Source organism: Lynx rufus, unplaced genomic scaffold (genome assembly GCF_022079265.1).
Source record: "Lynx rufus isolate CCGP_SWC_20201006 ecotype Redwood Valley unplaced genomic scaffold, mLynRuf1.p SCAF_7, whole genome shotgun sequence".
Classification (NCBI taxonomy): Eukaryota; Metazoa; Chordata; class Mammalia; order Carnivora; family Felidae; genus Lynx; species Lynx rufus.
Window position 1 is genome coordinate 76,999,133 of NW_025814889.1, and position 222,212 is coordinate 77,221,344.

General features: G+C 37.9%; 2 protein-coding genes, 1 non-coding gene and 2 pseudogenes across 5 annotated transcripts; 3 read left to right on the forward strand and 2 right to left on the reverse strand.

The window, feature by feature from the left end:
- Nucleotides 1–11,160: 11,160 nt before the first annotated feature.
- Nucleotides 11,161–158,460, reverse strand: FAM186A (family with sequence similarity 186 member A). The gene is made up of 20 exons (XM_047066353.1): nucleotides 158,403–158,460; nucleotides 154,729–154,907; nucleotides 113,748–113,964; nucleotides 112,638–112,808; nucleotides 99,805–102,782; nucleotides 98,917–99,372; nucleotides 98,407–98,808; nucleotides 97,807–98,304; nucleotides 97,375–97,626; nucleotides 96,878–97,176; nucleotides 95,798–96,769; nucleotides 88,368–88,560; nucleotides 85,244–85,395; nucleotides 83,477–83,659; nucleotides 77,627–77,727; nucleotides 76,798–76,848; nucleotides 38,497–38,581; nucleotides 38,183–38,385; nucleotides 37,774–38,103; nucleotides 11,161–11,210 (listed from the first exon to the last, which is right to left on the reverse strand). The coding sequence occupies exons 1-20, from the start codon at nucleotides 158,458–158,460 to the stop codon at nucleotides 11,161–11,163; spliced, it is 7,830 nt and encodes a 2,609-aa protein (XP_046922309.1).
- Nucleotides 16,137–16,240, reverse strand: LOC124502760 (U6 spliceosomal RNA). The gene has a single exon (XR_006960021.1). It is a non-coding gene; the product is annotated as a U6 spliceosomal RNA (small nuclear RNA).
- Nucleotides 129,630–130,482, forward strand: LOC124501179 (heterogeneous nuclear ribonucleoprotein A1-like; annotated as a pseudogene).
- LOC124502097 (proteasome subunit alpha type-1-like) lies at nucleotides 149,610–150,402 on the forward strand (annotated as a pseudogene).
- Nucleotides 158,348–221,957, forward strand: LARP4 (La ribonucleoprotein 4). 3 transcript variants are annotated; one of them, XM_047065474.1, is made up of 16 exons: nucleotides 158,348–158,476; nucleotides 175,227–175,374; nucleotides 176,005–176,157; nucleotides 178,477–178,552; nucleotides 182,644–182,780; nucleotides 185,585–185,688; nucleotides 189,093–189,203; nucleotides 190,080–190,133; nucleotides 203,312–203,524; nucleotides 204,399–204,502; nucleotides 208,939–209,151; nucleotides 209,855–209,903; nucleotides 212,831–212,992; nucleotides 217,554–217,678; nucleotides 217,793–217,961; nucleotides 219,559–221,957. In XM_047065474.1, the coding sequence occupies exons 1-16, from the start codon at nucleotides 158,459–158,461 to the stop codon at nucleotides 219,895–219,897; spliced, it is 2,175 nt and encodes a 724-aa protein (XP_046921430.1). In that variant the 5' UTR covers nucleotides 158,348–158,458; the 3' UTR covers nucleotides 219,898–221,957. The 3 variants fall into 3 exon arrangements, with proteins under 3 accessions (XP_046921430.1, XP_046921432.1, XP_046921431.1); XM_047065476.1 differs by having other exon boundaries at nucleotides 209,870–209,903; XM_047065475.1 differs by having other exon boundaries at nucleotides 175,230–175,374.
- Nucleotides 221,958–222,212: the final 255 nt, after the last annotated feature.

Below are 222,212 nucleotides of genomic sequence, written 5' to 3' on the forward strand. Positions count from 1 at the left end.
AATGAGGGGCCAAGATTCACGACGTTGAATTTGATAATGATTTCTTGTAATAAAAGCAAAGGCAACAAAAGAAAAAGTAGATAAACTGAACTTCAACAAAATCTGTGCATCAAAGGAAACTATGAACAGAGTGAAATGGCAATCCATGTAATAAAAGAAAGTATTTGTAAGTCATATCAGATAAGGGATTAACATCCAAAATATACAAATTTTTAAACATAACAAACATGGGATAATATTGTGCATTCTATTCTGCATCTCCCTTTCTCCATCTTAGAACAGCTGAATTTTTACTCAAGCACTAGAGAAAAGTAATAAGAGGAAATAACCAAAAGAGATATAGTTCCTGCTCTCAGCTTAACAGTTTAGACATTAAACACATAAGCACATGAATATATATATAATGTATATATATATAATGTGTGTATATGTATAATATGTATACATAAAATATATACATTAGACACACACACACATATATAATACACACACACATATCGCAATAAATCCTTTAAAGAAAAAGAACACAGAATTATGAAATAGCCTAACAAAGGAACCAAATTGAGAAGGCCGTGGTGGAGGGTTATGTGTATGCTGTGTGTCTGAAGGAAAGCCTTCCTGAGAACAAGACCTTTAGACTGAGATCTGAAGTTTGACCAAAAGAGTTGGCCAGGCAAAACAAGGTGAGGAAAGCATTCCAGGCACAGAAAAATGGCCCACACAAAGGCCCCAAGGTGCCTCAGGTGTGTAAGTACATAAAGCTCCAGGGTTGCTGGAGCACATTGGGAGAGGGAGAGCAAGAGATGGATCAGGAAGGCAGAGGTTCTGTGCGCCATGCTGAGCGTTTTGAATGTAATCCTAGGTGCAAGGAATGGTCAACTGATCCAATTCATGTTTTTAAAAGAGTGCTCCAGGGGCACCTGTGTGGCTCAGTCTGTGAAGTGTCCAACTCTTGGTTTCAGCTCAGGTCATGATCTCACAGTTTGTGGGTTTGAGCCCTGCAATGGGCTGTGCCCTGACAGTGGAGCCTGCTCGGGATTCTCTCTCTCTACCCCTCCCCCTGTCCCTCTTTCTCTCTCTCTCTCTGAAAATAAATAACTTTAAAAAAAATGTTTAATGTTTATTCAGTTTTGAGAGACAGAGAGCAAGCAGAGGTGGGGCAGAGAGAGAGAGGGAGACAGAATCCGAAGCAGGCTCCAGGCTCCAAGCTGTCAGCACAGAGCCTGCCGCGGGCTCGAACTGACGAACTGTGAGATCATGACCTGAGCTGAAGTCAGACGCTTAACCGACTGAGCCACTCAGGCGCCCCTTAAATAATCTTTTTTTTTTTTTTTTCAACGTTTATTTTATTTTTGGGACAGAGAGAGACAGAGCATGAACGGGGGAGGGGCAGAGAGAGAGGGAGACACAGAATCAGAAACAGGCTCCAGGCTCCGAGCCATCAGCCCAGAGCCCGACGCGGGGCTCGAACTCACGGACCGCGAGATCGTGACCTGGCTGAAGTCGGACGCTTAACCGACTGCGCCACCCAGGCGCCCCTAAATAATCTTGAAAAAAATAATAAAGGGGTTCTCTAGAGGCTGTGTGGAGAACGGACTAGGGGGGCCAACAAAGAAGGTGGCATTAATGAGAGGTGATGCTGGCTTGGCCCAGGGTGGTGACACTGGAGTGAAAGAAAAGTGAGTAGGCTTGAGATGTATTTCAGAAGTAGAATCAACAGGACTGGTAGTGAGGGAAGGGAGAAGAAGCAGTCAAGAACAAGTCCCAGGTTTTTGGCAGCTGAGTTCATGGAATTACTGTTAACTGGGATGGGGAATTCTAAATTTTTTTTTTTCAACGTTTATTTATTTTTGGGACAGAGAGAGACAGAGCATGAACGGGGGAGGGGCAGAGAGAGAGGCAGACACAGAATCGGAAACAGGCTCCAGGCTCCGAGCCATCAGCCCAGAGCCTGACGCGGGGCTCGAACTCCCGGACCGCGAGATCGTGACCTGGCTGAAGTCGGACGCTTAACCGACTGCGCCACCCAGGCGCCCCATGGGATGGGGAATTCTGAAGGAGGAGCAAATCTGGGGATGGGGAAGATAAAGAGTTCAGCATTAGCCATGTTAACTAACTAGCAATATAAATTTAGGACTTGTCTGTCCACAGATGGTATTAAAGCCACGGGAATACACGATATCACCTACAAGAGTGTGCACTGCGAGAAGAGGTCCTGGAGACTAACATTTTAGCAGTCAAAAGGGGATGAAGAGGTCATAAGAGACAATGACAAGGAATAGACAGAGAGGTAGCAGACAACCAGGAAACTGGCAGAGAAGCCAAGAGAAGGAAAAATGTGGGAGGCACAAAGTGCTGAGAGGTCATGTGATACCAAGGCTACCAACACCTGGGTTTAGCAACACAGCAGCCTCTTGTAACCCTGGCAATCCTCTTCCATTATAAATATAATTAACTCACCCACACTCCTTTTATGTGCATTTGGATTATTTCCAGCTTTCCACCATTACAAATAGTACTTTGGTGAATGTCTTTGTGCGTATATTTTCCCCCTTACTTGTACTAATACGTCTGTCTGAGAGTCCCTAGAAATGGAAATGCAAGAGAAAAGTGGATTATAGATAGAAATGAATTTACAATTGGCCTTGGCCCTTGTTTCCACACCCCCTGGGTAATCATCTACAGTATATTACAGTGATAACACAATATATGGGAGCCAGAGCCAATCAGCAGACAGGTTTATTCTTAGTCAATTGTTCTCCAAGGCAAAGTATTTGCACTGTGGTTAGTTGAGTAAATAGGCTCAAAGGTTCCCTTCCCTTTTCTGTCTTAACAGAAATACAGACTGAAAGAAAGAAGACCAGAATAATTTCCATCTTCAATCCTCTCCTTTTAGCACAGAGGCATCTGAAAGACACAGGTATATCTGCCGCTGGCTGTCTTGAATTTTGTTTTGAAACTCCACTCAAATATCCCCGTCCTTTATTTAGAATGAAGTACTTGCTAAATATTAGATATGCAGGGACAAAAGGTCGCATGCCACTGCTTTCTTCCAAGTCAGGGCCGTGGTACTTTTTACATTTTGCACTCTCGGTATGCTAAGAGACGCTGGGGTGCCACACTTCTAAATTCAGCGTCGGGGCAGGACTCAGGCCTCAGACTTTCCTCAAAGGCACTTAGAGCAACTGGCATAATTCTGACACAAAATGTGAAGGTCACTGATTTTGCAGGGGCAGGGGAGGGGGAAGGCATTTTGAAGATTCAAATTGGAGGGGAAAAAATATTTGCAGTGACATTTCTATAATTAAAATCTCATCCCTCTCCCCCTCCCAGACTGTTTTGTCGTCCACCATCCTCTTCTTCACACACAGAATTTAATCTTGCAAGTGCTCATTAATGCTCAGCAGTGGGGCAGGCAGCTGATGGAGGATGCTAGAATTATCTTGGGAGTAATAGCAGTGCCTCAAACTTTTCTAAGGCCAGAACAGAGTTCCTGAGCCATGACTCTTGCTCGCATGCCCTCAAAGAGAGCAAAGAGAAAATGGAAACTCCCAAGTTTCAGGCAATGTATTTTCCTCTGGAACTATTTCACCACTAAAATGTTACAGAGGAGCAAAAAAGGAAAAGAAAAAAAAAAAGAGGAAGGTAGCCAGGGAGATCTGAGGGTCAATTTTTTCTTAATGAAGGAAAAACTAAATATGAACCAGGTTCCTTCTTGAGACTATGGAGAGGGTAAAGTCATAAGAAGGTGGAGGTGTTATAGAGGGGAGGGATGAGTGTGGGGGTGGGGTTCAGGGATCTGTGTGCTGGCTTTGGCTTTGCCACTATCTGGGGCGGGAGCCTCAGTCATAATCACTGGCCATCAAGTTCCTGGTCTGTCAGAGGAATGGGGCAAAGGTTAGCCAGATTGGTGGTTTTAAAACTTTTTTCACTGCAGAATCCTACCTTCAAGTGATATCTCTTTTTTTAATGTTTCTTTCTTTTTTTTTTTTTCTTTTTTCTTTTTTTGAGAGAGAGACAGAGTGCGAGTGGAGGTGGGGGGCAGAGAGAGAGGGAGACGCAGAATCTGAAGCAGGTTCCAGGCTCTGAGCTGTCAGCACATAGCCTGATGGCAGGTCTCAAACCCATGAACCGCGAGATCATGACCTGAGCCAAAGTTGGACGCTTAACTGACTGAGCCACCCAGGTGCCCTCAAATGATATCTTATTTAGAACCTAACATATAAAAGAGATCAAAGCAGTACGGCTGGTGTGGAAGGTCTCGCGCTCAGTCCTTTCGTTCTTCCCATCTTCCCAGACCTGGCCCCTGAGGTTCCTCTGAAGAACTCAATTAAGATAGGTTGAAAACCAATGAGCCAGATTCTCTTTACTTCCAAAAATGTAAGAATCAAACAGGAGTCTTCTGGAAAGAAACCAAATTCCACCAAAAAAGTCAAATTTTAATCAAGCAAAGGATATGTTACACTGAAGTTAGTGGTGAGTAAACCAAAGCTAGCTATTCATTTTTTTTTTCTTGAATCTTTTTTAACGTTTATTCATTTTTGAGACAGAGAGAGACAGAGCATGAATGGGGGAAGGTCAGAGAGAGAGGGAGACACAGAATCTGAAACAGCCTCCAGGCTCTGAGCTGTCAGCACAGAGCCCGACACGGGGCTCGAACTCACGGACCGCGAGATCATGACCTGAGCCGAAGTCGGACGCCCAACCGACTGAGCCACCCAGGCGCCCCCAAAGTTAGCTATTCAAACCGACTCATCAATAGGACCTTCCTTACCTCAAGTTTAATGATGTATATAGTATAGAGGTTCAGTAAAAGAATTAAGTCGAGCTATAAAGTACTCATGAGACCTAAGATCTATGCTAGAAAAATCACTCTTAAATTTTTTTAATGTTTTTTTTCTTTCTTTAAAAAAATTTATTCTTGAGAGAGACAGAGCATGAGGGAGGGAGGGAGGGGCAGAGTGAGAGAGGGACACAGAATCCAAAGCAGGCTCCAGGCTCTGAGCTGTCAGCACAGAGCCTGACATGGGGCTCGAACTCACAAGCCGTGAGATCATGTCCTGAGCCAAAGTCGGACGCTCAACCAATTGAGCCACCCAGGCGCCCCAAAAAAGTTACTCTTATATACAAATAAATGTAAAACATGTTAGCAGTTAGAAAGTAAAGCCCCGCTAATTCTACAAACATGAGCCAGATTAAGCTTCCAAATGCCACTTTTATATTAATCTCTGATCAGAAACCTCCTCAGGTTTCCTACAGTCTCTTAACTAGGCTTGCACAGGATTTGTTCATTCCAAACCCCATAATAGGGAGTGTTTCAAAATAAGAGAAAATCAGGTCACCAGGTGTTGGAAGCAGAGATGAGTATATGCTTTGTGGAACACAGTCCTGCAATCTGCTTTGGAAACCTATAGTGAGTGAACCCTAAAAGCCTTGAGCAAGATCAGCAACGTTGATTCAGGGTCTCCATTGAGCATGAAACCTGGAGAAGAGATTCAGGCTGATTCTCTGGTTTGTCCCAAGTGCACATCACACCCTGTACTACGTCTGTGCCTTAGACCTCCTGTGGCTCTCTGCAATGTCACCACCATCCTCTCAGCCTACCAAATAAAATCTATTCATCCTTCAAAACTAGTTTAACACATGGGCATCGGGGTGGCTCAGTCGGTTAAGCGTCCAGCTCTTGAATTTGGATCAAGTCATGATCTCATGGTTCGTGAGATCAAGCCCCACTTCAGGCTCCCACACTGAGCCTGCTTTGGGATCCTCTCTCTCCACCCCACCCCCTCCCTGGCTCATACTCGCTTTCTCTCTCTCTCTCTCTCTCTCTCTCAAAATAAATAAATAAACTTAAAAAAAAAAAAAAGAATCTAGCATGAAGCCTGGCACATCGATTCTGTTAATGAGTTCAGGATTTAGTTTTGCATAATTGCCATTTGCCCTTATAACCTTCATGGAGAAAAGACAGTCACCCTGCTATGCTAGGAGAAGGTGACCTCTAAGATGACTTTTTGCTTTCTCTCTGTAAGATTAAGAAGGCCCCTAAGATGAACTGCTTTTCCCAACCTCCTAACTCTCATCAGTTCTAAAAGACCCAGTTCCTCTATCTTGAGAACCGGCTGGGCGAGGCCATGACAGAACAAAGGTCTGGGAAAGGAACTGAAGAAGGGGTGAGAGTTTCACTGAAGTGATCAACTGAGGTAGGCAGGGAAGGAAGTGAAGCCAAGAAGGAGACTGACATCCACGGCCTGGGCGTCCTGCTTTGGCCTGAGAGCAGTGTCAGTGGGAATAAGAGAGCGGAAGAGTATTAGCACAGGAAGCTCCAATCAGAGAGGTATTAAAAAATGCACATTCCAGAGATGGATTCTGCATGAGATAAGGTTGGGATTGGATGCAGGGCCATGGGAGACAATGTGTCAGTTGAAGAAGTAGGGAAGGTCAAGAAATTATGAGTTCAGAGTATGAGACAGGTCATTTATGTGGACCAGTGATTCTTCACTGGGGGGCACTATGGGCCCTGGGGGACATCTGGAAACACGTGAGGGAATCTTCCTAAGGTTTCCCTTCCACCTCTTTTTTCTTTTTTGGATGTCACAATGTCGTGGGGGTACTACTAGCATTTGGAGGAAGGATGAACATCCTACAGAAGGAAGGTCTGCCTCATCGAAAATGCCAATAGCACCGTTGCTGAGAAACACGGAGGAGAGAATGAAGCTGGAAGCTACTGTCCCCAGCAAAGTGGGGGAGGGGAGCTTGGCCAGGTGGCTGGCATACCACTGCAAGAAAGGGGAATAGAGAAAGAGTACAGTACAGTTAGATGTGAGCCTCAAAGCACAGGTTTAGAACTTCAGAACAAGGAATGAAAAACAATCGATGGGAACCAGTAGTGGAGATTTAGGACAGCAGCAACCCTGACTCCCAGCCCCAGCATGTGCAGAAGCAGCAGGAGGCCACTGCTCAGAGACAGAAGGCAAGTGGAGGGAAAGCCAAGTTCAGCTGAAGAGAGGTGGGGCTAGGGAGGGTGAAAAGGGTAAGAATGTGGAGAAGTTTCTCTGCAGAAGAGGGAGTTTCCAACTCCCATTAATCACATCTCAACACTGTCTCAGTTCTTTCCCTTCCATTCCTGCTGCCCCCCACCCTCAATAGCTTTCACTTGGGTTCTCAAGAGAGCCTCACAACTTGTTTCCATGCTATCAATCTCTCACCTTTCCAGTCTACCTTTTTACACAGTTGCCAGAAGCATCTTTCTAAAATACAAGTCTGATCATGTCATTCTCTCTACACAAAAACCTTCAATTGTTTCCCTTGTTTATCTAACTAAATCCTGAACTCAGTATGGCATTCAAGGCCATCTATCATCCGGCTCAAACTAAACCGTACTAGTCCCTTCTCCCTTTTGTATCTCTCCATGCCAGACTGCTTGCTTTCCCATTCCCTTTATTCATGGTTAGTTTCCACAATCCTTTGTTTGAACCTATCATAAGCCTGATAGAATATCTTTCACTACCAGTGCTCCCTAAACCTCCCTGAAAGTAAAATTCACCTGGGATACTTGTTGAAAACACAAATTCCTAGGCTCCATCCCAGACACATCGAATCAGACTCTTTAGGGGAGGAGCCAGGGAAGCCATATAGGATAGTTTTAAAACATGTCCAAAAATATCTTTGACATTCCTGGGGCGCCTGGTGGCTCAGCTGGTTAAGCATTTGACTTCGGTTCAGGTCATGATTTCATGGTTCATGAGTTCAAGCCCTGCATCGGACCGTCTGCTGTCAGCACAGAGCCTGCTTCAGCTCCTCTGTCTCCCTCTCTCTCTCTGCCCCTCTCCCCCTCCTCTCGCTCAAAAATAGACATTAAAAACAAAAATTGACATTCCTCCCAACGAAAAGTAGAGTCAAGTTCTCGTCCCTCTGAATGTGGGCCAACTTGAAGAGAATGTGGCAAAAGTGATTCTGTGTAACTTCTGAGGCCAGGTCATAAAAGGCCACACAACTCCTGATCCTGTCTCCCTTCTTTCTTTGTTCCCTCCCTCTGTCTCTGGATGCTTGCCCTTGGCACCCAGCCAACTAAGACACGCAGCCACATGGAAAAGCCATGTGTAGGTATTCTGACAAGGGCCCCAGCTGAGATCCCAGATGACTGCCAGCAGCAATGACCTGACTTGCGAGTGAGTGAGTCTTTAGAGGACTATGGGCCCCATCTTTGAGCCACCTTGGCTGATGCTAACAGAAGCATCAAATTGGAGATTCACAAGCAAAATAAATGTTAGTATTTCAAGCCACTAAATTTTGGAGATTTTTTTTTTCAAATGAGCAATAGATAACCGGAGCACCATATTATTAGTAAGTACCCCAGGTGATTCTTAAGATGAAGGAGGTTCAGGGACTTCAGCTACCATATAAACCATACTAATTTATACCATCAGTTTCCTTGAGGTCAGGGATTAAGTCTTACTACCTTCCCAGGGGCAGCTGGGTGGCTCAGTCAGTTGAGCATCTGATGTCAGCTCAGGTCATGATCTCACGGTTCGTGGGTTTGAGCCCCACATCAGGCTTGCTGCTGTCAGCCTGTCAGCATGGAGCCCATTTCAGATCCTCTGTCTCCCTCTCTCTGCCCCTCCGCTGCTTGCACTCTCCCCACCCACTCCCCAAAAAAATAAATGTTAAAAAAATTTTTTTAAATGACATTTATTTATTTTTGAGAGTTAGAGAGACAGAGTGTGAGCAGGAGAGAGGCAGACACACACACACACACACACACACACACACACACACACACACACACACAGAACCTGAAGTAGGCTCCAGGCTCTGAGCTGTCAGCACAGAGCCCAACGCAGGGCTTGAACTCATGGACCGTGAGATCATGACCTGAGCTGAAGTCAGACGCTTAACTGACTGAGCCACCCAGATGCTTCAAAAAAATATTAAAAATAAGTCTTACTACCTTTCAGGATCTCTGTCCCTTTTTTCTAAAATATCTTTATTGATTTTCTTTTTCTTTCTTTCTTTCTTTTTTTTTTTTTGGTAAGAATAATACATGTTTGCCATAAAATTACAACAATACAAAATGCATAATGTAGAAGATAAACGGCCTATGCAGTCTCCCCCCACCTTCATTCCACCTTGAGCGGTAAACAAAGTCAACAATTTGGAAGGGCAGTGTTTCCCACAGAGCAAGTGCTTGATGGATTTGTTCCTGAAGAAAAGGTGACACGGTAGATTTAAAAATGTCTTATTGTTATTTAGCTATATCCTAAATACAGCTCCCAGAATTTCTTTCTTCAAACCTTGACCATGTTTTATCTCTTAAATGTATCGAGCTTCCTATTAATTAACAAACTCTACTAGTAAGGTAAACCTACCAGCTGTCCTAAGCTCCTCCCCAGTATGGCGTCTCCCTTTGAGTGAAGTCAACGTGTGCATCCCTGGTATATTACATGTACCATTCTTTCAACATCTGTTGAGTGCCTACTACATTCCAGTCACCATGCTATACACTAGGCATATAAAATAAGTGGGAAAGGGGCCCTCATATCAAAGAACTCATGGTCCAGAGTAGGGGGTCAGCAAACTTTTTCTTAAGGGACCAGGTAGTAAATATTTTAGACTTTGAGGCCATCTGGTCTCTGCTGCAACTCTGCAGCTATAGCACGAAAGCAGCCATAGACAATGCACAGATGGAAATGGCCATGTTCCCATAAATCTTTATTTACTAAAACAGGCAGCTAGTGGGCTGGAGGTTGCCTATACAGTTTTCACTGTTCAACAAAACTTTGTGCATTGATGAAATGTTTCTGTGATTTCCAAAATGGTAGCCACTTGCTACATGTAACTCTTGGATGCTTGAAATGTGGCTAGTGCAGCTGATGAACTGAATTTTAAGTATTATTTAATTTTAATTAATTTACATTTATTAAAAAAAATTTTTTTTAACGTTTTATTTATTTTTGAGACAGGGAGAGACAGAGCATGAACAGGGGAGGGTCAGAGAGAGGGAGACACACAATCTGAAACAGGCTCCAGGCTCTGAGCTGTCAGCACAGAGCCCGACACGGGGCTCGAACTCACGGACCGTGAGATCATGACCTGAGCCGAGGTCGGACGCTTAACCGACTGAGCCACCCAGGCGCCCCAATTAATTTACATTTAAATAGGCACATATGTAGTGGCTACTATACTGGACAATGCAGGTATAGAGTGTACTAACGCTCCCTTCAACGAAATCAATGCTTGCCTCACAACGCACCTCAACCAAAAAGCCTTCCTGATTAGCTTCTGCCCATGATGGTCACTCTTTCTCTCCTATTGTTTCTAGTCCTTAGTTCCATTCATTTTGGACTTGCTGACATTTTGCTTAATAATTATGTGTTTTATAATTATCTTTTGTGTGTAACTTTTTCTCTCCCTAACTAAACAAAAATTCAAGGATAGAGAATGTGTTTCCTGATTATTATCATCCTCCTCCACAGTGTCTTGTATGGTGCTTAAAATTCAGAAGGTGCTCAATAAAGCCATTTTTTTAGACTTTTTTTTTTAAAGTTTACTTATTCTGAGAGAGACAGAGAATGAGCAGGGGAGGGGCAGAGAGAGAGAGGGAGGGAGGGAGGGAGGGAGGGAGGGAGAGAGAGAGAGAGAGAGAGAGAGAGAATCCCAAGCAGGCTGCACACTGCCAGCAGCGGAGCCCGACGTGGGGCTCAAAGTCATGAACCATGAGATCATGACTTGACCGAAACCAAGAGCTGGACACTTAATGGACTGAGCCACCCAAGTGCCCCTCAATAAAGCCATTTTACACCATGTACTTCCTTTACTGATTTCCCTGACAGGTGGTAATGTTTGCTCAAGACAGATGGTCCTCTTGGACAAGGATCAGCACTTACTTGGAGAATATTTCTACAATAGCCGATGACTTGTTGACAAGAGAAAGTTCTTTGGCCGTTACCCTCAATGATACTGAAGTCCATTGCCGTCTATTAAATGGAGTTGATTCCATCTTGTCTACAGATACTGAAATACCTATGCAATAAAGAAAGTCAGAGTATTAGACACAGAAGAGGATTCTCTAGCAGCCAAGGGCTCGCAGTGGTGTGGCAGGAGAGAGAACAGAGAGCTCTACCTAGGCCAGCAGACCACACCACTGCCTCTACTAGTTCTCTCTCAAAAACTGTAACCTTGGTCAAATGATTCAATATCTGGGTTGTAGTTTCCTGTAAAATGAGAAGGTTAGACCAGATGATCTCTAAGGTCCCTTCCAGTTCCATCATTTTATGACTGACCTCACTGTGCAAACATCAATTGGCCTCCCTCTGAACTTAAATCTGTTCCAAAGTCACATTTGGAGTGAAATGTTCCACTCTTCTGAGTTACTTCCCAAGGGAAGTACACTTGGCATCTGTGTAGATTCAGGTCCAAATTAGGTTCTACCTACGTCCAAGTTTCTTTTGGCTGCCCTTTCTCCCCAAACTGTGCATCACTGACCACTTGGTTTGGAGAGAGAGCTGGGGACACAGCATGGTATAAGATAAAGAGTGAGGGCTTTATGTTGAGATAATCCAGCTAAATCATAACTTTTGTCACCTTGAACAACCTATATAATTTAATATATATAGTTTTACTTTCTTCTGCTGAAAAATGAGAGTAATACTTACCATTGTTGGTGTTTTGATATGGATTTAAGGAGAGGATATATTTAAAATATTAAGTAGGTTATAATGTATTAAGAGCAATTTAAGTATACATATCAGAATTGACTATTGTTATATACTTATTATTTTTATATTTTAACAATCTTGACAACATGGAGAAATATAATGTACTTTAAATTCAGGCGACAAAAACCTCTATTCTGTAATTCTTTTCTAACATTGCTTCAAGTCAAAGAATACATAAAGCTATGCCCCTGAAATCACCTAGTCCCTGCCCATTAATCTGGATTGTTTCGGTTTTGCCCCAGAAATTGCCAAAGGTGTTTTTGCCCTAGTAGTTAGCAAAGGAGTTCCAACCTTTGTCCAGAAAAGGTAAGATTAGAAATGAGTCCATAGTTTCCTTATTTGAAGAGTGAAAACTATAGATAAAGTACTACTTGCAGGTCTCTTGACAACCGCAGAGCATAACTGATCTGACAGAATGCAGAGTTCATCATGTACTGTTTCTAGCAACCTTGACAACAACAGAACCCAGTGGGCTTAACCAAGCAACCTGGGCTGCCATTTTACACTGAAAGTTCTGTTATGCAAAGCAAGTGATAAGCAACCTTAAAGAGCACACTACTTTTCCACACGCAGTACTCGTTCTTCTGACTAAAGTCTTGTCTGAAAACAATGAGAGTTTTGTGGTTTTTACTTGTTTGTTTTTTTTTTTTTTTAATTTTTTTTTTTCAACGTTTATTTATTTTTGGGACAGAGAGAGACAGAGCATGAACAGGGGAGGGGCAGAGAGAGAGGGAGACACAGAATCGGAAACAGGCTCCAGGCTCCGAGCCATCAGCCCAGAGCCTGACGCGGGGCTCGAACTCACGGACCGCGAGATCGTGACCTGGCTGAAGTCGGACGCTTAACCGACTGCGCCACCCAGGCGCCCCTACTTGTTTGTTTTAATCCCCATGTTAGAAGGTAACATAGAACCCCCTCATGATCAGGAGCTCTGGTATTAGACACAGATGCATTTAAGTGGGAGTTTTGGCCCCATCCCTAAAACTTAGATTTCTCATCCATAGCAATAGTACTCCCTTCATAATATCCTTATGAGGAACAAATAAGATAAAGAAAAGACCCTGACACAGAGTAAGTAATACATAGTGGTTTTTCAAGAATCCCTCTCTTCCTGGATAAAATAATCTTAATTCTACACATGTTCTTTGAAGTAAACGTCAGTGTATCAAATAATATGTATTTACTTGTTTATCTGCTTCCCAGTCTGAATCTGACAGACCCGTCGAACATTGTCAGCCCTTACTCTAATAAGAAAAAGATACAGAAGCAAAAACAATTCTGCTAAACTCAGTTACGCAACATCACAGTAATGACCCTTTGAGCCAAGGTTAGGAAATACTGAATCACACTTTAAGACACTGTTTGGTACAATTATGCTTTCAATGTAGGTGTGGGTATAAAAGTCGTCAGTGCTTCTATAGCAATCAATTCTGGATCAAAGAAAAAAAATACAGAAGATATGTTCTCAAAATTGTTTGTAAAAAGGAAAAATCATTCATTATTTGAGGGACTGAGTATGGTTAAAAAAAGGGGGGGGTTATTTAATTCCCAAGTCTAATTCCATGGTTTTGATTAACATTGGCCAGAAATCCAGGAAAACTCAGAGTATCTATCTTGGTATAAGGCTGTGATAAGCACACTTTTTGCTCAAGGAATGAGGTGGCTCACACCATCTCCACACTTCTCTTTACAGAAGCATACTATCATTTCTTAGTAATGTGATTAGCAGCACCCTATGAAACAGATAAAGGCGAGAATGAGTACACGCTTTTTGATAGACGCTGGTATCAGGTTACCGAGTAACTAGCTACCTTCTATAAGGTATAGGGAGAGGGCCTGCCCTGGCTGGGGCTTGCTGACACGTACACAATAATTATAGCACGAAGCAGAATATGGTTAGAGGCAATGTGTGGTCTAGGAGTAGGGAATTTGATTTTCTAGCTTGATGGGAGGGAAGGGAAGAGACATCAGATTGACTTGGGACTTACAGAGGGGCAGAACTTCATTAACTGAGGCCAGGAGGAGGAAAGTGCATCTCAGGTAGGGAGAACAGCATTATACTGTTAGGGAGCTGAAATAGCATAGAATACTTTAATGGATTTGACTGTAGGTACAAAAGTAGTGGAAGGTAAGGTAGGGAAAGAATGGGCCCAGAATGGGAAAATCCTTGCAAACCATGTTAAGGAGTTTGAGCCATATTCCAATACTGGAAAGAACTAGCCTGTGAGTGAGCAGAGATAAAGTCTAGTCTTAATGTGCCACTCCCAAAAGAATGATTTCCCTGAGCCCAACATCTATATCTGTAAGATAAGAGTTCTATAGTGAATCGCCCACAGTCTCTATGGTGGAACCTGGGAAGTTTCTGAAAAAGCAAGTAACATAATGGGAACCATGTTTTAAAAGCTGATTCTGCAGCAGTGTATAATGTGATAAGTGGGGGGGCAAAGACTGGAGTCTAATTTACTTGTCAAAAAGATCCTAAAACTGTCTAAGTGAGAGGTAATCAAGGTTTACATTAGCATAGGTGGGAATGGAAAGGTGGGAAGAGAATTTACAGTTCTTAGAATAAAATGGATTTACAGTTAGAGAAGGAATCAAAATTGGAATCATCAAACTTGAATGATTAGAAGATTGTTGATGCCATTAAGAGAGACAGTAAACATAGGAAGAAGTGGGAGAATTATGAGTTTTGTTTTACATATGTTGAAATATACATGCCTGCAAGAAAAATCCTAGTGATTTTAGGAAGCTAAAAATTCCAGGCTGAGGTTAAAAGTCACACTCCTGGAAAGAAATGAACGTTTCTTTTATTTATTTTTTACATGTGTATTTTTATTTATTTTTGAGAGAGAGAGCAAGTGCATGAGCAGGGGAGGGGCAGAGGGTGAGGGAGAGCAAGAATCCCAAGAACCCCAATGAGGGGTTCAATCTCATGAACCATGAGATCATGACCTGAGCTGAGATCCAGAGTTGGACACTCAACCAACTGAACCACCCAGGTGCCCCAGAAATGAACATTTTAAAACATCTACTTACATGAAGTACATATTTCACTTAATTCTCATAATCGCTCTACAAGATTGGTTTTACTATCTCATATTTATGTTGAAAAACCGAAATTCAGAGATATTAAATAACTGTACAATCATCTTTTAGTCATAAGTAGCAGAGCTGGGATTCAAATCCATATTCTCTCTGATTTCCAAAGTCAATTTTCTTTCCACTACAAGTAATGAATAATGATTAAAACCATCACTTTTGGCCATGGTAGAAAATTGGGTAGCAAAAGTTTTGAATCACTTAGCTGCAAACCCATACAAATTATCTTTCAGCAAGAGTGTAGTGGCAATTATCTTCCCAGAATGGCCAGCATCAGAGATAAATCATCTGTTCTTTCAGTGAAACTTAGAATTAACTAGGGCCTTCTTGAAATACTCTCCACTGTGAACATCTTGACTTTCATGGGCTTGAATTAAAGGTGTGATATCTCTCCCTCCTTACCAACTCTCTCTCAGATGGGAATCCCATTCTCACACTTTAGGACAACTTCCTAATCCTAGAAAACTTATTAAGAGTGAGAAGGGTGGGGCGCCTGGGTGGCGCAGTCGGTTAAGCGTCCGACTTCAGCCAGGTCACGATCTCGCGGTCCGTGAGTTCGAGCCCCGCGTCAGGCTCTGGGCTGATGGCTCGGAGCCTGGAGCCTGTTTCCGATTCTGTGTCTCCCTCTCTCTCTGCCCCTCCCCCGTTCATGCTCTGTCTCTCTCTGTCTCAAAAATAAATAAACGTTGAAAAAAAAAAAAATTAAAAAAAAAAAAAAAAAAAAAAGAGTGAGAAGGGCATGTACCAATGCCTGGAAAGACCCATCTAGAAGGAGGTATTCAGTTTGGGCTGCAATGCTTTTTTTTAAGTTTATTAATTTTGAGAGAGAGAGAGAGAGAGAGAGAGAGAGAATGTGCATGAAGGAGGGGCAGAGAGAGAGGGAGAGAGAGAATCCCAAGCAGGCTCTACTCTGATAGCGTAGAGCCTGACGTGGGGCTCGAACTCATAAACCGTGAGATCATGACCTGAGCCAAAACCAAGAGTCGGACACCTAACCGACTGAACCACCCGTGCACCCCTGGCTACCATACCTTTGACTATTTTTTTTTCCCAAAGGCCCATTTGACTCTAATCCACTGCACTGCTACGTGCAAATAATAAAAGGCACTATCACTTATTGGACACTTACTAACTCATTTAAGCCTTACAACAACCCTGGAGATAGACTAGTGTTATTTCCATTAAAAACAAAAGCAAAAACAAAAACAAAAACAAAAACAAAACCTGGTTCATTGAGGTTGAGTAATGTGCCAAAGGTCATGTAGCTAATATATGGCCCAAGCAGAAGGTGTGTTCAGATTCTAAAACCCAGCCTCTTAGGTCAAACGCATTCTACTACCACTTTAACTGTGTGTCACCCTTGAGCAAGGGCCATGCTAATCTTCTCTGGATCGTTCCAATCTTAGTATACATGCTACCGACACCACTTCAACTGTGAGGGAAGAATGGCTGGATTGGTTGTCAACTGTGTTCGAGAGTTAAAGGAAATGGATATAACAGAAATAACTCTAAGATTTTCTAGCCTCACACATTGGAAGGACGGTGGTATCACAAATAATAATGGGACACATAGAAAGGGAAACTGTTTGCTAAGAAGGAAGAAGTCTTCAGTTTTAGATGCGTAGGGCAGATTTTAACATCAAAAGAGAAGCTTAGAAATCAAGTAACCAAATCCCCCTTTATACAATAAGGGAATTGAGCCACATGAAGGTCCAATAATTTTCCCCAGCTCCACAACTAGTTAAGTATGAAAGCCAGAGTTCTAATTCCCAGCTCAAAGTTCTTTTATCACACCAGGTAGCTTGAGGTAAGACGGCTAAATGTCCTATGGGGAGCTATAGCTTGTTGATAAAAATCTCTTGAACAAAGGTTCTTTAAAGTTTAAGGGTTGGGCAATGACTCACTGGGAAATTTGGCCCCAGGTATCTGCTTCCTCAAGCTACTGCTGAGGGTGAGACCTGTGGCTGCTCCAGGAGTCCTACTGTAATAAATGCATTTCCAGACTTCACCTAACTAAGCAAACTGTCTTGCAGAATCCAGGACGAGACAAAAGCAAATGAACTGTCGTTAATACTATTCCTGTTCTTATACATCTAATCTCCTAATCTCATCATATCTTTCTCCCCCCACTCTTTTTGTTTTGCTTTTTGTTACTTGTGCAAGAGGCATAGTTGCCTGAACACAGCCCCCACCCCCCCTCCACACACACAGATTAGAGAGAACAAAGTACAAACTCATTCATTAAAAGAAAATGTTGGAGCACCTGGGTGGTTCAGTTGGTTAACTGTCTGACTCTGATCTTGACTCAGGTCATGATCTCATGGGTTGTGGGTTCAAGCCCCACGTCAGGCTCTGCACTGACAGCCTGACTGGGATTCTCTTTCCCACTCTCTCTGTCCCCCCCGCCCCCATGCTGTCTCTCTCAAAATAAATAAATAAACTTAAAAAAGTAAAAAGAATGTTATTTTTAGAAATAGACTGTAGGGGAGCCTGGGTGGCTCAGTCGGTTGAGCGTCGGTTGAGCGTCTGACTTCGGCTCAGGTCATGATCTCAAAGTTCGTGGGTTCGAGCCCCGTGTCAGGCTCTGTGCTGACAGCTCAGAGCCTGGAGCCTGCTTCAGATTCTGTGTCTCCTTCTCTCTCTGCCCCTCACCCACTCACACTCTGTCTCTCTCTCTCTCTCAAAAATAAACATTAAAAGAAAATTAAAAAAAAATAGACTGTAAAGTTTTAAACTTTGTTTCTTGTTTCTTTTTTTTAAAAAAAAATTTTTTTTTTTCAACGTTTATTTATTTTTGGGACAGAGAGAGACAGAGCATGAACGGGCGAGGGGCAGAGAGAGAGGGAGACACAGAATCGGAAACAGGCTCCAGGCTCCGAGCCATCAGCCCAGAGCCTGACGCGGGGCTCGAACTCCCGGACCGCGAGATCGTGACCTGGCTGAAGTCGGACGCTTAACCGACTGCGCCACCCAGGCGCCCCTCTTGTTTCTTTTTTTATCAAGAACTCTTTCTGATTTTAATGTCAGCAGGTAAAAGGGAGCAACTATTGCAGTTTTTTATTTCTTTTTAATTTTTTTAAAAGATTTACTTTATTTTTTTGAGAGAGAGGGAGAGAGAGAGTGCATGAGCAGGGGAGAGGCAGAGAGAGAGGGAGACACAGAATACGAAGCAGGATCCAGGCTCAGAGCTATCAGCACAGAGCCTGACGCAGGGCTCAAACCCACGAGCTATGAGATCATGACCTAAACTGAAATCAGAGCTTAACTGACTGAGCCACCCAGGTGCCCCCTGTTTGTTTATTTTTTTGTAATCTTTACACCCAATATAGGATTCAAACTCATGACCTCAAGATCAAGAGTTGCATGTTCTAGCAAAAGAGCCAGCCAGGCAGGTACCATAGGAGCAACTGATTAAAAGAAAAAAACCAACCTAAAAAAACCTTCAAGGTACAAAGGGAAATTTTAAACAAAAGCAACGTGAAAATGTTCCCATATGATGTTTTTTCAGAATATAAACTACATTTATTTCTAAGTGTACATATTTTTTTACCAAAACAGTGACTAAATTCACATACTTAAAAAAGCTTTTGAAAGTTAAGTTTTTTTAAAAAACTTATTTTGAAACAATTTTAGATTTACACAAGAGTTGCAAATAAAGTACAAAAGTTCCCATGGACCTTTCATCTAGTTTTATCTTGTATTACAACAGCACAATTATCGAAATTAAGAAATCAGCATTGGTACAATACTACTAATTAAGCTATAGACTTTATTCAAATTCTACTAGTTTTTCCACTAGAGTCTTTTTTCTGTTCCAGAATCCTACACTACATTTAATGGTCATGGCTTCATTTTGTTTTGTTCTTTTTTATGTTTTATTTTATATTTGAGAGAGAGAGAGAGCAAGCAAGCAAGGGAGGGAGGGGCAGAGAGACAGAGACAGAATCCGAAGCAGGCTCCAGGCTCTGAGCTGTCAGTACAGAGCCTGATGCAGGGCTCGAACTCATGAGCAGTGAGACCATGACCTGAGCCGAAGTCGGACACTTAACCCCTGAGCCACCGCGGTGCCCCTAATGGTCATGGCTTCTTAAGTCTCTTCCAATGTCTATGACAGTCCCTCTGTTTTTGTCTTTTGTGACCATGACACTTTTGAAGAGTACTGGTCAGGTATTAAATAGAATGTCCCTCAATTTGGGTTTCTTGGTGTCTCCAATAAAAAGAACCAGGGCTCCTTGAAGAAGTGGTTGATTCCAGAGCTGGGGCAGGGAAATACCAGATGAGCCTGGAATATCTCACAATCCTTAAAAAAAAAGGGGGGGGGGAAGGGGCAGGTCACTTTTTAAAATATGATACTTTCTCAGATTTAGAGTGAAGTTCTAGAATTTTGGGAGGAATACTACAGAGTCTGATGTGCCTTCCTCAGTGCATCATATCACAAGGCTCATGATGCTGATGTCTTGTTAATGGTGATGTTAACCTTGATCATTCGGTTAGGGTAGTGCCTGCTGGGTTTCACCACTGTAAAGTTACTATGTTTCCCTTTATAATTTGTAAATATTTGGGGGGAGATCCTTTAATCCTATTCCTCCTTAAACTTTTACTAATTTTAGCATTCATGCACTGATCTTGCCTTCAGCAATTATTACTGTGCTGTTCTAATGGTGATTTTTCTCTTGCCCTCATTCCTTCTGCATTTATTACTTGGGATTCTTCTGTAAGGAAGAATTGTCCTTTCTCCCTTGTTTATTTATTCAATCATTATTAATATTAGGATAGACTCATGGATATTTATTTTATTTCCTGAGTTATAATAATTCCTGTATTATTCTATTCCCTGGGTAATTTTGTTTTGTTGCTCAAATAGTTCCCAGCTTTGGTCATTTGGAGCTCTTTCAGCTTGGCTCTAGTGTCCTTTCAATATGCCACCAACTTTTTTTTTTTTTTAAGCACATTCTTACTTTGTAGCACTATAAGATGACCCAAACTTGTCTTGTATTTGCCTGGCCCCAGGCCTGGAATCAAGTACTACAAGGAGTCGTGATTCCATTTATTGGAGAAACCAAATCTGGATACTACATGTTCTCATTGCTACTGAAATGTCACTGTTTCTAGGCTGCCTTGGGGGATAGAACCAGGAATATATATATTTATTTCTTTATCTACCTGTTTACACACACACACACACACACACACACACACACACACACACAATCTAGCATCAAATAATCTAGTATCACAAGATTCATTCTAGCATTCCTTTTATTTATTTTAAATTCTTTCTCTGATAGGGAGAAGCCTAACTTCATAGAATTTTGACATGAAAAGAGAATCTCCAAAATTATGTCATTACCAGTTTCTACTCCCTTGATACACCATATATTTTTTCACTCCACCTAGAATGTTATCCCTTCCTCAACTATCCACCTTTCAAGACTCCAGGAAAGACCACCTCCTCAAAGAACCCTTTCCTGAACTGCCCTGGCCCTATTCCCAATCAGCATAGGTCACTTCCTTTATCTTATTATAATTTTATAAATTCTACTTGATAGATTCTTGGGATCAGGGGACAGATCTACTTTGCCTCTTGCCCTCTTGGCATCTAGTATATTGCCTTCTAAATAGAAGGAACTTTGGGGCACCTGGGTGGCTCAATTAGGCATCTGACTTTGGCTCAGGTCATGATCGTGAGTTCAAGCCCTGCATCAGGCTCTGTGCTAACAGTTCAGAGCCTGCTTCAGATTCTGTGTCTCCCTCTCTCTCTGCCCCTCCCCCGTTCTCTCTCTCTCAAAAATAAATAAACATTAAAAAATTTAAATAGAAGGAACTTTTTGCATATGTTTTGAATGAAATTACATCAGGTTTAAATTTCATCCAAAACACTATCAGTACAAAAAAATGAATGCTTGTTATGCAGTCTTAAGGCTAGTTGTTGAGAAAGTACATATCATTTTTCAGAACTGTGACTTAGTAATTTTAGTTTATTCAAACTTTTGAGTTAAACTCAAGGAACATGAAAAAAATAGGACGACTAAATAACTTCAAATACTGCACCTAAAAGGCTCTATTATTCAGCCACACTGTGACAGACAAGTCTATAGGCAAGTTTACAAGTCTGTTAGAATTATCACTGCTATTCTTCTTGGAATAGTTTTAGCCAGGTCTCTGTAGAAACATGTATCCTAGACAATAAGAAATTTGTAGCAATGATCAAATTCCCAGGGGTCAACAAGGATATAGATGTTTGTATCAAGACAGAATCACCTTAGCAACATTTTGTCTCTTTTAAAAAATCACTTTTTAAGGATATTTTGATCTCTAAAAACACTAAGAGAGAGGTGCCTTGGTGGCTCAGTCGAAGCATCCAACCCTTGATTTCGGCTGTCATGATCTCATTCATGGTCATGAGATCTAGCCCCGTGGAGGGCTCCGCGCTAACAGTGCGGAGACTGCTTGGGATTCTCTCTCTCCCTCTCTCTCTCTGCCTCTTCCTTGCTTGCTCTCACTCAATAAATAAACAAACAAACAAACATTTAAAAAAAAACACTAAGATGCAGAACAAGAATAATGAAAAGGAGGTTGTGTAATTCTGAGAAGCAATTCCACTTCTGGAAACTGCTCACCAAAGAATCAGAGCAACTTTCACGGGGTGCTTACAGAATTCACCCTTAGCGATTCACATTTTACCACTCCAGAAAGAAAAGAAAAGAAAGAACTGAATATGAGGGCAACTAAATTTGAGATGTCAAAAGTTAAAGCAGGAAGCCAACAGACATGGGTTCTAATCTTTAATCTACAACTAATTAGCAGTATCATCTGCTGAAAAAGTCATCTCTCAGGGCCTCAATTTCCTCTTGTGTGAAATGAAAAGGTTAAAACAGCCTAGTATTTTCCTCACTGCGGGTCACAACTAGTGAATTGTGAAATCAGTTTTAACGGGTCAGAGCCAAGATGTCTGTGCTATAGAAAAAGAACAGAATGAAATACAAAATGTCAGACTGCATCACACGGAGTATAAGTAGTCTTTCAAAAAGCTTTTGTTTCAGTTATTTGTGTGTGGATAAACTGGGTAAGAATGTAAAATATTTCTTACTGTGGGATGTGGTTAAAAAAATTATAGTCTGACAAGTGTTGGAGAGGATATACAGAAACTGAAACCCTCACACACACTGCTGATGAGAATATAAAATGATGCAGTTGCTTTGGAAAATAGTTGGCAGCTCCTCAGAGGGTTAAACACATAATTATCATGTGACCCAGGAATTCCACTCCTGGGGGAGGTACACCCCCCCCAAGAGAAATGAAAAAAAAAACAAACAAAAACAAAACGCATGTCCACTCAAAAACTTGTACATGATTGTGTATAACATTATTCACAGTAACCCCAAAGTGGACACATTCCAAATATCCATCAACTGATAACTGGATAAACAAAATGTGGTCTATCCATATAAAGGTATGATATTTGGCCATGAAAAGGAATGAAGTACTGATATACGGTACAACATGGGTGAACCTTGAAAAAATTATGCCAAGTGAAAGAAACCAGTCACAAAGATCGTATATCGTATGATTCTATTTCATGTCTAGGATGGGCATGCCTATAGAAACACAAAGTAGAGGGGCGCCTGGGTGGCTCAGTCGGTTGAGCGTCTGACTTCATCTCAGGTCATGATCTTGCAGTCTGTGGGTTCGAGCCCCGCGTCAGGATCTGTGCTGACGGGCTCACAGCCTGGAGCCTGCTTCAGATTCTGTGTCTTCTTCTCTCTTGCCCCTCCCCAGCTTGTGCTCTGTCTCTCTCTCTGTCTCTCAAAAATAAATAGGGGCGCCTGGGTGGCTCAGTCGGTTAAGCGTCCGACTTCAGCCCAGGTCACGATCTCGCGGTCTGTGAGTTTGAGCCCCGCGTCGCGTCGGGCTCTGTGCTGACTGCTCAGAGCCTGGAGCCTGTTTCAGATTCTGTGTCTCCCTCTCTCTCTGACCCTCCCCCGTTCATGCTCTGTCTCTCTCTGTCTCAAAAATAAATAAATGTTAAAAAAAAATTTTTTTTTAAATAAAAAAAATAAATAAATAAATGTAAAAAAAAAAAAAAAGAAACACAAAGTAGATAAGTGGTTGCCTCACACATGCAGGGGGGTTGAAGGGGATTGGACTAACTGCTAAAGGGTGTGGGTTTTTTTCTGGGAGGTGATAAAAACGTTGTAATACTGATTGTGGTGATGGCTGCACAACTCTGTGAATATACCAAAAACCACTGAACTGCACACTTTAAACAGGTAAATTATATGGTATATGAGTATTTCAATAAAACTTCTATTTTAAAAATTACAGTTTGAGGGCACCTGGGTGGCTCAGTCAGTTAAACATCTGACTCTGGATTTCGGCTCAGGTCATGATCTCACAGTCTGTGAGTTCGAGCCCCGCGTCAGGCTCTGTGCAGACAGTGTGGAGCCTGCTTGTGATTCTCTCTCTCTCTCCCTCTCTCTCTGCCCCTCCCCTGCTTGTGCAAGCTCTTTCTATCTCTCTCTCAAAATAAATAAACTTAAAAAAATTATAGTTTTAAGTCACTAGACTGGATGATAGCTGATCACTGAGGTCCCTGAGAATTCTCAGTGTGCCCTCAACACGGGGCTCACATCACCTATCCTCACGTCTTGGTTATTTGGGGGCAGAGCGGTACCATGGAAACACCAGCTGATTCCAATCCTGATTCCAGTGCTAACCAGATGCATGGCAACCACTCTGTCCTACACTTTCCTTCTGTATAAAATGAGGATGATAACCCTAAGATACAGGGTTGTTCTAAAAATAAAAGGAGATAATAAATGAAAAACAGTGCCTGGCACATTGCTTGAGGTCAGAGCCAAATCTTGTTAGTACTGTCGTATGCCTCTGTGTCTAAACACATCGAATAAACATTATTCTAAAGGTTTAGTTAACAGATTGCATATTATGGCTTAGCTTAGTTTATATGTCATACTGTCTTAACAAGGCCTATGTCATAAGGCTCTGATGAAAATAATTCATAAATGTAGCATATTCTTCAGCTGTTTGACTTTTTTTTAGTGCAAAAATTACTCTATAATATTATATAATGGAGGTAGTAATGCTAGTTGAAAAGACATTAGTGGTGCCTTTAAAAGATCAAAATTTTTATTTTATAATTATTCGAAGAACTACCTCTTCCTAAATGTTTTGGACATGTGAGCAATTACTTTTTTGTAGCTTTTGTCCAAAAGTCAAATGAAACATGAATCACTTCTTTAGTATAAATGTAAAACTAAATTGCAAAAAGGAAAAGTCCAGATATAAATGTTAGGCCTTCATAAGGTTCTTGTGCAATTTAAAATTTTTTGATCTTTAATTAGGTTAGTGGTTTTCAAAAAGAGCTTCAGCAGCCAAGGTGGAATCAATGAGCATCCTTTTTGTATCCCCACATCACCACCGTCTTTCACCCTCCTCCTTTCCTTCGGGGAACCTCTCACTCCACAGGTTTCAACAAGCACTCCAAACTGGAGCCGCCATTTTCTTCTTTGCCTCGCTTCTTTGTCATAGTGATTGGTCACGCGATGGGCCTGCTTGTCATAAACAATTATGTAGACACATACAATATAAGAAATCGAAGTCTCTGCCTCCTCTTGCACACCCCTTCCCCCAAGACAACTCTACTTGCCAAAGGTAACCTCTGTCACGCTTTGGAGCATAAACCTTCTGATATTGCCCATGCATGATAATAACAGCAAACACCCAGCATAATATGTCAGTCACTGTCCTAAGCATTCCACAAATATTATCTCATTTTATCCTCACAACAACTCATGACGTAGACATTATATTGATCATTATAATGATACCTATTTTACAAATGAGGAAACTGAGGCACAGTGAGGTTAACACCAGCACACATACTTTCTTTTTTTTAACAATAACAATGACTTTATGTTAATATGCTATTCAGCAACTATTTGTTTCCTCTTGGACATCTTCTCACACATGACAGGAAGACATACAGGAAAGGACATATAGATGGAGGAGGACATAGAGATCTACTTCACCCTTTCAGTACCAAATACTATTTCACTCTGCAATAGTCTATAACTTATTTAACCAGGCCCCTGTCAATGAACATAGAGGTTGCTGTAGGTTCTTCATTATTAAGAACAAGACGGCAATGAAAATGTTTCTATCATTGCCTACTTGGAAGTATGCATCCATGGCATAAATTCTTGGAAGCAGCATTTCTAGTAAAAGGTCTATGCATCAAAATTTTAATACACATTCCCAAGTTTTTCTCCAAAAAAGTTGCATCAATTTGTATATATTTTTGCATCCATTTATATTTGAACCATCAGCTATAGGAGAAAGACTATTCTCCACATCCTTGTGAATATTGAGCATTGCTAATCCTTTTTATATTTTCCAATCTGCTAGATGTATGAAAAATGGTATATTATTGTTTTACTTTTCATTCCTTTATTCATGGGGAAAGTTGAACATATTTTCAAATATGTGCTGGCCCCTCAATACATTTATTTTTTGAACTACAGTTGTTTTTAAAACATTGTTTATAAATTGTTGGTTATCTTTACAACTTAATTACTTTTTAAAATGGCACAAGGACTTTAGTAATATCATGTGTAACTCCTTGTACAATTCAAATTGCCTCTCACAGCAGGTGTCCTTTCCCGGTGTCTGATTCCTATCCAGATCTCATTAATATTCTTTCCAAACAGAAACGTTGTTTGACTACACAGATGAGATCGTTTCTGTAGAGTTCCCTTTTGTAGGGCACCCACCCCTTGACTACTCATTAATATTCCCACTGACACCGACAATCCAAGCATTAAGATCACTGTTTGGGATTGTGCTTCAGCTGCTACCCTCAACTAGCCAACCTAACACTCCTTAGTTTGCAGGGGTCAAGGGTGGGGAGGTGAGGCAGGGGTTGGGGAGGGTGCTTTGAATATCAGGATCATCTCTGGAATCTGAATCTCTCATGTAAAGTCTGAACACTTCTAATTTTTCTTAAGAGTCCCCTATGATTCCAATGTAAAAACAGCTTTGGGTGTTTAGACTTGGTTTGATCCCAGGGTTCTTAGGCCTCAGCAGGGAGGCAGAGACAGGCCCTAATCACCAACCATCTAGATGGACTGTGTCAGAATCAGATAAAAAAAAAATCTGGGCCACCTTAGCGTAAGCCTGGGGCCAGGTTATTGAGTGTTGGTCATATGCAGGGTGATTCATTCCATTTGGTTTTACTCCCTTAGTCCCTATAATATCATGAAACAAATTTTTATTTAAGTTTATTTATTTTATTTTGAGAGAGACGGCAAGCAGGGCAGGAGCAGAATCCCAAGTAGGCTCGATGCTGCCACCTCAGAGCCCGACTCAGGGCTCAAACTCACAACCATGAGATCATGACCTGAGCTGAAATCAAGAGTTGGACACTTAACCAACTGAGCTACCCAGGTGCCCCGAAACAAATACTATTATTCTCATCTTACAGAGAAAGAAACTGAGGTTCAGAAAGGTTAAATAACCTGCCAAAGATTACATAGCTAGTAAGTGGCAGAGCCAAGATTTGGGACAGTCCGACAGACACTAATGTTCATGTTCTAACTACTTACTGCAAAACACAAGTTCCTGGTCTCTGGGGGGTGGTCTGGGCCAGTCTTATCCTAAGTGTCTTGAAACTAGAAGGGATGGGTAAGGGTTGGGCCAAATGCCCCAGTCTGTTCCATATCTAAGCCAATTCTGTCTCCAGTTTCTTTCAGCCTAGGTCTACATCTTGAATCTACTACTTGCTTATGGGGTAACACTAGGAAAATTACTCTAAGCCTCAGTCTCATCATCTCTAAAATGTTCCTTTAGCTCAGTGCTAAAATAAGTGCTTATAAAGTAACAGTGGTGCTGGTAATAAAAATAGCTAATGTCTATTGAATGTTTACCACGTGTCAGATCCTGTTTTGTTTTGCATATATAAACTTATTAATCCTCACGGTAGCAAACTCAGAATATTGCCGTCCCACTCTACAGATGAAGAAACTGAGGCCCAGAAAGGCCAAATAAATGTTAACTTATTCATTTTTTAGGAGGCTGGGATGAAAATAAAATGACCTCTTGCAGAGAGAATAAACTACAATTGCCATTCTAGTGCACACTATATTTTAGGGTCAACTTATTTTCGTTATATCAGCAAGAAAAAAAGAGCACCTTGAATGTCATCTCTGAGAAACTGGCAGTACCTACTAGGAACATCAGATCTGCTCAAAACCCTGACACTGTTTCTCTGCACCCAAAAGTCTAAATCTCTCTCAAATTATACTGTTTAAGGGCCAAATTTTAGGTGTTCTTAACACCTCTGTAAAAACTCTAACTGGAAGATGATATAATTATCACCATCCTACACAGCTTCTATCACTTTATTAATTTGAATACCTTATCTTCTTGCACTTTTGAAACCCAAATTAGCTTTTTACATAATTGCGGTAGCATTCACATATCTCATTTTAGTAAAAGAGTAACCTGTAGTTACAGCCTTTAAAAACGAACTTTGGTCTAAAATTTTTAGGTCACAAAGAACCACCCAAGATTCTTTCTAATCTTTTTTTTTCTTCTTTAAATTAAAAATTACCCAATCTACTCCAAGTTTGATTCGACTTCTCTCTCAAATCTAATTTGTAATTTTTCTCTGCTTGGTTCTTCTTCCTCCTCCCTGTGCCCAGTTGATAATTAACACATTGTAAGGACAAACATAATCCAATGGATTGAGTCTTTTTTCAGTATTTTTCACACATAGTAAGGAAAACCTCTATCAGTACATAGAAAAGCAGATAATTATGTCAGTAACTTCAAATTTAAAGCGAAAAGTAGAAAAAGGCACAGTTAATTGGAAAAATAATGTGGAAATTTATAGTCAACAGGGACCATTATAGAAAGCATAGATTTACTCTGAATAGCCTGTTTCTCCCTTAACCTTTGTACCATTCCATACTTTAACATCAGATGCATCAAATATCAGTGCCTGGTACAGTGTAGGGACTCAATAAACATCTGTCATATGAATAAAAAACAGCATTATGCTAGTTCTCAGTTGCCACATATCAAAACAAAGGCCCACCTACATAATTGAATGTCTATAAACTACATGCTCACAGGTCTTGCCAATCACATGCTTAATTAAGACAAAGTGGCTAATTAAAGAACCTTCTTTACAATGTCAAAGCAGAAGAATCATGTATACTTATTTTAAGAAGGCTGCTTCCATTAAGGATATAACCTCCTTATACCAGTCCTTTGTCCTTAATAATTAATTGAGTTCTCTCCAAATACAGGGCTTCTTAGTTTCACTCCTGGCCATTTCCAGGAAGGACCTGGCTTCCATTCTTCTTATCTGAAATTTTAGATGATGTGTTTTTTTCAGGACCTGCTCAATCTGAAAGGCCAGTTCAGATCAATTGAACCAATCCCTTCAAGCAAGAGGAGAATTAAAACGGGCTTACTGAAAAGTGACTCTTCTCTAGGCAAGTTCTCTAATCTTTCCTTTCTGTAAAAATCTGAGCAGCTCACCCAGAACAATGCTTTAATCAAGGACAAGCATAGCTGAGGCTGATCAAACAAAGAATTACCAAACCATAGAGCCACAGAAGTGACAAAGTTTTGTACTTATCTCAACTAACTTATGCATCTTATTTCTTAGGGACCGGTTACAAATGTATAACGTTAATGTTTCAACTACATTTCCATGTTTACCTTCTAAAAATTATATCAAATTATGGTGCTGTTTTAAAAAGTTATTGAGAGGCATTTAATTGAGTAGTGGGCTTTTGGGTGACATGGGAAAATGAATCAGTGGGTCTCAGTTTCTACATCTCAAAAACATATTCACAAGGGATGGTTGTAAGCATTAAATGAGGAAAAAAAAAAAAAACCCAGAGTACTTTGAAAACTATAAGTTGCTATAAAAACTATTGTAATTTCTAATAAAGTTTCAAGCCAGTTTCAAGAAAAAATGGAATTAAAGAATAAGTCTACCCAATGAAGAGAAATTGGAAGAAATTATAACTGATGAGTTAGACTGGTTCAAAGAGATGTTAACAAGAAACATCTTGTTTATTTTTTTGTTTTGTTTTGTTTTTGAGAGAGAGAGAGAGAGAGAGAGAGAGCACAAACACACATAGGGGAGGAGCAGAATGAGAGAGAATCTTAAGCAGGCTGCAAGTTCATTGTGGAGCCCGACAGGAGGCTCAATCTCACAACTGTGAGATCATGACCTGAGCCAAATCAAGAGTCAGACACTCAGCCAACTAAGCCACCCAAGCTCCCAAGAAACACCTTGTTTAAGGCTATTGCTAAAAATCTTTCAAATCAATAGGCATGTAGTAAATATAATGAACATCATTTCATGTTTCCTTGAGGATTCTAGGTAGCTTTCTTATTTTTCTTCTAGAGAAGGAAACCAGAAGAAAACTTTTGGTTGCTTGAGGATTGGTTGGATTCTAATTTTGCTCACTTTTAAAAATGTAATGAGAGTTTAAAGACTACAATTGGCCAGCAGTAACAACCCTGGAAGTAGATGCTGACAGCAGTAGTAAAATAGTGGCCTGGATCCTGGGAACACCTTGGAAAGCCTGCATTCAGATGGAAGTGAATCCTGGCTATCACAGTCTCCATTTTTCCTGCTACCTTCAGAAACCCTCAGAGGCTGCTACCTGATTTGAACCCTGATGGAACTACATCAGCTGTTGTCCATTAAAAAACAACAACAAAACTTTGAGTTGCAAACCAAAACAGGACTTGGTAAAATGAAAAGTCTATCTTCAAGGCTTATGTGTGCATTCAACAAATACTTACTGAGGACTTACCACATGTCAAGCAGTGCTCTGTTTGCTAAAGACATGACATTAAAAGTGAGACAAGGTCTCTGCTCTCATGAAGCTTCCATTCTACTGAGGAAGCAGGACAATTAAAAACTGTGATTAGTGCAGTGAAGGAAATGCAAGGAGAGTAACTGAAGTGGCAGTAGGAAAAGGGGCAGATGCCTTAGATAGTGGTCAGGGAAAGCCTCCTTGAGTGAATGACATTTGAGCTGAGACCTGAATGATGGGGAGGAGATACGCAGCCAGCCAGGCAAAGAGAACAGATGTAGGAGTTTTCAACGTGTAAGAAATAGCAAATGCAAAGGCACTGAGGCAGGAAAAATATGACTAGGGAGTGAATGAAAAGTATGAGAAGATGACAGAGATGAGTGGCAGCACTCATCCTTAAATAAGGATTTACAAGCAGTGGTAAAAGATCTCAACTTTATTCTAAGTGTGGTGCAAAGCCAAACATTTCTATGGAATACTGGTTGCAAGATGAGATATATTTCATATACTTTATGATATTTAATTGCTTATTATATGTATAATGACTACAAAATGGAAATGAAAGGCAAAGTTCTCACAATTAGAAGACTTATAATCATTTAAGGAAGCAATAATTCATAGTGACAGCATTAAGGTAAAAAAAAAAAAAGAAGTAAAAATAAAGTGCTAAGTGAAGACTGGGGAGGGAGCCAATGATTAAAATAGAACAAATTAGAGGCTTCATTTTTTAAAAGGAGCATTTTATTTGAGCTCTTAAGGAAAAGGATTTAGGCAGGAGTGGGAGGAGGGAGAGGAGCATGAGGCTGTGGGAACTGCATGAGCAAAGGCACAGAGGCAGGAAAGGACAGGGTGGGTCCAGGAAACCATGAATCACTGTATGGCTACAATGCCAGGTGGGTGGGTAGTGATGTGGGAGATAAGTCTGGAAAAATAGGCTGTCAGGGTGTGGGAGTGGGGGTCTTGAATAGCATTCAGAGAAATTTAGATTTAATACACTTGTGCTTTGCTTCCCCTTAAGTGTGTAAATGAATCTCCTGAGGCACTTGTTAAAACTGCAGATTCCCAGACCCCATTCCCCCAAACATATCGGTTTAGAAGTCTAGGTGGGACTTGGGAACCTACCTTTTTTAACCAACACCCCAGGCGATTCTGAAACAGGTAATCAAGGAAACCATACTTTGAGAGTCGGTGTTCTATTTAAAAAAAAAAAAAATTTTTTTAACGTTTATTTATTTTTGAGACAGAGAAAGACAGAGCATGAACGGGGGAGGGGCAGAGAGAGAGGGAGACACAGAATCAGAAGCAGGCTCCAGGCTCTGAGCCATCAGCCCAGAGCCCGACGTGGGGCTCAAACTCACGGACCGCGAGATCGTGACCCGGGCTGAAGTCGGACGCTTAACCGACTGAGCCACCCAGGTGCCCTATTGGTGTTCTATTTTTTAATGACAACTCTGGTCTAAAGGGGAAAAACTGAAGCCAATTCTAAGGACTAGCGAAAAAAGGGGGGTCTTAATTAGAACAATGACAAAGAGCCATTATCACTGTTGGAGTAGAATCAACCAAATGTAGTGAGTTTTGATTAAATGTGGGAAATGAGACTAAAACTTTCAAGACAACTTCAAGCTTTCTCCTTAGGGAAACTAGGTGGACATAATGCCTGGTACATAGGAACTATCCACATAGCCCCGGTAGTTGGAGACAGGGATCTGGAGCTCAGGAGATATGCAAAGGCACTAAATGCATTGCTTTGGTACTCCTAAATAAATTCAAGACAAAGAATTAAACATAAAAAGGAAAACCATAAAAACTAGAAGGAAATCGAACTGAATACTTAATCCATCTCCAGAAGGCAAAAGGCTTCACAAAATAAAAGCAACAAAAGAAATCCCAAAGGAAAAGATCTATAGATAACTAAAAGGCAAATAACTAGTTAAACATTTGACCACAGGGCAAATAATTAATATTCTTAAAATGAAGAGCTTGTACAAATAACAAAGAAGAACCCCCACTCTGAATAGTTTCTGTATGGAATACTGGAAGTTGTTGAGTACCTTGGCTTTGCAACTTAAACAGGCTGTCATAAAATGAGATTTGCTTTGTATCATTAGAGATGGTGGGGCTTTGTGGCATACATCAGCAGTGCTCCAATGACTTACGTAACTAGGTTGCCAAGTGTCAATCCATGGGAGTGCCTAAAAATTACCAATCTTTGCAACTTCTATTGTTCTGCCTTTAGGTTCTATTAAGCCTTACTACCCACTATGAAAATTGCCTTTACGGCTTCCAGTCTTTTTCCTCGGGCTCTATATATCTAAAATGGGCAACGGGTCAGGGACGGGACAAAAAATAATTTCACAATGTCTAGAGAGCAGTGGCTTGTAAGTCACCCTTTCGGTGCAGACGGTGTATGGACTTTGGGATCAATAACCCAACCCTGTTCACTTTACAGATAAGGCTCAGAGAGGATGGATGACTTTCCCAAGACGACCTAAGTGGTTGGTTCCCAACACCAAGGTGGCAATCCTGACTTTCAAGGAGGCACCCTTTCCATTTTGCAGTGCTGCTCCAACAAACATAAGCTCTGGCTCCTTATACCAACAGGCATTTAAAACACCACCATTTCAACTACTGCACACTTTCCACTTCATCCCTTCACTCATTCAATTTGGCCTAACAAAAATCTGTACTCCCTCCCCATAGCCCCAAATAAATGAAAGAACTCCGAACAAAAAACAACATAATTAAAATGTTAAGACCCCGATAAAAATGGGAATGGACTAACCCAAAGACAGTTCACAGAAGAAACTGAAATGGACGTGAATATATGAAAAATGTTTGCTCTCACTAGTAAATACAAATTAATCACTTTTGCTTATCGAATTAATAAAGATAAAAAAATAAGATCCAATATTATGAAGGAGGCACTCGGGCACTCACAATCACTGCAGGTGAGAGTATTAATTACAGTCTAATCTTTATGAAAAGCAATTTGGCAGCAGGTTTAGTGTTTTTTAATTTTTATGCCCTATGACCCAGTAATTGAACTTCTGACAATCTAACCTAAGGAAACAGTGAGTGATCTGTACAAAGATTTATGCATCAATTTGTTCTCGTTGTTTTTCACTTGTTAATAATATTGTAACAATTGAAATACCCTAGTACACATGTAAATTATGCAACAGCAACACATTAGGACATTGAACATCCATTATAATTGTTTTCAAATAATTTTGATGCCATTGAAAATTATGACATAATGTAAAGTGAAAAAGCAGATACAAAACTATATCTACTACAATAGGATGAGCCCAATTACCTGTGTATGTCTGTGTGTGTGTGTGTGTGTGTGTGTGTGTGTGTGTATCAAAGGAAAAAAAGACTGAAAGGAAATATACCAAATAGTTCCCACTGGAACAGATTATGGAATATTTTGCCTTCTTTATTTTTCCTCAAGTTTTCTATAATAAGCATATGTAATTCTTATCTTCCAACTATATATGCATATTTGTCTATGTGAAAATAAAATAAGAATATGAAATGAAATATGAAAGTTTCATATGAAATTTTATATGAAATATGAAAAAAGCTTCAAAGCGAATCAGCAAATCACTCACATGGAGATGTTAGTTGAAATCGCAGAAATAAATCAGTCTGCACAGGGAGAGAGCATTATAAGAACAAGATGCTAAGCCAAGGCAAAAACCCATACTTAAGGGGCAAAAGACTGAGTTAGTGAAGGGGCATGGGAGGAAGTGGTTAGACTAGAAGATGGACAACCAGGTAAAGTCATGTCAAGAAAGCCAACTAAAAGAAATAACCAAAAAAGTTGTCCACTTGGTCAAGTGTTGCCAAGTGGTAACTAAGGAGGACAGTGACAGGGCCATTCCAGGGAAGTCACTGGGTAGGATGCAAGGACAGACAGGTTTCCTCCAGTGCTAGAGGTGGAAGCCAAATCTGAGCAAATGTTACCTAGTCAGTGAAACTGACTATGAGGAAAAGAAGTCCCAGGCCATTTGTTTAAATTTCAGTTTATGTGGGGGAAAAAAAAGATTGTGGAAATCTAAAACCGAGTAAAAGTATATCAGGATTACTAATCTATGGGCAATGAAACAAAAATTGGCAATACTTCGGAGTGCAAGAAAAAACATGTTTGAGGGTTTGTGAAACTTTCTAAACTCCATTAGAGGACGAATAAGAGAAAAAATAGCTCCATACTTGTTATCAGAAAAAAAGTTGCATCTTTTCACCCCTAGAGACGGAAGTTCTAAGTTTCAGTGTAGCATTATGAAGAAATTCTTTAAAAGAAAATAAAAAGAATGTAAAACATGATGGTATCATGTTAACTTCTCATGACTGCAAATGTGAAGTCTCTAGAAACATTTTCAAGGGTGAAGAAATCATTTGACATGCTAAATAATGGACTGCTTGTTGGGTCAAACCATGTCCTTTTAATAAAAAAAGGTCTCCATTAGAACAGTAACTTGACTGGGTCTCAAGGACTTTGCATCCAGCCACAGAATAAACACATCGGTATGGTTCTACCAGGAGTACCATTTACCACAGAATCTCAGTTCCACAATCATTAGGAAACTACTCAGTTTACAACCACTCATTTGTTACTAAAGAACTTTAAGAGTCTGTGTTAAGTAATTTAACATCACCTGGAGATTACTGTACACAATCCAAAATAAAGTACTTTAACTGCCTATCACAAAACATAGTGAAAGACCATAGAAACCTTAAGAAAAAAAAAAAAGCTTTTTCTTATGGAAATTCCTGACTTAGGGACCAAGTCACACATTTTCCTATCTGCAGAAAGAGTGCAATTCCAATCTAAATAAAAGTCACCTATTTCTGAGCGTATGGAAGTAAGAATACTGAAAACCCGTTCTGCTGTCAATATAGACTGACGAATTCTCCCAATTTGTGGTTAGGTAGCCTTTTATGGCAAAGATGTCTAATGATCTCCTATGCTCTCAAAATTCTTTTGTGTCTGTGTGTATATGTCTTTGGTGAACCTTCTGGTACAGAAGCCCTAAGTCAGTTACAGTTGATTTTTGAAGAATATCAGAGGAAAGTGAAGAATTTGAAACCCCAAGAGGAACAATACTTAAAATTGAACTTGAAAGTATTTTAAGGGAAAAAGATAATTGTTACAGATACCGAAAATACATGCAAATACTGACTGGCTTTCCAAAAATTCCCAGTGAAACCACTTTCCCAGAGTGTAAACAGAAACAAAGGAGGTAAGTAATTGTCAAAGAAATGTGTTCATCGAGTACCATGGCTCAAATTACCAAATGAAACAACCATCATCTGTTTTATTAACTCAGAATCTCTATTTAAAAATGAAAAACAGGGGCGCCTGGGTGGCGCAGTCAGTTAAGCGTCCGACTTTAGCCAGGTCACGATCTCGCGGTCCGTGAGTTCGAGCCCGCGTCGGGCTCTGGGCTGATGGCTCAGAGCCTGGAGCCTGCTTCTGATTCTGTGTCTCCCTCTCTCTCTGCCCCTCCCCCGTTCATGCTCTGTCTCTCTCTGTCCCAAAAATAAATAAACGTTGAAAAAAAAATAAAATAAAAATGAAAAACATAATCATATAGAAGGGACTGTATCATGTTCATCCTCTATATACTAGATCACTGGCACACAGCAGGCAATTAATAAAAGCCTGAAGTTGCATGGAAAGCGCTTAAGACTATCATAGACTTCAGATCATAAAGCTCTGCAAGGAATCTTCAAACACTTCTGACCCTTTCCTCTTTCGCTCATTTACCCATCCTGTCTCCCGAAAGAAAGAAAGAAAGAAAGAAAGAAAGAAAGAAAGAAAGAAAGAAAGAAAGAAAGAAGAAAGGAAAGAAGAGACATTTTGAAGGCACCTAAGCAAGAAAAAAATATCCTGTCATCATGATGCGCTGTTAATAGAAATATTTTCACTTCTGAAGCTTTCTCTTCTTAGAATTATTAGAAGGTTGAAATTTGGCCCACTTTTGACCAGAGTCTGGAACAAAACTGGACTGTACCAAGTTAAAGTTACACAATGAAGCAATTTTACAAAATGGCACTATTTTGCTAAGGTTGCCAATACACTATTCTATTCCCAGAAGTTCTACAGTTCAGGGACTACATGATAACAACACTTCGAGGCCCAATACAGAACAGTAAAAAACAGCTCCACCAACCATTAATGAACTACCATAGAATTAAGGACAAGTCTTAATCCCATCTTCAAAAGGCCATAATGTTGGCAGAACACCAGGTAGGACATATACGCAATACAAATGTCTGAGGAAAATAATTCACTAATACTCAAAGTTTTTTGTGTTGTTTATCTTGTTTACAAGGAAAAGTAGAAGAGGGACATAGCACTCTGGCCTCATCTCTAGCATAGCACTGATTTCACCAAAACTGTAAGTTTTATCTATTGATTCTGCCTAACTCATTTGATTTTAACTAAGCTTTTTCAGAGTAGGGATGTTTAGAACTTTTTTTTTTTTTAATGTTTGCTCATTTTTGAAAGAGACAGAGCACAGAAGACAGAGCACAAGCAGGGGTGGGGCGGAGAGAGAGGGGGACACAGAATCCAAAGCAGGCGCCAGGCTCTGAGCTGTCAGTATGGAGCCTGATGTGGGGCTCGAACTCATGAACTGTGAGATCATGACCTGAGTCGAAGTCGGACACTTAACCGACTGAGCCACCCAGGCACCCAAAGTTTTTTCTTTTCTTTCTTTTTTTTTTTTTTTAATGTTTGGGGATGTTCGGAACTTTGAATCCATACTATAACTGACAAAACGAGGCACTCAATAACTGTTTTGTCCAAAAAATGAAATAAATAAATTCCTAAATTATTTAATACCATGTTATGTATCGCTCTGTCGATGCAAAACAAGGAAATAGATGTGGACACAAATCTTTTTTTTTTTTTTTTAACCTTCTCTCCTGCCAATTCTATACCTTTTCGGAGGTCTACCTAAGACAATCATCCCATAGCCAGGTTATTACTCCACAGAAACTTAGAAAATGTTTGTTGAAGGTCATCTTCTTTTGTGTCTCCATCAGACCTCAGAAGAAAGTGTTATTTTATGGTTTCTAAAATATTTATCACTTGTGAATAGTATTAGTAACTATGGGGATAAAAAGTATTGTGTTTAACCACTTAAATCAACAGCAAAAGAAAGAATAATGCAAAAGAAGACCTCTCCCCCAAAGGGGTATTGTCTCAAGGCTGATAACTCCCTAAGTACTTTCACTAACTTGAGGAGCCAAGTCAGTAGAACCATCTGGATTAGGCAGACTTTTGAAAGCCGGAATTAGGTGAAAGACAATAGTAGTTCAAATATCTCTCACTAGGATCAGCTAAACTCGTTCTAAGCACCAGTAAGGAGGCAAGGAAGGACGCCAGATGGTTGGCTCCTAGCACGTACAACTTCAAGCTTAGTAGGTGTAGCCAGGGGTGTACAGTTACCTTATATTAACACCTACCTATATTGGTGACAGGTGTCAGTGATATATACGCGACAGCGATTCGGGGATGACACACTCAGCTGCAAGGACTGCTATATTCTCAAAATGCCTCAAAGGGGTGTAAGTGTCTTAGAGTTCAGTAGGCAGCATGGAATGGGGAAAAATCGAAGACAGAGGGAATGGCTTTAAATGAGGAAGGGAAAAAAGCAGTTGAATATCAGAATATTTCCCTAGGAGACTATTTGGAATGTTGATGAACTGCCGCCTTCCTCCACCACACCAAAACTGTATATAGTTAGAAAGGAGTCTTCCCGATGGAAGAGGTGGTCCTATCAGCTCCGGCCCTCAGGCAGCAAAGATTCGGCCCTACATAATTACTCCCAAGACCAGCGCAGTACCTAGACACGAGGAAAAGAGCAAGAGGATCAGCGGTTCCTCTACGCGCGCTCTCGCTCTCTCTCTCTCTCTCTCTCTCTCTCTCTCTCTCTCTCTCTCTCTCGGCGGGGGTGGGGGGAAGGGGTTCAAGCTCCTGGTGCTACCCCTGGCCCCAGAAGTCGCTGGAGAAGGAGACTGTGGAGGGAAGCCGGGGTCTCGCGCACTCTTCGGCCGTGCAAGATGTGGACAGAGAAGGCCCTTACCTGGCTGAAGGCGGTCTTTCCTCTGTGCTGCTACCAGCGGGGCTACGGGTCCCAGGCACTCTGCCTTGCGCACCTGTCGCGACCCAGCTGCAACACCTACAGCTTCTGCGGCCCCGCCCCGGTCCGGCTCCGAGCCCCGCCCCACCCCGCCCACTGCCGCGGGGACGCGCACGCCCGCCGGTCTCCCGTGCGGCCTCGGGGCGGGCGTGCGCGTCACCGACTGCGTGCCCTGCCTTCTGGGCCGCTCGCGTGGCTCCGCTGCGCGCTGTGTTGGCGTCTTGGGAGGCGTGGCTGCTTTTCTAGAGGCAAAGTCTAAGTCTCCGCGCTTATCTGTGACGGGTGCGCCTACCTTTTGTATCCTTGAGCTTTGCGTTTCTCTGCTTTGGTCTTAACGCTGACCCAGAGTTACCGCAGTTTGACTCCGGAGCGACTGGGAGGTTTGACCTAGGTTCAACTGTAGGCCAGTCCCCAGCCAGGTTCCTGGTGCTTTCAGGGGTAAGTTTTGTGCAGGGAGAGTGATTTAGAGGAGGTGGCGTGGTGTAGTGGAAAGAGCTATAAATTAATCCAGATTCTACCGCTTGACGTTCATCAAGTCGCTTCACCTCACCAAGGCTGTGTAAATATGAAGGGGTTGGATGGGGCGGGTCAAGTTCTTCGAACAGTTATTATTCCTTCGCTTAGCATTGGAGCTCTGTGAAAGATTGAGTACGTCAAGAGGCCTACCAGTGCGCCATCCTGACCCCAGATTCTTGGCCCAGTTCCGTGAGGCTGCGTGAGTGCCTCTGATAGAGTCCTTCCTTTTCCTGCACTGCAAAGGTTTCAGATCACAAGTTGTCTGAAGTTTTTTGGAACTCACGTAGCTTGATAAGTGCTACAAGGGGCTTGTGTTACTAAATGCCTATACTTACACTTCCTAAAGCAGTTAAGAGAAATACCTAATGAGGAATTTCCAACAGCAGATGATACATGGACCAATCCGTTGTTCCCTTCTTCCTTCAAATACCCAGGCTAGACTGATTTCTGAATAGGGTAGCAAGCATCAAGACTAGCAAAATTGGCTGGCGACATGGGAATGTAAAAGAGTATGCATATCAATATAGGATGGTACTCCAGAAGATGCATTCCCTTGCAGGTTTAGTTCCCTCAATATATGTCATAGACACACACCCAATTTAAAAAACAAAAAAAAACAAAAAAAACAAGCCAATAAAGGCCCTTATTCTCCGCTAAGAAGGCTATGAAGCCTAACTGGGGTCAGAGTTTTATACCTACATTTGAATCTCGACACAGCCACTTAACAACTAGGCAAATTACTCTGAACCCCTCCCTTAGTGCCCTTTTGAAAACAGAGCTAGTCGTACGCCACAGTTGACTTGTACTAGTTTGCAAGGCTCACTGCTAAATTTGGGGGGATTTTATGAGCCAGTTGTTAAGCTCAACCACTGTTAAAAATCAAATTATGTAAATTTACAATTAAATACGTTAAAATCAGGTAATAAATACTCAAAACTCGTCACTTTTTTAAAACTTACTTTTACAGGGGCGCCTGGGTGGCGCAGTCCGACTTCAGCGTCCGACTTCAGCCAGGTCACGATCTCGCGGTCCGTGAGTTCGAGCCCCGCGTCAGGCTCTGGGCTGATGGCTCAGAGCCTGGAGCCTGTTTCCGATTCTGTGTCTCCCTCTCTCTCTGCCCCTCCCCCGTTCATGCTCTGTCTCTCTCTGTCCCAAAAATAAATAAACGTTGAAAAAAAAATTTAAAAAAACTTACTTTTACCAATAACTCTTCCTCTGAGAGCATTTGTCTGTTGTATCTTACGGATGGGAATGTATGCATCTCTTCCCTGCTCTGTTCAGAAAGGTCACATTTGTAGTTTGAAATTGGCTTCAATAGGAACATTTGCATTGCAGAAATTGGCAAAAGTTACAAATGAGGGCTTAGTTTATTGTTTTGTTGATTTTCTAGGCCCAAGTGTCTACAACTTTTTCTGTAAACAAAAAGTAAATGTTTTAGGCTTTCTAGTACATATGGTCTTTGTCACAACTACTCAACTCTTACATTAAAAATGGGTGTGGCCAGGGGCACCTGGGTGGCTCAGTCGGATCTCACCAGGATGAGATCGAGCCCTCCAACTGGCTCCATGCTGGGCTTGGAGCCTGCTTAATTAAGATCCTCTCTCTCCCTCTCCCTCCACTTGTGCACGCTTGCTCTCTCTCCCTCTCAAAAAAATGGATGTGGCTATGTTCCAGTAAAGCTTCATTTACAAAAATAGTCAGTAGGCTTGTAGAGAAAATGTTGATAATGCAGAATTAAACTTTACATGTATCACATTCCTGGCCTTGACATTGTGAATAGCACAAAAAATTGAAGTAGTCTTTCAGTATTCAAAAACTATCATCCAATTCAGCAAACAAGTTGCTCATGTCATTGATAAATGAGTGAAATTCCAATACACTTCTTCACTATTTTACTTTTTTTTTTATCTTACTGGTTAACTTAAATGAAAATATCAACCAACATCCATGTCTGAACCTCACTTTTTTTTAAGTTTATTTGTTTTGAGAGAGGGAGTGGGTGCACATGTTAAGGGGGGGGCGGGGAGGGGGAGAGGCAGAGAGAATCCCAAGCAGGCTCTGCACTCTCAGAGGAGCCTTGGTGTGGGGCTCAAACCCATGAACCGTGAGACCATGACCGGAGCTGGGACCAAGAGTATGATGCCCAACCAACTGAGCTACCCAGGTGTCCCTGAACTACACTTCTTTGACAATGATGTGTCTTTTTTTTTTTTTCTGAATAAAATTGTAATTAAGCATTTATTCATAGTCTGATTTTGTGAAATATTGTTGGAAAAAAAGTGAACCAAACCAATGGATTTTCAAGAAATAGCAAGTCACACAAAGTATAGGTATAGGCCAAAAAGCAAAGTATTTTAGTTTAAAATCCTGCCAAAGACTCCATCAAAAAAAACTGAGACTAATAAATGAATTCAATAAAGTTGTTGGTACAAAATCAATACACAAAAATCTGTTGTTTCTCAACACTGATAATACACTATCAGGGAAATAAAACAATACCATGTACAATTTCATCAAAAAGAATAAAAAACCTAGGAATAATTTTAACCAAGGAGGCAAAAGACCTGTATATTGAAAACTATAAGACATTAATGAAAGAAATTCAAGAAGACAGAAATGGAAAGATATTCTTTGCTTGTGGATTGGAAGAACCAATATTGTTAAAACGTTCATACTATCCAATGCAATCTATAGTTTCAGTGCAATCCCTATTAACATTTCAATGGCATTTCTTTTTTAAAAAAAATTTTTTACCGTTTATTTATTTTTGAGACAGAGAGAGACAGAGCATGAACAGGGGAGGGGCAGAGAGAGAGGGAGACACAGAATCTGAAACAGGCTCCAGGCTCTGAGCTGTCAGCACAGAGCCTGATGCGGGGCTCGAACTCATGGACCGTGAGATCATGACCTGAGCCGAAGTCCGACACTTAACCGACCGAGCCACCCAGGCGCCCCTGGCATTTCTTAATATAATACATAATCCTAGAATTTGTATGGAACCACGAGAAACTCCGAGTAGCCAAAGCAATATTGAGAAAGAAGAAAGCTGCAGGTATCATGCAACCTGATTTTAAACTATATTTATAAAGCTACAATAATTAAAACAGCATGGTATAAAAACAGACACATAGAATGGAATAGAGAGTCCAAGAATAAACCCAATAAATGTACAACAAAAGACTCAAGAATACATAATAAGTGAAGGACAGTCTCTTCAATAAATGGTGCTGGGAAAACTGGACAGCCTCGTGTGGAAGAATGAAACTCAACCACTATTTTACACTGTACATAAAAATTAATTCAAAATGGATCTGAAACCATAAAACTCCTAGAAGAAAACTTAGGTGGTAAGCTCCCTGACATATATCTTGGCAGTATTTTTTTTTTATTCTGATACCCAAAGCAAAAGCAACAATAGCAAAAATAAATAAGTGGAACTACATCATACTAAAAACTTTTGCAAAACACAGGAAACCATCAACAAAATGAAAATGCATCCTACTGAATAGGAGAAAATATTTGCAAATCATGTATCTGATAAGGGCTAATATCCAAAATATATAAAGAACTGATAAAACAAAATAGTAAACAATCCAACTTAAAAATGGGCAGAAGTTCTGAATAAATTTTTTTTCCAAAAAGACTTACAGATGGCCAACAGATACATGAAAAGATGCTTAATGTCTTTAATCATTGGAAATGCAAATCAAAACCACAATGAGATGTCATTTCACACCTTTAGAATGGCCATTTTAAAAAAACACAAGAAGTAACAAGTGTTGGTAAGGATGTGGAGAAAAGGGAACCATTGTGCACTGTTTATGGGAATGTAAACTGGTGTAGCTATTATGGAAAACAGTATGAATATTTCCCCAAAATATTAAAAATAAAACTACATATGATCCAGTAATTCCACTTTTGTGTCTATACCCAAAGAAGACAAAAACACAAACTCAGAAAGATCCTCATGTTCATTGAAAATGCTTTGAAATAAAAGAAGACAAATTAGGATGTAAGGATGATTTGATAGTTTAGCATTTAGGAGTGACAGCAGAAAAGCATGTCCATGGGTCCAGGGAATGGAGGGCATATTTAGTAATCCCAAATGGTACTAATAAAACTAGACTTTCCTGAAAAAAAGAAAGAAAGAAAGAAAAGAAAGAAAGAGAAAACAGTATTTTTCTCAAGACTAACAAGATCCAAGATTTGTGAAAAGAATCAACTGGTCAATTTCTAATTTAGTGTATAAACTAAATAATAAAAATATTGATAATATCATAAAAGTTTTTAATAGTTTTTACAGTTTAATAAAACATAATAGGCCTTTATCTGATAGGAGGGCAATAATATTTTAAAAAATGGAGTAGATACAGGCAATTGTTTACATACCTGGTACAGTGCAACGAGAAAAACAGAAGATAGAACAAAAGAAATTATATGAAGATATTTAGGAATATTATAGAAAAGAATTCCAGGTATGTGCTGTAATTGATTAGGCATCTACATTTTTGAAGAAAAGCACCCAGTGAATTATCTGCAGTACACAATTGAGTCAGTTTTTGTACTGGTAATATTTGTTGCTTTAAAAGAATTTGTGTCAGCCACAAAGGAGTGTATTTCTGATACGTTATTGTCTACTTGAAATGATTGTGACTTTGATAATGTTTGAAAGAGAACTTAATTGCGTTTTGTTCTAATGGTATTTGTACAATAGTGGGAAGGAAGTCTGAAGTCAAGCTACAAATTTGTTAGAAAATTTTCCTGAAGTCATCATTTGGCACAAAGTTGTCGATTACAATTCTGTATTTGAAATAAAATAAGTCAATAATTTTAAAATATTCTAGATAAAATTTAGTCTAACACCAATACAATCCAATTAAAATTGAGTTAAAAACTGTAAAGAACTTGACATTATTAAAACTGCTTAAGTGCTGAGGTTGAAATGGGTGGCATGTAGTTTACAAACTGCCACTGCTGTATGTCAGGCATATTCTTCAATATATGTGCATTTTTCTCACTCTTTTTATTCTGGTTTAGCAAAGAGATTGGCTAACATTAATTTGTTGTAAGACCTTGCTTTAACGATTGACATTTTTTTTTGAGAGAGAGAAAGAGAGCATGAGCAGGGGGAGGGACAAAGGGAGAGGAAGAGAGAGAATCTTAAGCAGGCTCCACGCCCAGTGCGGAGCCCCACACAGGGCTTGATCCCATGATCCTGAGATCATGACCTGAGCTGAAATCAAGAGTCAGATGCTTAACCAACTGAGCTACCCAGGTGCCCCTAATGATTGACATTCTTGAAGAATTTTCATTATTTTCAATTGCACTGCAGTCAAGATCAACTAATATTCAGAAAGTAAAAACATTAAGTGTACCATAAAAGATTTGGAAAATTTTTAATTGGATTATGAAATATGAATCTCATGTTAGATATAAGTCAAATGAATTTAAAGACATTCCACTTAATAAATTTGAAGCTCTGTATAGGAATATATTTCTAAAAAGTAATGAATTTGTCTTTTATTAGAAACAAAGCATCTTTTATTTGTTTGTTTAAGTCATCTCCATACCCAATGTGGGGCTGGAGCTCAGCACCCTGAGATCAAGATTTCCATGTTCTACCTATCGACTAAGCCAGCCAGGTGCCCCAGAAGCAAAGCATCTTAATTACTTTGATTTACAAGAACTATTTCCTTGGATTTATGGAGATTTAACTTTGGCAGTGGGGGGAGGTTGTATCATTCAAATGAAATTTTAAAACTTAAAATAATTCTAATGACTTTCAGGAATTTGTAGATAATAATGTAGAATCACACAATGTTACAATACCTGCAACTATACAAAAAGTGGGAAAAAAATCGCACTATTATAGTCAGTAGTACTAAAACTGAAAAAAGTCTCCTTTTAATTGCATTTGCATGAGATGAGAAATGGGAGTTTAATAGTAGAACATGTATAAAACTTAATTACACAAAACTTACTGGAAAAAGAGCAGATTATATCATCAAATGGTGGTTGTACCATTATACTTTGCTTTTCTCCTGTGTTGGGTCCTATATTTCTTTACTCCTGATTCCTCAACACTGGCACTATTGACTCATTTTTCCTTATCTGTTTTTTTGGTGTTTTATTTTGAAAATGTAACATTTGATTAGCATGTGTCTTTGAGAAATAAGTAGGACAGTTGAGAAAGAACTTAGCCTGAAAGAAATGTGCCCATCCTGGCATTCACATTATTGAGCCTCTGTCACATCTCAGAGGGACTCAGAGATTTTTGCTAAAATTACTTTGGCCAGTGTGTGACAGCACTGTGAGAGGAAGTTCTCATCCCTAAAAATCGTAGCAAGAATGGATATTCTTAGAAAGCTATTGATTTAAAATACTCTCCCTTCTCCAGTTGTGTCAAAGTCCTTGTAAGACTTTTTTTTTTTTAAGAGCAGTTTTAGGTTCACAGCAAAATTAAGAGGATGGTACAAAAATTTCTCATATACTCCCTTGTCCCCATATAAGCACAGCTTGTCTTATTGACATTCCCCACTGGAATGGTACATTAAAAAAATTTTTTTTTAATTTGAGTATACTTGACACATAATGTTACATTACTTTTGGGTATATGGGATGGTACATTTGTTACCAAGGATGAACTTACACTGCATGTCATAATCATCCAAAGTCCATAGTTTACATTTGGATTCACTTTTGGTGTTGTTTATTCTTAGTTTAGACGAATACACAATGGCATATATCCATCACTATAGCATCATTCAGGGTATTTTCACTACCCTGAAAATCCTCTGTGCTCCACCTATACATCCTTCCTTCCACTTCAACCCTGGCAACCACTGAATTTTTAGCTATGTCCATAGTTTTGCCTTTCCTAAGAATATCATATAGTTGGGATCATGCAATATGTAGCCTTTTCAGATCAGCTTCTGTACTCAGTAATATGCATTTAAATTTCCTTCATGTCTTTTCATAGTTTCTAAGTTTTGTAAGAAACTGGCAAACTATTTTCAAAAATGGCTGTACCATTTTTCATTCCCACCAGCAAAGAATGAGCGTTCCTGTTGCTCCATATCCTCATCAGCATTTGGTATTGTCATTGTCCCAGATTTGGGCCATTCTAATAAAGGTGTAGTGGTATCTTATTGTTTTAATTTGCATTTCTCTTCCTGACATATGATGTGGAACATCTTCTCATATGCTTATTTAGCATCTGTATATCTTTGGTGAGATGCCTGTTTAGATCTTTGGGGTGTGTGTGTGTGTCCCTGGGTGGGCACAAATGGCCCATTTTGTAAATAGGTTTTCTTATTGTTGAGTTTTAAGAGTTCTTTTTTTCTTTTAATGTTTATTTAGTTTTGAAAGAGAGAGGGGGACAGAGGATCGGAAGCAGGCTCTGCGCTGACAGCAGAGAGGCCAATGTGGGGCTCAAATTCATGAACTGTGAGATCACATGACCTGAGCTGAAGTGGGACTGAGCTACCCAGGTGCCCCAAGAGTTCTTTTTATATTTTAGATAATACTCCTTTATTGGTTGTATCTTTTGCAAATACTTCTCCCAGTCTGTAGTTTGTCTCCTTATTTTCTTGACATTGTCTTTCACATAGAAGTTTTAAGTTTTGTTGAAGTCTAGCTTATCCATATTTCTTTCATGGATTGTGCTTTTGGTGTTCTGTCTAAAACATTGCCATATCCAAGGTCATCAAGGTTTTCTCCTATGTTATCTTCTTGGAGTTTTGTAATTTTACATTTTACATTTAGATTTATCCATTTTCAGGTAATTTTTATGAAATGTACAATGTATGTGTCTAGATTCATTATTTTCATTGTGAATGTCTAGTTGTTCCAGTATCATTGGTTGAAAAAAATTATCTTTGCTCCATTGTAGTGCCTTTTCTTCTTTGTCAAAGTTCAGTTAGCTATATTTATGTGGGTCTATTTCTGGGCTGTCTGTTCAGTTGCATGATCTATCTGTCTTTCATCAATACAACACTGTCTTGATTACTGTAGCTTTATAGTAGGTCTTGAAGTTAGATAGTGTCAATTCTCCAAATTTGTTCATCTTTTTCAATACTGTATTGGCTATTTTTGGTCTTTTGCTTCTCCATATAGACTTTAGAATCAGTTTGTCAATATCCACAAAATAACTTGCCAGGATTTTTATTGGGATTGCATTGAATGTACAGATCAATTTGCAAAGAAGTGACATCTTGACAACAGTGACTCTTCTTACCTGTGAACATGCAGTATTTCTCCATTTTAGTTCTTTGATTTTGACTATCAGAGTTTTATAGTTTTCCTCATACAGATCTTGTAATGCTTTATTCTTTATTGTGGGGGACTATCCATATTCATATGTGTAACTCTAGTTCATGCTTTGAAGTATTCCATTATCACATATGCCATTGCTGATAGATATTTAGATTATTTCTGTTTTTCACTCTTATAAACAATATTGAAAAGACATTCGTCTGTTTGTATGCTAGAGTTTTTAGGTATATATCTCCAGTTTACCCTTTAATCTACTGTGTGTGATCTCATTTCTCTACATCCTCACCAAAAGTTGGTTATTATCAGACTTAAATCTTTGTAAGGTTGATGGGTATGGAATGATAATATCATTATTTTAATTAGCATTTGTTTAATTGAAAATGATAATATCTTTTTTTTGATGTTTATTAGCCATTTGGATTTCTTTGTTTGAATAACTTATTCTAATCCTTTGTTCATTTTCCTCCTCGTTCATTTGCTGTGGTTTTTTTTCTATAGTCCCTCCTGGTACTTGTTCGTTGGTATACATATTTTAAGTTGCATAAATGCAGTTTTATTATCATCTTACTTCTAAGTAAAAGTCATTCGTTTTGCTATTCAATTAGTATTTGTCAGGTACCTACTATATGCCAGGTACAGTGCCAAGAACTGGGTATTTACTGGAGAACAAGATAGTGATTCAGAGGGACAAATAATTAAGTTAGTAGGATGCTTTAGATAAGTACTCTGATAGAGGAAAATACAGGAGGCTACATAGCCTTTCTGATTTTCTTCAGACTTGGAAATCAGAAATCTGCCTAGAGGAATTGATGTCTAAACTGAATAGTAAATAGGAATTAGCAAGGCAGAGGGATGTATGTATGTGGCTGGTTTACTGGAAGCGATAGAGTAGGATCAATAAGGGGAAAACAATGCATAGTAGGGCTATGCTTACTTTAAAAATGAGGGAAAATTCAGTATAGTTTAAGCCTTGGGTGCATGAGGTGGTAGTCACTGATGAAGCTGGAAAGGGAAGCAGGGGCCAGATTTTACAAGACATTGGAAGACATGTTAAGGAGTTTGAACTGTATTGTAGAACAACTGGGGAGCCATTAAACATTGTGCCTTAAAGTATGGATTACCTACATCAGAATTACCTATGAAGCCCCTGGGTGGCTCAGTCAGTGAAGCATCCAACTTCTGCCCCTCCCCCACTTGCACTCTGTCTCTCTCTGTTTCAAAAATAAATAAACATTAAAAAAAAAATAAATAAAAGCATTTAGATAAGAACCACAAAGCTGCTCAGCTTAAATATTCATCTCTCTTTTGAGATTTGAAAAAATACAGAGTTTAATTTTTTCATATATAGTTATAAAAATGATTCCTTATGGGCCTACCCAAAAAGGCAAATTTACATAATAATTTAATACAAAATTAAAATTTAAGGTTCAACTAAACCATAATGTATCTTTGTGGTCACAAACCATTTCTTACCTTGCTTTTTGGATGTTTTCCCTTGATTTTTCTTTACACTTAAAATAATAGTCATGTCTGGAAAATAATGTATAACCTAATAAAACCCCTGTTTTCGGGTGCTTTTGGTTTTGGTTTTGGTTTTGTTTGCTGCATACATTCTCCTAAGGCAATTTCATCCTTTCCTGGGTCCTTTGTTACCATTTTTATGCTGATGATTTTGGCCTATAGCTCAGAAGCAAAGCCAAAGTTGTCTGAGGCCTGAAGTTTACACAATTAGGGAGACCCTCTCGAGAAAATTAATATAGATCTTCAAATATAGAATTTTCAGGACCTGTCTCAAGGCCTTGAAAAGGACCTTCACAAGAGAGGCCTAAAGGTTAACTTCATCAGCCTCACAGCAAACCTGCCTCTGCTATAGCTGTATCTTAAACCCAGATATTTCTTTTAGCGACTCTAGAACTATCCCCTAGCTGCCTACTGGATATCTCTATTTTTAAGTCCCCCTTACAATTAATAGGCCCACAGTTGAACTTGGTGTCTCTCCTTCCTACTCTCACCATTACCTATAGAAAGTTGCTTGTTTTCCTATATTCTCCAGGTTAGAAAATAGCATCAGCATTTATCCAGTTACAGAAGTTACCTCCATATTCAAACAAACCATCAAGTCTTGACAATTCATCTTCCAAATAATTTGACATTCACCTCTCTCTAGTTCACCTACTTCTCTCCAACTCCAATCTTAATCTAGTTTAGGCCATCAACTTCTCTTACCCAGATTATTCCAATAGCCACCTATTGAGTTTCCTGGCGTCCAGTTTTACCACCTTCCAAACTATTCGTATTGCAACCAAAGTTCTCTCTCTAGAATATGCATCTGATCATATCATTCCCTAAACTCAAATACTTTACTGTACAAACTTCAATATGCATAAGAAATTACTTGGCAGTATTGTTAAAAGATACAGATTTGGGGACTTTACCCCAGTGATCTGATTCAATAAGTCTGGGGTAGCATATAGGAATGGTAATTTAAAAAAAATTTTTTTTCAATGTTTATTTTTTGAGAGAGAGAGAAAGAGAGACAGAGTGTGAGCGGGAGAGGGTCAGAGAGAGAGGGAGACACAGAATTGGAAGCAGGCTCCAGGCTCTGAGCTGTCAGCACAGAGCATGATGTGGGGCTTGAACCCACCACAAACAGTGAGATTAGACCTGACCCGAAGTTAGACACCCAACCAACTGAGCCACCCAGGCGCCCTTAGGAATGGTAATTTTTAACAAGATTTCTAGGTAATTTTTTTTTAAATGTTTATTTTTGAGAGAGAGAAAGAGCACAAGCATGGGAGGGGCAGAGAAAGAGAGGGAGACACAGAATTTGAAGCAGGCTCCAGGCTCTGAGGTGTCAGCACAGAGCCCAATGTGGGGCTCAAACCCACGAACCGTGAGATCATGACCTGAGCCGAAGTCAGACGCTTAACCGACTGAGCCACCCAGGCGCCCCTAAATGCTTTTAGAATTAGATGTTAACTATGTATTACATGATATATATAATATGTATATAGTACATATGTTAGATACTTTAGCCTCAAAAATCTAGTTCAAAAAGCGGCCTTCTCTTCTTTATCTTAAAAATTGTCAAAGAGGGGCTCCTGGGTGGCTCAGTTGGTTAAGCATCTGACTCTTGGTTTTGGCTCAGATCGTGATCCCACTGTTCTTGAGTTTGGACCCTACATGGGGCTCTGTGCTAACAGTGTGGAGCCTGCCTGGCATTATGTCTGTCTGTCTGTCTGTCTGTCTCTCTCTCTCTCTGCCCCTCCCCCACTTGCTATCTCTCTCTTTCTCTCTCTCTCAAAAATAAATAAACACCCCATGTTTATAGCAGCACTACCAACAATAGCCAAAGTATGGAAAGAGCCCAAATGTCCATTGATGGATGAATGGATAAAGAAAATGTGGTATATATATACAATGGAGTATTACTCAGTAATCAAAAAGAATGAAATTTTACCATTTGCAACTATGTGGATGGTATTGAGGGTATTATGCTGGAGGGTATTGAGGGTATTATGCTAAGTGAAATTAGTCAGTCAGAGAAAGACAAAAATCATATGACTTCACTCATATGATTTAAGAAAAAAAGAAAGAAAACAGATAAACATAAGGGAAGGGAAACAAAAATAATATAAAAACAGGGAGGGGGACAATGCATAAGAGACTCAAAAATATGGAGAACAAACACGGTTGCTGGAGGGGTTGTGGGAGGGGGGATGGGCTAAATGGGTAAGGAATCTACATTAAGGAATCTACTGAAATCATTGCTTCACTATATACTAACTAATTTGAATGTAAATTTAAAAAAATTAAAAAAGTAAAAAAAATAAATTAAAAAATACACGTTTTAAAAAAACTTCTCTGTTTAAAAAAATTGTCAAAGAAAGGACATTATTGAATCTTTAATAATGTCACATGATCAGAAACATTTTATGTCTAATCTAGATCTCTGATTCTCACAAAGAAAAAGGACCATTTTTTAAAAATAAGCTTCATTGAGGTATGTTTTGCATGCAATATGATTCATCAGTTTTTAAGTATACATTTCAATGTGTACAGCAGTGTAACCACCATGACAAGTCAGATATGTATTTCTGTCACCCCCAAATGTTCAGTTCTGCCCCTTTGCCATCAATCTCTTCCCCTAATCTTGCACTCCTTTCCCAGGCAAACCACTTGGTCTGCTTTTTGTCATCACAATTTTAACTTTACTAGAACTTTACAAACTTATGAATGTTTGTAGTCTTCTGTGTCTGGCTCTGGCTTCTTTCACTTAGCATAATGCTTTTGAGATTATCCAGGTTGTTTTATGTAGCAGTAGTTCATTCCTTTTTAATGCTAAGTAGTATATTCCATTATATGGATGTATCGTAATTTATGGACTCACCAGTTGATGGACATTTGGGTTGTTTTTAGTTTGGGGCTATTATGAATAAAACTGCTATGGACATTTACATAGCAGTCGTCATATGGACATCTGTTTTTATTTCTCTTGAGTGAATGCTTAGGAGTGTATTGCATTGTAACGTGCATTTAACTTTTTAAAAAACTGCCAGACTTTTACAAAGTGACTGTGCTAGTTTGCATTCCTGAGAGCAATGTATGAGAGTTCTAGTTGTTCCCCATTCTCCACTGGTACTGAGTATTGTTGGTCTTCTAAATTTTAGTCATTCTAGTGGGTGCTGTGATATCTCATTGTGGTTAATTTGCATTTCCTTAATAACTAATGAAGGTTCACATCTTGTATTTATACACACACACACACACACACACCTGTATTGGTGGGATCTTTTGCTCATTTGTTAATTGGATTATTTGTCTTATTGAGTTGTAAAAATTATTTATATTCTGGATAGAAGTTTTTTATTGGATACATGCTTTGCAAGTATTTTCTTCCAGTCTGTGGTGTGTTAATTTTTCTTAATAGAATTTTTCAAAAAGCAGAAGTTTTAAGTTTTGATGCAGTACACTTTATCAATTTTTTTCTTTTATGGCTTGTGCTTTTTGCATTCTAAGAAATCTTTGTATAACCCAAGGTCATGAAGATTTTCACTTATGTCTCATAGTTTTAGAAGTTTTGTAGTTTTAGCTCTTACCTATAGGTCTCTGATCCATTTCAAGTTAATTTTTTAGCATTTGGTGTGAGGTAAGGGTCAAGGTTTTTCCATATGGATACCCAGTTGTTTTAGGACCATTCATGGAAAAGTCTATCTGCCTCCCTCCCCCCATTCAATTACTTTTATAATTCATTTGTATTTAAATGAACATATTTGTAGGGGCGCCTGGGTGGCGCAGTCGGTTAAGCGTCCGACTTCAGCCAAGTCACGATCTCGCGGTCCGTGAGTTCGAGCCCCGCGTCAGGCTCTGGGCTGACAGCTCAGAGCCTGGAGCCTGTTTCGGATTCTGTGTCTCCCTCTCTCTCTGCCCCTCCCCCGTTCATGCTCTGTCTCTCTCTGTCCCAAAAATAAATAAACGTTGAAAAAAAAAATTTAAATGAACATATTTGTGTTGGTCTATTTTATTTATTTATTTACTTATTTTTATTTATTTTTTTGAAGTAACCTCTACACCCAACATCGGACTTGAACTCATGAACCCGAGACCAAGAGTCCCATGCTCTACTGACTGAGCCAGTGAGACATCCCTGTGTTAGTCTATTTTGAAACATTCTGTTAAACTATATGTCAATGATTGTCACAGACTATGAGTCTGGAGTTCTAACTTGTCCAGCAAGAGAGCAGATGGAGAATTGAATATGAGAGAGGCTAATGTCTGAGAGAAGAAAAGAGCCCCGAATGGGAGTTTTGTCTCCGTATTTATTGAACTCACAGGTTGTTACCCACGTGGTGAACGTGAAGAAAACAAGGTCATACACACGTGAACGTGGGGAAAACAATCAGACAATAACCATTAGAAGCAAAGGGTCTGGGGGCAAGTGGAGTTTCTGATCAAAGTACAATAGTATATTGGCATCAGGTAGAAAGTAATTTCCTGCAGGTGATATAACAAGTTACTCATGATCCCATTATAATATCTTGCTAGCTAACCTCAGGTGCTTTTGCCATATGGTGGCAGCTTTCTGTCCTAAGCTTTTTTCTAACCCCTTTATGTAAGTAGAACCTATTTCCCCACAAATGATAATTTTTCAGTAATGAAAATAATTTATTTTACTTTCTTAAAAATATTCTGAAGTTATTCTTGGATTTTATGAAAAAGGGCTGAATCCTATACTGTGAACAATTTGCATTCTTCCCAAATATCTGTTACTCAAACCAGAAATGTGTGTGAGTATTAAAAGTATTTTCCCATAAGTAATTCCTAGGATAGTGAACTATCATTGTAGGGAATGTACATTTTTTAAAAAGTAAACTCTACATCCAACATTGGGGCTTGAACTCATGACCCCAAATTCGAGTTGCATGCTCTACTGATTGACCCAGCCAGGCACCCCCAGAATATACATTTTTTATGTGTAAGATGTAATTAGGTATTCTTTGATTATAGCTTCATTTTCTCAGAATGTAAAAAAGGGAGTAAAATAAACTCTTGTCATTCAGAAATCTTTAAAACAATCAAAACTATGTTTTATTAATGGAGAATGATAAAATATTGAAAATTTCAGAGGATAAAGCAGAATAAATGCTGTTCTTTGGGAATAACAACCACATAAATACCACAAATCAAGGAAGGGGATTTCCTGGCTTCGGCTTCCAAGCAGTTCCAATAAATGAAGGAGGAAGTGATTTTCCTTTTTTAAAAACTTATTGTTGGCAGAATTAGTATACTTCCTTTCAATCTTTTGGAATTTTAAATATATGTATGCTAATATTCCTGAACTTCATAAACATCTGGGATTTTGTCAGAATCTTAGTTTGCAGAATGTTAAATTGTTTCAGTAAATAGTGTGTTGTAGAAACGTTACAGGAGGGAGATGGTGCGTTATCAAGTGAGAGGGAAACACCCAGGCATTAACACTTGGCTAGGAGGGATTCCTCCTTCTGCTGGAATAAGCATAAGCTTTGGAATCAGAATTCATTTGCATTTCACCTCTTTTACTTCTTAATATGAGTCAAGGGGCAAGTTTCTTAGTTTCTCTAAATCTCAGCTTCTTCCTTGGCAATAATACTTGGCTGACAGTATTGTCATGAGGATAAATTAAATGAACACCTAGTACTCTCCTTAGCATATAACACATAGTGAGTAAATAATAGATCCCTTTCCCATTTCACCCAGCCCTTTCTCATATAGGCTTAGTTTTCTGGAGGTAAATTGCACACCTCACAGCAGAAGCTGATCTGTTGGTCCTTCCTCATTCTTTTAGTAACAAAATGATAGAAGTTTGTAAAGTACTGAAAACAGGAGAACATCTGAGCTCAGGGATCAGACTCTAGGATAAGAAACTAGTTCAGCAGGAAGTATGCACTGTCAACCCCTTAAGGATCATATGCTCAAGGTGTCCAATCCTATCTCACATGTTTAATACCTCAAATGTCACTTGATGGTAGAGGACTCTCTAGGGAACTCTGTGAGAACAGTACCCAGCTGTAGTGGAAGGGTGACCTGAGAACACCTTTTAGTCTTTCTCTATCCGTCTTTGTCCTCGTGTAATTTAATTATGTCCTCTCTCGCTGGAGCTTTTAAATTCGAAGACACTTTTTATTAGTGCCTGTCACCTTAAATTACCAGATTCTGGCCCTCTTTACCTCCTCCCACCTTTATCCTGTGAAAACGATAGAGGTACTGTCTAATTCAAGTTGCTTCTGCTTCTTCCTCCCTGCTCCCCAACACACCTGCCCTTTCACAATTAATTGTACTCCTAAAGGCAGAAAAAACTTTTCAAAATGCCCTAGTTATTTTGGGGGAAGATCTGCACATCACTATTAGCGAAACAACAGATTCTCAGTTAGGTGTGCAACACTCTAATTTGTACTTTTGGGATATTGCAGAAAAATTACCAATTTTTATTTTGAAGATATCTGTCAAAACACAAAATACTCTCAACCAATCAGACTGATCATACTAACTTATTACGTTTGTATCACTATCCCCATTCTAATGAAGAACAGACTTCCCATAAACTGTTTATGTACTGTATTAGGCCCTGAGAATACAAAAGTACAAGATTTGGACCTTAATACTTAAGTCATGAGGAGAGCAAGCTAAGATTAGAACTCAAAGTCTCTGTTTTTTTCACATGTGCAAAATTTTAATTGTATCATGCACTGGATCTATCTCAGGCACAAAAATATATAAAACTCTTTCTCTGACTCTCTATATAAGATATATTCCCGGGGCACCTGGGTGGCTCAGTTGGTTAGGCGACCGACTTCAGCTCAGGTCATGATCTTGCAGTTTGTGAATTCGAGCCCCACATCAGGCTCTGTGCTGACCACTCAGAGCCTGGAGCCTGCTTCAGATTCTGTGTCTCTCTCTCTCTCTATCATCCTCTGCTCACATTCTGTGTCTCTCTGTCTTTCAATAATAAATAAATGTTAAAAAAAAATTAAAATATATTCCCATGTATATATGTATGTTTAACTTAGACTATAATACCTATCAAATAATATTTCATTGATTGATTTCCGAAAGCTTATTCCTTATTCTCCTTTCATTCATGTTTAAATTGAACCTGCTCAGATGTATATACAAACTTTTTTACACATTCTGTTACAGTATCACTTATATGCAACACCTCAAGAATAAGAAAAACCCTCAGATGTTAACACTTTTTTTCTGGAGAGAGTCCTAGTTAGAAGAAATAATTAAGTATCTTTATTGTTTTAGTCTATTGTTACATGGATATTCTGGTATTTGCTGATGATAGCACCATTAAAGAAATTTTGTGATTACATTTCTGTGATTAAAGCACCTGACTTAAGTAGCTTTATTTAGGTGTTCTTTCAGATTTTCAAAGACTAGCTTATTTAAATCTTACATAAACTTTTCTAGAACATAGAAAAAGTAGCAATGCTCCTTAGCTCTTTCCATAAGACCATGATAGCCTTGATACCAAAACCAGATAGGGAGACAAAGAAAATTAAAGGCCAATCTAATTATCATAGACACAAATATTGTAAGTAAATTATTAGTAAACTGAATCGAACAGTGTATTAAATAGGTAATACACATAATCTAGTTGAGTTTATTCCAGGAATGCAAGGGTAGTTTAATATTCAAAACAAAACAAACTATCAACGTAAATTATCATAGTAACGGACTAATAGGGAAAAAACTATGATCATCTCAATAGAGGTAGAACGAGCATTTGAATTCAGTAGTCATTCATTTTATTTTATTTTTAATTTATTTGTAATTTTTTTCAGTTTATTTTTAATCAAAGTGTAGTTGACATACAGTACTGTATTAGTTTCAGGTATACAAACATAGTGATTCAACATTTTATGCATTACAAAATTCTTACTACAATAAGTGTAGTTACCATTTGTCATCATTCAAAGTTACTACAATATTATTGACTATATTCCCTATGCTATACTTTAACATCTCTGTGACTTATATATTTTATAACCACAAGTTTGTACCTCTTAATCCCCTTTACCTATTTCACCCATTCCCCCCTTGCCCCTCCCCTCTGGCAACCACCAGTTCTCTGTATATATATGAGTATTTCTGTTTTGGTTTGTTTTTTATTAAAAAAAATTTTTTTTTAACATTTACTTATTTTTGAGACAGAGAGAGAGCATGAACAGGGGAGGGTCAGAGAAAGAGGGAGACACAGAATCTGAAACAGGCTCCAGGCTCTGAGCCGTCAGCCCAGAGCAGGATGCGGGTCTTGAACCCACGGACCGCGAGATCATGCCCTGAGCCGAGGTCGGATGCTTAACCGACTGAGCCACCCAGGCGCCCCTGGTTTGTTTTTTTAGATTCCACATATAAGTGAAATCATATGGTGTTTGTCTTTCTCTGTCTGACTTATTTCACTTAGCATAACATCCTCTAGATCTGTCCATGTTGTTACAAATGGCAAGATTTTGTTCTTTTTTTATGGTTGAGTAATATTCGTGTGTGTGTGTGTGTGTGTGTGTGTGTGTGTGTGTGTGTGTGTATGCACATCTTCTTTATCCATTTATCTATCTGTGGACACTTAGATTGCCTATTGTAAATAATGCTGCAGTGATCGTAGGAGTGCATATATCTTTTTGAATTGGTGTTTTCATTTTGTTCAGGTGAATACCCAGAAGTGGAATTGCTGAATCATATGGTAGCTCTATTTTTAGTTTTTTGAGGAACTTCCACACTGTTTTCCATAATGGTTGCTCCCAACTTACATTCCCACCAACAGTGTACAAGGTTTCCCTTTTCTCCATATCCTTGCCAGTATTTGGTATTTTTTGTATTTTGATAATAGCCATTCTGACGGGTATGAGGTGATATCTCATTGTGGTTTTGATTTGCATTTCCCTGATGACTAATAATGTTGAGCATCTTTTCATGTAGCTGCTGGCCATCTGTATGTCTTCTTTGGAAAAGTGTTTATTCAGGCTCTCTGCCTGTTTTTTAATTGGATTGTCTGGTTTTTCTTGGTGTCGAATTGTATGAGTTCTTTATATATTTTGGATATTAACCCGTTATCAGAAATATCATTTGCAGATATCTTCTCTCATTCACTAGGTTGCTTTTTCATTTAGTCGATAGTTTCCTTTGCTGTGCAAAGGATTTTTATTTTGATGTAGTCCCAATTGTTTATTTTTGCTTTTGTTGCCCTGAGGAGGCAGATCCAAAAAATTATTGTTCAGACCAATCAATGTCTATGAATTTATTGCCTATGTTTTATTTTAGGAGTTTTATGGTTTCGGGCCTTACATTTAGGTGTTTAATCCATTTTGAGTTTGTTTTTGCATATGGTGTGAGAAAAATGATCAAGTTTCATTCTTTGCATGTAACTGTTAGGTTTTCCAAACACCATTTATTGAAACTGTCTTTTCCCCATTGTATATTCTTGCCTCCTTTGTCATAGATTAATTTAATTAATTGACTATATAAGCATGGGTTTATTTCTGGCCTCTCTGTTCAGTTCCATTGATATATGTGTCTATTTTTGTGCCAATGCCATAATGTTTTGATTACTATAGCTTTGTAGTGTATAGTTTGACATGTTGGAATGTGATTACCTCCAACTTTGTTTTTCTTTCTCAAGATTGCTTTGGTTATTCAGGGTCTTCTGTAGTTTCATGCAAGTTTCACTGTTATTTGTTCTAGTTCTGTAAAAAATGCCATTGGTATTTTCATAGGGATTGCATTGAATCTGTAGATCACTTTGGGTAGTATGGCGATTTTAACAATATTAATTTTTCTAGGGCACTTGGTTGGCTCAGTTAGTTAAGCTGTCTCCTCTTAATTTGATCTCAGGTCATGATCTCATAGTTCACGGGATCGAGGCCTGGATCTGGCTCTGCGCTGACATTGTGGAGCCTCCTTAGGATTCTCTCTTTTCTTGTCTCTCATTCCCTCCCTCCCTGTCTCTCAAAATAAATTAAAAAAAAATTTAAAAATATATTCATTCTCCAATTCGTGAGCATGGTATATATTTCCATTTATTTGTGTTGTCTTTAGTTTCTTTCATCAGTGTCTTATTGTTTTCAGAGTATAGGTCTTTCACCTCTTTGGTTAAATTTATAGCTAGGTATTTTGTTCTTTTTGATGCATTTGTAAATGGGATTGTTTTCTTTATTTCTCTTTCTGATATTTTTTATTGGTGTATAGAAATGCAACTGATTTCTGTATACAGTAAAACCTTGGATTACAAGTAACTTGTTCTGCAAGTGTTATACAAGACAAGCAAACATTTCTAATAAATTTTAACTTGATAAATGAATGATGTTTTGCAATATGAGTAGTATGTGATGCTGAATGTCACATGATCACATCTGAACTTCTCTCTCTTACTGTGGGATTTTGGGTGATCCTTCCCCATGTGTGGATGCTCGGTCTCAGGCTGTGGTGTTTGGCAGAAGTCAGTGCTTTTTCAGAACATTAGAAGGTGTCTAAAACTGGCACTAGAGTATTTTTTGTCACTTCAAAGCACCTATGGACAATTCTTTGCTTTTCCATACAAGAGTAAACTTAGGAATGTTTTGCTTCATTCTAGGTTAGGCTACTTGCAGATATAGACCCTTTCCTTTGCTGCCTTATTGTCTGTCAGTTACATTAAATACAGTATATGACAAGAATTTCTTAATACTGTACTGTAGTCAACATCCATGCAAGCATATACAATGGCCCCCATGCAGGAAAAGATTGAAAAGAAAGGTGATAAGAAGAAGGAGATGATTACGGTGGAAATTAAAAAGGAAATCATTGTGGGGCACCTGGGTGACTCAGCCAGTTAAGCATCCAACTCTTGGTTTCAGCTCAGGTCATGATCTCGCATTTCATAAGTTCGAGCCCCACATCAGGATGGATGCTGACAGTGTGGAGCCTGCCTGGGATTCTCTCTCTGCCCCTCCCTCGCTCACTCACTTGCTCTCTCTGGAAGTGAATAAATAAACTTAATTTTTTTTTAAAAAAAAGAAGGAAATTATTGAGAAGTATGAATGAGTTATGCAAGTGGCTGAAATTGCAAGATTTTATAAGTCTACGTCTGCACCTCATCTGTAGAGCAGGAGGAGAAAAAGGCAGAAGAGTCCCTCACTTCAAATGAGATTAGGGAGATGTGTAAAATGTGGGAAACAGTGCAAAATTTTGTAGAAAAGCACTACCCAAGGGGCGCCTGGGTGGCTCAGTCACCCATGATCAGTATCTCGCAGTTTGTGAGTTCGAGCCCCATGTCAGGCTCTGTGCTGACAGCTCAGAGTCTGTAGCCTGCTTCAGATTCTGTGTCTCCCTCTCTCTGCCCCTCCCCTGCTCGTGCTCTGTCTCTCTCAAAAACAAATGAATATTAAAAAATAAATAAATTAGTTTTCATGCTTGCCCATTTGAAAACAGTATTTATAAAAATCATCTAACATTTCATTAACATATAGCTCTTTTCAAATAAAACAGATTGATCAATGCCATAGGTTTATTAGAACAATGATAAACTGTAGGGGGGAAACACTAGTTTACTGTATGCTCATTTTACCAATAAAAGCATACAGTTTATTTTGAATAAATTCCTAGTATGCAATTGCTGGGTTGTAGAGTAATTCTATTTTTAACTTTTTGAGGAACCTCCATACTGTTTTCCAGAGAGGCTGCACCAGTTTGCATTCCCACCAACAGTGCATAAGAGTTCTCCTTTCTCCACATCCTTGCCAACATCTGTTGTTTCCTGAGTTGTTCATTTTAGCCATTCTGACTGGTGTGAGCTGGTATCTCATTGTGGTTTTGATTTGTACCTCCCAGATGATGAACAATGTTGAGCATCTTTTCGTGTGTCTGCCATCAGAGCGTCTTCTTTGGAAAAGTGTCTATTCATGTCTTCTGCCTATGTCTTCACTGTATTATTTGGTTTTTGGATGATGTTGAATTTGGTAAGTTCTTTATAGATTTTGGATACTACCCCTTTATCAGATATGTCATTTGCAAATATCTTATCCCATTCCATTGGTTGCCTTTTAGTTTTGTTGATTGTTTCCTTTGCTGTGCAGAAGATTTTTATCTTGATGAGGTCCCAATAGTTCATTTTTGCTTTAATTTCCCTTGCCTTTGGAGACACGTCAAGTAAGAAGTTGCTGTGGCCAAGGTCAAAGAGGTTGCTGCCTGTTTTCTCCTGTAGGACTCTGATGGTTTCTTGTCTCATATTTAGGTCTTTCATCCATTTTGAATTTATTTTTATGTATGGTATAAGAAAGGGGTCCAGTTTCATTCTTCTGCATGTTGCTGTCCAATTTTCCCAACACCATTTGCTAAAAAGACTGTCTTTTTTCCCACTGGATACTCTTTCCTGCTTTGTCAAAGATTAATTGGCCTTATATTTGTAGGTCCATTTCTGGGTTCTCTATTCTATTCCACTGGTCTATGTGTCTGTTTTTGTGCCAATGCCATACTGTCTTGATGATTATATCCCCCTGACTTTCAATTTATAGGTATCTTTAGGTATGAAATGAGTCCCTGTTGGTAGCATAAATGGATCTTGTTTTTTATCCACTCTGTCACCCTATCTTGTGATTGGAGCACTTAGTCCATTTACATTCAAAGTAATTATTGATAGATAGGTATTTATTGCCATTTTGTTACTTGGTTTGTGATTATTTTTCTCTGAAACTTTCTTCTCTTGCTCTTTTTTGTGGTTTGTTGGTTTATTAGTGATATACTTGGATTTCTTTCTTTTTATTCTTTGCATATCTATTACTGGTTTTTGATTTGTAGTTACTGTTAGGTATGTATATAATATCTTCTGCATATAGCAGTCTATGTTAAATTGATTATTCATTACATTTGAACCCATTATTTATTCCTCTCCCTTCATGTTTTAGTATATGGTGTCATAATTTACATCATTTAATTTTGTGAATCCTTTGATATTTACAGATATACTTATTTTTACTGCATTTGTTCTTCTAACTTCATACCCTCACTTATGGTCTTTCCTTTCCACTTAAAGAATCCCCTTTAATATTTCTTGTAGGGATGGTCTAGTGGTCATGAACTCTTTTAGTTTGTGTTCTGAGAAACTCTTTATTTCTTTTTTTTTTTTTTTTAACGTTTATTTATTTTTGAGACAGAGAGAGACAGAGCATGAACAGGGGACAGGCAGAGAAAGAGGGAGACACAGAATCCGAAACAGGCTCCAGGCTCTGAGCTGTCAGCACAGAGCCCGGCGCGGGGCTCAAACTCACGGACTGTGAGATCATGACCTGAGCCGAAGTCGGGTGCTTAACTGACCGAGCCACCCAGGCGCCCCAAAACTCTTTATTTCTTCTTCTATTCTGAATGATAGCCTTGCTGGAAAGAGTATTCTTGGCTACAGATTTTCCCTTTTAGCACTTTGAATATATCATGATACTCCCTTATGGGCTGCAAAGTTTCTGCTGAAAAACCAGCTGATAGCTTTATGGGGTTTCCCTTGTACATAACTGTCTTCTTTTCTCTTGTTGCTTTTTTAAAATGTTTATTTATTTTGAGAGAGAGAGTGTGTGTGTGAGTGGGGTAGAGGGGCAGAGAGAGAGGGAGAGAGAGAATCCCAAGCAGGCTCCATGCTGTCAGCAGGGCTCGATCTCATGAACCATGAAATCATGACCTGAGCCAAAATCAAGAGTTGGACACTTAGACGGAGCCATCCGGGCACCCCTCTCTTGCTGCTTTTAAGATTCTCTCAGGGCATCTGGGTAGCTCAGGTCATGATGTCACAGTTCATGGGTTCACGCCCTGTGTCAGACTCTGTGCTGACAACTTGGAGCATGCTTCAGATTCTGTGGCTCCCTCTCTCTCTCTCTGCCCCTCCCCCACTTGTGCTTGCTCACAGACTCTCTCTCTCTCCCTCAAAAATAAATAAATAAGATAAACATTTAAAAAATAAAAAAATAAAATTCTTTATCACTACTTTTTGCCATTTAAATTACTTTGTGTTTTGGGGCACCTGATAGGGTCAGTCAGTTAAGCATCAGACTCTTGCTCTCAGCTCAGGTCATGATCTCATGGTTTGTGGGTTTGGGCCCTATGTTAGGCTCTGTGCTGACAGTGTGGGGCCTGCTTGGGATTCTCTGTCTCCCTCTTTCTCTGCCCATCCCGTGTGCATGCTCTCTCTCTCTCTTAAAATAAATAAACTTAAAAAAAGAAGTTTTAAATTACTACATGTCTTGGTATGGACCTTCTTGGGTTGAACTTGGGGGAACCTGGATATCTGTTTTCTTCCCCAGATTAGGGAAGCTAAATCCACTAGAACATAGGTATCAACATGCTAGTTCTGTAAAGAATCAGTTAATAAATACTTTAGGCTTTGTGGGCTATATACAGTCTCTGTTGCTTCTTCTCCTCCTTCCTCTTCTTCTTTTACCTGTATAATTGTTTTTAAGGCAAAAACTATTTTAGCTTGTGAACCATACAGAATATGCCATGGGCCAGATTTGGCCCACAGGTTATAGGTTGCCAACTCTTGCACTAAAACATGCAATTTGATTTCTGTAGATTTTGTTGAAATTAGCTCAGCTAACATTAAGTCATTAACTGCTTATTGTAATCTGGTGATATAGATTGAATATAACAACTGACATTTTAGACATTGGAAATTGAAGTAAAGAGACGTTAGGTGACTTACATAAGATCATACACTCTGTGTAGTAGACCTCAGACTTATTACTCTTTGTATCATTTGTGTTTTAAATTTGTCTTAAAATATTCTTTCTTTGTAAATAAACTGGGAAAAGTAGAGTAAAAGGAACTAAAAGTTTTAGCTATTGTAATTGTCAGAAACACGGTTAACATTTTCCAGATCCTAACATAAAAGGAGTATCCCCAGAACTAGGTCCATTGGATGATTGTGTGGAATATTGGCTTGTGTTAAAGTATGTTGGAATAAGTACATATAATGCCTTCCCAAAGAGTGAGAAAAGGTCAGTAATATCATCCAGGCTATAGCCTTAAGGGAACTGACCTCATCTCAGAAGCAAACTGTTTATTCAAATCATTTAAATATGACAAGAAGCTCCTGGTAATTGTGCTCTGGTTCTAAATAGTAATCCACAGATTCTTTAATCTGAAAGAAGTCCCAGATACACTCAGCTCATCTCCTCTCTCTGGGAGACTTTTAATTAGATTTATTAGAGAAGTATAGATTGTGTTTTAGGGTTGCTTGATTGATTTTGCTTTTTAAGTATTAGAGAATGCCCAGGATATGGTAAACCTGAGTTTTTAAATAGAAGGTCAATAGAATTAGAAATATGAACTCCAGTTAGGTCATTTTTTAGTTTATTGATTTATTTTAATGTTTATTTATTTATTTTGAGAGAGAGAACACATGCAAACCAGGGAGTGGCAGAGACAGAGGGAGAGAGGGAGAGAGAGAGAATCACAAGCAGGCTCCGTGTTCAGTGCAGGGCCCAACATGGGCTCAATCCCATGACTGTGAGATCATCACCTGAGCCAAAATCAAGAGTTGGACACTTAACTGACTGAACCACCCATGCATCCCCGTTCATTTACTTATTTTGAGAGAAGGGGGAGGGGCAGACAGAGAATTCCAAGCAGGTTCCACAGTATCAGTGTGGAGCCCGACTTGGGGTTTGAACTCACCATGAGATCATGACCTGAGAGCTGGAATCAAGAATTGGACACTTAACCTATTGAGCCATGCAGGTGCCCCTTATTGAGCACGCAGGTGCCCAATACCTAGCAGCATTGGAAGTCAAGACTTTTTAGTTTAGTACTCTTGTAATCACAAATTTGTACTTCAAATGAAGGCTGACCATATTTTTTAAATCTTGATATCTGTTAGGTAGTTCATTTATTGAACAGCTAAACTAGATAGAAAAGAAAGACAAGGTCTTTCATGAGTAGCTTTTATCGTAGTTGGAGATAATCACCACATACATACAAAAAAGACTTAATACTTATACTTATCCTCTTATTCTGTCCTCTGCTTGAGGCTCTTGATCAAGGCAAAGCCCTTTCAATTCAAGCAGAACCAGGTCCAAATCTTTAAATTGCACTATTTTTATTTTTTTAATTTTTTTATCTTTATCTTTTTTTTAAAATATATGAAATTTATTGTCAAATTGGTTTCCATACAACATCCAGTGCTCATCCCAAAAGATGCCCTCTTCAATACCCATCACCCACCCTTCCCTCCCTCCCACCCCCCATCAGCCCTCAGTTTGTTCTCATTTTTTTAAGAGTCTCTTATGCTTTGGCTCTCTCCCACTCTAACCTCTCTTTTTTTTTTTCCCTTCCCCTCCCCCATGGGTTCCTATTAAGTTTCTCAGGATCCACATAAGAGTGAAAACATATGGTATCTGTCTTTCTCTGTATGGCTTATTTCACTTAGCATCACACTCTCCAGTTCCATCCACGTTGCTACAAAGGGCCATATTTCATTCTTTCTCATTGTCACATAGCACTCTATTGTGTTATATAAACCACAATTTCTTTATCCATTCATCAGTTGGTGGACATTTAGGCTCTTTCCATAATTTGGCTATTGTTGAGAGTGCTGCTACAAACATTGGGGTACAAGTGCCCCTATGCATCAGTACTCCTGTATCCCTTGGGTAAATTCCTAGCAGTAAATTGCACTATTTTTAAAAGGTCTTTGTCTTGCAAATAAGTCAGATAATGTTGGAACATTCCCATTAGTGAGTCATGCTGACCAAACATAGTTTCTGTGTATTTCTTGCTGGAGCTTTTTATCTTCCCATTCTTCCTTTCTTACACCTCTTGAATGACTACTGTGAATGCAGAACTCAAAACTTAACAGGCTCTTGTAGTAGAGTAGTTTTCTGATTTAAGAAACTTCTGTTATCTGAGTATTGACAGTTTTTTTTTCAAAGATCAATTTTTTATTTTAACAGAAAAAACAATCAAAAATTTTACTTTTGGTAGGTACATACAAAGGCATTATGGCTTCATCTTTTCTGTCTCTCTTGGGTCACTTATGATATTCCCTTGAGTATCACATATCAAAAAGCTCTTTGGAGACATCCATATTGCCTCTAGCCAACAATTATGTGAGTGAGCCAGTTTGGAAGCAGAACCTACAGCCACAATCAAGCCTTCAGATGATTGAAGCCCAAGCCAACATTTGGTCTCATGAGAGACCATAAGCCAAAACCAGCCAGCCAAACCAGTACTGAACTCCTGACCCACAGAAATTGTGACATAATATATGTGTGTTGTTTTAAGCCACTACATTTTGTTATGCAGCATCATGTAACATTTTGTAGTAAAAGATTGATAAACCTTTTATCTGTCTTATAAGACTGTCTTATAGATCAACATTGTTTAGTTCTCCTAAATTCTTACTTTTTTTGTTTCTATTCTTTCTTGGACTGTCTTGAAATGAGAGATATGCATTAAAGTCATTATTAGCATTTTCTGTCCATTTCTTCAATCTTCTGTAGTTCCTACTTTACCAAAGTCATTGCTATATTATTTATTGCATAGATATTCATGACTATAATATCTTCATAGTGACTTGTAGCAACTTGGGATATGAGTACTTTGGTCCTGAACATGGTGTGTGGAGAGGGTTCCACAGGATTCACTACAATTATATATCTTGTAGTTTAGTCTTAATTTCTGCTTTGGGTTAGCAATTTCTGCTTTGGTATGCTTTCATCTGTCAAAACTCGTGATTGTTTCTGTGTGTGCGTGTTTTTTTATAGTAACTTTATATGGATACTGAAGTTTTGTTGTTATTGTTATTCATGTTTGAATATGTTAGATTTTCTGAGTTTTTAGCAGGTGGATCTTTCAAGCCAGAATGGACAGGGTTTCAAGGGCTTTCCTGATTTTTTTTCAGCTCAAGGGCCCCCTCTTCTGTTACTAGAATGAAAAGCAGTTTTCTTAAGTAGGTGCTTTTTTTACGGTCAGATTTCTGATTCTCCTATTCACTTTTTCAGTGGGGTACTTATTACCAGTTACTTCTTTTCTTCCGTTTACCACTGGTTGCTGTTTTCAAGGAACAATGACTACTTTCCAAAGTGCCTCTTTTTCCTGAAAGTGACACTTTCCCAAGCACCTTCCTTCATATGAATTTTCCCAGCCCATATGTTTTGACTCCTGTTGCCAGTGCTGATCTGCCAGGTTTCAGACTAGCTCTCAGCTGTTCCAACTAATGGCTGGGTGATTTCCTTCTGGGAGCAAATGCTTGTTATTACCAGGTTCTACCAACATTAAGACTGCAAATCCTCCACACTTTCAAGCAGATTCTGTGCCTCTACACATTTGTGGGAAGTTCTGAATGGTATGTACTTTACCTCTCTCAACTTGCATTTAAATTAGAGATTGTAGGATTTTTTGCCTGCATTTTAGTATCAATTGTAGGCATTTTGATTCGCTTTCCTTTTTTGCTGTGCGTAGTTTTTAACAAGAGGTATAGGAAGTGGGGTGCCTGGGTGGCTCGGTCAGTTAAGTGTCCAACTCTTGGTTTCAGCTCAGGTCATGATCTCACAACTTGTGGGTTTGAGCCCAGTGTCGGGATCTGCTCTGGCAGCTCAGGGCCTGCTTGGGATTCTCTGTCTCCTCTCTGTCTCTCTCCATCTGTCCATCTGCTATTCATGCATTCTCTCTCTCAAAAATAAATAAACAAACAAACATTTTTTAAAAAATAAAAAAAGAAGAGGTACAGGAAGACTACATACAAAGGTGTGTATTTATTTTTAACATGCATAAGTAATATTATACTTCAAATATCCTATTTTTTTTCTTTTTAAACTTAACATTATGTGTTTAAAATCTATGGACTATATGTACACTCAGTTTGTTGCTTTTAGTTGCTACGTTTCTTCCACAGTCTGCTTCCATCCTATTTTATGTAAGTGTTCCCCTGGTTAAAACACCTGCTTTCATCTCCCTGCTATCTTGCCAAAAGCTAAGTGAACATTTGTATATGTTCCCGTGATAACGCACATGACACTTTTTTTCTAAGACATATACCCAGGAGATGGTAATTTGGGATTCCAAGGCACACACACACACACTTAACTTCATGAAAGTGTTTTCAGGTTGCTTCCCAGAACAGCTAAGACAGCTTATACTTCCACATCCTATGCATAAGAGCTCAGTCTTCCCACATATTTCGTTTGCCAAGATTGGTACTAACCACTCTTAAGTTTTGCCATGCTGGCAAATAATCCATGAAGTTTGGGCCTTAAGTTTCATTTTGGTTTTGTTTTTATTTTACTTTCAGCTTTATTGCGGTATAATTGAGGAATAAAAGTATAAGATATTTAAAGTACAAAGTGTACATAAAGTATTAAAATATACATAAAATAAAACTGTAAGATATTTAAAGCAATTTAAGTTTTGTATTTTTGGATCTTGTTTAAGAAACCTTTCCATTCCCTAGATCACAAAGATATTTTTCTACATTTTCTTCTATTAGCCTGATAGTTTTATTTATTTATTTTTATTAATACCTTTAAGTCATGGGGTGCCTGGGTGGCTCAGTTGGTTAAGCATTGGACTTTGGCTCAGGTCGTGATTTACAGTTTGTGAATTTGAGCCCTGCATTGGGCTCTGTGCTGACAGCTCAGAGCCTGGAGCCTGCTTCAGATTCTTTGTTTCCCCCTCTCTCCTGCTTGCACTCTGTCTCTCTCAAAAAATGAATAAACATATGGAATGCAAGCTGGTGCAGCCACTCTGGAAAACGGTATGGAGGCTCCTCAAAAAACTAAAAACAGAACTACCTTATGACCCAACAATTGCACTACTAGTCATTTATCCACGGGATAAAGGTGTGCTGTTTCAAAGGGACACATGCACCCCCATGTTTATAGCAGCACTATCAACAATAGCCAAAGTATGGAAAGAGCCCAAATGTCCACTGATGGATGAATGGATAAAGAAAATGTGGTATGTATATACAATGGAGTATTACTCGGCAATCAAAAAGAATGAAATCTTGCCATTTGCAACTATGTGGATGGGACTAGAGGGTATTATGCTAAGTGAAATTAGTCAGAGAAAGACAAAAATCATAGACTTCACTCATATGAGGACTTTAAGAGACAAAACAGATGAACATAAGGGAAGGGAGACAAAAATAATATAAAAACAGGGAGGGGGACAAAACAGAAGAGACTCATAAATATGGAGAACAAACTGAGGGTTATGGGAGGGGTGGTGGGAGGGGGGATGGGCTAAATGGGTAAGGGGCACTAAGGAATCTACTCCTGAAATCATTGTTGCACTATATGCTAATTTGGATGTAAATTTTAAAAAATAAAAAATAAAATTAAAAAAATGAATAAACATAATGAAAAATTTTTTTAACTTTAAGTCATCTGAAGTTTATCTTTTTATTTATTCAGTGTAAGGTAGGGATCTAACTTGATTTTTCTTCATACTGTGAACCTGTTTTATCAACGTAATTTTTTTTAATTTTATTTTTCATTTTTAAAAGTTTACATCCAAATTAGTTAGCATATAGTGCAACAATGATTTCAGGAGTAGATTCCTTAGTGCCCCTTACCCATTTAGCCCATCCCCCCTCCCACAAACCCTCCAGTAACCCTCAGTTTGTTCTCCATATTTATGAGTCTCTTCTGTTTTGTCCCCCTCCCTGTTTTTATGTTATTTTTGTTTCCCTTCCCTTATGTTCATCTGTTTTGTCTCTTGAATTCCTCTATGAGTGAAGTCTATGATTTTTGTCTTTCTCTGACTAATTTCACTTAGCATAATACCCTCCAGTCCCATCCACGTAGTTGCAAATGGCAAGATTTCATTCTTTTTGATTGCTGAGTAATACATCTTTATCCATTCATCCATCGATGGACATTTGGGCTCTTCCCATACTTGGGCTATTGTTATCAACATAATTTCTAAGAAATCTGTTCCTTCCTCATGAAGGTGGCTTTGCCGCCTTTGTGGTGCCACCTTTTTCATATGTCATGTTCTGTGTGTCATGGGTCTATTTCTGAGCTCTTTGTTTGTTGGTTTATTTGTTCTTGTGTTTCTATCTTGCTGCTGTTGTTTTTTTAATTTCTATAATGTGTTTTTTAAATTTCTATAATTTCTATAATGTGCCAGCTCATAATAGCTATATTATTAACCCCTTTCTCATTTTCTTTTTCAAAAGTGATCCTCTTTTCATGTGCTGTATGTTTTCACATACAGTTTAGAATGAGTTTGTCAAGTTTCTAATAAAGTTCCAGCTAACATTTTAAAATAAAATTTTCTTAAAGTTTATTTATTGGGGTGCATGGGTGCCTCAGTCAGTTAAGTGTCCAACTTGGGCTCAGGTCATGATCTCACAGTTTGTGAGTTCAAGCCCCAAGTCAGGCTCTGTGCTGACAGCTCAGAGCCTGGAGCCTGCTTTAGATTCTGTGTCTCCCTCTCTCTCTGCACCTCCCCCGCTCATGCTCTGTCTCTCTCTCTCTCCCTCAAAAATAAATAAACATTAAAAAAATTTTTTTTAAGTTTATTTATTTATTTTTGAGGGAGAGAGAGTGCAAGTAGGGGAGGGACAAGAGAAAGAGAGGGAGAGAGAGAATCCCAAGCATGTTCGGCACTTTCAGCACAGCGGCCAGTACAGGGTTTGAATTCACAAACCATGAGATAATGACCTGTGACAAAATCGTCAGATGCTTAACCTTAACCAACTGAGCCACCCAGGCACCCTTTAAAATAAGATTTGAACTTATAGGTTATTTTTCAAGGAACTGACATCTTTACTAAGTTGTCTTAACTAAGAACATACTTTATCTATTTTTTTTTTTTAGATCTTCTTTTATATCCTTGAATAGAGTTTAAATTTTTTTCAGGGTAAACATATTGTGCCACATTTGTGAACTAATTGTTAAATATGTTATAATTTTTGGTACTGTTGTGAATGGTATTGCCATTTTTGGTTCATTATTGCTTGTATAGAGAATTAATATTTCTGTTTTTCTGAAGACATTTTAAATACAAATGTGTAACCTTACCAAGTGTATTATACCACAATTCTTGGAAAGATTATGTGATTTTTCTCCTTTAATCTATAGATACGGTCAATAACATTGATTGCTTTGTCATGTTAAGCCATAGTTGGATAATATTTCTTTGCATTTATTTTTTAAAATCTATTTTCATCAGTAACATGGGTTATGATTCTCTTTTCTTGTACTGATTTTGGAATAAATCATTATGCAGCTTTTTCCCTTTTCCTATTTTCTGGAACATTTAATTGATAAAGGGATTATCTGTCCCTTGAAAGCTTAGTAAAATTCACTGTAAAACCATATAAGCCTAAGGTCCCCCTGCCCCCCAGGGGGGAAAGGTCTTTAATTGCTATTCAATGTGTTTATAGGTATTTAATCTGTTCATATTTTTAATGTTTTCTGCCAATCTTGGAATTTTATAATTTTCCAAAAATCATCTAGCTTTTAGTATATCAGCTTATAATTGACCATCATATTCTTTTCTATCTCTGTTGTATCTGTACTAGTTCTTTTGATTTCGTTATGTGATTTGATTATTTGAATAGTCTCTTTTTCCTAATCAGCTCATTAGGGAGTTTTCCATCTTACTCATCTTTATAAGATGGCAAAAATAAATCCTAATATAACTGAAATTACAATAAATGTCGATAAGTTAAATCCCTCAATGAGAAGGCAGAAACTCAGGTTGGATCTCAGACTGGATTTAAAAATTAAGGTCTAACAATATATTATCTATAAGAGACATATTTAAAATGAAAGACTACAGACAAATGGAAAGAAATATAAGTAGGTATTCCAGGCTAATATGAACAGAAAACACCAAAAACAAAACAAAATGAAAAACAGAAACAAAGTATCTATTTTATATAAGATGAATTGAAGCTACAAATTCAAGGCAAAAAGTATCATCAGGGACAAAGCATAAGGAATAGGTCTGTTGCTATCAGGAGCTCAGCTAAGTGAGATATCAAGTGGATAGCTGGATATATAGGACTAGAATTCAGGGGCAAAGTTCAGAGGCAAAGTCTGAGATATAAATTTGAAATCATCAGCATTGTATATACCATATATTGGTATTTAAAGCCATAAGGCTGAGACCATCAAGGGAGTGTAGACAGGACAAGAGGCCTAAGAAGTAAACTCTGAACCACTGCAACATTTTGAGGGCAGGGAGATAAAAAGGAACCAGCAAAAAGATATAAAGGTGGCCAGAGAAGAGGCAAACCAGGAGAGTACAATGTCCTGGAACCCATGTGAAAAAATTATTTCAAGGAAACAGAGTGATCCATAGTTTCACATGTTGCTGATATATCAAGTAAGACCTCAAAACTGATCATTTGATTTAACAGTATGAAGGATGTTGGTGACCTTGCTAGGGGCAAGTTCGATGATGGAGTAGAAGCAGAAACCTGATTAGAGTAGGTTCAGGAGAGGAGAGAAATTAGTTAGCTTACATAATTTTTAAAAGGAATTTTGGCGTGAAAAGAAAGGGAGAAATGGAGCAATAACTGTTGAAGGAAGTGGATCTAAGAGAGAGAGTTGTTTGCTTTCAAAGTTGAGAAAAATAACATCATGTTATAGAGGAAAAATTGATGGTACAGAGAGAGATGGGAGAATTGCTGAAGCAATGTCCTTGAATAGAAAAGAGGAGATAAGATCTAGTGTACAAGTGAGGGGCTGGCATTAGATGGAAGTGAGATACTTTATCCACAGGTAACAAGACAGAAAGTAGATATATGGGTACAAATGCAGATAGTTAGAGAGATGTGGTAGAAGTATGTGGACTTAATAATGATTGCTTCCATTTTCTCAGTGAGAGGAGGAGCTTGGTCATAAGCCAAGAAAGAAGATGAAAGGGAAAGTCTCAGGAATTTAAGGAGATAGGAGAAAACCTGTCCAGCTAAGTCAGAGTAAATGGATTAAGGAAATATAGTATGTTTGCCAGGCAGTATTATGGGGCCAGTTGAGGTTAATGATTATTTAATGTAAGACTAGTCAGCAAATTTGAATGTTTATCTTAAGCTACATTCAGCTGCCAGGATGCAGGTATCGAGCAGGCAGAGCAAATTTGATTTAAGCTGGACGGTGGTCAACCAAGGAGTACTTTGAAGCAAGAGAGGAATAAGTGAGTTTGAGTTGAGAGCATATGCAAAGGACTGATTATAATTATCTATCTATCTATCTACCAGATAGATTATGTAATCTATCTGACTGTAATTATCTATGATTTAAAGTAGATTACAAAGGAATTGAGGACATGAAAGGATGAGGGACACTGTGAACATGGTGGAATCGATGAAATAAAAGGTCTGTGAAGATCAGAGGATTGTTGGAGTTGGGATACTAGTGGGAATGAGCTGTAAAGAAGTGATGTTTGCAGAATGAGTTATTTGGAACTGAAATTACAGATTGGTTGCAGGGTATTTTTGTTTCGTTTTGTTTTTGCAATGACAAGGTCAAGGGTATGACTAAATAGCTAGAGGATTAAGTCACCAAAGGAGAAAAATCAAAACATTGCAAGGTCAGGTATTATAAAAAGTTAAATTGGGGCGCCTGGGTGGCGCAGTCGGTTAAGCGTCCGACTTCAGCCAGGTCACGATCTCGCGGTCCGTGAGTTCGAGCCCCGCGTCAGGCTCTGGGCTGATGGCTTGGAGCCTGGAGCCTGTTTCCGATTCTGTGTCTCCGTCTCTCTCTGCCCCTCCCCCGTTCATGCTCTGTCTCTCTCTCTCCCAAAATAAATAAAAAACGTTGAAAAAAAATTAAAAAAAAAAAGTTAAATGAATATTGAAATTGCTAGGGATTATGACAGAAGTACTGGACAGAGTGACAGTAAACAAAGAGGAGGTAAAGGACTGCAACAGAGAAGGCAATGGGGAGGTATATGGCATAGTAACAGGAGATTGAAAGTTGAGTATTATTAGAGAGTAGGGAAGAATGATCTAGAAGTGGCATTGAGGAGTAAGACCCCCAATTCATTTCCAGGCCAACTGATGAGGGGGATATGGGAGTTAAAACCGACATCATTTTAGAGGGCTGCAGGGAGAGGCAGGGGTCAGCTACTATTTTGTATATTTTGAAGTTTTGTCATAATAAGCACCTGTATTAATAGAGATGCATTATATTTTCTGTATATTCCATGTTCTTTAGCTATAGTTTTCCTTCGCTTCTGGTGATACTTTTTGCCTTGAATTCTATTTTTGACCTGATATTAAACATATGCTTGGCTTTCTTTTGGTTAATTGTTGCCATTTCCCGTCTTTTTGTTTTAACTTGTCCAACCTTTCTTTTAAATGTCTCCAGGGGTGCCTTGGGTGGCTCAGTCGGTTTAGCATCTGGCTCTTGATTTTGGCTCAGGTCATGATCTTGTGGTTTGTGAATTCAAGCCCCATTTTGGGGCTCTGCACTGTCAGTGCAGAGCCTGCTTAGGATTCTCTCTCTCTCTCTCTCTCTCTCTCTCTCTCTCTCTGCCCCTCCTGCACTCGCTCTCTCTCTCTCAAAATAAATAAACTTTAAAAAACTGTGTCTCATGTAGACATTATATTGCTAGATTTTTTTCTTTTTTTTTAAATGTTTATTTTATTTTGAGAGAGTGTGCATGAGCAGGGGGAGGAGCAGAGGCAGAGGAGAGAGAGAGAATCCCAAGCAGGCTCCCACTGTCAGCGCAGAGCCCTATGTGGGGCTTGATCTCATGACTGTGAGATCATGACCTGAGCTGAAATCAAGAGTTGGTCCTTTTACCAACTGAGCCACCCAGGTGTCCCTAGATTTTTTTCTTTTTTTAAGTTAGGCTCCATGCCCAATGTGGGGCTTGAACTCGTGACACTGGGATCAAGAGTTGCATGCTCTACCGACTGAACCAAACAGGCACTCCACTAGATTTTTTTAAATTCAATCTGAGAATTTTAAGTTTAACTAATATATTATTTCTATGTTAGAACTTTTATTCCATTTTAGTTTAATTTTTTTTTGCTTCTTATTCATTTCCTTGGATAAATCGGTTTTATCTATGAGTTTGAAAAGCACGCATTTTATTTTAATTTTATTTAATGTTTATTTATTTATTTTGAGAGAGAGAGAGACAGTGTGAGTGGGAGAGGAGTAGAGGGAGGGAAGGAGAGAGAAAGAGAATCTCAAGTAGGCTCTGCACTGTCAGCGCAGAGCTCGACATGGGGCTCAAACCCACGAAACAGTGATATCATGACCTGAGCAGAAACAGAGAGTCAGACACTTAACTGACTGAGCCACCCAAGGATCCCAGAAAAGCATGCATTTTGTATTTGTTCTTCATTGGTAATCCCTAACTTATTAAGGCCTTTACTTGTATTTTTCTCCCTAATTTATGAAACTTATCAACATCTATCTGTAACTTCCCCTTTAGTAGTACAGATACTTTAACACATACACTCTTACCTACCTCTGGAGGTTACACTCTGTCCCCTACTTTGTTACATCTGGGGTGTGTGTGTGTGTGTGTGTGTGTGTGTAAAATGCTTTTTTAGACAACATACTTTACAAAGGTATTTTATCATTCTTACTGTTTTATATTTTATAGCATTTCCTAAAGTGTTTGTTTGATACCTTACTTCCTCCAGGAATATTTTCAGGGGATCTTTATGATAATCTGCTGAGACCTTGAAGGTCTGAGAATATTGTATCCTCACATTTAATTGACAAGTTAGCTAAATATAAAATTTTAGAGTCAAAGTTTCTGCTCTTAATATTTTAAGAATATTTCATTGTTTACCTTCCCCTAATGTTGCTCTTGAGACATCTCACATTATTCTGATTTGTTTTCTTTATGGATAAACTGCTTTTCTCAGAGAGGCTTTAGAATTTTCTCTTTGCCTTTGGAATTCTTAAATTTCATTAAAATATTAGTAAGTATGCATTTTCCCATATCAATTCTATTTATTTATAGCCTTATAGCGTTTCAATAGCAACCTTTCTTTGGAAGTTCTCACTTTTTTTTCATGAATCATCTTTCCTCCATTTACTTTTTTTCTCTCTTATTAGCACTCCTGTTATATAAATGCTGTCATTTCTATATCTAGCCTCCATATTTCTTAGTTTTTTATATCTTTTATCTCTAATTCCTTCTCAGTGTCTTTTGGAAAAGTTTCTTGACCTGATCTTGGGCTGTGTCCATTTTGCTGTTTATGTCATCCAATGAGTTTATTTCAATTGTGTTTGAATATTCAGTAATCCTACTTGTTACCTTTTTTTTAATTTATTAAAAAAATTTTTAATGTTTATTTATTTTGAGAGAGAGAGAGAGTGTGTGTGAGAGAGAGAGAGCTGGGGAGGGGCAGAGAGAGAGAGAGAGAGAGAGAGAGAGAGAGAGAATCTCAAGCAGGCTCCACACTGTCAGCACAGAGCCTGACCCCATGAACCATGAGGTCATGACCTGAGCAGAAATCAAGTTGGATTTCTCACACTCACCCGACTGTGCCACCCAGACTCCCCCCATACTTGTTTCTTTTTAATCGTTTCTGCTTCGTTAGCAGTATCCTCTTTTAGGGACATTTATTTGGCATGTATCCTACTTTTTCTTGTCATCTAGGGTAGGATATTTAGTTTATTGCCTTTCTAATTTTCTAGTTATTTTTCCCTGTGAGGTCATTTTCCTCATAGGTATCAATTATCAATTATCTTGGCAGGTAATGGATGGAGAAAGGGGTAGGAGGAATCAAAACATAGACCTTAGCTTGTATCACCTCTGATGAGCAGGTTTCCAACTTTAATATCCTCATGTGTGTCATTCTTATCAGAAGGCTTTGTCCTTCAGCAAACCTCTCTGTATCTTACCATAGGCTTCGTTCTTTTCTAAGAATGTATTATTTAGTCCTCTGGATGGGAAGAAGGCCTATGGGTTGGGGGTGGGGGGGTGGGTAGGAGAAACCTGTTGATGCTTGTTGGTTAAGCCAGCATTTGCCTTTTTTTTTTTTAAACCCTACATAGTGTTTCCCTATGAATCTGCTAGGGAAGGCAATGATGTAAGTATGGGCAGTGTTGGGAGGGGGAGTAGAAAAGAATCCAATTCAAAATTTCTCCACAAATCCACTCCCCACGTTGGAAGCCTGGCTTTCCTCTGTCCCAGGCTACTATTTCCCTTCTTTACCAGATCATAATCACCTTTTGACTCTCCAGGGGTTTCTGCTGGTTTTCTCCTCCTCCTCCTCCTCTTCCTCCTCCTCCTCTTCCTCCTCCTCCTCTTCCTCCTCCTCTTCCTCCTCCTCCTCCTCTTCCTCCTCCTCCTCCTCCTCCTCCTCTTCCTCCTCTTCCTCTTCCTCCTCCTTCTCTTCTTCTTCTTCTTCTTCTTCTTCTTCTTCTTCTTCTTTTATATCCATTCATTTCTTATTTCTGAGGCATCTTTGGGTTTAGGTTCTGGGAGGTAGACTGTGCTACTTTGCCATCATGTGAGGGGCCATATTATGTCCCTTTTATGACAGCCTACCACAGTGTTTGTTGAAGCTTTGTGTTTCCAGTAATCTAGAGCAGAGGATATTCTTTCTTGAGTGGTCATGTTAATAGTCTGGAAGTGAAGATGTTTAACCTAAAGAACTATAGGCAGAATGTAAAAGCACAGAATAGGTAAAGCAATGCATGTACATGAAAGAAAGCAAAAGAGGAATTCTACTGTAACTTTGAAATTTACTTTCAACATGCTTGTATTTAATTTTACAGTCACTTGGGAATCTTCTTAAACCTGGAAACAAGACAAGAAAATTAATCTTATTACAAATTGCTCTTAAATACATTTATAGGAATATAGATGATTCATAAGGAAAATAAGAGTGCCTCCAGAACTCCCAAAGTTAAACTAGTAAAATTGATATGTAATCTATATTTATAAAAGTCACCTTGACAAGGCAGAATGTCTCCCAGGAAGAGCAGAGCTTGGCAATAGCTTATTACTTATTAGACAGTCTTCTTACACCTAAAGTTAGAACTTAAGTGTTAACAATGGTTATTTCTGGGCATGGACTTCTTGCTCTTTTCCAAACTTTCTATGATAATCATGCTTTACTTTTGTATTGGAAGAAAATTAATATTATTTTAATGACATTTTTATAGGGAAATCATCATACAACTATGCAAACTTATGTGAGGATATTTGCTGCGGCATTGTTTGTAATGTTGAAGAATATTCAAACTTCCATCAGTAGGCAGACAGTTCAATAAATTGTGATGGAACTATACAATGAGCATCATACAATCAATAAAAATGATGATGTAAGTCTATACTGACATAGAAAAAATTTAAAGATGTACTGTTAAGTGAAACACTAAACAGATTTAAAAAAACATGTCAAGTATGAGCCCATTTTTGCAACCAAAAAGTAAGTGTATTGGAATTTGTTGAAGAATACATGCAAGAAGTTGCTACTCCATCCTAACAACCTACATTCAGAGAAATGAGGTCACAGGGAAAGCCATTGCCCTGCAAATTGGAGGGACAGGCAATACAGAGAATCACAACTTACTGGAGCCAAAACCCATGAGCAGACACTTCTGCAGGATCCAGTGCCTGGTAAAAAACTTGAACTTTAATTGATGAATTGCTGGAAGCTCAGTACGGGCAAGTCTGAGAGTTAAAATCTCCAGGAGGACCCAGTAAAAGGGACCTCCAGAAACTACCATGTCCTCACAGTGAAGATTGGAGAAAAATTTCCTGATGTTTCTCTCAGGGGGATGGGTAAAGTAACCATTTTGAAATATACCAGAGCATCTTGTTCTTCTTAACAAGGTCTGCCCTTGAGAGAGACTATTTTACCAAAGCCTAACCAAAGCGTAGGGTTTCATCAGGACCTAACTTATTTGGAGGAAGGAAAATACCCAACTCCAGTCAACTCTAGCCTTCTTTGTGAGAGAAGAGAAATACCCAATTCCAGTTCCCTCTATCCATCCTGTGACACCAAAGGTGGGAGTGAAGGATATTAAGAAGCACTGGTGAAGTTCACAGACAAGAGGCATAGGCTTTTCAAAAGACTAAGACCTAATCACAGGACTATACAATGTTTCGCATTCTTCCATACCTTATATCACACCATTAAAGTCTTATTTATTTGCCAGAATTCCTTTCACCTAGTACATCACGTCTGGATTTTAACAAAAATTACAATGCATACTAAAAGGCAAAAAACACAGGAGAGACTGAACAAGCATCAGAATCAGAGTCAGATATGGTAGAGGTATTAGAATTATTACACTTGGAATTTAAAATGAGGATAATTAATATGCTAAGTACTTTGATGGGAAAAGTATACAACATGCAGGAATAGACAGATACTGTAAGCAGAGAGATGGCTATTCTAAGAAAAAACCAGAAAGAAATGCTGGAGATCAAAAACACTAACAGAAATGAAGAATATCTTTGATGGCCTTATTAGTATACTGGATATGGCTGAGAAAAGAATCTCTGAGTTTCAGGATATGCCAATAGAAATTTCCAAAACTGGGCACCTGGGTGGCTCATTCGATTGAACATCCAACTTCAACTCAAGTCATGATCTCATGGCTAATGAGTTTGAGCCCCGCATCAGGCTCTGTGCTGACAGCTCAGAGCCTGGAGCCTGCTTCAGATTCTGTGTCTCCCTCTCTCTCTCTCTCTGCCCCTCCCCCACTCACTCTGTCTCTCTCTAAAAATAAATAAATAAATAAAAACATTAAAAAAAAAAAAAAGAAACTTCCAAAACTGAAAAACAAAGAAGAAAAAGACTGAAGAAAACAGAATATCCAAGAACTGGAGGACAACTGCAAAAGGTGTAACATACATATAATGGGTATACCAGAAAAAGATAGAAAAGAACAGAAGCAATATTTGAAGCAATAATGATGGAACATTTCTCCAAATGGATGTCAGACACCAAATCACAGAACTAGGAAACTCAGATAATACCAAGTAGGATAAATGCCCCAAAAGTCACACTTAGGCATATCATATTTAAGGTAAAAGTCTTGAAAGAAATCAGAAGGAAAAAACACCTTACCTACAGAGGAGCAAAGATAAAAAGTACATCCAACTTCTCAGAAACCATGCAAGTAAGAGAAAGGAGTATAATGTTTAAAGTGTTGAGAGAGTGGTGCCTGGATGGCTCAGTCAGTTAAAAGTCTGACTTGGGCTCAGGTCATGATCTCATGGTTCATGGGTTCAAACCCCACGTTGGGCTCTTGTGCTGACAGTTGAGAGCCTGGAGCCTGCTTTGGATTCTGTGTCTCCCTCCCTCTCTGTCCCTCCCCTGCTTGCACTTGTCTCTCTCTCTCAAAAATAAATAAACATTAAAAAAAATTAAGTGTTTAGAGAAAAACTACCTACTTAGAATTCTGTACCCTGCAAAAATTTTTAAGTGAAGAAAAAAATACAGACTTTCTCAGACAAAAACTGAGAGAATTTTATAGCCAGTAGATCTGCCTTGCAAGAAGTGTTGAAGGACGTTCTTCAGAAAAAAGGAACATGATATAAATCAGAAATTTGGATCTACATAAAGATAGGAAGAACATTTGAGAAGCAATAAATAAAAATAAAAGGTTTTATTTTTCTTAACTGGTCTAACAGATAATAAATTGTGCAAAATAGTAATAATAACAATGTATTCAATGATATATGCATGCTAATGTATAGATTAAATGGATGACAGAAATGATACAAGGGATGGAGTGGGAGAAGAATTAGGAATATTTTGTTATTATAAGGCACTTGCAGTATAGTGTTATTTGAATGTAGGCATGGGTTTGTTGTAAATGTATAGTGCAAAGTCTAGGGCAGCAACTTGAAAAAGTAATGAAAAAAGTTTAAATGAAGAAAGGAGATAAAATGGAATTATAAAATCTCAAAACTAAAAAGTGCAGAAAAAGTATGAAAGACTAAAGAACAAGGGCAATAAATAGAAAACAGTAACAAATATGGTAGATATTAATGCAACTATATCAATAACCATCTTAAACGTTAATGATCTAAATGTGCCAATTAAAAGACAGAGATTATCAGAGTGGATCCAAACACAAGACCCAAATATATGTTGTCTATAAAAAACTGACTTTGAATATTAAGATATGTAGGTTAAAAGTAAATGGAAGGGAAAAAATACCATGATAACACTAATCAAAACAAAGGAGTACTTATATTAATTTAAGACAGACTAGACTTTATTTTTTTTTTTTTTCAACGTTTATTTATTTTTGGGACAGAGAGAGACAGAGCATGAACGGGGGAGGGGCAGAGAGAGAGGGAGACACAGAATCGGAAAGAGGCTCCAGGCTCCGAGCCATCAGCCCAGAGCCCGACGCGGGGCTCGAACTCACGGACCGCGAGATCGTGACCTGGCTGAAGTCGGACGCTTAACCGACTGCGCCACCCAGGCGCCCCAAGACAGACTAGACTTTAAAGCAGGGAAAGCTATCAGGGACAAAGAAGGGTATTTTATAATGATAAAGGGGTCAATATGCCAAGATGACATAATAATCCTTACTGTTTTGCCTAACAACAGAGCATCAAACTACATGAGGCAAAAACTGATAGAACTGCAAGGAGAAACAGGTGAATCCTCTGTTGTAGTTGGAGACTTTAACATTCCTCTATCAGAAGTGGACAGATACAGCAGGCAGAAAATTATTAAGGTTATAGTTGAACTCAACAGCACCATTAATCAAATGGATATAATTAGTGTCTCTAGACTACTTTATCTAACAATAGCAGGTTACACATTCTTTTCAAACTCACATGACTATAAGCAATAGAATCCTTGACCAAACAAAGACTCACTTAACAAAAGCCCAGAGGCACGTATACTCAGGGTTGTTCTAGCAATTAGATGTCATCAGGGACAGAGTTTTATTTATTTTCCTTCTCTGTAATTCCTGGTGTATTGTCTTTTTATCTTGTGGTTATCACCTCAGGGTTGCCAAAGATTGCAGTAGCTCCAAGCATCACAAAACACATCCAGACAGGAAGAGAAAAAAATCTTAGTTCTAGTCACCTCTGTTGGAAATAGGAAGAAAGGGAACTGAGGAGTAGGGGGAAATATTATTTGGTTTAGTTTAGTTTTTGTTGCTGTTTTTTTAAGGAGATACAGCAAAAAGAAGCAATATGGTATTGACCCTAGATTTTGCACAAATTTTTCCTTCTTCCTGTCATCTATGATCTCTTGAGCCCTTCCCACATATTGTATCTCGGTGCCTAGGTATAGTACCTGGCACGTAGTAAGTAGTCCATAAATATTTTTGAAAGGAAAGCAGGCAGAGCAAAGGTAGTGGCAGTTCAGCACAAAGGCAGCTAATTTCTCCAAAACATGTCTGAAATCAGGGGAGGAAAATAATGAGGCACAATATAGAATGGTAAGTGCTAGGATACTATTTAATTATAAGATGCTATGGGAGCACATAGGAGGAATTAGAGAAGACAGATCAGAAAGAATAATTGTTTAAATTGAGCTCTAAGGAGTGGTAGAAATAACTAAAACCAGAGGGAAAGAAATTCTCTTGGTTTGTACTTTAATTTTCACAAAGTAAAATAAATATAATCCTTTTGGGGGGAGGAAGACCTTGAAGAGATTCTAGTGAGGAAAAAAAAGGGAGCATGGCAAGTAGTAACTGATCATATAGTGCCCATTATTACTAACTTAAGATGTCTTAAAGTGTATATTGTCTATATTTCTATTTTTAGTGAAAAATAGCAAAATTCCAAGACTTCAGTTCTCCTATTTCCTATAATGTCTTAATTTTTTTCACTGTTTTCAGCACCTCTTACTCTGAATGTTTTCAGACATCTAACTAAACAAGTTAGAGACTCCTAATACACATTTTGTATGTGGTAGAATATCAAAGTGAAAGTTTTGACAAAGCACAATGGAAAAGTTGTCAGATTAAATTCAGGTTGACTGGATAAAGTTGAATATTAGTTAAACTGACTCTTAATCTTCTAACTCATACTCAGAGTATGAAATGGTCAAGGAGAAGAGGATTTTGAGAGCATGCCTACCCATTCTCCACTCCAAGAACTTATCACAGCATTTTGGAGGCCCAATAGAATGGGGCCTGATTCAATACCTAAAAAAAAAGCTAAGGCAGTGATTGATTGGCTAGCTGTACTAATAGCAAAGAAGAGGCTGCTGCTGCATTGGGATAAGCCTTCAACCTCAGAGTTTACTTGGACAAAGAAAGGCCCACTGTTTCCAGTAGACTAGATGTGGGCCACATCTATGCATATGTATACCCAAGAAAGATGGCATAGGGCTGTCATGGGTTCTGTCTGCAAGGGATGCCCAAATATGCAAACACATCTCAGCAGAGAGAAGCTGGAAGTATCACAGATGTAAACAACCAGTTGGGATAAAACTATATTTGACAAGATCAAGAAATCTGCAGATAAGAGATCTCCAGTGATGGTGATCTCCAAAGAACTAATCAAAGTACCTCATGAGTCAGCTTTAAAAATCTGCCACATCCAGGAAGCACTGATGTTAGAAAATGCAACAGTGATAGTAAGAACTTTCCATTTACCGCCTCTCTTCTTCCTTCCAAGACCTCTAATTCCTAAAGGGTCCCATAGTAGCAAGCTGGGAAAGTGAGAAACAGTAGGGCAGAAAAAAGCAGCTGTTCATATCCTACTTCTCTGACTCTAAGTTGTAATAAATAGTCTTAGCTGGAAGAGAGGAGAAACCTCAACTTTAAAATAAAATCCAAGTTTTACTTGTACATGGTTCTGGACATTTTACTAACCAGATAAACATAGTACTGAAAAGTTACCGGAAATGTCACAGAACCGTCTAGGTTTTCATCCAGAGACAGGACAAGAACTAGCCCCACTGAATAAATACAGAGATGAAAAGTCACTTTGGAAAAAAGCTTGGCAATTTCTTATAAAAGTTAAACAAATGCTTATCTAACCCATCAACCCCACTCCTGGGTATTTATCTAAGAGAAGTAGAAACTTACATTCACCCCAAAACCTGTATATGAATTTTTATAGCAGTTTTATTTATAATGGCTCCAAACTGGAAACAACTCAAATGTCTTTCACCTGATGAATGAATTAAAAAATGTGGTACAGCCTATAATGGAATAATACTAGTCAGTAAATAAAAAGGAATGAATTAATAATACACATAAAAACATGGATGAATTTCATAGGAGTTATGCTAAGTGAAAAAAGATTCAAATGGTTACATACTGTATACTTCTGTTAATACAGCATCCTGGAAAAGGTAATGTCTAACTTTACACCAAGCACCTACTTTTGGTAATTCCCTGGTGCTATAAGGTAAGGTCAAGGTAGGGAAACAGAAGGTATATGACCAAAGGCCCAATTACCAGAGTTCTCCCAGTCCTTAACTTACTGTGATTTAATGGATCCAAGAGATTTTCTGAAGGTAGATTGAACATCTAACTGGAGTAGCATAGGAATATCTGGGTACCCACCCAGCTGGGCCCAGAGTGAATGTATTGATGTCTTCTCTGTTACTGGGTAGCTTGAAGTCGACAGATCAGCATTCCAGATGGCTTCCATTTGGTCTTCTTGTCTAAAGAACCAGAGAGCACTAACTGGAAGCACCAAACTCTCCTGGGCTCCATATTCAATCAAAGTGTATGACTCTTATTCTCCCCTTTTCTCTTCACCACCACCTTGTCCTATGATGCCCTCTCTGGCACTGAAGAACATTAGTTACGCCCACTTTGACTGAGAGAGAGATTAAAACAGCAGAATTTGCTAAAATAGCTTTTTTTTTTCTTCTTCACCAAAAGCTGCATTTCCATTTCCATGACTTCACCTAGTGATCTATTTTAAAACTACCTTCTTAGCTTCATAGAATATGTAAACCATATCGAGACTATTTTCTTCCCACCAACATTTTCCCCCTTCCTTCCCAAAGCTCTTACCTTCTCTCTCTCTCTCTAAAAAAAAAAAAAAAAAAAAAAAGGAAAACAGGAAAAAAGTAACCTAAGTTTCTTCATTCTGTGTTAAAATAATTTGTTTCATAATAAAGAATAAGCCTCCCTCTTTCTCTGACCCTCCCCTGTTCATGCTCTCCCTCTCTCTGTCTCAAAAATAAACGTTAAAAAAATTTTTTTGGAAAAAAAAAAAGGGGGCGCCTGGGTGGCTCAGTCGGTTAAGCAGCCGACTTCGGCTCAGGTCATGATCTCGCGGTCCGTGAGTTTGAGCCCCGCATCGGGCTCTGTGCTGACAGCTCAGAGCCTGGAGCCTGTTTCAGATTCTGTGTCTCCCTCTCTCTGACCCTCCCCTGTTCATGCTGTCTCTCTCTCTGTCTCAAAAATAAACGTTAAAAAATTTTTTTTGAAAAAAAAAAAAGAATAAGCTTCATTTTTTAGCAAGACCAGCTTTATTAACTTAATTTAATTTAAATTTAAAGTTGAACTGAATTAAGTGGGCAAAAATAAAACAATTCACATTCAAGTAGAATATCACAAATTAACAAATGTTCCACAAATCTATAAATGTATGTCCTCATATGATTAATGAAATTAACCTTTTATCCGAAAAAATCTATTGACACTAGTTATGATTCAGTTAGATATAAGCTCAAAAGTACGGGAAAAGAATTCTAACACTTTATTCAAAAAGTTCTGCTTCATCCAATGATTTAGTTAAAGTCTTTAGCATTCACAATTAATGACATGGAAAATTAAACTCCTAGTTGAATCTTTGGAGTAAGCCCATGCATGTGAGATGAGGCACCCAAACATTATAAGGAAGGGATGCCATCAGTCTGTCTCCCTCCAGGACCATTATTGTCATATCACCTGTAGGGGCAAGAGAGCCCCAGTCTTGAAATTGTTATGAAGGGGAGTCACTAAAAAGAAAACTGGACTTATATCACCCCTGGAAAAGAGCAGGCAAGGAGCAGACCAGCATCAGTTTTTAAAAAAAGGAACTCAAAATTAGATGTTAAATATTTAAGTAGAAATATATGTAAGTAAGCCTCTTGTTAAATTAGCTAAGAAAAGTAATACTACCTTAGACTCTCCACTGCACCACATCATAATTGAGGGGAAGGAGAAGCTCTTGGACAGGAAAAAAAAAAAAAAGCAAGAGGTCCCACATGTCGTCCAAAGAAGGTTTAATGTCAGTCTTTCCTACCACATACCGAAATTTCTTCAATGTGTCAGACTTTCTGTCTTCTTCTATTAGCAGCTCTAGGAATGATTGTTGAACAGATTTGGTAGAGGCAGGTATCTGCTTTTTGTCGATGATGCAAGGGATAGGTTGACTAAGATTCAATCTATACGTCTGTTGAAGCTAAAAATAAATAAATCAGAAAAGGAAACCATGGGGAGAAAAGATAAGAGTCTTTAGGAAGATCTGAGCTAGCCCTAGCTAAACGGTGACTCTTCTTTTCCATGGATTTACAAATCCATTTCCTCCATCCTCTTTCTCCCTTCCTCCTAAACACACCTTCACCTCCAACACAAAATTGCAGAGGAGGCACCTATGTTATATAAAAGCCTGCATAAGCTATAGTCCTACCCCTCCAATTTCCTAGCTTTGTGAGTTTGGGTTAGTTGCTAATTTTATCTAACCTCTTTCTCCCTACTTCTAAAACAAGGATAATGACACAGCGTTGCTGTGAGTGTTGTATAAGATAATATGTATTATGGCAGCACCCCATATATTGTGAAGCGCTATGCAAAGCTTATGATAACACCTACTGAATACTTACTGAATGTCACATGCTTTTTATATATTAACTCATTTGGCATTTACAACAACCTTATGTGGTGGTGGGTACTGTTGTTACCTTTGTCTTACACATAGAGATCTGAAGCTCAGAAAATTTTAGATCTTGCCCAAAGTCTCGTAGCTAATATGTGGTGAGGCTGATTTGAACCTGCACGATCTGTTAGCAGAACCAAACTCTTGAGCGTTGTAAGGCATTTATTCACTTGTACCCTCTTCTCCCTTTTGCTTTTCCCTCTCCCTTCTTCTGCGTTAATAATCACCTCATCATCTAGATCCTGCATTCCCTGATCACAGACCCTTATTCATCCTCTGAAGCACTCTAGATGTTGTGATTCCTATTAGACACCTCTTGACACTGCCAGCTCATTTTGCTTTATTCCATCTACATTGGCCATGTTTTTTAAACCAAAAACTGTCCAAAATATCCTTTTTGTTTTTTAATTTTTTTTAACTTTTTTTTTTTTTTAATTTTTGAGACAGGGAGAGACAGAGCATGAACAGGGGAGGGTCAGAGAGAGAGGGAGACACAGAATCTGAAGCAGGCTCCAGGCTCTGAGCTGTCAGCACAGAGCCCCACGCAGGGCTCGAACTCACATTCCGTGAGATCACGACCTGAGCCGAAGTTGGCTGCCCAACCGACTGAGCCACCCAGGCGCCCCATCCTTTTTTTTTTTTTTTTTAAATCAAAGAGCTTTGATATTTAAAAAGTAGCTGTCCTGGAAAGTTATGTCTAATTTGGATCAGGCTATGATGAGAAATCTGTATCTTTTAAAGTAGCAAGTAATTTGGGGCACCGGGGTGACTCAGTTGGTTAAGTGTCCGACGTCAGCTCAGGTCATGATCTCACGGCTCGTGGGTTCAAGCCCCGCATCAGGATCTGTGCTGACAGCTCGGAGCCTAGAGTCTGTTTCGGATTGTGTGTGTGTGTGTGTGTGTGTGTGTGTGTGTGTGTGTCCCTCCCCTGCTTGCATTCTGTCTCTCTCCTTCAAAAATAAATAAACATTAAAAAAATATATGGGGCGCCTGGGTGGCTCGGTCGGTTGAGCATCTGACTTTGGCTCAGGTCATGATCTCGCAGCTGGTGAGTTCAAGACCCGTGTTGGGGGGCGCCTGGGTGGCGCAGTCGGTTAAGCGTCCGACTTCAGCCAGGTCACGATCTCGCGGTCCGTGAGTTCGAGCCCCGCGTCGGGCTCTGGGCTGATGGCTCAGAGCCTGGAGCCTGGTTTCCGATGCTGTGTCTCCCTCTCTCTCTGCCCCTCCCCCGTTCATGCTCTGTCTCTCTCTGTCCCAAAAATAAATAAACGTTGAAAAAAAAAAATTTAAAAAAAGACCCGTGTTGGGCTCTGTGCTGACAGCTCAGAGCCTGGAGCCTGCTTCGGATTCTGTGTCTCCCTCTCTCTCTGCTCCTCCCCTGCTCACACTATGTCTCTCGCTCAAAAATAAATAAAGATTAAAAAATTTTAAAAAAAGTAGCAAGTAATTTTATAAATGAATTTAGTGAAAGAAAAAGGTATATAGATATAAAATAGTCCTAGAACTCCAAGAATGTTCCAGAACTCCATTTTGAGCATGTAGTCCCAGAACAAATAATTCTAATCTCAGCCCTGTAACTTTCTGGAAGGCCACTGTCACTCCCAAAAGCATACTGATGGTTATCTCAGAGGGGCTCTGGGACATAATGAGTGTTTGCCAGAGTTTAACAGGATCAGATTCTGTGTGTGGTGCTATGTAAGCAAGTTCAGTAAACTCTTATCTCCTTTATTGACTCATGCTATTAAAATTTGCTTTCTGATAGTTTTGAGGAGAAAAGTAACCATCATGAATCTGTTGGAGAGTGGTGACTTAAGAGGTTTTATACCTGGAGACTGGTAGATGTGGGTTGACTAGGAAGGAGTTGAGCATTTCTAGAAGTCTCTCCAATTCTAATCTTTTCCCATGTAGGGAGTCCAGTCAGCATCCCTGTTGTCAATTTAAGAGTTGTCACTGAGGTCATGGTGTGCTGGCTTGAATGGTAAACCCCTCAAAAGATATATTCACCCAGAATCTGTGAATGTGACCTTATTTGGAAAAAGGGTCTTTACAGATGTAATTAAGGACCTCAAGATGAGATCATCCTGGATTAATCAGGTGGGTCCTATATCCAATGATACATGGTGTTATAAGAGACAGAAAAGAAGATATAGGACACATTGGGAAGAAGGCAATGAGAAGGCAGAGGCAGAGACTGGATCTATACAGCTACAAGCCAAGGAATGCTAAGGGTTGTTGACAGCTACCAGAGTCTAGGAGAGAGGCACAGAACAAATTTCTCCAGAAGGAACCAGCCGTGCCAACATCTTGATTCCACAAACTCTCCTCCAGAACGGAGAGAATATATTTCTGTTGTCTTAAGGCATCAAGTTTGTGGTAACTTGTAACAGCGGCTCTAGGAAACTAATATACACAGTATCTCCAGGTAAATGTTATTTTCAAAGCTTACCACTTTCATTTTTCTTACAACACACTGGGAGAGGGAATAGAAAACAAGATACCTGGCTAAATAGGAATATCATTTTCCTCAGGCACTGATTCCGTTTCTGCTCTAAAGACTTCTGCTTGTTGGTCCAGACCTGCATCACCTTTTTCTGGTACTCATCAATTCTGCTCAGCATTATGTAGAGGTTCTGGGTTTCATAACCTTTCCCGGTGTTTTTGATCACTTGTAATCGCCTGATTAGGTTGTTTCTTGAAAAAAAAAATTAACAAGAGTGAGATCGGTATAACTACTGATCCTAATTTAAGCAAACCTGAACCTAGTTACTTTCAGTTCTCATCAGTAGTAAGTAGAGAGGGATGTGATAGGGGTGGGAGGCATGCTTAATGAGACCTTAATCTGGTTCGTTACATGACTAAACTTTCAAAAAAATCTATATGATGGTCAAGTTTTCATTAACTCTGGAGTTTTTTAGTGTTACAGTAGTGTTGTTTATTATTATGTTAAAACTTTAGTACTGATAAGACCTATAGAAGGTACTCGATACAGTTATGAGAAAGACAGTGTCCTTGCCTTTAAAAGCACTTACAAGCCAGAATAGGAGACTAATAAATTAACTGTGTCAAATAGAATGAAATAAGGCTAAACAGAAATATAAAAATGCTGGGGCACCTGGGTGGCTCAGTCGGTTGACTGTCTGACTCTTGATTCCAGCTCAGGTCATGATCCCAAGAGGAATAAAGAAGACCTCATAGGAAGTTGTTACATAGGATCTTGAGGAACAGTCATAAAAATATACTCTCTCTTTACTATAATGCATACCACCAAGTTTGTGTCTCTTAAACAGATAGTGTTTTGCCATCTCTGTTCTATAGGAGAGGAAAAGCAATCTGAGCAAAGTTAAGTAATTTTTCGAAGTTACATAATTAATAGATTGGGGAAGCAAACCCAGATCTTTTCTCTTTCCACGATACCAATATTTCTCAAAATGTGGACCTTGATCACCTGAACTGATCATCTGGGCAAGGTGATGGGGTGGTGGTGGTGCTTATTGAAAATGTAGATTCCAGGGTGCTTTCCTAGACCTCTTAAATCAAAATCTTGTAGGATTCAGAATCAGTATTTTAAACAAATTCTCAGGTAAATCTTTCTGTCACTAAAGTTTAGGGAAAGAGGAGGAGGAATCGAGGGAATACTATAAACAAAGGCAGGAAAATGAGTTATATTTTGGGAGTGGTGAGTATTCCGAGACTTTTAGACCATAGATCTGTGAAAGGATACAGTGGAGGACAATACTGAAATTGCTGGCTTCTGAAAGATCATAAAAGGCACGTTAAGAAGTTTGGATTTGGGGGGGGGGTGAGGAGAGTAGGCAATGATAACCCATTGCAGATATTCTTCTGAATATATGTATTTTACACACACACACACACACACACACACACACACACACACATACAGAATAACTCTTAGGTCTCTTGTGGGCTATAATTAGTAACTCAGAACATACTATATATATGGATTATTTAATACATAAATGTGTTAACTCCATATTAATTGGTTAATTTTAATTATTTTCCAATAGCCTTATTTTTTTCATATCTTATGATTTTTTTTTGCTCCTATAACCATCCTTATTACACATGTTTTTAATCATTTCTCTACACGCATTACAGAATGCCTACCATATCCTTTCCTACAAATAACATTGTTCCCACATATATATAATGGTTATATGTTGTATATATAAGAGATGCAAATGACATAACATTGTGTAAGTTTAAGGTGGACAATGTGTTGATTTGATACATTTATATTGCAATATGATTACCACTGTAACCTTAGCTAACACCTCTATCACATCCCATAAGTATCTTTTTTGGGGGGGGGTGGTGGGGAGAGCAATCAAGATTTGGTTTTTGAGCAACTTTAAGTTTATAATACAATATTGTTGACTGTAATCACTATGCTATGCATTATATCTCTCCAATAAACCTTGGTTTTCACACCAGATCTTTCCTACTATTTTTCTGTGTATTCACACAGTGTTTTAGATTTTCTCCATAATTCTTCCTTATTGAAATCACATTTAAACTTCATATTAAAATCATAATTCAGTAATGAATTCTTGGAAACTTCAGAAAGTTCATAGTTTCATTTCACGCTTAGAGAAATTATTTTTCATGGATTTGTAAAAATTTTTTTCATGTTTATTTTTGAGGTAAAGAGAGACAGAGCGTGAGTGGGGGAAGAGCAGAGAGGAAGGGAGACACAGAATCTGAAGCAGGCTCCAGGCTCTGAGCTGTCAGTCCAGAGCCCGACATGGGGCTCAAACTCATGAATGTGAGATCATGACCTGAGTCAAAGTTAGAAGCTTAACCGACTGAGCCACCCAGGCTCCCCTATTGTTCATGGCTTTTTTTTTTTAAATTTTTTTTTAACGTTTATTTATTTTTGAGACAGAGAGAGACAGAGCATGAACGGGGGAGGGGCAGAGAGAGAGGGAGACACAGAATCGGAAGCAGGCTCCAGGCTCTGAGCCATCAGCCCAAAGCCCGACGCGGGGCTCGAACTCACAGACCATGAGATCGTGACCTGAGCTGAAGTCGGACGCTTAACCGACTGAGCCACCCAGGCGCCCCTGTTCATGGCTTTTTAAAGATAATTAATTTTATTAATGTAAACACTGAGTCTAGTAGTAACTGCTGAAGTATCTAATTATTTAAAATGCCCTCTCTAGAATCATGGCCATTCAAATCTTCTTACCTTTTGTTCCCACTCTCTTAGAAAATTCCACTTGTATTGATAAAATCTCGCCTCCCTCCTAAGGAATATTTTTTACAGTATTTGATATAGCATCACAATCCAAGGGAAGGTGCTTTACACTTACTGAGCATCCACTATGTGTCGATCATTGTGTTAGAAATTGTATTTATGTTTTAAAATTTACATTTAAATGTTTCATTATTTAAAATACATTATTAAAAAATAAAATAAAATACATTATTTCAGTTAATCTTTGCAACCATTCTTCGAAGTAAATATTATCACATCCATTTTACAAACAGCACAGTTGAGTCTCAGAGAGATTCAAAACTGGAAATTTGAGCCAAGGTGTTCCCGACTTCAAAGTCTGTGTTTAAGAGAAAGCATGATTAAAATTTGGATATAAAATCATTATAGTTTCCTACTTCAAGGCAGCATTCTATACTACACCATACTATATAGTATAGTACTTTAGACTTACAGGACTTTGGAAATGAGCTTTTTGAATTCATATGTAGTAGCTCTACTACTTACTAGCTGTGTAACTTTGGCAAATAGGATGAACTTCCTGAATGATTCCTCGTCTACAAGTTAAATGCAATAATGTATCTAAAGTTTCTCTTCTTTGTAGATGCTTTATAACCTCTTGTGTATGTATGTAACTAGCTTTAAATCATTTATTTAGTTTCTCATTGTCCATGTAATGTTTCCTCAAAGAATTCTAGATTAAACAAGTTTGATTTCCCTACAAAACTTATATTTCCTTTAGTCTATCAGTTTTCACTTTTTCAAGAGTGCAGTGATTCTCCTTTTATTACAGATTCCACCAGATTGCCTGGCATGGATGCCCTTCCTTGATGGGAGTTAGTGTTAAAATATCACCCTAGCATAGAATCCCTTCCAGACAACAGGAAATACTGTACATTTGGTTATTTGATTACATACCCTTATACTCCTTCAAAACTTTTGGGTGGATGCCATCTGGCCCTAATTTATGCCTCTGCATGAAGTTTTACTTGCCTTAAATCCACCTTCCATATTAGTGGCATTTTACTTCCCTTGTTAGGAATGTTTCAATTATCCTCTATCACATACAAAATAAAATACAAGTTCTTTAGCATGCCATTTAGGATTCTTTTTGACCTAGCCTATCTTTGCTAGTCTTCTCTCTTGCCATATCCTGCTTATTCTTTGTATTCTACCAGCAACAAAGTGGTTTACACACACACACACACACACACACACACACACACACACACACACGTACATGCACTGCTTTTACTTCCTTCCTTCCTGTGCTCTGCTAGACTCTGCCTCCAAAGGTCTGGATGTCTAGCAGTTTTACCTAACTCTCCTGTCTTCAGTCCTCTTCTGTATACTTTGTACATGTACCATCATTGTTCTTTCCACATATAATCACCTGTTTGTGTGGGTGTCTCTCTGAGTTGACTTTGAATGTCCTCAAGGCAGGGATATGGCTTGTCCACCTTTATATCCTGCCACCCTCAGTCCCCTAGGTCTAACACAGTCCCTAGCAAATAGTGGTTGCTATGTTCAGAAATGTTGATGAGTTAAATGATAAATCCTGACAGGTCACCATAATATTTAGTACCTTTGAGGACTTTCCTCAATATGTATGGAAATGAAATGTCTTATTATCATCATCTGGTCTAATTTTACATCCTCTCCATTCTTGCTTCTCAGATATATTACATTGATCTTGTGCTAATACAACTCTATATTTTAGCATTTAATTATGGAATCTTCACTTACAGAGGTTCCACAAAGTGTTCTTTGCTCAAAAATAGTTTAGGGATGCCCAGGTGGCTCAGTTGGTTGAGCATCCAACATCAGCTCAGGTCATGATCTCAGTGGCATGGATTCGAGCCCCACATCGGGCTCTGTGCTGACAGATCAGAGCCTGGAGCCTGCTTTAGATTCTATGTCTCCTGCTCTCTCTGCCCCTCCCCCCCCTCAAAAAAAATAAACATAAAAAAATTTTTTAAAAGATTATCTGGGACATATATACAATGGAATATTACTCAGCCATTAAAAATGAAATCTTGCCATTTGCAACTATGTGGATGGAGCTAAAGTATATTATGCTAAGTGAAATAAGCCCATCAGAGATAAATACCATATGATTTCATTCATATATGGAATTTAAGGATCAAAACAGATGAACACAGAGGGGAAAAAGAGAGAAGCAAACCATAAAAAAGACTCTTAACTCTAGAGAACAAACCGAGGGTTGCTGGAGGGAAGGCAGGTGGGGGGGATGGGCTAAATGGGTGATGGGCACTAAGGAAGACACTTGTTGTAATGAGCACTCGGTGTTACATGTAAGTGATAGGTCACTAGATTCTACTCCTAAAACTAGTATTACACTACATATTAACTAACTAGAATTTAAATAAAAATAAAAACATGAAACAAACAAAAATAATGATATGAACATATAAAAATCAAAGTTTTCTATAAGGCAAAAAGCAGAATCAAAACACAAAGATTAAAAAAAGTAATAAAAATAAATTTTAAAAAAGTCCAGTAATATTCACATGTCCTGGAAGCTGAGCATAAACTTCACTCTATGCCTGCCTAGCAGGGCCTATGTTTCTTCCTTTTACCCACACTTCTAGCTTATATATCCTTTCCTTGGTATGAAGCTCTTGGCTAGAAAAGAGTTCCATCTCTAGGATCTGAGAGAAGTGTGTGTGAATTTGGATAGTAGATACAACTGCCCTGCTATGGTCTTGATGTACAGAAATTTTCTATTTGCACTTGACAAGGTGGCACAAAATGCACTTTCAGTATAGAAAACATGCAATTTTCCAAATAACTACTTGATCAGGTGGGCATAATCAACATGAGTAGTAAGTGTGGTTTCATAAAGTGGAGCAAAAAAAAAAAAGGCATTTTAAAATAACTTTTTGAATAGTATAGCTCCCTAAGTGAGGAAAGGAGACATTTTCATGTGTCCTTGTCTAGTCATTTTAAGCACCAGTAAGTGAATAGCTCTGTATCTTTTTGAGTTTTGTACCGTGTAACGCCTTTTATACCTGTTGATTCTGTTGTTATTTTTTGTGTATTAAATATTTTTTTTATTTTGCTGGGAAAAAAAAAAGGTCTAGGATTATTCAGTCTGGAAAGAGAACACCAAAGACAGGTACAGAGTAAAATATTTGTCAACAAATCTGATTGCTTATGCTTTGAAATGAAAAGTTCTGATTACATCTTGAATAAGTCTCTTTTATCTTGCTGTTCCAATCCTTAGTCTCAAATTAATTCAGTCCTTAAAAGTATAAATTTCATGAGAACAGGGTACTTTGTCTGCTTTATTCACTACTGTATCCTTAGCACCTAATACAATACTTGGCGCATAGTAGGCATTAATAAATGTTTGTTAAATAAATGGCATAAGTTGTTCCTGTAATTAATGATAACCCTTTCTAGTATAGGTTTTAGTGTGACCTCTTGTAATTTTAGGTGAAAGATATCCCCAAATTAATATGTTGGTAATCTCAAACATAAGTGCTAAGGATAGCAGGACAATTGTCACTTTCCCTGACCTATTTCTGATATTTGCAATTTTTATTTTTATTTGTTTGTTTTTGAGAGAGAGAACACATGCAAGTGCAATCATAGGAGGGGCAGAAGGAAAAGGAGAGAGAGAATCTTAAGCAGGCTCCATGCTCAGTGCAGAGCCCCACACAGGGCTTGATCTCACGACCATGAGATCATGACCTGGACCTGAGCTGAAATCAAGAGTCAGATGCTCAACTGCCTGAGCCACCAGTTGGCTGGCACCCCTATATTTGCAATCTTTTTTTTTGCAATTTAAAAAAATCAGGACCAGGACCTGTTTCCTCCAAGTTGCTTCAGCCGCAAGGTTACCATGGCAACACCTTGTATATAACCTGCCATCTCCCATTTTAAGAATCATACATCTTCTGGTGAACTCAAGAAGATGAAAGAAATTTAGAAAAACTAAAAGCATTTTTAAGCTTTTGAAGTTGATATTTTGGAGATCAATCATGATCCACAAAATATATCTGAGCATCTCTGCTAGAGATATAAATGGATGAAATAGATCATATAACATTTTTTATTTCCAAAAAGATATATCTCCTTTTGCTATCTTAAATAGGCTTCATTCCACAGACCTTCTGTAAGAGAATGTTTTAGGGGCACCTGGGTGGCTCAGTTGGTTAAGCATCTGACTTTGGCTCAGGTCATGATCTCACGGTTTGTGAGTTTGAGCCCCGTGTCAGGCTCTATGCTGACAGCTCAAAGCCTAGAGCCTGCTTCAGATTCTGTGTGTCTCTCTCTCTGCCCCTCCCCCACTCACGCTCTGTCTCTTTCTCTCAAAAATAAGCATTAAAAAAAAAGAGAGAAGGGCTCCTGGGTGGCTCAGTCGGTTAGGTGTCTGACTTCACTCAGGTCATGATCTCACAGTTTGTGAGTTCGAGCCCCTTGTCGGGCTCTGTGCTGACAGCTTGGAGCCTGAAGCCTCCTTCCGATTCTGTGTCTCCCTCTCTCTCTGCCCCTCACCTGCTCACACTCTGTGACTCAAACGTAAATAAACATTAAAAATTAAAAAAAGAGAGAGAATATTTTAGAACATCTAATACGACAAACATGTATATACTTATAGAGCAATGAAGGGAGGATATTTGAAATCAGGACTAAACCAGAAAACTGAACCTTCAATATTACATCTACCTTGCACGCTGGATCAGCCTGTAAGCAATGTACTTGTGGAATAAGTATCCCAGCCGAACTGTGTCCGTATGAAGTGTCTCAATTATGAGATTCCTAGCTGTCGTGTGTAGTTGTGAAGGAAGTCCAGAAGCTTTTGTGGCCTGATTTAAGAGTATCAGGTTCTTTCTCTGAGCCCCTACATCAACAAAATATCTCTGCTCTTTGAGCTCTTGGGGAGTGGAAGGGGGCACCAGCATCTTGGGTTTCTTGGTACCTGAAACTGAAGTCAGTATCCAGGACTTGTCTATAGGGGAGAACTTGGATTTCTGGTCCCATTCAGAAGATGAGATCTGTGATGTTTTGGGTAGTTTAGTCGTAAGAGAGGGTAGTGATGTTATAGGCTTCATGAGAGTCAGAATGTAAGGGGTTTGTGATACTGGTGTCCTGTAATTGGTGAGATAGGACTGAAATGTTCTAAATTGTTCCATGGCAATAGGATCATGGCATATTGGGATTTCTTCCAAAGTGTCAGACGCCTCTGATATTTGGAACTTCTTAGTGGTGAAAGGGGCTTGAGTTACCTTGAAATCAGTAGCACTGGGATGAACAAATGCTGAATTAGGTTTCAGAGAAGAAATAATTGCCAATCTTTCCTTACTTTTCTTGGAGACAGAAGAGGACAAATCTTTCAGGGGCTTTCCAGGAGTTGGAGAGGTCCATAATGTTGGAAGATGCCCAGGGGTGGGAGGGATCCACAGTGGGGAAGCTTGACGCTGCCCAAGGGGAGAAGGGGCTTGTAGATAGCGAGATTGATCACAGGTAGCAGCGGGCTGGAATGCCTGGGGCTGCTCAGAGAGTATTAAGGGTCTAGGTTCCAGGAGCTCCCCATGGATGGAAGAGGTTCCAGGAATCAAGGGCTTCCTAGGAGAAAGAGGAGCCAAGAGATCAGGAATCTGTGCAGAGGTGAGTGGGACTCCAGATATAAGGGGCTGCCTGGAGACCAGAGGGGCTTCTGAGATCAGAGGTAGCTGAGGAGTCCTAGAGCCCCAAGAGGAAAAGAACTGCTGAGGGCCGAGAAGGGTCTCCAGTGTAAGAGGCTGCCCTGAAGTTGGCAGGGTCTCAGCTATGGGAAATTTCTCAGGAGTCAGTGGGACCTCTGGTGCTACAAACTCAACAGAGGTGGATTGACCTTTAGAAAACAGGGTCTGTTTAGAGGAAGGAAAAGTCTGTGGTGCGAGGAGTTTCCCAGGCTCAGAACGAATTCTCACTCCTAGTGATTTACCAGGGACTTGGGAGAGAGGAGACTGTGATATCTGCAAAGGAATAGGAGAGACCTCCAATGCAGAGGATTTCTCAGCAATAGCAGCAGATGCTGGGGATTGCCTAGGAAGGACAGAAGCCTTCAATTTTTGAAGTGATCTAAGACTGGAAGGATCCAATGTGGGTAACTTCTTAGAAATGTGAGGAGCACTTGGTGTGACAGATTTATCAGTAACAGGCACAATCCCAACTTTCAGGGTATGTTCTAAAAGAGGATGGACCCCAAGTGGTGAGAGCTGTTCATTAATGAGAGGTGCTCTTGATTTTAGGTCATCTACCCCCATGGGATGGGGTTGTCCTGGAATGAAGGGAGCTCCCAAAGGCTGGACTTGCTCAAGGGTAAGGGGAAATCCTAAGACATGGGATTTGTCTGATTTATCTGATTCCCAGAAATGTTCTAGAGAGAGAGAAATACCTAATGCTTGAGCCTGTTCTAAGGAGAGAGGGGCACCCAAAGCCTGGGTCTGTTCAGGGGTAAGAGCGACAGCTGAGACCCAGGCATTTTCTGGAGTGAAAGGGACGCCCAATTTCTGGGCCTGTGATGCAGTGAGAGGAGACTCCCGTGAATGAACTTTCTCAAGGGTGTGTATGAAACCCAAGCCCTGGCATTTCTCAGGGCTGAGGGTGACCAGCAATGACTTGAACTGCTCAGGGGTGAGAGTGATCCCCAGTGCCTGTGCCTGCTCAGGGGTCACAGTGATCCCCTGTGCCTGGGTCTGCTGAGGGGTGAGAGTGATCCCTTGTGCCTGGGCCTGCTCAGGGGTGAAAGAGATCCCCAGTGCCTGTGCCTGCTCAGGGGTGAGAGTGATGCCCTGTGCCTGTGCCTGCTGAGGGGTCAGAGTGAGCCCCAGTACCTGGGCCTGCTCAGGGGTCAGAGTGATCCCCTGTGCCTGGACCTGCTGAGGGGTCAGATTGATTGCCTGGGCCTGCTGAGGGGTGAGAGTGATCCCCCATGCCTGGGCCTGCTGAGGGGTGAGAGTGATCCCCCATGCCTGGGCCTGCTCAGGGGTGAGAGAGATCCCCTGTGCCTGGGCCTGCTGAGGGGTCAGAGTGATCCTCTGTGCCTGAGCCTGCTGAGGGGTCAGAGTGATCCTCTGTGCCTGTGCCTGCTGAGGGGTCAGAGTGATCCCCAGTGCTTGGGCCTGCTGAGGGGTCAGAGTGATTGCCTGGGCCTGGGCCTGCTCAGGGATGAGAGGGATCCCCCGTGCCTGGGTGTGCTCCAGGGTCATAGTGACCCCCTGTGCCTGGGCCTGCTGAAGGGTCAGATTGATTGCCTGGGCCTGCTGAGGGGTGAGAGTGATCCCTCCTGCCTGTGCCTGCTGAGGGGTCAGAGTGATCCCCAGTGCCTGGGCCGTTTCAGGGGTGAGAGTGATCCCCTGTGCCTGGGCCTGCTGAGAGGTCAGAGGGATCCCTTGTGCCTGGGCCTGTTCAGGGGTCAGAGTGATCCCTTGTGCCTGGGCCTGCTGAGGGGTGAGAGTGATCCCCACTGCCTGTGCCTGCTGAGGGGTCAGAGTGATCCCCAGTGCCTGTGCCTTTTCAGGGGTGAGAGTGATCCCCCGTGCCTGGGCCTGCTGAGAGGTCAGAGGGATCCCTTGTGCCTGGGCCTGCTCAGGGGTCAGAGTGATCCCCAGTGCCTGTGCCTGCTGAGGGGTGAGAGTGACCCCCTGTGCCTGGGCCTGCTCAGGGGTGAGAGTGATCCCCTGTGCCTGGGCCTTTTCAAGGGTAAGAGTGATCCCTTGTGCCTGTGCCTGCTCATGGGTGAGAGTGACCCCTTGTGCCTGGGCCTTTTCGGGGGTGAGAGTGATCCCTTTTGCCTGGGCCTGCTCAGGGGTCCGAGTGATCGCCTGTGCCTGGGCCTGCTGAGGAGTGAGAGTGATCCCCCCTGCCTGTGCCTGCTGAGGGGTGAGAGTGATCCCCAGTGCCTGGGCCTGCTCAGGGGTGAGAGAGATCCCCTGTGCCTGGGCCATTTCAGGGGTGAGAGTGATCCCCCCTGCCTGTGCCTGCTCAGGGGTGAGAGTGATCCCCAGTGCCTGGGCCTGCTGAGGGGTCAGAGTGATTGCCTGGGCCTGCTGAGGGGTGAGAGTGATCCCCCCTGCCTGTGCCTGCTGAGGGGTCAGAGTGATCCCCAGTGCCTGGGCCTGCTCAAGGGTGAGAGTGATCCCCTGGGTCTGGGCCTGTTCAGGGCTCAGAGTGATTCCCAGTGCTTGGGCCTGCTGAGATGTTAGAGTGATCCCCCCTGCCTGTGCCTGCTCAGGGGTAAGAGTGATCCCCTGTGTCTGGGCCTGCTCAGAAGTGAGAGTGATGCCCTGTGCCTGTGACTGCTCAGGAGTGACCATGATCTCCAGTGCCTGTGCCTGCTGGGGGGTGACAGTGATCCCCATTTCCTGTACTTGGTCAGGGGTGACAGTAATTCCCGGTGCCTTGACCCCCTCAGGGGTGAGTGTGATACCCTGTGCCAGGGTCTGCTCCTCGGTGAAGGTGAACCCCAGTTCATGGGCCTGCTCGGGGGTGAGCGTGATCCCCTGTGACTGAGATTGCTGAGGAATAACAGTGGTCCCCAGTGCCTGGGCCTGCTCATAAGTGAGGGTGATCCCCAATTCCTGGGCCTGCTTGGGGGTGAGAGTGATCCCATGTGCCTGTGCCTGCTTATCAGTGAAGGTGAACCCCAGTTCATGGGTCTGCTCAGGTATGAAAGTGATCCCCAGTGCCTGTTCCTGCTGAGGGGTGAGAGTGATCCCTTGTGCCTTGGCTTGCTGAGGAGTGACAGTGGTCCTGAGTGCCTGGGCCTGCTCAGGGGTGAGAGTGATTCCCAAGGCCTGTGCCTGCTGAGGGGTCAGAGTGATCCCCTGTGCCTGGGCCTGCTCAGGAGTGAGAGGGATCCCAAGTGCCTGAGCCTGTTGAGGAGTGACAGTGATCCCCAATGCCTTTTGAAGAGTGTCAGTGATGCTCATTTCCTGGGCCTGCTCAGGGGTAAGACTGATCCCCAGTGCCTGGGCCTGTTCTGGGGCCACGGTGATGCCTAGTTCTTTGGCCTTTTGAGGGGTGATAGTGATCTCCAGTTCCTGGGCCTGTTGAGGAGTTAGAGTGAGGGTCTTTGTGGGAGACTGTCCAGAAATTGGAAAGGCCCCAGGTGATTGCGATTGTGTCGATGGAGAAGGAGTGATTGGTATAGGGTGCTTTCCATCAGCAAAATTTTCTAATGTCTTCAAATGTCCATGGAACGCTTTTCTTTGGTGTAACTGGGATGCTACTTTCGGTATGCTCTTCCATTTGGGAGACACTGTCACTGAAGTTTGGCTGAACATCTTTTCTAGTGTGTCAGAATTTTTCTCATTGATCTTCCTCTGATCCTTTGTCTTTTTCTGCTTCTGCCTTCCATGGTCTTCTATGTTTCTCCTTGGCTTCTGCTTCTCTTCTTTCTCCCTATTTATTTCTAGCTTCGGGTGTCTCAGTTCCTTCTGAACTGGCCTCATCTGCTCCTCCTCCTCCTCCTCCTCCAGGGGTACCAATTGTTCTTCCATTTCTTGATTCCATGCCTCCAGCTGCTGCTGTTTTGGCTTCTGATATCCTTTCTCTTTTCTTTGCATTTGCTTGTCATCTTGCTCAGTCTGTTTTTGTTGTTCCTTCCATGCTTCCTCTTCCTGCCACCATTTCTGCTTCTGTTGCCTCTGCTTTCTCTCCTTCATTTGGAGCCATGACTCTTCCTTCTCCAATTTTTTACTTATCAGCTCATGGCTCTTCTTCCAGAAACTCCCTTCCTCTTGCAAATGGTGTTTGAGACCCTCACCAAATACTTTTTCTTGACCTTCTTGCAAATATTCATCCCACCTCTGTTTTTCCTTTTCCTTGTGGTCTCTCCCTACTGTTGAGGCTACTGGAGCATCTCTTTCACCTTCTATTGCAGTCAAGATCATTTGTATTAAATTGTCAATTAATGGGTCCATGCTCTTAGATGAGAGTAAGGTGCTAATTTCAGCCTTTGCACTAATTGGCTTCTGAAAATGCAATCCTGGCATAAATGAGACTTCCTTTTTTCGTTTCATATGTTTCTCTCCAACTTGTCCTGCATTTTTTATGTCTTTGTATTCTCTCAAGATTTTTGCCACAGTTTCGGCCACAGTTTGGAAGTATTCCTCCATTTTTGCCTTTATGATTTCTAATTTTTCGACCTCTGCTGTTTTTAATAATAACTCCTCTTTTGGCACAGCCTTTTTATCCAAAGGCTTTCCTATGTTATCAATTTTCTCATTTAGGAAAGCCATTATAGCTTTTTGAAATTCTTCTAGGTTACTCTCTTCACTTTTGCTATCTGGGCTTTCTAGAACTCTGGTAGATTCTGAAGTCTCTTTTGCTATCCTAGATTGTGATTTAACAAGTTCAGGAGACTTGAATTTCTTGGCTAAGACTATGATATCCTCAGTTTTTCCCTCTTTGCTTGTGGTGGTTCTTGGAGAGATCTGACGTTTCTTCCCTTTTGTTTTCATTTTCTCAGAGGAATAACCAAGTTCAGTCAATTTGAATTGCTCTGCTTGGCTACTCATCTCACTTTTGCTCTCTTTGTCCATTGACTCAGTGGTGGGTTCTTCTTTATTCTCTGAAGAAATCTGGCTTTTGTCATGTGAATATTCAGGTTTGACCTTCCTGAGTCTTTCCCACATACTACCTGTTCCACTTTTGCCACTTTGTCTTTTTGTGTCAGTAGAAGGGTAATCAGTAGGGACATAGCGACTTTTTGATTCTGCGAATGACTTTGGTTTGGCTTCAGAAAAGGATTTCATTTCTTTTCTATTCTTTTCCAGTGCCTGTAGCTCCAAGTCATGATCAAGTTTGGTCTCTTTCTGTTTACCTTTATCATCACTCAGATGTGATCCAGAGGTCTCATCCATAGATGAGCCTTTAATTTGCTTTTTCTTCTGTGATTGATACTGGTCATCATCTTTCTTCAGTGACACCTTATCTTCAGTGATACCTTCAGAAGACTCTTTTTGGTTTTTTTCAGGTAAAGGGTATTGCTGTTCAATTAAATCTGGGGTCATTTCAGCTGGGGCTGTATATGAAAATGCTGAGTCCCACTGGATCCCCGAGGCTTTGGTCTCTTGTGTTTGGGCCTCGTCTATAATGTTTTCAAATTCTTTAGCCAAAATATTTTCCATACTGTCTTCTATGTCAGTTTTGCTAATGGCAATGGATGATTGTGGAGAAAGCTCAGGCAACGCTTTCAAGGTTGTTGTGGGTAATGCTGTGGGTAGTTGTTGCTCTGCAATACCTTTGGACCGAATAAATTGTTCATATTTTTCTTCTGCATCTTGAAGTTTCTGCTGAAGTATTTCATTTTGTTCACTGAGATCTCGTATTATTTTCAGAGAGAGCTCTTTTTCTTTTTCACTTGTCTCATTTATATACATATTAGCACTTTGGAGGATAAAAACTTTTACTTCATCATTTAGTGTATTCAAAGCTTTAGAAAGGTTTACTATTGTTGATGATATATATTTAATAGCATTGTTTTCCAATTTATTGAACATTGCAGTGTTTATGAGTTCCTGTAGCATATCTTGGATTTCTGAAACCTTTGTATTTGTTGCAAATTCATCACTAATCATCTGATCTGGTCTTAAAGCATGAGCTGTTGCAGGTCGCTTTATAACCCTTTCTTTCCAAGATTTCCATAGAGTACCTCTAGATGCTGGAGGAAAAAAACCACAAAACATAAAGTAATGAGATTGCATTTCTTCTTCTGTGTGGTGCTCTATCTATGCGAAAGCCTAGGACTTTAGCCTAAATTATGGATAGGTATAGGATAAAGATTCATCAGAAAGTTTTGGCTCCAATGGGGCACCTGACTGGCTCAGTCTATAGAGCATATGACTCTTGATCTCAAGGTTGTGAGTTTGAGCCCCACGTTGGGTGTAGAGATTACTTAAGAAGAAAAAGAAAAAAAAAGATTTTATTTTTATTTTATTTATTTATTCTTTTTGAGAGAGAGAGAGAGAATATCTTAAGCAGGCTCCACACTCAGCATGGAGCCCAATGCAAGGCTCAGTGTCACCACTGTGAGATCATGACCTGAGCTGAAATCAAGGGTCAGATGCTCAACTGACTAAGCCACATGGGTGCCCCTGAAAATAAAATCTTAAAAAAACAACAACAAAAAAACCTTTACCTCCAAAGTAAATAGTATTATTTTTTCCCACAATTACCTAGAATTTTGCTTCCAAAATTTAGTCTTTGGTCTTTAGTTATGATCTCAGCTTACCTTCAGTTATAAGTTTGGGATTAGATATAACATAAGCCAAAACTTTCCTTTGGCTTTGATTATGCTTGGTGCTTTCCATTTTCTTTCTTAGGTTCCTGTCCTTCTTTTCTCACTTTTCTGAATCACAGTTAGTCTTGGTTCTTTCAGAAGAGTCACAAAAGAGCAGAAAAAAGTCAAACATTTGAAGGGATTTCCAGAATGGCTGAATGAGAAACTCGGCAAAATTTTTTCCCATAAAAGCAATGATAAAACTTGACAAAACTGCCCAAACCAATGATTTTAGGACTTTGGAAATTGACTGCAAGCATACAACAAAATGGTAAGCACTTTTTTCAAGAAAAATTACTAAACTTCAGTAAGAACTGGAAGTCTGTGATGTTTTAGCCTGGAGCTTCTTCTGTTTCCAACTCCCCCAAGCCATGTTACCTGGTAGTTCTATAGGAGTGAGTCAAGCCTTGAAGCTCTACTGCCTGAGGGGGCTGATTTGATCTGGAATAAAGCAGGGAAAAAACACATGCCTAGGGACGTTGTCTAAAACAATACTTCCTTAACTCACACACAGATCCATTAGCAAAGAATAGAAGCCTTACTGGATCAACCTGGATCACTTAATGATTGGCCAGTTATTGACCACTAACTTATGCTGACCCAAAGGTGACCCCTAGGAATTCAAGCTTTAAAATATAAACAAAAATGAGGGAAAAAAAATAACTGAGCAAAGGTGTCAGCAGCCACACACTGTTGGGGAGACAGACTTTACTGCATTAATCCAGACAAATCACTAAAAAGCAAAGGAAAAAAGGAGCAAAAAGAAACCCTGGAGGTTATAGGGGAAGTCAGACTCTAAAGTTGCTATAATATGTCATCTAAAATGTCCAGTTTTGGGGGTGCCTGGATGGTTCAGTCGGTTAAGAGTCCAAGTCTTGATTTCAGCTCAGGTCATGATCTCATGGTTCATGAGTTCAAGTCCTGCATCTGGCTCTGTGCTAACAGCACAGACCCTGCTTGGGATGCTCTCTCTCCCCCCCTCTCGTTGCCCCTCCCCGACTTGCTCTCTTTCTGTCTCAAAAATAAATAGATAAACATTAAAAACACTTACAAAAATAAATAAACTTTTTTAAAAAATATTGAGGAAATAATAATGGCCAAATCATCCCAAATTTGATGAAAAACATTAATCTACACATTCAAGAAGATCATTGAACTCTAAGATAAATACAAAAAGATCCATACCTAGATACATCATAGTCAATTGTTGAAAGCCAGACAAAGAATCTTTAAAGTAAAAAGATAAAAATGACTTATCACAATCAAAAGAGATTAAAAAATCAAAGCATAGGGGAGCCATAGTAAATTTAACAGCTTACCACTGATTAGAAACAAGAGGCCCAAACATAGTGGGATGACTATTCAAAGTGGTGAAAGAATAATACTGCTAACCAAGAATTCTATATCCAGGAAAACTATCCTTCAAAAAATGAAGGTAAAACATCCATTCCCTGAAATAACACTCTTCCCAAAGTACCATGCACATGCAACTCTCATAACCATCCTCATTATAAGTGTCTTTAAAGACTTCTCTAAATGGATTACAGAATTTCTATTACATCCATTCCTTGAAATAACACTCTTCTCAAAGTAGTATGCACATACAGCTCTTGTAAGCATCCTTATTGCATGTGTTTTTAAACAGTTCTCTAAATATATTACATTATTCACTGAAATAACACTCCTGTAAATGTGGCTTGCAGTGAACACTCATATATCCATGTGTTTTCAACACTTCTGTAAATGTATTACAGAATTTCTATCAGATCCATTCCATGAAATAACTATTTTCAAAGTAATCAAAGGATGTAACCTGTTATTTTTCTTTTTAATGAAGGCAAGAAATAAGACATACAGATGGCAACTAAGGATATGAAAAGATGTTCAGTGTCATCTGTCATTAGAGAATTGGAAACTGTTGTAGCCACTCTGGAAAGCACTATGCAGATTCCTTAGAAAGTTAAAAATAGAACTACCTTACAACCCAGCAATCGCACTACTAGATATTTACCCAAAGGATACAAAAATACTGATTCGAAGGGACACGTGCACCCCAATATTTATAGCAACATTATCAGTAATAACTAAATTATGGAAAGAGCCCAATTGTCCATTGACTGATGAGTGGATAAAGAAGATGTGCGATATATATACAATGGAATATTACTCAGCAAAAAAAAAAAAAAATGAAATCTTGTCATTTGCAACAATATTGATGGAGCTAGAGTGTATTATGCTAAGTGAAATAAGTCAGAGAAAGACAAATACCATATGATTTCATTCATGTGGAATTTAAGAAACAAAACAGATGAACATAGGAGAAAGAGAAAACCAAAAAAAAAAAAAAAAAAAAAAAGGAGGAAGACAAACCATAAGAGACCATTAACTATAGAGAACAAACTGAGGGGAGGGACACTGTGTAAGGAATAGTCTAAATAGGCGATGGGTATTAAGGAGGGCACTTGTGATAAGCACTGGGTGTTATATGTAAGAGATGAATCACTAAATTCTACTTCTGAAACCAATTTATATTACATGTTAACTAACTAGAATTTAAGTAAAAACTTGAAAAAAAAGAATTGCAAATTACAACAATGAAATATGTTACACATTTCTGAAAATGGCTAAATCCAAAAAACCAATAATGCCAATTGCTAACAAGTACAGGGAGTGACAAGAACTCCTGTTGAAAAATGGTGGGAATGAGAAATGGTACATCTACTTGGAAAGACAGTTTGGCAGTTTCTTACAAAGTTACTTACAAAGTAATGTAATCTTATCAAATGATCTAGCCATCATGCTCCTAGGTTTTTACATAATTAATTCGAAAACTTATGTCCATGAGAAAGAGAGAGAGAGAGAGAGAGAGAGTGTGTGTGTGTGTGTGTGTGTGTGTATATATATATGGCAGTTTTATTCTTAGTCACCAAAACCTGGAAGCAACCACATAAACAAGCTGTGGTGCATCTGTACAATGGAATATTATTCAGCAGTAAAAAGAAATAAGCTATTAGGCCACAAAAAGATAGGGAGGAACCTTAAATGTATATTGCTAAGTGACAAAAGCTAGTCTGAAAAAGCTACATACTACATGATTCCAATTATATGACATCCTTGGAAAACCAAAACTATGGAGACATAGGGGCACCTGGGTGGCTCAGTCAGTTAAGGGTCCGACTTCGGCTCAGGTCATGATCTCACAGCCCGTGAGTTTGAGCCCTGCATCGGGCTCTGTGCTGACAGCTCAGAGCCTGGAGCCTGTTTCACATTCTGTGTCTCCCTCTCTCTCTGACCCTCCCTTGTTCATGCTCTGTCTCTCTCTGTCACAGAAATAAGTAAACGTTAAAAAAAAATTTTTTTTAAAAACTATGGAGACATAAAAAATTATCAGTACCAGGGACTTGGGGAAAGAGGGGAAGAATACATAAGTGAATCACAGGGCATTTTTAGGGTGGAAAAACTATTCTGTATGATACTATAAGGGTGGATACATGACAATATACATTTGTCAAACCCAGTAGAACTCTATAGCACAAAGAGTGAAACTTAATGTATACAAAATTTTTAAATACCCTTTTAAGAGGTCAGGGGATCCCAGGAAGGAATGTAGACTGTGATATGACAATCTAACAATATAAGAAATGTATGACACAACCTCACTGAAAGGAATGAGAGGATGCAGGGAGTGCTGACCTGTAGGTAACCGGAAATGAACGGAGCCTGTAAGACTGAAGACAAAGTGCTGTACTCTAGTTGATAAGTTATTTCCCACTAGGGTATGGGTTAATAATTCTGCTACTGCTATGCATGTATACTGGAATCGAGCAATTAAGTGAAGTAGATGGTAGGAGCAAGTTTCTTATTGTTTGTCATAATTTATAGATAAGCAAGGGGAAGAAACTGGAATGATCTATGTGTGATAATGAATTAAAATTAGAGAAATCACTATAAACTTATGTTTAGTTTAAAGTAGTTACAGATGATACTATATATACATATTAATAGATATGTGTAACTGCATTGGCTCTACATACACACACACACATATTTATTATATATATTATAATATATATATATTTTTTATTTATATATTATATATATATTTATATATATATTATATATATATTATAAATAAATATTTATATATTTATTATATATATTATATATATATATATTTTTTTTTTTTTTGCTCTGTCAAATGAGAGGACTGAACAGAAATGACAGCCCAGTAGCAATGAACACACCTAGCAACCAGACCTTGCTTTTTAATACTATTCTCTACTAAAAGTAACCAGAAATCCTTGAAGAAATGACAGATTATAAGACTGGAGCAGGATATATTCGAGATGAACCTGAACGATCTTGTAGTGCCAGAAAGTAGGGAAGTGCTAAAAAAATAAAAAAGAAAGGGGCACCTGGGTGGCTCAGTTGGTTGAGCGTCTGACTTCAGCTCAGGTCATGATCTCACAGCTTGTGAGTTCAAGCCCTGTGTCTGGCTCTGTGCTAACAGCTAAGAGCCTGGAGCCTGCTTTGGATTCTGTTTCTGTCTCTCTCTCTCTCTGCACTGCCCTGTTCATGCACTGTCTTTCTCTTTCTCTCAAATATAAATAAACATTTAAAAAAATTTATTTAATAATAATAAAAATAAAGAAAGAAAAAAGAAAAAGCCACATCGATGAGGTTATGTTAAAGGGGCACAGGAACCAACTGAAAGAGGTCCCAATGGCCAAAACTAGAACAACTTAAGCAAGTAAATAAAGTAGTATTGGATTATAACTCAAAGTCCAAAAAAAATCTGAGTTCATTTTGAGATAAATAATTGAATAAATTAATAAATGAGGAAGAAGAGACAAATTATAGTACATAAGAACTTCAAATAATTTATGTAGATATTCATCCTAAAAGAAAGGGAGCACAACTCCCTTTTCCTTAAGTATGGGCTGCACATATAGACTTATTTTAAAAAGCAAAGTATGGAAAATGAGGAAAAAGAGTAACTTTACAGTGGAGAAACCTGACAAGCACTACTTTAGCCACGTGGTCAAGGTCAACATTGAGTCATTTGATAGTATGTACCCTTGAAATTGTATAATGACAATGGTACTTTACCTCTGTGATCTTTCTCCTCAAAATCCATAACCCCAGAATAAATGTGAGAAAAACACCAGACAAATTCCCATAGGGGAGCATCTTATAATATATCTGATTGGTGCTCCTCACATGTGTCAGGAACATCAAACAGAAGGAAAAGTCTGTGAAATTGTCACAGCCAAGAAAGTCTAAGAAGACATGACAATTAAATGTAATTAGGTACCCTGGATGGAATCCTGAAACAAAAAAGGACATTAGGTAAAAACAAGGAATTATGACTAGAGTCCATAAATTATGGACTTTAGTTAATAATGTGTCAATACTGGTTTGTTAATTATAACAAATGTATCATACTAATGTAATATATTAGTAATAGGGGAAACTATGGAGAAATATGGAATTCTCTGTACTATTTTCTCACTTTTTTTTATAAATCTAAAACTACCTTAAGAAAATAAAGTCTATTAAAAAATGAAAGTGAAATAAAGACATTCTAGATGAGCAAAACGGAAAGAATTTGCTGCTAGTAGACCAGCCTTATAAGAAAGACAAAGAAGTCCTTCAGGTTGAAAGGAAATGGTACCAGAGGATAACTCAAATTCACACAAAGAAATGAAGAGCACAAGTATATGTAGGTAAAAATATGCTTTCTTTTCCTCTCTTAACTGATTAAAAAGACAATCATATAAAACAATAATTATGAACTATGTTGTTGGGCTTATGATACATAAAAATGTAATATATATGGCAAAATCCAAAGGAGGGGAAGAGAATGGAGCTAATGGAGCAAAAATTCTATATTTTGCTTGTATTAAGTTAGCACTAATCTGAAACAGATTGTGATAATTTTTTTAAGTGTATTTATCTTGAGAGAGAGAGAGAGAGAGAGAGAAAGTGAATGGGGGAGTGACAGAGAGAAAGGGAGAGGGAGAATCCCAAGTAGACTCCACACTGTCAGTGCAGAGCTCAACATGGGGCTCAAACTCACCAATGGTGAGATCATGACCTGAGCCAAAATCAAGAGTCCAATGCTTAACCAACTGAGCCACACAGGCGCCCTAGGTTGTGACAATTTAAAATGTGTACTGCAATCCCTAAAGAGCTACTAAGGAAATTACTCCAAAAATATAGGGGGAAAGTGGAATTAAAATGGTACACTAGAAAATATTTGTTTAACACAAAAAGTAGTAAAAGAAGAACAGGAGAACAAAGAGATGAGACATGGAAAATAAACAGCAACACAACACATATAAATCCAATCATATCAATAATTACATTAAATATGAAAGAATTAAATACTCAAAAGTGAAAGATTGCCCAATTTTATGTGTATTTGTGTATTTTTTTGTGTGTATATATATTTAAAAGCCAACACGATCCAATGATAAGCAACATATCTTAGATTCAATCTTGCACAGTAACCACAGGGGAGCTGGAGAGAATAGACTAATATCAAACAAAACAGACTTTAAGACAAAAAAAAAAAAAAAGGTTCTAGATACAATGAGGGACATTTTATAATGAAAAAAAGATCAGTTCATCAGTAAGCTATCACAATATGAACATATATGCACCTAATAACAGAGCCTTAAAATATAGGAAGCAAAACCAGACAGAATTAAAGAGAGAAATAGCTAACTCAGTAATAGTAGTTGGGAAGTTCAATATCCCACTCTTAATAATAGAACAACTAGACCGAAAATCAGTAAGGATATATACAGAAGACTAAAACAACAACATAAACCAACTGTAGAACACTCCACCCAACAAAAGCAAAATATATCTTTTCAAACACACACAGAACATTCTCCAGGATAGACCATATGGTAGGCTATAAAGCAAGTCACAATAAATGTAAAAGGATTGAAAGAATACAAAGTATGTTCCACAAAATACTTCACATGGAGTAGATAGATACATAGATATACAGATAACAGATAATTTCCTACTGGTTCTGCTTCTCTGGTTGAACACTGACCAATACAAGCTTTTGTTTTTGTTTTAAGTTATTTATTTATTTATTTATTTATTTATTTATTTATTTATTTATTTTTAGTAATCTCTGTACCCAATGAAGGGCCCAAACTCATGACCCTGAGATCAAGAGTCACATGCTCCTCTGCCTGAGCCAGCCAAGCACCGCCCCCCCATACAAGTTTTTAAAACGACACTAAAACCATGAACCACAAAAGAAAATATTGAAAATTGATTTGACTTTATCAAAATCAAAAACCATTGGCCTTCAAATGCCCCATCAAGAAAATGAAAAGTCAAACCAAAGATTAAGAGAAAATGTTTGAAAATCACGTTTCTTTCTCTTTTTTTTTAATGTTTCTTTATTTTTGAGAGAGACAGAGAGAGATAGAGTGTGAGTCAGGGAGAGGCAGAGAGAGAGGGAGACACATAATCCAAAGCAGGCTCCAGGCTCTGAGCTATCAGCACAGAGCCCAACATGGGGCTCCAACTCATAAACCAGGAGATCATGACCTGAGCCCAGGTCAGACGCTTAAATGACCGAGCCACTGAGGCGTCCCCCTTTTTTTTAATGTTTATTTATTTCTGAGAGAGAGAGAGAGAGAGCGCGCAAGCAGGGGAGGGGCAGAGAGAGAGGGAGACACAGAATCTGAAGCAGGCTCCAGGCTCTGAGCTTGAACCCATGAACCACAAGATCATGACATGAGCTGAAGTCAGACACTTAACCAACTGAGCCATTCAGGTGTCCCTGAGAATCACATTTCAAGACTTGTATTCAGAATACATAAAGGACTCTTAAAACCCAATAATAGAAATGGGTAAGCATTTGAATAGTAATTTCAGCAAAATAAATATAAGAATGACTAATAAGCACCTGGATAGATGCTCAACATCATCAGTCTTTAGGGAAATACAATTTAAAACCACAATGAGGAAGGGGAGTAGTGCTTGGGTGGCTCAGTTGGTTGAGAGGCGGACTTCAGCTCAGCACATGATCTCACAGTTTGTGAGTTCTAGCCCTGCATCAGGCTCTCTACTGTCAGTGTGGAGCTTTGGATCCTCTGTCCTCCTCTCTCTCTCTGCACCTCACCCACTCATGCTCTCTCTCTCAAAAATAAATAAACATTAAAAAAAATAAATAAAACCACAATGGGATACCACTTCACACCTCTTGGAAAGGCGATCCTAAAGAAGTCCATAAAAAGTGTTGAGGATGTGGAGAAACTGGAACCTTAATACATTGCTGATGGGAACGTAAAATAGTGCTGTCATTTGGGCAATAAGTTAACAATTTCTTTAAAAGATACGCATAAACTTACCAGCAATAGGTAAATGACCCAGAAATTCTACTCCTGGGTATCTACCCAAAAGAAATGAAAACATACATCCACACAAAGACTTATACATCTGGGTTTATAGCAGCATTATTCATAAAAGTCAAATGTCAAAATAATCTGAATGTCCATGAACTGGTGAGTAGGTAAACAAAATGTGGTATATGCAAAAAATGATATACAATTGGTCATAGAAAGGAAGAAACTACTGATACATCCTATAACATGGCTGAACCTCAAAACCATTATTTAAGTAAAAGAAACCACATATAAAAGACTACGTATAATATGATTCCATCTTATGAAATGTCCAAAAAAGGCAAACTTATTGAGACAGAAAATAGATTTGTGTATGTTTGGAACATACACAAATGTTGTGTGTGTGTTTAGAACATACACAAATGTTGTGTGTGTGTGTGTGGGTGGGTGGGAGTGAGGATTGACTGCAAAAGGGCATGAGGGATCTTTTTTGGGATGAAGGAAATGTTCTAAAATTGAATTGTGGGGAGGGGGGCAGTGGTGGTGGCTGGCTGGCTCAGTCAGTAGAGCATGAGACTCTTGATCTCTGGGTCATGACTTCAAGCCCCATGCTGGGTATGGAACCTACTTTAAAAAATAATAAAATAAAATAAAATAAAATAAAATAAAATAAAATAAAATAAAATAAAATAAAATAAAATAAAATATTGTGATGATAGCTACACAACTCTAAATTTACTAAAAGTCATTGAATTCTACATTTAACATATGTGAGTTTTATGGTATGTAACTTTTACTTTAATAAAGCCATTTTTTAGAAAAAGTCAAATCTGTTTCCAATGTCTTAAAGCACCCTTACTCATTTTTTTCTTTTGTCTCTTCTTTTCTTCAAATAAAGATACACTAATTCTACTCAGTATCTTCACATTGCTCTCAATAGCTTTGTACATTTCTGGTAAAAACTCCATTTTTGCTATCCAGTGATGGTGTTCCTCAATATCAATTGCAGTCATCTCAGACAAAATGGCATCTTGAAGAGAGCAAAAAAAAATTATTTTTGTGCAGAAAAATGATTATAATCATATAGGCTTATAATATTGGCTAACTACTTCATACTATGGTATTGAGGAATATAGGTGTCTCACACTGATTGCTCTTCTGAGGCTTTTCTCTGTGAAGAAATGAAGAAGGATGAGGCTTGGAATAGAAAGCTGAACAGTAAATCTTGGACATGAAAATACTCTGGTAACTAAAATGTGAACATGTGTTTTAATATTGAGGAACTAAACCTCAACTCCTTTCATAAGTTGTCTAGTATTTTAAAACCTCCATTATATGAGATTTCTTGCAACTTAATGAAATTATTCTTTTTGTATGCTTAGCTTATTCATTCTTTCATTCAACCAAATGTCTCCTTTGTCATGTATTGTTCTAGATGTTGAGGATACAACACTGAATAAAACAAGTTCTCTGACTTCATACTGCTTGCATTCTAGTGAAAGGAGACACACAAAACATAAAAATATAAACATTAATTATATAGTATGGCAGATCATAAGAAACGCTACAGACAAAAATGAAAAATAAAGAGGAATGGACAGTGCCAGGGAGTAGGGAATGGAGATGGTCAGAGAACACATCATTTTAAAGTGAGATATAAGCAGAAAATGAGCCACATGGCTACTTGTGGACAGTGTTCCAGGCAAAGGAATAGTAAGCATAAAGACACTGGGCAGAGGCATACTGGCATGCTTGAAGAGAAGCAAGGAGCCCAGAATAGCTGGCACTAAGTAAGCAAGACTACATAGTGCTTACTTTATTCTTACTGAAACAGTGGACAATAATTCTCTGAATAACCTCCTTAGTCTTCTTTTAAAGGTAGTCTGATTAACCCTTTAACATTTACTTATAGATCCTGTTCTCTTTTTCATTAACTTCATGGTTTTCCTTTGAACCACTTCAAACTTACTCCATTCTTCCAACCAGACCAGGATGTGCAAAAGAGTCTTTTCTCTAATTTCACTGTTCTTAGCATAAGTAACTATTTTATCCAGGAAATTTATTCTCCATTTCTTATGTTCTGGAAGGGAGATTTTCCTTCCGGAGTGCACATTCTCAGCAACAGTGTAGCGATTGATTATTCGCTGCACATTGAGCAGTATGTCAGCCAGCTGCATATTAATGTCCTATAAGAATAAGAAGGGGGAATATATTAATACTCAGTTTATTGACAAATCAAACATCTGTTCATAATTCTCAACAAAGTGGGTTTATTTTTTTTTAAGTTTATTTTGAGAGAGACAGAGACAGCATGAGTAAAGGAGGGGCAGAGAGAGGGAGACAGAGAATCCTAAGCAGACTCCACACTGTCAGCATGGAGTCTAATGCAGGGCTCAAACCCATGAAGCTGTGAGATCATGACCTGAGCCGAAACCAAGGATTGGGCACTTAACCAACTGAGCCACCCAGGCACATCTCAACAAAGTTTAGAGGGAACATACCTCAATATGATAAAGGATGTATATGAAAAGCCCATAGTGAACATTATATTCAATAGTGAAAAACTGTAAGTTTTTCCTGTAAGATCAGGAACAAGACAAATATGTCCACTCTCACCACTTTTATTGAACATAATACTGGAAGTACTAGCCTCAGCAATCAGAGAAGAAAAAGAAATGAGGCATCTATATAGGTAAGGATGAAATTAAACTATCACTATTTGCGTATGACATGATACTATATATAGAAAACCCTAAGGGGGTGCATGGGTGGCTCAGTCAGTTGAGCATCTGACTTCAGCTCAGGTCATGATCTCCTGGTTTGTGACTTCAAACCCTGCATTGGGTTCTGTGCTGACAGTTCAGAGCCTGGAGCCTGTTTCAATTCTGTGTTTCCCTCTCTCTCTGCCCAACCCCCACTTGTGCTTTCTCTCTCTCCCTCTCTCTCTCTCTCTCAGAAATAATAACTGAATAATCTTAAAAAAAAAAAAAGAAAACCCTAAGGACTCAAACAACAAAACAAAACAACAACAAAAAACTATTACCAGTAATAAATTCAGTAAAGTTGTGGGATACAAAATCAATACCTAGAAATCAGTAGCATTCCTATACACTAATAATGAAGTAGCAGACAGAGAAATTAAGGAAACAGTCCTATTTATGATTGCACCAAAAATAATAAAATACCTAGGAATAAACTTATCTAAAGAGGTGAAAGACCTGTACTCTGAAAACTATAAAAGATTGATGAAAGAAATTGAAGATGACACAAAGAAATGGAAAGACATTCCCTGCTCATGGGTTGGAAGAACAAATATTGTTAAAATGTATGAACTACCCAAAGCAATCTACACATTTAATGCAATCCTTATCAAAATATCAAGAGTATTTTTCATAGAACTAGAAGAAAAAATTATAAAATTTATGTGGAACCACAAAAAGCCCTGAATACCCAAAGCAATCATGAAAAAAAAAAAAAAAAAAAAAAGCAAAACTGCAGGTATCACAATTCAAGATTTCAAGCTATACCACAAAGCTGTAGTAATCAAAAGAGTATGGTACTGGCACAAAAATAGACACATAGATCAGTGGAACAGTGTAGAAAGCCCAGAAACAAACCCACAGTTGTAAGGTCAATTAATCTTTGACAAAAGAGGTGAGAATATGCAATGGGAAAAAGACAGTCTCTTCAACAAATGGTGTTAGGAAAACTGAACAGCTACATACAAATGAATGATCTTGGACTACTTTCTTACATCATACACAAAAATAAGCTCAAAATGGATTAAAGACCTAAATGTGAAACCATAAAAATTTTAGAAGAGAACACAGGCCATAATTTCTCTGACATCAGCCATAGAACATTTTTCTAGATACAGCTCCTGAAGCAAAGGAAATAAAAGCAAAGATAAGCTATTGGGATTACATCAAAATAAAGAGCTTGTGTACAGCAAAGGAAACAACCAACAAAACTAAAAGACAGTGTACTGAATGGGAGAAGATATTTGCATTGCAAATGACCTATCCAGTAAAAGGTTAGTATCCAAAATATATAAAGAACTGATACAACTCAACACCCCAAACCCAAATAATCCAATTAACAAATGGGCAGCAGACATGAACAGACATTTCTCTAAACAAGACATCCAGATGGCCAACAGACACATGAAAAGATGCTCAACATCACCCTTCACCACAGATATGCAAATCAAAACTACAGTGAGATACCACCTCATACCAGTGATAATGGCTAAAATAAAAAACACAAGAAACAACAAGTGTTGGTGAGAATATGAAGAAAAGGAATGCTCCTGCACTGTTGGTGGCAATGCAAACGGGTGCAGCCATTGTGGAAAAGAATATGGAGGTTCCTCAAAAAATTAAAAATAGAACTGCCCTATGATCTAATAATTGCACTACTAAGTATTTACCTAAAGAAAATGAAAACACCAATTCAAAAAATATATACACCCCTATGTTTATAGCAGCATTATTTATAATGCCAAATTATGGAAGCACCCCAAATGTCCATTGATAGATGAATGGATAAAGAAGATGTGGCATATATACACAATGGAATATTAGCCTTAAAAAGAATGGAATCATGCCATTTGCAATGACATGGATGGAGCTAGAAAGTATAATGCTAAGTGAAATAAGTCAAAGACAAATACCATATGATTTCACTCCTATGCGGAATTTAAGAAACAAAACAAACAAAGGGAAAAAAAGAGAGAGACATATCAAGACTCTTCGCTTTAGAGAACAAACTGATGGTTACCATAGAGGAGGTGGGTGGTGAGATGGGTGAAATAGGTGATGGGGATTGAGTGCACAATGTGCACTGAGTAACGTATAGAATAGTTGAATTACTATATTATACACCAGAAACTAATACACTGTATATTAACTATACTGGAATGAAAGTAAAAAACTTTTAAAAATGGTGGAGATACTAAATTTGCAGTTGATGTGAGATGTATGACATATGTGAAAATGTTTTATAAATGACTGCCATAAACAAGTAAGTAAAAGGAAGTTCCTTTTTTGTTTTTTCTTTACCTAGCCCTCACCCGTGGAAAGCAGGTATCAGATATTCCTCAACACTTTTATTTCATTACCTCACCTTCTCAAGAATCTATCAGCAAATTTATTTTGCTTATAACTGCATACCAATATTCTCAATAGGAAAGTAAATTACTACCTCATATGTGTCTTTGGGAATTTGGGGAATCATTTTTGGTTGCAACAGTGATTGGGAGGAAGGATTTATTGATATTCAGTGAAAGGTGCTAAGGAATGCTAGCTCATTTTATAGTGGACAGTCCACACAATGAAGAACTGGCCCAATCCTGCATAGATTTTGACTGTCCTATGAGACATTCATGTAGGTAAAAAGAAAAACATCTGTTTATAATTATTTGAGCCTAGAAATTTACTCCTGTTAAAATATAAACAAAATATTTTTTGCCTAGTTTAATTATATACTGAAGTTTCCAGGAATGCAAATATTATGTAAATCAAAGGAAAGATGTTCTTTAGAATTTCTCCAATAAATTTTACCATTCTGTTGGTACCATAGTACCAACAGCAATGCACTAACGTTAATATATAATATCAGTATGATAAACCTGCTTTTGTATCAACCTATATTCATAGCTTTCACATTTATTTTAATTCTACATATAGGTACAAGCCTCTGTCTACTTCTTTATTATGTCTTCTGGTGAAGTTGGCCTAGAATTTACACACTGAAATGCCCGTTATTAGAAATTACTTTCCTTTTATTTGCCCTCACATTTATTTATATTAATTATTTAAAGTATGAGTATAGATATTATATCTATGAATTTCACCTCAGGAATAAAAGGAATGCTAAAATATTTTATTTTTTAACGTTTATTCATTTTTGAGAGACAGAGCATGAGTGGGGGAGGGGCAGAGACAGGGAGAGACACACAGAATCTGAAGCAGGCTCCAGGCTCTGAGCTGTCAGCTGAAAGAAAGAAAGAAAGAAGAAAGAAAGAAAGAAAGAAAGAAAGAAAGAAAGAAAGAAAGAAAGAAAGAAAGAAAGAAAGAAAGGGCAATTGCAGCAAAAATTTAAGTCAGGAACACAGGAGAGTGGAGACAAAGTTTGATAAGCCAAGTGATGAAAAATAACACTATAAGCTAGCACATACCATAGTGGTCAAAGAAGAAAGAATACCAAATCTTTATCAATTATTCCAGAAAAACTAAAGAGGCAGTAGCACCTCCTAACTCATTTTTTGAGGCCAGCATTACCCTGATACCAAGGTCAGATAAAGACACCACAAGAAAGAAAGGAAAAAGACAGGGAACTATAGACCAACATCCGTGATGAATATTGATGCAAAAATCTTCAACAGAATACTCTCAAACAGAATTCAACAGCACATTAAAAGGATTATACATTATGACTAAGTGGGATTTATTCCTGGAATGCAAGAATGTTTCAATATATGAAAGCCAATCAATGAAATATACCAAATTAAGAGAACACTAGGAAAAACCCCACATGTTCATTTCAATTGATTCAGAAAAAGCATTTGACAAAATTCAACACCTTTTCATGATAAAAACATACAAAAAACTAGGAATAAGAAATTTCCTGAACATGATAAAGACCATATATGAAATTCCAGAGATAATATTGTCAATAGTGAAAGACTGAAATGTTTTCCTTTAAAGTCAGGAACAAGGCAAGAATGCCCACTTTCACCACTTCTAGTTAGCATATTACTGTAAGTTTTAGCCAAAGCAATTAGGCAAGAAAAAGAAATAATAAAAGATATCCAAACTGGAAAGGAGGAAATAAAATTGTCTCTATTTTCAGGTGACATGATCTTATATGTAGAAAATCCTAAAGATTCCACACATGAAAAAACTGTTAGAACTAGCAAATGTATTCAGCCAAAGTTGTGGATATGAAATAACACACAAAAATCAATTGTGTCATTATACACCAACAATGAACAATCTGAAAAGGAAATTAAGAAATCCATTTATAATAGTATCAAAAGAATAAAAACCTAGGAATAAATCAAGGAGGTGGAAAACTTGTACATTTGTAATTTTCACTACAAAATGTTACCAAAAGAAATGAAAGAAAACACAAATAAATAGAAAGACATTCCATGTTCATGTATTGGAAGACTTAATATTGTGAAGACATCAATACCACTAAAACTAATCTACAGATTTAATGCAAACTGTATCAAAATTACCTTGATATTTTTTGCAGAAATAGAAAAATCCATTCCAAAATTCATATGGAGTCTCAAGGTACCCTGAATACCCAAAATGGTCTTGAGAAAGAAGAATAAATTGGGCAGCACGCACTTCTCATTTTTTAAAAAGTTTATTTATTTATTCTGATGGGGGTGCAAAGAGAGAGAGAGAGAGAGAGAGAGAATCCCAAGCAGGCTCTGCATTGCCAGTGAGGAGCCCAATGCAGAGCTCAAACTCATGAACCATGAGATCATGACCTAAGCCAAAGTCCAATGCCACCCAGGTGCCCCACACACTTCTCATCTTTAAATCCTAGTACAAAAGCAATGGTAATTAGAACAGTGTACTGGTATAAAGACATATATATAGACCAAGGGAATAGAATAGAGAGCCCCGAAATAAACTTTTGCATATATGGTCAATGATTTTTTTTAATTTTTTAAAAAAATTTTTGAATGCTTATTTTTGAGAGAGAGAGACAGAGTACAAGTGGGGAAGGGGCAGAGAGAGAGGGAGACACAGAACTGGAAGCAGGCTCCAGGCTCTGAGCCATCAGCACAGAGCCCAATGCGGGGCTCAAACTCACAACCTGTGAGATCATGACCTGAGCCAAAGTCAGATGCTCAAGAGACTGAGCCACCCAGGTGCCCCTATGGTTGGGTGATTTTTGATAGATGCCAAGACCATTCAATGGTGGAAAAAAAAAAAAAAAGCAGTCTTTCAACAAATGGTGCTGGGAAAACTGGAGATCCATGCAAAAGAATGAAGTTGGATCATTACCTTAAAGAATATACAAAAACTAACTCAAAGTGGATAAAAAACCTAAGCATAAGACCTAAAGTTGTAAAACAGAAGAAAACATAGAGGGAAAATTTAATGATATTGGATTTGGCAATGTTCTTGGATTTGACACCAAAACCATAGGCAACAAAAGTAAAAATAGACATATTAGACTAAATTAAATGTAAAACTTTTATGGATCAAAGGACACAACAGATTGAAAAGTCAAAGAAAATATTTGCAAATCACATCTCTGATAAAGAGTTAATATTCATATTACTTAAGGAACTTCTACAACTCAATATTAAAAAAATAATAACCCAATATGAAAATGGGCAAAGGATTTAAATAGACATTCAAAAAAGATAAACAAATGGCTGACAAGCATGTGAAAAGAAGCTCAACATCATAATCATTAAGGAAATGCAAATCAAAATTACAATGAGATATTACTTCACAACCCAAATAGAAAATAACAAATGTTGGTGAGGATATAGAAAATTGGAACCCATGTGCACTGTGGGTGGGAATATAATATGGTGTAGCTACTATGGAAAACACTATGGTGGTTCCTCAAAAAATCAAAAATAAAATTACCATATGACCAAGCAACACCACTCTTGGGCATATAAAGAATTTAAAGCAATTGCTGGGTTGTATTGCACTACTAGTTATTTATCCAAAGTATACAAAAATGCTAATTCGAGAGGACACATGCATCCCAATATTTATAGCAGCACGATTAACAATAGCCAAATTATGGAAAGAGCCCAAATATCTATTGACTGCTGAATGGGTAAAGAAGATGTGGTATATATATACAATGGAATATTACTCAGCAATCAAAAGGAATGAAATCTTGCCATTTGCAACAATGTGGATGGAACTAGAGTGTATTATACTAAGCAAAATAAGTCAGTCAGAGAAAGACAAATACCATATGATTTCACTCATATGTGGAATTTAAGAAACAAAACAGACGAACATAGGGAAAGGGAAGGAAAAATAAGATAAAGACAGAGAAGGAGGCAAGCCATAAAAGACTCCTAAATACAGAGACAAACTGAGGGTTGCTGGAGTGGAGGTGAGTGGGGAGTTGGGCTAAATGGGGGGTGGACATTAAGGAGGGCACTTGCTGGGATGAGCACTGGGTGTTGTATGTAAGTGATGAATCACTGGATTCTACTCCTGAAACCAATACTACACTGTATGTTAACTAACTTAAATTTAAACAAATTAATTAAATATTTTAAAAAAGGATAAAAAAAGGATTAAAAGCAGGGACTTGAGCAAATGTTTGGACTCCTACGTTCATAGCAACATTACTCATAAGAGCAGTGAGGTGGAAACAACCCTAGTGTCCATTGATTAATGAATGGATAAACAAAATAGGATATATACACACAATGATAAAGAGAATTTATGAAAAATTTACAGCTAGCATCATACTTAACGGTGGAAGTCTAAAGTGCTCTAAGGATTCTGCTCTAATCACTTTTATTCAATATTGTATGAAGGTCCTACCCATCACAATAAGGTAAGAAAAGGAAATAAAAGAATAAAATTTGGAAAGGGAGAAGTAAAATGGTTTCTATTTACAGACAAAAACATTGTCTATGTAAAAACTCTACCAAAAACCTACCATTAACATGTTCACAGGATAGGAGACCAGTATACAAAAATCAAAACTTGTATTACTATAAAGTAGCAATAAATTGGAAATTGAAATGTAATCAAACTGTCATTTCCAATACACTTAAAAACATGAAATATGGAGGTAAACATTTAACAAAATGAGTGCAAGATCTGTACATTGAAAAATGAAAAACATTAAACAAATAATAATGAAAAGAAAAGAAAATGAAAAATGAAAAACATTGATGAAAGAAATCAAAGATCTAAATAAACAATGACGATACCAAGCACAGGCAAGGATATAGAACAACTGAAACTCTCATTGCTGGTGGAAATGCAAAGTAGTAAAGCTACCTCAGATAACAGTTTGGCAATTTCTTATAAATGTATGGTTCCATATGACCTAGCAATACCATTCCTAGGTATTTACTCAGGATAAATGAAAAGTTGTGTTTATACAAGAACGAATACATGAATGTTTGTAGTGATTTTATTCATAATTTCTCCAAACTGGAGACAACCAAAATATCCTTCAATTGCTGAATGAATACTTTATGCTAAAATGGAGTCAAATGACTACATAGGGTGATTTGATTTATATGGCATTCAGGAAAGGGAAAACTATAGGGACAGAAAACTAACAGCTGCCAGGGGCTGGGGCTTGGGGAGGGGTAGACTACAAAAGGGCAAAGAGGAATATTTTGAGAAGATGGAACTATTTTAAATCTGGATTTTAGTGATGGTCACACATCTGTCTGCCTTTGCCAAAACTCCCAGAATAAGACATCAAAAGGGTAAATTTTATAGCACATGAATTTTACCTTAATTTAAAAAAATCCTCCAATTAAAAAAGCAAGCCTCAAAAATCTCATTTTTGTCATATTTGAAATAGAATTAAGAATAATACCTATCCATACTGGATATTCATGGGGATTAAATGAGATAATTTATAGATAAACTTTTACCATAGGTAACATGATAAACACTATAAATGCTACAAATTATTAAGTAGTTACTATGTGCCACAGAGGCAGAAGAGTCAGAATGAGAGGGTGGGCAGAGAAATCACCATAATTTGACCATCTAATCTAGTGTGGGGTAGAACAGAACCTGAGATGCAGGTAATAATAGCAAAAGCAAAATGAACATTTGTGTACCCACTGTCCAGCTGAAGAAACAATGTCTTTAAAGGCTCCTGTGCCCCCCATAGCAGCTATATCCCTTTCCCAATGCCAGGAGATAACTACTATCCTGAATTTTGTTCTCTGTACTTTTACTACTATAACAGATTTAATGATGACCTTCCCCCAAAGGTATCAGGTCATAGTCCCTGGAATGTGTAAATGTTACTTCGTATTGAAAAAGGTGTTGCAGACTTTCAATCTGGAGTTCTCTCTTGTCCAGCAAGACGGCAGATGCAGAAATGAAAATGAGAGAGGCTAATGTCTGGGAGGAGACAAGAACCCTGAACAGGAGTTTTGTATCTGTTTTTATTGAGCTCTCAAGATTTTACATATGTGGTGAATGTGCAGAAGGAAACAATCAGAGAGTGACCATTAACCTGTGTGTGTAAGAAGCAAAGGGTTTGGGGGGCAATTGGCATTTGAAGTTGAGATCAAAGCACAATGATATACTGGAGCCAGATGGAAAGTGTTTTCCTGTAGGTGATACAACTAATTAGCTGTTATCTTTAAAGTTTAATATTGATGGAGCATACAGCTTTAAAGATAAATTACTCATCTCACTAGCTAACCTTGGGCGCTTTCTCCCTGCAGCACCCTATGCTTTGTTTTACTTAATGTCTAGCCCTGGACGCTTTCACCCTGTGGTGGCTTTCTGCCCTAAGCCTTGTTAACCCATTGGTGCAAGTTTAGAGAATTCTTTGAAGATGTGATTAAATTAATCATCTTGAGGTGAAGAGATTGTTTTTGAAGTATCTCAGTGAGCCCTATTACTATCACAAGTGTCCTTGTAAGAGGGAGATAGAGGTCAAGATCACTGAACCTACAGAGAAGGTTCAATGTGAAATGAGGCAGAGAGAAATTTGAAGTTGCTGGCCTTGAAGATTGGAGTGATGTGGCCACAGCCAAAGAATTCTGGCAGCCACCAAAAGCTGGAAGGAGCAAGGGATGGATTCTCCCCGAGGAAGAGTCCATAGAGAAAGCAACCTCGCTGACATCTTGGTTTCAGTCACAGTGACCAGACTCAGTGTCTGGGTCATCTGATCTCTAGAACTGTGAGAGAATAAAGGTCTGTTGTTTTATACCACCTGTTTGACAGAAATTTGTTTTAGCAGAGAGAAACCAGAACACGTCACCCCAAAATATGCCTCTTTGATGTAAAAACTATTGAGCCAAAGGCAATGAAGAAGCAACAAATGCAGGAAAATCTCCCTCTACCCTACTTCGTTTCTGCCTAAAGGCAGGATAAAACTCTTTCTACTGAAGACAGATTTATTAGCATCAAAATAATCTGGTGCATAATAACCTTCCCACAGTTCACCACCATTGCTCTCCTTTGTCCTGTCATCTAGCCACAGATTTACTATTCTTTGTTGAAGATGCTACTATAAACTGCTTTGAGTTACTCTGTTTCAATTTCTTCTGTATGCTGTATACATACATACATACATACATACATACATTTCTTCTGTATACACTACATGTGCTAATGAGCTCTTTATCTTTTGTTAATCTGTCTTTTAAAGAGCCCTGGCTGAAAACTTAACATGGATAGAAGTGAAGTTTTGCCTCCCCTGCAGCAGACACACACGCGCATATCCCTAGACAATAGATGGTGTCGTTTTGCCTGTTCCTGAATCATTCTGTATATACTCGTGTGACTTACTTTTTTCCCTCAACATTGTGTTTTCTAGTTTACCCATGGTGAAGTGTGTATCTATAGTGAACTTACTTCCACTGACATCTATTTAATATTTTGTTGTGTAAATATGTTATAATTTATTTATTCGTTTGTTCATTCTGTATTTGTTTGTTACCAGTATTTTGATTTTACAAATGATGATGGAAACATTTCTGAAAATTCTTCCTGGTGCATATATGCAAGAGTTTTTCTAGAGCTGTGGTATCTGTAAGGGTTAAATTGTAGTGTAGGGCTAACCTGTAGCCTTAAGAAATAACAGCTTTGTTTTAACACTGTAGATTAAGAGATAACAGCCTTGGGGCGCCTGGGTGGCGCAGTCGGTTAAGCGTCCGACTTCAGCCAGGTCACGATCTCGCGGCCCGTGAGTTCGAGCCCCGCGTCGGGCTCTGGGCTGATGGCTCAGAGCCTGGAGCCTGTTTCTGATTCTGTGTCTCCCTCTCTCTCTGCCCCTCCCCCGTTCATGCTCTGTCTCTCTCTGTCCCAAAAATAAATAAACGTTGAAAAAAAAAAAATTAAAAAAAAAAAAGAGATAACAGCCTTGTCCTATCAATCAAGGGAACAAAAGTTCAAGGAAAATCAACTGGATTAGTGTTTGATTGGATTGGGGCAAGGGCATGTCTGAACTGTTTCCACCCCCATCTGGGAACTATTTCTTTGTTCTGTTCCCAGGTGATGATAAGATGATGTGGTCACCTATGAAAACTCTGTACCCGGGCTGTTCGAGACCTCACTCTGGTCAAGAGTGTCAGTCCCGATCGGTTGGCCTTGCCTCTCATTGCAATAAACTTTGTTGTGACTGTCACTGCTGCCCGTAGCACTCTGTTTCAGGAGTCCTGTGGATGCAACAGTATCCACTATGGTAGCCACCAGCTACATGTGGCTACTGAGCAACTGTAACAGGCAAGTGTGACAGGAAATACATTTTAAATTAAAATAAACTAATCCAAATTTAAAAACTAACAATTCATTTATTGGAAAAATTTTACCTTTGAAAGAACTTGATATGTGAATCTACTGCTTCAAATATAAATTTTATAAATCTAAATATAGATCAAATATTTCTAATGAAAATTTACCGTGCAATTTGTGATGTACTGTAAGAGCAAAATACAGGCTGGGTTTCAAAGACCCAATAACGAAAACAATGTATATCTCATTAATAATTTTTATATTGATTAAATGTGGAAATGATACTATTTGGAATAAAATTTATTAATTTCACCTCTATCTTCTTACTTTTCACATAGTGGTTTTTAGGAAATTTTAAAAAATATTTTGTTTTAGGGGCGCCTGGGTGGCTCAGTCGGTTAAGCGGCCGACTTTGGCTCAGGTCATGATCTCACGGTCCGTGAGTTCGAGCCCCGTTTCGGGCTCTGTGCTGACAGCTCAGAGCCTGGAGCCTGTTTCAGGTTCTGTGTCTCCCTCTCTCTGACCCTCCCCTATTCATGCTCTGTCTTTCTCTGTCTCAAAAATAAATAAACGTTAAAAAAAAATGAGAAAAAGAAAAAAAAATTTGTTTTAAATTCCAGTATAGTTAACACACAGTATTATAATAGTTTCACGTATACAATATAGTCATTGAACAATTCCATTCATCACCCAGTACTCATCACAAGTACACTCCTTAATCCTCATAGCTTATTTTACCCACCCCCCAACCCACTTCCCCTCTGGTAACCATCAGTTTGTTTTCCATAGCTAAGAGTCTGTTTCTTGGTTTCTCTCTCTTTTTTTTCTTTTTTGATAGCTCCTTTCTCATTTGTTTCTTAAATTCCACTTATGAGTGAAACCATATGGTATTTGTCTTTCTCTGACTGATTTATTTTGCTTAGCACTATACTCTTAAGCTCCACCCATGTTGTTGTAAATGGCAAGATTCCATTGTTTTAATGGCTAAATAATAATATTCCATTGTAGGGGTGCCTGAGTGGCTCAGTTGGTTAAACGTCTCACCTCGGCTCAGGTCATGATCTCGTGGTTTGTGAGTTTGAGCCCCGCATTGGGCTCTGTGCTTTGGATTCTGTGTCTCCCCCCTCTCTCTGCCCCTCCCATGCTCATGCTCGGTCTCTCTCTGTCTCTCAATAATAAATAAACGTTAAAAAAATTAAAAAAAATATTCCATTGTATACATATGCCACATCTTCTTTATCTGTTCATCTATCAATGGACATTTGGGGTGCTTCCATAATTTGGCATTATAAATAATGCTGCTATAAACATAGAGGTGTATATATTTTTTGAATTGGCGTTTTCATTTTCTTTAGATAAATACCTAGTAGTGCAATTATTAGATCATAGGGTAGTTCTATTTTTAATTTTTTGAGGAACCTCCATATTCTTTTCCACAATGGCTGCACCCGTTTGCATTGCCACCAACAGTGCGGGAGCATTCCTTTTCTTCATATTCTCACCAACACTTGTTGTTTCTTGTGTTTTTTATTTTAGCCATTATCACCGGTATGAGGTGGTATCTCACTGTAGTTTTGATTTGCATATCTGTGGTGAAGGGTGATGTTGAGCATCTTTTCATGTGTCTGTTGGCCATCTGGATGTCTTTTTTTTTTTAACGTTTTTTTTTTTTTTAATTTATTTTTGAGACAGAGAGAGACAGAGCATGAATGGGGGAGGGGCAGAGAGAGAGGGAGACACAGAATGGGAAGCAGGCTCCAGGCTCTGAGCCATCAGCCCAGAGCCCGACGAGGGGCTCGAACTCACTGGACCGCTAGATTGTGACCTGAGCCGAAGTCGGACACTTAACCGACCGAGCCACCCAGGCGCCCCTGGATGTCTTGTTTAGAGAAATGTCTGTTCATGTCTGCTGCCCATTTGTTAATTGGATTATTTGGGTTTGGGGTGTTGAGTTGTATCAGTTCTTTATATATTTTGGATACTAACCTTTTACTGGATAGGTCATTTGCAATGCAAATATCTTCTCCCATTCAGTACACTGTCTTTTAGTTTTGTTGTTTCCTTTGCTGTACACAAGCTCTTTATTTTGATGTAATCCCAATAGCTTATTTTTCTTTTATTTCCTTTCCTTCAGGAGCTATATCTAAAAAAAATGTTCTATGGCTGATGTCAGAGAAATTATGGCCTGTGGTCCCAGAGAGGGGACTTACCACAGCTGCTGCCAGGATCACGATTCCACAAAGCTCACAGTTTCAGGAGATGCAGTTTTGGCAAGGTTTGTGCTGGTCTTCTGGGGGAGGGGACCTACAGCACCAGTACTGAGACAAGCCCAGCTGGAGGGGGCAGATCCCCAAAGCCTCGTGGGGGGTGGGGCATGGTGTAAGCAAGTTAAGAAGTGAATGTTGGGGTAGTGCTGGTTCTTGCAATGGCCATGTGTTTATACTGGGATAAAGGGAGGGAAATGTGCCTGCCAGCTCCTTTGTTCCTGGAGAAGTCTCCCAATGAAGCTGCCCCTCCAGTACATGCTCTGAGATTAGTAAACAAATCTCTTTCCCATATACCCCAAGCATCTTTCAAACTTCTGCTTCTGTGCTGTTTCTCCATGGGTTATTTGTTGCTCTATGGCATTAAGTGTAAGGACTCAGTTTCCTCTGGCCTTCCTGGCTCTCCCAGAGTGAGCCCACTGATTTTTTAAATTCTAGGCTTTGGCTTGTGTCCCTGAAGCACGGATAAGATGATGAGATGAGATGAGATGAGATGAGATGAGATGAGATGAGATGAGATGAGATACAAATAAAATTCTAGGCTTTAAGTTCTGCTGGTTGGAAGAATTCATGAAATTTGGCCCCTCTGGTTTTCAAAGCCAAACATTATGGAGAATCAGTCTCTCTGGTGTAATAGCAGGTTTCTTTCCCTACTCCATGCCCACAGGTCCTCCCTCCAGGGGAGAGTCCAGTGAATCCCTTTAGCTCCTCACTGTGTCTCCACCCTTCCTACCCTCTTCAGTGTGGCCTCTTCTCTACATTTAGCTGTGGAGTTTGATCTGCCAGTCTTCAGGTTGTTTTCTGGGTTCTGATGTGAGTGTTATGTAGTTGTATACATGGGACAAGGTGAACAGGGTCCTCATACTCTGCTATCTTCCCAGCAATCTCTCTCTCAGTATATCTTTTTTTTTTTTTTCCACGTTTATTTATTTTTGGGACAGAGAGCGACAGAGCATGAACGGGGGAGGGGCAGAGAGAAAGGGAGACACAGAATCGGAAACAGGCTCCAGGCTCTGAGCCATCAGCCCAGAGCCCGACGCAGGGCTCGAACTCACGGACCGTGAGATCGTGACCTGGCTGAAGTCGGACGCTTAACCGACTGCGCCACCCAGGCGCCCCTCAGTGTATCTTTTTATGTAATCTGACTTTTACCACCATAGTAATGTTTTACAAACCATTCACATAATAAATAAACTGTTGAAACCAACCAGTATATAGGGTGACAAGAAATGGATACAAACACTAACAACTGAAGTTAATTATATACAAATGAGTAATATAACCACATTGGGAAGAAAAAAAACTAGCTAGTACCCTTGGGGAAAAAAATAATAACTTAAGGTTAAATACAAAGAATGGTTCATAAATGCTATACTAGTCAGTAAATGTATTTCTTGCATGGAAATGAGTTAGCAACTCTGAAACTACTCTATGGGTACATTAGAAATGAATGAATAAATAAATGTATTGTAGATAATAAGAACAGGGTTTCTCATTCTTATGAAAGAAGTTACAAATAAGGAATAGGAAAAGACTAAAAATGAACCCTATGGTATAGGATTGGAACCTGAACTATCAGTATTAAATCATGTTTTAAATATACACAAAGATAAATATAGATGTATATATCTACATAGGCTAATACATATACATATACATATACATATACATATACATATACATATACATATACTTTCTAGCTCTCTTTGGTAAGAGGGCCTAGAAGAAACGACACTCCAGTAATAATGAACACACCTAGCCCCAAATCTTGGTTTCTAAACATCAGTCTCCAATAAAAGGAACAAGAGTTTTTGGAAAAATCATTGATTTCAGGGCTGGACAGGGAATGTATAAGATGATCCTGGAACATCTTGTGGTTCCAGAGAGATAGATAGATAGATAGCCACTTGTTGAAAGAACACAGGAGTCGAGATACGTTCATCAGATTATTCCTTTCTGCCTGTGGACACTGCTGAGTAAGCATCATTAAAGTCTCCCCTCCCACAGCTGTCACTTCTAAGTCAGAATCTACTAAAGAGCCTGAATGGCTGCAGAAGCTTTTTTATTGGAGGTTTGAGCTTCGAAACAACTGATAAGAGTCTGAAGAGCCATTTTGAGCAGTGGGGAACACTCACTGACTGTGTGGTAATGAGAGATCCAAACACCAAACGCTCCAGAGGCTTTGGGTTTGTCACCTATGCCACTGTGGAGGAGGTGGACGCAACCGTGAATGCAAGGCCACACAAGGTGGATGGGAGAGTTGTGGAACCAAAGAGGGCTGTCTCGAGAGAAGATTCTTAGAGACCTGGTGCGCACTTAACCGTGAAAAAGATTTTGGTCGGTGGCATTAAAGAAGACGTTGAACAACATCACCTGAGAGATTATTTTGAACAGTAGGGGAAAACTGAAGTGATTGAAATCATGACTGACCGAAGCGGTGGCAGAAAGAGAGGCTTTGCTTGTGTGACGTTTGATGACCATGACTCTGTAGACAAGACTGTCATTTGAAAATACCAGACTGTGAACGGCCACGACTGTGAAGTCAGAAGAGCCGTATCTCAGCAAGAGATGGCCAGTGCTTCGTCCAGCCAAAGAGGTCGAGGTGGTTCTGGAAACTTCGGTGGTGGTCACGGAGGTGGTTTTGGCGGGAATGACAACTTTGGTCGTGGAGGAAACTGCAGTGGGCAAGGTGGCTTTGGTGGCAGTCGAGGTGGCAATGGATACAGTGGCAGTGGGGATGGCTGTCACGGATTTGGTAATGATGGAAGCAACTTTGGAGGTGGCGGAAGCTATAATGATTTTGACAGTGACAACGGCCAATCTTCAAACTTTAGACCCAGGAAAGGAGGCAATTTGGGGGGGGGGGGGCCGAAGCTCTGGCCCCTGTGGTGGTGGAGGCCAATACTTTGCCAAACCACAAACCCAGCGAGGCTATGGTGGTTGCAGCAGCAGCAGCTATGGCAGTGGCAGAGGTTTAAAAAAATATTTTTATTTTATTTATTTATTTTTTAATTTTTTTTAACGTTTATTTATTTTTGAGACAGGGAGAGACAGAGCATGAACAGGGGAGGGTCAGAGAGAGGGAGACACAGAACCTGAAACAGGCTCCAGGCTCTGAGCTGTCAGCACAGAGCCCGACGCGGGGCTCGAAATCACGGACCGCGAGATCGTGACCTGAGCCAAAGTCGGCCACTTAACCGATTGAGCCACCCAGGCACCCCTAAAAAAACATTTTTAATGTTTATTCTTTGAGAGAGAGAGAGAGAGAGAGAGAGAGAGAGAGAGAGAGAGAATGAGCAGGAGAGGAGTAGAGGGAAGGGGGGGGACACAGAATCTGAAGCAGACTCCAGACTGTCAGCACAGAGCCCGATGCAGGGCTCAAACTCACAAACCGTGAGATCATGAGCTGAGCCGAAGTCAGACGGTTTTAGGTTTCAATTGCTACCAGGAAACAAAGCTTAGCAGGAGAGAAGAGTCAGAGAAGTGGCAGGGAAGCTACAGGTTCCAACAGTTTTGTGAACTCAGCCAAGCACAGGGGTGGCAGGGCCTAGCTGCTACAAAGAAGACACATTTTAGACAATACTCATGTGTATGGGCAAAAAACTTGAGGACTGTATTTGTGACTACTTGTATAACAGGTTATTTTAGTTTCTGTTCTGTGGAAAGTGTAAAGCATTCCAACAAAGGGTTTTAACATAGATTTTTTTTTTGCACCCATGCTGTTGATTGTTAAATTAAAAGTCTGATCATAACGCTGCATAAATGTGTCTTTAAAAAAAAAGAAAAAGAGAAAGAAAGAAAGAACACAGGAGTCAACCTGAAGGAGCTTCTAATGGCCAAATCTGGAACAATTGAAGCAATAATAATAATAATAATAAATTATAACCTACAGGATAAATAAATATCTGAGTCTCTATCAATATTAGTGAATAAATAAATGGAAGAGGTAGTTCTTGCTGGCACAGAGTTCCAATTAATAAATGTGGAAGAGGGAAAAGAAAATTACCCTTAGGTAACATCACAGTAATAATTGTTGCAGACAATATCTATCAATGAATTCCAAAATTCAGTGGACAAAAGTTGGAGAAGACACAGAACGTGCATAGTCTCAAAGTATCTTCCCCAAGGTATTTATTAACTACACAGGGAAAAATAGTAACTTCACAGTAAACAAATCATTTTAACCAAGTGATCAAGGTCAACATAAGTCACAATGCAGACCCCTGTAATATGATGTACTAAGGATGAAGATCATTTATGGGGTATTTTTGCCCCCAAAATGCATAATCCCAATCCCATCATGAAAAATATTAGAGAAACCAAAAGTAAGAGATATTTAAAGAAGTTACATTCTTTGAAAATGTCAAGATCTCGAAAACAATGAACAACCAAGGAAATGATACAGACCACAGAAGACTAGGGAGAAAGTAGGTGCTCTATGAGACCCTGGCTAGGATCCTGGGACAGAAAAACACATTAATGAGAAAACTGATAAAATCAAATGAGATCTTCAGTTAATAGTATTGTATAAATTTTAATTTCCTGATTCTGGTAGTGTACTATGGCTATGTAATATGTTAACATTAGGGGAAGCTGATCTGAAAATATATGGAAAATCTATACTGTTTTGTGGCTTTTCTTTAAGTCTAAAATTTTTATGAAATAAAAAAGATTAGAGAAAAAATTATTTTGCATTATTTACTACAATTAAATCAATGCATACTTGATTGACCAACAATTCCATTCATAGATGAAATACATGCATATGTGTACCAAAAGATATTCACAGAAATGTTTATAGTGATATTATTTCTGGTAGAGAACAACAGTAGAATGGATAAAATCATAAAATGGAATGATAGTAACAAAAATTAATGAACTATAGTTCCATACAAAGAATCTCCTGAACATAATATTAAGCAAAAGAAACCAGACATTAAAGAATATATACTGCATGATTCCATTTATCGGGCAAAATCAACCTACAATGTTAAAGATGAAGATAATTGTCTTTTGGGAAAATGGGGAGGTTTATATGGTGCAGGTAATATATATATATGTGTGTGTGTGTATATATATATATATATATACATATATATGTATATATACATATATATATTTCTGGGATTTGTATATTTTGTGATAATTCATGTAGTGCTTTTATTTATTTATTTATTTATTTATTTATTTATTTATTTATTGGGAGAGTGCAAGCAGGGAGGGGCAGAGAGAGGGGGACAGAGGATCTGAACCTGGCTCTGCACTGACAGGCTGACAGCAGCAAGTCCAATGTGGGGCTCGAACTCTTGAACTAGGAGACCATGACCTGAACCAAAGTCAGGCGCTCAACCAACTGAGCTACCCAGGTGCTCCTCATGGAGTATTTTCAACTGTGAGTTTTCACTTACGTTTATTATAATTTTTAAAGTTTTTATTTTTTTATTTTTATTTTTTTTATAATTTTTTTTTCAACGTTTATTTATCCTTGGGACAGAGAGAGACAGAGCATGAACGGGGAAGGGGCAGAGAGAGAGGGAGACACAGAATTGGAAACAGGCTCCAGGCTCTGAGCCATCAGCCCAGAGCCTGACGCGGGGCTCGAACTCACGGACCGCGAGATCGTGACCTGGCCGAAGTCGGACGTCCAACCGACCGCGCCACCCAGGCGCCCCATATAATTTTTAAAGTTTTTAAAAGAAGAGTTCAACCAATGCTTCCATTCTAGATGAAGTTACATGGACAAGATTCATCCTCTTATATAAGACAACTAAAAGAAGTCCACCTAAAATGATTATAAACCCCAGGGCTCACACAGGGAGGAGAAGTATATTCTGTTCCCAGATTGACTAAAAAGCTTAGTTCATAGGACATCTTATGGAGTATTCAGACAGGCTTTTGCCTCATGGTGTGGGCAAAATTAGCAGTAGACTAAACGCTCCTATAGTCTCATCTAACAATGAACAAAAGGATCAAACTACTGCTACATAAATGTGTCCTAAAAGTTTGAAGATATTTATCAGATTAGAAAAATGCCCAGCATCTAGCAAGATAAAATTCACAATATCTGACATCCAATAAAAAAATATCAGGCTAAAGGAGTGACATCAGGGAAGATAGCTGAGGAGGAAGCACAGGAATCCATCTCTCCAACTAAACAACTGTATTGGCAGAGTCTATCTGATTTAACTAATTTGGGATTCTGGGGTTTATTCAGTGCTTTACAACTTTTAAGGGAAGGCTTGACCAGTAAAGTGTAATTTCAGCCTTTAGAACTATAGCCGGTATCCATTCCCCACCTTCCACCCCTGTTACAGGAAACGTTCCTAGAGCACCTTACAAGAGCTAGAGTAGGCAATAAGTATCTTCTCTTGTAAGTAAGAGATCTTTGTTCTGATTGTGAATTATTGTTTCAGATCAGGGAGGTGCAGATACAAAGCTAGGCTAGCGTTGTTGGAATCTCCACTGAGTGAAGCACCTTTCAAGGGGTTTAAAGATATAGCTTCTGCTCTTTTCCTTTCAGTTTCTTTTTTGCCCCTTTGGGAGCCAGACATTTAAAGAGTAGGAAATCCAAAAGCAATTATATGTTTGGGGGAATTTAGAAAATCATTATGCATTTCCAAAAAAAGATGCAGGCTGATGCCTGGCACATAGAGATTAAAACAAACAAACAAAACAAAACAAAACAAAACAAAAAAACCCCTGGAGGTAGTGGAGAAGGATATTTTCATTTTCAGACTTACCATATTATAACATTCAAATGTCCAATTTTCAACAATAACAACAAAATCACAAGAGACACAGAGAAATAGGAAAGCATGTTCTATTCAAAGGGAAAAAAAAGTTGTAAAAACCATCAACAAGGAAGACCAAATTGCAGTCTTCCTAGACAAAAACTTTAATAAAATAATAAAATAAAATAAATAAAAATTCAAAATAAAATAAAAATTTTAAATAAAATAAAACAACTGTCTTAAAGATACTTAAAGAGTTAAAGGAAGACATGGACAAGGTCAGGAAAATTATGTATGAACACAACAGGAGTATCAATAAAGATATTTAAAAAAAACATAAAAAAGATCCAAAATGAAATTCTGGAGCTGAGAAGTATATCTGAAACTTCCAAAAACAAAACAAACAAACAAAAAAGAAAGAAAAGAAAATTCCACTAAAAGGATTAAAAATCAGATTTAAGCACACAGAAGAATAAGCTAACTTGAAGATAAGATAGTTTAAATGATGGAGTCTGAGGAACAGAAAGGTAAAGTGAACAGAACCTAAGGGACCTGTGGAACACCATAAAGAAAGCAATATATACATTGGAGGAGTCCACAAAGGAGACAAGAGAAAGTGACAGATTATTTAAAGAATTACTGGCTGAAAACTTCCCAAACTTAAGGAAATACATGAAAGTACAAATCTAGAAGCTCAATGAATCCCAAGTATGCTGAACTCAAAGAGACCCATGCTGCGACAAATAATAACCAACTATCAAAAACCAAAGAAAGAATGTTCAAAGTAGCAGTAGAGACACAACTATCACATACAAGGATCCCCATGAAGATTATTAGCAGAATTTTCATCAGAAGCCTTGGAGGCCCCAAGTCAATGGGTTGATGTATTCAAAGTGCTGAGAGAAAAAAAAATGTAAATCAAGAATTCTATATCTGGCAAAAGTGTCCTTCAAAAATAAGGAAGAAATTAAGACATTACCAGACAAACAAAAGCTGAGAAAGTACATTACCACTAGACCTGTCCCATAAGATATGCTAAGAAGAGTCAGGTTGAAATGAAAGTATTCAAAACTCTGTGGAGGGGAAATAAAGATCCTGATAAAGTCAAATACATAGGCAATTATAAAAGCTAACAGAATCATAATTTTGGTTTATAACTCCATTTCTTATTTTCTACACTGTTTATTTTTTTTTAATTTTTTAATGTTTATTTTTATTTTTGAGAGACAGAGCATGAGCTGGGGAGGGGCAGAGAGAGAGGTAGACACAGAATTCAAAGCAGGCTCCAGGCTCTGAGCTGTCAGCCCAGAGCCTGACACAAACAGTGAGATCATGACCTGAACTGAAGTCACATGTTTAACCAACTGAGCCAGCCAGGTGCCCCCATTTCCTACATTAAAACACAAATGCAGGGGCGCCTGGGTGGTGCAGTCGGTTAAGCGTCCGACTTCAGCCAGGTCACGATCTCGCGGTCCGTGCGTTTGAGCCCCGCGTCAGGCTCTGGGCTGATGGCTCAGAGCCTGGAGCCTGTTTCCGATTCTGTCTCCCTCTCTCTCTGCCCCTCCCCCGTTCATGCTCTGTCTCTCTCTGTCCCAAAAATAAATAAAAAATGTTGAAAAAAAATTAAAAAAAAAATAAAACACAAATGCATAAAAAACAATTGTTAGTCTGTTTGGGGGTACATTATATACAGATGTAATTTGTGACCTCAGTAACTGAAAGGAGTGGGGACAGAGCAGTATAGGGGCAGAGTTGTTGTATGTGATTAAAGTTAAGCTAGTATAAATTCAAACTAAGATTGTGTAAATTTACAAAATTATTTGTAATCTCCTTGGTAACCAAAAAGAAAATAAGTATAGAATATACACAAAAGGAAATAAGAAAGGTATCAAAACATTTCTTTAAAATACACACACACACACACACACACACACACACACACACAAGATGACAGTAATGTAAAAAATAAGGGGGAAAGCTATAATGCAAAGAGAAAATAAGTAACAAAATGGCAAAAATTGAGTCCCTCCTTATCAGTAATTACTTTAAATTTTATGAATTAAACCATCTTATCAAAAGCTAGTGATTAGCAGAATAGATTTAAATTTCTTTTTAACGTTTATTCATTTTTTGAGAGACAGAGAGTGAGTGGGGGAGGGGTGGAGGGAGAAGGAGACACAGAATCCGAAGCAGGCTCCAGGCTCTGAACCGACAGCACAGAGCCCGATGTGGAGCTTGAACTCACAAACTGTGAGATCATGACCTGAGCCAAAGTCAGACGTTTAACTGACTGAGCCACCCAGGCACCCCTAGCAGAATAGATTTTTTTTTAACTATGATTCAACTATATGCTACCTATAAGAAACTCATTTTATTTATTTTTAAAGATTTTATTTTTGGGAATGCAAGCTGGTACAGCCACTCTGGAAAACAGTATGGAGGTTCCTCAAAAAACTAAAAATAGAGCTACCCTACGACCCAACAATTGCACTACTAGGCATTTACCCAGGGGATACAGGTGTGCTGTTTCAATTTTTTTTTTTTTCAACGTTTATTTAGTTTTGGGACAGAGAGAGACAGAGCATGAAGGGGGGAGGGGCAGAGAGAGAGGGAGACACAGAATCGAAAACAGGCTCCAGGCTCTGAGCCATCAGCCCAGAGCCTGACGCGGGGCTCGAACTCACGGACCGCGAGATCGTGACCTGGCTGAAGTCGGACGCTTAACCGACTGCGCCACCCAGGCGCCCCAGGTGTGCTGTTTCTAAGGGACACATGCACCCCCATGTTTATAGCAGCACTATCAACAATAGCCAAAGTATGGAAAGAGGCCAAATGTCTATCGATGGATGAATGGATAAAGACGTATTACTCAGCAATCAAAAAGAATGAAATCTTTCCATTTGCAATTACGTGGATGGAACTGGAGGGTATTATGCTAAGTGAAATTAGCCAGTCAGAGAAAGACAAAAATCATATGACTTCACTCATATGAGGACTTTAAGAGACAAAACAGATGAGCATAAGGGAAGGGAAACAAAAATAATATAAAAACAGGGAGGAGGACAAAACAAAAGAGACTCATAAATATGGAGAACAAACAGAGGGTTACTGGAGGGGTTGTGGGATGGGGATGGGCTAAATGGGGAAGGGGTACTAAGGGATCTACTCCTGAAATCATTGTTGCACTATTTGCTAACTAATTTAGATGTAAATTTTTAAAAATGAAAAAAAAAAAAAAGCCCTCAACCACCACAACTTGTTCTTCATGCTCAATATTCAGTGATGTTAGCTAGTTTAAGGTCCTCTTGAAGCTGATTAGGTTTAGCTGTAGCAATTAGGGTCCTCCTGAAGCTGGAGATGTATCTTTGTCACTCATGTAACAAGGCTGCTATATGAAGAAGAGGAATGGATATTCAGGAGACAATCAGAATGGCAGAGAAGGTAGGGGAGAATAATAGGAAAGCTTTGGAGGCTTGAAGTATAAGAGAAGACAGCTGAAGGATTAAAAGGGTACGTGAAGAGGATATCAAGACTGACAAAGATAGAACTCACAATTTTGTCGAGAACTGGCACTATTTATCTTCATCTGGTTTTGGAGACATAACTGCAATGAAATATATTTGCCATGTTGCTCCAAACCAGGGAGACTTGTTTCTTATATTTCAAGACACTTCTCAGGGTTTTCTTTTTCTTATTAAAACATTCTTATAAGGAATTTTCCCCTTAATTGCTGGATTGCCACTCAGGACTGGGTGATCTTCAAGTCCCAACACAGAGGTAGGCACTTTCTGTAGTGGGAAGATCCAATACTGAAGTGCTGGTTTGGAAATATTTATAAAATAGATACACATCTGGTAAATGAATGAACAAAGAAATGAAGAAACATTGATAGAGGAAAGCTTTCACTCTCATTGCTGCTTTTACAATCTCAAATCTGTTTTTAAAAGGAGATTTGAAGCTTTCTGCTGGTTTTAGTTTCTTAAGATCCTTAAAAGGCGGGAAACTGAACCTTTGAAATTCAATGGGAGAAAAACAAGAAAGGTATAGGCATTCAAAACCATGTGTAGCAGAAATATCAGGAGACCTCTGACAGATCATTTCATCTCCCTGAATCAGTTTCCATCTGCAAAATCATTGATGAGCTTTTGTGTCAAAAATTAGATCATCTTTGGCTTTTCAAGATGCATGGAATTGTATTGGGCAGAGGTTTCCTGGGCAAGAATGCTCTATTTCATTATACTGCTAATGTAGGAAGCTCCACCAAGCACTGGGGAAAATGGTTTCACTGTCAATGAAGGCTGCTGTGTGAAGCAGGGACCTATGTTTAGTTAGTGTCTGAGTCTATCATCACTTCAATCTTTCCTGTTGAAAAGTGAATTACTGTAATGAGCTCTTATATATGCAGTCAAGCTGAAGAAATGGGAACAGCGTGCTGGTTAACTAGAGACTCCTCTATACCTTAACAATCTTGTTTATGACTAGACTGAAGTCTTCAGGACTCAAATATTTCACTACTTCTCAAAGGGGCTATTCTGGTTATTATCTAAATGATGTCTAATGAACCATCCCGAACTGAAAAAAAATAAAAGATTTTATTTTATTTTTAAGTACTCTCTGTACCCACCAAGGGGCTCAAACATACAAACCCAAGATCGAGAGTCACATGCTCTACCAACTGAGCCAGCCAGGCACCCTATAAGAGACTCATTTTATTTTTAAAATTTTTATTTATTTATTATTATTTTAGAGAAAGAGAAAATGAAAGCTTGCAAGTTGGGGAGGGGCAAAGGGAGAGGGAGAGAGAATCTCAAGCAGGCTTCATGCCCAGCATGGAGCCCCACGTGGGGATTGATCTCACAACTGTGAGGTCATGACCTGAGCTGAAATCAAGAGTCAATCACTTAACTGACCAACTGAATCACCCAGACACCCCACAAATAGACTTTAAATCAGAAAAGATTACAAGAGGTAATAATAAAAGGTCCAATACGGCAAGAAGAAACAGTTATAAACATTTATGCACCTGATCACATAGTCTCAAAATTTAAGAAGTGAAAATTGACAGAATTGAAGACAGAAATAGTTCTATAATAGGGGGAGACTTCAATAAGTGACTTTCAGTAACAGAACAACTAGACAGAAGATAAGTTAGGAAATAAAGAACTAAAACAACACAGTAAACCATCTAGATATAACAGATGTATACAGAACACTTCAATAGAATACACAGTTTTTTCAAGTGCATGTGGGACATTCTTCAGGAGAGACCATATGTTAGGCCACAAAACAAATATCAATATATTAAAAAATATATCACATGAAGCATTATTTTTTACAAACACAATGAGATAAAGCTAGAAACCAATCACAGAAGAAAAACTAGAAAATTCATGTACATGGAAATTGACATATTCTTAAGCAATAAATGGGTCAAAGATGAAATCACAAGGGACATTAGAAAATATGTATGGATGAAAATGAAAACACAACATACCAAAACTTATAGCATGTGGCAAAAGCAGCGCTAAAAGGGACATTTAGAGGAAAAAACTTTAGGAAGTTTATATGAAAAAAAGATCTCAAGTCAATTACCTAATTTTACATGATAAGGAACTAGAAGAAGAATAAACTAAATCTGAAGCTAGCAGATGGAAGAAATTTATAAACAGTAGAGCAGACATAAATAAAAGAGTAGAGGGGCGCCTGGGTAGCTCGCTTGGTTGAGCATCCAACTTCAACTCAGGTCATGATCTCACACTCATGGGTTGAGCCCCACGTAGGGCTCTGTGCTGACAGCTCAGAGCCTGGAGCCTTGCATCGGATTCTGTGTCTCCCTTTCTCTCTGCCCCTCCCCCACTCACACTCTGTCTCTCTCTCTCTCTCAAAATAAATAAACATAATAATTAAAAAATTTTTAAATAAAAGAGTAGAGAAAATGAATAAAACAAAAGTTGCTTCTTTCAAAAAAAAAAGAAATCAACAACAATGATAAATCTTTAGCTAGATTGACTAAGAAAAACAGAGAAGACTTAAATTACTAAAATCAGAAACCAACATGGGAACATTACTACTGATTCTACAGAAATAAACAGGATTATGAGAGGGTACTATGAACAATTGTATGCCCCCCAATTGGATAACCTAGATAAAATGGAACAATTCCTAGAAACACAAAACATATAAAGACTGAATTGCAAAGAAATATAAAATCTGAAAAGACATAACTATAAAGGGAAACAAATTGGTAATAAAAAACTTCCCAACAAAAAAAACCTCTATGCCAGATGGCTTCATTGATGGAATCTACCAGACTGGAGACTTGATATGTCCCTGAGGTAGGCCAGTGAATGTGTATTGCTGGCCTTGCCACCTGAAAGCAAACTGTTTCTGGTTGTCTTTATTGACAGGTATGAATTTGTCGTATCAGTAGCTGCATACCAGCTACCAGAGGATGTGTTAATTTGCTCAAGCAATGAAACCACATCTGGCACACAGCTGCAATTAGAGTCACTATCTGCTTAATTAATTTTACAATAATCCACTTTTAGTCTCCAAGATCCCTCTGTCTTCTGCACAGGCTAAATAGGCAAGTTGAATGAAGAAGTGATGGGAATCTCCACTCTTGCATCTTTCCTTGATGGGGGGAACTTATCTCTACAATTCCTTTAGAGATGCAGTATTGGTTTGGGTTTACTATTTTCTTAAGTAAAGGAAGTTCTAGTGGCTTCCACTTGGCATTTCCCACCATAATAGCCTTTATTCCACAGATCAGGGAATCAATGGGGGGATAATGCCAGCTGCTGATTATGTCTATTCCATCTATGCATTTCAGATCTGGTGAAATAATCACACGATGGGTTCACCATAAATTTTTGGCAGTGTACCATAGTCATTCCTCAAAGGACCCAGCCTTGTCTTTATTCAAAGGGTTCTGGGTCTGTAAAGTGGCTCAAGTCTGGGAACTGATTGAGGGGCCATGACTCTTTTTATGATTCAGTTTAGACTTTTGTTCACTTGACTTAGAAATTTTCTACTTACATAGTTCAAATGAGAATTTAGTATGCTTCTTATCTATTTCACTTCTAAGAACATCGTAATCAACTAGCCAATGTTATAGTTCTTTATAAGGCCATTTTGATTGATGCTTTGACTCTGCTGTCCATTACAGTAACCACAACCGCCTTTGGTGGTTGAGTACCACAACTTGGCCCCTGTAACCTCAGGATTCAATTACTCCCATTGTACTTAGGTTTCCCAATTCAGTGACTGTGTTTCCCACTGTAAGGTCTGGACTAGAAAGACAATCACAGAGCTTCCCAAGGATGCCCAGGCCTCTCTCATAAATTCATTTCTCACAGTCACAGTAAAAGGTATATCTTTTGAACTTCTCTGGAGTGGTTCAGTAGGTTCTAAGTGACAAATCTGCTGTAACATTCCAGTCTCCCTAAGCCTTTGAATTCTTTCTTCTACATTAAACCAGGGCAAGTCTGGTATTTCTTTCTCACTGTGGGCAAACTTCTGGTCCACATTTCAGCCAACTGACCAACCAACCAACCAATCAACCAGTTAGAACCTTTTCTAATTCCCCAAGCTGTAATATTAAATACAATTTCTCTGCTTAATGAACCCATATCAATAAATTCAGCCTGACCCAACTTTATGTTCCTCCCATACTCTTATATCCCATATCCCATACTCTTAATACCCATTCCTACACATATTCCCTGGATTTCCATCTGTAAACATGAGAAAACTCAAGTCATTCTTTGGAGTGTAGTGCATGTCCTCATGGATCACACTTTGAACCTCACCTTTAGTGTCCTGCTGCATTTGAGTATAGTTATAAGTCTAGAAACAAAAAGATGTGGTGAGTGTGATTCCTGAAAAAAACTCAGCGTTATCTTGCATGGCACCTGCCTCAAAGAGGTCATTACAGTGTCTTCAGACAATTAAGGGTTAATCCCTTCAGAAAGGAGTGGAGAGGCCACTACTACTATGGGCAAAGAGGCCACTCCCATGGATATGAAGAGGCTGCTCCTATGGAGGGTGGAGAGGTGGTTCCCCTGGTGAAGCACACTCATCAGAATTTAGAGGCTTAATGTCCCAAGGTTTATCAGGGCCTTCCCACACATCCCCATTCCAATTTTCACAGTTCTGTTCCTTCCTAATCAACATTTTCACTTTAACAGTAGACATCCTGCAAGGCTGGGAATTCAACTTGCATTGTAATTCATCCAGTCAGAGAATGAGATTCTTGGTTTAATTTTAAGCAATATCAGCCATGCAGCTATAGGAGATAAGGGTCTCCTTCAGGACACACAAAGAAGATTTCAGGTCATTCATGTTGTGCTTTGGCTAGAAATTTGTATCCCTGAGCTCATCCTTTTCTTTCCCCCACTTTATCCAGTGACATTAGGAGCAAGCAACCAATCTCATTATATTTGTTAGTTTGCCAAAAATGTCTGAAAGTATCATATACACAGTCACCCAGATTCTTGCTTTTTAAAAGCTATTAACTAGGAGTATCCAATAGTAATATTTTACATATCTTAATTGACAGACCAAGTTAAGGACTATCAGTGCTCTCTTTAATACTGGAAATGGAGTCATTCACATCTTTAAATCTAATCAGATTAGAAAGCCAATTCCAGAAACCCTAAACCCAATTCAGAAAACTTATCCTTAAGATTCTATTCCTTCAGAACTGCTTTCTCTATACCAGACTCTGTATTAGTAGTAGTAGCATTCTCCAGAGAAACGAACACTGGAATATATATGTACACAGATAGATAAATAAATATATAGAGATATATATAAAGAGATTATAAAAAATTGATTCACATGATTATGGAGGCTAAGAAATCTCACGATTTTCAGTTGCCAAGCTGGAGAGCTAAGATAGTCTATGGTGTAGTTCCAGTCAAAAAGCCAGCAGACTCAAGGCTCAAAAATGCTGATGTTTCAGTTCAAGTCTGAAGGCAGGAAAAGACTGATGCCCCAGCTCAAGGAAGGCAGGGAGGTCGAGCTCCCTTTTTGTTCTATTCAGGTTTTTAATTGACTGGATGAGATCCAATCACATTAGAGAAGACATTCTGCTTAATTCAGTCTGATTTGAGTGTTAATGTCATCCAGAGACATCTTCATGGACTTACTCAGAATAATATTTGGCTAAATGTCTGTGTACCCTGTGGCCTAGTCCAGTGGACACATAAAATTAACTATCACAACTATCACCACAGGAAAATATTTGCAAATTATATATCTGATAAGTGGTTAATATCCAGCATATATAAAGACTTCCTAGAACTCAACAAGAACAAACCCAGTTCCAAAATGGGCAAAGGACTTGAATAGATATTTCTCCAAAGAGTATATATACGTGGCCAACAAGCACATGAAAAGATGCTTAACATCACTAATCATTCGGGAAATGCAAATCAAAGCCACAATGAGATACTTCACACCCATTAAGATGGCTATTATCAGAAAGGGAAAAAAAATAACAAGTGTTGGTGAAAATGTGGAGAAATTGGAACCCTTGTGCACTGCTGATGGGAATGTAAAATGTTGCAGCCACTACAGAAAAAAATATGGCAGTTCCTCAAAAAATTAAAAATAGAATTACCAGGGGTGTCTGGGTGGCTCAGTCGGTTAAGTGTCTGACTCTTGATTTCAGCTCAGGTCATGATCTCACAGTTGTGAAATTGAGCCCGGTATCAGGCTTTGTGCTGAGAGCATGGAGACTACTTGGAATTCTTTCTCTCTGTCTCTCTCTATCCCTGTTCTGCTTGTGCGTGCATGCACTGTCTCTCTCTCTAAATAAATACACATTAAAAAAAATTGAAATACTATATGAGCCAGAAATTCCATTCCTAGGTATAAAAAGAATTTAAAGCAGGGACTTGAACAGATATATTATACTATATGTTTATAGCAGCCTTATTCACAATAGCAGAAAGGTGAAAGCAATGAAAATGTCCACTGATGAGTAAATGGATAAACAAAATATGATACATACATACAATGGAATATTAGCCTTCAAAAGAAAGGCAATTCTGATACATACTACAACCTAAATGAACATTGAAGACATGCTAAGTGAAATACACGAGGCACAAAAGAACAAATACTTTATGAATCCGCTTATATAAGGTATCTAAGAACAAATACTTTATGAATCCACTTAGATAAGGTATCTAGAGAAGGCAAATTCATAGAGACAGAAAATAGGATGCTGGTTGCCAAGGTTTGGGGGAAATAGGTGGTTATTGTTTAATGGGTCAGAGTTTCTGTTTGGGATGATTAAAATTTCTGAAAATAGTGTTGATGCTTATACAATACTGTAAATTACTTAACGCCACTGAATTGTATGATTAAAAATACTTAAAATAATAAATTTTATGTTATGTAAATTTTACCACAATAAAAAAATTGAAAAATGGGTAATTGCCTTTTTAAAACAATAATTGAAAGGTAAATAAATATTTATAACATATGTAGAAGTATGATATGAATACCACAAAGGCCAGGAGAGAGAAAATGGTAGAATATTGTTGTAAGGCTCATACGCTATTCAAAAGTGGTAGGTTACCATTTGAAGCTAAATGGTGTATACTACAAACCCTAAAGCAACCACTTAAAAGGTGAAACAGTGTTATAGCTAAGAAGTCAATAAAGGAAATAAAATGGAATCATAATAATATAATATACTTAATCTTAAAAAAGTTCAGAAAAAATAAAATGAAACAAGAAAACAGATGGAACAAACAGAAAACAAATAGCAAGATAGTAATTTTAAACTTACTCATATTAATAATTACATTAACTACAAATGGTCTAAACATCCTATTAGAAGGCAGAGACTGTCAGGTTGGATTTAAAAAGAAACCCGGGGCACCTGGAGGCTCAGTCATTTAAGTGTCTGACTTCAGCTCAGATCACGATCTCACAGCTCATGGGTTTGAGCCCCATGTTGGGCTCTATGCTGACAGCTCAGAGCCTGGAGCCCACTTTGGATTCTGTGTCTCCCTCTCTCTCTGCCTCTCCTCTGCTTACACTCTGTCTCTCTCTCTCAAAAATAAATAAAACATTTAAAAGAATTTTTTAAAAAGAAACCCAATTATATGCCTTCCTATAAGAAACTCACTTTAAATATAATAACCCAAACATGTTTAATGTAAAATAGAGAAAATGCAAAGAAGGTAACACTCATCAAAAGAAAGCTGAGTGGCTATATTAATAACAAACAAAAATAGATTACAGAGAAAAGTATATTACTAGAAATAAATAGGGTCATTTCATGGTGGTAATATGGCCAATTCATTGAGAGGGCATAGTAATTCCATACGTTTAGCATATAAAACAGAGCTTCAAAGTACATGAAAAACTTTGATAGAACTATCAGAAGAACTAGAAGAATTCACAATTATAATTAAATATTTCTATACCTCTGTCTTGATAATCGATGAAGTTGAGAAGAGATAATGGAAGACTTGTACAGTCCTATCAGCCAATTTGATGTAATCATTATTTATAGGGTACACCGCTCAATGAAAGAATACAAATTGTATTCAATGCATACATAACATTTACCAATTTAGACCATATTCTGGGCCTTAAAACAAATTTCAAGAAATTTACAAGGATTCAGATCATATGGAATAAGTTCACTGATGCCAATGAAATTAAATTAGAGATATGTAAGAGACAAAAATCTCAAAATATTTGGAAAATAAACACTGTTCTAAATAACCTATGGGTCGAGGAATAAAATCAAAAGGAAAATTGGAAAGTATATAAAACTAAATGAAAATGAAAATGAAACATTTTCATTTGCATTGCAAAGGGAGATATACCACTTCTTACAAAAGAAAAAAGTTCTCAAATCAATGACCTCAGCTTCCACCTTAAGAAACTGGGAAAAAAGAGTATATTATATCCAAAATAAATAGTGTAAATAAAATAATAAAGATCAGTGTGGGAATCAGTAAAATAGAAAACAGAAATAGAGGGGCACCTGGGTGGCTCAGTTGGTTGGGTGACCGACTTCAGCTCAGGTCATGATCTCACAGTTTGTGAGTTCGAGCCCCGTGTCGGGCTCTGTGCTGACAGCTCGGAGCCTGGAGCCTGCTTCAGATTCTGTGTCTACCCCTCTCCTGCTCATGCTCTGTGTCTCTCTGTCTCTCAATAATAAATAAACATTAAAAAAATTAAAAAAAAAAAGAAAACAGAATTAGAGAAAATCTGTGAAGCCAAAAATTGGTTCTTTGAAAATAGCAATAAAATTGATAAACCTCTAGCCAGACTGATAAGAGGAGAGAGAGAGAGAGAGAGAAGAAAATTACTAATACCAGAAATGAAAAGTGACATTATTACAGATTCTACAGATAATAAAGGGTTTATAAGGGATTATTGTGAACAATTTTAGGCCAATAAAATTACCTAAGATAAAATGGACAAATTACTTGCAAGATGCAAACTGTGAAAGCTCACTCAAGAAGACAGATAACCTGAATAGCCCTGCAATTTTTTTAAATTGAATTTATAGTTTAAAACTTTCCCATGAATTAAACCGCAAGTCTATATGTTTCTACTGATTATTTCTCCTTACCCCGCCCAAACACTTAGTGGATCCTACCAAACATAAAAGGAAATGCCAATTCTCAACAAAGTCTTAAGGAAAATTAAAAATATTTTACTTGAGTTTATAAAGCTAATATTAGTCTGATGCCAAAACCAAAGTATTAAAAGAAAACTACAGGGCACCTGGGTGGTTCAGTTGTTAAGCATCTGACTTTTGATCTCAGCTTAGGTCTTGATCTCAGGGATTTTAGGGTCATGAGCTAAGCCCCATGTTGGACTGCATGCTGGACATGAAGCTTACTTAAAAAAAAAAAAAAAAAGAAAACTACAAACCAACATGTTTTGTAAACATAGACACAAAAATTAACAAATGTTAGCAGATTGGATGCAAGATAATACAAAGAATACTACATTATGAGTGAATGGAATTTATCCACAAAATGTGAGGTTGGTTTATCAGTCATAAATCAATGTAATTCACTATTTTAACAGATTCAAAAAGACAAAAAAGAAATCACGTGATAATCCCAATAGATGCAGTAAAACCTTTTGATAAATCCAAGTATCTATTCCCAATTAAAAATCTTGGCTGGGGCACCTGGATAGCACAGTCAGGTAAGCATGGCTCTTGATCTGGGCTCAGGTCATGATGTCGGGGTCATGATTTCATCAGGGTTGTGAGATCAAGCTCCATGTTGGAGCCCTGTGTGAGGCTCCTTGCTAGACTTGGAGTCTGCTTGAGATTCTATCTCTCTTGTGCACTCTCTCTCTCTTAAAAAAAAACCAAAAAAAAAAAAAAAAACCCACAACCAAACAAACAAAAAAACCTCAGAAAACTGACCAGAGAATTTCTCCAACTTGATAAAGAGCACCATAAAAAAATATACTGCTACAATCATAGTGAATGAGGAAGACTGAATTCTTTCCCTTAACATCAAGAAGAAAACAAGGATAGGGGCACCTGGGTGGCGCAGTCGGTTAAGCGTCCGACTTCAGCCAGGTCACGATCTCGCGGTCTGTCAGTTTGAGCCCGGCGTCAGGCTCTGGGCTGATGGCTTGGAGCCTGGAGCCTGTTGCCGATTCTGTGTCTCCCTCTCTCTCTGCCCCTCCCCTGTTCATGCTCTGTCTCTCTCTGTCCCAAAAATAAATAAACGTTGAAAAAAAAAATTTTTTTTAAAAAAGAAGAAAACAAGGATGTCTCATCACTTCTATTCAACTTTATACTGTAGTTCCTTGCCTACTCAGTAAGTTAAAAAAAAAAAAGCTTACTTATTTTTCCCCTCCCCCCCAAAAAACAGTTTAAAGCCACCACTGGGTGGCTCAGTCACTTAACCATGATCTCATGGTTTGTGAGTTTGAGCCCCGCATCAGGCTCTGAGCTGTCAGCATGGAGCCTGCTTGGGATCATCTGTCTCTCTCAAATTAAAAAAAAAACAAAAAAGCAAACTTAAATGCACACAGACATAAAAGGAGGAATCAAACTGCCTCTATTAGCATATGATAGGGTTGTCTATGTAGAAACCCCAAGGAATATATGAAGAAAATCTATAAAGACTAGTAACTGGGTTTTATTATACAAGATGCACATACAAAAATGTATTTTATTTGTACACATTAATTGTGAACAATTGAGAATGGAAATAAAAAACCAATACTATTCACAATATAGTATAAAAAAATGTGAAATACTTAGGGACTAACAAAAGATTTGCAAGCACTTGGGAGAAAAATTAGACCTAAATAAATACAGAGATATTCTGTGTCCACAGGTCAAAGGACTCAATATTAAGGTCTCAATTCTCCCCTAATTGATCTATAAATTCAATACAATCCCAATCAAGACACCAGCAGGCTTTTTGCCCCCCGAGTAGAATTTGACAGATTCTAAATTTTGCATGGAAATGAAAAGGGAGAAAGTAGTATGGATAAAGACAGTTTTTAGGTTATGAATGTTTGAGTGTGTCCCTCCAGAAAAAGAAGCCCAAGAAGAGGAAATGGAGATAGAAGGAAGATGTGAGCAAACAAGTTGGGCATAATTGAAAAAGAACAAAATTGGAGAACTAAAAATACATGATTTCAAGAATGATTATAAAACCTCAGTAATCAAAAAAGACACTGCAGTATTAGAATAAAGATAGGGGCTCCTGGGTGACTCAGTCAGTTGAGCGCCGACTTTGGCTCGGGTCATGATCTCACGGTTCCTGAGTTCGAGCCCCCGGCCGGGCTCTGTACCTACAGCTCAGAGCCTGGAGCCTGCTTCAGATTCTGTGTCTCCCTCTCTGTCTGCCCCTTCCCTACTCGCGTTTTCTCTCTCTCTCAAAAATAAATAAACATTAAAAAATAAAAAAAAATAAAGATAAATAAATAGATCTAGAGAACAGACTAGAGAATCCATAAACTCACACATACATGGTCAATTGATTTTCAATAAAGGTGCAATGCAATGCAATGGAGATAGGATAGTCTTTTCAACAAATGAATCTAGAATAATTCTTTTTAATGTTTATTTTTGAGAGAGACAGAGTATGAGTGGGGGAGGGGCAGAGAGAAAGGGAGACAAAGAATCTGAAGTAGGCTCCAGGCTCTGAGTGGGCAGTACAGAGCCCAATAATGTGGGGCTTGAAATCAGACTGCGAGATCATGACCTGAGCCAAAGTCGGAGGCTCAACTGCCTGAGCCACCCAAGAGCCCCTGTTTTGTTTTTGTTTTGTTTGTTTGTTTTTGACACCTCAATCAATATCTGATATCATTTACAAAGTAAGATAAAATGAACCATAAAGCCAAGCCCAGAGCCAAAACCATGTTTCACAACCAGTAGGACAATGATGTGACTGTTTGGAGCCCTCAAGGCAGGAATCATCAAATTGAATATGCAATGGAAGCTGTCAAACAAGGTTCAGCCACAGTTGATCTGAAGAAAAAACAAAAAAACAACACATAGTGTTGGTTGCATTGAAGACAGCATAGTCAGAGCCTGCAGCTCATCAGAAAAAACTCTCCATGTTGACAACCATATTGGTATCTCTGTTGTGGGACTTACTGCTGATGCTAGACTGTTATGTAATTTTATGCACCAGGAGTGTTTGGATTCCAGATTTGTATTTGACAGACCTCTTCCTGCATCTCATCTTGTATCTCTAATTGAAAGCAAGACCCAAATACCAATGCAACGATATGGCCAGAGACCATATGGTGTTGGACTGCTTATTGTTGGTTATGAATATGGGCCCTCACATTTTCCAAACTTGTCTATCTGCTAACTATTTCGACTGTAGAGCTATGTCCATTGGAGCTTGTTTTCAATGAGCTCGTACTTACTTGGTGAGACATATGTCTGGGTTTATGGAGTGCAATTTGAATGAACTGGTTAAACATGGTCTGCGTGCCTTATAAGAGACACTGCAGAACAGGACTTAACTACAAAGAATGTGTCCATTGGAATTTTTAGTAAAGACTTGGAGTTTACGATTTATGATGATGATGATGTATCTCCATTCCTGGAAGGTCTTGAAGAAAGACCACAGACAAAGGCACAGCCTGCTCAACCTGCTGATGAACCTGCAGAAAAGGCTGGTGAACCAATGGAACATTAAGTCATAAACCAGTCCTTATGCATGTTATCAAATGTGTAAGAATTCAGGATCATGTACTGATGACAATAATCTATACTTTGCACCAAAATATGCAGGGTCTTATGGTATGTTTTAGGAATCAGTCCAGATGTGAGTTTTTTCCAAGCAACTTCTCTGAAACTATGTAATGGTGTGCATTTTTCTTTGAGAGTGTCTATATAATCATTTTCGAGAACGTATAATTATTTGTACTAATGTTTTTATATGAAGAGCATAGTGTCTGTGTGGTTTTAAAGACAACTATGAAATAAAATTTTTTCACTTGCCAAAAAAAAAAAAAAAAAGACACGTTGAACCATAGACGTAAATGTAAAGTCTATAAGTATAACTCCTAGAAGAATACATAGGAGAAAATGTTTGTGACCTTGAGTTAGTCAAAGTTTGCTTTGGAAGAAAGAAAACATTGATATATTGGACTAAGGAATTTTGTTCTTTGAAAGACACAATTAGTAGAAAAAAAGACAAGTCACAGAATTGGAAAAAATATTTGCAAACCACCTATCTGATAAAAGTTGTAATCAGAAGACATAAAAATACTCAAATCTCAATAATGAGAACATAAACCAATAAACTTTTAAAATATGGTCAAAATATTTGAACTGTTAGAGAAGACATACTGAGTGCAAATAAACTCATGGAAAGTTGCTCAAAATCACTAGTCATTACAAAAATGCAAATTAAAACCATAATGAGATACTATTATATACCTTTTGGAATGGTTAAAATTAAAGATCTAGACTCTCCAAAACTTCAGAGAGTGGAATCTATTATTTTAATTTTTTTTAATGTTTATTTATTTTTGAGAGAGACACAGAGTGTGAGGGGCAGAGAGAGAGGGAGACACAGAATCTGAAGCAGTCTCCAGGCTCTGAGCCGTCTGTCAGCACAGTGCCTGACGTGGGGCTCGAACTCATGAACTGTGAGATCATGACCTGAGCCGAAGTCAGACACTTAACTGACTGAGCCCCCCAGGTGCCCCTGGAATGATTAAAATTAAAAAGACTGAAAACATGAAGTGTTGATAAAGATGTGGAATAATTGAAAACTCATATACTGCTTGTGGGAATATAAAATAGTATAACTACTTTTTAATGGTTTTTATTTAAATTCCAGGTGGTTAACATACAGTGTAATATCATTTTCGGGTGTACAATATAGTCGTTCCACACTTCCACAAAACATCTTAATCCTTATCACCTAGGTAAATACCTAGCAGTACAATTGCTGGATCATAGGGTAGTTCTATTTTTAACTTTCTGAGGAATCTCCATACTGTTTTCCGGAGTGGCTACACCAGTATGCATTCCCACCAACAGTGTAAGAAGGTTCCCCTTTCTCCACCTCCTCACCAACACCTGTTGTTTCCTGTGTTGTTAATTGTAGCCATTCTGACTGGTGATATCTCACTGTAGTTTTGATTTGTATTTCCCTGATGATGGTACTGGCACAAAAATAGACACGTAGTTCAGTGGAACAGAATAGAAAAAACAGAAATGAACCCACAACTATATGGTCAATTTATCTTCAACAAAGCAGGAAAGAATATCTAATGGAAAAATGATAGTCTCTTCAACAAATGGTATTGGGAAATTGGTCAGCAACATGCAAAAGAATGAAACTGGACCACTTTCTTTTAAAAACATTTTAATAATGTTTTTATTTACTTATTTTTGAAAGAGAGAGAGCTAGCAGGGGAGGGGCACAGAGAAATGGAGGAAGAGAATCTCAAGCAGTCTCTGCATTGTCAGCACAAAGCCCGAAGCAGGTCATGAACCCACAAACCGTGAGATCATGACCTGAGCCGAAATCAAGAGTCTGAAGCTCAATCAACAGTCATAGGCTTAACTGACTAAGCCACCTAGGCACTCCTGAAACTGAAACACTTTCTTACACCAGATGCAAAAATAAATTCAGAATGGATTAAAGACCTAAATATGAGACAGGAAACATCAAAATCCTAAAGGAGAACATAGGCAGTAATTGCTTTGACATCAGCCACAGCAACTTCTTACTAGATATGTCTCCTGAGGCAAGGGAAACAAAAGCAAAAAACAAAAACAAAAACAAACAAACAAACAAACTATTGGGACTTTATCAAAATAAAAGGCTTCTGCACTGCATAAGAAACAATCAACAAAACTAAAAGGCAACCTACAGAATGGGAGAAGACATTTGCAAATGACATGTCTGATAAAGGGTCAGTATCCAAAATATATAAAGAACTTATAAAACTCGGGGCGCCTGGGTAGCTCAGTCAGTTAAGCGTTGGACTTTGGCTCAGGTCATGATCTCGCAGTTTGTGGGTTAGAGCCCCGCGTCGGACTCCGTTCTAACAGCTCAGAGCCTGGAGCCTGCTTCAGATTCTGTGCCTCTCTCTCTGGCCCTTTCCCACTCACACTCTGTCTCTCTCTCTTCCTCAAAAAATAAATAAACATTAAAAACAAACCAAAAAAAGAACTTCTAAAACTCAATACCCAAAAAACAAATAAACCAGTTTAAAAACGGTCAGAAGACATGAATAGACATTTTTCCAAAGGAGACATCCAGATAGCCAACAGATATATAACCACTTTTTAACAGTTTGGTAGTTTATTTTAAAATCGAACATTTATGGGGCGCCTGGGTGGCTCAGTCGGTTCAGTGTCCGACTTCGGCTCGGGTCACGATCTCACGGTCTGTGAGTTCGAGCCCCGTGTCGGTCTCTGTGCTGACAGCTCAGAGCCTGGAGCCTGTTTCAGATTCTGTGTCTCCCTCTCTCTGCCCCTCCCCTGTTCATGCTCTGTCTCTCCCTGTCTCAAAAATAAATAAACGTTAAAAAAAATTTAAAAAAAAAAGAAGTGTTTCCTTCACTAGCCAAATTGTGACCTGTGACTTCTTAAAAAAAAAAAAAAAGATAAAATCGAACATTTACATACCACGTGACCCAGCCATTCCAACCTAAATATTTACTCCAAAGAAATGAAAGCATAGGTCTACAAAATAAGTCATGAAAAAGTAAACAAACATTCATAGCAGTTTCAGTTGTAACAACCCCAAGTCCAAAGCAACCCAAATGCCCATGCCATGGAGAAATACTCAGCAATAAAAAGAATGAACTATTGGGGCACCTGGGTGGCTCAGTTAAGCGTCTGACTCTTGATTTTGGCTCAGGTCAAGATCTCATGGTTCATGAGATCAAACCCTGCATCAAGATCCGCATTGGGCTCTGCACTAACAGGTTTTTTAAACCTTAAAAAAAAAAAAAAAAAAGAATGAACTATTCATATCAATAAGAATGTGGATGAATCTCAAAATAATTATGCTAAAAGAAAGGAGACAGAAGAAAGTGGATGCTGTATGATTCCACTCTCATAAAATTATTTTAAAATACAAAATAATCTATAGTAAAGAAAGCAGATTGTCAGTTGCCTAGAGATTGGGGTGGGGGTGGGGAAGGGTGTGTGGGAGGAATTTTAATGGAGTGTGAAGAAACTTTTCAGGAGTGATGGGTAAGTTCATTATGCTGATTGTGATGAAGGTTTCGCAGGTTTTTATGTATATCAAAACTTTTATACTTAAAAAATATACAGTTTATTATGTGTCAATTATATTTCAGTAAAGTTGTTAAAAGCGAATACCAGGTTATTGTTCTTTGTTGTGGAGAGTTGGAACAGGAGTAAATTTCTGCGGAGAATGAGAAAGTACAAAAATTTAGCACTCCTTAAACATAGGAAAAAACTTCCCTGAATTAATTTCTTTTAATCTGATTGGTTTTGTTGTATTCTGTTTGACAGACTAAAATGCAGTATACCCTTAATTATTTGGGGTTTATTGGATTGTTATACTATTTAAGCTTTTTGTTCATTGTCCTTGGATTTCTCTTGGCCAATGAAATCCCCTTCCATGAGGCGTTCGGGGGAAATTAAAGGAACTGGAATTCAAACCAAGCTGTTTCTTCTTGTTAACAGCTATTTGACAAAAACTCAGATGAGAACAAATTAAAACTATTGACTGAAATTAGATACTAATATTAGCTGTAGATTTTAATTTTTCTTTCTACCCCAATCACTCAATCGCATGTGTGATTTAATTCTTAAAAGGTTTGATTAATTCTGATAGGAAAGTTAAAGAGATTAACATAAAATTGGAGCTTGTAATCCACAGAGTCAGGTGAAATTGTCATGTGAAATCATAGCTACCTCAAACACAAAGATCATGAAAATAAAATGAGTTCTAAAAAAAATGTAGCTTATCATTGATCATTAAAAAAGAAAGTTGTAATCTGTAAACTTCTCATTTACTACCTACCTCTCTGGCTCGACAAAGCTGTGCATGCTCAATTCTAGAGATGACATTCTGCACTGCCAGTGGGATCTCCAGCTTAGGGACCTCTGATTTATACAGGGCTTTTATGGACGTGATGGTGGAATCCACTGCTTCTTTGTCTGATTCAGATTCAGTGTCTATCCCACTTTGCATTTTGATAACTATATTGAAAAGTTGAGTGATTTTCTTTTATTTCTTCTCTTCACCGAGTGTAGGCAAATGATAATATCCACGAGGAAGAGGTCTTTCCTGCTCCCAGAGTTTGTGGTCTACCCTGTCACTAATTGGTTGTTAACCATGGTATTCCAGTCCTGGTGATGTCATAATAGATCCATTGTGTCTTCAATAACTCAAACATTTCAAGAGTGCTTACTGTATGCAGAGAAGTAGGCATTCTATATGCTGTGATTGGAGAAGGGTGAAGGGGGGTGGGAGGGTAGGAAAGAATAGACAACAGGAACGCTAGAAGAAATAGAAGATACAGCCCTGCCTAAATAAGCTTAAAATCTGGGTGTTAGAATTCAAGATCCAGTATGTCAAATGCAACTCCTGATTCTTCTCTCTTCCTGAGATTTTGCTTAAGAATTTTTAAGCCTGTAATTGATTAGGTGTGCTACAACTTCTTCAGCTGCCCCTCAACTTGTCCTAGATCTGTAATTTGGAAGATATTGTTTGGATGAACATCCCACTCTTTGCACTGCCTAGTTACTCATTTTTTCCAGGAACTTGACTGAAGATTTTGAAATTCCATAGTTGGCTGGAGAAATTGAAGGGAACGCTGGATGCTGCTTTGTAACTGGGAGAGGGGTACTCTGGGCAGCTCTGGGCAGCTCCTTTGATTGCGGAGGAGGTGAAAGGATTTAGGACCCTGGAGCAATTAAAGGAGAGGGTGGTTTTGTTGGCTGTGTAGCTTTTTTTTTTTTAATTTAAAAAATATGAAACAGTACAGAAAGTAATATAACAAATAGCCACGTGCCTATCACGTAGAATGAACAAATATTAACTTTTTGTAATATTTGCTTCCGAAATTTTTAAATAAAATTAAGCATTGGAGCTAAAGTTGGAGTCCCTTTTGGGGTTCTCCATAGACTCCTTGCTTCCCCTCTGCCACTTTTCAGAAGTAATGACAGTCATGAATTTGAGGTATTTGTGTGTAGTCTCTGTTTATATAGTTTTATTATGTAACTAGGTATAGGTATTCATTAACTATCTAATATCATTAAGATTTTCTACAAATTATGAATGTATAAGTTAATTTCTCTACAGGAACTTCCTATGTTGAGTTCTTGGTATAAACTTGTAAATTTAAATATGTGTTTCAGTCCTTCAGAAAATGGGAAGCAGGGGATCACAAAATAGTTGTCTTTTAAGAAATCAATCAATATACAGCAAATTAAATATTTTCCCTTCTAATATCCTGCTAAGTTATCCCCTCCTTTGTGTTCCCAAAACACTTTGTAAATTTTCTATTATAGTACTTATCTCATTGAAATGTAACTGTTTTTGTCTCTGCCCATTAGCCGGTGAACTTCTCAAAACAAGATGCTGTGTTTTAGTTTTGTGTGTGTGTGTGTGTGTGTGTTTAATACTTGACATATTCTTCCTCAGTTTCTCTGCAGAAATTTTCTAAAGTTTGGATATTTCTTATAGTTTCAGATTCAATTTCCATGGAAATTTTTCTAAGCCCCAGAACACTTTCTTTTATTGTTAGACTGCCCCCCCATCATAGAAATTACTCCCTCCTTTTTCATAATCACAATTATATCCAACAAAATTAATAATGTTTTCTGAAAGGAGTACAATTAAGAATTTTTAATAAATGTGAAGTTTGATTAAAATATCCATGATTATCCAGCATTTCTTGAAATTATCAATCTAAGTACTTCATTGATAATATTTGATTTTGAGATCCTCAAGTAACTTTTATTTCTTGTGACTTTTTTTACATTGCTTACTTACCCCAGCAGGCATTCACAAAGCAGCCTACATGCGTGTCAACTAAACTAATTTAGGATTATTGTGCTCTCTCCCTCTCTCATATTTTTTATGCAGCATGGACTTCATCAGCAACTGGAAATGAAAGTTTTTTAAAGCAAAGTTTAAAACCTCTCTTCTTCCCTTTCAATTTGTCAAACATTTGTTGAAAGATACTACTATGTAGCCAGTATTATCTCAGACTGTGAAGAAAAATGATAGGGTACCTGTGAAGAAACTAAAAAAGAAAACAAAACAAAACAACAAAAAAAAAAAAGAAGAAAAGAAACAAATTTAAGATAGAATATTTGAGCACTAATAAGGGACATGAAGAAGAAAGGGAGCAGTGTCTTTGGGAAAGCCCTATGGACAGAGAAGGTGATTGACAAATGAAGACATTCCAGATAGTGAAGACACCTTGAGCCATGGCTTTGGAGGTGAGTGTTGGGTTTGTCCTTCAGGGGAAAGGTGAGGAGATTGATTTTATTGAGATGAAGTAATGTTGAGTTTACTGTGGATCAGATTAGGGAGAGGATGGGATACAAGTATCAGGAGTTTGATGGAGGAATTAATTTGGCACCTAAGTGAAAAAGGGAGAAGATTCATTTGAGGTAAAGTAAGGGAGATTACATGGGGTCAATGGTAAGGTCTTGAAAGCAAGTAACAGCAGTTTGGTGAAAATGAAACCTTTAATTTAGAAAGATTTGTGAAATAATAGACTGGAAAAAATTAGTGGAAAAATCAACACATAATTATTTCAAAAGTAAGTGTCTGAACTGGGAAAAAGAAGTAGGACTGATAGGGAGGGCTAAAGCTTATTAGGTATTGCTGAAGATAAAAAGGAATTTGGATCATCTAACAGAAAAGTATAAAGATGATTTTTAAAATTTTGTTTTTATTGTACTTCATTTAACATGACAGAACCTCAATGAAGAGGCTATCCATACTAAGTTATTAAGTAGCATAGATGTGGATACCTGATGTAAGTAAAGGGCAAAGTTCTTTAAAGGTGTGTCTAGGGGAAACCCGCCCTCCTAGAGGATTCCTTCAAGTGTAAAAAAGGGGGGATAAAACCTATTGCATAAGATCTTTTTAAAGATTAATTCACATAAGATACCTAGGATAATGCCAGGCACATAGTAAGCTTTTAATATACAGCAGCGGCTATTAACATATTTACTATTAGATCTGCTTGCTTTTTTTTCTTCTCGACTTTGTTTCTGCGAGAGCCACCACCTTTTCGGAAGGATTGGGCGTCTGTCCAGTACCCCTCACACAAACTTGCCTTTTTATCAGATCTAGATTTTGAACTATGAAGACTGCGTAATTGTTAATAGAGGTAGTACCCGTCCCTCTGGCGGGGGATAAAATGCGTAGGATTTTTTCACACCCCCGTGGTACAGAATGGCGTCTTCCTCTGATCGCTTCCCTCCTCCCCCCAGGCCTGATGATAGTACATCCCATCCTGCTGCTGGAAAAGGTAGCGCAAAAGTTGAGCGCGCCGAGGGGGTGTCTCTTCTCCCGGAAGCAATTGTTTTCTAGAACCGGAAACAGTTGCTCTTTCAAGGGAGGTGGAACTGGGCGGGTCGGGCCGCAGCGGCTGACGGCGGGGGAGGAGCCGGGTCCACTGCCGGGTGGAGGGGCCAGGCGAGTGTCCTTATCCTAGCGATTGGGGCTCGGGCCTGTAAGCCCGTTGGAGTCGCGGCAGCGAGAACGATTGGGCCGAGCGGAGGAAGACATGTTGCTCTTCGTGGAGGTGAGTGGACTTGGTAATGTCGCCCAGCTGTGGGGAGAGCAGGAGTGTGGAGGCGCCGGCCGGTCCCACCGCCATGTGACTTTCCAGGCCGTACACGCCGCGGAACCGGCAGATAGGCTGACACAGCACCTGGGCCGTGCAGGCCTGCGGCTCCCCTCTGCGCTCTCGCAACACTTTAGGAAGCTGTGGGAAGTGAGGGCCGTAGTGGGAGAGAACTGAAGGTGGAGAATCGAGGCTTGTCTGGTGTGGCGTGAGGGTCTGAGGAAGGGGAAAATGTCCCATATGGACCTCCGAGAGGAGGCAAACAGGCCGGGGGTGGGGGGGAGGGCGGGGGCGGAGTCTACGGAGAAAAGGGTAATCAGGTGGGCGCGTGGGTGGGGGGGGGGGGGAAGCGAGGTCTCGCGGGGCCCTCTGGGAGGGAAGCAAGCAACATGTGGGGCCGCGGAGGGAGGAAGGTGAAATTCTGTATAAGTATGTTGAAGAGAAAGTTGAAAGCTTCTTCTTAGCACCCCCCACCAAATTTTGTTTGGTCCCCGTCCCTAAGTCTCTGGAACGTTCTGTGGGTGGAAAGCGAATTACTGTGAACGGAGGAGACGCCGATAGGCTTTGGAAGCCTTGAAAGGCACCGCTTTGACCTTTTGTAAAAGTTACTCAGGCAGTGGCTCCGTGATGAGGGGTTGGTTTTATGAACGGATAAAAGCCCTTATACTAGGAAAATTCCAAGAATGAGAACAGCCTAGTCTGGGGAAAGCCGGTTTTTATATGTTGTTTAACAATGGAACTACTTTTATTTTAACTGGAACGTCTGCTGCTGGCCTATTTTGGTTTTGAAGGTGGTGGATACCTGTCTTCCACAAATACGAGGTTTAATTTCTCTTATTTCTGTCTTTCTCTTGTGTGCAGTGAGCATCAGCTGACTGCCTGGCTAATGCTTTGAGTAGATTCCAGATCATATTGTTCTTGCATTGTGAAAACGTCAAACCAGCAAAGCTGCAACTTCGCAACTTGGCACTTGTTAACTATGCCCATAAAAAGAATCTTTTCAATGAGGGAAGGAATTTACAGGTTGTATAATTGATCGAGAAGCCGGGCCAGTCTGTGGCAGGTTTTTTTCCGGAGGGAGGGATGGATCTTACTCCGTAGTATTCCGGCATAAAGTAAATAACATGGTTTAATTTTTTTTTTTTGTTTTGTTTTAAATCTGACAACGTGTAGCTGATAAATTTGAGATCTTTACATTGGGTTTTAAAGAGACAGCTACCTTACAGTATGTCCAGCATTGGTAACAGACATTCATTGGAATATTCCAAGTAAATCATGAAAAGACTTGAAATTACTGAACCCATTCTGTTTACCGTTTTTTATCCTCATTGTAGGTTTTTTGTTTTTTGGGGTTTTTTTTTGCTTTTGGGTTTTTGTTTGTTTTTTGTTTTTTTGTTTTGCAGGATAAGAAATCAATATGATTTTAAACAGTGCCAGTTTGTATTAGGAGCGTTGTGTCATGCAAATGCTTTAGGTTTTAAGTGTGTATGTGTTCTGCTGGGCAAGTGAATGTGAAGTTTTACTTATATGAACATGAATTCCAAAATAAACTTTTGAGTTCAAATTGATTCCTTCGGCTTTGTTAAAATGTGATCTTTAATAAGAGCTCCGTTTATTGAGTGTTTAAGCTAGCTCCTCTCCTTTCTCAAAACAACTGCAGCGTTTTACAGATGAGAAAACTGAGGCGGAGGGGCGCCTGGGTGGCTCAGTGGGTTAAGCGTCCAACTTCAGCCCAGGTCATGATCCCACGCTTTGTAGGTTCGAGTCCCACGTCAGGCTCTGTGCTAACAGCTCAGAGCCTGGAGCCTGCTTCGGATTCTGTGTCTTCCTCTCTCTCTGCCCCTCCCCTGCTTGCACTCTGTCTCTCGAAAATAAATAAATATTAAAAACAAACAAAGCTGAGGTGGAGAGGTTAATAACGTAGAAGTAAAGTAGTGGATTTAGGATTTAGATACAGGTCATTCTAATGTCAAATCCTGTCTCTTATTAAACTGTTACATGAAATTAATATTTCCATTAATCATTTTCTTTGTGAATCAGCATGTGGTTTTTAATTTTTCTATGAGTTATTGAAAACAATGTCACTAAACATTTGGGGCTGAATATATGGTATTAAAATAAAAAAAAAACCACACACTGGTCATTTTGTGTGTTTACTCATATTTGATCCTTATAACTATAGGAATAACCTGTAAGATTTAAAAATTATTCTGAGTGAACCAAAGCTCAGTTTGATGTCTAAGGTCATTCAGGTAGGGGGCAAATTATGTGGGGGGCTAAAGTCTGAAGTCTGGCATGTAGAACACAAGTCTCTGACTCCAGAACTTATTTTTTGCACTTTCCCCTAAGCCAGGGATCCTTAATCTGGGTCCTTAGATAAACTTAAGGAAGTCAGTGAACTTCGCTGAGGAAAAAAAAAAAATTGCCTGTTTATTTTCACTAGCTTCTAATTAAAATCTAGAATTGAAAATAATGGAAATTTCAATGGATGCTACAAGAAATATTTTCATATATTGCAGTTTTTGCATGTATCTTGAAATACTGTTCATTAGTCCTTGTTACTGTATGTTTAAAAATCTTGTTATTTAGGGGTGCCTGGGTGGCTGAGTCCGTTGGGTGTCCCGACTTCAGCTCAGGTCATGATCTCACAGTTCCATGAGTTCGTGCCCCATGTTGAGCTCTGTGCTGACAGCTCAGCCTGGAGCCTGCTTCATTCTGTCTCTTCCTCTGTCTCTGCCCCTCCCCCGCTGGTGCTTTTTCTCTCTCTCCCTCCCCCTCCCTCCCTCTCTCTCTCTCTCTCTCTCTCTCTCTCTCTCTCAAAAATAAACAGTAAAAAAATGTTTTTTAATCTTGTTATTTAATGCATCAGTAAAGAAGCACATTTATTACTAAAGTAGAAATTTTAAGATCTTTTGGTAACTGTAACATAATTGGTTTGTTTTGTGATTCTGTGCATTTTAAAACTTAAAAAACATATTCTGAGAAGAGATCTGTAGGTTCATTGGACTACCAAAGAGGTCCATGGCCCAAGAGAGGTTAAGAACCACTTTACTATAAACCAGGTTGCTTATGGATCATCTCTGGTGGGATTTCTCTAATCTGGAATCGGGAGTCCTTTGCAGTTGTGTTCAAAATTTTGTGTGCATTCTTCTTGAAAGACCCTAGCTTAACTAATTTATAACTGGAAAATAAATGGGATAAATAATAGTAACGATAGTACCACTATAATAATAGTGGTGTACACCTTTGTTGTGCTTACTGTGTGTCAGACCTATTAACTGTTTTTGCATGTATACATTTGTTCAAACCTGCTTGTGAGGTAGGTAGAATTGTTGTCTCCATTTTAGAGATAAACTAAGGCACAGAGAATATAAGAAACTTGCTCAGGATTATACAGTTAGTGAATATTGAAGCTAGAATTAGAATCTAGCTACACTGCAATAGAAATCTATAGGCAGACAGGGAATCCTATTTTAAGTAGCACTTAGATGTAACTTTTTTTAAACTTAGTCTTGCAAAGGGCTGTATTGACTTAAGTAGTTTATTGGTTTTTTTCTCTGTTCTGAAGGAGACAGATACAGTGTCTGGCTTTCTGAAAAGAGGTAAAAATGTTTGGATAACTCATAAATAAACATATAAAAATTTTGTCAACAACAAAATGAGGGGGGCCTGGATGGCTCAGTCAGTTAAGTGTCCAACTTTGGCTCAGGTCATGATCTTGCGGTTCGTGACTTCGGGCCATGCGTCAGGCTCTGCTGACAGATCAGAGCCTGGAGCATGCTTCAGATTCTGTGTCTCCTTCGCTCTCTGCCCCTCCCCCACTCACGCTCTGTCTCTTTCTCAAAGATAGATAAAACATAAAAAATATAAAAAAATGAAAAAATAAAATACAGATAACATAGGGGCGCCTGGTGGCTCAGTCAGTTAAGCCTCCAGCTCTTGGTTTTGGCTCAGGTCATGTCTCACAGTTCCACTTGGGATTCTCTCTCCCCTTCTCTTTCTGCCTCTCCCTCTTGCATGCTCTGTCTCCCAAAATAAATAAACTTTAAAAAATAAGTGAAATATAAAATACAGAAAATTGAATTATAACCATTGTTAAGTGTATGTGTAGTTCTGGGTTGCTAAGTACGTTTACATTGTTGTGCAGCCATCACCATCCACATCCAGAATTCATCTTACAAAACTGAAACTGTACACATTAAACAATAACTGCCCATTTCCCTCTTTCTCCAGCTCTTACATAATTTTAAAAATAATTTATCTGATTCCTAAAGTTTTTTTCTTTTTTTAGGTAATATTTTAAATTTTCGGTTAACCTTAGAATTTGAGATGTGGGATAATTTACCTAGGTAATTTTCATTTGTTTTATAGTAATCATAAAGTGCCTTTTTTTTTAATGTTTATTTTTGAGAGAGAGAGAGAGCACACAGGCGAGTGAGCAGGGAGGGGAAGAGAGAGGTCGGACACTTAACTGACTGTGCCACTCAGGCCCCACATAATGTTGTGCCTTTCACCCCAGATACAGTACTGTTTTTTCCTGTTAATTTAAATTTGTTTATTGAAAGTTATTAGATGACTGAAAATGGTTTTTTAAAAAATGACTCAGAAGAAGAAAGTGCCTAAGCAAGTTTTGAAGTGATTGCTAAGAGAAGTTATAAATAAGTGAATAGTGGTTTTTGAACAACTTGGTTTTGGAATATTTATTGGAGGTAGATGCAGAATTTAAACACGAATAAAAATATTGTCAAGTAGAAATATTTTCAGATGCAATGGACTGAAAATGAAGTAGGAACTGTTGAAATGTGAAAAGTAGAATAAAATGCTTAGAAATGAACATAAAGATGTAAAAGTACCTTATGGTGCTTTAAATTACAATGAACTGGTTCACAGTTTTCTGAAAAACTAGAAGCTAGGGATATTGATATTCAACTATTTTGTATCAGTGTGGGTTTGTTTGGGCTATCAGGCAGTTCCATATTACTTCCCAGCTAATGGAATTGATCCTTAATTCTAGATGTGAACGTTTTTCAAATCTGTGATTTTGTTCTTCTACCTGGGAGCTTAAAAGATTTTGGGGGTGCCTGGGTGGCTCAGTCAGTTAAGCATCTGACTCTTGATTTCAGTTCAGGTCATGATTTCATTTCATGGCTCATGAGTGAGTTTGAGTCCCGAGTCGGGCTCTGTGTTGACAGGGCAGAGCCTACTTGGTATTCTGTCTCTCTCCTTCTCTCTCTGCCCCTTCTTCTCTCGTGTACACATACACACACACACTCACACTCTCTCTCTCTCTCTCTCTCTCACTCACTCACTCACTCACTCACTCTGTCTCTCTCTCAAATAAGTTAAAAAAAAAAAAAAAAAGAGTTTGACCCTGTAGTTGAAATGGGGTCTGAGTCTTTACTGCAGAGGAGCGGAAAGTGGAGGAGGTTGAGAAACTCTAGTTCAGCTATCATTGTGAAGTCATAAAAAAAGATTTTTAACCTCCTCTTTGAAGATCCTTAACTGAACATGGAAACTGACTCTAGCTCTGAAGGTGTTCATAGTATTTTATTTTATTGTTTCTGTATTCGTGTTTTGCTTAAATTTTGTTTTCTTTAACGTTTAATTCTTGAGGGTGGTTTCTAGGCTTGAAAACATTGTAAACTTTTGTATTATGCCCAGTGATTTTTCTGTAAGGGTTTTGGAATCCTAGGTTCAAATGTTATATGACCTTAGACAAGTGACAACTTGTGGGAACCTCAAGTTCCTATCTGTAATTTGGGATTAATAATCTTTTCAGACAAAGTCAGGTAGTTCATGATGTTTATGGTGTTTATGTATTAAGCCTTGTAACACAGTCTATAGATGGGCTTGACCCACAACTATCATTTGATCATCATAGCTATTCTATTGTGATGTAAATCGTCCAGTATGTAAATGGTAGGCTTCCAAAATTACTGAAATTTGTGCTTGATTTGTTGAACATTTTTGGAAAATTTATTAAAACTACATGATAATGGCACTGGTAACTGCAAAAATTGATTTAAGCGATACCAGGGTGTATAATACAGCCACCTGGGGTGGCTCAGTTGGATGAGCATCTTGACTTTGATTCACGTCATGATCTCGCAGTTCATGAGTTCAAGCCCCACGTCTTCTCTTTCTCTCTCTCTCTCTCTCTCTCTCTCTGTCTCTGTCTCTGTCTCTGTCTCTGTCTCTGCTTCTCCCCTGCTCAGGCTCTGTCTGTCTCTCAGAAGTAAATAAACATTAAAAGAAAAAAGATATATACCTTTAAAAAAAAAAAGAGAGAGATACCTTTTTGAGTTCTAATTCGAGCCTTGTTACTAATTTACCCTGATTCTGGGTAAGCCAAACAGAGTAATTATCTTATTTTAAATTTTTTATGGTTTAAGAGTATACTTTTAATTGGGCAGGTAAAAGTCTTAAAACAAGAATGAGGTTTGCAGTATGTTAAAATACAGATTCATTTATATGCAAAATTTAAAGGAATACAATGATAAAATGCAAATAGGTGATTTGTATTTCCTCTTTTAGAAATTTTTTTCTAATGTACAAGTATAGGTAAGTGTAAGGAAAAGAAACTTTTGAATATCATATACTCATGTCTCTTTTCTTGTCTGTTAAGTTGTAACAGAGCCACATTTTTAAGCCAAACTTTAGTTCAGGAAATATCTCTTTATTTATAAATGAGTGGCTCTACCTAAACCAAAGACAGAGGGGGGTACTTTAGGTGAATATTACTAGAGGTAGGATATGAACTGTAGACTTAAAGCCAGACTCCGAGGATGAGTTCGGTTTGGTTTGGTTTATATATTACTGAGGCAAGAGAAAACCATTTTCTGTGTCAAAGCAGAAAAGTCGGGAGTAATCCAGGGTTTGTGTTGTACATAGTTGGCCAGTATTTCATCCTGTTAGTTTTGGAAACTATAAAATAGGTAGTGTGATCACATCTCCCATTTTGCCCTAAGTAGTTATAACGTACACCTGTTTTCTGGAACAAATGTCCCACCCTGTTTCATTCTCAAAAACGTCCTGATTTGTAGATAACTTTTAATTTTTCAGAAGAGACAAGGAATTCACTGTGTGCTTATTGGCAGTTTCCCCCCCATATCACTACCACAGTGCACATAAGTTGGTACTAAAATATTTGTTGTTGAATTGGCTATGAGAAATGTAAATTTGTAGGATTTACAAAAATTTTCTGTTAAGCAAGGTAAGAGAAATACAGGATTATTCTAGCCTTTTGAGCTAAGCAAAGGAAAAAATAGGGCAGTCATTAATAATAATAAGATACATTTATCTACAAGGTTGCATAAACAAGTGGTTAAGAACAGTGCACTGGGGACAGGCTGCTGTTCAGGCTCTGCCCCTTTCTAGTTGTATGACCTTAAGCAGGTTGTTTCACCTCTGTTTATCCGTTTTCTTACGTATAAATTGAGGATAGTACTAATATATGAGTATAATGTTAACATATCACATAAGGTTATTAAGATTGACAGTTAATGTAAAGTACTTAGAGTAGTATCTGGTATATACTAAACATTACACATGAGCTGTTGCTTTCATATACACTTATGAAAAGTAGCTCTCATTTCAGTTTTCTGGTAGTTTTCATTTGAAAATAACAGACTGCTGACTACACGTTTTTGAAAAGGATTATTTTTTATTTTTAATTAAAAAAATTTTTAATGTTTATTTATTTTTGAGAGAGAGCTAGAGAGAGCACAAGTGGGGAAAGAGGCAGAAAGAGAGGGAGAAACAGAATCCTAAGCAGGCTCCGGGCTCTGAGCTGTCAGCACAGAGCCCCACGTGGGGCTTGAACCCACGAACTGTGAGATCATGACCTGAGCTGAAGTCAGACTGTTAACTGACTTGAGCCACTGAGGTGCCCCTGAAAAGGGTTATTTCGATATTTAATATTGATATTTGAAGTTGGGGGATTTAAAAAATTTCATTTGTGTAGTTAACCATTGGCTTGATCAGATGACAATTTGAAGTAAAATGGCTCAGTATGTCTAGGACTATTTAAATTATGTAAAAAAAAAAAAAGTGCATTATAAAATGCAAGATCCCTAGATTCTTATGCACAGAATTTGAGAAACACTCGTTCAGCATTTATTCATCCATCGATTCATTCAGCAAATGTTATTTGTTGGCCTCCTGTGTGCTAATCATTGTTCAAGGTGCTAGAGAGCAGTTGACTGGTTTACCTTACACAAAGTCACCACCATTGTGGAGCTTGCTGACAAAATAATTCAGGTAAAGAAAAGTGCTTTGTGATAGAGGGTAAATTTTATTGCATAAACTGCCATGAATATTACTTTTTTTTTTTTTTTTTTTTTTTTTTTTTTACTGAAAATTAATTGTGGCCCTAGGATAGAAAATTACCTTGATCCTGAGGTAGAAATTAGTGCAGAGCTGCATTGACTTCTGCCCTCAGAACCCTATTAAACTGGTGGTGTATCCATATTTTCTGGGTTATTAGCTAGTCTAGGCAGAACTAAACCAGGGATCATTTGGCTTGGTGAGGAGGTCTATTATATTCCTTAGGTAGTATATAACTGGTTGTCTTAGTGTAGTGGCTAAGAGCCACTGTAAAAATGTATTGGCAGACTCTCCCTACTGCTGAGGTGAAATCCTGCCTCTGCTTTATTCGCTTTGCAACGTTGGGCAGATTACTTTAAAAAAAAAAATGTTTTTTTAACATGTATTTATTTTTGAGAGACAGAGAGAGGCAGAGTATGAGCAGGGAAGGGGCAGAGAGAGAGGGAGACACAGAATCCAAAGCAGGCTTCAGGCTCCGAGCTGTCAGCACAGAGCCCGATGCGACGCGGGGCCCGAACCCACAAACCTCGAGATCATGACCTGAGCCGACTGAGCCACCCAGGTGCCCCTGGGCAGATTACTTTTAGGTAAAATAACTTTTTTTCTTATCTGCAAAATGTGTATGATAAAAATATTTAACTGAAGTTGTTAATGAAGATAAATTGAGTGTTCCATAAATGTTAGTTGTTGTTCTCTGTCAGAATGGGTGAAAAATTTCCAGTTTAATTTTCCATTTTTATTTTCCATGAAATACCCCTAAGCATCTTCTAAATTTTTTTTTTTTTAAACGTTTATTTATTTTTGGGACAGAGAGAGACAGAGCATGAACGGGGGAGGGGCAGAGAGAGAGGGAGACACAGAATCGGAAACAGGCTCCAGGCTCTGAGCCATCAGCCCAGAGCCTGACGCGGGGCTCGAACTCCCGGACCGCGAGATCGTGACCTGGCTGAAGTCGGACGCCTAACCGACTGCGCCACCCAGGTGCCCCCCCAAGCATCTTCTAGTAGGACCCTGAAGTTTGTATTGGATGAAATGACAGGTGTTTTGTGTCTTTTTTTTTTTTTTTAAGTACTTGTAATTTAGTGGTCTTCTCAATATTGGAGATAAAATTAAACCTGGATGATTGATTGGCTTGAAGCAAATTTAATCAGTTTATATACTTTATTTTTCAGTATTTGTAGGGTTAAGTGACATGGAATTTCTATTTTCTGATAGTAAATAGGTAAGTGAAACAAATGGTTATGTATGACCAAAGACATGGTTTTACCACATTCATGATGACTGTTTCGGACTCCTGTTACCCTAAAACTGCTTATATGAGCGGAAGGTATCATTTTTGCCATGAACTTGATGTCTCTCATTTTTCCCTTCATTTTTATCTCTTCCCACCCACATAGGATAAATAAAATGGCATAAATGGACCAATAATGAAGACCACTTTTGGCTTATTTGGTGATGACATGTATTGCTTAGAAATAGAGGTGGTGATTTTTCTGTCAGTTTTATGGACTGACGATTTAGATGTTTTTGTGGTGATTTTGGCAGATAGTTTCCAAGTGCATTTGTACAGTTTATATCCTTTGATAGATATTTTATGTGACTGTGTAGCTCAGGGGCTTACTTCTGGTTCTGTGGAAGAAAAGGATTTTGATGGAATTCTTCAGACAAAGTTAACCAAACATGGTTATCAAGAATTAAAATGAGAAAATAAGTCGTTGTTGCAGTTACCTGCCTTGTCAGATTCATTACTGTGTTTTAAAAACTTTATCCTAGAAAAACACAACAACTTCTTTTGTTGGATGTTTTCAGTTTCCAATTTTTCTTTATGTGGAGTAATTCTATATAGGGCATTCTTGTATATAAAGCCTTTAGGTTAAAATTCACTGCAGTAGGTCAAAGAGTGAACATTTTAAAAGTTTTTTGTATCAGTGTTGACAAATTGCTTCCCAAAAGTGTTAGGACGGTTTTTACTGTTGCCCAGTTTACTGTATCTTTGTCAGCACCGGGCATCCTAATTTATAAAAATTCACCATTTGGATTAAAATGAAATAATTGATTCATTTTGCATATCTTCAGTGACTAGTGTGATTGAATGTTCTTCCATGTTTATTAGCTGTGAATTGTCTTTTTGCTTGTTTATACTTCTCTTACTTTCTTTGAAGACAACAGTCTTTTATGTCACTTGCCTAGGATGATTTTCCCAGTTGATGTGTCTTTTATTTTGGATGTTAGACATTTCATTATTTATTTATTGATTGTAAAAGTAGTAGATGTTAATTGTAGGAAAATCCAGAAAAGCACAAAAATGAGAATAAAAATGCTACTGCTCAGAGATAACCACTTATAACATTGACTTTTAGTCTCTCTAGTGTTTTCTGTGCTTGTGCATTATTTCACAAAATTTAAAGTTTCTTTCATAAGGTAGCAGCTTGTTTTTTATTCTAAGTTTCTGTGAACATTTTCACTGCCTTCTACGATATTTCCCCCCATTTATAAAAATTTTATTTTGGAATAATTATGGATTCACAAGTTGCCCAAAAACCATACAGGGTGGTCTCATGTACTTTTATGCTCAGTTTCTCCGAATAGTAACACCTTGCCATAACTATATAAATGGCCAGCAAATTGATATTGTTACAGTCCACAGAACTTACTCATATTTCACCAGTTTTACATACAATATGATTTTCAGGCTCTGGGATAGTCTTTATATGGCTGGACTACAGTTATTGAACAGATCCTCTATGGTTGGTGTCTTAGTCCATTTGAGCTACTATAACAATATCACAGACAAGGTAGCTTAAAAAATTTATTGCACATAAGCGATGCAGTAAACCTAGGAGTGCATACATCTTTCAAAATAGTGTTTTCATTTTCTTTGGGTAAAGACCCAATAGTGAAATTACTGGATCATATGGTAATTCTATTTTTAAAAGAATGTATATTTTTAAGGCTTTTGATAAACATTGCTAACTCTTAGAAAAACTGTATGAATTACAGCAATGAACTGTTTGCTTCCTTTTATACTTGTCAAAATGACATTAAGTAGTTCAATAGGTAAAAATGATACCTTGCAGTTAACTATTCCTGTTTGTCCTTTGTACATTTTCCCTGGAACAGGAAGACCTAGTTTTTCCCTTTCTCGAGCCCAGTGCTTAGCTTTAGAACACATATGTAAATAAACTATTATTGTGGTTAGCAAAATAGAGGTGTGTGCAAATAATAAGAGGGAAAGAAGAAGTAATGACCAAAGAAATGAAGTCAGGTGCCCAAGATTTGTAGAAACTATAAGGAGTTATGGTAGAGTAGGCATTATGTCTTTAAAAATGAGGAAGCTGGAGGGACTCCTGGATGGCTCAGTCAGTTAAGCGTCCAACTTCAGTTCAGGTCATGATCTCGTGGTGTGTGTGTTTGAGCCCCATGTCAGGCTCTGTACTGACAGCTCAGAGCCTGGAGCCTGTTTTGGATTCTGTGTCTCCCCTTCTCTCTCTCTGCCCCTGCCCCACTCATGCTCTGTCTCTCTCACTCTCTCTCAAAAATAAACAAACATTTAAAAAAATTAAAAAATAAATAAGTGAATAAAATGAAGAAACTGGGGCCAGTAATTGCATAATTACTGGATGGCAGAATAAAGTTAATTTTTTTGTTGTTATACCACACTTGTCTTTCGGGTGTTGGAATGACTCTCAATTTAGCTTCATGAAGACAATATTGATACTTTTTTTTTTTTAAGAAATATTATAAACTAGATGTTCTGGAAAAAACTGACAATATTGGTTGAAATATTTTTTTGAGTTTTTTTTTTTCTAAGTTTGTGTATTTTGAGAAAGAGTACATTTGTGCGAGTGGGGGAAGGGCAGAGAGCTAGAGAGAGACTCCTAAGCAGGCTCCGCCCTATGAGCACAGAGCCCAATCAGGGGCTCAGTCATGACCTGAGTTGAAATCAAGAGTTGGACACTTGGGGCGCCTGGGTGGCTTAGTCGGTTGAGCGTCTTTGACTCAGGTCATGATCTCACACTCCTAGGTTCGAGCCTTGCTTTGGGCTCTGTGCTGACAGCTCAAAGCCTGGAGCCTGCTTCGGATTCTGTGTCTCCCTCTCTCTCTGCCCCTCCCCCACTCGCACTCTGTCACTCTTTCTCCCTCTCTCTCTCTCAAAATAAACATAATAATAAAAAATTTAAAAAAAAAGAGTTGGACACTTAACTGACTGAGCCACCCAGGCACCCCTAAAAAAGTTTTTTTTTTTTTAAAGCAGTGCTTTAAGTTGGCAAGAAAGCAAATGAAGTCTTCAGACCAAAAATAATTAAAAAGTACTCATCCAAAGAGGTAAGCAGGTCATAAATGTAGAGCTACTCTTAATGCATCTATTGGTTCTTACTGGCCCAGAGCTTTGGTTTTAATTGGCAGTGCTTAGAGACAGGACACATGGTAAAAAAAAGAGGCGGGGAGGGCGGGGGGAGAGTGAGCTTTCCCAGAGAAAAGGAAACTTGTCAGGTTTAGCTGTGACTCTGGATTGGTGAGGCAGAGGTATTCCCTAGTAATTCTAACCACAGATGTTCTTTTTGCAAAGTAGAGCTAAAATTCACACAAGTTGTTACCCAAAAAATCATGTTGAAAATTAAAGGAATACCAGATTGGTAGTTTTATAAACTGTGCAGTCATCTAACAGAGGGAAAACAAGTCCTCTCCTAAAGAGCATATTTAAAATTTTTTTTTAATGTTTGTTTATTTTTGAGAGAGCATGAGCGGGGGAGGGGCAGAGAGAGGGAGACAGAATCTGACGCAGGCTCCAGGCTCTGAGCTGTCAGCACAGAGCCGACATGGGTCTTGAACTCAAGAGCTGTGAGACCTTGACCTGAGTCAAAGGCAGACGCTCAACCGACTGAGCCACCCAGGCGCCCCTAAAGAGCATATTTTAAACATACTGTTCAAAATTCCCACAAATAAAGTTCCAAGGAAAATGGGCTTACAATATAAAATCATAAAGCGCGTAAGTCATAATGAGCATGGTTTAGCAGAAACAACAGATCACAAAATCAAACCCTCAAAGATTGCAGATAGTGAATTTATCAAGTTCAGACTATAAAATTAGAATAATATGCTTAAAGGAAGGAAGATACTGAAAAGATGATCAAGAAACAAAACATCAGATAGATTTGATAAAAGAACCAAAAAGAACTTCAAGAAATGAAAATTATAAAAAGAACTTATAAACTTATTGGAAAAGTTAAGTTCATTTTAGAAGTAGATGAAGAGAGAATTGATGAAATGGAAGAAATATCATAAATCGCTCAGGATGTAATTTCTTGAAAGACAAGGAAATGGAAAATAGGAAAGAGATTGATACAAAGAGAGGTGGAACATAGTATGAGAGAGTACAAAATATTTTATTGGCATTCCAGAAGGAAGTAATAGAGCAGTTAGTTGGTGAAGAGGCAAAGTTTGAAGAGCTATACCTGGGAATTTTACAGAGTTGATGCATCAGATTTCAGAAGAGCACAGTGAATCCTAAGTAGATTAAATAAAGAATTTCACACTTAGACTGATGATTGTAAAACTGCAAATCACCACTGACAAAAATTGAGCAAAGAGAGATTAGGAATGATAGCTAGACTAATAGCTGGTTTCTGATCAGTAACAGTACAAAACAGAAGGCAGTGGGGATATCTTTAATAACCTGAAAGGGAATGTGTGCCTAGTAAGAATTCTTTATACAAAAAAAAAAAAAAAAAAAAAAAGAATTCTTTCTATAGCAGAGGTAGAGGGTAAAAATATTTTCAGGGAGGGGTGCCTGGGTGGCTCAATTCTGTTGGACATCCGACTTCAGCTCAGGTCATGATATTATGGTTCATGGGTTTAAGCCCTATGTTGGGCTCTGTGCTGGCAGCTCAGAGCCTCGAGCCTGCTTCAGATTGTGTCTCTGAAGCTCTCTGCCCCTTCTCCCTCCTGCCCCCCTCAAAAATAAATAAACATTTAAGAAAATATTTTCAGGGAAACCACAACTTAAAGAGTTTACTACAAAAATTTTTTTTTTCTGAATGATGTCTTTGGTGGAGAAGGAAAGAATGATGTTCAAAGATTTTCATCAGCATTTATGTAAATTTAATAAATATTGACTGGTATAAAAAAATAATGGGCTATATTACATATGTACATACAGGCACAAGACGTGTAAAATAGTCTTTGATGTTAATGTACTAGTAGGCACTATAACATTTATGCTCTGATTTGAAAAAATGTTTTTTAAGTTTTATATTTTTTGTGATTCGAATTTAAGGTAATATTTTAATGGAATGCTTTATAAGGGAAAAAAAAACCTTGATCAGAGTATTGTAGCAGATTGTGTTCCTCTCTAGCCCACATCTATGCTTATGCACTTTTTGCAGTTGTAATAATCTGTGAGTTGTAATCATTTGTTGTTAATATTAACTTCATACTTAGTCTCTGTATGTCTTTAGTTGGATATATGATTTCTCATTTAATAGGTTATCTGTAAAAGGGAGACACTGATGTAAGTACTAATTCCTCCAGAATTGCTTAACATGTTTGCTTTTGTTATTGTGGTGGTTATGGGTTTTTTTCACTTCATTTTGTGAATGCATTTTTCATTTTGACATTTTCATATTTGGTCAACCCTAGGATGCACATTGTTGCACACTGTAAACTTCTCTGGCAAATGGGATACATCTTTTTTTTTTTTTTTAATTTTTTTTTTTTACGTTTATTTATTTTTGAGACAGAGAGAGACAGAGCATGAGCGGGGGAGGGGCAGAGAGAGAGGGAGACACAGAATCGGAAGCAGGCTCCAGGCTCTGAGCCATCGGCCCAGAGCCTGACGCGGGGCTCGAACTCACAGACCGCGAGATCGTGACCTGGCTGAAGTCGGACGCTTAACCGACTGCGCCACCCAGGCGCCCCGGGATACATCTTAATAGTATTTGATGTCACAGTTTTAATATACAGCAATTTTTTCTTTGATTTAGTAGTACCCCTTTAGATTTTATAAAATATGGTCGTGTATCTTTATAATTTTGAATGGCTGTGCAATACTTTACCTAGAAAGTGTATCATAATTTCCCTTGTTCCTGGTTTTTTTGACTGGGTTATTTCTGTTTGTTGGCTCTTACAAATAATGGTAATAGAATATGAGTGCACCATTTTATATAGTCTTATGTAGTCTCCAGTAAAGAATGAGTTTGCAAATTTTATGCTAATGTGGGAATTATTTTTAAGTACTTTGCTAATCTAATAGGTGTTAAGTGGTACTTTTGTCATGAAATGTGAGATTTTGACCTGAGGCAAAATCAAGAGTCTGACAGTTAACCAACTGAGCCACTCACAGCCCCAAGATTTTAAGTAATGTCTGCACCCAGTGTGCAGGTTCACACACACAACTTCAGGATCAAGAATTGCATGTTCTACTGACTCAGCCAGCCAGACACCCCACATTGCTGTTTTTGACATAGGAAAAATTTCCAAATGTTAGAGTTGTTTAGAGTCAAAGGTCTCTATCACAGTGTAGATGGCAATAAGAATTATATACTTTGGAAAATCATTCTAGATACGTAAAATATTTGTTCTAAATACATAAAAATAAGCCAAAGATAGGTGAATAGTTTGAATAAATTTTATGACAAATGCAAGTAGATTGAGGTAAAGCAGCATTTCTGTATTAATTGTTTATAGAGATATATTTTTTATTGTATAGGTAGCTAAATTTTATACATACACATTCAAGTCCATCTACTTAAATTTTTTTTTTTTTCCAACGTTTATTTATTTTTAAGACAGAGAGAGACAGAGCATGAACGGGGGAGGGGCAGAGAGAGAGGGAGACACAGAATCTGAAACAGGCTCCAGGCTCTGAGCCATTAGCCCAGAGCCTGACGCGGGGCTCGAACTCCCGGACCGCGAGATCGTGACCTGGCTGAAGTCGGACGCTTAACCGACTGCGCCACCCAGGCGCCCCCAAGTCCATCTACTTAAAAAGACTTATTGTCAAGTTGAGCCCAATACTTTAAAGTATTATTTAATATTTATTATTAAATTACTTAATATGATTGGGGTTTCCTTCACATTTAAGTAATAGAAAAGTCCATTAAAGAGGTGACTGTGTGGCTCAGTCGGTTAAGCATCTGACTTCGGCTCAGGTCATGATCTCATAGTTCTTGAGTTTGAGCCCCGCATCGGGCTCTGTGCTGACAGCTCAGAGCCTGGAGCCTGCTTCCGATTCTGTGTCTCCCTCTCTCTCTGCCGCTCCCCCACCCACACTCTTGTCTTTCTCTCAAAAATAAAGATTAAAAATAGACAAGTCCATTATCTAAAATTGTAATTTTAATACACTGACTTTTAAAATTTACAAATAGATCTTTTGATTATTTAGCAGGTAACATCTAAAGGAACCGGTTTAAATCCTAATGCCAAAGTATGGCAAGAAATTCCTTCTGGAAATACTGATGCCACTCCAGTAACTCATGGAACTGAAAGCTCTTGGCATGAAACAGCAGCAACATCAGGGTCTCATCCTGAGGGTAAGTCCTAAATATTTCATCAGAACAAATCATATTTTGGTTAAATATATGGTCAAACCAGTTTATAGAACTTTGGGGTACATCTTTTGATTATTTGATTAAATATATTTATAAATGTTTAATAGGCAGTTTGTACACAGTTCTTATTTTTAGTATGAATGGGTTATCACTAGTTTCAAATAGTAGCTGTGTCTTTGGGTCTAGCATTTAACCCACTTATAATATGGTATTTATAAATTAATTTTGATATACCATCATTGGCAATGCTATTTACTCACTGTTTGACCTTGGGTAAATGACTTCTCTGTGCTTGTTTCCTTCATCTGTAAAACAGTAATAATAATTACTTTTGGCATAGGATTTTCTGAGGATTAAATGAATTAAGTGCATGTGGCTCTCTGATACATAAATAGTGCTATATGAGTTTAAACTATTGTTAATCATTTTAGCTTATCCATAAGGGTCAAAACTTATCTCCCTTGGGAAGAGAATTCTTACTAAAACCATGCGGACATTGCCCAACTGGTAGAATTCTTTAAAATCTTACTATAAAAGACATAGTGCCCAGAGTTCCTAAAGATAGGATTTATTGAATTTCTATTTATTGTCATTATATATTTTTTAATACAGGTAATACGGAGCTTTCAGATGATATGTGTAAGGAATACGAAGTAATGTATTCATCTTGTGAAACCACCAGAAATACTATAGGCATTGAAGAATCAACTGATGGAATGATTTTAGGGCCAGAAGATCTGAGTTACCAAATATATGACGTTCCTGGTAAACTTTATACTTGTATTGGTAAAATGAGCATTTGGTAAACTAGTGTTTTTTCCCCTTACAGTTTCTTTATTATTGTTCTAATAAACCTATGGCATGGATCAATCTGCTTTATTTGAAAAGAACTGTATGGTAATAAAATGTTAGATGATTTTTATAAATACTGTTTTCAAAAGGGCAAACATGAAGATTGTAGTTTATTTATTTTTTAAAGTTTGTTTTTTTGAGGAGAGAGAGACAGAGCATGAACTGGGGAGGGGCAGAGAGAGAGGGAGACACGATCAGAAGCAAGCTCCAGGCTCTGAGCTGTCAGCGCAGAGTCCGAAGTGAAGCTTGAACTCAGAAGCCGTGAGATCATGACCTGAGGGGAAGTCACGCTTAAGCAGCTGAGCCACCCAGGTGTCCTGAAAATTGTAATTCAAAAGAATGTTTAGAGAAAAGATCCTGTTTAGGAGAGTGTGAAATTAAAGATAAAAGGGAAAAATAGTCAATATAGTGAAAATAGACCTCAATTATAATTTTTCAGAGTCCCAACTTTCTTGATCTATTAGTTGGGATCAGTGCAAGTTCTGTCAGTTTTCCCATTACTTCTGTCAGTGTGAAATGCATTTATAGATGTGAAATTGCAGGGATTAATTTTGAGAAAATCACAGTATTAAAAACATGGTTCTTCTGCAATTCAACTTGTGAAACATATTTTTTCACATTTATAAAACTAGCATGGGTTAGTAGTTGCCTAAATTTAAAATGGATGAGATTTAAAAGAAACTAAAAATGGACCATAGACCCCAACTACCTAACTTAATCTTTCTGACTTAAAGGATCTCTTTGGAAAATACATGTAATAGGGAATACTGTCTTCTATTGCTGCTTAGTTCTTTGACTTCAGTCAAGGTGTACAAACCTTTGTCCTCAATTTCCTTATTTATTGTAAACATTTGGACTAGATTTCTAAGTTTTGTCAGCTTGTAAGTTGATTCCTGAAGTAGCATGGGTGGTATTTCCATATAATAATTTAAGGTGGTAGGTTCTCCTCCCTACTTGTAGTCATAATATACTTAACCACTGAGTACTTTAAACATAGAGTTGGTTTAAGTAATGTGGCAACCAGTTGGTATTTTAATAAGTTTGCTGTAATGACATTGAAAAGTTAAATGAAGTTCTTGCTTATTTAGCACACTTGGGTGGTTGGATTTTGTATTAGAAAGATTGCATATACATGGAAATAGAATGCTTCTTTTTTTTTTTTAATTTTTTAATGTCTTATTTACTTTTGCGAGAGAGACAGAGTATGAGCAGGGGAGGAGCAGAGAGAGAGGGAGAGAGAGAATCCCAAGCAGGCCTCAGGCTTTCATTGTGGAGCCCGATGTGGGGCTCGAAATAAGGAACTGTGAGATCACGACCTGAGCAGAGATGAAGTGTCGGACGCTTAACTGACTGAGCCACCCAAGTGCCCCTTATATTCATCTTTAATGACGTTAATCTAATATCTAATACTACTTTGAATTTTGAGTAATAAGACAAGGTAGTGGTAAAATCATGCACAGAATTTATTTATCTTTATGCACATTCTGTTGTCTATACATTTAAAGGAAATTAGCCTAATCACTAATGCTTTTTAAGAAGAGGACAAATTACATGCTTTGAGTGTGTAATGTTTTGTGTAAGATTCTAATGAAAGAGTGATGGTTTTCCAGGCTTGAGTCCTGGAGGGGAAAGAAAAGTCTTGTTCTGGGTTTAAATAATATAATCATAGAAGGCTGTTAGAGAGTTGATCTGAAACTTTGGCTGTTTGAGTGTTTTAAATATTCCTAGGAAGATAAAGTGCTCTAAAATTAAGGAATGAAAAGAAAAGAGTATTAAGAGAAGTTTAAGAAGTATAAATAACATCAGATTTAGTATCAATAATACAGATGTGGAGAAATATATACATATATCCCAATTTATTTATCTAGTTCCTTCAAATTTAGATTACTGTTACTTTTGTTCTTTGAGCTTTCATTAAAGGAATAAGTAGTTATCACATTTTAAAAGTATTGAGGGTAGTATTTTACAGAAAGCCAAGTATTTTTAGTATTCATGGTGCTTTGTTCATTTCTTGATAAAATAATTTTTAAACTGATCTGAAATTTATCTAAAGAAAGAATAGATAGGTGGAAAGAAATTAGACTTTGTGCTAACTGAATTTTAAAAATAATAGTTTTGTCATGAATTTTAATTTGTACATACTTTGTGACTTACTCTGAGTACAACAATTTGTAATATTTACCACCTACGGTAATTTGATATTAACTTTTTTCCTCTGTTTTCTACCTTCAGGAGAAAGCAGTTCAGCAATTTCTACAGAAGACCTAAAAGAATGTCTGAAGAAACAATTAGAATTCTGTTTCTCCCGGTACAGTATTCATTTTTTTTAAATTGATATTTCTCACTTTTTGCATTGTTTGGTTAGTAGATGTTAAATACCCATGAAATAGAGTGGAAGAATGGTGGTTTTAATTCCCTTCAGTGATGTATTTTGGTATTATTCTTTAATATATTTCTTAACTAGGTTTAAAGATGTAATCTCGGGGCGCCTGGGTGGCGCAGTCGGTTAAGCGTCCGACTTCAGCCAGGTCACAATCTCGCGGTCCGTGAGTTCGAGCCCCGCGTCAGGCTCTGGGCTGATGGCTCAGAGCCTGGAGCCTGTTTCCGATTCTGTGTCTCCCTCTCTCTCTGCCCCTCCCCCGTTCATGCTCTGTCTCTCTCTGTCCCAAAAATAAATAAACGTTGAAAAAAAAAATTAAAAAAAAAAAAAAAAAGATGTAATCTCTAATTGGATATGCAAAAAGGATCTAGTCTTAGTAGGAAGGTAATTAAATTACTGGATTGGATTACTTTTGGATAGGATATTAGATACTTTTCCTATGAACATATTCAGGTTTAAGGTTCTCAAAAAAGTGGGTTATCTCTTAATTTATGTTTTTTAGTAGTTGGCTCTTGTAACCTTTGATCATAGAGTTACTTTTAGCAAGATAGGTGGATGGGCATAGAATTTATGTTACCAGTACCTTCTATTAGATAAGGAGTTCTTTCAGGCAGAAGTTTCAAGATGTCTTATTTACAGATAATTATGTAGGTATATTTACAGCTTAGATGTCATAAAACTTTAGTATGTAAAACTGCCCCTTTCAAAATAAACAGAGAAGTTTGGATATGCATGCAAATGTAATGTTTTCTATTTATCCTGTATATTGTGAGAGGTAGGACCAAGTAAACCAGTTTTTCAAGCTAGAAACCTGGATTTTATCATAGACTTTTTTATATTCTTTTTTTTATTTTTATTTTTTTTAAATATTTTTTTAACGTTTATTTATTTATGAGACAGAGAGAGACAGAGCATGAACGGGGGAGGGGCAGAGAGAGAGGGAGACACAGAATCGGAAACAGGCTCCAGGCTCCGAGCCGTCAGCCCAGAGCCTGACGCGGGGCTCGAACTCACGGACCGCGAGATCGTGACCTGGCTGAAGTCGGACACTTAACCGACTGCGCCACCCAGGCGCCCCAACTTTTTTATATTCTTGACTCACGTTTAATTGATTCTTTATCCTAAATACCTCCTTTCTTTTCCCCTCCTTTTTATTCTTTGCCTTTATAGTCTAGTACAGGATAAAAGAATAAAAGCAAGAGCCTTCTGTCTTTTCTCTGGTCATTTGTGCTTACAATTCATTTTCTGTAATATACTTGTAATATTTATTTATTTATTTATTTATTTAACATTTATTTGTTTTTTGAGAGACATAGACAGAGCACAAGTTGGGGAGGGGCAGAGGGAGAAGGAGACATAGAATCTAAAGCCGGCTCCAGGCTCTGAGCTGTCAACACAGAGCCCAACAAGGGGCTCGAACTTACAAACTGTGAGATCGTGACCTGAGCCGAAGTCGGATGCTTAACCGACTGAGCCACCCAGGCGCCCCTGTAATAGTTATTTAAACATCTTCGCCTACTAACTGGATAGTGTGTATCTGCTTATATTTCTGAGTTTTTCTCATGCTTCCCTGTCATAATTTCCTGCCTTTTTGCATGTCTTATAAATTTTGATTATATACTGGACATTACATATTAAAAAAGCTAGGAGTTGTAAGTCATGTAATTTTCCCCTCTAGACAAGACTTGAGTTTTTCTTCAGGTAGGCAGAAGCAGATTGATAGCTTCAATCCAGTCAGGAGTTGAGCTAGGTTAGTGCTGAGCAGCCACTTTTTTTTTTTTTTTTTTTTTTAAATATATTGCACAAGCAGAAGAGGGACAGAGAGAGAGGGGCAAAGAATCCCAAGCAAGCTCCACCTTGTCAGCACAGAGTGCACTGTGGGGCTCCATCTCGACGACCATGAGATCTTGATCTGAGCTGAAATCAAGAGTCAGATGTCCAGCTGACACCCAGGTGTCTCTCAGCCACTTTAATTAGACTCCGTCTACCTCTGATTTATCTCTGTTCCTTAGGCATGACCTTTTCAGCCTTTTGATTCAGAAGTTGTCCTTTTCCTGTTACCTTCAGTCCTAAAACACCAAGGAAGATTCAGTCTGTTCTTGAGAGGTTTGAGATTAGCTCTTTAGTCTCTTATCCTGTAAGCTTCCAAACCTGGCAAATGTCTTATGGGGGAGACCTGTCTTGTTTGATGCAAGTTTTCTCCTTCCACTGGAACTTGCACAAAACCACAGAGATATTACAGTGCCTTTTCAGCCGGGCTCCCAGTTTCCCATCTTCCTCCTTAGAACTCGAAAACATCGTATGGAGGGAAATCTGCTGCATGTTAGGAGCTCCTTTAGTTTCCAATTCATAGTGCCAGTCCTGTGCAACTGCCTAAAGCTCTGCTGGTTTCCCCCTGGTCCCAGATCTGCAAATTCCCTCAGGAACGAAAGAACATCTTTCTGGAATATCATTTTGTCATTGTAGCTTCTCTCTTTTATCTCCAAAAGCATGGTTTTATAATTTAGCTAGTCTTTTTTAGTTGTTGCAGTAGGAGCTCTGGCTTGGCATGATCTACCACGTCCTACTCAGAACTCTGATACCATTCAAACCAGCTGTGCGATTGACATTTGTAGCTCAGCAGAATTGTTATTAATACATATTGGGTATTACTCATGAGTAGTCAAATCATATATGGGATTTATATCTATTAATTTGACTTTTGACAAGATAGAGTTTCTTTAAGAGTTGGACACAAGATTTATTAAGAACAGACATGCTGAAGTTCAGAATTGATTTAGGATACAATGTCTTAGTTGTATAAATATTCTGTTTATAGTTGTCTTATTTTTCAGTTCTTAAAGAATATCTTGATGAAGGTGCTATTACTGTGTTTCTCCTTTTATGCTAAAGTGAGTTTAACCTTTACTGATATCTTCTCTATTCTTTTTTGCCCCCCAAATAACCTGGTAACCAGTAGTAGTAATTACTACTTTATTTTAATACAACTTGAAGATAAAGGTGTTTGATCCTACTCTTTGCCAGGCAGTAGAGCATTGAAATACATTTTGGGAGCACCTGGCTGGTGATCAGTAGACATGTGACTCTTGATCTTGGGTTGTGAGTTCTAGCCCTGTATTGGGTGTAGAGGTTGCTTAAAAATAAAATCTTTAAAAAAAAAAAAAAAAAAACACAAAAAAAACATTTTGAATGACAGAGATCCTTCATGGAACCTGTATTCTGGCTGGTGGAGACAAACATAATAAACCATAATAAATAAACAGCTTAGAAGTTTGTTAAGTGATAAGTGCTATGGAAGAAAATTAGAGCACTGTAAGTAAGGGAAGGGGAATCGAGTGCTTGGATGATTTCTGTTTTAAATAGGGTCATTGAGAAAAGGTGGCTTTTAAGTAGAGACTTCTATCTATTTATAACCAAACTACTTCAAAGATCTGATGTGAAGAAGACAGCATGAGTTTGATTTTATTTCATTTTGTTACATAAGGTTTTATGTCTAAGATAGGAGTGTTTATATCTTTTTAAATGTATTTTAAAGAATCTTTTAAATGTTTTAGTTTTAAATTTATTACTGAAATTTAAATTAAAAAATCAAACATAAAAAGTGGAAACATTTAGAAATTTTAAATCCTTTACAGTCCAACCCATGGTTGAAGCTATAATTTTTCTCATATGAATATTCTAACATCAGTGATAAAAAGTGTTTATAAGATGGAACTACACTGTATGTAATATTTTGTAATATACTTTTCAATTTAATATTAAGCCTCTTTCCATATCAATATAATTCTATAAAGTTCAAAACTTTTTCAGAACTATTGGCCTGATGTATTTGGGGATTCAGAAACTTTCTGGAAGTTGTTAGAGTATCCTGTTGTATATTATGTGTTTTTATAGTTCACTGTATTGTTTCTGATGGCATGATTTTGTTTTCCTAGACTAAGTAACAAAAATGAATAAGGCACCTCTTCAGGTGCCTTTTAAGAATTGTTTTATAGGACTCTTCTGTTTATTTCTTTCAGAGAAAATTTATCAAAGGATCTTTACCTGATATCTCAAATGGACAGTGATCAGTTCATCCCAATTTGGACAGTTGCCAACATGGAAGAAATAAAAAAGCTGACCACAGACCCTGATCTAATTCTTGAAGTCCTGAGATGTATGTAAATCATACCTTTTAGCTTAATTTTTAAAGTCAAAAGGCTGAATATTCTTTTGATTTCTGGTTATGCAGGGTTTTTTGGTTTTGTGTTTGTTTGCCATTTATTTACTTACTTACTTACTTACTTTATTTATTTATTTATTTATTTATTTATTTATTTATTTTTCCAACGTTTATTTTTATTTTTGGGACAGAGAGAGACAGAGCATGAATGGGGGAGGGGCAGAGAGAGAGGGAGACACAGGACCGGAAACAGGCTCCAGGCTCTGAGCCATCAGCCCAGAGCCCGACGCGGGGCTCGAACTCACGGACCGCGAGATCGTGACCTGGCTGAAGTCGGACGCTTAACCGACTGCGCCACCCAGGCGCCCCTTACTTTATTTATTTTAATGTTTGTTTATTTTTGAGATAAAAAGTGTATAAGCCGGGGAAAGGCACAGAGAGAGGGAGACAAAGAATCCCAAGCAGGCTCCACACCGTCAGTGCAGAGGCCGACATGGGGCTCAAATTCATGAACTATTCTTTTTTTTTCTAACGTTTTTTATTTTATTTTTTTGACAGAAAGTGAGAGAGTGGGGAGGGGCTGAGAGAGAGGGAGACACAGAATCTGAAGCAGGCTCCAGGCTCTGAGCTGTCTGCACAGAGCCTGATGTGGCTTAAACCCACAAACCACGAGATCATGACCTGAGCCGAAGTCGGACCCTTAGCCAAATGAGTCACCCAGATGCCCCTCAAACTCAAACTGTGAGATCATGACCTGAGCCAAAACCAAGATTTGGACACTTAACCGACTGAGCCACCAAGGCGCCCATTTGCCATTTATTTTTATTTTTTTTAATTGTAATTGACATATAATGTTATATTAGTTTCAGGTATACAGCATCATGATTTGACAATTCCATACAGTAAGCTCTGCTCATCAGGCAGGGAATTGTTAACTCTTTATTTTTTGTTATTCTGTTCCAATAATTTATTTTTACTGACTTGGTATTTAGCTTCTATATCATTTCTGTACCTTGGTTGTTTGTCTTAATACCCACTTACACGTTGGTTTGCGAGCATAATTCATTCCAGAACAATGTTTGTAATCCAAAGCACTTGTATATAAAAGCGAATTTCAAGAACTATTGCCTCAGTTGTGATCATGTGACATTTGGCGTCACGTACTACTTGTATTGCAAGGCGTTGCTTGTTTATCAAGTTAAAATTTATTAGAAATGTTTACTCGCCTTGTGGAACACTTGCAGAACAAGTTACTTGCAATCCAAGGTTTTCTATGTAAGCAATTATATCTCACTTTTCTGGGCTATCAGAAAGTTATTTGTATCATTGTCACACCTTCTAAACAATCTGTTTCAAACTTTTGAACCCAAGTAGTACATTTTACATTAGAGCCCAGTACACACACCACATACCTATACGCAACTGAAATGTTAATTATGCAGATTAATACTAAATGCTTGTAGTTAACCCCTTTTATTTCCTAAATTGATTTCACAGGCTGTTAAAAGAATTGCTAAACTAAACTAAAAATTATAGTTTGATAAATAGTACTCTAAAGTTTAATAAAGAATTTCAGGTTCTAAGCATTTTTATTTTTATTTATTTTTAATTTTTTTTTAACATTTATTTATTATTGAGAGACACGGAGCATGAGCAGGGGAGGGGGGGGTAGAGAGAGGGGGAGACACAGAATCTGAAGCAGGCTCCAGGCTCTGAGCTGTCAATACAGAGCTCGACTCAGGGCTTGAACTCACAAACTGTGAGATCATGACCTGAGCCGAAGTCGGTCGCCTAACCAACTGAGCCACACAGGCGCCCCTGGTTATAAGCATTTTTAATAGTGTTTGTGTCTTCTATCAGTGTTTCTTGGTAACCTCTCTTACCAAAGTTTTAACTACTTGCCTGAATAAAGGCAGGTCTTCACTTTTATATGAAATATATTGTTAAAAAATGTTTAAAAGTTAAATATACCAAGTCCAATAGTAGACTTATATCGGAATAGAGGATTTCCATTCTCAGAGGGCTAAATACATTTATGAAATCTCTGATTGGTTTGTGCAATGGTTTCTTAAGATGAGCCAGTCTTCTCATCCGAAGAAAGTCAGCTAAGAGACCAGCAGAATCCTCCACCTCTAAGGGAACCTAGTACTTCCACCCAACCCTTCTTCCCTGTTCTGTTTTATACTGACTGCTTACCTGTTCAGAGAAATATGGCATATTATCTCTCTGAAGAGACTACAAATAAAAGTTTGGGCTATGTGGTATTATCTTCATTAAATATTTCCTCAAAATCAGCATCTAAGAGATGGCTTCTAAGTGTCTGTAATAGTATGTAAGAATAAATATGTTAACATCAAGGAAAAGTTAGAATTATTTGAGTATAATTCTTGGTTTAAGTGCTTCTTAGATTTTAAGAAGAATTTCTTCACATCAGAATGCAGTACTATAATCTGATTACAAGAGTGGAATGCAAAGACACTGATTTCATTATCTCCAGAAGTACAGAATTTGGTAACTGTACACAGGGTAATTACCGTGTAGATATGTATTGTATGCTCCTGAAAGTTTTTCAACCCCAATGCAGTGCCAAGACACAAAGTAGGTACTCTGTATTTGTTGAAAGAATAACACTTGACAGTGTTTTTTGTAATCTTTGTTAACTGTAATCTTTGGTTCTACAACATAATTTCTTAACCTCTGCTAATTTGTTCACTTGGAAATAGAAATAAATAGTTTTTAATGACATTCTTAATATCTCTTCTTGTCATTTTTGAATGAAATATTTTTTTAAATTGCAGCTTCTCCCATGGTACAAGTTGATGAGAAGGGCGAGAAAGTGAGACCAAGTCATAAGCGTTGTATTGTGATTCTTAGAGAGATTCCTGAAACAACACCTATAGAGGTATTATTAAGCATTGTTAAAGCTAAGTGTTCTTTAACTGTTTAAAGTGGAGGAGGTAAACAAGCAAAGAATAAGTCATTGGCCTCATATCAATCACTGTGTATACGTTAAATTTTTGTTTTGTAAATTCTGAAACACTGGAAGAATGGTACATTTTCAAAGTTAAAATATAAATAGGCTCTTTTGGGAACTTGATTCATCTGAAAGAATAAATTTAGGAATGAAGAAGAAAAATAAGAGTCAAGACTAATCGGAGTAGCTAACAAACATAAAACAAAGTTGTAACTGTAAAGATGGTGTAGTATAATAATAAAATAGGTACAATAATAAAATAAGTTTTGAATGAAACAGTATATCCAGAATAGACCCTTTAATAAAATAGTTATGTATAATAACATTTATTTAATAATTAGGTTTTACCACGTGCTGTGCAGTGTACTTTATGGTTACTTAAAGCCTAAGGTTTTGTTATCTCTGTTTTATAGATAAAGTAACTGAGCCTTAGTATGGTGAAATAAGTTGCCTAAGGACATGTGGGCTCTTTAAATGAGTATCTGATTTGATCTCACTCTGATTTCAGAGCCCCTGTTTCAAAACCACTAAACCACAGAGCTACACACTAAATTGCCAAGTTAATAAGTTAGAGATGGGGAGAATTAATTAGTAACTGTTATGTGGTATTTACTGGCCATTTAAAACAGTTTTAGATTCTTGCCACCTAACAAATTTCACATATTAGTAGTTAATCTTTTTGCCCAGAGTCATTCCATTCACTATTAACTCTCCAGAATGAAGACTTCCTAAATTTAGAAACAGTGAAATTAGAAAAGAAACTGTCACTAGATAGAACTTCTATTTAAAAGTATGAACTATATGTCAAAAATAACAAATTGAAAGGAAAATTGCAGAATGGGAAGAATATTTGCATTATTTAGAAACAATGTAGAATATATGAGCCTGTACTCTAGAGCCAAGCTGCCTGGATTTGAGGCAGCTTGGCTCTAGAGTACAGGCTCATATATTTCAGCTTTTTGCTTGCTAACTCTGTGACCTTGGATTGTTGTGAGAATTGGCTTAGTATATAGAGAGCTCAGAGCAGTACTTGGCATGCACAACAAATCTAAGATTAGCCATTATTATCATGTTTTATAGTTACTGTAATTTATATTCTGAATACATAAATCACACATACAAAAAATAGTAAAAGGAAAAAGGCAGCGACGTAATATTCATTAAAAAAAAAAGAAAGGAAGTGAAGATGACTAAAATAGAGGAAGCCTGGTCAATAATCATGAAAATTCAGATTAAAATGAGGGATTTGGGGTGGTGACCTTAAAGGTTCCTGTCAGGAACAAATTTTTTTTTTTTTTTTTTTGGCTACTTGTGACCCAGACTGCTGTTTTTATACTTGGGAAAGTAAATCTATGAACTTAACTCTTCCTAAAGAATAATAAAGGCTGGAAATAAATTTTATTGATATTTAAATAAACAAATCAATTTTTTATGCATTGAAGGGGATTAGAAATATTTGTGGAGATTATGAATTTTGAAGATAGACATCAGTGGGTGGCAGTCTAATAGTTCCACAGGCAGTTTTACAAAAATGTAAATTATGGACTGGATGAGAATTTTACTAACTGAACTTGGTAGTATTTCACCGCTTTCACAAATGTCACAAAACTCAGTTGGTTGCACACTTACTTGTTTTTGAGTAGTATTGGCCCAAGAAAATTTCATCGTAAGTAGAGATTTTTTTTTTTTTTTTTAATTCAGTGTAGTAAAAATTTGAGGGAGTTAGGAGACAGGTTAGACTTCACTGTTACTATGTTTATTGTCCCATCAGCATAGTAATTACCTTTTTAAAAATTGATTTCTCATGATATTTTGTTATTTCGCAGGTCATTTTAACCTGTCCGATTCTTTCTGTTTGGGAGTTATTGGTTACTACTGAATTTCTCCTTGAACTCCAGTAGCTATTAGACCAAATGGAGTTTGGAAGCATACAAATCTGGGATTGAATTCTTCTTTATGATAATGTGTGTAGGTTAAACAGTTTGAGCTACCATTTCCTCAACTGTACAATAGAGATGATAAAAATCTTTAACACAGGGTTGTTTTCAGGATAAATCTGTGTCTGACTGAGCATGGTATTTCAGTAGATGTTCCCTTTCCCTCTATAACTCAAGAGTTACTTAATGTTGACTTCCAGTTGTTTTCTTTCTTTTCTTTTTATAAACTTCTTTCAAGCTGTTAATTGTTAACACAGTTCTGAGTTTTGGTAATCATCTTTTTTGAAATCCATATATTTGTTTTAGTTTTCAGTCACTGAAATTTCAGGTTCAGTTAAGGAAAGGTGAAGAAGATATCATTGCACAGAGTTCATGTCTGTGACTGATACAGATAGAGCATCTGGATTTAATTGAGAATGCATGAAAATAAACACTGAGCACCTAGAAAATGTTAATGGAGGATATACTTTTTTTTTTTTTTTTTTTTGGAATGGAAGTCTAGAGAGATTTTACTGTTAGGGAAAGTTTAGCTTGCCACTAAGAGTAAAATGCTTGTTTTGCTTAGATTATTTTTATTTTTTAATTTAAATCCAGGTTAGTTAACATATTCTCTAACAATGGTTTGAGTAGAATTTAGTGATTCATCGCTTATATAAACACCCAGTGCTCATCCTGACAAGTACCCTCCTTAATGCCCATTCCCTGTTTAGCCCATCCCCCCACCCAACACCTCTCCAGCAACCCCCAGTTCTTTGTATTTAAGAGTCTCTTATAGTTTGCCTCCTTCTCTGTTTTTATCTTATTTTTTCTTCCCTCCCCCTGTGTTCATCTGTTTTGTTTCTTAAATTTCACGTACAAACGAAATCATATACTTGTCTTTCTCTGACTGATTTTACCTAGCATAATACATTCTAGTTCCATCCACGTTGTTGCATATGGCAAGATTTTACTCTTTTTGGTAACCAAGTAATATTCCATTGTATATATTTACCACATCTTTATTCATTCGTCAGTGGATGGACATTTGGGCTCTCTCCATAATTTGGCTATTGTTGATAGTGCCGCTGTAAACATTGAGGTGCATGTGTTCCTTCGAATGAGCATTTTTGTATCCTTTGGATAAATAGTGCAATTTCTGGGTAGGGTATCTATATTTTTAATTTTTTGTGGCAGTTTTGCTGATTTTAAGGTAAGATTCTATCTCTAAATCATATACAGAATGTATGCTTTAAGTATGCATATTTTTGTGTCAGAAGATAATCTACTCTCAGTAAAAGAATGGGCAGAAGGCATGACAGTTAATAAAAGAAACAGAAAGGACCAGAAGACATGAAGGGGAAAAAATGACTATTGTTGATATACTTTTTAGAGTTAACTAAAGTTTTTCTTTTTTAGGAAGTTAAAGCCTTGTTCAAAAATGAAAACTGCCCCAAGGTGATAAGCTGTGAGTTTGCACACAATAGCAACTGGTATATCACTTTCCAGTCAGATACCGATGCACAACAGGTAAGAAGAAAACTTTTCTTCTGATTTGAAGTCCTGGTGGTAAAAGAAGTAGTAGTATGTTTTAATTGAGAAAATATGTGCTCACAGTAATATTTGTAAAGGCTATTAAGTACTTTGTTCACCTTTGTGGTTGTGCTTATTAATTGGTTTCCTTTTTGATCATTTTCCTAAAGCTTTTTCAATTTAAGAGCAGTTTGTTTCCTATCAAAAAGATTAACACACACTTTTAATATTAACATGGGGATTGGGAACCATGTACTCTGTAGTTCCAGTGTGTACATACTACGCCAGTAAATCTGCAACTTCCATTATGATTCTTGAAATTTTGACATTAATGATACTGCTCTTACTTGTCGTGTCCAACTTAAAGGGAAGTACTATTCCACTGAAACAAAAAACCAAAAATATATCTGATAACATTTTAAAACCACTCACTGATTGATTGATTGAGTTTTAAGTAAACACTACACTCAGCTTGGGGTTCCATCTCATGTTAGATCAAGAGTTGCATGCACCACCAACTGAGCCAGCCAGGCGCCCCACTGACTTTTTCTTTTTTTAAAATTCTTCATCTTATAAGGCTGTCTGAACCATTTTTAAATGTGTATGTAGTGGTATTTTGGATCTATTTTGAACGTTGTGCTTTTTTGTTTTTTTTGTGGTAATCCATAGTAGCCAATCTACAGTAAATGTGAATGTTAGCTGATGTGTTAATTATTTTTTTCATTCCTTATCACCTGGATAATGAAATTGACTTTAGAATTTTTTATTGTTTATTTTGGAGATAGTTGCTAGTTCCATACTTTTGATAGAATAAAGATGGCTTTAAGAAAATGTTTGAATACTAATGAAAGTTCCTTTCTGCTTTGTTAACAGGCTTTTAAATACTTAAGAGAAGAAGTTAAAACATTTCAGGGCAAGCCAATCATGGTAAGAAACATTTTGTAAATAGAGGCTCGTGTAAAGCCAAAAAGTTTTTGTTGCTTGTCTGAGAATTTAAAAAACACAGATGGATGTTTTATTAAACCTGTAATGATTTTAAAGAAATTTCTGTCTCCTATGATGTGCTAGAAAATTAGTTGATAGGATAGCAATTCTTTCCAAAGATGTAACTTCAGACAGCATGAAGTTTTAGTTAGATGCTGATTGCTAACGTGGCAGATCATCTCAACTCTCAAAATGAGAAGCAGGAATGATTTTTTAGTAAAGATGGAAAACATTCTCAATACTGTCATCCTCATCTCAAAATTAACTGCATCACCACATTAACATTTGTCCTTGGGATCTGTCATTGATGGCACTTGTCCACTGTCTTTACAGGTCTAATCTTTTCTCAGATCCCATGAAATCTACCTTCAAAACTTCTTTCAATCATTACTGCCATTGTTTAGGCTTGAAACATTGTTTAGCCTTTTAAATGTTATGCCTTCAGCTTTCCCCCTAGTTTTCCATTCTCCAGTTGCTACTATAGCTACCATCTAAAACAGAATCCTAAGCATGCCCTTACTTTGAGATGGTACTCATTCTCTATGTAATATTCTTATTATTATTTGTGATTGCAGTACATTGTCTTTAACTCTTAGTGAGCTCTTAATGTGTATCAGTTTCTGTTCTAAGCACTTTATTTGTATAGAGTCATTTAATTCTTACAAGAACTTAATGAGGCAGGTACTCTTGTTTTCTCCATTTTATGGCAAGGAAAAGTGAGGTGTGAGAAGTTACCTACCCAGTTTCATGCACCTGGTAAGTGGAAGAACCAGGATGAGAGAGGCTTATATTTATTAAGAGATTATATGTCAGGCACTGTTCTAAGGACTTATTTAAATCTCATTATTGGTGTGTGGTAGCTAGTATTACTACTTTCCATATTAGAGATAAAGATGTCTGCTATTTGTCATTCTGTTTCCTCTGCTTCTCCCTGTTATCTTCCTTTCCTACTTGAGGCTATAGAGATACTCTTCTAGGTCTTCTAATAGCTTTAAAGTTTTATATGTCAGATTTAGGTCTAATACATCTGGAATTAATTTGATGTACAGGATACAATAGGAATTTAATTTTTTTCCATGTATGGAAAGGCAGTTGTCTCAACATATATTTGTTCAGTGGTCTTTTCCTTCCACAACTTGTGTGTAATGTTGAATCTATCAGCTCTGCTTTACATTGTCTATTCTATTAGTCTTTTCTTTATTGAACCAAAATCACTGTTTTAATTACTATAGTTTTAGAATATCCTTATGCCCTTATGCAAAGCCTCCCTTATTCATTTTTTTTTTTTTAAGATTGTCTTGGTTACTCTTTTTTAAATTTTTTTTTTTTTTCAACGTTTATTTATTTTTGGGACAGAGAGAGACAGAGCATGAACGGGGGAGGGGCAGAGAGAGAGGGAGACACAGAATCGGAAACAGGCTCCAGGCTCTGAGCCATCAGCCCAGAGCCCGACGCGGGGCTCGAACTCCCGGACCGCGAGATCGTGACCTGGCTGAAGTCGGACGCTTAACCGACTGCGCCACCCAGGCGCCCCTGTCTTGGTTACTCTTAAAGCCTTAGTTTTCCATATGAATTTTAGAGTGTTTGACTGATACTAATAACCAACCAAAGAAAAACTATATTGGAATTAATGGGATTGTGTTTCATTTACTGGGAACAGTTGGCAGTTTTACCCTGCAGTATTCAATATTGTGGTAACATTATTATGATACATTTTTCTGTTAACTCAGGTCTATTGTATTTTGTAATTACTTCCTTAAAGTAATTTTTGTTGCTTTCCCCCTCTCCATGGTATCTTAGTGACTTTTTTTAAAATGTCACTGCCTGGAGCGCTTGAGTGGCTTAGTCAGTTAAACGTCCAGCTTTTGATTTCAGCTCAGGTCATGATCTAAAGGTTGGTGGGTTTGAGCTCTGCACTGACAGCACGGAGCCTGCTTCGGATTCTGTCTCTTCCTCTCTCTCTCTGCCCCTTCCCTGCTCAGCCTTGCATGCTCACTCACTCACTCTCTCTCAAAGTAAACTTAAAAAAAATTTTTTTTTAATGTTACTGTCTGCAGGAACCTTGCTGACTTCCTTTATCATATCTAATGGAGATTATGTGTCTGAAAGAGGATATCATCTACAAACAATCACTATTTTGATTATTCCTTATACCTCTCATTTCTTTCGTTCGTTGTTTCTTTCTTTCTTTCTTTCTTTCTTTCTTTCTTTCTTTCTTTCTTTCTTTCTTATTTATTTATTTAACATTTATTTATTGTTGAGTGACAGAGATAGAGCACGAGCAGGGCAGGGGCAGAGAGAGAGGGAGACAAACAATCCGAAGTAGGCTCCAGGCTCTGAGTTGTCCGCACAGAGCCCGACATGGGGTTCAAACTCCCGAACCGTGAGATCATGACCTGAGCATCAGTCGGATGCCTAACTGACTGAGCCACCCAGGCGCCCCTATACCTCCCGTTTCTTACAGCTGATTACATTTTCTGAGATCTTAGATATAGTGTTAAAATTATATATAAGTAGTAATATTTATCTGCTATTTTGGGTTTTGTCTATAGTTCCTTTAATTAGTCATCACATAGCATATAGCCTAGTTCTTGCTAGGAGATTCACATTAATTTTTGTAGCATTCATTAAAACCAAATGACCTGGCACCCAGAAAGACAGGTGCAGGAGCCAGAAATCCTATATTCCAACCCTTGATGCTGCTTTCAGCCACATACTCTTTGATCTTAGGCATGTCAAGTTACCTCTAAGGTCCTGGTTTGTTTCTTTGAAGTGTACATGGTTTTCATTTTGGAAATCCTGTGATTCATAAGCAGTGATCTTGGAGGACAAAGGGATTAAGGGAAGAATGTTTGTCCACCTTTGATAATTTCATTAGGAGGCAGTGTTTCATCCTGTTTTAATTGACTTTAAGACAGAATATTAAGTTTTATCTGGGTTTCATAAAGATGATATATATATATATATTATAGAATGTCATATGGAATATATGTTTATATGTTCCTTTTATATATGTTTTTCAGAATTTAAAGAGTAAAAATACTTGCATAAGAAAGTCAAACAATATTAAATAATTAATGATTGATTAATTAATTAATTCAAATTCTCTTTACCAGATTCTTCTAGTTGTTTCCCCCAGAGGTGATAAGAGTTTTTTTCTGTGTCCATCTAGGAATTTTCTTTCTTTTTTTTTTTTTTAAATGTTTATTTTAGAGAGAGAGAGCACAAGCAGGGGAAGGGCAGAGAGAGAGGGAGACACAGAATCTGAAGCACGCTCCAGGTTCTGAGCTGTCAGCACAGAGCCTGACGTGGGGCTCGAACCCACAAACCATGAGATCATGACCTGAGCTGAAGTCTGCCACTTAACCTACTGAGCCACCCAGGCGCCCTCTTTTTTTCTTTACATGAATAAGAATGTACAGCAGACACTCAGCTGCTCTTTTCACTTAATACATCTTTAAGATCTTTTCATTCACTGTTGTTTCAAGTATACATCCAGTATTGTTCATGTATATCACAGTTTAATTATCCTATCCATTTTTCTCCGTGGACAAGCATTAACTTGTTTCTCTTGTTTACAAATAATGTTGTAATGAACATTATTTCTTAAGCTTTGTTTGGAAGTTTCTTGTGTGTGGAATATACATATATATAATTTACCATTTTTAAGTACACAACTTAGTGGCATTTAATACATTCACATTGCTGTGCAACCATCACCAGTATTTATCTAGAACTTCTGCATCATTCCAAACATAAACTCTATGAAACAATAACTGCCCATTCTTCTACCCTTTAGTAACCTTTCTTCTAGTCTCTGTCTTTATGATTCCTATTTTAGATATAGCATATAAGTGGAATCATGCAATATCAGTCTCTGTATTTGGCTTAATTCCCTTAGTATAATGTTTTTTATAATTTTTTTTAATGTTTATTTATTTTTGAGAGAGACAGAATGCAAGTGGGTTGGGGCAGAGAAAGAGGGAGGCACAGAATCTGAAGCAGGCTCCAGGCTCCGCGCTGTCAGCACAGAGCCTGACGCGGGGTTCAAACTCACGAGCTGTGAGATCATGACCTGATCCATGGTTTTCTTAGAGGTTAAAATTAAATTTATAACCACCTCATTTGAATAATATCAACTTAGTTTCAGTAGTGTACAAATATTCTGCTCTATATAAACTCTGTTGTATTCGTTTTCTTTTAAATCTGATAAAAAAGAGGAATTACATACCAGAAGTATAGTAATATTTTCTTTTGTATTTGCCTGTGTAATTATCCTTACCAGTGTTCTTTATTTCTTCTTATAGCTTTGAGTTACTCTCTAATATCTTTATCTCACCCTGAATAACTCCCATTAGCATTTCTTGTAGGATAGGCCTACTGATTTCCTTCAAATTGTTTTGTTCATAACATCTTTTTCCTGATACTCTTAGGTTTGTCCATGGTTTCCATTAGCTCATTGAACACTTTTTTTTTTTTTTTTCAACGTTTATTTATTTTTGGGACAGAGAGAGACAGAGCATGAACGGGGGAGGGGCAGAGAGAGAGGGAGACACAGAATCGGAAACAGGCTCCAGGCTCTGAGCCATCAGCCCAGAGCCTGACGCGGGGCTCGAACTCCCAGACCGCGAGATCGTGACCTGGCTGAAGTCGGACGCTTAACCGACTGCGCCACCCAGGCGCCCCAACACTTTTAAGATAGTTGATTTGGAGTGCCTGGGTGCTCAAGTCAGTTAAGCGTCCAACTTCCACTCAGGTCATCATTCTCATGGTTCATGAGTTGGAGCCCCGTGTCGGGCTCTGTATGGACAGCTCAGAGCCTGGAGCCTGCTTCAGACTCTGTGTCTCCCTTTCTCTCTGTCCTCCCCAGTGCTCGCTCGCTCGCTTGCTCTCTCCCTCTCTCTCAACAATAAATATTAAAAATATAAAAAATAAATAGAAAAATATTTTTTAAAAATACAGAAGTTGATTTAGCATCTTTGGCCAGTAATTCCAATGTCTGGGCTTCCTTAGAATGGTTTCTATCGAATTCTTTTTTTCTTCCTGTGAATGGACCATAGGTTTCCTGTGTTTTTGTTTTTTAATTCTTTTTTGAGAACTAGATATTCTGAGTATTCTACAATATTAACACTGAAATATGATCCTCCCATTCCTGGTATTACTGAAGTATTCTAATAGATATTGCCAAGGGAATCTGCTGCTGCAAAGAGGAATGAAACTAAGGCAGGCATCGGCACTGAATCCTCAGGGATCTACCGAACCACAATAACACCCTGTATTTTTGGAGGACAGAGTCTACTACCTGCCTTGCACCAGCCAGCCACTCCAGGAACACAAGCCATTGAGGAATGGGATTAGTAGCTACTATTTGCATGCTGCTCACTTAGGAAAGATCAGTAGCCTCTCCCTTAACAACCACATTGTTGCATGTATTGATAGTTCATTCTTTTTTTATTGCCAAGTAGTAGGAATGTACTGCAATTTGATTATCTAGTCACTTTTTCAATCTTCTCTTTATTTTTTTTTTTCAACGTTTATTTATTTTTGGGACAGAGAGAGACAGAGCATGAACGGGGGAGGGGCAGAGAGAGAGACACACAGAATCAGAAACAGGCTCCAGGCTCTGAGCCATCAGCCCAGAGCCCGACGCGGGGCTCGAACTCACGGACCGCGAGATCGTGACCTGGCTGAAGTCGGACACTCAACCGACTGTGCCACCCAGGCGCCCCAATCTTCTCTTTATTTAAAACAAAATTGATTGTTGATCTTAGTATTGAATGAGAAGGAGTCCTTTATATATTTTGAATATAAGTTCTTTGTCAGTTATGTATGTGTGTGTTGCAAATCTATTTCCCCTAGCTTGTGACTTGCCTTCTTGTTTTCTTAATAGCGTATATTTGAAGAGCAGAAGTTTTGGAATTTGTTGTTGTTGTCATTTTAATTGAAATGTACTTGATGTACAATATTATATTAGTTTCAGGTGTCTGAACGTAGTGATTCAACACTTCTGTACATATGAAGTGATCACCATGAGAAATTTAGCTAATATCTGTCCCCATACGAAGTTGTTACAATATTATTAACTATATACTTACTACATTCCCATGACCTATTTATTTTGTAACTAGAAATTTGTACCTTTTAATTGTTTTCCCCTATTTCATCCATCCCTCTATTCTGTTACCCCTGGGCAACCACCAGACTTTTCTCTGTATATGTGTTTGTTTCTGTTTTGTTTTGTTTTGTTTTTTAGATAGCTGCATATAAGTGAAATCACCCAGTATTTGTCTCTCCCTGTCTGACTTATTTCACTTAGCATAATGTCAATGTTATGGCAGATAGGAAGATTTTGTTCTTTTTTATAGCTGAATAATACTCCTGTGTGCCTGTATACCACATCGTCTTTATCCATTCATCTATCAGTGGACACTTAAGTTGCTTTCATATATTGGCTATTGTAAATAGGGCTACAGTGGACATAGGGGCGCAAATGTCTTTTCAAGTTAACGTTTTTGTTTTCTTTGGATAACTACCCAGAAATCAGTGCACAGAGGGTGCCCTTTTTTCTGTATCCTCACCAACATTTATAATTTCTTGTTTTGTTTTAATAGAGCCTTGTAACAGGAGTAAGGAGGTACCTCTTTGTGATTTTGATTTGCATTTCCCTGATAGTGATGTTGAGCATCCTTTCATGGGGCTTTTGGCCATATATATGTCTTCTCTAGAAAAATGTCTATTCAGGTTCTCTGCCCATTTTTAATTGGATTATTTGGGGTTTTTTGATACTGAGTTGTGTATTTTGGATATATTTTGGATATATAGTTGGATAATATTTTGGATATTAAGCCCTTATTTTATTATTTGCAGATATCTTCTCCTATTCAGTATATTGTCTTTTCATTTGGTTGACAATTTCCTTTGCTGTGCAAAAACTTTCTAGTTTGATATAGTCCCATTTGTTTATTTTTTGCTTTTGTTTTCCCTTGCCTGAGGAGACACATCTATAAGAGTATTGCTAATTCTGGTGTCAGAGAGCTTACTGCTTATGCTTTTCTCCTAGGAGTTTTATGGTTTCTGGTCTTAAACCATTTTTTGGTTTATTTTTGTAAATAATGTAAAAAGTGGACCAGTTTCATGCTTTTGCATGTAGTTGTTAGTTTTCCCAACACCATTTATTGAAGACCATCTTTTCCCCATTGTATATTCTTGCCTCCTTTGTCAGAAATTGACCAAAGAGCAGAAGTTCAAAAAAAATTTTTTAGAAGCCTTTAATTTTAATAAGGTCTTTTTTTATCTCCTTTTCTTTTCTTTTTTTTTTTTTTTTGTCTGAAATCAGTGTCTTTTGGGTCATGAATATTTTATGATTTTAGAAGTACTATGCTTTCATTACTCATATTTAGGTTTTATGATCTACTTCAAGTTTCTTTTGTGTGTTGCAAAGTAAGAGTCAGGGTTCTTTTTTAAATGTGTGTTTATTGGTTCTAGCATTATAAGATCATGGGGTACATGGGTGGCTCAGTCGGTTAGGTGTTTGACTCTTGATCACAGCTCAGGTCTTGATCTCAGGGTTGTGAGTTGAAGCCCCACATTGGGCTCCATGCTGCACATGAAGCCTACTTAAATAAATATACACATGCGCGCGCGCGCACACACACACACATACATACATATATATATATATATATATAAAATCTCAGCCGAGTGTGTGTGTGTGTGTGTGTGTGTGTGTGTGTGTGTATACACACATATATATGTTTCTGCTGAGATTTCCCTTTTCTTCAATTCTTTAAGAACACAGTTTCCTTATAACCCATACATATTCCTAATGGCTGGGTTAAAATCTTAGTCTACTGTTTCCTAGGTTATCTTGGAGTCTGTTTCTTTGGGCTGCCATTTTCTTTTTTCTTTTCTTTTCTCTTCTTCTTTCTTGCTTTCTTTCATGTTTATTTATCTATTTTGAGAGAGAGAGAAAGAGCTCAAGCAGGAGAGGGGCAGAGAGAATCCCAAGCAGGCTCTGCATTGTCAACACAGAGCCCAATGCAGGGTTTGAACTCACAAACTATGAGATCATGACCTGAGCCAAAATCAAGAGTCAGATGCTTAACTGACTAAGCCACCCAGGTTGCCCCTGGGCTACCATTTTAATAATGGACCACATTAAAAAAATGTTATTCACTTGGTTTTAGTTTCTTATCAGATATTTTAAGATTTAAGTAAACTACAGTGTATGATATTACTTTAGTAAAAGCAGTAGCTATAAATTTTTTTAGGGCATACTAAAATCAATTTGATGTTTTACAGATTTTTCAAGATTGGCCATTATTGATTTCTTATTGTTTGGTTGCAATTTGGGGAGAGGGGATTTCCTGGCCTGTATCTATAAGGATCATAAAACATACCTTTCATTCATTTATTAAAATTGTAGTTTTGCTTAAATATGCATTATTTCACTTGATAATTTCCAACAAGTTGGTGAGGCTTATGATTCCTAATCTAATTCTCTCACATCTGTTTTAGCTCTATTGCAAAAGTCAGCAAACTTTTTCTTTAAAGGACCAGATAGTAGACAGTGTAGGTTTTGCCAGTCATCAAGTCTGCTGTAACTATTCAACTCTGCCATTGAGGCGCAAAACACAGGCAATATGTAAACAAGTGGTCTGATTTATTTTACTAAGTTTTAGAGCATTTGTTTCTCCCCCCACCTTTTTTTTTAAATTTAGTACAGGAAATTGCAAACATATAAAAGTGGAGAAAACAGTAAAATCAATCACTGAGATCCCATTAGCCAGTTGTAACAATTTGTAGAGCATTGCCATTCTTGCTTCATCCATTCCCACCTATTTTTCCATGCCCCCAATTATTTTGAAGCAAATTTGAAACTTAATTTTATCTGTGAATAAACTAGTATTAGTAGCTCTGAAAGGTAGGGATTTTTTAAAAATTATACTTACAATATCATTACACTTTAAAAAAAATGAACATTAGCTTCTTGAACATCAGTTGCTGTTCATATTTTCCTGATTCTCATTTTTTTTCTCTTTTTAAATCTATAGTTTCATCCTCTACTTACTTATCTTTTCTTTTGGAAGTGTGTTGTTGAAATAACCATGTTAATTGGTTTTACAGAGTTCCTCATACATTTTGCTAGTTATATTTTATTGTGTTAAAATACACATACATAAGGGGCGCCTGGGTGGCGCAGTCGGTTAAGCGTCCGACTTCAGCCAGGTCACGATCTCGCGGTCCGTGAGTTCGAGCCCCGCGTCAGGCTCTGGGCTGACGGCTCAGAGCCTGGAGCCTGTTTCCGATTCTGTGTCTCCCTCTCTCTCTGCCCCTCCCCCGTTCATGCTCTGTCTCTCTCTGTCCCAAAAGTAAATAAACGTTGAAAAATAAGTAAATAAATAAACTAACAATCCTTTAAAGAAAAATAAATAAAATAAAATACACATACATAAAATTTACCGTCTTTATATAGTGCAGTTGTATTAAACACATTCACCACCATCCTTTCTCATAATTCTTTTCATCTTGTAAAATTCACATTCTGTACCTATTAAATAACAACAACTCCCCATTCTCCCCTCCATCCAGCTCCTGAAAACCACTATTATACCTTAAACATATGATTTTTGACTACTCTAATTTATATAAATTAAATCATATAGTATTTGTTTCTTTTTGACTGGTTTATTTCACTCAGCAAAATGTTTTCAAGGTTTATCCATGTAGCATATTGCAAAATTTCCTTTTTTTTTTTTTTTTAATTTTTTTTTTTTCCAACGTTTATTTATTTTTGGGACAGAGAGAGACAGAGCATGAACGGGGGAGGGGCAGAGAGAGAGGGAGACACAGAATCGGAAACAGGCTCCAGGCTCTGAGCCATCAGCCCAGAGCCCGAAGCAGGGCTCGAACCCACGGACCGCGAGATCGTGACCTGGCTGAAGTCGGACGCTCAACCGACTGCACCACCCAGGCGCCCCAAATTTCCTTCCTTTTTAAAGCTGAATAACATTCTGCTGAATGTATATACCACATTTTACTTATACCGTAATCTGTTGATGGACACGTGGATTGCTTTTGCATTTTAGCTATTGTGAATAATGCTGCTATGAACAGGGGTATACAGGTATCTCTTTGAGACCCTGCTTTCAGTTATTTTGGGTAATACCCACAAGTAGAATTGCTGAGTCATATAGTGATTGTTTTTAATTCTTCGAGGTATCTCCATACTGGTTTCCACAGCAGCTATACCATTTTACATTCCTACCAACAGTGCACAAAAGTTCAAATTTCACCACAGCCTCTCCAACACTTGTTCTTTTCTGTTTGTTTCTTTTTTTTTTTTTTTAATAGTAACCATCTTAATGTGAGGTGGTATTTCATTGTAGTTTTGATTTGCATTTCCCTAATGATTAGTGGTAGTGAACATCCTTTCATGTGTTTATTGACCATTTGTATATTGTCTTTGGATAAGTGTCTGTTGAAGTCCTCTGCCCCTTTTTGAATTGGCTAGTTAGATTTTTTAATGTAGTTAAACATGATTCTCTGTCCCTGTACTTCATGCAAATTGATAGCCAGATTTAGAAGCTTGATCAAAATTTGGCTTGACTTGGGAGCAGCAGAGAGAGAACAAAAAGCCTGTATGTTTTTGTGTCTGTCTCTTATGCTGGATGCCACTGATCATTGACTAAATCTATAAATTAAAGCTGCAAAGAGGTGCTATTTTTAGGCTTTCTTTTTTCTTTTTTCCATTTGTTAGTTGAAGCACTTCTATAAAGAGAAGCTTTCCATTATCTTCATTATCGTGAGGTGTACAACTCATATATGAACACATGAGAAATGCTTGGTTCTAGCTTTTCTTAGCCAGTTTTAGAAAATAATGAACCTTCAAAACTGACCATTCGGGTGTTTTTTGTTGTTGAGTATTTAAACATACTTGATGTGTTTGTTGTCCTTATCGATGAATTGTGGCCTCTTTGAGTTAACTTATCAGTCCTTTTGTCATGGTCCTAGTAATTTTCAGTGGTTTGCTTGCGTCTTCTTGTATATTTGATGTCAAAGGCCTGGGGCCAGGTCAAGTCTCCAGAGTCCCCACTTTATTTTTATGGGGAGGTGATAATTTTTAGCCTACTGGCTAGGCACAAGGAGTTCTTGTGGTTACTGGTATGGTCATTGTTTAAAAGCTTTTTCATTGGACAGAAGTATGAAGTATGGATTGTTACCTTTTTTTTTTAACAAAAATGTGAGTTTATACTGATGCTTTTGATTTAAAGTCAGGATATATGGTTTTTTACTTCTTTAGTCTTACGTTTGTGTCTCCTTTCTCCCATGTGAAAATCTCAGATCTCTTTGACTCCAGTATAATTACTGATTTTTTTGTATCCCATAGTCACACACAAAAGTATCAGAATAGCAATACCAAAAGCAATATAAATCTGACAATATATTAAGAATTTTTTTGCTATACTTTGCCTTGTAGTTTATTCCTGAGGCTAACAGTTGGTTTTGTTATGGCTGAAAGTCACTTAGGATTTCTGTGTGTTGTATTACTAATTGAATGCACATGAAAGTTAATTTTGCTGGATGCTACTGAATATTATTTATTTATTTATTTTTATAATTGATTTATTTTCAATGTGTGCATGGTTTAAAAGTAAAATATCTAAAACTTGGTATATTAAATACATATTCACACATATATATGTATGTATGCAAGTATATCTTTATATTCCTATGTGACTTAGCTAAACAGTAGCTTACTATACATACTCCTTTATCCTCCTTGCTTTACCTTTTTTTTTTTTTTTAATTTTTTTTTTTTTCAACGTTTATTTATTTTTGGGACAGAGAGAGACAGAGCATGAACGGGGGAGGGGCAGAGAGAGAGGGAGACACAGAATCGGAAACAGGCTCCAGGCTCCGAGCCATCAGCCTGGAGCCTGACGCGGGGCTCGAACTCACGGACCGCGAGATCGTGACCTGGCTGAAGTCGGACGCTTAACCGACTGCGCCACCCAGGCGCCCCAACCTTTTTTTTTTTTTAACGTTTATTTATTTTTGAGACAGGGAGACACAGAGCATGAACAGGGGAGGGTCAGAGAGAGGGAGACATAGAATATGAAGCAGGCTCCAGACTCTAAGCTATCAGCACAGAGCCCGACGCAGGGCTAGAAGTCACGGACCACAAGATCATGACCTGAGCCAAAGTCAGCCGCCTAACCGACTGAGCCACCCAGGCGCCCCTACCTTTTTTTTTTTTTTTTTTTTTAAACAATAGTATATTCTTGAATTCACTCCATAATAGTATTTAGAGCAATTCATTAGTTCTTTTTATTTCTGTTTGATGCTCAGTTGTGTGGATGTACTCTGGTGTATTCAGCCATCGATGGACTGATTGTTCTGTTGTTTTGTGTGTGTGTGTGTATTGAAGATAGTTCTTTTTCTCCATCCCTATTATAGTTAGTGTTTTTGAACAGCCATGTATATCCTTTCTTAAACTTTTTGTTCAGTGTATATTTGGAAAAGATTCCTAGAAGTGGGATGGGTGAGAATATGGAAAATGCATATATGACTTCAGAAGATAACTGCTAAATTTTCCTTTATAAGTGTTGTGCTATTTTACGTGTCCATCATCAGTGTATCAGAGTGCCTATTTTGCCACAATCTTATCAACAGTATGTTGTCAGATTTTTGGATTTTTGCCAATCCTGTAAGTGAGAAATGTTAATTCCATTTTAATTGCATTTCTCTTACAAGTAAGGTTTAGCATCTTTTCATATGTTTAAGAGCCATTTGCCTTCCTTTTTTCTGTAAACTCTGTTCATTTCTCTAACATTTTTTATCTTTTTAGAATTTGTATGTTAGAAATATATTAGCCCCTTTATCTGTGATAATTTGCAGTTTTACTATTTTGATATTTTGACTTTTGTAGCTTTACCTTGTTCATTGTTATATTTGCCATGCAAAAGTTTTTAAAGTAATTTAAAGCTATCAATCATTTCCTTTTGCTCTGCTGACTCTACAGTAGTCAGAAATAACATAGTTGTGTAAAATACGTTTAAAAAGTAAATTAAATATATTTGTGAGAATATACACTTTATTATAATATGTTCCTCTTCTAGGCAAGGATAAAAGCCATCAATACATTTTTTGCAAAGAATGGTTATCGATTAATGGATTCTAGTATGTATAGTCAGCCCATTCAAACTCAAGCACAGTATGCCTCACCAGTTTTTATGCAGCCTGTATATAATCCTCACCAACAGTACTCGGTCTACAGTATTGTGCCTCAGTCTTGGTCACCAAATCCTGCACCTTACTTTGAAACGCCACTGGTAAGTGAAATCCTTACAGAATCATAAAATTTTTCACTTAAGCTGAAATTTGAAGAAAGCTAGAGTAGTTTATTTTTTGTTTTGTGTTGATATTGGTTATTTTCTGACTTTTAAGTAGTGATAATGATATCTAATCCCCTATACCAAATATACGCACGTGACTAAGGGTTAAGCTATTTGTTCCTATTTGCTGAGTGAATTAAAATAAGAGACTGGGTCAATCCTGAGTAGTTTAAAATGCTTTTAGTTTTGGTAAACTTTTTCAGAGAAAAATGTACTTTATTAAGTAATAGCCTAATGATTCCTTTTTCTGTAAATCAGGTAATATTGGAGTATTGCAAAAAGCAAATAGGTAAAATGCTTACAAATGTTTTTGCCTTATAAAAGAAATTGAAGGGGTGCCTGCCTAGCTTGTTCCGTAGAGCATGCAACTCTTGATTTCAAGGTCGTGACTTCACGCCGCACTCTGGGTGCAGAGATTACTTAAAAATGAAAAATCTTTAAAAAAAAAAAAAAAAGGCGGGGTTCATTGGGTGGCACAGCCTGCTTGGGATTCATTCTCTCCCTCCCTCTCTCTCTCTCTCTCTCTCTCTCTCTCTCTCTCTCTGCCTCTGTCTCTCTCTGTCTCTGTCTCTCTCTGTCTCTGTCTCTCTCTCTCTCTCTCTCTCTCTCCCTTTCTCCCTCTACCCCTCTCCCCTACTCATGCACACACACACACACACACACACACACACACTGTAAAGCAACAAAAAAAAGAAAGAAAGAAAAAGAAAAATTGATGCTAAGTTGTTAGTTCATCAGGAGTTTCTTACAGCCTTTACACTATATTCTGCCCTTTACATTAATTGGTTTTAAACACCAAATTTTCTTTTAGGCTCCTTTTCCCAATGGTAGTTTTGTGAATGGCTTTAATGCACCAGGATCTTATAAAACAAATGCTGCTGCTGTGAATATGGCTCGACCATTCCAAAAAAATCGGTAAGATGAAAATCATAGTGGAATTTAAAGAATACTGTGTTAATAGCAATGCTATTTACAGACTTTTTAACCAAAAGCTTAAACAATTTTACTCTCGAATTAATAAATACACTTTGATCTCAAGTGTTGATAATTTGTATAAATAAAGACTTGGAACTGGGATTGTAAATGATACATACTGATTTTTTTAAATAATAAAGATAATAGAAAATTATTTTATGATAGTAGCAAAATCTGGTGTCTAAATTAGTAGTCTGATTAGTAGTTTAATATGTAACATTTTGGAGAATGGGTTTTTTGAGGATAGAAATATTAGCTGATTTGAGTATTGAATGTTGGGAAAATGAGTTACTTAAGATTTTTAAGAATTTACTTTTGAAATGATTTCCATGAACTATAGCAGCAGCTAACATTATTGAACATTTAGTGTCTAAGGCTTTGTCTTAAGGGCTTTACATATTTTATCACAGTTTTCATAACCCGATAAGATATATACAGTTATTATGTCTATTTAAGATGAGGACATTGAAACAAAAGGGTTAAATATCATGTCTATGAGCGTGTGGCTAGTAATTGGCAGAGCCAAAATTTGAGCCCAGGCAATTTGACTTTAAAGCCTACACTTTATTTTTTTTTATTTTTTATTTTTTATTTTTTTTATTTTTTAATATATGAAATTTATTGTCAAATTGGTTTCCATACAACACCCAATGCTCATCCCAAAAGATGCCCTCTTCAGTGCCCATCACCTACTCTCCCTACCCTCCCACCCCCCATCAACCCTCAGTTTGTTCTCAGTTTTTAAGAGTCTCTTATGTAAAGCCTACACTTTAAAAAGTGTTCTAGATAAATTATTGAGAACTCTAGAAACTATTTGCTATCATATAAAAGATTAATAAGTCTGTTAAGTGTTAATTATTTTTGTATAAATGTCAACTGATAATCTCAATAATTTGGTATATATTATGATTTTTGATAGAGTATGAGTAACCAAAGAAAAGTGGGCTTCTGTGGTGGCTTAGATTTATTTAATAGTTTCATATTTATTGTTCCTTGTTTGCTTATTTTGTGAGCCTCCTAGGTTTGGGTTTTTGTTTTTTTAATTATTTCTTTTCAGGGATTTTCTCTTGCTAGATCTCATTCTCCCAGTTGGTTCTTTTTGGCAAGGAGACCACATGGGGTATGTTCTTCTAAAATGACTTCTAGGAACTTAATTCTTTTTTGTAAGGTTTTCCTGGAACATGCTTCACTGAGAAAGAAGACTCACAGTATTAAGTGTTCTTCTTAGTGGTTTCTGGAAGCATTCATAATGTATCATCCTCTCATAATCAGTTTTTTGTACTCACACAGTTTGTACTCACTGACAATTGGTTAAAGCATTTGAAGATCGTTTATGAGCATTAGGAAAACTTTACTACATATACCTATTCTTACTGCTTTATGAAGTTTCAAATGAGATCTCTTTCTGTTAACAAGGATGGATGGTTCTTTATAATTCAAAGGATTATTGTGCTCTTAAAGATGGTTTTTGGTTTGGTAATAAAGTAACACCCGCAAAATTCAAGTATTGCTAGGACATATGAGTAGAAAAGTACAGGGAGCCTCACACATTGTCCTTTAATCCCAGTCCTGCTTTCAAAACGACTAATTTCCATGAACACATAGAGATAATGATGTTTAAATCTGGGAAGACCTTTGTTATGATAATAGTTTTAAGTCATTTTACAGATGAAGAAAGTGAAAGCTGAAGAAGACAAAAATCTTGCTAGGGTTACATTGGCTGGTTATTATCAGCAGACTTGAGATTAGAACATTTCCTTTCCTCTACTATAGTTGGTAAAGTTTTTCTCCCATCCAAGTACTAACCAGGCCCGACCCTGCTTAGCTTCCGAGATCAGACGAGATCAGGCGCGTTCAGGATGGTATGGCCGTAGACGGTAAAGTTTTTCTTAAAAATAATTTAAGTAGAGCAAATAACAGCTTACAACTTCACTTGTTAGAAAATACAGATTTCTCCTGATTAGAAATGGTAGCTTTGTAGAAATAGGTTATCTATTGATTTCACTTTTTTTTTTTTAAGGAGTGAATTTTGCTATAGACAGTGAAGTAGAATAGACATCTTTCTTGTAGACTAAAAGCAGTATTTCAGTATTAGCTAAAAGTACTGGTGGTTTGCATATTTTTAACTAAAAAATGTATTAAATAGGTTCATGGTGTTCCTTTACCGTCACTTGTTTTTGTTTGCTGTGCTTTCTTGATAAAAAGGGTGAAATTACGATAAGAAAGCCAAGAATGACAGTCTAGTTATCCTTGCTTGTAAGGATATGTGCCTCTGCTTTTAAAGGTACAGGACAGGTTTTGCTTGTTTTTCAAAACCATTCACGTACAATTCCTTTTCATACCTGTGACCAGTACAGGTTGTTAATTTTTAATTACAAAAATTATACACAAATACTTTCTTCTTATAAAATGCAGATATTACAGATAAAACTAAAAGAACTTTTTGACCAACACAAGACCACTGTGTTTGTTTGTTTAAAGTTATCAAAGAAAAAGTAACTTTTAGAAAGCCCCTTTGCAGTTTATTATATGACCCTTGTAACGGCCCAGTGATGATCACTAGACCTACTTGGAGAGACTAGGACTAACTTTCAGAAGTCTGGGCATTTTTCTACCTTTCATTCTTTGTCTTTCTATCACATCACTTCTTCCTTTCCGTCTTTTATCACTTACTTCTTTTATCTTTCTTTTTATCTTTTGCCTAGACTGAGATTGTAAGTCCCTCTCGGTGAAGGGTAAGATTATGAGATCTGAGGGCTGTGTAAACCTAATAACTAATCTGTTAGTTATACTGAAATACAGTGAGCAAATTTAGGTGAATAATAGTTTCTGAACAGATACATAAACGGCATATCTACCTCATGAGGTCATTTTTAGATACGATGGATAATATAAATATTTTGAAAATTACTTAGTGTTTCTTGACATACTATCATTTTCATTGCTGTTAAAAATCTATTTTGAGGATTGCCTGGCTGACTTGGTAGAGCATGTGACTCTGGATCTCAGGGTTGATTGTTTGAGCCCCATGTTGGGTGTAGAGATTACTTTAAAAAAATAAATAAAAATTTTTTAAAAATCTATTTTGACATAAAGTAATTATTTTGAAAAGTAACATCTTACATGAAACAGCCTAACTTTGTAGCCTGATTTTTACATTTAAGTTTAATAGTAATCTAATTTTTTATTTTCTGTAAAGAATAAGGTAGGATAACTAGAGATGTTGTTGGAATTAATGCTTAATTGCTGGGTTTAGAATTATTTTGAGATTTTAAATCTCTATTCAGAGAACCAGGAATCGACAGTGTATTAATATAAATTTATAACTATGAAAATAGACTGTAAAAATTGAATATATAAACTACAAGTAAGGGGCCGAATATAAATCTCATACTTCCTTGTAAAATCTATTGAGCCAAGATCCTCAGTTGCCTGGGCTTACTTTAGGTGTTTTCGCTCTTGATTAAACTGTAGCCTCCTTTACCCGACCCCTAGCTTTATCCTCTTACAAATTATTAGGAGATTTGGGTGCTTATACCCATCATCCAAGATAAAAGCTACTTTTGTTCACAGTTATTTAGGTTTTTGTTTGTTTTTACCAAATTCCCTACCTAATTCATGAAATCACGCTAGGCTATTACTTGCATTATATTTCCTAGCTGTTGTCCCATTCCCCGCCCTCCCGCCCATAAGGATCTTTGAGCAATGAACTTATTAAGAAGCTAGAATTTTAATACATTGCACTTTTTCTCTTGTTTTCATTGGCACTCCCCTAAAGAGCCTTTTTAGATTTTTTTCACTCCCTAATTTTTCCCTATGAAAATTTAGTGCTGGAGATTATTGTATATGTATTTATGTAATGTATGAATATCTATACTTTATGTATAAAAAGAGTAAGATGAGGTTTTTTGTTTTTTCCTTTTGTCCCTCTCCCCATCCCAGAACCTTTTTTACTCCCACTTGGGGTGATGTTGCCCCATTGAGAATGTATGGCATAGACTTACCAATGAGCTTAAAGCCTGACTGATTTATATGTGTCACGACTGCAGCTGGTGTTAAATTAGGTAAAATCCTACTTGTATTTTGAGTATTGAGGTAGAAGTACCTATATTTTGAAGAACTTTGGATCTTAACCCAAATCTCTCCAAACAACTTTTTTTAAATGTAAAAATTCTTTGCCTTTTAAAAATAATACATCTGGGACATAAGTTTACATTTTTATAATGTGACACTTTTATGTTTAATTTATAAAAAATCAGAATACAGTAGAAGGCGGTTTTTAACTTAGCCTATCAAATAAGAGTTTTTACCATTAAGAGGAAAGATTTTCTGTTTTGATTTATCCTCTCATGTATGTGATCTTATGTTTCTTATAGTGTGAAGCCTCATTTTAGGTCATCGAGTGGTTCAGAGCACTCAACAGAGGGCTCTGTATCATTGGGGGATGGACAGTTAAACAGATCTGGTTCAAGGAACTTTCCAACTGAACGGCATAACCCTACAGTAACAGGGCATCAGGAGCAAAGCTATCTTCCAAAAGAAACTCCCCCTTTACAGATGGAACAGAATGGGGACTATGGTAGGGGCAGGTAAGGAAATACGGAATAAATACGGATATGGTATATGAAAATTCTTTGCTCATAATATGAGTATTTGAAGAACATGATCTAGTGATTTTTTTTGTTTTAACTATTGGTGTATGTTTATGTTAAATGAATACAGTGTTCACATAATACGGGTTAATGGTTTTTTAATAAATATTACGAAATTTATAGTGCCCATATAGAATATAGCTCTGAGTCAGAGGTTTTATAAAGTTACTCTGAAGTTCTGTATGGTTCACTGAAGAAAGAATAGCTTAGAAAGATAAGATCCTATCTGCATTCTAGTTTTAATTTCTTACAAATTCTAAACTGTGGGAATGGGGTTATACATTATTGCCCAGTCTGCCTGAATGAAACCAAAAAAACTGAATAATGATATGCTTCTGGTGTGGAAGGAGCACTACCTAATAAAAATGGGCCCATCTTATTTAGTCGTGTTGGTGGTAGTAGATGAAGTTTTTGGTAGATTAGTTTAGGATCCATTCAGAAGAATATATATTCATCTCTTCAAAATAGTGGAGATACAGAAAGTAGAATTACTTAAACTAAAAGTTCACCCATCTTCAGTAGAATATATATATATATATATATATATATATATATATACACACACATACACATTTACATTTGACAAAACGTATGAGTTGCCCCTCCCATCATCCCCACCTTTTTTTGTCGTTGCTAAAAGGAGAACTCTTTTCAGAGGTCGAAGACGACGAGAAGATGAGAGAGTCCCAGTAAGTATTTTTTTCTTTTTTACCTTTGTACATTTGTTCATTTATTTTTTCTTTTCTGATTTACTATGGCATTGGCTTGTGGTCTGTCTTTCCTTTCCAGGTTTTTGTTTTTTTGAATATAGTATTAGGCAGAGGTAAATAGAACCTGTGCTTTGACCCTAAAATACCTACTATGACTGCCACTCCCTGACCTTAAAGCACATGTATAGCTAAGGATTTGGTCTATGTTGCTCATGTGTTTTAAAAACTACTTGAATCCCTAATATATTCACATGGTTTAAAAATCAAAAAATGAAAATAATCAATGGAAACTTTATTAGTTTGTTAATGGACATTTAAGTAGTTTACAGCCATCATTTCCTGTGTGTTCAATAACATATGAAGGAGAATCCCTTTCTAGAGATTTCTAGGTCACAATTCAGTTAGTTGCTGCCAACTTACAGCTTTCTGTAGGGGTTGTGCCAATTTTCACTCGGACAGAAACTGAAAAAAAAGTTTTATTTATCGATAGCCCTACAAATATATGATTTTTTGCCAACTTTTTTTTTGATAAAGTACATCCTTCACTTTTAAAGGTCTCTGGATGGTGTTGGAAACTTAAACTGTTTATTGTCACTTGGGGGCAATTTTCTACCTTCTGCTTATTCTTCTGTCCACTAATCTTCTAAACTACTTACAGATCTGAAAAGTTTTTATAGTTGTAGACATGTTTTTTTTGTTGTTTTTTGAGAGAGAGAGAGCCTGAGCAACGGAGGGGCAGAGGGAGTGGGAGAGAGAGCAGACTCCATGCCTAGTACAGAGCCTGACGCAGGACTCGATCCCACAACCATGAGATCGTGACCTGAGTCAAAACCAAGAGTCAGACACTTAACCACCAGAGCCACCAGGCACCCCTAGACATGTTTTTATTTGAATTTTGACTTACCTAGCTTTAAATTAATCATGTTTTAATTTTTTTTATGATTTGTTCATGGGAAATGTTTGCCATTTCTTAACTGGGAGCAAAAGTTGAGGAATCGGAATGATATAGGAACACACAGAGGTTTCAAGAAAACCCTGCCTAGAGTTTACAGATAAATCATAAATTTGTGGTACGATGCTTATTTTAAATGTGTAGTAGTGAATTTTATATATATAGTTTATAGGGTACATGTAATATATGTACAAGCATATTACGTATATATAAGTAGTGAAAAGTATTTTCAAAGAAGAAAATGTATTGCATTGTAACACAGAATAGTCCTTAGGGCAAACAGTACACCTTTTAAAACAGTACTGTTTTTTGTTATAGCTTTCTGTATACCATGACCAGCCTGAATGGCAACAACTTGCAGCAGTCCACATGAATCCTCAGATGACCCTAAACAATGGAGGAGAGGGAGATTAGTTTCAAAGTCCATTTAATATGTTGAAAATACCCACACTGAGGACTGAAGTTTGGGGTGAAGAAAAAGGAGACAAACATGTTCTCCAGTAGGACAAGCAGAGTGGAGGTGCCTTTGTGTGCAGGAAGGAGGTTTTAGCTAGAGATAAAATTTAGGATTTGTAAGCTTACACAAAGTAATTGAGATCATAAGAGTAGATGAAATCATTCAAAGGACTCTGCAGAGAGAGTGATTTAAATAGAGGAATGGTCAAGAATAGAACTTTGAGAACATAGTAGCTTTGTGCTAAAGAATGAGATTATTTATTTTGCTCTTTGAAGTATCCAAAATCTGAGTAGAAATGGCTGGTAGACAAATGGATGTTTAGGTTTCAGGTAAAGGTCTAAGTTGAAAATATTGAAAGTGTACGTACAATTCAATGAGTTTTGGTAAGTTTTCAGTGGTGTGTAACCAGAAAGTCCCCCAAAGTGAAAAAGATTGTTGTAAGGCTCACTGAATTCTACTTCTTAAACCAATAGGTTATGTTAACTAAAGTCAAAAAAAATTTGAGAAAAAAATTTTTGAAAGATTGTTTGCATATAGGTAGTAGCTGAAGCCATGTATAATTGCTATCCCACAGGGAGAGTATGGAAGTGAAAAGAATAGTAACCACATAGAAACTAAGAGCATCAAAAGGCGTGGGTAGAGAGAGACAAACACATGATTGTGAGATCTGAGATTTGGGAGGAAGAGGTATCACAGAAACTAAGGGAGGAATGAAGGAGCTCCCAAAGGAAAGAATATTTACCATACCAGGTGCTACATGAGGTTTGGGGGGGGCGGGGGGGGGAGAATCTGTCAGCTTTGGCATTGTGGAAGACTTTGATGATTTGTCAAAGCAATCTTAGTGGTGATGAGTACAAAGGTGAGGAAATAGAAAGTAGAGGAAGTACAAGTGAGAGTCTTGCCAGAGGGTATATAGGGTGGTGGGTGGAAGGGCAGATCAGATTTTCAAGAAAGGATATTATTGTTCTCTCTTGAGACTATAGGTAAATAGGTTTTTGTTTTTAAGGAAGTTACCGCAAATTTAGAAAGCAAATAGCAGAGATTGGTTAAAAGGCTTATGGAGTGTGGGGTGCCTGGGTAGCTAAGTTGGTTAAGCATCCTACTCGGTTTTGGTTCAGGTCATGATCTCACGGTTGTGAGATCTAGCCCCACGTTGGGTTCTGTGCTGATAGTGTGGAGCCTGCTTGGGATTCTCTCTCTCTGCCCTTCCCCCACGCGTGCACACACACACTCTCAAAATACATAAACTTAAAAAAAAAAAAAGGCTTATGGAGTGTAGCAGAGTTTGCAAGAGAAACAAGAGAGGGAGTTGACTAAAGGTAAGTAGGATTGATAAAGAAAAACGAGAGCTCAACTGAAATGAGAAGCCAAGAATTTATAGGAGAACGAACAGTTCTGTGCTTTAGAGTTTTGTTTCCTTGCAGCTTTTAGCTTCTGTGGTACAGGATTAGAGAATGAGATTGGCATGTGACCTGTTTTATGATTTGTGTCTTTTAGAGACCCCAGTCTTCATCAGCTGAAGCAAAGGCTCCAACGCCAAAGTTTGATTTATTAGCCTCAAATTTTCCTCCTTTACCTGGAAGTTCATCAAGAACTCCAGGTGAACTTGTTTTGGAGAGTAGGATGTCTGATGTTGTTAAAGGTGTCTACAAAGAAAAGGTAAACACTGAAGCATCAGTCTTTTACCTTATGGGACCATAGTCAGCCTTTGTTTCCAGAATTATTATTTAAAATTTTATTTGCACCTAATATGTATTTCTGGCAGTTGTTATTCATGGGATTTTCAGCACACGTTGAGTATTATTAAAAGATTTATGATAAAGCTGCACAGGCCAATAAAATGTTGCTTCATTTTTGCATGTCTTTGTATCAGTTCAGCTTGGTAGAACTAATTGATGCAAGCTGGTGGAAAGTGGTGTTTGCGCTGAAGTGCCTGTAATTAGCCAATGATGTAAAGGGATCCTAAGTTAGTTTGCTAAACTCAGGCTTTCCAGTAGTGGAGAGTTGATGTCAAAAGATTGGGCTGCCCCATCCTAAAATATTTTTGAGTATAGACCTCTTCCTATGGTAAAATCCTTACACCACACAGATTTCTCATTTTCTTCCCTTTTTCTTCTTAATTCAGTTTTCATTTTTATCTCATAGTGTGCATGTACATAGTATATCTAGGCTTATAATGAAAAATAGATAGTAGTTCCCTGCAACCACTTCAACTCTAGCTTTTTCTTCTATTGTTTTCCCCATATAACATGGTTATACTGATACCTCTTTTCTTCTTCTTTTTAAGTAATCTCTACACCCAGTGTGGGGCTAGAATTCATGACCCCAAGATTAAGAATCACATGCTCCCCTGACAACCAGCCAGGCATTCCAATATACTGCTGTTTCTTGACATTCCAATTTTCAGTGTCTATTAACTTCCCATTCTAGAAGCTGAGGATTTAGTTCTCTTAAATCAACATACTTTTCTCATCTTCCCTGTATATTGTACTACGTCATATCTGGGATACCATCCATTGTAAGATGCCCCGTTATTTTAGTGTCACTAAGAAAGTAAAAGCATTGCCACTTATATTAGGATATGCCATCATTTGTAAGTCACATCTCAATATTACATATTTTTTTCATAACTGAACTTCAGTTCAGAAAATTGCTATTATTTCTCCTTCTTGTACTCTCAGTGGCAGGCTGCACAATGCACAATCCTGTAGCTAGGGCTTTCTTTTGCCATCATCATCCTGGGAATTTTCCTTAGTCTCTTTTGTTGCATCCTCTCTTTTTCTTAATCTTGTTTTACTTTCCTGTATTATGGTGGGTCACATCTTCCTGAGCTTCCTGAATAAATGGGTTTTAGTATGTTTCTTGAGATCTTGCGTTCTGAAAATGTTTTTCTGTTCTCATATTTGATCAGTAGCTTATTTGTGTAGAGTTCTGTATTAGAAATCATTTTCCCGTGGAATTTTGAAGGTATTTTTTTGTCTTCCCTTTTAAAAAATGTGCAATATTGTAGTTATTTAATCAGTCTTGAGATAGACGTTTTTTTCATGTTTTCCACCTTTGAAAATCAGGCTGCCCTGTAATTAAAAGTTATTGTAGTTTAAGTGGCATTGTTTTTTTCTTAGTAATTAATCCATAAAATAATAGTGCATTTTACAGTTGATGGCTTCTCAGATTTGTTGAGGTGTGATTCACACACACATATTTTTAAAGAAGAAGAATAATAAAGTGTGCCTTCCCTTGTAATCCCAACCCACAATTGTGGACGTTAAACATCAGCATCTTAGCAGTGCCATCTGTCTCCCCCTTTATTTATAATTCTTCCTATTCCTTCCCTTCCTCCCCATCAGAGATAAACATCCTGACTTTGCAATAATAATTTTCTTGCTTTTCTTTATAGTTTTACCACTCCAGGTTGGGAAATTTTTTCTGTAGAGCTGGGCCAGACAGTAAATATTTTAGGCTTTGTGGGCCGCATGCTAAAAACTTAAAAACCACGCTTAGTTCATAGGCCGTACCAACAAAAGTCATAAACTAGATTTGGCCAGTGAGCCTTGGTTTGTCAACCCCTAATATACAGTATACTGTTCGTTGTGCCTGTTTTGAACACAATATAAATGGAATTGTATGTATTCTTCTGTTGTGTGAAATTCATCACTGCTGATACAGATGACTAGTTCATTTTGCATTGTTGTATTCTGTTGTAAGAATGTCATTATTCTGCTATTGGACACTTGAGCTGTCTTTCTGTCTGACATTATAAGCAATTATGCTATGAATGTTCAAACCATACATGACCCTACTTTAAGGGTATTACATAGTGGAATTGCTGAGTGGTAGGGCATCTTTTAAAATTTAATTTTCCATATTTTATGGGCCGTTTGAGTTTCTTCTTTTGCAGAGTCAAGTATTTGGTACTTTATCTGTTGGGTTATCTCTTATTTTGCAGATTCATGGAATTTAAAAAATTTATTTTGTATACTAATCCTTTGTCAGTTATGTATGTTTTCTACCTATGGTTTTCAGTCTTTAGTATTTGTAAGTGAAAACAAGTTCTTAATCTTATTTTATGGTTTGTTCTTTTTATATCTTGCTTAGGAAATGATCTGTCTTCCAGAGATTCTTTTCAGAAATCTATCATTCTGATTCCTGATAGTTCTGTAACCTCTTTTTTCCCTCTCTAGAGGTTTTAGGATCTTTTATTTAACCCTTCTATTCTATGAAATTTTATGAAGGTATATCTTGCTATGGCTCCTTTTTTTTTTCTTTTTGAGGGAAAGAGCATGCACCCGTATGCGTGAGCAGGGGAGGGGCAGAGAGAGGGATAGAGAATCCCAGCCAGGTTCCACTCTGTCAGTGCAAAGCCCAACATGGGGCTCAATTTCACGAACTACGAGAAGATGACCTGAGCCAAAATAAAAGTCAAAATGCTCAACTGATTGAGCCACCCAGCCACCCTGTTGTGGCTCTTTTTTTTCTTTTTTTTTTTTTTTTTTTTTAATTCATTGCTGTGGATACTTGGGAAACCCTTTCAATCTGGAAACTTGTCCTTACCTTCTAGAAAATTTTCCTGTATTATGTATTTTTTTCATGTTTGTTTATTTTTGAGAGAGAGTATGAACAGGGGAGGAGTAGAGAGAGAAGGGGAGGATACGGAGGATCCGAAGCAGGCTGTGTGCTGACAGTAGCAAGCCCAATGAGGGTCTCAAACCCACGAACCACAAGATCATGCCCTGAGCCAAAGTTGAACACTCAACTGACTGAGCCACCCAAGCACCCATAATGTGTCTTTGATAAATTCTTCACCTTTCTTTTTTCTCTTTCTTGAACTTTTAATTTGATATTGCACCTTGTAGGTTGAATCTCTAATTTTTGTTGTTTTGGCTTTCCTAATATTTATTTTTGTACTTGTCTATATTTTCTACAAAGTTTTTCTGAATGTTACCTTTAAACCTGCTGAAATTTGTATTGCATGAATCGATTTTAATTTCTAGGGCTTACTGTTTTTCTTTTTTAATTGTAGTAAAATACATAAAATATAAAATTTACCATCTTCAGCATTGTTTAGTGTGTACTGTTCAGTTGTGTTAAGTACATTTGCATTGTTGTGCTTCTAATCTCTAGGACTCTTCGTCTTTTTTTTTTTTTTTTAATGTTTGTTTATTTTTGAGAGAGAGACAGAGCATGAGCAGGGGAGGGGCAGGGGTAGAGGGAGACACAGAATCAGAAGCAGGCTTCAGGCTCTGAGCTGTCAGCACAGAGCCCGAATGGGGCTCAAACTCTCGAGCTGTGAGATCATAACCTGAGCCAAAGTCAGAGGCTTAACCAACTGAGCCACCCACGTGCCCCCAGGACTCTTCATCTTGTAAATATAAAATGCTGTAGGGGGTGTCTGGCCGGGACAGTTGGTAGAGTGTACTACTCTTGGTCTCTGGATTGTGAGATCAAGCCCTACGTTGGGTGTAGAGATTACTTAAAAATAAAAACATTTGAAAGAAGTAGATAATAAATAAAATACTATACCCTTACACAGCAATTCCCATTACCCACTTCTGTCCCCTTTGCTCAGCCCCTGTCAACCACCATTCTACTTAGTATGAATGTGACTACTCGAGGTATCTCATATAAGTGGAATCATGTAATATTTGTCTTTTTGTGACTGGCTTATTTCACATAGCATAATGTCCTTAAGGTTCATCCATTGTGGTAGTGTGTACTAGTATGTACTTCCTTTCATTGCACTGTAATGTTCCATTATATGGATAGACCTCAATTTGTTTATCCATTCACCAGTTGATGAGCTTTCAGGTTTGTACCCAAACCTAATAATGCTACTATGAACATTTGTGTATTAAGTTTTTGTGTAGACATGTATTTTCTCTTACATATATTTTGCTGGGTCACATGGTAACTCTATGTTTAGCTTTTTGAGGAACTGTGAGACTGTTTTCCAAAATGACCGCACCATTGTACATTGTCACCCTCAGTGTACGAGAGTTCCAATTATCTCCATATCATCACTAACATTTGTTATTGTGTGTCTTACTGATTATAGCCATCCTAGTGAGTGTGAAATGGTTGGTTTCTCATTGTGGTTTTGATTTGCATTTCCCTAATAACTGATGGTAGTTGAGCATCTTTTCATGTGCTTATTGGCCATTTGTATATCTTCTTTGAAGAAGTGTCGATATAAATCAATTTTGAAATATGATTTTACTTTAAGGATAACGAAGAGTTGAGAGTTAGTTGCCCAGTGCCTGCAGAGGATGAACAGACAGACTGCACCTCTGCCCAGCAACTCAGTATGAGTACCAGTCCTCCATGTACCGCTGAGCTTCCTGCACTAAGGTACAGTTTCAGTATAGAAGATCTTCCACATTGAAATTACTTTTTCTTCTGATCGTTTGCTTAGGTGTTTTTGTGTGCTGTATTAAGTCTGATATCAAGCTCTCTTTTCCTTAGCACAACTCAGCAAGTAAAGGATCCAATAGAGGATTCCACTGTTCAGAAGGATGTTCTCAACCAGACAACTATACCAGTTTCTTCCCCCAGTACTGCAAAGCCATCAAGGACAAATAGTGCTTCACCATGTAATAGTAACATAAATGCAGCTGTAGCTATGGCCCTACAGGTAACTTGATGAGTTTGCTATGTGAGAAAAAAACAATAGGTTAAATAATGAGATTTTTTTTTTTGTTTCCCGCATAAGTCTTTGCTAGAGTAGAGTCATTGGAAATAGCCCAAATTGAGGCTGCCTGCCTCAAATGAAGCTAAAGAAATTTAAAATCACTGTGAGGAAACAGGAAATTTTAGCCTTTGGGAGATAGTGAGGAAGTCACTATTCATTCTGGGTTTTTTTAATGGCTTTTTTCTGATCATCCTATAGCTAAGTGAAGCTTCTTTCTTACTCAGATTATGATGAGTGTATTGTTTTTGGGCTAGTGTAAAGAGGCTTTGAGACCCTTGAAATTCTTTTTTTATAATGCTTATTAACAAGTCTTATGAGGGCCACTCCTATTTTTATTCAGTTTCCAGAAATTGTTTTTATAATTAAGGAAATACAGAAAAGCAAGGAGAAAAACACAAAATTTGTGTATAATCTTTTCATTCATTGATATAACTAATTGCAGTTTGGTTATAGTTCCTTTTTTCTAGGTTAAGAACAGTTTATTTTGTTATTTAATAATAATAGAATGGCAGCTACCAATTACTGAATAGCCTGCTCTATGCCAAGACCAGTGCTAAAGACTTTTTACATGCTTTATCCCATTCTCATAACACCCCTATTGTCCATTTTTTTCTGATGAAGTAATTAAGACTTAATCAGTCCTCTATTAATACATTATTGGTTCCCAGATGCTGTTAAGATTCTCGTGGAATCCATCTTAGGGTACTTTGTAGCCAGGGAGGACAGAATAGAATCATTTCATTTCATCACATGAATGTACATTATTAACTTAATCTGTCCTTCCTTATTAGACATTTAGGGTTGTTTCCAGTTTTTTTCATCACCGTAAACAATGTTGACATGAACATCCTTCAGATAAATTCCTCAAGTGAAGTTATTGTTACATAAATTGCCAAGGCATTTTATTATTTTCAGCGAAGTTACTGTGTTTTTGTTTTAAGATTGTTCCAATACACTTTAATAGCAATGTGTATGAGACTGCCTATTGCCCTTCCCTAGAAGATGACCTACTGGGGTGCCTGGGTGGTTCAGTGGGTTAAGCATCCAGCACAGGTCATGATCTCACAGTTTGTGAGTTTGAGCCCTGCATTGGGCTCTGTGCTGACAGTGTGGAGCCTGCTTGGGATTCTCTGTCTCCATCTCTCTCTGCCCCTCCCCTGATGCACCCTCTCATAAATAAATAAACATTACCAATAAATAAATAAATAAATAACTTGCTGATTTTCTTATGGGTCACATTATCCTTTTTTTTTTTTTTAATGTTTATTTTTGAGAGAGAGAGAGAGAGAGAGAGAGAACATGAGCAGGGGAAGGGCAGAGAGAGAGGGAAACACAGAATCCGAAACAAGACTCCAGGCTCCAAGCTGTCATAACAGAGCCTGATGCAGGGCTCGAACTCCCAAACCGTGAGATCATGACCTGAGCTGAAGTTGGACGCTCAACTGACTGAGCCACCCAGGTGCCCCTCACACTGTCCTTTTTGTAGCTTATTATTTAGAGAATGTGTACCATAAGTTTGTTTCTTATCTTCCCTTCAAAGGAACCCCGAAAGCTAAGTTATGCTGAAGTGTGCCAGAAGCCCCCTAAAGAACCATCTCCAGTTCTTGTGCAGCCACTACGAGAACTTCGCTCCAATGTAGTGTCTCCCACCAAAAATGAAGAGAATGGAGCTGCTGAGAAGTCCATTGAGAAATCACATGAGAAGCCAGAAGCAAGGGCTAGTAAGGAATATTCTGGTTTCCGAGGCAATACCATTCCCAGGGGAGCAGCTGGAAAAATCAGGGAACAGAGACGCCAGTTTGGCCATAGGGCTATACCTCAGGGAGTGACTCGACGTAATGGCAAAGAGCAATACGTGCCACCCAGATCACCAAAGTAAAACAAACTATTCAGAAACTTCTCTCTCTTCCCATTAAAACTTGAGCCGTGGCTGTATTGAACTGTTCTGGAGGGGAAGGGGTAGCCAGGAAGGAAGCAGGAGAAAAGTCTATGTCCTTAAATCATTGTGGATTTTGGAGTTGTGAGCAGTAGAATCCCAAAATTCATCTCTAAAGTGATTTTAAAATGCTGGAGGATTCCAATCAGTATAAATATATATATATATATGTATACATATATAAAAATATAATTTTTCTATTTTTGTTTTTGATTTTAATTTGCAGAGATCTTCTGCCTAGAATCAATTTTGAGGGTTCAGATTTAGCTTGGGGAAAAAAACATATTACACATCCTTCAGTATAGGAGATGAGGGAGTGAGAGAAAATATTTTTTGAAGAAGCATTTCTGTAAAATTAGAAATTACTTTTTTTAATCTATTTAAAGTTTGGCTTGGAGAATGCCATCTCTGCCTCTATGGCCTTGTGTTGCAAAGCAGATCAGTGGCTGGAGTGCCTGTTGTGGTGTGAGTGTGTGCAAGAGTGATTGAAGCCAAATCTGTTGTCATGTTAGTAAATGATTTGCAAACTGAATGTAATACTGGAGTAGATTTTTTTTTCCATTTTGAAATTCAGTCTGAACAAGCTGTTAAACTCTGATTATACTTAGAGATGTGACTATCAGTCAGCTTGATACTCAAGGAAAGAATGGGGGTTATTCAGAAAATCAAAAATTTGTTTTAGATCTGAGTGGATAGGTCAAATGGACTTCAGAGGTTTAAACTGCTTTGTGATTTCCTGCCCCCCCCACAATAGGAAACAGGTTTTTTTGTTACTTCATTTGTTTGTTATTCTCTGTTCTTTGACTACCCACCCCCAAAAGCAAAATAACCACCATTCTACAGAATTGTATGTTTCTAACTGCCTTGACCAGTCTAGTCAAATCATATAACTGTTTTAAATTTCCGAATTGAACATTGAAGTAGTTTATTCTTCTGTTCACGTGTTTAGAATTTTAGATCCCAGAATGGTAGGTCAGACTGACCCTGCAGTAATTTATTCGTGTGTTAAAGATGAAACATTGTAACTGATCCTTAAAGTATTAAATAGTGTAGAAGTAAAAAAAATTTTTTTTTAACTTAATTTGGGGGCAACTTTTTTCTGTTTACAGTATATTTTATCATCTTCTTCCTTCCCTTTCTCAAAAAAAAAGAAATACAGTTTGAAATTCACAGAAACAGAACCAGCAAGTCGAGATTTTTGAGTTAAGGTGAGAAAGATAGTTGAAGAAAATTAATACATACTTTCTCAGTGAATAAAGTTGTAGCTGTCATATTAAGTAGGCAAGTTTACATGCTGGTGTTTAGAAAATGGCTAAAATATTAAAACCATGTTGCATTAATCTGTTTTAAGTCAGATCATTTTTAGAGTTCTATGTAAGGTGGGGTTTTGTTTTCTTTTTAGGGATAGTTTGTAATGGTAATAACTGTCCCTTATGTTAGTGAATTACATATGTACAAATTGAAACTGTAAATTGTGAACACTGGAAAGCACCATTGTGACATAGAGTAAACATCTTAGTAATATATTAAAATGAATGTAAATGGAGGTTAAAATTACATTACTGTGAAACTCATCTTCCAACTCTAAGTTAAGCTTTGGAGATTTGTATTAGTAGGTAACTAAACACTGCACATTTCTGTACAAGCCAGAATTATTTCTTTGTAACTTATTATTCAGCTTGGCAGTTGCTTTTGATTTGGTGAATTGATAACATGGTATATAATATATTTAAGCAGTTTGAAACTATTCATTTCTACACACTATTTTTTAAAATCATATACTAGAATGAAACATACAATAAAACTACCTGTGCTGAAATTTGGGGGAAGTTTAGGTCCTTGAAAAAAAAAAAGTATTAATAATCATTGACTACATCTATGATAAAAGTGCTTATTTTGGTTTACTTAGATAATGCTGCAGTTGGTGGAAATGATAAACATTTAAAGTGTTAACACTCTGTGAATGCCTTGGATTTAAGAGAATAAACATTTTATAAAAATCACTTGGTAAGGATTATAAACTTAATTATTGCACTTAAAATGAAACTTTACTTTTCTTACAATGTGTCACAGAAATACGCTTGTATGCTGTGTGACTTACTGTTAGTCCACCCAGCTTCCCAAAACTAAATGTTCTAACTGAAACAAAGGAAGAGTCTTCTTCTTGAAGAAAGCAACTGTGTTCTTGCTTTTTTCCCCCCAAAATGCTATTGAAAGTAGAAATTTAAAGACATAATTGTTTTTAAATTTCTTATAAA

What these genes read in the sequence shown, in the direction of transcription:
- LARP4 (XM_047065474.1), top strand. An exon ending in CGACCATTCCAAAAAAATCG is followed by an intron (nt 204,503 to 208,938) that starts GTAAGATGAAAA and finishes TGTTTCTTATAG; the next exon opens with TGTGAAGCCTCATTTTAGGT. An exon ending in CTGTAGCTATGGCCCTACAG is followed by an intron (nt 217,962 to 219,558) that starts GTAACTTGATGA and finishes TTCCCTTCAAAG; the next exon opens with GAACCCCGAAAGCTAAGTTA.
- FAM186A (XM_047066353.1), bottom strand. Translation starts at nt 158,460, where the DNA reads ATGTCTTCCTCCGCTCGGCCCAATCGTTCTCGCTGCCGCGACTCCAAC. An exon ending in GAGACAAAAGAAAAAAATGA is followed by an intron (nt 102,783 to 112,637) that starts GTAAGGGTGCTT and finishes TTTTTCCTCCAG; the next exon opens with CATCTAGAGGTACTCTATGG. An exon ending in TCACCCCTCAGCAGACCCAG is followed by an intron (nt 97,627 to 97,806) that starts GCACAGGGGATC and finishes TCACAGGCCCAG; the next exon opens with AAATTGGGCGTCCCTTTCAC.